General features: G+C 36.2%; 2 protein-coding genes across 2 annotated transcripts; both read left to right on the forward strand.

Moving 5' to 3' along the window:
• The first annotated feature begins 17,305 nt into the window (after nucleotides 1–17,305).
• On the forward strand, nucleotides 17,306–30,924 carry LOC149794664 (huntingtin-like). The gene is made up of 3 exons (XM_089966217.1): nucleotides 17,306–17,381; nucleotides 28,816–29,023; nucleotides 30,828–30,924. Exons 2-3 carry the CDS (start codon nucleotides 28,938–28,940, stop codon nucleotides 30,922–30,924), a joined length of 183 nt encoding a protein of 60 aa, XP_089822343.1. The 5' UTR covers nucleotides 17,306–17,381; nucleotides 28,816–28,937.
• Nucleotides 30,925–35,362: 4,438 nt separating this feature from the next.
• Nucleotides 35,363–243,346, forward strand: LOC149794665 (huntingtin-like). Its single transcript, XM_089964272.1, has 54 exons — nucleotides 35,363–35,479; nucleotides 40,265–40,404; nucleotides 45,535–45,673; nucleotides 46,726–46,867; nucleotides 49,893–50,074; nucleotides 51,497–51,686; nucleotides 59,644–60,342; nucleotides 61,014–61,178; nucleotides 65,047–65,243; nucleotides 68,701–68,802; nucleotides 71,425–71,525; nucleotides 74,398–74,662; nucleotides 78,130–78,284; nucleotides 79,909–80,051; nucleotides 83,704–83,839; nucleotides 92,195–92,397; nucleotides 101,916–102,028; nucleotides 106,514–106,699; nucleotides 111,023–111,240; nucleotides 116,718–116,793; nucleotides 118,270–118,487; nucleotides 119,556–119,704; nucleotides 129,102–129,238; nucleotides 130,060–130,176; nucleotides 134,804–134,926; nucleotides 135,805–136,010; nucleotides 139,552–139,745; nucleotides 142,862–143,090; nucleotides 144,154–144,307; nucleotides 145,233–145,336; nucleotides 148,325–148,400; nucleotides 149,693–149,869; nucleotides 152,561–152,637; nucleotides 156,163–156,301; nucleotides 159,949–160,068; nucleotides 160,985–161,401; nucleotides 162,834–163,011; nucleotides 166,437–166,517; nucleotides 168,939–169,079; nucleotides 170,441–170,617; nucleotides 172,130–172,224; nucleotides 175,174–175,328; nucleotides 175,610–175,678; nucleotides 178,138–178,252; nucleotides 179,246–179,530; nucleotides 182,480–182,635; nucleotides 197,735–197,922; nucleotides 201,492–201,606; nucleotides 206,624–206,769; nucleotides 211,400–211,467; nucleotides 212,227–212,365; nucleotides 212,678–212,840; nucleotides 233,462–233,622; nucleotides 236,557–243,346. The coding sequence occupies exons 1-54, from the start codon at nucleotides 35,396–35,398 to the stop codon at nucleotides 236,747–236,749; spliced, it is 8,898 nt and encodes a 2,965-aa protein (XP_089820398.1). The 5' UTR covers nucleotides 35,363–35,395; the 3' UTR covers nucleotides 236,750–243,346.
• The last annotated feature ends 41,771 nt before the right edge of the window (nucleotides 243,347–285,117 follow it).

The raw sequence follows: 285,117 nt of genomic DNA on the forward strand, positions 1-285,117 counted from the left end.
ACAAGTTAAAGGATTACCAACATTTGTTACGTGGAATCTGCTTAGCGGAAGAGGAAACTTCTAAACGAACTCTGACGTTTCGGTTACAGTATGCAAGATTTAGATTCCCTACTGGAGAACGAAGATGTCTGGCTAGAAAGTAGGTGTATTGCATCCGAAAAAAAGAGAATATAAAAACAGGCTGCCATACCACGGCTTATGTCACATGTCATTGAACAGATTCCGTGGAAGGAACTCAATGACCATATTCAAACCGTGGATCATTACCATCGATTATTACAAGAACTGTATCCATTCAATTTGGGTCGACAAGTGGTGTGTGTCTTAGTGACTTGTTTTCTGGGATTTCGTTTACCAGCCGATTCTTTGTGGACTCTTTACGATCAGTACTTACCACCTCAATGGCCTTAAATGGTCACGAAAAACTCCTTTTGCTCAAAGCCTTGCGGTTTCATCTGGATACTTCTCGACCTCTACGGGAAAAAAAAGATTTGTCAACTTTTATCTACCCAAGATGTGTATGACGATGTGTGTCTAACTTGTGACTTACATCCCCATTGGACAGATGTCCGTGCCTGGAAAGAATGGGATTTTGAGGCTTGGACCCAAGAAGTGGCCCAGTATGCACGAGAGTTGTTCAAGGAAAAAAGTTACTTTTCAACCCGTGTTAGTGACGGTGCCAGAAGAACCCGTCACCCAGGACAGAACTGTCGTGGACAGGCCTGAAAGACCCTTTCGGGAGGACACTTGTGTGACCTTACCCCCTACTATAGAACTGGTTAGAACATTACCCAAAACATGTTGTACAGACACTTGTGTTTATTCCACGTTAATGGTTATCATGTGCCTTTTATCCTTGTACTTAAGCCTTTGGCTTTTATGTATTTTTGTCTTTCGTATGCATGTTTGAAACATTCAATAAACGTGTTCTGAAAAAAGTATATAAACTCTTGTCTTGTTTGTTTTCATGTCACAAGTGACATTCCTGACACTATGTCTATCTCTGCTGTCTCTGCTCCCTCTTCCTCTACTGTCAAAGTCATCGACGAACACTTAGATCGTGCCAGTTGGGAGGCTTTGTATCTTCGCCATCCTTTTAACATGCTCAATGCTGGACCTAGCGGTTCAGGCAAAACCGAATTCGTCAAACGTTTGATCGAACATAAACATCATTTGATCGATCGGCCCCCTCAGCGGATCGTGTGGTGTTACAAAGAGTGGCAATCGGCGTACAGCCTCTTGCGAGAAAGTCAAGGCGATTCCATCGTGTTTGTGGAAGGCATTCCTAAAGAAGACGATGGCATCGTCTCTGACTCCCGTCAAACCCATTTGGTCATTTTCGACGACATGTTAGGAGAAGACGAAGAAGAAATTAAACTGTGGTTTACGCGCAAAGGGCATCACCGTAATGCCAGTGTCGTTTACATCACCCAAAATTTGTTTCAACAAAGTAAAGCCCATCGCACCATCAGTCTCAATGCGCATTACGTGGTTTTGTTTAAAAGCCCTCGAGATAAATCGCAAGTGCAAGTCTTAGCCAAACAGTTAGGAACGCCTTGGCTGACTCAGGCGTACGACGATGCCACTCAAACTCCACACGCCTATTTACTCGTCGATTTGAAACCTACGACCCCCGAGGATTTCCGATTTCGTACCCACTTGTTTCACCACTGGTGCCAAGACGGACGGCCTGTCCTGTACACGTCTCCGTCCTCGACTTCATTTCACTCCACATAAAAAATCTATAAAAACCTCAGACCCTTTCTCGTCTCTCACACAACGTCAACATGACGTCCCTTCAGTCGCATCTTCCCGTCAAATTGATTCGTGCCTTGTATGGCATCAGTCGAGAAAAAAATCCACAAATACGAGCTCGTGTCTTAGAAGCTAGTCTCAAAGAAGTCTTACGATGGTTCACGGTGACAGCACGTCAATTACTCCAAGGAATCATTCAGATTCCTCATCAAACCAAACGCTTTTTCGATCGAAACAAAGTCGCTTTGACCCAACTAGCCGATCCCCGCATCGACACTCAAACCAAAAAACAAATCATTTTGAAACCTGGAGGGAGCGGTACTCTAGGAGGGGTCATCATTCGTTCTCTCTTAAGATGGGATCCTAATGCCCCCAAACTTCTCCCCAAGAAAAAAGTCCAACAAAGCCCCAAGAAGAAGAAAAAGACCAAGTCCCCAAGAAGAAGAACTTCTCCAGTGGCGGGACCCTCCTCTTACCAGACACCACCCCGGAAAAAGAAAAGAACCCCCCAGAAAAGGAAAGAGAGAAAAAGTCCCCAGAAAAAGAAATGTCCACAGAAGAAAACTAGTCGCAAGAGAGGCACTTCGGCCAGGACGCAACCTTACACTCGCAAACCACGACCTGCCACGGCAGTGAAAGCGTCTCCGGCATCCTCAAGTTCATCCACTTCTCTGTTGATGATACCAAGAACTGAAGAGTACTTGGAGACGTTGATCACACCAAGAACTTCTCCGTTATTGACCCCAAAAAGAACTTCCCCAGTGACAGGACCCTCCAATTTAGTGACAGTGGCTGCTGCTCACAAAGTACCTTCTCCCAAAATCAAAGTCCAAGAAAGATCGGGCATGTTACAAAGTTTACTGGATTTGTCCAAGCAAGAACTGGCTCGATTTAGTCCGTTACGTACCCCTGCACGACGTGTCATGCCTGTCCTCAAACTAATACGACGTAAAGACAATCAGTGGCGACGCGTTCCAGTATAAAAAAGGTGTGTGACCAAGTCGGGGTATCAGAGTTTTTTGGTGCTCCTGAAGACTCAAAGATGTCACCCTCCAGAAAACCCCAAGGAAAGAAAAGGAAAGGACTACCACCACGTTTAGTCAAACATGGGGACATGTTATCTGTCCTGTCCAAAGCTTCTCCACTTCTACGAAAAAAAACTCATTCAATCGGCCTCCAAAGAGGTCATCGATACCGTGTGCGAATGTTGTTTGAACGTCTTGAAAGGCACGATCCCTTTGTCCAAACACCAGAAACAATGCTTAAGCAAGCATCGTCACGTTCTTCGCCAAATGGTTCAAAAGAAAATTCCCATTCGTCAAAAAAAGAAGATGTTGGTTCAACGTGGAGGCATTTTGCCCCTCTTGTTAGGCCCCATACTGAAAGGAGTCTTGGGAACCATGTTGGGAGGACTGGTGGGAGCAAGATAAAAAGGCCCTCGGAAGTCCCAAGATCTCAGAATCGACCGCTGACAACCCCATGGAAGGACGAAAACTAGCTTTAGTGCCTTACAAACGATGGATGGAATACCATCGGTGGCAAGAACAACGCACCCCGCATTTACCTCCCAATCCCAATCTGAGCGAGATGTCCCAGTTACAACACGAACTGCAGTCCTTGATGGATCGCCAAGATTTGTCCGAAACAGAAAAATCGCAAAAGTACGGTCAACTCTTGCAACGACTGCAACTCTTTCACCAGAAAGCTTTAGACGAAACAACTCTACCCACTTTGAAAGATTTTAAGACCTTGATGAAAAGTCCAGCTCCATCATCACTGCCACCACCACCACCACCACTACTACCATCCCCAGGGGTCGCCAGAGATGCTACCCCACGAAGACCTGAGGAAGAAGAGATGCGAGAAGTGTTTCAAACACCGTCAGCAGCTCCCATTTCGAGTAAGATTGCAGCATCCTTGTTGACCCCGTCCCCCACACCCCAACGAGAAGAAATGAAAGCTTGGGTTAAAAAGATGATGTCCATTCCTCCTTCGACAGAAGTGAAAAAGAAAGAAGGGAAACCAGAAGTGAAAAAAGAAAAGAAAACCAAAGCGATTCCATTGCCACCTCCACCACCACTACCTTCGACTTCTACTCCCGTAGCCCATCGGACACGTAAATCCGTTTCTAAACCACCCTTTCGTCCCACTCAAAGTAGCATCACCGAAGAGTGGGTAACTTATTAACACACCAAAAAAAATGGAAAAAGTCTTAGCCAGCATTTACTACGATCCCTCGCATCCTGCAGGTTACGCAGGAGTTCAAAAATTGTATCGTGCTGCCAAAACTCGATTGAAAAGTCTCCGTTTACCTCAAGTGCAACGATGGTTACAAGAACAAGCTACCTACACTTTACACAAACCCATTCGACGCAAGTTTACCAGAAGTCGCACCCGAGTGGAAGGCATCGATCATCAATGGCAAGCCGATTTAGCCGATGTCTCTCATTTGGCCAGCTACAATCGTGGCTACAAATATTTGTTTTGTGTCATCGACGTCTTTTCCAAATTTGCCTGGGTCGTGCCCTTGACTTCCAAATCGAGCAGCGAGTTAGTGCGAGCCCTGCAACGGGTGTTGAAACAAAGCGGTCGTCACCCTCTTCGATGGCAAACGGACAAAGGCACCGAATTTCTGAACCAAGCTTTCCAAAAAGAAATAAAGAAACGTAACATTCATTTTTTTACCACCGAGAATCCCGAAACCAAAGCCAGCATCGTGGAACGTTTTCAACGCACTTTGAAAGAACGCATGTGGAAATATTTTGCGCATCACCACACTCTGAAGTACATCGACATCTTACCGCACCTGGTGCAAGCGTACAACCAATCTTACCATCGAAGCATCGGACGTGCCCCGCAAGAAGTGACTCCCGACAACGAAGTGTTGGTGTTTGAGCGCCTGTTTGGTACGTCCCCGACGAGGGCTGTCCCCAAGAAAAGTAGAATGTTGGCCGTAGGAGATTGGGTGCGCATTGGCAAAACCAAACGCACTTTCGACAAAGGTTACTTACCTAACTGGACGACCGAATTGTTTCGCGTCACTGGACGAGTGCATGGTCGTCATCCTTCCGTCTATAAATTGGAAGACATGAACGGAGAAGTGCTCAAAGGAACGTTTTATTTGCCCGAGTTACAACGTGTCACCAAAAAAGAAGACGACGTGTACGACATCGAAAGCATTCTCGAACGCAGACCCGTAAAGTGGGCAAACGACGTGTCAAAGAAGTCAAAGTACGTTGGAAAGGATATCCATCCAGTTTTGATTCTTGGATCGACGCTTCGCAAGTCATCCACTATAAAAAGAAGTGACCATCATGCCCTTTCACACAGACGCAGCTACGTCGACCACTCCTTCACCTAGTTCTTATGTGCAAGATTTACAAAAACAACCCTTGTGGGTGTGGTGCAGAGAACGTGTGCCTAAAATGCAAATCGTCTTTTTCTGCCAAATCTTCGTGGTGTATTGTGTCATCGGGGCAGCCATTGCCAATTTGAGTTTGCAACAAGGAGACAAACAATTGTGGACCATTTTATTGAGCAGTTGCATCGGTTACCTGCTTCCCAATCCCTCCCTGAAATTCTCTTCCAACGGGAACCACGGGAACCTAGTGTCCAGTGCCAGTGTCAGTCACCACTCCAATAACAACAACCCCATTTTGGGCGGAGACACGCCTCTGACGTCCACTAACCCCTCGGACAGCCACAGAACTCTGGAATTATGAGTCACGAAAACCAATTTTACTTAACCTTACCCAGTGACAGTTCCATGGAGGTGTTTCCCCACAACACGTTGTGCTGTTACACGGCCAAATTACCTCAGGCCATCCCCTTAGATCACGAAGCCCATTGGGAAGTGGCTTTAGTGGAAATGATTCACCCGACCCAAGTCCTCAATGTCCTTCCCAATCAAAATAAATTTGATGTGGAAGTTTATGACGAGCGAGTGCAACAGTGGTTGGATACCCAGGGCAAATATGACAAGAAAACCCGTTTACAAAATCAAAAGTACACCACCTATCACTTGTTCATTCCCCCAGGCTATTATTTTAGTGGTCAACATTTGGTCAACACCATAGCCACCAGGTTTAATGGCGTGTTTCTGAAAGATTTGGAGGAAGCCAAAAAAAGTGTCACCCTGGAATACCACAAAACAGTTCGTCGCTTCTTGATGAAATTTGACGGGAGTAAAATCATGTCCATTTTATTTTGTCCTGAATTGTTTGACATGTTGGGCGGAGACATGGACATGAGAATGGCCATGCTCAAGAAAAACGAATTACCCATCGTTTACGACAACGAGTCTTTTAGCAAGTTATTTCGTGCCCCGGTAGAACTGAATCAAGGACTGAATTTGATGTTCGTGTATTCCGATGTGGTGGAGTACAACGTGGTGGGACACACCTCCGTGCCGTTACTGCGTGTCATTCCTTTCAAAGTGGATTCTGCCACGAACGCTGACGAGGAAGGTGGAAACACTTATCACGTCCACCGCGAATTTGTCCATCCTCACTATTTGCCTGTCAGCAAGTCGTATTTGGACACGGTCAACATTACTATAAAAGGAGATTTGGGACAAAATATTTCATTCACCAAAGGAAAAGTCACGGTGAAACTCCATTTTCGAAAACGGTTCTCTCACGATTCGTAAGTCATGTATCCAGTGTACCGAGGGGTTGCTCGACAGCGAGGACACGGTTTAGGAGATATGTTAAAATCGGCTTTTCGTTCGGTGGCCCCGGTGTTGAAACCGATGGTGACACGTGGATTGCACGCCTTGAAAGATGCGGCACTGACGCAAGGCAAAGAATTTCTCCAAAATGTCATCATCGACAAGGAAAACCCTAAAGAAGCCTTCATGAGGGCAGGCAAAAATGTCTTGCTGCAAACGGGCAAAGACCTTTTGGGCCGACGAGAAACACCTATAAATGCCCTGCACGCTACCGAGTCAGGCATTCAGCAAGGACAAGGTAGAAAGAGACGACGAAGAAAACACCCTTTCACCAGACTTCAAGCTAGAAAGGCCAAGAAAAGAAGAACCGTTGGAGACTTAGACGTTTTTGATTATTGAGACACAGCAACAAAAAATGATGCACCGAGAATCTTGCGCTTGTTCCAAGTCGGAACTGGATCTGTTTGCCATGCCCCCCACGATGATGACGATGCAAGAATCCCAGTGGGTGGAATTTCATCCCGTCTCCTCTTTGACGGATTCCGCTCCCATTGAGTTTGAAATCAAAGGACAGCCCGAAGATTACATCGATCTGAATAGCAGTTACCTGTACTTGAAAGTCAAAGTGATCAAAACGGACAACACCAATCCAGGAGCCGATGCTAGAGTAGCTCCCGTCAACAATTTCATGCATTCCTTGTTCAGCGAGGTGGACTTGTACTTGAATAATAAACTGGTCAGTAGCAGCATGGATACTTACCCGTATCGTGCCTACCTGGAAAATCTCTTGACGTACGGAAAGGAAGTCAAGAATACTCATCTGGATGCGTGCGTGGTATGGAAACCTGACACAGCGGGTGAGAACACGTTTACCGACCTAGCTATTGCACCAGAAGATGACAATCCTCACAATGCGGGATATATAGCTCGACGACAGAAAATTCTGCAAGGGAAAAGTTTAGAACTGATGGATCGTTTGCATTTGGACATGTGGTTACAAGAAAAGTATTTGCTCAACGGAGTGGATATCCGTCTGAGATTGGATCGTAGCAGTGCCGCTTTCCATTTGATGGCCCATGCCAATGAATACAAAACTATCATTCAAGAAGCCCGACTTTACGTGCGACGCGTGGAAGTGTTACCTAAAGTGGGAAACGACGTCAGTCAGACGTTGAGCAGAACGACCGCCAAGTATCCGATACGAAGAGTGGAAGTGAAAACCTTCACCATTCCTGCTGGACAGCGATCCATGATCGAAGATCATCTGTTCCAAGGACAGTTACCCAAACGTTTGATTGTTGGTATCGTCATGAATTCAGCTTTCAATGGAGCCCACAACGAAAATCCTTTTGAGTTTCGAAACTTTGGCGTGTCCAAGATCGAGGTCAGTCGCGATGGCAAGACCTTGTGTACCCGACCTTTCGAGCCTAACTTTGCCCAGAAGAATTACTTGAGGTCGTATTTGTCCCTGTACGAAGCCACCGGACAGTTAGGAACCAACACCAGTCATGGCATTACGTACGAGGATTATGCAAGAGGCTATGCTTTGTGGGCTTTCGATTTCACTCCAGACCAAGGCAGCGACGAGGGACATTTCCACCCTATAAAATCCGGCCAGATTCGTGTGGAAATTCAGTTTGCGAATGCACTAGATGCAGGGAACACAGTGAACGTCATCCTGTAATAGTCATCCAGTAATAGTCACCCTGCAGATGACGGTCCAATACAACTCGCTAAAAAGAACCCCTAGATGGATATATTCAAAAGCAGATTGGACCTCATTTAATGAAACACTAAGCAAAATAGACACCAAAAACATAGAAAATGATAATATTAATAAATATTGCGAAGACCTGATTGATACCATACTAAAGGCAGCCACCACTAACATACCCAAAACCAGTGGTAACCCACATAAACAAGGAGTCCCATGGTGGAATGATGAATGCAAACAAGCCATCACTGATAAGAAAAAGCCCTCAATAAATTCAAACGCACTAAAAACTCTATTGATTTCACTATATATAAACAAAAGGAGAAAAACCTTGAAAACATAATTAAACAGGCAAAGGAATCAACTTGGCATAATTACTGCACGAATATCAATATCACAACTAGTACCAAACAAGTCTGGGATAAGATTAGATCAATTAGAGGAAAGACAACTAACATCACTCCAAAAATAGCTGGAGCCATTACTAATAAAGAAAAGGCTGACCGACTAGCTCAGCATTTCTCAGATATGAGTAGCAACACCAACCACACCCCAGCATTTCAATTACATAGGGACAAAGTAGAAAGAACCCATAGTAATCTCTTTAAAGACCTCGGTCCCAAAGTCTCGAACCTAAATAAAGACATTACAACTTACGAATGGGACCTAGCATTGAAAACCAAAAACGAAACTAGCCCAGGGGAAGATCAAATAGGATACACAATATACAAAAATATCCCAAATAACATTAAACAAACAATTATTAAATTACTAAACCAAATATGGACCTCAGGCAAACTACCCGATAAATGGAAACACGCAATAGTAATTCCAATACCCAAGCAAGGAAAAGACCCTAACGATATTAGCTCCTACAGACCCATTTCCCTAACAAACAACATTTGTAAGATCATGGAAACCATAGTCACCAACCGACTCAAACACCACCTAGAGAGCAATAATTTAATCTCCGATAATCAATGCGGATTTAGAAACAAAAGATCCACCACGGATCAACTAATACGATTAGAAACCGCAATTAAATTGGCGTTCAACTCCAAACGCAAAGCTGATAGGAATTTAATTGCAGTATTTATTGACCTCGAAAAGGCATTCGACCTTGTATGGACCAAAGGCTTATTAGCCAAACTCAACCACTACGCCATCACAGGTCGAATGTTTAAATTCATTGAAAACTTCCTCGCTGATCGTAAAATATCAACCAGAGTCGGCGACACCTACTCTGAACCACACACACTTGAAAACGGTACACCACAAGGGAGCGTACTCAGCCCAACCCTTTTCAACATCATGATTAATGACTTGGACACCAACTTAACATCAAAACTAATTGAACTCTCACAATTTGCTGATGATAGTGGATTATGGAGAGCAGGAAACCCTTCCAACCACAAAGTAATCAGCGATATTCAAACAAGTTTAAAAAAAATAGGGAAATGGGCTGATAAATGGGGTTTCAAAATATCCCATGAAAAAACCATAGCAGTATTATTCACCACCAAACGTAAATTACAAAATCAGTTTCCCAAACTCACCATCCAAAATCAAGAAATTAAATTCGTAAATGTAGCACGATTTTTAGGAATGCATTATGACTCCAAGCTAAACTGGGGACACCACATAAACGAACTAGTCAAAAGGTGTAATAAAGACCTTAACCTCCTTACAACCCTTAAAGGAACCACCTGGGGATCCAATCAAGAAACCTTACTAGCTTTATATAAATCGTTAATTAGATCTAAACTAGAATACGGATGCCAAATTTACAACTCGGCACCGCAAAATAACCTCAAAAAACTAGATAGCATACAAAGAAAGGCCCTAATTATTTGCACTGGTGCACTACCATCCACATCACTAGTGGAACTTCAAATCTTAACTGGAGAACTGCCGCTCCACCTTAGAAGACAAGAACTCACCCTCAGATATGTAGCCAGGCTAACAACACAACCCGACACACACCCCACCCGGCTAGCTATAAATAAATGCAACATACCTTTTAGAACTAAATTATCACAAAACATACCAGCAGGGAAATTAGTCCATCAATTAGTTGAACAACTTCCTATAGACAAACTCCAAGCAGAAATTGCAAATCACTATGACAAAGAACCATGGATAAATATCAACCCCACAGTTAACACCCTCATTACGAAATATGGCAATAAAAACGAACAGGAACTCAAACTAAACACAATCTGTACAGAAGAAATCAACTCAAAATATTGCAACTACATTAAGATTTACACTGATGGATCCAAAATTACAGAACCACCCAGAACAGCAGCAGCTTACGTAATCCCCGAACTTAACATTAAAGTAGGAAGAAGACTACCTAACCTCTGCTCTATATACACAGCTGAATTCTGGGCCATACTTGAAGCACTCAAATGGATCAAAGAGAACAAAATACCCCAAGCGGTAATACTAAGTGACTCGCTAAGCGTCATAAACTCAATACTTAATAACAACACCAAATCAAGAGAAAACTATCTTAGGCAAACCAATTTATTGTTAAAAATACTGAACAATAATAACTTACAAGTAGAATTTATGTGGATACCATCCCATATTAACATACCAGGTAACGATATGGCAGATATAACAGCTAAACAAAAACTAAACGAAACCACTCACATCAACCTAGATTATAGCATATACGAACTCAATAGCATATCTAAAACCCTCATTGATAATAAATGGCAGGAATTATGGAACACAAGCACTCAAGGCAGGAAACTAAAAACCATCATTAAAGAAGTATGTAGAAATAGGAAACCACCCAAAACAAAAGGCAGTGAACAAAAATTCATAAATAGAATACTCACGGGCAAAACCAAGCTGGCTAACAGCTTCGGACAGTACATAGGACCACAACCACATAACCCTAACTGCTACCACTGCAGGGTCCCAGAAGACATAGAGCATATTTTTAACAACTGCCATACACTTGAAAAAGAAAGGGCTAAGTTTAAAGTTAAACAGCATAAAATTGGATCCCCTACAACATACCCAGAATCAGTAGCAGCATGGATACTTACCCGTATCGTGCCTACCTGGAAAATCTCTTGACGTACGGAAAGGAAGTCAAGAATACTCATCTGGATGCGTGCGTGGTATGGAAACCTGACACAGCGGGTGAGAACACGTTTACCGACCTAGCTATTGCACCAGAAGATGACAATCCTCACAATGCGGGATATATAGCTCGACGACAGAAAATTCTGCAAGGGAAAAGTTTAGAACTGATGGATCGTTTGCATTTGGACATGTGGTTACAAGAAAAGTATTTGCTCAACGGAGTGGATATCCGTCTGAGATTGGATCGTAGCAGTGCCGCTTTCCATTTGATGGCCCATGCCAATGAATACAAAACTATCATTCAAGAAGCCCGACTTTACGTGCGACGCGTGGAAGTGTTACCTAAAGTGGGAAACGACGTCAGTCAGACGTTGAGCAGAACGACCGCCAAGTATCCGATACGAAGAGTGGAAGTGAAAACCTTCACCATTCCTGCTGGACAGCGATCCATGATCGAAGATCATCTGTTCCAAGGACAGTTACCCAAACGTTTGATTGTTGGTATCGTCATGAATTCAGCTTTCAATGGAGCCCACAACGAAAATCCTTTTGAGTTTCGAAACTTTGGCGTGTCCAAGATCGAGGTCAGTCGCGATGGCAAGACATACCCAGAATTCTTGATGAACACAAACCCCAATATTAATCTAACATTCAAAAATATCATAAGTTTTATACACGAATCCAATCTACTCAAAAAAATCTAAGAAAGTAAATCAAAGACCAGTTAAAAATATAACAAATCACTGTTTGGGAATTATGACGGCCGGCTCGGTCTCGTGGGTTCACAGACTGACACAGCCGTTCATAGCCCGAATAATAAAAACCAGTTAAGGACGAATATTACAAAATCACTGTTTGGGAATTATGACGGCCTGAAAGGTCTCGTAGGTTCACAAACTGACACAGCCGTTCATACCCCGAATAATAAAAACCAATTAAGGCCACAAAAAATTAAAATAGGAAAATAGGAATTAATTAAAACAGGACTCCATAATAACATACAAACAACCATAAAAACAAGTTTTCATTCCAAACCAATAAGATAGGGAATCAAAATAAATAAGGAATTGATGAATAAAATAAAAAAAAGAAAACGAAAAAAAAAAAAAAAAAAAAAAAATAAAAAAAATAAATAAAAAAAAAAAAATACTCCTAACCGTCTCCTTGTCTCTTAAACAACATCTGGCTGAACTTTTAAATCAAGCTTCCACAGCTATTTCTACTAACATACTCAGCCAAATCCAGGCAATGTTGGCAGACGACACTGAAGAATTTGAAACTTCCACGCTGGCAGCGGCCCTGGAAGTATCATCATCCAGCGGCGATGAAGCTGATGAACCTGCACGACCTAAACAGAGTGGAAAAAAGGAAGGCTCTGTCTACCGGAATATCGGACTGGGAAAGGCAATTGATGATATCAAAAAAGCGGGCCACTTCGTCAATGCCACAAGACCGGGTGTCCTAATGTGACGTCATCGCTGCCGACCAATCGTGGCGGGAGTCACATACTGCTTGGTTTGACACCTGGGGCATTTCAATCCAACTAAGAAACACGAGTGTGTGGTGTGACTATTCCCACTCATGTCTATTAGCCTTTCAGTCAGGTTGTTGAGGACTAGTTAGTCCTACACCTGAGTGGCTAAATTAAAAAGTACTCTTTGAGTACATAAAAGCCTGGGGGATGAGGCTCCTTTTCCTTCCCCCAGGAGTAATTAAAAATCACGCAGTGCGTGAATAAAAAAGTGGTACATGTTCAAAAGAACGAAAACCACTATAATCCAACTAACTAACTAACCTCTCATGACACTCATTGAACGTTGCGGCTCGAAAACCGTGGAGGGATGTTTTCCTTCACGTCCGCGCTTTGACTTTAAGACCCGGGGCAGTTTCCAGTCTAACCATCCATTGTCGACTCATCCTCCTACGAAGATGTGCTCCAAACTAGCTAAGCTAAACGAAGCCTACGTGAATTTGCATAGGGTCAGACACAGTCTGATACCGAAAGCTGAAGAGAAAGAGAATGTGAGAATGTTAAAAGTCACTGAAGACCTGATAGAAGAGCTCTTCAGAGAAGAAGTGAACAGGGAGAAAGAAGAATGGACAGAGAAGTACAGACTTCAGAGACAGCAGCAGCAACAGCAACAACAACAACAGCAGCAGCAACAGCAGCAGGAACCTGAACCTGACAGAGGCTTTGTCGATTGTCGTATCGACACCAAAGAGTTCTTCTTCTCTTTCCGAAGAAGCAGACCTATCGTCAGAAAGTTTATCCTCAGAGGACGACGCATTCTTAGAAACTAAAAGATTGCCATAGCAAACAAAAAACAAACAAACAGCCCTTTTCAGGGCTACCCAATACTCTAGAAAAGAAATAACCATCAATTTGCCAATGTGTGTAGGTAGAGTAGTGTGAATATAAACACTAACTCTTTTTTTATAGTGTGAGGGTATGTGTTTGTGTATAGGATAGTGTGTTAATAAGTGCTCACGTACGTTGGTGTGGATAGTAGATTAAGATCATGTCTTTTTTTGTGTTTGAGGTGTGGGGAAAGTAGATTTAAGGTTAGATTACTTTGCGTATGTGGATAGTATATTGAAGTGATTAATGAAAAAAATTTTTTAGAATAGTGATGGGTAGTATAAAAAAGTCAGTGAGTGTTTCTTTTAAGTCCGCGCGTTGTTTGGTTATGATCTAGGTAAGATCAATTTTATGTTTATGGGGGTTGTTTTCCTTCACGTCCGCTCTTTTAGTATAAATTGAAACTCGTTCGGCAGTCCAGCTACCCTTGTTGATTGATCAACACGAGAATGAACACCAGACTAGCGAAACTGTTGGAACTTCATGTGCATCTGGAATATGCCAGGCGCCTGTTGAACGAACTGGCCGCGGAAGCCATTGTGGAAGAGGGAAGGATGAGAGAGGAGGAGAAGAGAAGATACAAAGAAGAGGCGGAGAGAAGATATAAAGAAGAGGAAGAGGAGAGAAGAAACAAAGAAGAGGAGGAAAAGGAGAGAAGAAAAAGAAATTTCAGAATCCCAGAGACAGAAAATTGGGATTCTGAAGCTATTTATCCTGCCTCTGCTCTCTCCCCCCAAAAAGTAAAAAGCAACTGGGGAACAAGATGCGTATGTGGCGCCAGGCCTGGAAGGTGCCACCATTAACCAGGTGTCCATGAAGTTCAAAAAAAAAACAGCCCTTTTCAGGGCTACCCCAATACTCTAGAAAAGAAATAACCATCAATTTGCCAATGTGTAGGTAGAGTAGTGTGAATATAAACACTGACTCTTTTTTTATAGTGTGAGTGTTTGTGTTTGTAACTGATCACGTAAGTTTGTGTGAATAGTAGATTATGGGTTTCTTTATTGTTTCTTAGCGTATGTGGAGAGTATAGTTAGGGTTTTATTATATGAAATGAGAAAGTAAGGGGATGTTTTCCTTCACGTCCTCGCGTTGTTGGGTCATGATCTAGGTAAGATTAATTTTATGTTTTAAGGGGGATGTTTTCCTTCACGTCCGCGCTTTTCGTATAAGAACCCACAGTATTCGTCGTTCAAACCATTCTACAAAGAAGATGGCTTCGAACCACCTGGACAAAATGCAGAAATTACAAGACGTTTTGGACAATTTAGGAATAATGGAGCAGATGTTAGTGAGACTCAATGAAGACCACTATTCCTATAGTCCCCATAGAGTAAAGATGGAGATTAATAACTTAAGAAAAGTAAAGGACATAATAAGTGGTGTCATGAAAGAGATAAAGGAGGAGAAGGAGGATGAAGAGGAAAGGATAAGGATAAGAGAATGGAATGAAAAAATTGAAAAAGAAGAAGAAAATTAGAAGAGGAAGAAAGAAGAGGAGGAGAAGAAAGAAGAGGAGAAGAAAAAAAAGAAGAGAAAGAGTGTAGGAGAGAAAATAAGAAGTTGGTTGAGAAAAAGAAGAAATTAGAAGCAGAAGAAAAACCAAAGGCCCTTTTCAGGGCCACCCACCTTTCTCGAAAAGAGAATGACTTTCAATTGCCTACCCCTTTTTTTAAAAAAAAATTTAAAAAAAAAAAAATCCCATGTTCAATTCCCCTTGTCCCTAGATAGACCCACACTTTATTCCCCCATGTTCAATTCCCCTTGTCGCTAGAGTGGCCCACGATTTTTTCTCCATGTTAAATTCCCCTTGTCACTAGATTTGCCCACGATTTTTCTCCAAGGGTCTCTGTAATGCTAATTCCCATTGTCGCTAGGGTGCCCCTATTCACTACTTGTAACACCGCTACGAATTTAAATTTGAAAATGGGGGCCTAATATATGGGTCCAGTAAGTGGCTAAAATTTAAGCCCTTTTGAACCTGAGACTCCTGTCTGAGGCCTATGTTACCATATTTCTACTAATGGAAGCTAATTGCCTTTCCCAAGATACAAAGAGACATCCATGCCAAGTCGGCCTGCGTGGGTACTGAACCCCATTCTGCAAAATCGCCTGAGTATATATTCCCTACGTCAATCAACTCTGACAGCACGTCTGTACATTAACAGTAACAAAGTATTTCCAAATAATTGGACCCATTGCTTTGTTTATTTTCATGACTTGCTAAGCTCAGTATAATTTATTCCTTATTCGTAATTTAAGTAAACTTTTTCATGAATGATGTATTATTAACGAGTTTATAATATATAAAAAAAACGGAAAACAGACCATGGTTACTGGAGTCCTTCAGCAGTCAAAACTTCAGTTCCAAAGGTGTGTAGTTAAGCATTTAGTCCGCAATCCCATAATGCCTAAATAAAAGCGAGAAGTTATAAAAAATAGAAACAAAAGCAAAACAAGCAAAAATAAAGATTTAAAAAAATGAAAAGCCCCCTCCCAAAACAACAAAACAAAACAAAGCAAAATAAACTCCATAAAACAATGGAACTTTTGAAGTTTGTACTACACCCGCAACACTTGCATTATAAGTTCGACATTCATGACCGATATAATTTTCAGTATCCCTAATTTCATTGTCAGGTACTGGACATTTCTAACCTTCAGGATACTGCTTTTAATCTTCAATTGTCAGAGCGTCTGCGTTTTCCCTTGATAGAAATGCTAAAACAGTAATTAATCTGAAGAGACCAAATTGAGGAATGCATAATTTGTCATGTACCTTACAATGCACATACTTACATAGCGAAAATAAATATTTTTCAGAGCATGTTGGTTGTTTGCAAGTACCTTAATTAAAAGACTTTTAAATCAAATTTGAATAAGTATACTCGTTTTTGATGATATTTGTAAATGACAATCTTATAAACATAGAATTTTAACTTATTTTAGAAAATAGTATTAAACATATGGCTTTAATACTAAAGTATCAATACTAAACAAGTATATACCGTTCAATATCAACATCTGAAGTTTGTGACAGGATAATACATGGTGTCAGTGAATATTGTCAGAGACATCACACACACAGGTACGCGCGCACGTTCACACTCATGCGTGCGCTTGTGTATCTTCCTCTCCCTGATATCGCATATTTAATAAAATATTTGATCTTTAAGTAAGAATAGTTTTCTTACGCTGAAGAATTATAAAACAGTTTTTATCTTTATAATTCGCACTTCATATGGAAAGATGGACAGCATCTGCACGCGTATTCTTCCATTTATTTTTTACTCCTTGTAAAGAACTAGTATGAATTATATCTTGAATCTTATCAGTGCGTCTTAAAGAACAAATGCAAAGTATTTTCTGAAAAGTAAATTCACAATTCTAAAAATTGGTTCTCATTATCACATTGTCTCCCTTTTGTGAAATATACTACAATAATGTAAACCATGTACCGAATTGTAAACGGTAAAAATATAAGCACAGGCATATTTCCGGATTCAGATCATAGTTCTACTTGTACAATAATAAAAAAAAAATGAATAAAATATTTTAAATGTTATTATTGTGGAGAAATAAATATCAGCTTTCACAATTTTCTTTTCTTTTTTATTTATATCTTGTATTTTAAGTTCCAAACAATCTCAAAGAATGCCAGTTGTTTACATAGACGAATTCGAAACTAAGAATTAGCCCATGTGATTTCCGTTGCAGGTTGCTGGTGAGAAATTTCTAAAGATCCGTCGGCGACTGCATTTAAAATAGATTGACAGTGCAGTGTAAAGTATAATTGGGTTGCTTTTATTGAGCTGAGTAGAAAAACTAGTATTTGATATATAGGTAAAATGAATGATTTAGATGTTTGTGATCATAGGTTGTTTGGAGCATCCGTTTAGTGCAGTGGGAAGGGGTGTACATAATTCACTGATTTATTTTGATCATAAAGCCATATGGCAGATAGACGCCGACAGTGACAGATAACGCCGTGTTTTGAGTAAAGTATGCTTTACATGTGTGTGGTAATAGTAAACAGAGGAAAACTTAGTTTGAGCCAGCTTTTGTATGTTATAAATGTCAAGCATTTTGATACTGCAATTTGATGCACGAACAAAATGAGCTTTTTGTTTTAACCGTCTTTCTTAGTCTAGTCTGGACTGAGACTACGAACCTTTTTAATCACAGACACTCGCTTCTGTCAGTATAAAGAAGGAAACCTATTGACAACACCCGCTGCACATCAACATAGCGTTAATTTTGTAGTAATGGGTTGAGTATTGTCAACATTTTTTTCTTTCTTACTGGCAATCGAATGCCAGTGTTTTTAATATAGGGTTCTTATTATTCCCCAGGAGTATCATAGTTTGAAAAGCATCTAGAATATAGTCTGCCAATTAGCAGTATTATTGGACACTGACATTTTGTTGATGCAGTAAATCATTTAGTTTAAATGAATAACTTTCCAGGTGAATCTTGAAATACAAATCCAAACCTGCACTTTTCAAAGCTAGATTAAGTGAAGCTCCAATTTGCCATTTATTTGAGCCATTCCAGGTGTACATTCACCACAGCAAGGTTAGTGATGCCAAGTAAAAATTTATGAGATCATTAAGATTAAATTGGCTAAGCGACAGCATTAGGGGTTATCCAGGTTTGCTAAGTGGGCGTTCTAATTGGACTCTCCTTTTTCTTCACATCATTTATCAGGGACCATGGGATTTAAATGAAGTTCTTGATCGACTTCCACAACAACACATGCTCCTTTAAAGTGCTTTAAAATGGATTTTTATTTCATTTTGAAAAAAAATTTTGATATCAGCAGAATTATCTGTAATCATTACGACAGTAAGTTTAACATTTTTTAGACCAAGTGAGAAAAAGAGATATATGATCTAATAAAGTTAAATGAACAGAAAATACCATGCCGTCAGTATCATTTAATGAATTATTTTACTTTTTAGCATCCTTTTGAAAAACATTCTGTAAATTTGAAAATATAAAAAGATTTCAGCCTTGTAATGCATGGTCTGTTCCACATATTGTATGAAATCATTGATGTTACACAGTTAAAGGTTGAATCATATCTGTTTATGAACATCTGTAAAGCATTCATTTAAATATAGCTCAGTATTAATAAGAAATTTTGAATACACCTGATTACTCTATGTACCAGTGACATTTGCTAGGCTATATTTTATGCTTTTTTGGCCACAAATGTTACACATATGTAAAATTATTATTAACTGGGTGGAGGTGCTTTTAAATTATTGTTTCATTCAGTAAGAATTTGCAGGACATTATGTTCAGTGATTTATTTCATGCATTGAATTACTAGAGATTGAATAATAAGAGATGGAATCATTTTGTTATGTTAGATATATTTGTGACAATGGCTCAAGTAGTATATTTTCCTTTCTGTCTCAGTCTCGTATAGAAAGAGTCTGCCAATGGTGATCATTTTACTCTCACATTCTATTGAAGAAGAAAATTTTGGAAAATTTCTGAGAAAAATGAGAATAGATCTCATATAGTAGCAAGAAAATGTAAGGAAGAGTGGAAAAGTTACTTTCCATGGCTTAAAAATCAGTATTGGCAATGTCTTTCTCACTGTCTATTTGTCTGTTTCTTACAAAATAATGTTAAAGTCTTTCATTTTATTGAACATGAGACATTTTAAACATTACTTTGCTTCATGAATAATGAACAATCCCAGTTATGAGCTCATGAATGCCAAAAAATAATGAGTACCTAGATTTAAGTTTTAGCTCTTGAGATTTTCATTTTGATACTTGAGGTTATTGGGTTATGAATCAACTGTTTCTTAAGTGTGTTAATCCATTGAGAACCATGAAAGAGTGGAATGAATGATGACATAAACAATAGGAAATGTGCAGTCTACTGATGACACAAACAATAGGAAGTGTGCACAGTCTACTGATGCCATAAACAATAGAAAATGTGCACAGTCTACTGATGACATAAACAATAAGAAATGTGCGCAGTCTACTGATGACATAAACAATAGGAAGTGTGCACAGTCTACTGATGACACAAACAATAGGAAATGTGCAGTCTACTGATGACATAAACAATAGGAAATGTGCACAGTCTACTGATGATATAAACAATAGAAAATGTGCAAAGACTACTGATGACACAAACAATAGGAAATGTGCCCAGTCTACTCATGACACAAACAATAGGAAATGTGCACAGTCTACTGATGATGTAAACAATAGGAAATGTGCACAGTCTACTGATGACACAAACTATAGGAAATGTGCACAGTCTACTGATGACATAAACAATAAGAAATGTGCACGGTCTACTGAAGACATAAACAATAGCAAATGTGCACAGTCTACTGATGACACAAACAATAGGAAGTGTGCACAGTCTACTGATGACATAAACAATAGGAAATGTGCACAGTCTACTGATGACATAAACAATAAGGAATGTGCACAGTCTACTGATGACATAAACAATAGAAAATGTGCACAGTCTACTGATGACATAAACAATAAGAAATGTGCACAGTCTACTGATGACATAAACAATAGAAAATGTGCACAGTCTACTGATGACACAAACAATAAGAAATGTGCAGAGTCTACTGATGACACAAACAATAGAAAATGTGCACAGTCTACTGATGACATAAACAATAAGAAATGTGCACAGTCTACTGATGACACAAACAATAGGAAATGTGCACAGTCTACTGATGACATAAACAATGGGAAATGTGCACAGTCTACTGATATTGGTCCATAGTACAAGCCAGTAACAAGATGGCTGATGAAGAAGAAAAAACCTCCGGTTCTTGAAAATTGACACTCACCCACTTTCAGCTATTTTGGGCTTCTTTATAACAAGTGCTTTACCCATGAAAATATGAATGTATGTCAGCCGATAGTAATGACTATTAATCATAAACCATATTTTTAGTACTTTGGCTGTTTTGAAATTTACTCATAGGGAAAAAAAAGAGAAGAATGTAGAACAAAGTACTAGTGATGAAATTGTCTTGTATTAAAAACCTAAGCAATTGTATAATGAGATTTGTTTGTTTTATAGCTGTCATTGAGCCAGTACTTATTCAAGTATACAGATGAATATAAATAGTCATAATTATGGCACTAATGTTTAGATGCATACTGTATTATTGTTTCAATTTTCTATAAATAAGCTAGGTAATACTTACATTGAATCTTCAGTGTTGTGTTATAACATGTATCTCTGGAATGCTTTGCTCAGCTCCATAAAATTTCATGGCTTTCTGCACAAACCATGACATGTAAAAATCAACTGTGATAAAATTGAGTCATTTTATTACTGGCAGTTGGCTCTTGACAAAACACAGCAACATTTTGGGATTTTGTTCATGGACATTTTCTTGAATTATAAGAAGAAAGTTACATGGTAAGTATTTTTGTATTCAATATCAGAAGTAATATGTTAAATGTAACTTTTCAATTTTTTAAGTATTTTGCTGCATTTCATGATCATAGTTGAATTCATTTATGTTGTAATACAAAGTTTAAACAGGTTCGATACATCTTGTGTCAAGTAAGTACATATGGAATATGTTTTATTTTCAGGTCATGGAGAAATCAATAAATAATTTTGAAGAGGCTCTCAACTCATTTCTTGGATACATGAATCCATTTATACCAGCAGAAACCAAACAAATACATTCAGAAAAATGCAACTATTTGAAAGCACTTAGGGATAAAGTTAGAAGCAAGCCACATTTGAAGAAAGGAAAATCGAGACTGATGCTTCAAGAGATGGGTTGAATATTTCAGCATTGTGTAACTGTAACATCACAACCAATCCAGATGTTAAGCTGTCACCAGGAAGAATATATATATATATATATATATATATATATATATATATATATATATATATATATATATATATATATATATATAAAATAATACAAGGGGTGTATTAACAGCATATGTGTACTTGAGAGATATATTGACCGTAAAATTAAAACACTGAAGGTGGCATCAGGAATCAGTGAACATATTTCATAATTAAATAGAATAAGAACGGCTTAAAGGTGTAATGACATCTCTGATACTGTGCATTATTTAAAAAAACATGCATACTTTGTAAACGAAATTGTGTGAATTATGTTTGGAGTATGGGTTTATATTTTATAATGTGCATCTGGAGTTAATTTGGAAAAAGAAGAAATTGATCAAGACAGTAATAGAGGGCAGGGTCCACACATGACTCAAATTGTATGGCTATGTGACTTCATTTCCCAGTGACAACAAGATGAAATGGTGGGAAAATAAGGAGTTAAGAGAGGATACAATTTACAATGTTCAGTACAGTCACTAAAAACAGTTGTACTATACATTTGAGACAGATGATATTAAAGTCAGAAGAAATGCTCCTCACTTGAAAACCACTAGAATTTAATTAGAACTTTATTCATTATGACTGGTGATAAAAACATTTTGGACTATTTGGGATTTAATTCATAATAATGTAAGTTCTTTTTAAATTTTCACTTTTTATTCTTTGGAAATAAATTGTTGAATTTTACAAAACTTGTTGCTTTTCACTCTTTTCTATTACTTAGTTTAGGACCATAGAGTCATAATAATATATATAGTCAGACTAGGAAAATATGGAGGGATCAAGGAGATTTGGCGGGGCTCAGTAAAACATTTCCAAATCACTCATCCCTAGGACAAGTGAGTTGCATGTGTTGTTTGTCTTTGCCCATATTATACTCATCACAGTACTCTTTCCTACTACACTGCTTACACTTTCACTGTAGGTTCTTGATGCAAATTTGATACTAAAACATGAGTCAAAACCACACTAATATTAGATATTAATACATGGCTTATTAGATAAATACGTTTAAAGAGACGCAGATTGTACTACAAGAAATTGGGGCCCCGAGTGGCCGAGTGGTCTAAAGCGCTCTCCGTTACGGATCACTGCCATCTCACCTCTGTCTGCATGGGTTCAAGTCTCGGATTCGGCTAATGTGGGTATGTGAGAAAGCTTGCCAGTAGCTTCTCGTGGGTCGGTGGTTCTTTCTGGAGTTTTCCCGGGTCCTTCCTCCACCATTAATACTGGCCGCCATGTATAGCCTATCGTGTGCTGAAAAATGGCGTTAAGCCCTACAACAACAACAACAACTACAAGAAATTGCAGCTGTACACATAGTCTTTAATTTCTTACAGTGAAATGTTTCAGTAAAATCTTTGTCATAATTTTCAAAGCAAATCACACTTCTTAGGAGTTAGATATGGGAGAAATTAAGGCAGAGAATGTTAACATTTTACACATTCCCCAGACCACTAGTATTTTCAAGACTACAGTTTCATTAATACAATGTTGGGCCAATGTAAATATGCTAGCAGATATTTATATCACCATGTACTAAGTTTTTGCATGAAAAATGTCAATAACGTTCATTTAAAATATGAATCTTACCAGTCTCATTTTCCACTATGATCAAACCTACATTTTCAGGCTACACAAGAGCACCATAAAAAGGAGATTTGTCAAATGGCAAGAAGGACTGGAGCATTTCTGGGTCATTACCCCATCTAAATTTTGGCCAATGAGCTATTATCTCCACATTTACAGCATTATAAACAGATTATAACGGCATGCATTCCATGACAATAGGTTGGAATCATCTGAGTACTGAAGTACTCAGTTCAGATGTAAATTGGCAAAATTGTTCTCGTGAAATGTAATTAAATGTTTACAGAAATGTCTGCTGTCATCTTCCACTTGGCTGCCTTCAAGCTTTAGTCTTGAAAATGCCAGTGACCTAGGGAAGCTGTAATATTGACTGACAGGATGATAACATATTGACATTCTCTGTCTCTTAACGTCTTAGAGTTAGTCTTATAGATGTATTATGGCTCTTTCAAAGAAAATCTTCACCCACATTAGAATGATGCCTTAATTACTGAAAGGTTTCACTGTAAACCAAAACACCATTAAGAAATCGAGGGCTAAGTGTGAAACTGCAATGTAATAATGGTCATAATGTGTACCCATTGTAGTATCAACTTACATCTGGTACCTGTGTAATAAAGAAAAAAATGAAGTTGTTGAAGTTGTTTCTAGCAAAACTTGTTCTGTACTGACAACAAATAAACAGATATGGCATAGTTATTTTGTACCGCTCCAGTGGCCTAGTGGTTAGAGCATCCGCCATGGATGTGGGAGGTCGTGGGTTCAATCCCCGGTCGAGTCATACCAAAGACTTACAAAAATGGTACATACAGCTTCCTCGCTTGGCGCTCAGCATTACGAGGTTAATGTTAGGACTGGTCGGCCTGGTGTCAGGATAATGTGACTGGGTGGGACATCACGCTACATGTCTGCAACATGCCCCAATGCTAGACATCACTATCAACTGCCACACTGCAGACATCGTAGCGATATGACTGAAAAATTGTTAAAGCTACGTTAAAAATCCAAATCACACACACACATAGTTATTTTGAAATGATGGCACATCATATGTTTAGAAATTTTGAACTTCGTCCCTTTTTCTGGTAGCAAATGCACTCAGTTGTATTCTCAAGGTACAAATCTGTTTGAATCTCTATCTACTCTGGCCCAGAGACGATTATATAAAGTTTTACTCGGCCAACTATTACCCAGCCACTAAAACACTTTGTGTGTTCATTAGTACTTTCAAGACTGGACTATTGTAACTCGGTTCTGTCTGGTTCATCTCAATATCTGCTCCAGAAACTTCAAAAAGTTCAAAACAGCTGCTTGGATCATACTTAGAGTACCACGATCAGAGCACACCTCCCCACTGCTCTGTACCCTACACTGGCTATCCATTTGATCCAGAATCAAACACAAAATTTGTTCTCTGTGCTACTTTTCACTGTTGGACCTTAGTCCAACATACCTATCTGACCTCACCCATGTGTACACACCAGCAAGATACTTATGCTCCTCTTCTGACAATCATATACTCATTATTCCCACTATGAAAACAAAGTCATATGGACAGCGTTCTTTTGCATACCAGGGCCCAGCAACGTGGAATGAATTGCCCACTGAACTTAGACACAAAGGATCAGTGATCCCATTCAAGAGTGCTTTCAAAACTCACTTATTTTGACTGCAAGAACAAACTTAAAGACCTAATAATGTTTCCTACCTTAAATATTCTCAGCATGATGTTTTTCATGTTTTCTAATTTCATGGTGTTGTTTTTGTAATCATGTCATATGTTTTTTATCTTATGGGTATTGTCTAATGTTGTAAAGCGCTTAGAGATTCTAAAGATTAGGCGCCATACAAAGTCCTCATTATTATTATTATTATTATTATGATGAGTGGATGAGTGGGTTTCCAGAACCCTGTTAAGTAAATTGAATATAAGTAGAGTGATGAGACAGTTGTCTGCAAATTATATTGCCAGATTGTAGTGTAGTAAATTTAGAGTGCTGGACAGGAAATTTTCTATGCATATAAACTAAAATAAGTGGAAATCACTGGCCAGACAAGTCACAGCATCTTGCAGAACCCATAAAGGACTCTTACTCTTGATCATGTGAATGCACATTACCTGTAAACCAGAGGCTTGTGTTTGACTGTTGAACTGAATCCATATTGTCATGACCTTCTTGTGTTAATAGGCAGTAATTGAATGAGGACCCAAGAAGGGGAAAAAGTTATTAAGAAAACAAAGAGGTTCAGATTACTTCATTTGGAAGATGCAGTAAGATCTAATAATCCACTTCTTTTTATGTAATAGATGTTGTATAGGTTTTGGATTGTATAGGTTTTGGATTGTATAGGTTTTGGATTGTTGTTATTTAAAGTGCCTAATGTTATGTATATTTGATTTGTAATGTTTGTTGGTCTTTTTGAATGATTATATGTTATGTATATCTGTATTTTGTACTTGACCTTAGTCAAAAATCAAGTTAATGGTCTACCTGACCAATGGCATTTTGTAAACAACATAATACATAGTATTTCTCTCTGTTTATAGATTAAATATTCAGATCATTTTTAATGAAGCTTAACATGTTTACGTCTATCTGAATGTAGGATATTTTTTACTTGGAAATTCCTAAACTTGTTAACTTTGAATGTTTTAGAGAGGAGACAAACCTACATCCTGGCTCTATTATTGAGTTTTAACTTTTCATATAAATTTTGTTTACTTGAAAAATTACTGTTTCTTGCCTTAACATCCAAAGCAGAATCAGTTATTGTTTTGTCAAGTTTTTAATTTCGGTGGATTTACATATTCAAATTTTGATTCACTGGAATTACAAATTGCTGAATTATTATTCTTGGATTTAAACTTTAATTTGGAATTATGCTGAAATTATATTGTGATGCATCAAAAGACTGTATTAGTGGTTAGTTTTTGGCATTTATTGGTTTAATGCTATACTTCAGCACATGATAAGCTAACATGGCAGCCATTATAACTTGTATAGGACAACCAGGAAAAACCCTTGGAAATACCACTGACCCATAGGAAGCTACTGGCAAGCTATCTTGCATACCCACAGTAGCCAATCTGAGATTTGAACCCACATGGATAGAGGTGAGATGTCGGTGAACTGTGAATATAAGCACCTTTGACCACTTGGCCACTTGGCGTCGAATATTAGTGGGCAAATAGTGGTTGAGATGTTGCAAGATATTTAATTATCTTGTACTTTTTGACAGATCTTTGAGATGTGGTTGCAAAAACTATGTTGAGAGTTATTATTTACTTAAGGATTTTCACACAGTCCTGACAAAGTATTTCAAGGTCTTCTGTGGTGAGAATGAATACAGTAATTGCATTTTACCCTAGTGCAGTGACTTGGAAGTTTCAGGGGATTTGCATGCATACCTTTGGCAGCAAACAAGCCAGTAAATATCTTCTTTGCATTTTGTAGAAAAGAGATTAAATTATTTTGATCTTTATGGATGCAAGATATGGCATTGTCATCTGCCTGATTATACAGTGTAGATTCAGTGAAGTAGAAAATATTGTTTATGAAGGTATAAAATATGCATGATCATAGGGTTGAGCCTTGTGGTACTCCTTTGGAGGCTTTATCACAGTTATGTTAATCCAAGTTTAATGCATTGTTTTCAGTTATACTAGTTTCATTAGTGATGCTTAACAGCTTTACTGGCACTACAGCTTGTATGCTAGGGTGAATAGCAGTTATCTATGAGTTCATTTGCTCTAGTTGTGTTTATAAGGTTAATTAATGTTATTCTTATTGAAGATTTCACAGCCTTTTGTTTTGTCAGTAATAAGGGCATTACATCCCCTTTTCTTTCCCATGTTGTGTTACCATCATGTACAGGTACAAAAATGCACATAATCCATGAGAGAAAGGGTGCTTCAGTATGGATAGATAAACCAATGAGTCAGAAATGGCTAACATCTGGAGTTCTTTGCATAATTCATAGCAGTGGTTAATGTGTATCCATGGGAGCATGGGAGAAGCTGGTACCTGAATTCTAAATTATGTACATTTTTTTATTGTAATATTTTGCAAATTATGGGCATGAACAATCTCCCATTCTTCTCTTTGAGGCATGAAAGGTCAGTGTGTAGCTATAGAAACAAGGATTCATCTCTATGGAAAATATCTAACAGCTTCTCATGTATTCTGGTGCAAATGGCCTTAGAGGTCTCTTTCAGTTGCACTTTTTTTTTTCATCCTTAGACTTATAAAAATGGTACTAACAGCTGCCTCGCTTGGCACTCGTCATTAAGAGGTTAGTGTTAAGACTGGTCAGCCTAGTGTCAGAATAATGTGACTGGTTGTGACATCATGCTACATGTCTGTGGCATGATGTCCCAGTGCTAGACATCACCATAAACTGTCCGACTGCAGACATCGTAGCGATATGACTGAAAACATTTTAAACCTACATTAAAAATCCCAAACACACACACACATGCACACACATTTTTCATTCCTTCCATAATTTGAAGAAGAAAAAAAAACTCAAGACTGAGAAACAACATATAATACTAATAGAGTTGGCACAGACAAAAGGAAATTTCAGTTGTTTGTTCACATTATTTGTTTTCATTGTGGCCCTACTGGGTGAAAACCAGTATTGTCTCTCCAAGGCTGGAGGATGGGATTTCTTTGTCTCAGTTGCAATGCCTGTCTATCTTGGTTTTTCTTATTACCGATTTGTTGTTTTCAAAGAAGACACAGTACATAATTATTAAATTGTTGTTGAACTAATGTTACTGGAAATTGAAACATAGCAGTCACTTTTTTCAGTAGAACTGACCATCTAGTGATGGGGTCTTCAACAGATTTGTTAAGATTTTGGGTAGGGTATTTCTTTGCATTTGCTTTTTAAAACCCTTGTTGAATTTTGGTAATACAAAGACAGTTGATTCTGCAATATTACTTGCCCCATTGATGTTTTGTGTAAGGTTGTTGTTTTCAAGTTTTTCATTTCTGTTATATTTTACCCTTTTTGACCTTGGGGTCACGGTAACTAGGCTAATGACCATTCCTTGTGTGTGAGCATCATGGATTCACTATGTTGTATTATAATTGTGACATGGATCAAACTATATGATGTCCTAATTAAACCATCAAGTAATAATCCCAGACAGGTTAGCTAAGACAACTCAACAGAGAGGACTGCATGCTGAGACGAGACAATAAAGGTCACAAAAGATTTTCAGTTTTTCTGTCAGATGGGTGAAAAGTATATAATAGCATTTGCTGGTATTATAAATTTTCATTTTTAACATTTTCCTCTAGTTATGTTATCTTTATTACCTTTTCCAGATGTTCTTCGTACTTTCTTTATGAAGTTTTATTTGATGATTTGGAAATATTTCAGTAAATATTTGTGTATTTCAATTCTGTGTAAATATCGGCATGCTTTTGGATAGGCCAGATGTGCCATCCTGCATGTTGTACAAGATGACTAATGGAAACAAGAGGTATGCTGGTTTGTTAAGTAACATGTCTTACTGGGCATAGAAAGGGTGAAGGTCCAGATCTGACCATTGGGTCAGCTGCCATGGCAAGTCTTTGGTCAAGGCACTCTGCTCCAGTTGTTTCAACAATAAATAGCCAAAATGCATCTCTGTGCCATAGAGTTTAGAAATGAAAGCAAACTAAATTTATTTAGTGGATTTTAAAAAAAAATGATTTTAATTCTGATTTAGCAGAAGTTGTTTTCTTTTTTCAGACTTGGGTAGCATGACATTATGCTAGAGTTGGTCACCTTTCAAACCCAATCTGTCAGTGTGACATTACTCTAGCGATGGTCACCATTCAAACCCAATCTGTCAGTGTGACATTACCCTAGCGATGGCCACAATTGAGAAACTCATAAAGGCCTTTGAGGCTTTGAAGGTTTTCCAGCCTGCTAGCCTTAATGTGGACGATGTTGTTAAGTAAGTACCAGTAGTGATAGTTTATTTATGTCATTTCCTTATACATATATATATATAGAGAGAGAGAGAGAGAGCACATAGAAACTAAGGGAGACAACTGTTTTGCCTTGGGAGGCATGTCCTGATGATACTCAGACTGAAAAGGTCTTTGACATATTACAAAATCCTGTTTATATTTTAAATAAAACTGATTTTATGTTTTAAAAAGTTTACCCTTTTTCCTTTATCTTTCTATTGTATGTCTTTTTTTAGATGCCTAAACATAGTTGGCATTATACATGTTCATGCATAAGGTGGCGCTCTAAAGTTTCGTATTTTGCATAGGGTTTGAGCTGTAAAGAAAAAGAATTTCCCCATCTTTCCTCACTGGTTATACTGGCTATTTAAAAAAGACCTTGTATATCTTAGGTATAGTTTGAAGAACCTTTAATTCCCTTTATTTTGGTGTATGATTGATGGGTATAATATGGGTTATAGAGTATACAGCTTGGCCTTACTCAAGATGTGCACCTTTAAGAAAAGTGCTAGCTCTACTTGGTCATTTCTACTTCCTGAACTTCAGAGGTAAATTGTATAAAAAAGAGCCATTAACCTTTTTTACGTTTTATATATCTGTAATTCATTCATTGCACTTTCAGAAGCTGGTATTGTCTAGTCTGGCAAATATCATTTTCCCTATTTTAATAGCTGCTATGGAAAGTGTACTTTAGACTAATTCAGGCTGATTTTTTAGCACAAGGGAGCAGTCATTTTATTAGCAGTGTGCTTAGACCATATACAGTTTCCAAAAGTACAATATCCAAAGAAATATCCACATTATATTAATGTAGCATACAGGTATGCCAACATTCTCTCCATTGTGCATGTTTTAAATGCAAACAACTTCACCTTACATATGTCACTCACTCAAAAGTACATAATAACTGGTGAGCACCCCCTAAAGATTAAAAAATGTACGGCCAGCCTGGTGCTTGAACCAAGGACCTCCCTATCTTTTGATGGGTGCTGAATCACTTGAATTATCCAAGGCAATGCACCCTATATATTTCTGTTACTCTTGCTTTTCAAAGATATGTCCTAATATCTGCATCATCCAAACCATGCAAAACTCTTGGCTTCTCTGATAAAGTTTTGGTTGTTGTGGGGTTTAACGCCATTTTTCAGCACACGATAGGCCATATATGGCGGCCAGTATTAATGGTGGAGGAAGAACCCGGGAAAACCCCGGAAAGAACCACCGACCCACGAGAAGCTACTGGCATGCTTTCTCACATATCTACATTGGCTGAATCTGAGACTCGAACCGGCGCAGACAGAGGTGAGATGGCAGTGATCCGTAAAGGCGAACGCTTTAGACCACTCGGCCACTCGGGGCCCCTTCTTTTTTTTTTTTTTTCTCTGATAAAGTAAAAATTAAAGGAATAACTGTTTGCTTTACTATCGCCAGCTCTTTACACACGTTCTTGTACAATTTCATGTTGAATGTTTAGATCAGAAATGTAACATAATAACCAGTCAAAAACATTTGGTGTGGGATGAAAGATTCTGTCCTATAGCTCATAATTCAGAGACAGTAATGAGGCATTGTCTTCGATGTATCATTGAGTTCAAAATTCCTGTAGGGATTTCTCTTTCCCATACCTGTGCAATCAGTCGATTCTGTTTTCCGTAGACCTGTATGTTGCCTCCCATGTGTTGATGTATTCTAAAATTCCTGTAGGAATATATCTTTCCCACACCTTTGCATTCAGTTGATTCTGTCTTCCTTTTGTTCCCTATTGAAAGCAAATATTTTTTCTTGCAGGAGAAAGGAACAGCCTATTGGTAAAAAGGAGAAGATCAGTAATTGCAACCTAGTGGCTGATTGCATTTGTGCACCAAACATGAGGCAAGTTTTCTAGTATATAGCTTAGGGATTTGCTAGACAAAGGATTAACTTAGACTTGTGCAATTTTGTTCAAACGTAAAGGGTTTTGTTCTGACTTATAAGGATTTGTTCAGACTGTTAATAATTTTTCATTATTTGTAATATTAATAGAATGATAATGCAATATTTTTGCAAATGATGGGGCCTCTGAAGTTCTTCCTTATTCATCCTGTTTTCTAATGATGTTTTCTTTAATATATACAAAATATTCACCTCTCTGGACATAATGTGTAATGCATACAGTATATGGTGAATTACTTTATAATATGTAATTCATACTGTTATGTGCATGGTGAATTTTTTTTATGTAATGCAAACAGTTCTGTACCTAGTAAAAAAAATTATAATATGTAATGCATACAGCTATGTACATGGCAAATTATTTTATAATGCATAATGCATACATTTATGTACATAGTGAATTATTTTATATGTAATGCATAGTTATGTATATGGTAAATTATTTTATAATATGTAATGCATACAGTTATGTGCATGGTGAATTTTTTTTATATGTAATGCAGACAGTTATGTACATAGTGAAACATGTTTATGTATTTCTTGCAATATTACACTGAAAACAGTCAGTTCCAGATTATTAGCTTTGCAACAAGATGTAAGAACTAATGAAATGACAGTTATTTTCTTTCGAACCAATAAAAGAAGGATAATAATGATAATAACAATTCTTTATTTAAGAGGGTAGCTTTAGTTAATTGACACTATTGGTAATCATCCTTAAGGTCACCTTCATTCATGCAGTATTTAAATATTTACAACTGACATGATGAATCAAAGTAATCTACAAAAAAATTTGAACAAGATTTTCTCTTGTAAGTAGATTGTTGCCAGGAACAGTTGACTCTTTTCCATATAAATTCCATAATCAATCATGCAAATCCCTGTATCCAATGTTCAGTGTTATTGGTCAAATGGTTGGCATCACATCAGGACTAAAAACATAATTTGTGTGTTTCTAGTTTCATGCTGAAGCATATATTGAGTTATTTTGCTGGAATACGATTTTCATTGCCCAGTTTATTTTTCCCTCCATTTACTGTTAGTGAACCACAGTTGTGTGACCATTCTTTTGAGAAAGAAACAAAGAACCTAGCCATTATTATTTAACAGCACAATGTTATATGATAGATTAGCACTCAATATATAATTACTTAAATAAAGTGCATTTGTCTAATTTGCTTTAAATTTGAAATGGATCACAATTTTGTGCTTGAAATATTTGGAGAAATAGTAAACATCTTGTTGAGGGTGATGTCCAATGCCATTACATATGAACAAAATTAAATCTGGCCTGGTCACAAGATTCAGAAAGTCTGCAATTCTTTTTTTTTAATGTTCAGAATAATTAAAGTGGTCAGCAGGAAAAACAGAGTTGAATCTGAAACTAGAAACAGCACCTTTTCATTGAGACCATATTAGGTCTAAACTGTATTGAGGTTTGTTAAAACAATGTTTCATCCTGGATGCAAAATAAATCGATCTTTTTGCGAAAAAGATCCTACATTGTACCTTGTGCCTATGTGATGGGGAAAATAGCACAAAGAGTTTAACATGATGGCAAGTTGCATGGAAATTTGACATAGTTTTGTTCATTTACAAAATAATCACATGGCCTTGATCATTTGCAACACTGAAGTGTATATGTATTTGATGTTGATGTACATTTTGGATCTTGTGTTTAAACTTGATCTTTACACGGCTGTTTATAGTTTCTTTATTTGTGGTATGAAGGGGCAGAAGCTACTCTAATGTTCTGCATGTGTGTGCATGTTTTGTTTAAAGCAGAAGTACATGTTTCAGTAATTCTACAGAATAAATGTAATACATTGTGTTAAATTTAATTGAAAAACCAAACATGTTGAAACTCATATTGGTGCGAGAGCTTTAAAAGATTTTCCTTTACTGCTGTGAGATACAAATTTTCATTTGCTGCTAAAACTGTCTAAATAACTTGCTCTTAATTCATTCAAAGACATATAAACAAAAAAACCTAGCTTGACCTCACTTTTTTTCTTTTTTTGTTGTGGCCATTACAATGTGATTACAAGATATTCTGGGGGCCCCGAGTGGCCGAGTGGTCTAAAGCGCTCACCGTTACGGATCACTGCCATCTCACCTCTGTCTGCGTGAGTTCGAGTCTCAGGCTCGGCTAACGTGAGAAAGCCTGCCAGTAGCTTCTCGTGGGTTGGTGGTTCTTCCCGGGGTTTTCCAGGGTTCTTTCTCCACCAATTATACTGGCCGCCATGTATAGCCTATCTTGTGCTGAAAAATGACGTTAAACCATACAACAACAACAACAACAACAACAACAACAAGATATTCTGGAATTCTTCACATCCTATGATTTATAGTTAGAGATTACACAGGTGCAAACACCCTGTTTATTTTGCTCCCAATATTAAGTCTTGACTTCTTTTTTTCCCATTCTGCCCGCAATACATTATATTTATCAATTATGTAGATATTTTACAAACTTGTGTGTATTCTTTGACTGTGCAGACCAATTTTATATCTCATTTATTTCAAGCACCATATCATGAATGCACCAGTGGCCTAAGTAGTTAGAGCATCCACCTCAGATGCAGAAGGTCATGGGTTTGAACCTCGGCCAATTCATACCACTCTTATAAAAATGGTACTAGCACTTGCCTCGCTAGGCGCTCAGCATTAAGAGGTTAGTGTTAGGACTGGTTGGCCTGGCTTCAGGATAATGTGACTGGATGGGACATGATGCTACATGTTTGCAGCATGATGCCCCAGCGCTGAACATAACTATAAGCTGCCACACTGCCATGGTAATAATCAAAATCAGACACATACATGCACGATATCATGCCTGAAATATAATTAATGTATACAGTTTCATCACGTAGAGAAAAACTAAGCTTTTAGTGTGTAGTAGAGAAATTCCCATTTTTGAATTTTTTTTTCAGCCAGGAATGATTTCTCAGTTCGGTTTGGTTTAGTGTTTCATGGCACAGCAACACAAGTAGGTTATTTAGAGTTGAGGCAACTGGAGTAATGTGCTTTGCCCAAGGACATGCCATTATAGCCATCCTGGACTGATCCAGTTTTAGCAATCAGGCCTGGACCTTTCTGATCATCAGTTAAGCATATTAACCCAGAAATTTGTTAAAAAAGAAAAATATTTTAGAGCATGAAAACTTAATATCAGTAAGCATAATTTTAATTTTTAGTTCAACTTGTCTTAGATCAGAGGAGCTAATGGGTTGGCCTATTGTCCATCGTCCATCATCTCACATCCATCTGTCCATTGGTTCAAGTTTGCTATCATTACTCCTCCTAAACTACATGCAGGATTGGTATGAAAATATACACATACACATTCATCACAGGGTCTAGTTAATCTTAAGTGAAAATATGCTGCCCAGTCACCAATTTAACCATCTTGAAAATTTTGTTATTGCTACTCTCTTGGAATGGATGGTCATACGAGAAGTGATTTTCACTAAAAGACTTCTTACCATATTGGGTTGGTCCAAAATCAAAATGGTGCTAAAGTGACATCCAATATGGCTTCCAGCAGCCATCTTGAAAGTCTTATTGTTGCTTCATATCAACATGCGGTTTCAGCTGAAGGCATCTTATGATGTCTGGTTGGTCCTAAATGAAAATGGTTCATCGTCCAGAATGCAATCTTGACAATGCTGTTGTCACTACACTTCAGAATAGATGGTCATATCAAAAAAAGGCTTCTACTCTATGACTTCTTATAATGTCTAGTTGGACCTAAATGTAAGCAGTACTACTCAGACATGCAACATGACCACTACTGCAGCCATCTTAAAAATCATACTTGTGCTCCTCCAACATGCAAATTCATATTAATACTGGGTTTTCAAAATAATCTTGTGATGTCTTGGAGGTCCTAGTTGAAAATGGTGCTGGTGTGACATCCAATATGGCCACCATGGCAGCCATTAGTTTTACTTGAATACTAATTATGATATTTAATTGGTCATTAATGAAAATGGCAGTGATCTGACCTCAAATATGGCTGCCACATGGAGTATACTAAACATCTTTTCACTAAATCCATGGGTTTATCATTAAGTATTCTAATGGTGTCTTGTTTGCCCTAAATGAAAATAGTGCTGATCTTACATCCAGTATTGCTGCTACAATGGCTAATTTGAAAATCTTGTCAGCCAAGAATATCCAAGATGGTTTCAAAACATTTGAGAACAATTTGTATTTTCTTGAATTCCTGGAAATTCTTTTCAGACAGTAGAGTATCAGTATCTTTGTAGGTCTCTTGTTTAATTTTGTGACATAAAAATGTGTACTCTTGTTTAATTTTGTGACATAAAAATGTGTACTCTTGTTTAATTTTGTGACATAAAAATGTGTACTCTTTCCATTATAGGTCCATCACTGACTTTCCCAAGTTTCTGGGTATTGCCATGGAAACATTTCTCCATATGTGTGATGACCCAGAGTCGGACATAAGGATGGTGGCAGACGAGTGTCTCAACAGGACTATCAAGGTACATAACTCTAACTGGTACAGAAATTTCTGCTCAGTACATCTGATTTGCTTTGTATTCATGCGATGGAGTGAAAAAATTTCTTTGTGAGAAATTTGATATGGTAGTTTTCACTATCTAATTAAGAAAAGGTCATGCAGACATGGCCTCCAATGTGACATTTTAGGTCTTAGGCCTACCAGCCATCCCTGCTTTATGTTAATTACTATAAAATCTCTGTATTTATTTCCTTTATTTCTTTGAAAAAATGTGGCTATATTATTTCTGTTGTAGTAGGAAATAAACACATAACATTTCTATATTTCCCCTTACTAGTTAAAAAAATGCCTTTATTATCTGTATTATCTACTTTTTGTAAGATGTTTTTTTTTCTTTCTCAGAAGCCCCTTTTCTCAGAAATCACACAAAAGTACTGGATAATTTGGTATTGGTGTTAAGTTGGTAAATTTAGCAGTTTATTATCCTTACACTTTGCTACAATTCCCCTATAAAAGACCCTTATATTTAACATATATTTGTTTATACCAAATGTTTTTGAAATTCATTCTTAAAACATGGACAGACTTGATATCCTAACAGTGTAGGCCATTGAACTCCAAAGACCTCATTGTAACTAGAGTTATATTTCCAGAACTCTTCAATGAATTATAGAATAAAGCCTTTTTGTCTGTTGATCGTTCATTATCACCATTAAAAATATTTGGATTTCAAATGAGACGCTGTGCCGTAGAGTAATTCTGATTATTGGTAAAGTGTTTAAAATGAAGATACATTATTTTCTATGTTTATTTATCATTATATAAAGAGACTGTAGTCTTGGAATATAACGCTCCGGTATCCTAAGTGGTTAGAGCATGTAATAATACCTTGTACTGAATTTTGTCAACAGTTTGCCTACTGCATGCCATGCTGTTTCTGTTTACCATATTTACCGCATATGTTGGGACACCATATTTGTTGGGACACCATAAATTAATTTTAAAAGTAATTTTTTTGTGCACTGTATGTTCTGGGACACATTGTTTTTTTCGAGTCGTAAGTTGTGGGACACCTTTTAAATCATTCGAAAATTACATGTCGGAAATTGCACTCCAACTGAAATTTTATTTTTTAAATATAAAACTGTACTTGAGATAAAACTCTTTAATCCATTGCAGCAGCATCTCATCAACACAACCCTTCTCCTGCACACGTACGGTCTATTATTTTGGTACATGAATACTTTTTTAACTTTCTCATTCCATGAAAAATTGTTGGAGGCAACACACCACCTGAAGTGGAAACTGCAAGAACAAAAGGAAGATTTTTTTTTCAAATCAGCACTAGTCTTGCTAATGCTCACACTTTTGATGCCCATCTTATCGTCAGTCCATCCAGGAATGCGATTAAAGTACACTAGAGTTTCATCCATGTTAATGATCATATTGTCAGCGAAATGATCTGTTTCTCTTCTGGCCTTCACGAATTCATCACGTGATTTTATTTTCTCTAAATCTTCTGGATGATGCTGGGTCATCGATGTTTGTGCATGAAGCACTATATTGTGCAACTTTAAAAACTGTTCCATTGTTTTACTTTATTGTCAAACTTTTTATGAATACTGTTGAAAAGGAACCAAAGTTAGCTTCCATATCTCGGCTGTCTTTGTATATTCAAAGCTAAAAAAATAAATCGGCACACTTAAAAGAATCCAGTAGTCAGCATCTGAGGTCAGCATGCTTTCCAATAAAATAACCTTTGTATTGATATCCTTTAAAAAAAAATCGGCTTCCGAGTCCAAAGTCGGCTTCCAACATCTGCTTGCTTTGTAATAAAAATAACCTTTGTCTTTGATGTCCTGTTGATAAGTTCAAAGAAGAAGTTTACTGCTGGCTGCCAGTTGTGTTTATTTACTTCCAGGGCTTATATGTACTTGGCATCTTTAGTAATAATTAATACAAAGGTGCACTGATGTCTGCGGGTAAATATTAATGATACTTATGTAACCCGCGCTGGCGAAAAGATTGTCACTTGCACTCAACTGAATGTGTTTTCAAATAATTTTTATTTGCAAGATACTGACATACAGTATAGTTCTCTTCTAGCCTTAACGAATTCATCACAAGATTTTATTTTCTCCAAATATTCTGGTTGACGCTTGGTCAATGACATCTGTGCACAAAGCACTATATTGTGTCACTTTAAAATTTGTTCCATTGTTTCAATTTATTTTCAAAATTCCCGTGAATACAGTTGAAAAGGAACCCAAGTATGTGTAACAAGATAACCGGGTGGGATATTTTGGATTGACAATAGAACACGTTTTGACGACACAGATATATATGGTTTAATGTGGTGATTTATATGAGCAGTAGATTATGAAGATGTGTGCGTATTTATAATCCAAATATTGGATTTATTTAACATAAAACGCACAGATTCAAAGATGGAAATAAAAATACGAATAAATTAGTTCAGTAACACAAAAAACACAGGATAAATGATTCACAAATGATTCAGTAATGGAAAGATGAATATAGTTCACTCAGATAGTAAATGATGTAAGCTCTTTACTCATAGTAAAAAATGTATTCGCTCAGGTAGCGAAATTATGTTGCTAAACACAAGAACGGATATACCATCTTTCTTTCCAGTCCTGAATGATACACTGGGTCTTACTAACCCAAAATTAGCATACAGCTAATAAAATACATGTATGGAGATACACTCCATTACCCGTGCACCATATCCGCTCCACAGCTCCTACGAATCAATTTCACAACTGCTGCAAACTCCGGACCCTTGGAATACTATGATCACTCGGAACATTAGACCCTCCAGACACTCCAAATATTAGACCCTCCGGACACCCTGGTCCTTTGACGGCTCTACGGCTGGGTCACCTTAGTCACTCTTGACATTAGACACTCCGGACACTAAACATTAGACACTCCGGACACTAAACATTAGACACTCCGGACACTAAACATTAGACACTCCGGCTCCTTAAACGCTCCGGACAAACGGACGTTTCTACACTCAGACAACACCGGACACCCCGGATATTCCTACCCTCAGACAACACCGGACACCCCGGATATTCCTACCCTCAGACAGCTGAAAATATACCCAATACAGTGTACTAAACTTGATACAGACATAATAACGTAAGGACGTCATACATGGTAAGTTATAAAGATTATATTATTATGGCAATTACAAAATGGCAGGTTCAATAGTAAACCTAACCCTGCTCGATAAGACTATAGTAAACAATTCTTCAAAAAAATATGTAGCTTTACATTACCAATATAAAACCTGTACTACGTTGCAACAAGAATAAAAAAAATGCATGCATTATGCTGTATAAAGAAAACTATATAACAAACATGCAATGGTAAATATGGTAATACACTAGTTATCACTTAAAACCAAAAAATTACCTACCCCTACAGCTGGAGTTGTGCGAATCCTTTAAGCAGGCTGCTTGCTGACAAAACCATTAGTATTGTAAAGACCCTTTACATGCAGTAAAGTATTTATACGTTTAGACTTTTCGTTTTGCTGTATTGAAAGCACCTTGCATGTGTGGCATAGGATGAATCGTACTCACGATTTCGAAATACAATAGACCATATACATAATCACCCTCGGGTATCATTGTACAGCAAAAAAATATGAAAACCTGAGTACATGTATTTAATGAATAACATTTACACTATTCCGTGACAGTATGCTTCCATATCTCGGCCGTCTTTGTATATTCAAAAAAAAAAATCGGCTCACTTCACAGAATCCATAGTCAACTTCCGATGTCGTCTTGCTTTGCAATAAAATACCCTTTGTATTTATATCCTTTACAAAATGAAGTAACCGGGCTCGGCTTCTGAGATCGCCTGCTTTGTAATAAAAATAACCTTTTGTCTTTGATGTCCTGTCGGTAGGTTCAAAGAAGGAGTTAACTGCTTGCTGCCAGTCGTGTTTATTCACCACCAGGACTTCTATGTGCTTGGTATAGTAAGGATAATTATGTAACCCTAGCTGGTGAAAAGACTGTCACTTGCACTCAAGTGAATGTGTTTTCAAATGATGATTTTTATTTGCGAGATATTGTCATACAGTAGACCTGGATATAATTCAATCATGATTATTTTGCACCCAACACCTTGTCATGCGTGAATGGCGTCTTCAAGATATCAGTTGACTATTTCCCTCTTGTATGCAATTTTGTTGGCTGCAGTTTTCAGTTGGATAACATGTTCAAACCTTTGAGCACAACCACACACAATTGTTTCTAAGTGTTCATGTCAATGAACAACATGGTGTGTGGTATCGGACATAATTGATCACACTACAGTATGGAAGCCTACGCTACTTATACAGATTTTGTGGAAATATTTTATTCTTTAATGCTCATGTTGAAAAAAGGAATAAATGATAACAACACAGGGTTAGTTTCTTTCTTTTTATTATCAATTAAGCGTTTTATTTATCTATTTTATTGTGACGTGCATTGGTGGGGGGAGCACAAATGCAATACAAATTTATTTCGTTTCTTAAGTCTTGGGACATATGACCAAAGTGAAAAAATGTTTCACCATAAGTCCTGGGACAGGAAAAAAATTAATTATTTTATCGTGTCCCAACATATGCGGTAAATACGGTAATCTAGAATCCTGCTGGGCTTGAGCCATGTAATGACATGTCCTGTTTGTGGAGAGTAGTCAAAAGATTGGATATACTATCAGTGGCCATTTCAAATAAAACCACCCTCTCTTCTAAATATAACTGTTCTTCTTATTTCAGACCTTGCTGGAGACTAACTTGGGTCGGCTTCAGGTGGAGTTGTATAAAGAAATCAAGAAGAATGGAGCAGCCAGATCACTGAGAGCAGCTCTATCAAGATTTGCAGAAATGGCTCATCTCATACGACCACAAAAATGCAGGTTAGGTATACAGGCTAGGACATTCATGTAACTAGTTTTTTAGAATTTCAGACATTATGGATAGATCTGATTGTAATATAAGTGAGCTTAATTTTAAAGTAACTTGCATTAAATTGTCCCCTTGCATTGTCACATAAAGTCAGTATTTCGATAAAATTGCTATTATTTATCTGAAAATGGGACATTGAATTTTAACTGTGTTTGACAAATTTATATCGCTGCAGTGTGGTTAAGTGTTATTGCCACTGTGGCATCATTGCCTCTGGAACTATTTTCTTTTTCAATAGCGGAAATATATCTGCCCATTAACAAGATGTGTTGTCCTAATTCTCTTTATTTTTCTTCTCTTACTGTCTGTCCACAGTATGAACAGATTATTAAATGTACTTATAGTTGACGTTTAGGAATGTATTGTGACATAATGATGATTCACCAGTCAGAAAATGCCGTACAAATCCTGTAGACCACATTAGGCCAGTTTATGTATTATGTAATAACTGTCCATGTGACTCATGCAGATTGTCATGGACAGATTTTATCTATTTCTGTTTGATATTCTGTGTAACATAGACACTTTAAAAAACACCTGGTAAACTCTACAGTAAACAATAAATATTTAAGACAAAACATCTGATTAACTTTGGTTAATTAGCAGTTTTAACTTGCATCACATTCCTGCGTATTTTTGTAAACATAGGAAAAAATTGGGCCTGGATGGGTGTTGATTGAAAACTGTAAGTCACGGTCAAAATTTGGGTGAATCATCTGTTACTGAGCTAGGCAGTCAGCTTTCTGAGGCCACATTTTTTTTTTAATGCAGAAAAAAAATTAATATGGAAGCCTTATCTGTATTCTGACAATGATTGGCTTACTTGTATGAAATATGGGAGATCTTATTGTGCGACTACAGTTGCAGATGTATGAAGCATGTTAAAGTTTTGATTATGGCAGATTTAAAGTAACTACGCATTTAAATTTCACTGGTGTTTTTTCATTAGCATATTCCTGGCCTTTGTTAGTACTTTTTAAATGTTATTTTACTGATTTATAAATGTCTCCCATTTGCTGGAGAATATGTTATGCTAAGACCCTGTCTTTCCATCTGTTTGTTTATCAGTTAACATATGTTCTGCATGAAAACTTAAGTTCTGCAACATCTACTTCCATCAACTTTTGTGAATAGCTTGCATTTTGGAATAGACAGATTTCTATTAATTTGGAGTCAGAAGATGAAATGTCAAGGTCACTGACTGGAGGAAGAAAATTGGTTTCTACACAATAGCTCATATACATATTCTTAAACTTTGTGGATGGCTTGCAGTTAGGGTAAGGAAGAAACCTATTGATTGCAGGTTCAATGGTCAGTGTTACTGAAAGCAAAAAACATGATTTTTGCACAATAACTTGAAATCGCCATCATTCCCAGTTGACACACTTTGGTGACAACTTAAACTTGGAGATCTTGATGGCATACTTGTTTATACAGCAAACACAGAATATGATACAAATATGGGTTGTTTGGACTTGTATGAAAACGGAACCGCTCCGGTGGCCTAGTGGTTAGAGCATCTGCCTCGGATGTGGGAAGTCATGGGTTCGATCCTCGGCCGAGTCATACCAAAGACTTACAAAAATGGTACTAATAGCTGCCTCGCTTGGTGCTCAGCATTAAGAGGTTAGTGTTAGGACTGGTCGGCCTGGTGTTAGGATAATGTGACTGGGTGGAACATCATGCGGCATGATGCCCCAGTGCTAGACATCACTCTAAACTGCCACATTGCAGACATCGTAGCGATATGACTGAAAAAGTGTTAAAGCTATGTTAAAAATCCAAATCACTTCACATCACATCACATCACATGAAAATGGAACCAATATACATACTAGTAAACACATGATAAACAACATTGATTGTTTATTAACTTTGTAGTTGATAAAATTATTGAAATTTTCTTGTTGATAAAATCGAAATAAATGTAAATAGAAGTATTGTGTAATGAACACTGTATATGCATTTCTGGGTGGGAATAATGGCATGAAAATATAAAAATATATGATTTTACAGTATCTTGTAAATACTGTAAACACCCAGCATTACAAATAGATAAATCAAATTTGTTGCATGTCATGCTTATAAGATGACCCCTGCACTACATGTATCAAATCTTAAATTGCATGTCAGACTCAAAAGGTGACCCCTATATTGCATGTATCAAATCTTAAATCGCACGTCACACTTATAATAAGATCCCTACATTGCACGTAGCAAAAATTTTAACTTGCATGTCACACTTATAAGATGACTCCTACATTGCATGAATCAAATCTTTAGTTTAAAAATTCAAATTATAAGTAAACAAATTTTGCTCTTCTAATTTTGAAAAGACAAAAGTTCATTTTTATTTCCTGAATATTTAAAAGGCCCTGGTGACTTTTTTTCTAAAAAAAAATAAATATATGTCCATTAATATTCACAATGCTGTACAATTAAAGTGTGCTAATTTTCTAATGAAAAACAGTTAACGTCTTTAGCTCTACTGGTCATAGATCAGGAGGGTCAGTTGGATGATATGTTGTCTGTCAACAATCTATTGTCACAAGACTGTATTTGCTAATTCTCCTAAAATATTTGGATGATTGCTATGAAACCTTATATACACATTCATTATATGGTCTACTTTGTCCTGAATGAAAATTGTGCCCCTCAGACATACAATATGACTATCTTGTTATTTGCTACTAAATCCTCCTGATTAGATGGCATATTAGCGTGGGTTTTCACTAAAAGGCTCATGATTATGTCTAATTGGTCCTAAATGAAAATGGTTTTAATCTGACATTCCATATTGGCCACCATAGCAGCCATCTTGAAAATATTATCACTAATCTGAAAAAAAGTCATCTGGACATGGTTTATTTTAGCTCTAGTGGTCATAAACCAGAAGCTGATCGGATGGTCTGTTCTCTATTGTCTCTGTCTTTCCATTGGCACTAGTTTGTTATTGCTACTCCTCTTGGAGGATTGCCATGAAACTTTACACACACACATTTATCCCATGGCTGCTCCTCCAAATTGAATGGTCATATCAACACGGGGTTTTCACTAAACAACTTCTTATTATGTACAGTTTCTCCAAAATGTCAATTAAATGGTGCCATCCTGAAGACTAATAGAGCACCCACAATAGCCTTCTTGAAAATCTTTTTATTGTTATTCTTACATGGACGGTCATATCAACATGGGGTTTTCACTAACAGACTTTCTTAAGATTCTTACTCTTTTTCTTTTGAAATTTATATCTTTGCATGAGTGCTCATGTTGAAATTTATATCTTTGCATGAGTGCTCATATTGAAATTTATATCTTTGCATGAGTGCTCATATTGAAATTTATATCTTTGCATGAGTGCTCATGTTGAAATTTATATCTTTGCATGAGTGCTCATGTTGAAATTTATATCTTTGCATGAGTGCTCATATTGAAATTTATATCTTTGCATGAGTGCTCATATTGAAATTTATATCTTTGCATGAGTGCTCATATTGAAATTTATATCTTTGCATGAGTGCTCATATTGAAATTTATATCTTTGCATGAGTGCTCATATTGAAATTTATATCTTTGCATGAGTGCTCATATTGAAATTTATATCTTTGCATGAGTGCTCATATTGAAATTTATATCTTTGCATGAGTGCTCATATTGAAATTTATATCTTTGCATGAGTGCTCATATATTGAAATTTATATCTTTGCATGAGTGCTCATATTGAAATTTATATCTTTGCATGAGTGCTCATATTGAAATTGGGGCCCCGAGTGGCCAAGTGGTCTAAAGCGCTCTTCGTTACGGATCACTGCCATCTCACCTCTGTCTGCGGCGGTTCGAGTCTAAGATTCAGCCAATGTGGGCATGTGAGAAAGCTTGCCAGTAGCTTCTCGTGGGTCGGTGGTTCTTTCCGGGGTTTTCCGGGTTCTTCCTCCACCATTAATACTGGCCACCATGTATAGCCTATCGTGCTGAAAAATGGCGTTAAACCCCACAACAACAACAACAACAACATATTGAAATTTATATCTTTGCATGAGTGCTCATATTGAAATTTATATCTTTGCATGAGTGCTCATATTGAAATTTATATCTTTGCATGAGTGCTCATATTGAAATTTATATCTTTGCATGAGTGCTCATATTGAAATTTATATCTTTGCATGAGTGCTCATATTGAAATTTGTATCTTTGCATGAGTGCTCATATTGAAATTTGTATCTTTGCATGAGTGCTCATATTGAAATTTATATCTTTGCATGAGTGCTCATATTGAAATTTATATCTTTGCATGAGTGCTCATATTGAAATTTATATCTTTGCATGAGTGCTCATATTGAAATTTATATCTTTGCATGAGTGCTCATATTGAAATTTATATCTTTGCATGAGAGCTCATATTGAAATTTGTGAAAACATTTGAACAATGTCTCTAGTTTGGAAGCCATTTTGAGCAAACATATTCCAGTTATTGCAGGTTTTTAAAAAATAAATTTTATATAAAATGAGCTTTAATATCAGATTTAAGTTATTGCAGGAGTTTTATCAACTTTATATTGAATGAAATTAATGTAATATTTAAGTTATTGCAGGAGTTTTATCAACTTTATATTGAATGAAGTTAATGTAATATTTAATCTATTGCAGGAGTTTTATCAACCTTATAGTGAAAGAAATTAATGTAATTAAGTTATGCTAGGAGTTTTATAATTTTAAAAATGTCAGTTTTAATATAAAATTTCATTTATCTCAACAGGTTTTAAAATTTTATATAAAACAAGCTTTAATCCAAGATTTTTTTAATGTGTAAAAAGTCTAATCTTGTTCATAGTAGTTAAATTGCTTTCAAGCTTATTATTTGAAATGAAATGGCTCTGAAATATACTTTAGCAGTGGATTGTCTTTGAAGTGTATCTTGAGCAGTGAAATGGCTTTGAAGTGTATTCAGATATCTCAGGTACTCTCCCTTTGCAGTGTTTGACCTTTTTAATTATAATTTTTATGTCATGGCATTATAATATAAGGATTCAACAACTTATTGATTTATTTATGTTATGAATAAGTTTTTTCTAATATTACAGACCATACATTGTAAACTTGTTACCTTGCTTGACTCGCATATGCCATCGAGAAGAAGAATCAATCCAGGAGGTTTTGCTTGCAACCATGACAAAGATTTGTCCTGTGTTGATGAGCTTTGCTAATGATGCTGAAGTCAAGGTGAGTACCAAAGTTGTTGAAGTCTTGCTTGCATTAGTAGGTTGCAAGACCTGGGCATCACTTCTAGATAATATTAATAATTCCTGTGTATTGTTTTAAAACAAAGACATTGATAATATCATCCTGCACATCTGTGTCACTGACCATCAATCCTACACCAACGCAGAACCGCTCCAGTGGCCTTGTGGTTAGAATGTACTCCTCAGATGTGAGAGGTTGCAGATTCTTTCCCAGCCAAGTCATACAATAGACTTATAAAAATGGTACTGACAGCTGCCTTGCTAGGTGCTCAGCATTAAGGGGTTAGTGTTTGGACTGTTCGGCCTGGTGTCAGGATAATGTGACTGGGTTCATCATACTACATGTCTGCGGCATGATGCCCCAGCACTAGACATCACTATAAACTGCCACACTGCAGACATCATAGCAATATGACTGAAAAATTTACATTAAAAAACAAAATTGCATGCACAAACACACACATGCATCAATGAAGATGCAGACTTCAAATTGTGGGATATGTTTGGCAGTGATCTGTTGATGTGCATGAACCAACATAAAAATTCAGAATAAGATCTCTGGCAATATTTAGGCATGGATGATTAACAAATCATTTACTCAGTATTGTGGTACTTTAACAATGTACAATTATGTATTTGCATTACAGATCAAATAACACAAGAAAGGCTGTTTTTGTACCTTGACCCACATCTTATTTGGTTTTTGATGTTTATTGCCTGTTCATATACCAGAGATAAAGGGCTATTGCAGGGCAGTTCGAGATAGTGCAGAAACATTTCACTAACTAGAGCTTTTTTTTCTCAAGATTCTTTCTAGAGGAAATTTGTTTAATTCCAACTTTAACATAGCTGGTGTTACTTTTTCATTGGTGACTGTTAGCATGGTCAGCAATATGATTTGTAACCATTGTTGCTTAAAATCATATTATCATGCCATTTTAACAGCCTAGACATAGTGTTCTGTAGAATTTTTGTGTGCTTTTAGCTCCTCATATGACCTAAATATGCATCCATAATTGTTTGTAATTTCAGATATTATTGAAAGCTTTTCTGGAAGACCTGAATTCCTCTACGGCTTCGTGTCGACGTACTGCTGCCAGCAGCCTTGCTCTGATCTGCCATTATTCCCGAAATCCGTGCTTATTCTACAGCTTCCTTCTTAATAACCTACTTGGTAGGGAATGAATTTAATAGCTCGTATTTTATAAATACAAAGCACAGAATATGTGCAGAATTGATTGTGTAAATATTGGTATTGGTGATTATCCCTACACCACCAAAGTTGGGAGGTGATATGGGATTTGTCCAGTTTGTTGATATGTTCATTAGTGTGTTTGTTCATTTTCCCTCTTTATCAGACCCTGTTTCACCTACACATGAAAACTGGTATGTTGAGTTGTCTTAGGTAGAGTAATTCAACCTACTTTTCATGCCCTGATTTTGTTAGACCTTCATTATCCTGCGAATGATGTGTGAATACAGCTTAGTAAAAGTTACTAACCAGACCCAAAGCTAGGTCACTATGACATGCTTTTCATGCTTGATTGACTTTGTATTATCAGTTATCCATTCATTATACCATCATTATTTTGGACCTATGCCATGGTAGCTTAGTTGTTTGACTATCAGACTCATAATCCGAAGATTTGGGGTTTGATACCAACCCAAAGTCAGCCTTTGTTAGCTGCTTCTGTTTGTATTTTGGGAAGCAATTCATGTGCAACAGGTGCCATTAACATCAACCAACAGCCAAACAAGCACCTGCACCTATGATCAATAAGATAAAAAACATATATAATTATATGATTACAAAAACAAAGACCATGAAATTAGAAAACATAAAAAACATGCTGAGAATATTTTAAGTAGGAAACATTATTAGGTCTTTAAGTTTATTCTTGCAGTTGAAATAAGTGAGTTTTGAGAGCACTCTTGAATGGGATCACTGTGTCTTTGTGTCTAAGTTCAGTGGGCAATTCATTCCACGTTGCTGGGCCCTGGTATGCAAAAGAATGCTGTCCATATGACTTTGTTTTCATAGTGGGAATAATGAGTATATGATTGTCAGAAGAGGAGCGTAAGTATCTTGCTGGTGTGTACACATGGGTGAGGTCGGATAGGTATGTTGGACTAGAGTCCATCAGTGAAACGAAGCACAGAGAACAAATTTTGTGTTTGATTCTGGATCGAATGGATAGCCAGTGTAGGATACAGAGCAGCGGGGAGGTGTGCTCTGATCGTGGTACACCCTCAGTATCTTGGTCATCTCAGACCTGGTTTCCATATTTTAGTGATCTTTGTATTTGAAGTGGTTTGTGACATACTCCATATTGTTGATCAAATAAAACTTTGGTTGACTTTTCACAAATGACTGCTTCTGTGGCCTTAGTGGTTAGAGCATCCACCTTGGATGCAGGAGGTCATGGGTTCAAACCCTGTCCAAATCATATCAAAGACTTATTAGAAAAAAGATATAAATAGCTGCCTCACTTGGCACTCGGCATTAAGAGGTTAATGTTAGGACTGGTCGGCCTGGTGTCAAGATAATGTGACTGGGTGGGCCATGATGCTACATGTCTGAGGCATGATGCCTCAATGCAAGGCATCACTATCAAGTGCCACACTGCTTATATCATAGCGATATGACTGAATTTTTTTAAAGGTATGTTAAAAATCCAAGTCGCACACACATGCTTGTACACGCACCTCATAAATGAAACTGGGTAAAGTGTTTGAATCGTGTCCAGAACAGCCTGGATCATGTCTCAGCATTTGTCATTTTGCAAAGTTCCCCCATTCCAGTTTCTGTATTGGCTGTAACTCCTGTTGACAAGAGGATTTTTGTTTACAGTTCTAGCACGCTTCAAGTGTGTCTCGCTGTTTAACATTTGAAATCAAATTTTGGCATTTTGTTTTAGTATTGAAACCTGTTTTATAAAATCCCTAACATGGATAGTCTTATCTGGATTTGGAACAGTGAGATTTTCTAATTATTTGGCTTGGATTGTCCAAGTTCCACCTAAGTTGGGCAGTGCAGGTGTTTGAATGGCTGTATTTGAGTTCAGAAGAAGCTGAAAGAAAGCTGAAGAATGACAAACAATTCATAAAAAGAGTGAATACAAAAGTGATGTAATCAGTAATGTATATTTATTCACATGTATCATATATGTGTACTTGGGTACTGCATTATTTTGTCCCGACACTAGGAATATACCACAGTGACTACTAATGCTGAACCAAGCTTGTATATTCTAGGATCAGAATTTTATGAAGAAAACCAAGAAGATTAGCTTTGTTAAAAGAATTTCCTGCAAACTTTAAATACATGATATTTACTGTATATAATCATGGATTTATTATTTTACATTACAGAAGCAAGTAGATTTTATGGTGAATGCTTTGAGTTTACATACAAAAAAGGCCATTTAAATTTATTGAACAATCCTCAAAATTAAATTGTGCTCCTCTTTTATATCTGTTGTGTATTCTTCTGAAAAATGATTACATGATCTACTTGAAGCCATGGACACGACAACATAAAATGTACTACTTTACCCAAGATACTTTAAATATGCCATTCCATTAGATCTTTCAAAAATTTGACATGATTACCTTCATGTAGCAGAAGTTTTTAAAATGTATACACCATGTAATTGCATGTGTACTCAAGATATTAGAAAGCAGTACTACCCAAGTTCTAAAATTATATTGTCAATGACAGTGATTATCGGAACAGTGTGAATCATGGGCTTAAAATAAAAATGTGTTGGGTATAAACCAACTCTCTAAAAGTATGGTACTTATTTGGCAACAAGAATGAACTGTGAATTTATAATATTTTAGCAGGAGCAAAGAATGTAATAGGAAATTTAATTCTATAGCTTGTTTGAAAGCACATGGTTTTAATATTTGCGTGTCTGAGAACATAATCAGAAAATAATTGGCATGTACTCCTTTGGACTTGGATTTGGAAAAGAAAACAAACCAAACCATAGTGAAAAGAAAGAAAGACCTTCACTTAAATCATTTGCAGAAATAAATAATGGCATTTCAAAATCAGGTATTTCAATGTGTGTGTGTGTGTGTGTGTGTGTGAGTATTGATGTGCAATATTTAGTATATTAATGATTTTAATAAATAATCATTACCCAGCTTCTTGAACTGTAATCTGTGGGACATGTATCTTAATAAATTTTCAGAAATGGTTTTACCAGTGGATAATGAAATAAGTGTTCACAAGTTGCTGGGAGTGATTGTATGTCTGAGAAGTCTGATCCCACACCTTGCTAACCCTAGTCCTAATGATGAGGGCATGAAAGGCAGTTTTGGTATCATGGCAAAGCAGAAGGAAGAGGCAGTCAGCAAGGATCAGCTGATGAAGGTAGAAGATGACACTGAGTGTTGGCTCGATAAACATATGAACACCTCATTCTCATATTTTCATATAGCATTATAACTAGTTATCCGTGTACTTTTTGTTGAAAAATCGGGTATTATTTGACCCAGCCTGACCAGATGTGCAACCACATTGTACTGTTCATGATGGAGACTTAACATCTTGTGATATGATGGAGGGTTGGATCTTCGGATGTGCACAGTGGTTTTAACATTTTGATATAGTCTGTTGGGGTGGGCTGGGTGTGAGGTTTGTTTTACATAAATTTAAAACAAGTATCAATTTATGAGACTAATATGCCTGTCAGTTGTTGTTCATGTTGACTTAGCTAAGTAGCAATAGGGTAATCCACTGGATAATTGTTGCCATTGTTACACTGCGGTATCATCAGCCACGTTTATCTCAATACTTAATAATTGTCTTCAGTATGATGTGTATCATGATTGTATTGCATGTATAAATATAAACCAATAAGTTCACAAATGAGTTGATGTTGTAAAACAAATTTTGCTTGTTGCATATATAAATAAACCAAAAAAATGCTGGGGCCCCGAGTGGCCGAGTGGTCTAAAGTGCCCTTCGTCAAGGATCGCTGCCATCTCACCTCTGTCTGCATGGGTTCGAGTCTCGGGCTCGGCCAGTGTGGATATGTGAGAAAGCTTGCTGGTAGCTTCTCATGGGTCGGTGGTTCTTCCCGGGGTTTTCCTGGGTTCTTCCTCCACCATTAATACTGGCCGCCATGTATAGCCTATCTTGTGCTGAATAATGGCGTTAAACCCTATAACAACAACAACAACCAAAAAATGACCAAATGAAAATAAACCTAAAAATACACAAATCAGTCAATGTTGTAAAACAAATTTTACTTGTCACATACATAAATAAATCAAAAGCTACATAAATGAGTCTGTATTGTAAAACAAATTGTGCTTGTATCATTGTATAAGTCCATTCCAGTATCAACCTTTTTCTTTATTGTTTCAAAATGTTCACTAAAAATTTGTTAGATTCACTAAAATGAAATAAAAAATCTGTTATTATCATATTCTACCAGTTAGATGCACCTATTGCTTAATAATAAGTGAAAAGTGTGCCTTTACTTTAGACCCCAACAGCTAAAGTGTCTTGTTCTTGCTAAGTGCATTTTTAAGTCCATCTCTTCAAAAACCAGATTAGGAGTATTGCCATGGTAGAGTGCCTGTCTACAATTAGGGAAAACCTAAGTTTGAGTCTCTGTCTGGGTACAAACGTTTTCAGAGCGACACTAAAATTGTCAAGGTGCAAAACTATGATATAGTGAGCTTTTATTGTATTCTAGACTTCAGATTACATGGAAATATTTTTTTTCTACACCTGCTTCCATGATAAAACTTGTGCTTACTTTGCTGATTATTTTTATTTTCATAGCTATACCAGTTGCTGCTGTATCATTTGGGACATCAAGATCACAATGTTGTGAATGCTTGCCTTGAGGCACTACAGCAGTTACTGAGAACACCTCCAGCAGAGTTACGGACACTGCTTACCACACTGGGGAGCATAAAAAAGACATATATTTACCAAAAAGACATGGAGGGTGAATCTTTCAGAGGAGGAGGTAAGACTAATTCATTCAATCACCCACTATATTCTCAGTTTCTTTATTGTAATCTTAACCTTCCTTTCCACAGAGCTAGTGACTGATGTAATTAGTTGTTTGTTGTTTTTTTTTTAAAGTAGTCTAGGTACTTAATCAAAATTCATTTTGGAAAGATAAAGTAGTTTAAGTTGCTAAATTGTGTTGCTGTTGGACTTTTTATGTTCCTTCCCTCAAGAAGAATTGTGTGGATAATATTAGATTTCTTTATGCAGTCTGAGAGCTGCATTCTCTATATTGTTGTGTGAGGAAATGGTTTACAGAAAAAGAAAAAAGATCTAGTTGCCGTTGTGATGAATTTTCAACCCACATCTGAAATTTGGAAGCTACAAATGTAATTTGATATTGTAGTAACTTTTTTTGCAGTAATTTATTTTTATGTTACTTTGAATGATAATACAAGTGGTATTTAAAAAGTTCCAAATATAAGTGCACTATACAACAGAGTTCTTTATTGGTGACAAGGACATCATCTCAGAGTACTCCCCATGAATCTATACATGCTTTCTCAGCCCATTTATTCTGTTATTAAATGCATCCAGATTTTGAGATGTTGTTCATATGCTTCAAAACAGCACTGGTAACTGCATTGTGGCTTTCAAATCATTTACCACTCAGTGAATCTTTGATAATGATGTCGGCCATAAATCTACTGGAGCTAAATAAGGGCCATAATGGGCAGTGTGGGTCAGTTTGGATGCTGTGCTCTTTCAGGAAGTCATCATAACAGCAGATTCATGCGATGATGCATTGTTATGCAGCAGATGGATATCATGGGTATTGATGTGCTGGCAATTAGTTCAGTAATGTTTCATAACTTTTGTCAATCTTTTGGAGTCATAACAATGTCCATTGACACTAGCAGATTAAGGCAGATACCTGGATGACTGGGCAAGGTTGACACAGTCCTAGAAAACAGGCTTGGTCCTTGGAAATTAATTCAGTTTGATAATAGGGTATTTTTCATTGAAAACTCCTTGAATTTCCATGAGTTTAAAAAAAACAAAAACATGACAGCTTGAAGTCCTAGATGCAGGTGTAATAATATAAAAACTGAGTGTTTTGATCGAAAACAAATACAAAATAGGATGGAATGTTGTGAGCTCTTGAATTCACTCATTTCTACAATGATCTACCAGATTCATTTAACAAGGGTACAAGTAAACTGACACACTGGCCGAAGTAAACTAAACAAATATGTGGTATCTAGTAAACAGGCTTGTCAAAAACCTGTCAGCCATGAAGAAAAAGCAGTGTTTGTACAAATCAAAATGGCACATGAACAAAGCATACTAAGGACTAATTAAACGTTTTAACCTATTCAGTGCTTGTGATAATGTAATAGGCATTTCAAGCAATGGGGGAATCTGCTCTAAAGTGGCACCTCTTCTTTTGTTTTTTTAAAAAGAAAAAAAGCACTTTATCAATATACTATAGAATTGCCGTGTTACTGAGAAGGAATGCTTATCTATTCCCAACCCACCCCAAGAATGACCCAGCATAGATATGACGCTTGGAATGAGAGACAGAGAAAAAGGAAACCCATCAAGACAAGAAAAAATGTCTTTCAGTGGAGAAATTGATGAGATAAAAAAGAAAGAAGTGATTCAGACATTCAAGACTTGAAAATTAATGACAATCATTTGTGTGATAAACCTGAGGCAACAGAGAAAATAAGTTTTCAGATACAAGCGAACTCTTTAAGTTGACCTGCTAGGGAAAGGCAAATGAAATGGAAATGAAGATTTTGAATAATGAACTGAATGAACTAAGAAAAGTTTAAATGTTGAGATAGAATAACAAGAAAACCTAATCAAATGTATATATAAATTTTAAAAAATAGTGACTGATGTTGACCACATGCGAATAAGAAGTGATTTTTTTCTCTCTTTTAAAACTGAATCATTCTCACTGTTACAAAAGCAAAAAATATATGCTTCAGATGTTATAAATGTTAATAATTATGTGATGTGTTTGAAGTTGTGTCTTGGTCTGGATTGAACTGAAATGATTTCCAGAATGAAGACATATGCAAAAACTAAGTTATGTAATGTCAATCAATAAACTCCTCGAATATTGGAAAAGGTCCTTAAAAAATCCTTGGAATTTTTGTACCCACGGTCTGTATGAACCATGCTGGTCCTTTCTCATGACAGTTTGACTGTGTCCAGCGGTTTGTTGTCTCTGTTTGTTTTCTCCAATCCTGGCTATTTTTTATTTGCTCTTAGGCTATGTTAAAAAGAGTAAATCCAGTTTCATCACATGTGAAAATCTCATTCAAATATCTCTGGTCCCTAGCAGTAGCTGTTTGGCGATTTAAACCCAAGTCTGTCTTACCTTAATCTTTTTGAGTTTCAAATGATTCTTCAGTATCTTAAAAATCACTAATGAATAAATGACTTGGATTTAAAAAATTACTTCTGTGTGGTGAGCATCTCCATCAGCTGCCCCCTTTCAGCAGCCACTTCTCGCTTATCAGTGACAGACAATGGTGTTCCAAGACCACCTTTAAAAGAATGAAATATTAGCTCAAAATTGTTGGATATGACAGAGTTACTTCTGTGAACTTTGTCCAAGTCTGCTTTGAATTCATTCAGTGAATACCCTAAGAGTGCCCGGATTGTACAGTATGCTTTTTGCACAGTAACAGAATTGTTCTCATTCTCTGACATGTTTACATCACTGTTATTTACCTATGTTACAACACATGCATGCATCTCCATGTGTTCAGTGTTGTTCAGATTTTATAGAACACTATGCTGTCTATCATTTGGCATTGAATTTATTAATAGGTCCAAAGAAAACAAATATGTAATACAACAAAATATTTAGAACTTTTGAAATACCCATTATATGTCACTGAGTTCAGCATCCTGCAGACTTGATAGTAAACTAGTCTTGTCTACTACTTTGAATTCTGTTCTTGCATGGGATGAGAAGGGCTGTATCGCACTCTCAGTTTTATAGAGTCCCATAACAAAAGTCAGATGATGCTCTGATTTTTTATAGAGTTCCAGTGTTTAAAAAGGGCATATTGTACTCTGATTTTTGTAGAGTCCCTTTGTAAAGGGTTTTTAGTACCCTTATTTTTGTAGAGTTCCATAATAAAGAGAACATTGCACCCTGAGTTTGGTAGAATTCATTTTGTAAAGGGCTCAAAGTACCAATATAAAGGACACATTGTACTCTGTTTTTTTTTGTAGAGTTCCATAATAAAGGGCACATTATAGTCAGATTTTTGTACAATCTGATAATAAAGCACATGTTGTACTCTGCTTTTTGTATAGTTCCAAAGAAAAGGATAGACTTTACTCTGATTTTTGTAGTGTCCTGTAATAAAGGGTATGTAGTATTCTAAGTTTTGTACTTTGATTTTGTAGAGTCCCATAAGAAAGGGGACATGTAATACTCTGATTTTTGTACAGACCCATAATAATGGGCACGTTACACTGATTTTGTTGAGCCCCATTATAAATAGATGTCCTGTTTCAGATCTGCCAACTCTTACGATTTTGCCTTAAGTCTTAAGAAAATTACCTGTAAAATATGGACTTACGGCATACTAGCTAAAACTACAGAAAAATTATTGTTGCCGAAAAATCCGGATAATTGGTTCATCCGTGTTTTATTTAGATCTGGGTTTCATCTTAGAATTAGTGAAATTAGTCAGGGAACCAGACTAACTTTACAACAGCACCCCAGATGCTTTAAACTGCACCTATTTGTTCATCCAAATCATTTTTAAAAATGACGTCCAGAAAGTGATGCATGTTTAAGATGAAAGGGAAAATAAGCTTCTAGAAAAGTGTTAATAATCATCACAGAAGAATAAAAAGGAGTATTCCAATTCTTGTGAATAAAAGCTGGAAAGGACACAATTATGTTTATTGGACATCACTTGGCAATTTGAGTATATCGTGGTGGGAGATATGATTGCTGTCATCATGTGATTCTTGTGAAATGGAAAAGAATTTCCAAGAATTATGTCAAGTTGAGAGATAGCAACTAGTCATTGAGCTGCATAGGGTTCGGAACTAGAGTTTGTGCAACTGTACTAGTTGTAAATAAAGTCTACGCTTACTTTACAAACTTTTCAGTTGAACATAATGTTTATAGTTGATGCATCAAACTTTTAATTACGTTTTCCAGCTTTACAACAGCAGTTATTGATATTTTGTTGCACCTTGCTGAAAACTGGTCAATCTTATGGAAAAAAATCAACTATATTACTGAGACGGATTTGTCAGGGTTGGCAGGTCTGCTGATTGTTGACTTAATAGTTGGTTCTTAAGGTCATATATTGAGAATGAAGATGTCACTGTTATGTGAAGAATTTATACTTTTACCGTTTTTGATGCATCTTGTGTACATGCATATATCAGAATTTAACAAAAGTTAAACTGATTATCAAAGTTAATTTTTTCTATTATTGGTTATGCCACAGTTAAGACTCATGGTGAATAATTACAGCTCTTTGTGCACAAGCTTTTTCAGTCTGGTATCCTTATGAGCACTTTGTGGCAGTATTAAGAGTTATGTCCCTTGACCATCTTAGAGTAGCTATTGTTATGTATATTTGTTGTTGTTGTTGTGGGGTTTAACGCCATTTTTCAGCACACGATAGGCTATGCATGGCGGCCAGTATTAATGGTGGAGGAAGAACCCGGAAAACCCCGGGAAGAACCACCAACCCACGAGAAGCTACTGGCAAGCTTTCTCACATACCCACATTGGCCGAATCCTAGACTCGAACCCACGCAGACAGAGGTGAGATGGCAGTGATCCGTAATGGAGAGCACTTTAGATCACTTGGCCACTCGGGGCTTCGTTATGTATATTTGATTTAATTTATATTTGATTTAATTTAATTTAATTGTTTGTAAGTTTTAAAATCTTTTTATTTTTATTTCATTACATGTTACATGGTAAATGCAGTTTTGTTGACTAGAATTTGATACTTTTCAGAAATTAGTTTCACCTTACTGTTTAGTCAAAAACACCTAAAAATAGAACTTTTTATCTTTTTTTGCTGACCTAGTTCCTGACCTTGATTGAGAAACAACCGCTTTTTTAAAACTTCATTCTTAATGTGTGAATGATAATAGTGAAATTGAGGCTGACTGGGACTACGTGACTTTAGACGTAAATACTTCTATGCTTTTCTCGAAATTCTGGAGGGTTGATCCTGATCCGGGAATCTGTTTTGCATCTCAAGTTACCGTATAACCTTTGTATATAGAGAAATTAGTCAGCCGGGCTTCTACTGGGATGTAAAGTGTTGTTTTTTTTTTCTCTATTGTGACCATTTGAGTTATTTTAAATTTTCTTTCAACTATTTGGATTCTAAAAGAATAATTCATTTCTCTGGGAATATTTAAGTGCTCATAGAGAATTCTTGGACAAAGACATTTATTTAAATTTTATTCGGAAATTCAGACACCGAAATATTGTTTGTGGATCGAAAAAGAACTGTAGACACATCGGTAATATAAAGGCTACAGCATACGTCATCGCCTTCCATTTTGGACTTTTCGTCGGGACTCGAACTTGAATTCATTAAAACATTTCATTACTACGACGTCTAAAATTTAATTCATGGATTATTCTTGGATTATTTTTGGATTTGATTCTTAAAACAGCAAGTTTTTTTTTCTCTTCATTTTTTACATTGTTTTTCCAGGGAAATAAACTATTTGTTAAATTTTTCAAAGCTTGTTGTTTCACTCTTTCTTTGTTAATGTTTGTTAGAGCCTAAACACATAACATAAGACTATCCAAATTACATGCAGCACTAGCTTTGATATATTGTGTTTGATTTTAGTCATATATGCTGCAGAACTTCATTTAAAAGGTTTTGAAGATTCTGACCTTGTTTTTCAGTCTTTCTCTGACATTATTTTAGATTTGGCAGCCTAATTGCTTGTGAACACTCTTTCAACATTTTATGTTCAGCTAAGTTAGCTGTCATGCATTCTTTAATTTGTCTTAGATGACCACAGTGGTCAGTAGATTATGGCCATGTTCTTGTGAGATATGACCCATGTTTGACTTGAAATAGTCATTACAGTTAAACCTGTGCATTGTTGAAAAATCATTGCCATGATATGCAGTAATCAAATTATACCTGTCTGTATTGGTCTGGAAAATTTGGCTTATTGCAGTATTGAACATCATAATAGTCTGCAAGCATGAAGCTGAGACTAATGGAAATTCTAGATGATAGCTTTGTACATAATTTTCAGAGAACATGCCTTACTCCATACAATGACATACTCTCTTCTACCAAATTCAACATTATTTGTGTAGTTGAATTGATAAATCATTTCAGTTTGAATGTAATGCATTGTAGTGCATCAGAAATTACTGATTTCATCTTATACGTATATTGGCAGAAGGAAATATAGTGATTACACCCATCATCTTGCACCTCTAATTTCTCCGGCTGGTAACACACTATTAAAAACAATTTTAGTTCAGTTTTCACTGTATCCTGTCAAGCTTCATTTTGCTAAGAGTTTCAATTAATTTGGTGATTGGACAGATCTGTAAGCATATTTGTAGAATTATTACTTAGATTATTTTTCATTAGCTTAAAATATCAGTTTGGTTTTGAATATTTTAATATCATCAATATTTGTTTTGTTTCATTGAAATCAAATTTATTGTGAAGTTTTATCTTACAGTGTCATGAACGACTTTTAGATGAGAAACAATTTTACCATATTTTAACAAATTCACTGCTTCTGGTTGTTGTGATTGCAAATGACATGTTCAGTAGCTTCTCGTGGGTTGGTGGTTCTTCGCTGGGTTTTCCAGGGTTCTTCCACCACCAGTTATACTGCCCGCCATTTATAGCCTATCTTGTGCTGAAAAATAGCGTTAAAAACCCTAGAACAACAACAACAAATGACATGTTAGCAGCAACATTATGTTTTGAAATTTTATATCAGCTTCTCAGACAAGGGCATTTATGTCTTATGTATACATTTATGCCTTATGTATACATTTGTCTTATGTATACATTTGTCTTATGTATACATTTATGTCTTATGTATACATTTATGTCATGTATACATGTCTTATGTATACATTTATGTCTTATGTATACATTTATGTCATGTATACATTTATGTCATGTATACATGTCTTATGTATACATTTATGACTTATGTGTACATTTATGTCTTATGTATACATTTATGTCTTATGTATACATTTATGTCATGTATCCATTTATGTCTTATGTATACATTTATGTCATGTATACATTTATGTCTTATGTATACATTTATGTCATGTATACATTTATGTCTTATGTATACATTTATGTCTTATGTATACATTTATGTCATGTATACATTTATGTCTTATGTATACATTTATGTCATGTATACATTTATGTCTTATGTATACATTTATATCATGTATACATTTGTCTTATGTATGCATTTATGTATTATGTATACATTTATATCTTATGTATACATTTGTATCATGTATGCATTTATGTCTTATGTATGCATTTATATCTTATGTATACATTTATGTCTTATGTATACATTTATGTCTTATGTATACATTTCAAGTTTTTTGTTTTACAATTCTATTGAAAAGAGAGTTGTAGGTTTTTGCTGCATTTTTCAGCAGATGATAGGCTATACATGGCAGCCATCATAACTGGTGGAGGAAAACCCCCGGAAAATCACGATAAAAATCAGTGACCAGTGGGAAGCTACTGGGATGCTTTCTCACATACCTGCATTGGCAGAGCGTGAGATCTATACCCAGATGGTCAGAGGTGAGATGGCAATGAGAGCACTTAGACTACTCAGCCAGAACATGACAAGAGAGAACATGATGTCTAATTTTATATGGCATGAAATGAATGTTAGCATACTATTCTATTTTTTTTCCACAGAGGTTACTGCAGCTTCCTCAGCAACATCTCTACCCAGTTTGTCAGAAGATACAAGCTTGGATGATGAGTCCGAGGTATATCCGACAAGCCAGTCAGCGGACACATCTGAGGTATCATCAGCATATGTTTCTGACCTTGACATTTCGTCTCTACCATCGACAGTGGGATCTTTCAAAGACACAGCTGAAAATCAGGCATCTCTTGATGAAGGGATGCCAGAAACAGCAGTTAACTTGACCACGGAGTCAGATTACACAGGGATAGAGATTGGCGAAGTAACAGATGAAAAATCAGAGAGATCAAACTTGTCAACAGTGAATAGTGTCAGCCAGGAAACGTTATTGAGCATTCAGAGCTTGAGTCCTAGTCACAAGCCAATGCAGACAATTGGTGTAAATCAGGACCTCAATGGTAATCCAGAACTACCAGATGAAGATGACATTAGTGAACCCACCTCCCCATTTCCATCTATGCCCACTGTTGACCCAGTAGAAGATTTAATTTCATCTCCTGAGGACAGCATTCCATTGTTGCATTGTGTGCGGTTGATATGTAGCAGATTTTTATTGGCAGGACAAACTCATTTGCTTCTTCCGGACAGGAAGGTGCGTGTTAGTGTGAAGGCCTTGGCACTTGGTGTTATCAGCTGTGCCGTAGGAATTAAACCAAGCATTTTCCTTGAGTATCTTTCTTCTGATGGTAAGAAAACCCAAGTTTTCCATTGCTTTGTATTTCATAATTTTTTTCTTGATTTGCATTGTAAGACTGCAAATTCCAGTCTATTTTGGAATGTGCTAATCGTCTCAAGAAAATTGCTCCTTCTTAATTTCTTCCCCACATTTTAGTTGCATAATATTCATCATGCCAAATAATAAGCTGGATTCCAAGTACACTGTATTGCCCTCATTGTGTTTAATTATGTGGTCAAACAGTACATTTTTTCCTTTGATTAAATATTGATTAGAAATTTTTTGGCCGAAACTATTTTTGAAAATAATTTTTAGAGAGGTCTCCGAGTAGCTTGATTGGACACTTTTTGGATGAAACTATTTAGGAAAATAATTTTTAGAGAGGCATCTGAATTATTTTTTGAAGATTTCTTTGGATTTTTTTTATTTTTTTAAATTGGTTAACTTTGTCAAAATGTGCCCTTACACTTTATGTTATTGTAGGATACAAATGTTATGTCATTGTTGTGTATTTGATAATTAAAAAAAATTAAATAAGTATGCAAGTTTTCAGGATCAGTATTTTATCGATTCCATTGATTAAATTTAATTCAAAATGAAGCTTATTGAATTGAAATGTAATTTGCAATAATACTCTTGATTAAAACATAAATCTTTGACTCTTTTCTGCTCTGCTGGTAGCTGGAAGCCAAGCATTGAGGGACATCTTGCTTTATGCCACTCACCCAGATCCTCAGCTAAAGGGCAATACCAGTGTTATTATTGGATCGCTGGTCAGCACAGTCCTAACAGAGAGCAGAGAAAATTTCTCAGCTTGGGTCCGGCTTAACAGAGCCAAAGATGGGGGTATGTAAAATCATCATTTTAGTTCCTAACAAATGCAGATAGCATCTTAAAACCAGAGATCCTAAGATGGTTGTTTTTGCCAGACATGATGTACATTGGACAGAAGGTGCCCATAATTATACCATGCACTTGTTTGGTCGTTATGTTTTCCCAGTTGTTTGTTTAAACACTCTGTTGCCACAAAGCACAAGACAGTAGATGTGTGAAAACTTATTTCCTGCACTCGTAAAATCCATATAAATGAATGAATATAAATGAATGATTGTCCTGGAATGTGTACTATAGACAATGCATCAGGCTTCTACACCATGTGATTTGTACAGATCAAGTTCTTTGAAATTGTAATGTTGTGCTTTGCTATCCCTGTATGCCCATCTATTCATTTTCCCACTCACTGTTGTTGAATGTCTGTTGATAATGTTTATTTGAATCCTTCTGAGACCAAATTTATTGATAGTGATCAGAGAACTCTCCCTTTTTTCATTTAGTCCAGTAGCTTTCCCATTTTGTTCAAACTGAGAATGTTTGACAATATTTAGCACTTTTTGCAACGGACTATTCCTTCATTGGCAATTTTTAGTTATTACTTGGAATACTCATTGTTTACAAAGGAAGTGAGGTTGTCATGTGATCACCTTTTTCCCATCAGTTTGGTACCTGGTTAAGTGCATTTCGTAACCTTTGTAAGTTGTAAATAGAATGCTTACATAACATTTGAGTTCAGAACATTCTTGGCCCAGTCTTGTTTTCAATTCGATTGGAATTTTCTGTTGGAATGATTCACATCTAGGTCAGGTGAAAAGGTATATAAGTAGGAATTTGATAAATAATTATACTTATTTTAGGTCAGTATGGGAATCCATTTTGATCAGAATTTGCACTTGTGTTCAGATATAATTCAGAGGCATTATTTATTTAACATATTCATTGGAATTACTCAAGTGCTCATTCATGTTTGGATTTAGACTCATTACTTTAGATGATTGTAAATTCATGCAGAGACATTTTGAATTCATCATTTTGTTACATGGATGTTCATGACTGTTGGAATTCGTTCAGAACATTCGATATTTTTGGACAGGTCATAGGACATTTAGGATTATTCTGAGATTTAGTTCACAATTCTCTGTCTCTTGAATTTTCACTTTTTGTTGTACAGAAATAGGTTGCTTGTGGATCTTACTTATAATAGTTGTTTCATTTTTTTTCTATTTTATATTTTATGACAGAGTCGTAACAGGTAGCATAGGTTGGGCATATAATGTGTTGTTCACATTTCTTTTGTTTATTTTGTGTATATTGTGTCAGATTTAATTAGATGTACTGATATAAGGTAGCGTGTTTAATGGAAGCAGTACTTCAAGCAAATAATTTTGAACAGAAAGGACTTTTTGCACTGATTCCTGTGCTAGGTTGTTTTTTTCTCTGAGAAATGGGAATACATTCTCAGGGTTCCCACGCTATCAGGAAAAAGTTGGGATAAATGATAATTTTTTTCCCTACCATGAAAAGTCCTTGAATTTTGCAAATATTGACGAAAGTCAGGAAAAACCTGGGAATTTTCCTCCACAATTTGAGGCCCGAAACAATTACGTAATTGAGTCGTAACTGAACTGATCATGAGTTACATTTATCGAGTTCTAGCCAGAATATTATTAGGAGGTTGCAGTATGGATCATTTGGGTGCTTGCCATAAATAAATTTGTTGAGACAATCCAAACGCTCTCTGTGGATTAGATTTATCTCATAGACTTTTTGTTTCAGAGACAGTACGATATCCGTATCTTTTTTATATATGGAAGGTATGAAAACCAGTCTAGCATCACAAGAAGAGAACATGATGGTGTTAAAGCATAGCCGTTTAGCGGATGGGCCAGCAAACTTAAACATTGTTAAATTGAGTTATACCTGCATAAAATCAATATGAAAATTATTTATTTTCGCAGAAATTGCGAGTATTAAAATCGTTACGTCTTTAATCTGCTGAAAGATGAAAAAAACTAATGCGTTGATGAAATTTGAGCTGGTACTAGCGATTTTGATTGCTAATTGCATGAGCACACAGAATCTCACAGCTGTCGTTTTCAAATATTGTAGAAAAAAATATTAAATGAATGTCGTATACTGATTGCAATAAAAATACAAAAATGAAAGACCACAAAATTCTCTTTATTTATTCCGATACCTACTTCCGGAGTTTTGCTGTATCACATGACTACCATGTTGACATGTGCTCTCTCACACAGGAAGCATACAAAGCAGGGAACCAGACTACTCTGCTTGATGAATCAGACTGGCCAAGTTTCTTGTAGTTGTTCTCAAAATAAATGTGTTGAGAATTATGTTCTTTCTGGTTTTTACGAAAGGTATGAGACTTTCATTTAATTGAAACTTTGTACAACAACATTAAAAAGGAGTTTGTTGTTGATATCACGTGACTATTGGACTTCTGATGTCTTTGTTTGAGAGTTGTGAAGTCATGTGACTATTAATGCAAATGGCGAGTACCGGGTCAGGTTTCATCTATGCCGAGTTTCGTCTAGTCTGTCAACGGATTAAAGACATAACGAATATAATACTTGTCATTTTTGAGAAAATAAATATTTTTCTTATCGATTTCAGGCAGGTATAAGTCATTATAACATAGCTTACCAGTGGGCCTAGCAAATTTAAACTATCTTACGGTGGCAGCAGATTCCAAATTTTTTATTTGTAATTGCTCTGAACCCACACTCCATCCTAAATGTCTAAATGTGAAGAATGGGATTGGAATATACGGAGGAAACCCGGATCAGAAAATCTCAAATCTCTGAGCTGAACTTTGGTGTGAAACTATTACACAGTGACATGTAGCTTGAAGCATTAGTTTCCGATCATAAATAGAATGCAGGAGAAATGGGATATTGTCGTCCCTTTTATTATATATTAAGAAGCGATAAGAGCCCATGTATCAGTACAGGTTTTGGGACTGGTTTATTGACCTACAAGAAGACGAGATGATTTTACAGAAATTTTGGCCCTTGTTTATACAACAATATATAATTTTGAAGGTCTTTTGTCAAAATTTAAATCAACCCTTTTGTAAATGTCTTTAAATGATGGAATTTTTAACCAAATCATCTTATGGAGTTTAGGTTGGTTGAAAAATCTCATTTGAGATTTTATTGGCACACATAAATTCAGGGTTAAACTTTTTTTGTTACAAGATAAGATTCTAATGCTTTGCATTTATTGTTTTTTTTTTCATACTGTGATAGGAAATGTTTACTTTGTATAACATGCACATATATTGCTCTAGAAATCTTTAGAATTAAAGGTTTGAAAGGAAACAAAATAATTTATGCTCATTATGTTGTTTCCATGTAGCAACATAATGCAGGTCAGCAAAGTAAAGTTAGAATTTATATTCTGTATATTGAAATGGCTTTAAATGCCAGTTTATAGGAAAATAGTAAGATTTGTTTTGTGTGACTCATTTTGTGATTTTTGTACATGATCATCTTTTCTGAATATATGTTTTGGAGAGTCTTGAAAGAGAAACATCTTCAGATTTGGAAAATGCATGTTTTATAATCCAAAATGTTCTTTAATTCCATTCATTAATGGTCATATGTTAACCTTGAAAAAATTAATTTCATCCTGGAAAAAACCTGGAAAAGACCTGGAAATTTATATTTAGAAAAGTGTGGGAACCATGCATTCTGCATTTTAATTCTGTAGAAGATGCAGTCTACATGCAGAAGGCCTGAAGGTAAAACTCTAAGAGAATAGGTGCAAGAGTGGACTGTGACAAGAAGAATTCACATCTGATTGTGTATCTATTAAGAAAGACTTAGATTTTCTGTATCTGACTGTTGTTGGTTTTCAGAATCCTTGACAGTAGACAAGTTGATTGAGGTATTGCTGTGCATTACTGAAGATCAGTCCTCAGTTGCAGCTCGATTGGCACTGACAGCTTTGAGAGCTTGTCTTCCCCAGCTGCTGTACAGTGTGCACAGTGAAGTGGGTCTGCGAGCCCTTCTCAGACTGATCAATGTCACGAACAACCCTTACTGGCTGGTTAAGGTAGGTTGAAGTCTGTGCTGTTGCTAAACATGGTAAATTCAGCATTCTTACCTGAAAACCTGATGGTTAACTATATACTGTGCTCATTTTTGAAGGGTAATAATTTTCATGGTTTTTGTGGTTGGTGCAAATCATGGTTTTATCAACTTAGCTTAGACTGATGTTACAGTAAAAATGAAACAATTAAATCCATTGGAAATGCTGCCTCTTTTAATTTAGGTACTGACAAATAAGTAATTTTTTCATGAAACTATAAAACATACCACAAAACCTTGGGGTTAATTTGCATAAAATTCAACCTCAAGCTAAAAAAAATTTTAATGTCGTTTTATATCAGTAATTTAAATAAAGTTAGAATCATAAAATTATCTGAATTTTCATAGCTTCATCTTTACTAGCTTTCTTGATTTCAGTGACTTAAATGCTCAGCAAGTTTCCCTTCTAATTTGATGGCTTTCAGCTTCAGTTTGAGATTTTATACTCAGTATGTTCAGAAAATTCATGGCCTAATTTCCTGGTAGAAGATATGATGATGTTTTCTCTAGGATTAGGAGAGGTGACCCAAGAAGACAGGTTGTAATTGACAGATTGTATTAGACACTGGGTGTAAAAAAGTGATATCTAAATCCTTGATCAGATTCCTAAAGCTGTGATTATAATGAGTAAATTTTAAGAAATTTGAAATAAATAGTGTGTTTGTGCTTTTTTTATTTGTAATGTAGTTTTAACAATTTTTAGTCATGTTGCTACGATGTCTGCAGTGTGGCTGTTTATAGGGATGTTTAGCACTGGGCATCATGCAGCAGACATGTAGCATCATGTCCCACCCAGTCATGTTTTCTTGACACCAGACCAGCCAGTCCTAACACTAACCTCCTAATGCTGAGTGCCAAGTGAGGCAGCCACTGTTATTTTTATAAGTTTTTTGTATGACTCGGTGGGGGTTCAAATCTGCGACCTTCCACATCGACACTCTAACCACCTAGGTCACTGAAGTGGTCAGTCTGTTATAAAGAAATAAACAGTAGGAATTTACATTATCATCCATAACGACTTTTTTGTTTGGGCTTGCTAACTTTACTTAGTTACCTCTTTGCCATTGAAGTTGGGAGGGGGTTGTATAGCATTTTGCCAGTTTGTTCATGATTTAAATTGTTTCTTCAGTGTTTTTGTTATGCCTTGAATATCTTGGATGATGTCACATCTACACTTATTACACTTTATATATGTATGCATCTAATGGAGAGTCACTCAACCATACCAAAATTAGGTCACTGGCCTATTTTTCATGCTTCATTTGTTAGCTGTTCATTTGTTGCATCCTCAATATCTTAGCCCATGATCTCATGAAAGCTGATAATTCACTGAAAGCGATTTGGCTATAATACTAGCAGGGTCAACCAAGTTTCATGTTTGAGTTCATGGGAGGTCACTTGACTTTTGGGGCAAGAAGTGATATTATACTATGGCATGTGATTATAATCTGAAACTTCTCATAAACCACTGGTCCAATTTCAGTCAAATTTGGCATGAAGAACGTTTAAATTTTTACCAAAGTTTCCAGTCTACCTTTAAATATGGTCACCATTACTAAATCAGAAGGAACATTTTCATGACTTCTCTTTCATAAAAAAATTCTGAATTTAATCAGATTTAAGAGAAAGCATTCTGGCATAAAGGAATGAAATTTTAAGTACTGATAAAAAATAAGTTATCTAAACACCACAAAAATTAATACCCACAAAAATAAATAGCAGCCAGCCATATAATCTAAAAAAATCTCTCAATTTGTACTTCACTATTCATTATACCTTCAGTATCTTGGACACTATTTCAGCAATACAATACTCATGAAACTTTACATGTTGATGCATCTCAAAAAGAGTAACTTTTATACCAAACACTTGGTTAATGTGACCTAATTTTTAGGCTTTAGTAATGTTTTCAATTTTCACTCTTCTGTAAGTTGTGTGCTCAGTATCTTGGACCCTATATAATCTACACTAACAGTGTTAATTCCAGAAATGTATAAAGTGGATATCAAAGGTCTCTACCAGTCAGAAAGTTGGACCACTAATAAAAAATGGGTAACAGATATCCTTACCCGAGTTTTGTTTATTCAAGATAATTCGAATATATATCAATATCAGCATTCACGGCATGGGCATTATAAACTTGGGTTTAAATTACTTTTGCTTTAGTAACCATTCCCCACATGAATTTATTGTGGGCATTTGAGTCAACTGTATTTCCTCCCTTTACACTACTTTGGAAATGCATGTAAACACAGCATTATTTTTCCAGAAGATTTCATCATCTCTTTATACTTTCTATCCATGTTCATTGATCATGTGCTCTCTGCTGGTGGTGAGTCTAATCAAAATCAGTTAGACATTTCTGTCAGCTTTTGAAATGGATCACATTATGCTTCTTTGTCAGTGAACACAATCAGTTGATTTCCGTGTCTAAAATCAACACTAATATTCATTTCTCTGTATTTTCTTGGAAGCTCAACACCAAAGAATAAAATTAACGGTCAGCGACACAACCCTAAAATTAATGCTGCACTCACAAAATTGATGTTGAGATGCATCTCAGGGGAAATAACTCCAGTATACCAAATGTGTGTCACTGTGACCTATTATTTTAGTCATGCTTGACTTTATTATTATCAGTTATTCAGGCTTTCTTCTATATCTATTTTGCCTGCACATGAAATTGATATGTAAAATGCATCACAGGGAGTATAACTGAATCATGCTTAAAATAGGTGATTTATTTGCTTCCTCCATACCTGATCCCTAAATTGTAAGTTTTTCTGAATGTGGCTCCTATTGGCATGGGATATGTTAAAATGATTAAATACCATGTTTCTAATTACATCGAAGTGGATTTTATGAAATTACTTTTTGATGGAGATTTTATATGAGAATACATTAAAATTTCTAAATATAGTTAGAAAATACTTGACTTAAATTATCGAAAATGGCGTTAAACCCCAGAACAACAACAACAACAACAACGACTTAAATTATCTCCTTAAATAGCATCAATAACAAGACATTTGTAAGTATGTTTATGTAATTGGCTTTTGCAGAATACTGCATTGACCTTTTACATGTCTTCATCTTTAATTCATGGCCACTTAAACATAAGACATCATGTTTGGCTCCTTTGGTCGTTTTCTTTCTTATATAGCATATTGTTTCCATAAATTTACTTTGCTTTTGCAGTTTTGAGATAAAACAAATTTCAGTACTTAAATTTGTATTTTGGAGAACATGTCTGATTGTATCTACAAAATGATCATTGCTCATTGACTCTTTGAATAGCAGCCAGCCATGGAATCTAAAAATACCTCATAAAAAGTAGTGAAGTCATAGTTTGGAATTTAAAATCATAACTAAATTATAGTGTTTGTGTATTAAAATTCAGCATATTTCTATATTACATTTAGGTAGAGTTGTTGGAGCTTCTGCAGACTCTGGACTTCAAGGTTGTGACTTATCTGGAATCCACATGTGTTACCGTTAACAGAGGACCTCATCATTATCTTGGGGTAAGTGGAGTGGACTTTGTGTGAGATCTCTCTTACATTTTAGTCAGTTATAAGTTTGTCATGTGATATTGACCAATAAAGGAATATAATTAATGAGGGATTATGTTTTTCTTTGTTGAACCCACTATAAGTAAAGCTTGAGATAGTGATCACTTTGGCTTATATACATCTGTCTATTCATCCTTTTGTCTATCCATCCATCTATCTATTCATGCATCCATCTCTTTATCCATCCATATGTCCATCCATCCATGCATCTGTCTATCCACACATTAGAATAAGGGGAATGGTAAAGTTCTTTAGTTTAAGCTTAGTGTGCAAGTTTTTAAATTTCTGGCTAAATAAAAGTTGCAATTGACAAATGAGAGTCTCTTATTCTGGTATAAACAACTTCCGAATCTTGAGGGGGTCATTTAATCCCAAGTCTGAAACCTGTTGTGGGACATTTAATCCTAAGTCTGGTGTGAACAACATCTGAACAGTGAGTGGGTCATTTTAACCTAAGACTGAATCCTGAGTGGGTTATTTAATCCCAAGTCTGAATCCTGTTTTGGGTCATTTAAACCTAAGTCTGGTATAAATAACATCTGAATCTTTCTGAACCCTGAGTGGGTCATCTAATCCCATGTCTGGAGAGTGAGGACTTTAACAAACCTGTGAAATTGAACAAATATTTGTATGAGAAATACATGTACAAATTGCCTTTAATTAAAATATTTTTAGTGGGGATACTGTTGCTGTACTATTCATGAATGTCACACTCTCCCAAAATTTGGTGTGTTGGATGTACATGAAGGTCTCAGAAATAAGCCAACTATGATGGTCTGTGAAGAAATGATATGTTATTCCTGACTGTTAATAAGTTGTTCAGTGCAGTATCTTTTTGTCTGAATGTGGAGGAATAACACCCACGTGCAAGTTATTCAGTATAATATATGCTTTTGTCTGAATGTGAAAAAATACACCCTTTAGCAGCTTGCTCAGCACAATATCGATTTTTGTCTGAATATGGAAAAATAACACCAATTAGCAACTTGTTCATCATAATGTCATTTATTACTTTTTTGCTATGGAGAAATAACACCCATTAGCAAGTTGTTCTGCACAAGATCTTATTTCTGACTTTTGGAGAAATAACACCCATTAGCAAGTTGTTCTGCACAAGATCTTATTTCTGACTTTTGGAGAAATAACACCCATTAGCACGTTGTTCTGCACAAGATCTTATTTCTGACTATTGGAGAAATAACACCCATTAGCAAGTTGTTCTGCACAAGATCTTATTTCTGACTTTTGGAGAAATAACACACATTAGCAAGTTGTTCTGTACAAAATCTTATTTCTGACTATTGGAGAAATAACACCCATTAGCAAGTTGCTCTGCACAAGATCTTATTTCTGACTATTGGAGAAATAACTGCCACTCAGAGTTGTTCTGCACAAGATCTTATTTTTGACTATTGGAGAAATAACACCCATTAGCACGTTGTTCTGCACAAGATCTTATTTCTGACTATTGGAGAAATAACACCCATTAGCAAGTTGTTCTGCACAAGATCTTATTTTTGACTTTTAGAGAAATAACACCCATTAGCAAGTTCTTCTGCACAAGATCTTATTTTTGACTATTGGAGAAATAACTCCCACTCAGAGTTGTTCTGCACAAGATCTTATTTCTGACTATTGGAGAAATAACACCCATTAGCAAGTTGTTCTGCACAAGATCTTATTTCTGACTATTGGAGAAATAACACCCATTAGCAAGTTGTTCTGCACAAGATCATATTTCTGACTATTGGAGAAATAACACCCATTAGCAAGTTGTTCTGCACAAGATCATATTTCTGACTATTGGAGAAATAACACCCATTAGCACATTGTTCTGCACAAGATCTTATTTCTGACTATTGGAGAAATAACACCCATTAGCACGTTGTTCTGCACAAGATCTTATTTCTGATTATTGGAGATATAACTCCCACTCAAAATTGTTCTGCACAATATCCTTTATTTATGACTGGAGAAATAATACCAATTAGCAAGTTGTTCACCATAATAGCTGTTATTTCTAACTAATAAAGCATCCACCAAATGTTTGACATGTAAGACATACATTAACACAGACACTGAACCATCCTTTGAACGATTCACACTTAAGAATACACAGCTGTCATTGTGAAGGAGACCAGTTGAAAACTAGAGGTATATCGTTATTTCAGTTTCTTTGAGTGCATAATATGCACTGAGAAAAAAAGCATGTATATTTCTTTCATGGTAAAATTTCATGCGTTCGGTGATCCTTGAAAATCTAGCATGATTAATAAATCACATAATATGAGATGATGTGACCTTTAAAGTATCATGAATGGCGTGACTTTGTGAAATCTGATGTTGATATATGAATACAACTAAATGAAAGCATTTTAGTGCAAGAATTTTGAGTATATATATATATATATATATATATATATATATATATATATATATATATATATATATATATACACATGAATACAACTACATGAAAACATTTTAGTGGAATAATTTTGAGAATATATATATATATATATATATATATATATATATATATATATATATATATATAGTGCTCTCTCTTTATAGAAGCTGGACCTGCAGAAGCACTTGATACACAGGGTCTTCATCCGGTGTTTGGCAGATGAGGACATGCGAGTCAGGAGGAGTGCTGCTTGTGCTTTAGTCAGGTCTTGTTCCAGTTTCATTAGAAAACTTGTGAAGAAGTTGTACTTAAATGGAAAATTTATGTTCATGAAAAGTATTTGGATGCTGATCATTATTTAAGAAGGAAATCAGTCTGTAAACTTAGAACTTGCAATGGTGTTCTTTTATTTAAGAAAGTAGAAATTAGCTGCTAAGCACTAAACTCTTGAAAAAAATTTATGAAAGAAGAGCCTATCCAACTACGATTCTAAAAGAAGCTTTTCTCCAAAGCAAGCCAGATTAATCATTCTGATCTACTGAAATCTTCTCAGAAGGATTTAAAAACTAGCAGTGTAATACTGACCATCATTACATATTATGAAGATAATTATTTTCTCCAATGTGCAATTATAACTGACTAATTGTAAAATTGACAATACCAGAGATTTTCCAAGATCAGCTGATATTTGCACAGAGAACTGGTTCTAAATCAAATAACCAATTAATAAAAGCTAAGTTTTCTAGTAAAAACCTGGGCCTGACAGGTAAAACATTCGCTAACAAAATACTAAAGTGTGAGACCATTAATTGCAGTTTCTGCATGAGAATGGATAAATCTCATTTCGTAAGAGGTACATTTACTAACCTCAAATACAAATCAAAATTTAGAGATCGTTGCATCACACAAAATATCATCTACTTACTCATCTGCCATCAGTGTGGCAAACATTACATAGGTGAGACTGAAAGGGAATTCCAAATGAGAATAAAAGAACACTTGAGGGATATACATAACCATAAATATTCCCCAGTGTCCAAACATTTTCACCAATCTGACCTCAACATAGTGCTATGTATATTTGATTTAATTGTTTATTTGTTAGTTTAATTTTTTTAAATTCCATTGTATGCTATTGTAATGTAACTTTATTTACTGGATTTGATAAAGTTCACTTCTGACTGATTTTTTAAAATATTTTTGATGTAAGCAACTTATAGAGACATTGCATCTTATGCTGACCTAGTTTCTGGCCTTGATTCAGAAATCAGTGAGAGTTGTAGTAAACAACTTTTTAAAAATTGTTAAATTCTTTCACAGTAAGATTCATAAAGTGAAATATAGGCCATACTTGGCATATGTGACAAATAGCATGTAGCAATTTTTACAAACTCTGTTTTTTCTAGAGGATTGACCCACATCCGGGCATCTGTTTTGCATTGTAGCTAGATTTATTATTGATATTTTGACAAATAATGATTATTCTTGCCTTAACACTTGAGGAATTAAAGTGTTTTATCTTGTGACCAGTTTTGGGCTAATTATTTTGTCTTCTTCAGTTTATTTGGATTTCAAGTTTCTTTTCCCTGGAAATACTAGTGCTCTAAATTAATTCTTGGACAGTATGTAATTTTTTTTATTACTCACAACTCCTACTAAAATCAGCGACAGGCATCAGAATATTTTATGAGTAAACTTTTGAGATTGAAAACACTCATTTGCATCGATTTAATTGTTTACCCAGTACTTAGTATGGATCAGTCACCAGTAAGTTTCACAATGAAAAAAACATAATGATCACCACTTGTGGTGGTAAATGTTTAGTACATAAGTCAAGTTTTTAACAAGATCCTCATGGTATTTAATTGTTAGAGGCAAGTGCCTTTTATTTGGCAAACACACCAAAGAAATCTCATGAGTTATATTATTAGCAATTAAAACTACTCACCTTAAAATTTCTGACATGCATCAAAACAGTCTTTGACAAGCCAGTTGCTTAGGGTCTGCATGCTTGCAAACTGCCTAAAGCAAGGTTAGGACCTAAAAGTCAGAAAATCCTGGATACGTACAAAATTTGCTTTGAATAGTAAATATTCACATGTCACACCTGTGCAAGAAAATGAGAGACTGACCATGATATTGACTACAAAATGGAAATGATGTATGACAAATGAAAAAACTTGGAACAGTTATGTAATATAAGAATGTGGTAAATATAAACACTAAATAAAAGATATATGTACTGTAATGAGATCACAGTGTATACAACTTGCAGAACATATGGCATTATCAGTGAACAAGACCCTCACCCTCTCTCTGTCTCAATCTCATTTTTGGGGGCTTTCCAATGGACAAGTACCTTGGGAACTTGAGTATGAGCAAGTCAAATTTGAACTTATCCCAGGAGTTAGACTAGTGGATTTTTTAAAATTAAATCCTGCATTAGAATCATCAACTTAAATATCACCACCCTCATTGTCAACATTCAAGTTGTCACCCATCAATTTTTTGATTGATTTCAATCAAACAAGCACTGCCCCAGCCATATTTTTTGTAAAATCTCTGCATTGTTGTACTTTGATATTTGTGATTTTTGTTGTTGTTATAGGGTTTAATGCCATTTTTCAGCACAAGATAGGCTATACATGGCAGCCAGTATTAATGGTGGAGGAAGAACCCAGGAAAACCCCGGAAAGAACCACTGACCCATGAGAAGTTACCGGCAAGCTTTCTCACATATCTACATTGGCCAAGCCCGAGACTTGAACCTACGCAGACAGAGGTGATATTTGTGAAGTATAGCACTTGTTTCTATAGTTGTCACAGTATATACAGTACATTACGGTCATAGTTGTATTAAGAATAAATGAGATTTTATTCAGGATAAAATAGGATACTGCGACCATATTTGTATCAGATAAAATAGGTTAAAGCACATAGGGTAAATTGCACAAAGTTATGTATGCACGCATACTTGCATTACCGCACATATGTGCATGTATGTACAGAGGAAGCAGGAGTATTTTTTAACAGTTTTGCAAAGTATGAGTGAAACGTTAATGTTTTACACATGTTTCAAATAAATTTGTTTGCTTACACTGCAAGTTAAAGGTATTTCATCATTGTTTTTTCCACAGACTAGTACCAAAGCTGTATTATCCAATGGACAATCATCTCCAGAACCCTGCAGTTGCCATAGCAAAGGAATACACTGATCACTTTCTCAATCCCATCATGTATGACTGGGCTCTGGAGACACCCACCATTGTCCAGGGATTGGTTAAGCCATACCATGTGTCCCCTGATGTAATAACGTCAGACTTTACAGTGGAGAATAGCTTGTCCAGGATTGTCATTGCCTTATTGTATGAGCTGAACTTGTCACAGTCGAAACATCTCACTGTATGTATAATTTTGTCACAGTCGAAACATCTCACTGTATGTGTAATTTTGTCACAGTCGAAACATCTCACTGTATGTATAATTTTGTCACAGTCGAAACATCTCACTGTATGTATAATTTTGTCACAGTTGAAACATCTCACTGTATGTATCATTTTGGGATCCTAAATATACACATGACCATTAAACATTAAATATTCTGTTATTAAATGTATCCATGATACCTTTATTTCCAAAAGATGAATATTTGGCTATTTAATACAGCTGAATGAAGTATTTTTCAGATGGCCACTAGTGAGCATTTTGGATGTCTGAGCAACACCATTTTCATTTAGGACCAGCTAGAACTTGGAACTACATTTCTTTACTGGACATTTGTAGCTTTCTACATTTATAGACCTGTCTGCAAAGTCAAGGTTACAAGCTGCTTGGCATGCTGATTTTCACAAACGGATACTTGGTGAAAAGATGAATTACTTTGGATATATCTATCAAAACTGAAAGGAGTGTTGGATACAAATATTCTTTTACTTTCCCTAATGATAAAGATAAAACATAATTGTCACTTATTTTTATTAATTAAATCCCCATATATTTCTTGCTTAATTCTCTGCAACAGAAACTTAGTGATTTGGTCCTATCTGTGTGCCCTTGCTTATATCCATTCAGCCATCTAGATAAACTTGTAGGCAGATTTATGCAAAAAACAACACAAATTAAATTTAGCTAGCATATTTTTATGAATATATAGATAGCCTGATTGATCTGTTTTTCCACCATTGCAGCAATTATTAATTTTTTTCTCGGAAAAATTTGAATGCTGAAGACGTTTTTTTTGTAAAGAAAAATCCATATTAGCTCCCTTTAGCAAAGTCCACTCTAGGTAGTCAAATATGATTTAATAGGCATATTTATATTCATATTAAAATAACCATTAATGTTTATGGTATTGTAGCAGTTTTAAGATTTTTTTATTTTATTTTTCTATGCATACCATAAGGTGATTATGGTGTATTACACAATGTCTGTCTGTTACCAATTTTGTTTCTGCAGAGTATCTTGGGTTGTGTTCAGTCTAAAGATACTATACTTTGTGATTGGCTCACACTTGGGATAAGGAAGAACCCAGTCAGTTTTGGAGTTGAACTTCAAGGTCAATGTCATTTTGCTGGAGATTAGAGAAATTGTTTCTGTATAATAACTTGAGTTGTCCACCATTTGCAGTTACCAAACTATGTGGCAGACTTGTATTTGGGATTAGAAAGAAGCCTATTGATTTTGGGGTCAAATGTCATGGTCACAATGAATGAAAAAAAGGAAAATGATTTCAGCATAATAACTTGAGTGTTACATCGCAGACCTAGACCAAACTTTATGGATGGTTTGCACCTGGCATCAGGAAGAAGAATGTTGATTTTTGGTCCTAAGGTCAATGGTCAAAGTCACTTACTGACAGAGGGAAAAGGGTTTCTGTTCAGAAATGTGAGTTATCTGTCAAGAGTATTATTAAACATGGCACATAATGGGCCATTCACAGTACTCTTGTCACACATTTTTTAACTTCCTGGACTTGGACATTCTGGGCATAAACTTTGTTGCCATGGTTTAGGCCAGTATACTTGTAATTATCAAAAACTGAACTGCTAAGAAATGATACCGCTGTAATTCGATGGGTTAAACAGCATGATAGAAAAATGTGATTGGATTTCATAATCTACAGGGCTATGAAACTGACATCTAGTTTTGTATCAGCATAGCTACACTATGTAATTACATGTAGAGCTGATTAGTCGCTTGTTAAATCTTCTGGCCAAGGCCCCCACAAGCTTATGCAGTGGTCATGCATCTTTGGCCAGTGTCTGTCGAAACTTATGCAGTGGTCTTGCATCAATGATCAGTGTCTGTCGAAGCCTATGTAGTGATCCTGCATCATTTGCCAGTGTCCAGCAAAACTTGTGCCGTGCTCCAGCATCACTGGCTGTTCAGGAAAGCTTTGCGGTGGTCATATATCATTGGCCAGTATCTGACAAGCTTATACAGCAGCCAGTGTCTGACAAATGGTGTCTGTTGGCAGTGATTTGTTATCACTACACTTCCTAAGCTACATGGATAAGTCATAAAACATGGCATGTGATCTGGAGTCCAGTTGGTCGTAAATGAAAATGGTGCCTCTCAGATATCCATTATGACCAACAAGGTGTCCATCTTTAAAATCAAATCATGAACATTGCACAGAGTTCTTTCACCTCCATGAAAACAACTCAATTTTGATTGGATGTGGTGGCTTGCCACTTCATCCAATGAAATTCACAGACCCGAAGCACAGGAAGATCTGCTCAATACACCAAGGTGTATATAGGTCATCATAATGGAACCTTGGCTTGCAAAGATGAAGATGTGATTACAGTTGAGGCAACAATCTTTAAAATTTTGACACTATTCTTCTTAAGATCATGCTTATATATATTGACTTCAAATTATGAGTTGATAACATGCTCTTGCTGATTGTACAGTAGTTTTATTTATTGCAATGTTTAGCTGTCCTGAATAAAAGTGGCACAGATTTGACCATCAATTTGGCTTTTATGGTGAACAACTTGAAAATCTTGTTATTGCTATTCATTTTGGAGAGCTTGTTATATTATCATGTAATTTTCACTTCTTGCACCATGGATTTGGTCCAAAATAAAGACGACAAACTTCCTTCACATATTGGTGTACTAAATGCTTTTGACCAGACTTTATATTTAGTTGAAATTCAAGAAACAAACTGATAGTCAGGACTCCTTATATTGATTTCAAGCTCAGAGGTCATGACCCAGGTTTTGCATATAATGGTTTATGCTCATGATTATATAAACTAGAATGAAAGCATTTGTATCAAACTAGGTTTGTGGAACTAAATGAATATTTCTCTTTGAATTAGTGCCAGTTTAGAGACCATAACTTAGGCATTTGAAACTATAATGGCCTGTGAATAAAGCATTAAGGCATGTTTAGCCACCCTCTGTCCATTTCACCAGGTTAAAGGTGAAAGGTTATAACAGGTTGTTTTTGTTTTTTACTACACTTGCCTCATTAGCACATTAAGTCAAAAAAACAACAATGTCTTTCAACTGATTTTCAATGTTTCTTTGGAAAATCACATGTTTTATGTACTTGGCAGTTACAAGGAATAAAGGATGTAAGTAATGAGTTGACATGGATTCTTTTTCAGCCATTCAGCATTAGACCATTTAAATGACTCTCATAAAGTCTTTTCTGTCTACATGTAACCATATATGATGGATGCAGTGAAGACCTAATGATAGCAAGTACCAAAAAAAAGATGCACTGTAGTTCAAAACTTCATTTGTTAGAGTTTGATCTATGCAACAGCAGAAAAAACCTCTTATAACTTTATTTCCATGCCATTTAAATATGTTCTTTCAAAGCATAGAAAACTGACAGTAATTGTTTTCTTTCAGTCTGGATGTTGTCTAGCACTTTGCCTCCTATCTGAAGCTTACACTACCACCTTGTATCCCTACGCCTGGGGTTGTGGAATCCCCACCCCTATCCAGCCTCGGGAGTCCTCATCTAAAGTCAAGAGACCACCCACAAGGTCACTTAGTTCATCAAGGTGAGATAATAACTTCTTTAACTTCTGTGATGAAATTATCATTTTTTCAAGTAATTTTCCTTATCTTCTTATGATGAGGTACGCTTTGTTACAGTACAGTTGTCAAAATAATTTTTTTAATCTAATTGAGACTTTTATTAATCGGTTCATTTTTAAAAAAGATATTTAGAAAACCTACAAGTTTCATATCTTTTGTGTGAGTAATGGCACAGACAATTGTTTTTCTTCCTGCAGACTTCACCTTCATAACTTTAGGTATTCTGTGTGATATAGAATGTGATTAGGTTGTCATGTATACAGTGGCAACTATTGCTGCATACAGTGTAATGCCACAGCCATCATTCCTCCTGAATTTCTGCAGAAAACTTGCAATTTGTACAGTAAACCCAGATATCACAGTGCCTGAAGTTTTAGTTTATCCAATATCTTTGTAAGAGACGAGATGTGACATATTGTATCGAAAGTGTGTAAATGAATCAACCATGTTGCATACTTTATACTAAGTAAAGTATTGCTGTTTGAGATATCTTTATAACAAAATTTACCGTATTTATATTTGTCACTTGAATCAAAATATTAAACTTTTCATAAAGTCCTCTTTGTCTCTAGAAAGATTTATATAAAATTCTCTCGACAGTAAAATCTGAATTAAGAGATGACACGTTCTGCCAACAAAAAGCAGTCTCTCAAGACAGGTGGTCTGTCATAACAGGTTGATCCAGGATGACCGGTTTTCAGAGTTCTTTATTGATTGCTTTTGTTAAAATATTGTATTAAATATTCATTTCAAAATGATTTTATATTGCAATAATGATGTATATCATAAAGCATTGACATATTGGATGATCAGGTGTACATGAATTAGCATACGAATGTCACTCACAGCAGTGTTGAAATGGCTGTTTTGAATAAGAATCATGGTCATCAGTTGCATTGAAGCCCAGCTGCAGGTGCTAATTCACAACAGTACATTTGTGTCATAAAATCAATCCATGCATAACAGGTGGTTACTGATAGCAGAGTTCACTTGAGACTTGTAGACAAGTTTTACTGTATTTACATTTTCAGAACTTATAATTATCACTATCTAGCTATTATTGTGTTGAGATGCCATACTACTGTAATACATAGTATTGACATAATGTCTACTTTGCTCTTTATTTGGAAGCAATTTTTCACATACTTTTGTAACTATTTTAATTTTTTTAAATAGAATTTAGGGTTTTTAAGCATGCAGTGGGCATGAAAATCTTTGTTCAGTGAAATACACTACCAAATAATAATGGGAATCTTAAAGAAATTACCTAATTTCAGGAAACGTTTGTGCCAAATAGTGTTTGGGGTATAATTGAGGGAATTTTTGAGGGGATTGCTGTGAAATTCACTGGCATGCCAAGGAATTTACAATATTTTCATTCTCATTCCTGATGCCAGGAAATTCACAAACCTTCAAATCATAGTAAATAAGACAAATCTGCCAGTTTTCATTTGAAAAAAGAAGGAATGCTCTATGCAGTGTAACTAATGAGGTGCTCTGATTTCAGAATTAATGGAGTATAACTTTTTTCGAGGCTACTTCACTGAGCAGAGATCATTTTTGTTCAGTCTCCATTTTCTCTTTCAGTTCCCTCAGCCTGGATGAACTAAACCCTGGCTCAGGAGGTGGTCCTCTACCCATAATCCTGTCCTTGCTGATATCATCATCTGTCAGCCATGACATTGCATCCCACCAGACTGCACTACAGCTTGCAGGAAACTTGATAGCTGGTAAAATACTAATTTTCATTAATAGTTTTAAATAATATGAAACATTTTCTGCCGTCTGTAGAGACATCTGCCTCCATCTTAGGTGATTACTGGTTTTGTTATAACTATCCTTCCGGCAAACGATTTCTTGTAACTGCACAATACAAATTTAGAATTTGTTTGGTAATACGTTTTAGGTTGTGGAAGGGATGGGGAGACATTTGCCATGCACTGCATTATTTTTTTTTATTACTCTTACTCAGAGACCCGAAAAGCTTATGGAATAGCTTTTTGTTTGTACATCCATTAGCACAAGTTTGTTATTTCTCTGAAACTACTCAGAGGGTTGCTACAAAACTTTACAAGCATTCAATCCAAGTTTTAGTTGGTCTTAAATGAAAATGGTGCTGCACAGAAATCCAATATGGTCACCAGTGGCCATCCTGAAAATCTTATCACTGACCTGCAAAGTGGATGGTTATAATAACATGGAATTTTGTGTTCAAAGTGACCTCATTATGCTTAATTGGTCCTAAATGAAAATTGTGTCAACCTGACTTTTAGTATGCCAGCCATCTTGACTATTCTGTTATCACTACTTTTTCAGATCAAAAAGTCACATGGACATGTGGTTTTCACCTGAAGAATTAAAACTTATGATGTCCTGTTGTTCATTAGTAATAAAGATGCTGACCTAACCTGCAATATGGCCACCAATGTGACCATCTTAAAAATCTTTGTATGGCTACTTGTCCTGGATGAACAATCATATGAATGTGGGGTTTTCACCAGAAGATTCTTACAATATCTGTTTGGTGCTAAACAAAAATGGTGTTGATCTTAGATCCAATATTGCTGTTAGGACGACCATCTGAAAATTATGAAATTTCCAGCTTTCTTAAATTGATGTTCATATTGACATTTCACCAAAAGAATTAGTACGATGTCAGGTTGATTCTAAATGAAATTGGTGCTGACCTGATGTCCATTACACCTGTCTTGGTGGCAGTCTTGAAAATCTTGTTATCAGTACTTCTCCGGAATGATTATTGATGGTTTTATTGACAGCTGGTTTCTACCAAAAGACTTCTGATGATGTCTAGCTGATCCTAGAAAAGAATGTGCCTCTTGAACATCCAGTAAAGCCACAGTAGTAGTCATTATGAAGATACAAAAATCTTGCTGTCACTTACTCTTCCTGAGTGTATCAACATGGGATTTTTACAAAAATATGTATTATGATGTCCAGTTGGTCCTAAATAAAAATTGTGCCGATCTGATATGACCATCTTGAACTTTTTTATCACTTCTTCTCTTGAAGGAATGTGACCGCTTTGACGGCCTAGTGGTTAGAGAGTCTGCCTCAGAACCAGGAGGTTGCAGGTTCGAACCCTGGCCAAGTCATTCCAAAGACTTATAAAAATGGTACTAACAGCTGTCTCACTAGGCGCTCAGCATTAAGAGGTTAGTGTTAGGACTGGTCGGCCTGGGGTCTTGATAATGAGACTGGGTGGGACATGATTCTACATGTTTGTGGCATGATGCCCCAGTGCTAGACATGACTGTAAACTGCCAAACTGCAGACATTATAGTTATATGACTGAAAAATTGTTAAAGCTACATTAAAAATCCAAATGACATGCACTCACACTACTGAAAGAATGATCATATCAACATAGGTTTTCACATCTAACTACATGTAGTTGGTCTTATATTAAAATGATGTCAATGTGTCCTCACAAAATTTGAAAACCTAATAACAGCAGCTTCTCCTAAATGGATGGTCATACCAACATTTAAAAGAAAACACTTCTTTCTTGCAGCATATAATTATTCCTATATTAAAATGATACTGATCTAACTTCTAAATGGGTGCCTTGATGGCCATCCCAAAAATCTTTATGTGGCAGTGTTGAAACTTGATTTTATTTTGTTCTGTCATTGATGCAATGAATGGCAAAATTTCTGCTTATCCTTTAGCAAACCGCTAAGTGCCTGTTTGGAAGGTTTAAGTTCACTACAAACTTTGATGTAGTAAAATTATATTAGCTAAGATTTTTATCCTGTGTTGATGATAACAAATAAAAAAATTCAACTTTAACGATAATTTTATAATTGATAATGAAGGTCTGCCATTTTTTTCATTTGAGAGCATGTTCAGGTAATTACCATAATTACAGTTGATTATGAGGATCTGACATTCATTTGACAACATGATCAGATAATTACTAACTTTACAATTGATAATGAAGATCTGCCAGATTTTTTTCATTTGACAACATGTTTAGGTAATTGCTGTAATTACAATTGATAATGAAGATCTGCTGGTTTTTTTTCATTTGACAACATGTTTAGGTAAATAATAAATTTACATGTGATAATGAAGATCTGCCATTCATTTGACAATATGTTCAGATAATTACTAATTTTACAATTGATAATGAAGATCTGCTGGTTTCTTTTCATTTGACATCATGTTCAGTTAATTACTATAATTACAATTGATAATGAAGATCTGGGTTCTTTTCATTTGACAACTTGTTCAGGTAATTACTGTAATTACAATTGATAAAGAAGTTCTGCCATTCATTTGACAACATGTTAAGATAATTATTAATTTTACAATTGATAATGAAAATCTGCTGGCTTTATTATTCTTTTTACAGCATGTTCAGGTAATTACTATAATTACAATTGATAATGAGGATCTGCTGTTCATTTGATAGGATGTTCAGATAATTGCTATAATTACAAATGATTATGAAGATCTGCCATTTTTTTCGTTTGACAACATGTTCAGATGATTGCTATTATTACAATTGATAATGAAGTTCTGCTGGGTTTTTTTTTTCCATTTGACAACATGTTCAGGTAATTACTATAATTACAGTTGATAATGAAGATCTGCTGTTTTTTTTTCATTTCACAATATGTTCAGTAAATACTATAATTACAATTGATAATGAAGATCTGATGTTTTTTTTTCATTTGACATGTTCAGATAATTACTATAATTATATTTGATAATGAAGATCTGCCATTCATTTGATAACATGTTTAGATAATTACTAATTTTATAATTGATAATAAAGATCTGCCGTTCATAAGACATGTTCTGTCTGCGGCGGTTCGAGTCTAGGATTCAGCCAATGTGGGTATGTGAGAAAGCTTGCCAGTAGCTTCTCGTGGGTCGGTGGTTCTTTCCGGGGTTTTCCCGGGTTCTTCCTCCACCATTAATACTGGCCGCCATGTATAGCCTATCATGTGCTGAAAAATGGCGTTAAGCCCCAAAACAACAACAACAACAAAAATCATAAGACATGTTCAGATAATTACTAATCTTACAACTGATAATGAAGATCTGCTGTTCATTTGACAGTATGTTCAGTATACCCCTATGCAGTCATAAATTCTACACAGTCACTGTGTCTCCACTATGCAGTCATACATTCTACACAATCACTATCTCTACTATGCTGTCATAAATTCTATACAGTCACTGTGTCTCCACTATGCAGTAATACATTCTATACAATCACTGTATCTCTACTATGCTGTCATAAATTCTATACAGTCACTGTATTGCCACTATGCAGTCATATATTCCATAAAATCACTATATTTCCACTTTGCAGTCATAAATTCTATTCAATTGCTGTATCTTTTATGACAGGTGCAGCATATAAGTGTTTGCGGTCCCCAGATGATGCAGTTGGTACCTCTGGTCAACCTGATGAAGTGTCATGGTTGTCTATATCAGACAGAGTACTGGCTGCAATGATTGACACACTTCTTACACATGTAGCCAGGTTAGACTAAGAATAAATGTTCATTATAATACTTTGCAGTTTGTGGGATGCATTATGTTTTAATTTCATTGTTGCTGTGAATTTAGGGACCTAATGAACAATGTTCCAGAAAGACCACCTTCCCCAGTCCATGAATGTAGGTGCCAAATACTGTAGTATCATCAGTTGTCATGGGGGTGGGGTGATTTTCATGGTTTTTGTTGTTGCCCCAAACCATGAATTTATATCCCCAAAAAATGACCCACATAGGATGATGACCCCCCCTCCCCATTTTCTTACAGTGTTTCATTCCTAGAGATTAACACGACTACTAGTATTTTATAAATCAAGGTCAATACTGTAGCCTGGTAATTAAATATTATCTTTTACATGTGTTTGTCTTATTTTTTATTTTAACCTTTTGAAACAAGAATTATTAATAATTTTATATTGTTTAAAGGGACATGTTCAATAAGAGTATCAGATAATTACAAGCTGTAATTTTACACTCACTGCCTTCAATCGATATGTGAGGCAAGGATATAGAGAAAATAGAGAAAAGCATAAGATATTCAAACAATAGCAATACTGAAAATGAAGAAAAAATAATACAAAATAACAGTATATAAAAATTAAATTTAATACTTATTCAGATCGATCCTTCATTCAAGTACAACTATTGTTGAAACATTTAAATCCTTCTGAAAGCATGTTTCATTTTATCCATGCATTTTTAATCCAAAAGAACAACAATCCTGTAAAATACTGTAACTGTTTCTTGAAACACTTATTAATGAAACACTATGTATATACACTAATTACAGCAGAGTATTAAAGCTCACACTTCACATATTTTTGGACAAAGCCTATGTATCAACATCGTATCAATCAAGTCTCATGGTACTCACAATTGCTTCTCAGGTAAATAATCCCCAAATTGCTGAATTAAACAAGTCCAGCTTTCTCAAAAGCACTGATAATTAGGTCCGATCTTTCACTCGTCATGGTGGCCGAGTGGTCTAAAGCGCTCTTCGTTACGGATCACTGCCATCTCACCTCTGTCTGCGGCGGTTCGAGTCTAAGATTCAGCCAATGTGGGCATGTGAGAAAGCTTGCCAGTAGCTTCTCGTGGGTCGGTGGTTCTTTCCGGGGTTTTCTGGGTTCTTCCTCCACCATTAATACTGGCCGCCATGTATAGCCTATCGTGTGCTGAAAAATGGCGTTAAACCCCACAACAACAACATCACTCGTCATGTGAGCTGCAATTATTCAGCATGGGGGGTCTAAGTTGAATTTTACCACACTTAAGCCACTGTTAATGCCATGATAGTCAGAAATTACTGATGGTGCAACTTGATGGACAGTGGTTTAAGTAAGAGATCATTCATATGCACTTTAATAACCGATTGATCTAGTGTTGTTGGCTGCATCGGCTTCCTTTGATGTTGAGTACTCAAACGAAAACATGTCAAAAGTGATTAATTTTGACAGGTGTTTTATTTGTGCTCATAGAGATAGAAGTATTGTTTTAGTGTTGTTGGCTGCATCGGTTTTGACTGATGTTATTCACTTGGTAGAAAATATGGTGTAAGTATTGAACTTGCCAGGTCTTTAATTTTTGCTCATACAGGCAGTAGTATTGTTTTAAACATTAAAGTGATAGCAATTTGCATCGGCATTGTTTTATTCTTTTGTATTTTTTTTTTTCTTTGAATAGGTTAAACCATGAAATTAAATACCTACTAATATGTAAGTTTTGACAGGCAAGACCACAAATTTAAGTACCCACAAAAATGCCTTTTTTTATTTTATACAAAACCATGAAAATTGAGTTCAACGAAAATAAATGATACTATAGTAAGTGTAATGTCTTTCAGAGTCTTGAAAATTGATACAGAAATACATCGAAGGAGGTACTGTTGCCATTGAAACAGAAACAATGCAAATGAAATGCAGAATGAACACAACAAAATTAAGTATGAAGGCAAAATGTACTATGAATGTAAAAAAAACAACAGAGTACAAATACAAACAGAATGTAGTATGAATATATAACAAAATATAGTATGAATACAAACAGAATGTAGTATGAATGTAAAACAAAATATAGTATGAATACAAACAATGTAGCATGAATGCAAACAAAATATAGTCTGAATACAAACAATGTAGTATGAATGCAAACAGAAAATAGCAGGAATACAAACAGAATGTAGTATGAATATGAATGTAAAACAAAATATAGTACAGTAAAACCTGTTATGAGAGATTGCCCCTTCTGCCAACAAAAAACGGTCTTTCAAGACAGTTGGTCTCTCAAACCAGGTTTGTACAAAAAGACAAGTTTCCACATGAAATTACATTTACATTTTAAGATCGTATATATTAGCATATGAAATCGTTTCTGATTTACTGCTTTTCCTGTATAACAACCTTAATTTATTTTACCAGTGTTTAAACCACTTTTTTGCAAATGGTCTGCCCTTTTTCACTTTCAGTTACAATAATTGTTTTCTCAAGCCTTAAAATTTTTCTCTTTTTAGTTGGAGGTTTGTCCATTGTCATTAAGGTTCTAGGTGTTGACATTATTAGGCTTTGGGGAAAATCTATACATGTGCATTGCATATCTTACAATTAATGCAATAAAAAGAAACAATTATCTCATCCAGAAGGTAGCTTGTCTTCAGTTGAAATGGTTAAGAGTTATCAAGTACAGTGAAACTCCGCTATAGTATGCTTTGTTACTTCACAGAATATGAACATAACATTGTAGTGTGGCTTCTCAAATTTTACAATAATTGTACCAATTTATTGAAGTAATTAAAAGTTTTAGTGCCAGAAATAAACGAGTTTGATATAATAATTTGGCATGATGTGTTCTTATACAAAATTAAAGTGTCTTATTACTGTTTCTTTCATTATATGAATAACGGTTTTAAAATTTGCATGTGATTGTTCATTTTAGTTATGTCATTTGTCAGTCACTGCTCTTTGATCATAATTTATTTTATCTCCCAAAAAAGAAGATGATTGTTAATATAATTATTATTGAACCTGTGACAATTAAGCCATTCAGTATTTTGTGTTTGTCTTCTATACATCCTCTACAAAATCACAGCTTTGTTAATCATTGAACAATGCAGTTTTCAAAGAAATGTTTCTCACCCAAATTTAGAAATAATTTAATTTACCCACCTAATTAAGTAGCTGCTAATCATTAGTGTCAGTCTCACAGCTTTAAATTGTTGAATTTATTGGGCACTGCATTATAAAACCTGAGAAAGAAAAAAGAAGCTTCATACATGCATGCTCTCAGACATTCATCATGTAATGAATAGATCTGTGAACCGCATCATCCATTCCTGAGAAAAAAATGAATTTGTTTGCTAAAAAATACATCATTCATATTTCTAAAGAACCCAGCAGAGAGAATTCTAGTGGTTTGAAATGTATACAGATATCGGGTAATGACCTCAACAGATAACCATACAGAATGAACCAGGAATGTTCTTTAACATTCCTTATATTTAGATTATTATTATTACAGTCCTACCCACTTATATCGACATCACTTATGTCGACAAACCACCTATTTCAACAAAAAAGCAAAGTCCAAGTCCCTTGGTCTACTATTACTACCAAAATTATCATGCTTATGTTGACGTTGGGATAAAAAAATAAACGTACATGTCGACAGAAGCCCTTGGTCCTAGCTTGAACAAATCCTTTGTTTTCTAATCATTTATGTCGATAAGCTGCCAGTTCCGACCCATACTTTGTTCCACAATTAGTTGTTCTTGCCACCAGGCTTTAATTTTTTCCCTGCTTAAGAAGAAGCTTCCTACATGCATGCTCTCAGACATTCATCAGCGGTCAGTTCCGACCTGTACTTTATTCAACAATTAGTTGATCTTGCCGCTAGGCTTTAATGTCACAGTCAGATAAAAAAAAACAGGCTTTTGGTTGGTCATATAAGTTGACCTCTCGCAGCGATTTAAATAAAAGCAATGGAATCTAATCAATTCTTGCATTTTCCAAAGTGATCAGTGATTAAAACAAGTTTATTGTACTGTGAAAGTTTCCTTTTTAACTTTATTTAGCATGTATCAATGTATACAATATTATGCCTTCATTAATCATATCAGCCGCATATCTCCTGTTCGCTTTTATGTACTTTTCACGATGACTTCTGTAACTAAATACATGTACTGTTTAAACAAACTTGTTGACAGTTTTTCATTTCCCTGTGAATAGCCCCATCCCCTTGGTAGCCTCAATAAAATGGGAACAGGCTGACTAAAATCTAGGCCAAATTAAGTACAAGTACTTGAAGCATGTAAATAACAACTGTGCAACCATGTGATAATGCTGACATTGAATATCAATATTGAATATCGCAGTGAATACTTTTCATATCAGGATGTGACCATTGCAATCTTTTATTTTGGATTTTATTACACAAAGGTAACCAAAAATGTAATTTGTCAATATACAAGTGTATTTCACACTGGTTTTGTCTTCATGTACTCAAAATTTCCATTGTTTGTTTTCTCAAAGTGTAAATGCTACTCACTGACAACAGGTCACCACCTCTTACTGACAAATTTAACTTCTATCTTTTTTCAGACCCCACTCCCCCAACACTTATCTCAACATCCGCTTATGTTGACAATAATTCCTCGGGCCCGAGGATGTCAACATAAACGGGTAGGACTACCATATTTACCGCATGTGTTGGGACACAATAAAATAATTTTTTTTTTTCCTGTCCCAGAACTTATGGTGAAACATTTTTTCACTTTGGTCATATGTCCTAAGACTTAAGAAACGAAATAAAATTGTATTGCATTTGTGCTTCCCCCCACCACACTGCACGTTGCAATAAAATAGATAAATAAAACGTTGAATTGATAATAAAAAGAAAGAAACTAACCTTGTGTTGTTATCATTTATTCCTTTTTTTCAACACGAGCATTTAAGAATAAAATATTTCCACGAAATCCGTAAGCGTATGATTCCATACTGTAGCGTGTATCAATTATGTCCGATACCACACACCACGTTGTTCACATGAACATTGAGAAGCAATTGTGTGTGGTTGTGCTCCAAAGTCTGAACATGTTATCCGACTGAAAACTGGAGACAACAAAATCGCAAACAAGAGGAAAATAGTCAACCGATATCTTGAAGACGCCATTCACGCATGACACGGTGTTGGGTGCAAAATAATCAAGATTGAATTATATCCAGGTCAACTGTATGACAGTATGTCGCAAATAAAAATGATCATTTGAAAACATATTCACTTAAGTGTAATTGACAATCTTTTCACCAGCTTGGGTTACAAAATTATCCTTACTATTTACCCGCAGACGTCAATGATACTTTGTATTAATTGTAACCACAGATGCCAAACACATAGAACATAGAAGCCCTGGTGGTGAATAAACACGACTGGCAGCAATCAGTTAACTCCTTCTTTGAACCTACCGACAGGACATCAAAGACAAAAGGTGATTTTTATTACAAAGCAAGCCGATCTCAGAAGCCGACTTTGGTTACTTTTTTTTTGTTTCGTAAAGGATATCAATACAAAGGTTATTTTATTGCAAAGCAAGCCGACATCGGAAGCTGACTGGATTTTGTGAAGTGAGCCGATTTTTTTATATATATATTTTTTTTGGTTTAATATACAAAGATGGCCGAGATATGGAAGAAACTTGGGTTTCTTTTCAATTATATTCACGGGAATTTTGAAACTAAATTGAAACAGTGGAACAAATTTTGACGCAATATAGTGCTTTGTGCACAGATGTCGATGAATTCGCAAACGAGAGGGAAATAATCAACCGATATATTGAAGACAACTGCCATTCACGCATTGCACGGTGTTAGGTTTAAAATAGCCAAGAATCATTTTTATCCAGGTCTATTGTGTGACAGTATCTCGCAAAAAAAAAATCATAATTCAAAAACACATACACTTGAGTGCAAGTGACAATCTTTTCGCTGGCACGGGTTACAAAAGTATCATTACTATTTATCCGCAGACATCAGTGTACCTTTGTAATAATTACTACAAAAAATGCCAAGCACATAGAAGCCCTGGTGGTAAATAAACACAGCTTGCAGCCAACAGTAAACTTCTTCTTTGAACTTACCGATAGGACATCAAAGACAAAGGTTATTTTTATCACGAAGCAAGCCGACGTCGGAAGCCGTCTTTGGACTCGGAAGCCGAATTTTTTTTAATGGATATCAATACAAAGATTATTTTATTGCAAAGGAAGCTGACCTCAGAAGCCGACTTGGATTCTTTTACGTGTGCCGATATTTTATATTTTAGCTTCGAATATACAAAGACGGTTGAGATATGGAAGCTAACTTGGGTTTCTTTTCACCAGTATTCACGACATTTTTTAAAATAAAGTGAAACAATGGAACAGTTTTTAAAGCTTACAATATAATGCTTCATGCGCAAACATTGATGACCCAGCATCGTCCAGAAGATTTGGAGCAAAATAAAATCATGTGATGAATAGATCATTTCGCCGACAATATGATCATTAACATGGATAAAACTCTAGTGTACTTTGATCGCATTCCTGGATGGACTGACTATAAGATGGGCGTCAAATGTGTGAGAATTAGCAAGACTAGTGCAGATTTGAAAACATCTGACTTTTATCCTTGCAGTTTCCGCTTCAGGTGATGTGTTGTCTCTAACATTTTTTCACGGTATGAGAAAGCTAAAAATATATTAATGTACCAAAAGAATAGATTGTCCTTGTGCAGGAGAAGGGTTGTGTTGATGAGATGCTGCTGCAGTGGATGAAGAGTTTTATTTCAAGTATACAGTTTTATATTTTTTAAAATAAAATTTCAGTTGGAGTGCAATTTCCGACATGTAATTTTTGAATGATTTAAATGGTGTCCCATAACTTATGACTCCAAAAAAAACGTGTCCCAGAACATACAGTGCACAAAAAAATTACTTTTAAAATTAATTTATGGTGTCCCAACAAATACGGTGTCCCAACATATACGGTAAATACGGTACTTGATTTTTTTAATTTAAACTCTTTATGATCTATGAAGAAGTGACTAAAATATATGCATTCTCTGTGCATATTTTATTATCATGGATTAAGTGTTATATATGCAGTGACATCAGATGGTGAGTGCACATGTCAATACATTGACTACAATATTCATCCTTTACATGTGTGTATCATGGATGGTACTCTGCTTAAGGTCAGATATTAAGTATGCAGTCTGTGTATTTTCACTATTTCTCGTTTGATCTGTATTGATTTAAGATGATAGGAGAACAAGTATGGCACCTATGCTTATACCCACATCCAATCCACCTCCATTTGTAGAGCCATGGGATTTGCATGCACCTTTTTCTTTAGTTCACTGACTTGTTACACTATTATACAATATATTACATAGTTACATTGCATGTTGGCACTCTTTGGTTGCCTGACCATCCATAGAATGGTTTCACTGTACTCTGAATTTATTTCTTTTCATGGGTATCAATTTTTGTCATTTGGGAAAAAGTAACGTTTTACCTGTGATTTAATTAATGGACTGTGGAGGCAGTCTTGTTGTTCAGGCAGAAGAATCATTCATGGACTGTTGAAGAGGTCTTATTTCAAAAGAAGGATCATTCATGGACTGTTGAAGGGATCTTATTTCAAAAGAAGAATCATTCATGGACTGTTGAAGGGGTCTTATTTCAAAAGAAAAATCATTCATGGACTGTTGAAGGGGTCTTATTTCAAAAGAAGAATCATTCATGGACTGTTGAAGGGTCTTATTTCAAAAGAAGAATCATTCATGGACTGTTGAAGGGGTCTTATTTCAAAAGAAGAATCATTCATGAACTGTTGAAGGGGTCTTATTTCAAAAGAAGAATCATTCATGGACTGTGAAGGGGTCTTATTTCAAAAGAAGGATCATTCATGGACTGTTGAAGGGTCTTATTTAAAAAGAAGGATCATGCTTGGCCATGGGGAAGGGGTCTCTATGGTTTCCACAGAAGCATAATTTTATTTTTTGACTTTCAGTTGGTGGTTTGTATTAACCATAAACTAGATGAAAATTAGACTTCATGATAAATATAGAATTTACAGTATGCATTAAGCTTGGAATCATTTAGTTGCCTTGTTTTTAAAACAAAATCTTCATCAGTAAGACTATTTAAAGAGTACAGAATTTGCTTTCAGTTTTTTTTATTTTGCTCCAGGATTTTATTTTGTTTTAGAAAATGTATTTAACAACTAGAGATGCTGATAGAAAATTTTTTATATTCACTGACCTGTTTGAATTCAGAAAATTGTTTCTTGCAAAGCAGTTGCTGTATTTCAGACTCTTGAATGTGTACACCCATGTTATAGAAGAGCAGATACCAGGACCTCCCCACATGAAGACCTCCCTCCCATCCCTCCCCAATGCCCCCTCCCTCAGTCCAATCAAGCGCAAGGCACGGGGAGAGAAGGATGCTAGTACAGGTCAGACCTCAACAACACAGCAACAGGAGAGCAAAAACAAGGAAAAACAGGCACAGAAAGGCAAGCTTTATTTCTGATATACATTTTATTTCTTGTACAGTTTGGAACATTTGACATGCTGTGTTAAAAGGGAATTTTCTTTCAGTGAATGTTTTTTTTTTCAGCCATAGACTCCCTTGGTTTCTAAAAATTGGAAGCTAGAGGCAGAATAATTTTTCGCAGATTCACAGATTTCTGAATTCTGTTTTTGGTCATTTTTCAGACCACATCAATCAAAAAAGGACTAGGTTTCCTTTTGATTAAATTCAGACATATATCAGATTTTAATGATATTTTTCTATATGAGTGTTTTATTTGTTAGATGGATATCATTACTGTGTTTTGTTTGTTAGATGGATATCATTACTGTGTTTTATTTATTAGATGGATATCAGTACTGTGTTTTATTTATTAGATGGATATCAGTACTGTGTTTTATTTGTTAGATGGATATCATTACTGTGTTTTGTTTGTTAGATGGATATCAGTACTGTGTTTTGTTTGTTAGATGGATATCAGTACTGTGTTTTATTTATTAGATGGATATCAGTACTGTGTTTTATTTGTTTGATGGATATCAGTACTGTGTTTTATTTGTTAGATGCATAACATTACTGTGTTTTATTTGTTAGATGGATATCATTACTGTGTTTTGTTTGTTAGATGGATATCATTACTGTGTTTTATTTGTTAGATGGATATCATTATTGTGTTTTATTTGTTAGGTGGATATCAGTACTGTGTTTTATTTGTTAGATGGATATCAGTACTGAGTTTTATTTGTTAGATGCGTATCATTACTGTGTTTTATTTGTTAGATGGATATCAGTACTGTGTTTTATTTGTTAGATGGATATCAGTACTGTGTTTTATTTGTTTGATGGATATCAGTACTGTGTTTTATTTGTTAGATGGATATCAGTACTGTGTTTTATTTGTTACATGGATATCATTACTGTGTTTTATTTGTTAGATGGATATCAGTACTGTGTTTTATTTGTTTGATGGATATCAGTACTGTGTTTTATTTGTTAGATGGATATCATTACTGTGTTTTATTTGTTTGATGCATATCAGTACTGTGTTTTATTTGTTAGATGGATATCAGTACTGTGTTTTATTTGTTAGATTGATATCAGTACTGTGTTTTATTTGTTTGATGGATATCAGTACTGTGTTTTATTTGTTAGATGGATATCAGTACTGTGTTTTATTTGTTAGATGGATATCAGTACTGTGTTTTATTTGTTAGATGGATATCAGTACTGTGTTTTATTTGTTAGATGGATATCAGTACTGTGTTTTATTTGTTAGATGGATATCAGTACTGTGTTTTATTTGTTAGATGGATATCATTACTGTGTTTTATTTGTTAGATGGATATCAGTACTGTGTTTTATTTGTTAGATGGGTATCATTACTGTGTTTTATTTGTTTGATGGATATCAGTACTGTGTTTTATTTGTTAGATGGGTATCATTACTGTGTTTTATTTGTTAGATGGATATCAGTACTGTGTTTTATTTGTTAGATACATATCATTACTGTGTTTTATTTGTTTGATGGATATCTGTACTTTGTTTTATTTGTTTGATGGATATCAGTACTGTGTTTTATTTGTTTGATGGATATCATTACTGTGTTTTATTTGTTTGATGCATATCAGTACTGTGTTTTATTTGTTAGATGGATATCATTACTGTGTTTTATTTGTTAGATGGATATCAGTACTGTGTTTTATTTGTTATATGCATATCAGTACTGTGTTTTATTTGTTAGATGGATATCAGTACTGTGTTTTATTTGTTTGATGGATATCAGTACTGTGTTTTATTTGTTAGATGGATATCATTACTGTGTTTTATTTGTTAGATGGATATTATTACTGTGTTTTATTTGTTTGATGGATATCAGTACTGTGTTTTATTTGTTAGATGGATATCAGTGCTGTGTTTTATTTGTTAGATGGATGTCATTACTGTGTTTTATTTGTTATATGCATATCAGTACTGTGTTTTGTTTGTTAGATGGATATCAGTACTGTGTTTTATTTGTTAGATGGATATCAGTACTGTGTTTTATTTGTTTGATGGATATCAGTACTGTGTTTTATTTGTTAGATGGATATCAGTACTGTGTTTTATTTGTTAGATGGATATCAGTACTGTGTTTTATTTATTAGATGGATATCAGTACTGTGTTTTATTTGTTTGATGGATATCAGTACTGTGTTTTATTTGTTAGATGCATAACATTACTGTGTTTTATTTGTTAGATGGATATCATTACTGTGTTTTATTTGTTAGATGGATATCAGTACTGTGTTTTATTTGTTTGATGGATATCAGTACTGTGTTTTATTTGTTAGATGGATATCAGTACTGTGTTTTATTTGTTAGATGGATATCATTATTGTGTTTTATTTGTTAGGTGGATATCAGTACTGTGTTTTATTTGTTAGATGGATATCAGTACTGAGTTTTATTTGTTAGATGCGTATCATTACTGTGTTTTATTTGTTAGATGGATATCAGTACTGTGTTTTATTTGTTAGATGGATATCAGTACTGTGTTTTATTTGTTTGATGGATATCAGTACTGTGTTTTATTTGTTAGATGGATATCAGTACTGTGTTTTATTTGTTACATGGATATCATTACTGTGTTTTATTTGTTAGATGGATATCAGTACTGTGTTTTATTTGTTAGATGGATATCAGTACTGTGTTTTATTTGTTAGATGGATATCATTACTGTGTTTTATTTGTTTGATGCATATCAGTACTGTGTTTTATTTGTTAGATGGATATCAGTACTGTGTTTTATTTGTTAGATTGATATCAGTACTGTGTTTTATTTGTTTGATGGATATCAGTACTGTGTTTTATTTGTTAGATGGATATCAGTACTGTGTTTTATTTGTTAGATGGATATCAGTACTGTGTTTTATTTGTTAGATGGATATCAGTACTGTGTTTTATTTGTTAGATGGATATCAGTACTGTGTTTTATTTGTTAGATGGATATCATTACTGTGTTTTATTTGTTAGATGGATATCAGTACTGTGTTTTATTTGTTAGATGGGTATCATTACTGTGTTTTATTTGTTTGATGGATATCAGTACTGTGTTTTATTTGTTAGATGGGTATCATTACTGTGTTTTATTTGTTAGATGGATATCAGTACTGTGTTTTATTTGTTAGATACATATCATTACTGTGTTTTATTTGTTTGATGGATATCAGTACTTTGTTTTATTTGTTTGATGGATATCAGTACTGTGTTTTATTTGTTTGATGGATATCATTACTGTGTTTTATTTGTTTGATGCATATCAGTACTGTGTTTTATTTGTTAGATGGATATCATTACTGTGTTTTATTTGTTAGATGGATATCAGTACTGTGTTTTATTTGTTATATGCATATCAGTACTGTGTTTTATTTGTTAGATGGATATCAGTACTGTGTTTTATTTGTTTGATGGATATCAGTACTGTGTTTTATTTGTTAGATGGATATCATTACTGTGTTTTATTTGTTAGATGGATATTATTACTGTGTTTTATTTGTTTGATGGATATCAGTACTGTGTTTTATTTGTTAGATGGATATCAGTGCTGTGTTTTATTTGTTAGATGGATGTCATTACTGTGTTTTATTTGTTATATGCATATCAGTACTGTGTTTTATTTGTTAGATGGATATTATTACTGTGTTTTATTTGTTTGATGGATATCAGTACTGTGTTTTATTTGTTAGATGGATATCAGTGCTGTGTTTTATTTGTTAGATGGATGTCATTACTGTGTTTTATTTGTTAGATGGATATCATTACTGTGTTTTATTTGTTTGATGGATATCAGTACTGTGTTTTATTTGTTAGATGGATATCAGTACTGTGTTTTATTTGTTAGATGGATATCATTACTGTGTTTTATTTGTTAGATGGATATCGTTACTGTGTTTTATTTGTTAGATGGATATCAGTACTGTGTTTTATTTGTTAGATGGATATCATTGCTGTGTTTTATTTGTTAGATGGATATCAGTGCTGTGTTTTATTTGTTAGATGGATATCAGTACTGTTTTATTTGTTAGATGGATATCATTACTGTGTTTTATTTGTTTGATGGATATCAGTACTGTGTTTTATTTGTTAGATGGATATCATTACTGTGTTTTATTTGTTAGATGGATATCGGTACTGTTTTATTTTTTAGATGGATATCATTACTGTGTTTTATTTTTGACATTGATATCAGTACTGTTTTATTTTTGACATGGATATCATTACTGTGTTCTATTTTTTGGTCTAAGGTTGACATTGCCCGGGGTGGGAGTGGGAGACAAGCGCCCCAATCCTCCAAAATGCCCCATACGGCCTGCGTCTCTTACTGCCTCTGTCAACTAAAATCCAGCTCCTGGCCTTCGCGAGTGGCTTAGATTTGAAGCCCGGCAGACCATGTTTTCTACTAACAGGAGAAGGGGTGAAGGCGGCCCACTGGCGCCTTAAAACCAGTTGCTTCGGGTAGATGGGACTCGTAAACCTTGGATGGTAGCTCATCTAGGAGAAGGAAAACTCCGATTCCAAACCTCTGCTGCCTTGTGGCTATACCCACTCATGGGAAAGGCTAAGGGAGTAAACCCCGACAGAAAATCCGGAGATGGAGTCCCTAAGGCGGTATGACATTGACTTCAATGTCATTCCGGCAACTCCTGCGACGCCGTTGGTGCCAAGCTGTATCGGCATTTGTCGTTCCCTTGGGCACACCAGCTGCGTGGAGAGGGGGGATCTGCTGCATGGGCAACAGCTGATTCTCCATACCACCCTGCCCAGGCTTCATAGCTCCACTGGAGAGGACACTCCAGCGTCGTCGTACGGCGTCGGCACAACACGAGAAGTAGCAGTTTACCGGTTCTAAGTCAAAGCTCGATTGGCGTAGAGCTTGGCACCAGGGGTTACTTCTGACGGTGGGAGAGATCATCAGGTCTCACTGGACAGCTACCGCCCGCCTCAAGCTGGGCAGCCCCCAGTCAGTAAGGTGCTGCCCGCCATGGCCTGCCTGCTTCACTGGGTGCGTGGAGCTTAGAGAACCATCTCGACAAGTGGGCCACAAAACTCTGCACCAGGAAAGACTAAAAGAAGAAATAAAAAGACTCCAACTCTTCGTTTTGCAACCTGGAACATCAGGACCATGTGTCCTGGATTGACCACTGACCTACAGCAGATCGACGATGCACGGAAGACTGCCGTCATTGACAGAGAACTCTCCCGACTGAACATCGACATTGCCTGCCTCCAGGAGACCCGACTGGCTGACAGCGGCACCATCAGGGAAGCCAATTACACATTCTTTTGGCAGGGGAAGCCCCTGGATGAACCTAGGCATCATGGTGTAGGCTTTGCCGTCAAGAACACGCTAATCGCCTTCATTGAACCTCCATCATCAGGTACTGAGAGAATCCTTGCCCTCCGGCTGTCAACATCCTTAGGCCCGGTCAACATCTTCAGTGTGTACGCTCCAACCCTCTACTCCACCTACGAGGAGAAAGACAAGTTTTATGAGGCTCTAGATCAGGCAATATCTAGTATCCCCAACAATGAAAGCCTTTACTTACTAGGAGACTTCAATGCTAGAGTGGGAGCTGACCATGAGGCCTGGTCCACCTGTCTCGGCTTTTACAGAAGGGGAAAGATCAACGAGAATGGTCAGCGACTGCTGGAGATGTGCTGCTCCCACAGCCTATGTGTGACAAACACTTTCTTCAAATGCAAGGAGATCCACCAGGTGTCGTGGAGACACCCACGTTCACGCCACTGGCACCAGCTAGACCTCGTCATCACCAGGCGTGCAGAACTGGCCAGTGTCCTCCTTACCCGCAGCTACCACAGTGCCGATTGTGACACGGACCATTCCCTCGTGGCCAGCAAGGTGCGAATATTACCCAAGAAGCTGCACCACGCCAAGAAGAAGGGTCACCCACGTATCAACACCTGCTGTGCAAGCAACCCAGAGAAAACACAGCAGTTCATCAGCAAACTGAAGGAAGCCCTCACCAAAGTGACACCTGATGACACCATTGATTCCAAGTGGTCCCATATCCGTGACTCTGTGTACAATTCAGCCATCACAGCTTACGGGAAGAGGGAGCGAAAGAATGTCGACTGGTATGAGGCAAACTGGGAGGAGATGGAGCCCGTGACTGAGGCAAAGAGGAAAGCCCTCCTGGCATACAAGGCTGCACCTAGTCCCAGAACACTACAAGCCCTCAGGATTGCAAGGAATAATGCCCAGAAGACCGCCCGCCGCTGTGCCAACACCTACTGGCTGAACCTTTGCAACAGTATACAGACAGCTGCTGACACCGGGGATACAAGAGGAATGTATGAGGGTATCAAACAAGCGACAGGCCCCCCCAGCTACAAGACCGCCCCCCTCAAGTCCAAGACGGGCGAAGTCATCACAGACCAGGGGAAACAACTGCAGCGATGGGTTGAGCACTATCTTGAGCTGTATGCAACCCAAAACAATGTCACTGGAACTGCCCTGGACGCCATTCCAGACCTGCCTGTCATAGAGGAGCTAGACACACAGCCCACCCTGGAAGAGCTCGGAAAAGCCATCGATTGCCTTGCCTGTGGGAAGGCTCCCGGAAGCGACGGCATTCCGCCTGAAGTCCTCAAGAGCGGAAAACCAGCACTGCTTCAGCCCCTACACACACTCCTCTGCCTTTGCTGGGAACAGGGATACATCCCACAGGACATGCGTGATGCCAACATCGTCACTTTGTACAAAAACAAAGGAAACCGTAGTGACTGCAACAACTATCGGGGCATCTCCCTCCTCAGCATCGTCGGAAAGGCCTTCGCCCGTGTTGCCTTGGCACGCTTGCAGATCCTAGCCTCCCGCGTCTACCCAGAATCCCAGTGTGGATTTCGAGCCGGCAGGTCAACTGTAGACATGATCTTCTCACTACGTCAGCTGCAGGAGAAGTGTCGCGAGCAGCGGATGCCCCTCTACGTTGCCTTCATAGACCTGACGAAGGCGTTTGACATGGTTAGTCGGAGTGGACTCTTCAGACTTCTGCAGAAGATCGGCTGCCCCCCACGTCTGCTTGCTGTCATTATGTCGTTCCACGAGAACATGCACAGCACAGTGTGCTTCAATGGCGCAACATCTGAAGCATTCCCAGTCGTTAGCGGAGTCAAACAAGGCTGTGTCCTTGCACCGACGCTCTTTGCCATCTTCTTCTCCATGCTTCTCCAGTACGCATTCAAGGACTGCTACGAGGGAGTGTACATCCATACCAGGGCTGACGGCAAGCTGTTCAACATCGCCCGTCTCCGTGCTAAGACTAAAGTCACAGAGGTACTCATCCGTGAATTGCTCTTTGCCGACGATGCAGCCTTGACATCACACACGGAAGATGGACTTCAGCAGCTGGTATGCTGCCTCTCCCATGCATGTAAGGAATTTGGACTGACCATCAGTTTGAAGAAAACAAATGTCATGGCACAGGACACAGACTCCCCTCCCTCTGTCTCCATCGATGGGTACAATTTGGAAGTTGTCGAGAACTTCACATACCTCGGGTCTAACATCTCCAGCTCACTTTCCATTGATTTTGAGGTGGGCAGCAGGATTGCCAAGGCAGCAGCAGTGATGGCCAGACTTAACCAGAGGGTCTGGAACAACCCCAACCTCACAGAGAAGACCAAACTGCGTGTCTACCAAGCGTGCGTGCTCAGCTCACTTCTCTGCAGCAGCGAAACATGGACCACCTATGCAAGACACGAGAGGAAACTCAACAGCTTCCACCTGAGATGTCTGCGGCGCATTCTGCACATCCAGTGGCAGGACAAAGTACCCAACACAGAAGTTCTAGAACGCGCCAACATGAACAGCATGTTCTCCATACTCAGCGAGAGGCGCCTTCGCTGGCTCGGCCATGTCAAGAGAATGGACCCAGGTCGCATTCCCAAGGACCTGTTATATGGGGAGTTAGCAGAAGGTGCACGACCAACTGGATGACCACATCTGCGCTACAAAGATGTTTGCAAGAAGGATATGAAGACAGCAAACATCAATGTCAACGACTGGGAGAGCTGTGCAAACAACCGTTCCAGCTGGCGTCTAGCTGTCAGGCAGGGAGTTCAAAACGCAGAGGAAAAGAGAAGAATAAAGCAAGCTGAAAAGAGAGCTAAAAAGAAGGATAAGCAAAAGCGTACTTTGGAGCTATGCCATCGTCTCTCGTAGACGGACGGATGCCAAGAAGATTTTTTAGATGGATATCAGTAGTCTTTTTATTTTTTACATAGATGTTAGTACTGTGTTTTATTTTTCACATGGATATCAGTACAGGTGACACTCAATTTACACCGGAGATGAATTCCTGAGGTTATGGCATAAATTGAAATTTGTGTAAATCAAAATTAACTGCTCTGTCGGTGAGCACTGAGATGCATCCTGATACATGTATGTGAGCTATGTGCAAGCAGTTCTAATGCCAGGAGGGAGGGAGAAAGAGAGAGGGATGTTGGATGCAGATACAGTATTATTTCTCTCCTGCCATTCTGATGCCAGAAGAGAGAGAGATGGAGATTGGATGCAGATACAGTATACATTAAGAATAATGGAAATAAAACTTAATATACAAATTGGAAGAATACTATATGTACTCACTTAGAAGTTGAGTCAAACTGCAAACAACGAAGATTATGGTCTGCCTTGGCATAACATGCCAGCAGATCAGATCTGTTTGTTTCTTTTACTGATCACTCCTAACAAACTGCACAGACCCAGATCTTCCAGCATATAATGTGATGGCAAATATGGGTATGTGACGTTTGCAGTTGGACTCAACTTATAAGCAGATATATATGATAAGATGTGTTGAATCTAAGCATATGAAGTATAGACCAAACATGTACTTGAAGTTCTTACTGTAATTGTGTAAACATCATGGTCCATAGTGGCACTGGCTTTGAACAGTTAGAGTTAAACATAGTAAACCAAAGCCTTTCATTGAGTATTGACCTGTATTTTAGAAATTAATTATACGTGTCTTGGCGTTTTTGTAGCTCTTGTGAGTCATGTCCATCAATCTGTGTGTCTTATCTGCCTGTCATTTGGTTCTCCTTGAAATATGAACTTCATTTACATTGACTGAGAGAGTATATTTATTTGGTTTGATTTTATCATGAAGATATACCAAGTAACATATGTGTTGGGATTCTGGATGAAGCCCCAACTGCACCCCTAGTGTGGGATCAACAGGAAGTCAAAATTTCTTTGGTAAAATGAAATCCTACATTTAGCCTGATTGCTGCTGACACCTATTTAGAGTGGAGGATTATATTCTGTATGCAGTTTTACAAAGATAATTGATACATGCAAAGGTTTCTGATCCGCTGTATGAAGATAGTTAAAATTCATCACAAATGCAATGGAGAGCAGATGTGCAGTGGCTTCCAGCTCTGTTGAAGCTTGACTGGAGGTCCCCATCTAATTCTTTGTACCTTTCTTTTTTCCAGAAAAAGAAAATGAGAAGGACAAGAATAGAAAGGAAGGTCTTGGGACCTTTTACACTCAGCCACATTATCTTAAATTTTATGATGTGATAAGGGGAGCTTACTCTAACTACAAAGTAAGTACCACCAAGCATAGATAATACATTAAAACATGTCTAAAAATACTACAACTTATGCTAATAGATTATGTCCAGGTGGTCTTTCAGTGGAGAGCATAGTATTCCATAAATTAATTCATTTAAGAATATAGAAATAATTGATCATTTGTCTCCTACAAAGAGTCATATTTAAAGTCAGGTTTAACCATATATGTTGTGGGACCAAACTCCAAAGACAAAGTCAAAGGGATTCTTGAAACTAAAGTACAAGGGGCAAGTCAAAGGGATGCCAATACTAAAGCTGCATTTTCCACAAAGTGATAATTGCATGAAGCAGTAAATATGTTCATTGTAGAATTTACCCACATCCCCTTTATTATTATTATTTTTTTTAACACATGCAAATAATAAGTGAGGCATACTATCCATAGTATTGCTTTTACAACAGCATTGTCCTTGTTGTTGGTGTAGGTATCTATATTAGATCTATATCACTTTTACCACAGTGTTGTTGTTGTTGTTGGAATAGGTGTCTATATTAGATTTATATCACTTTTACCAGTGGTGGTGTTGTTGGCACAGGTATCTATATTAGATTTATATCACTTTTACCACTGTTGTCATTCTTGGCATAGGTATCTATGTTAGATTTATATCAGTTGTACCACAGCATTGTCCTTGCTGTTGGCACAGGTATCTTTATTCGATTTATATCACTTTTACTACAGTGTTGTTGTTGTTGGCATATGTATCTATATTAGATTTATATCACTTTTACTACAGTGTTGTTGTTGTTGGCATAGGTATCTATATTAGATTCTTATCACTTTTATCGTTGTTGGCATAGGTATCTATGTTAGATTTATATCACTTTTACCAGTAGTGGTGTTGTTGGCACAGGTATCTATATTAGATTTATATCACTTTTACCACAGTGTTGTCTTTGTTGTTGGCATATGTATATATAATAGATTTATATCACTTTTACCACTGTTGTTGGCATAGGTGTCTGTATTAGATTTATATCACATTTGCCACTGTTGTTGTTGTTGGCATAGGTATCTATGTTAGATTCTTATCACATTTGCCACTTGTTGTTGTTGACATAGGTGTCTATATTAAATTTATATCACATTTGCCACTGTTGTTGTTGTTGGCATAGGTATCTATGTTAGATTCTTATCACTTTTATCGTTGTTGGCATAGGTATCTGTGTTAGGTTTATATCACTTTTACTACAGTGTTGTTGTTGTTGGCATAGGTATCTATATTAGATTTATATCACTTTTACTACAGTGTTGTTGTTGTTGGCATAGGTATCTATATTAGATTTATATCACTTTTACTACAGTGTTGTTGTTGTTGGCATAGGTATCTATATTAGGTTTATATCACTTTTACCACTGTTGTCATTCTTGGCATAGGTATCTATATTAGATTTATATCACTTTTGCCACTGTTGTCATTCTTGGCATAGGTGTGTATGTTAGATTTATATCACTTTACCACAGTATTGTCCTTGTTTGGATTTAGCTTAGTTTCTTTCGACATGAGTTTATATATGCTCAAGCATTTTGTATGTCCACCTGTGAGCAGTGGAAATACAGATCTACAGCTGCTAAATAATGTGCTGTCATAGCATAATCTATGTGTTTTGTCCTGTCGATGAGTATAGACCCAATTCTTAATGTGATGGATGACCTGGATCTACACTTTGATCAATACTATGTAGGTTATGTTATGTGTATCTTGGGAGGATGATTTGTTTTGGCACATGGCCAACACACTTACAAGTTGGACAGTACACAAACAATAATATAGTTATTATATATTCTAAATATACTACCTGCAAAATGAAGTTTGGAGGAACACACTGGAGACATGTTGTTTGTCTGTCACAGATTTCATTGTAATCATTTGTAACATTTGGAATATTTTCATGGGACTTTGAATGCTTTCGTATCATGACTAGACATTGTGTCTTGCATTCTTGTCAGCATTCTAACAGTTCTCCACAATATAATTGCAAATTGTGTCCCTCCATCTGTCTGTTTCACACTTGTCCAGTTGATATCTCCAAGCTATTTGAGATACCTTCTAAAACTTGGTATGTGTTTGTATTCCATATCAGATTCAGCATTTTCTGATTGATACGTTTTTAGAATTGTCTTTCGATGGTTGAAAATTGTACTTGTACTTCTTGCCTCCTCAAACATATGAAGTATTTTCGTTTAACTTGGTATACTCTTGTATCAAGACTGGAAAATGTGTCAGTGAAAAAACAGGATCTGTATATAAACCTTTTGTTTTAAATTGTGTCAACCAGTTTATCTATCACGCTGAGGAGAGTATCTTCAAACTGTCAAAATAGGTCACTGTGATTAAAAGATGGTTATGCAGTGTAATTACCAATAAGGTCACAATTCAAATTATGCATAATACAGCCTATATTTTGGTCTGTAAGCTGGTAGTTTATTGGATTTGCTCCAGCTCAGTAAATCTGTGCCAACACCTGTGTGTGTATTAATATAAACTACACAGAAAGAAAGAGTGATAACCAGCAAATTTTGTATAATTTAAAATATTAAGTTATTTTCCTAAAATGAAAAGTGAAAGAATTAAAAATAACTTACAGTATATGAATTAATTCCTAAAATCCTAAAATATCTATCAATTCCAATAGTTCCAAATAAGCTGAATATCTTGCAAATTTATTCCAAATGATGGCTGTATTGTCCTGATGTACCAACAATACAGAAGAATCACTATATTATAAATACAAGTGTCTTTCAATGAAATATTGGTAATTCTAACACAGCTATTATTCCAAAATGTCTTTGAATGAATATTAGAGCATAATAATTTGAATGAATGATTATTAAATCAAATAAATGAATTAAATCTTGTAATAACTCTTACAAAACCAAGTTTGTTTAGTTCCATGTAATAATTCTTTTATATTCCAAGTTAACATTGCAATTGTGAAAATGCAGTTGCATGCTTTTAGTGAATTATCAATATATTTTGAAATACCCTTTACAGTCAACACTGGACACATGGTTTATTCTAACTAATAAGAAAAAATGTCATTTGCCTTTTTTGGAAACCCATGATCTCCATTCCAAGAATTCATGTCCTTGTTGGATCATGTGATGTTTACTTGTACTTAAAAGCATAACTTAACCTTGAAACTTATGATTGAATGGCTCTTTACCTTTTATACATGACTCATAGTACAAACTGTGGTCATAGGATTTTAGCATTAAAAGTTCACTAATAAAATGATCCTTATAAAAACTATTATTATGAAATTAGTGTACATAATATAGATATACATAACAGTATGTTGGTGTGGTTTGGAGGCTGATATATTGGACTAGATGTTCAGCACTTTAGTGTACTGGAAATAATAATCTGATTTCATGACAATGGTGAAATGTTTTAAAACCTGCCACAAATATATAAGGAAGATACTGTGTTACCCATGTTTATCCATTCATTTCTGTGTCTCCATTACACCTTAGTTACAAATTCTGTTAATATCAGGAAAATTATATATTTGAAAGAGAGGTGGCATGAAAGTTATATTTTGTGAACCCATTTCTAGTCTTTTTTTATTTGTTTAGGAAATAAAGAATTTGAAGTTTTTGTAGTTAAATACCTTTTTCTAATATTAATTTTTTTTTACCTATTCCTATGTGTGCATGTGGGTTTAACCAAATAAAAACAGAAATATTGACAACAACTATTTATAAGTGATACCTTTTTTGTCATCATTTAAATTCTATAGCAAGGGACTATTACATCATTTGTTACAGCAAGGGACTAGTACAACTTTGTTACAGCAATGGTCATACAGCATTTTATGGCTGAGTGGTCTAAAGCGCTATCCGTTACGGATCACTGCCATCTCACCTCTGTCTGCGTAGGTTCTAGTCTCGGATTCGGCCGATGTGGGTATGTGAGAAAGTTTGCCAGTAGCTTCTCGAGGGTCGGTGGTTCTTTCCGTGGTTTTCCCGGGTTCTTCCTCCACCATTAATACTGGCCGCCATGTATAGCCTATCGTGTACTAAAAAATGGCATTAAACCCTACAACAACAACAACAACATACAGCATTTTAACAGCAAGGCTTTAGTGCAGCATTTATACAGCAAGGAACTATTACAGCATTTGTTATACCTAGGGACTAGTACAGCATATGTTACAGCAAGGAACTACCACAGCATTTGTTATAGTTAGGGACTAGTACATCATGTTACAGCAAGGAACTATTACGGCATTTGTTATAGCTAGGGACTATTACAACATTTGTTATAACTAGGAATTTGTAGAATATTTGTGATAGGACTATTGCAATATTTGTTATAGCCAAGGGACTAGTATAGCACTTGTTATAAAAGTGACTAGTACTGAATTTGTTACAGTGAAGGACAAGTATGGCATTTGCTGTAGCTGGGGACTGATAACAACATTAATTATAGCATGTACAGTCTGTATTTCAGATATCCCTAGATCTGCATTTTGTTGACAAGTTTTGTCAATTACTGAGAACTGCCCTTCAAGTTCTGGCTCAAATCCTAGAGGTAGCCACTCTGCACGACATAGGAAAATATTCAGAGGAGTTCCTGTCTTATCTCAAGGCCACAATAGTCCTAGAGCCAGTGATTACTGTACTTTGTGTACAGCAGGTAGGTCTGTTCAGGTTAGCATGAAGAAGGGACATTGAGAGAGAGAAATGGATCAGTTATTGGTTGGAAGGATAGATAGGAAGATGGGATACATAGATAGAACAACAGTTTTAAGCAACCCTTAGAGAGAGGATCAGGAAGAGTTAGAAGAGAGTGCTACAAATAAGATCTAAAACTTACAAAGTTTGTTTAAGCAAAATGAATTAGTTTGTGTGATTATATACATTGTTCCCTCACTATAAGGCTTTTCAATATAACAGCTCCCATTACAAAGTAAGTACAGTCATAGATCCCATTTCCTTGAGAGGTAAAATTGTAGTCTTCATTATAAAAGCAGTCTCGTTATAAGACTTAATACTTTGTGGCTCCCATGGACAGTGAAGGAGTACTGTATTTTTTTAAAGATTTGCCAGAGTGGTCCAAGTATAGGCTCATGGGTATTTTTTATTTATGCACACATACAAAAAGCCACTTCTATAATAATAATAATGAGGACTTTGTATAGTGCCTAATCTTTAGAAGCTCTAAGTGCTTTACAACATTAGACAACACCTGTAAGATAAAAAACATATATAATGATATGATGACAAAAACAAACACCATGAAATTAGAAAACCTAAAAAACATGCTGAAAATATTTAAGGTAGGAAACATTATTAGGTCTTTATGTTTGTCCTTGCAGTCGAAATAAGTGAGTTTTGAGAGCACTCTTGAATAGGATCACTGTGTCTTTGTGTCTAAGTTCAGTGGGCAATTCATTCCACGTTGCTGAGCCCTGGTATGCAAAAGAATGCTGTCCATATGACTTTGTTTTCATAGTGGGAATAATGAGTATACGATTGTCAGAAGAGGAGCGTAAGTATCTTGCTGGTGTGTACACATGGGTGAGGACAGATATGTATTTTGGACTGGAGTCTGTCAGTGAAACAGCACAGAGAACAAATTTTGTGCTTGATTCTGGATCGAATGGATAGCCAGTGTAGGGTACAGAGCAGCGGGGAGGTGTGCTCTGATCGTGGTACTCTAAGTATGATCCGAGCAGCTGTGTTTTGAACTTTTTGAAGTTTCTGGAGTAGATATTGAGATGAACCAGACAGAATTGAGTTACAATAGTCCAGTCTTGAAAGTACAGATGAACACACAAGTGTTTTAAAGCATCAGCTGAAAGATATTTGCGAATGGAGCTGATGCGTCTCAGCTTAAGATATGCAACCTTGGTGCAGTGTGAGAGTACTGTCCAGAGTAACATCTAGGTTTTGTACTGACTTTGTGAATTTAATGTTGGTGTTGCTGATATTTATTGTTTGAGGTAAAGGATGTGAATGAGAAAGTCTTTGTGTTGTGATCAGAATGGCCTCAGTTTTATCATCATTCATCTGCAGCTTATGTTATCCATGATTTCACATCAGAAATGCACCTCTCTACAAATTGGATGGTAGCATCAACTTCAGTTGGGTGGCTAAATTTGTATATTTGGGTGTCATAAGCGTACAAATGGTGAGACACTGGATGATGATCTATGACACTTGAGAGTGGCCGAGTGTATAGAATGAAAAGAACAGGTCCAAGAACAGACCCCTGTGGAACACCACAAGATAGATCAACTGGGCTGGAGTGTATTCCATTTGCAGACACAATTTGTGTCCTGTTGACCAAGTAGGACTTGAACCACAGTAAGGCTGTATCATGAATGCCAAATACATGCTGGAGACGGTGAAGTAATATATCATGGTCTATTGTGTCAAATGCTGCAGACAAATCAAAGAGAGTGAGGACTGTAATCTTTCCGCTATCCAAAGCAGAGAGAATGTCATTAACTACTTTTAGAAGAGTGGTTTCAGTACTGTGGCAAGAGCAATATGCGGATTGTACATTGTTAAAAAGATGAGATACAAGCTGGGATAGAACAACGTTTTCTAAGATTTTTGATATGAATGGGAGATTAGAAACTGGGCGGTAGTTCTTTAAATCGTTATGGTCTAGTGTTGGTTTCTTCAGCAGAGGCTTTACAATGGCAGTTTTGAAAAATGATGGGAATTCCCCTGATGAGAGTGAGGTATTAATAACATCAGTTAGTGAAGGTAATACTGGATCTAAGCACTCAAGCAGCAGTAATGTTGAAATTAGATCAAGTTCATATGACTTTGGTGCACTCTTCATCAGGATTGTACGTACGAAATCCATAGAGACAGGTTCAGATGCTGCTAATGTTGCCTCAGAAATCTGTATCCCAACTGTATGGTGATGACGAGTCAATTAAAATTATGGTGTCAGGGTTATCTCTAATGGTTTGTACTTTGTCATGGAAGAAATTTACAAACATGTCTGAAAGGTCAACTGGAGAGAAGGTAGTTGGAAGTGGTGTAGATTTGTTCCTTGACATTAGCTTCTTAGTAATCTTGAAGAGCTCTTTGCAGCTGGAACTTTCCATGATCTTATTAGTATGGTGGGCTGATTTCACTGCATGGACTATATTTGTGACATTCTTCTTAGCAGCTTCATAGATTTGCTTATGAACAGTGAGTCTGGTGGAAAGCCAAAGCCTCTCAGCTTTATGGCAGTCTCTTTTAGCAGTGCGAAGCTGGTCCCTAACACTGCTATACCATGGAGAACACTTTTGAATTGATACTCTGCACTTGGTTGCTAGGTTTGCTTGGATGTTATGCATTAGTTGGGTTCTATTTATCATACGGAGGTTTCTCTTAGTAGCAGTTAAAGGTGGAGGGTTAGGGACTGATACGTCAGTTTGGCATATAATGCAGAGGTGATCTGATGCAAGTTCATGAAATACCAGGGATGAACGTAGAATGTTATGAGGTCTATGAAGAATCCAGTCTAAAATGTGACCATGTTTATGGTTGGGTTGTTTAACTGACTGTTTGAGGTTGAAAACATTAATGGAATCTATGAGTTTTGATGTGTTGGGTTTCCGGGACAGTCAAAGTGAAAGTTGAAATCTCCAAGAATAATCAGGTTGCCACCTATCGAATTTCCGTAGTCCAGGAGTTTCAGAAACTGCTCCAAAAAGAGAGATTCAGTCAGCTTGTTTTTTCTACTAGGAGGAGGGCAGTATAGGCAGAAAAAATGGACTGACCTTTGCTCCAGTGTGAGTGTGGTTTGGACTAGTTCAAACGATGTGTGGTCGAAATTGATTATTGTGGTGTGGTTAATACGTTTAATCATGGAGTTCTTTTTGATGACAGCAATTCCACCTTTGCGAGAGCTACGAGGGAATGACTTGATGGAGTAACCAGTGTGTGTTAGATCCGTGCACTTGGGCTCATCGCCTGATGTTTTTAGCCATGTTTCTGTCAGGAACAAGACGTTGATATTCTGGTCGTTGATAAAATTAACTATTTCTGTGTGCTTTTTCTGGTGATCCTACTGATTGGGCATTGATAATGCAATGCGCAGAGGTATCTCTTGGATAGTTGACACAAAGTTTGACGAATTAATAGGGATTTGAATTAGGTTATCCAAATTACCGGTGAAATTTTTCAATTGTTGAGCCGGAAAGGGCATAAGGGAGATAACTGGAATTCTTCTTCCTGTTCTCCGCCGGCCAGCTTTGAAACGTTTCTTTTTTCGCTTCTGTTTACATTTAGGTAATGATGAATGTAGTCCCAGTTCATTTAGACTAGAGCACAATGTAGTGTGGAGAGCCAAGGAGTGATCAATTAAAGCAGTTAAAGCAGTTAGTGAGGATTCATCATAGCAGAAACGGTTTGACAGCAAGTATCACGTGATGGCGTTTTGTTAAAAAAGGAAGTTGTAGCAGTGCAGCAAGACAGCTGAGAAAAAGTCAAATTGTTCTTGTTTCCAAAACAAGGAGATGAAGAAACTCATACGAACTGAACAGCCAATACATAATGAAGACATTAACGTAGACGAAGACAGGCAACAAGCACAAATATCATGAAAAACGGCACAAAAAACGAAACAGCTGCTTCAAGCCGGTTAAGCGATAGCAGTCATCAAATTATGGTACAATTCCCATAATGTGTGTGTGTGTGTGTGTGTGTGTATATATATATATATATATATATATATATATATATATATATAATAAAAGACCAATGAACTTTACATTTTTGGTCCATGTGGTTCATATTGACAAAGATGTTCAAACAGTTAAGAAAGTATTATTATTTTTTCTGTTTATTTCTGCCTTACCTTACAAAGAGAAACTGATGCAACAAGCTTAGACAGGAAACTTTTTCAGCATGATAAAGATTTAAACATTTATGTGCATCAGAGTTAACATTTATTGCTTGCTGTATATAGATGGAGTTTGTTTAATGCATGTAAGTATTTCTGTTACAGTTGCTGAAGGCTTTGTTTGGGACAAACTTGTGTAGTCAGTGGGAAAGTCAGCATAGCTCAGCTCTGTCTCTGAAGCCATGGAAAGCCAAGCCACTTTCCAGTGGTGCTAGAGTGGGACTTTACCACTATTGTTTCACCCAGCCTTACTCTCACTTCACACAGTCATTGGCTGGGGCTGCTTTCAGGGCATCAACAGTGGAACATGCTGATCAATCAGGGTAAGTACTGTGATTGACAAATATCCAGGCTTCATCTGTTGGCCATTTGCTTATGTCAGTCATATATTTGAAATTACAAAGGTTTTATGTGTATGAGTGTATGTGTGTGTGTGTGTGTGTGTGTGTGTGTGTGATTTGGATTTTTGATGTAGATTTAACAATTTGAGTCATATTGCTATGATGTCTGCTGTGTGGCAGTTTATAGTGATGTCTAGCACCGGGGCTTCATGCTGCAGACATGTGGCATCATGTTCCACCCAATCACATTACCCTACAACAGGCTAACCAGTCCTAGCACTAACCTCTTCATGCTGAGTTCCAAGAGAGGCAGCTGCTTGTACCATTTTTATGTCTTTGATATGACTTGGATGGGGTTTGAACCCTCCCACATCCAACGTGGATGCAATAACTCAGGAGTCTCAAAAACAGGGTGTACAGGCCGCATGTGATCCACCAAGCTATATCCTGTTGTACACAAAAAAAATGATTGGTGTCACAAGGCGTCATGAGAGATAACAAATGTGGTGCGGCCCTCGGGCCATCAAAAATGCCCTCATCAAATGCCTTGAGTTTGAGACCTGCTCTAACCAATTAGGCAACCAGAGTATTTTTAATGATTTTTAATTGGTGTTTAATTGCATATTAACACATGAAATGCTGCATTGTGGTGGGGCATTTGGAGTTAAGAATCTTAACAGAGACATGCAATAGTGACCGACACAGCCTGGTATTGATGAAATTAGACCCAGTTAAGGAAACAAGTGTATATGCAGGGGAAGGAACTGTGTCTTACAATTGAGAACTTGCACAGTGAAATTGCTTATCAATAAAAGGAGAACGATCATAGAAAATAGCAGAAATTTATATCTGGGGCATTTCTTTTTTTAACTAAATTAATATAAATAAGATAAATTAAACAGCCCAGGCATATCTATGTTGACAGACCTGCCAACTCTTACAATTTTGCCATAAGTTTTATGAAAATTACCCTTAAAATACGAATTTATGGCATACTAGCAAAAAACTATGGAAAAATGATTGTTGCCAAAAACATCTGGATAATTGCTTCATCCTTGTTTTATTTGGACCTGGGTTTCATTGTAGAATTAATAAAATTTGTCAGGGAACCAGACTAACTTTACAGCAGCACTTCAGATGCTTTAAACTGCACCTATTTTGTTCATGTCAAGCATCTGCATGATCAAAATGTTGATTATAAAATTTTTAAAAATGGCATTCAGAAAGTGGAAGCTAAGTGCCTCTTATATATTTTGGTAGAATGTAACTTTTCTTTGTAAGCATTATAATAGATTGACACTTTTTACCACTGTGATTCTGTATGTTAGCTATGGCTGTACTGGTGGTTTTTTGTTCCAGAGTTGTGAAAGTGTAAGTTTTTGAAAATATACTTAAAATGTTATAAGATAATTACTTGTTTGTTAAAAGTTTGTAATTTCTGCAACTGCGAGGAGTTGGATTTTTATCTAGAAATAATATTGATATTTATAACTGACACCTTCAATTTCTTTTGGACATAATCCAAGAAAGATAACTCATATATCTTGTTGCCTCCCCTAGATTATACCATTGTAGGTTTCTTGATTGCCTCAAATATCTTAGTTCTTTAAGAATAAATGAGATCTAATGATAGCAGATAATATAGATTAATTGATAAAGTATATTAAATCTTACTACATGTCTTTGATGCATAAACTTTTTAAATTATAAAAGTAAAACTAAAAGTTACACAAACACCTGTAATTTATTAATTTATCTTTATTTATAACTTATCTTGAGCTCATTTGATACAAAAGCAATATGTATCCCTTTTTCTGCCACATCTCCTGCTCAATCATGGGCAAGGGATGCTTAATTGGGATTAGATAACATCCTGAACCTTGAAGCAGGTGAGTTTACATAACTCAGTTTGTGCCGACAGTTCAGGTACATTTATGCAAAACAATAAGAATAAATGTAAGTGGTATTAACAATGTTACAGAATAGTCACAACAAACGGATCAGTGCTCATTTTATACGTCAAGTTTCAGTTGTATCCAATACTCCCTCACTATAACAGTAACTTTTATATGGTCATCATTCTCATTTCATGAAGTGGTAGTATTGTTATTTATTGCATGGGGTGGCCGAGTGGTCTAAAGTGCTCTCCATTAAGGATCACTGCTATCTCACCTCTGTCTGCGTGGGTTCTAGTCCAGGATTCAGCTAACGTGGGTATGTGAGAAAGCTCGCCAGTAGCTTCTTGTGGGTTGATGGTTCTTCCCAGGGTTTTCCTAGGTTTTTCCTCCACCATTAATACTGGCCGCCATGCATAGCCTATCATGTGCTGAAATATGGCATTAAACCCCACAACAACAACAACAATTTATTGCATGAAAACTGTTATTTCAGTTAATGCAGCCATATCAATATCTGCATTTTAAGTTTGTCTTGTAACACCTGGAATAATTTTGATTGGGGGGGACACCTCAGTTACCTTCAGCTTAACACAGCTGTAGTCTGAGCAGTGCCCACAAATAAACTGGAATGTCATGTTGCACAAACTTAATGGTTTGTATGCATGTAAACAAAACTACTGTAAGTTACTACAAAGTTGTAAAATAGCCAAAATGAGCACAATTTTCATAGGTATAAATGTTAAAATTGATGGAAAATATAAAGCAAATATGCTAAAAAGGAGGAATCCATGAATGGAACAGTTTATACTGTTTTGAGAGGCCCCAGGTGGTCTAAGGTGCATGCCTTTACTGATCACTGACATCTCACCTTTGCATTTTTTTGTGATAAAGCTTTCCAGTAGTTTCCCATGGGTAGGTGGTTCATCCCATGGCTTTCGGGGTTCTTCCTACACCAGATCTCCTGGTCGCTTATTAAAAAAATGGTGTTAAAGCCGCAACAAAAGAACTATACTGTATTGATTGACGATATTGACTTGTAGGCTCATATTCCTGGTTATTATTTGTCCCCAAAGGAAGAAATTATAAATGAAGAGCTGACAGATGCATCAGGATAATAATAATAAAAACCAAAAGAAAACAATTGTGTGTCATGTCTCTAACATCTTCGCTAACCATGGTTCTAATATGATAATCCTATCTACACCTCGGCATATTGAGCAGATATTGTTGTGCTTCGGATCTGTGAATTTCATGGGATGCAGCAGCAAGCCACTGCATCCAGTCAAAATTAAGTTGTTCAAATTTGAACACTGTTCCTACATGATTAAGACAAGGGGGTGCACACAACTTGAATGGACTGAGAAATAAGCAATTTTCCACTGCCAGTCCATGTTTGTGCAAATACCTTTCACTCCAATACAACTATTAGGGCTTTTCTCTGGTACATTACACACCTTCAACATTAAACTTACAAAGTATCCTTTTTAAGTCAACTGTTTTCACCACTTCTAGTTGATGTACAATGTACTGCTGTTACACACTGTTGGTTAGTTGGTATTATATATTAATGGAGGCAACTCATGAAATCTAATAGATGTTGCTAGGACAAAGCACTAAAATATCTATTTAATCTGCCTGGGTGTAGATAGGGTTATCTTTTCGGAAACTTGGCTAGCGAAGATGTGTCTCTAAGTGAACATTAGAATCAAATTTTTGTGGGGAAAAATTTTAACACCACTGTTAACACTCTTTGGTTCAATAACACATCTCATTTCATGCTTCAGTGTCCTCTTGAACAGGGATATGTGTTAAGCTCTTTATTGATTCCAGAATATAGGGATATGTTTTGGGTCATGTAATAATGTGTATTGATTCCAGAAGGGATATGCATTGGGGTGATGGAATGTTGTGAATTGATTCCAGAAGGGATATGCGTTGGTGTGATTTAATGCTGTGTTTTGATTCCAGAAGGGATACACATTGGGGTGATGTAATACTGTGTATTGATTCAGAACAAAGGGAGATTTATTGTGGCAATATAATACTCTGTATTGACTTCAGTATATAAGTATATGTGATTCCAGAATACTGTGTATTGATTCAGAACAAAGGGAGATTTATTGTGGCAATATAATACTCTGTATTGACTTCAGTATATAAGTATATGTGATTCCAGAATACAGCAATATCTTGAGTTCCAAGAAAGATAGACCAAACCCTCACAAATCTGGCAAACTTAAAATGCCCTGTCAGCATCTACAAACAATATAATCAGTTACACCCAGCTGACTATAGCAAGCCAATTGATCACTTTTATATTGCCATGCATACAAATAAATCATTTTTATATTGTCATGCTTGCAAATAGATCACTTTAATATTGTCATGCATACAAATAAATCACTTTTATGTTTCCATGCATACAAATAGATCATTTTTACATTGTCATGCAAACAAATAGATCACTTTTATATTGCTATGCATACAAATAGATCACTTTTATATTGCTATGCATACAAATAGATCACTTTTAAATTGCCATGCATACAGATCCTAAAGCCATAATTATCAACTGATCAGTGGTGCAAGCATCAACCAGTTGGTGTAAATAAACCTAGCGGTATCATGAGAAGAAAGGCCAGAGATAAGATAAATAAGAAAATTGTCATTTATTTGCACCTGTCAAATGGCAGATATTTAAGGAAGAGGAGACCACATACAAATTAAATTTGATTATGTCTGCAATTTTTGATGTCATACTTGTAACACAGATTTGATTAGCCTTTAAGAAAAATCATGAGTGTTCTGTTGATGAAAAGATTTGATTATCACAGCTTAGGTCTGGAAATACTTGTTGAAATCTGGAGAAAAGATATTATCACAGCTTAGGTCTGGAAGTATTTGTTGATATCTGGAGAAAAGAGATGATTATCACAGCTTAGGTCTGGAAATATTTGTTGATATTAGCAGATGAACAATCTTATGCCTGTTAATTGATTAGGGGAGAGCATTATGCATGGAATTTGAGAGTGGGGTGCTCGTGGATGTCAGCTGTCTCACACATAAGGTACACCTGTGTATTGGGGATCCAATTATGTTCCATGATTGTCCATTATAGACAAGTTTCACTATGGGTTTGCATTCTTCAGCATGAAGATTTCACACTGTCTGGTTGTTTTTTGGGGGGTTTTTTTTGTTTATAGTCTTTCTTTTTTGGAGAAAAGTTGTAAAAGATGATAGACAGTGGTTACAGTTTTGTCCCTCATTTTTCTGAGGAAATGCAGCGGGTGAGTGGTTAGCATGCAAGACTTAGTACAGACAGGGTATGGGTTTGAATCCTAACCTCAGATCAGTCTGGGTTGGCTATGGTGCTACATCCTTGACTAAGGCATTTTACTAAATTGTCTCATGTATAAATAACCTCCATGTATTGCTATTTTTATCAGAATATGACTATATTAGTGGGAAAATACAAGTATCTTTTGCTATTTTCTATTAACTTGGAAAACATTTATATATATTTTTTTCTTCATATGTGTATCCCAGTCTGTGTATTTACAGTGTGTTGGCATGGCTCAAAAAATGTGTAGAGAGGAAAATACCAGCGATCCTAAAGCCTAGCAGTAAGGCTGACAAGGTAACTTTTTTAAAACTCACAAAATTTGCTTTGTTGCATACATTTAAGAAAAAATTTAAACGAACATTTTTTTTGGTTTTCATGCTTGCCACTGTTTCTTGCAGTCTAAATAGTCATTATTGTATATAAAGATGCTTCAGAAGTTATGGGTAGCCCTTTCCTCTTAGTTGTCGTTGTTATGGGGTTTAACACCATTTTTCAGCACAAGTTAGGATATATTTGGCAGCAAGTACTACTGGTGAGGAAGAAGCTGGGAAAACCTCAGGAAGAACCACCGAACCGTATGAAGCTACTGGCATGCTTTCTCATGTATCCACATTGGCCAAGCCCGAGACTCAAACCCTTGCATACAGAGGTGAGATGGCAATGAGCTGTAATGATTAGCACTTTAGACCACTTGGCCAGTCAGGCCCCCAATCTCCGGTCCAGTTAGTCTTTGAGTGGTAATTTTGATTACCATTTTGAACCCAATAAAATTTGAAACTAGTTCCATATTCTGGTATCCAAATATTTGAGTCATTCAGGTGATTTTTTTCTGAGCAATTTAAAGCCATATTAAAGTAGTCCTTTGCCATCCCTAAGCCAATATATGATTTGTACCCAAACTTCTTTGCCAAGATGGCAGTCAGTTTATTTATTTGTACCTCTCAAAAAGGACTTTATGTAACCTGAACCATTGCCATAGTAAGTGTAATAAGCAGACATCGATAAACCAAGAAATCTTCATTCTTCCTAGAAACCGGGAACATTCCTAGATCATGCCCATTTACTTAGAAATTGGTGGAATATAAGGAGTGAAACATGTTCATTCATAAGTTTCAAGTTTAAGTCTTGACATTAAGTACAAGTAAACATCACATGATCTGACTAAATCCTTCTTATTGTATTTGTGGACTGCCTTTTCATTCATCTTCCCAGTGCTGAATATTACCTCTGATATTACAACAGTTATGGTACTCCTTGTAGGTTTCCATTGAGTTTGACTAGAATACTGAATATAAACTGACACCAAAGATTGACTGAGCATTCTTCTTTCTGTTGAGTGAGTAAAGAGAAGCATAAATAATGGGACTGTAATTCTATTTTGATGAGATGATGCTCAGAGGGTAAGAACATACAACCATTAACAAACTCCCATACTGTGTCTCCAGAAATAAGCACATCTCCCACTTTTGGCCCTCAAATATCTGTTCAAAGTTTCCTCATCAATCTATAACTTTGTTATTAATTGATGTGAAATTATTCCATTCATATTCTTTAGAAGGTTTAATGTATTTTGATTTAATAATCTTAAAATAATCTTATCATTCTATATCTGATGTTAGATTTACCAGACTTTTCTTTCTTTTTCAATTTGCTTGTAAATCTCACTTTTTTCGTCAAGATATTATCAGTAAAAGTCCATGCTGTACATTATAAATAAATTATTAGATGGTCCCCTAGTCTTATAATCAGAGCAATAACAAATTATTTCAGACTGCTATTGGTTCATACATCCGCCTGTTTGAGCCGCTGGTAATTAAGGCACTGAAGCAGTACACGGTGACAAGTTCCTTGGAGCTACAACAACAGGTGCTTGACCTTCTCTCCCAACTTGTCCAGCTGCGTGTTAACTACTGCCTTCTTGACTCGGACCAGGTCTTCATTGGTTTTGTCATCAAGCAGTTTGAATACATTGAGGAGGGACAGATCAGGTAAAGCAAATGTGGAAATTAGTCATAACATATATGCCATTTATAAGTAACTGATTTTGTCCAGGATACTTGACAAGGCTGTGGCAACATATTTCCTTTGTACCTGTTCAATCCTCGGTGTGATTCCAGAAGTTAGGATGTGCATGGGTGAAATGTCACCCAGCTATGGGTGATGTTCCATCTATGTTTTCTGGTTTACTGCACTTAAAGACTACTATTTGCCCATACCCTGGCCATGACGAGTTTATGATATGTGCACACTTTTCGTGGATAATTAAAATAGGTGTAACTGTCATTTGGTACCCAAGTCCCTTGAGTAAAATTATTCCATTTTAATTTGTTTCTGAGACAAAATCTTAGATTCATTCAAATTTATCAGTATTTTATTTGCATTCCATTCGCCTTGCATTTTAGTTTTCATTGTTTTTCATTTATGGTCTCCGAAAAGCTTATTTTGTGTTTATTGCATCCATTCATTTCTTCTGTTAATTATCATTAATTTTTTGGAATGCATTTTCCAAAGTCAGGTTTTGTATTTGTTATATTATTAAGTGGAAATCACTATTGCTTTTGTATCTTGCCTTATTAGAATTTTGTTTTGAAAAAAATGCAAAATATGAAATATTTAAAAGACAGCAATGAATTTGCAATAAATAAAACAACTGCAACTGTTAAAATATTGTTGTAAAATATATGTCAGGAAATTTTATTTTATTATTTGTTTGGTTCAAAAATAAACTGTACAATCACAGCTACCATTGATAATGTTGTCATGTCAGGGGTTGTTTTTAGAACAATTTCACAGCTTGTACAGACTGAAATTTATCTGTCATTGTAAAATATCTTATGGATAATCATGTAATAATAATTGTTGGAAATAAAATTGGCTTACACAAACAGCCAAGTCATCTGTATTCTATAGCTTCTTTTTGATGATTTTTATTGTCTTCTTCAATTTGCCAAAAGTGGAGTTTAATTATTCTGGTCGTTTATGGTATATTAATCACGCTTTATTTGTCTTGTCTAGCTATTAGGAGATATGAGATGACAAACATTTTATTATTTCAGAAACTCAGAAATCCTGATACCGAACATTTTTAATTTTCTGGTGATGCTGTCCTATGAGAAGTTCCACAGCAAGACGATCATCGGCATGCCTAAAATAATCCAACTGTGTGATGGGATTATGGCCAGTGGACTCCAGCCCACTACACATGGTTGGTACAGCTGTCAATGAAAAGAGCAGCCTTGACACAGAAAAAACATTTGGGCTGTTCCTGGGCCAAGAAATAACAAAACAATATTAATATGTATTTGTAATACAAATGTACCCCCACTGCAGACCCAAAAAATGAAAATATGAAAAATTCAGATGTGTATAAAAAAAAAATTGCTTAAATGTCATGAAAATCTAATTAGGTCATCTACATGTGCATGCAGTATTTTATATGCCAACCTCCAGTGGGTTTTTTTTGTTAAATCACGCTCACAAGGTTTTTGTCAGAAGGGCTAATATGTTAAAAATAGTATGGAAAACTATGGGAAATTGTTGTAATGATTTGAAAAATCTTATCAGATCATCAGTGTATAAATACATAAAATTTATGCAGATTAAATTTCCTTTGTCTGCTGCAAGTTTCTCTCTGTGGGATCAAGGATGTCAAATAGACCCAGTGCATCATCCATTATGTTTTAAGAGATGATTAGTGTAGGTAACCTGTTTGCTATGGGTTGTGGCTTGTGTCATTGAAGGAGGGGATCCTGGTAGTTGAGCAGAGAAGTTGGATTGTTACCATATCAATGCAGCACAGTAGTTTGACCTCATCTTAAGTTAGGCAGGTGGTCAGTAGGACCTGTTCTGATCAAACTGTTAGCCATGATAAGTTTTGAAGGCTGTTTTAATGACAGATTCAATAATATTAATTGTTGAACTCTTACAGGTCACCATTTAGAATGAGGAAATGTGCAGTTACATAATGAAATCTTACTAGGGTGATGGCAAGGGGGAGTCGCATAGTGAAATCTGATGAAGGATGTAGCCTTTAAGGGTGGCGGCAATGGTCAGTTACATAATGAAATCTTATGAAGGATGTAGCCTCTAAGGATGGTGGCAAGGGTCAGTTACATAATGAAATCTTATGAAGGCTGTAGCCTCTAAGGATGGCAGCAATGGTCAGTTGCATAATGTAATCTTATGAAGGATGTAGCCTCTAAGGATGGTGGCAAGGGTCAGTTACATAATGTAATCTTATGAAGGCTGTAGCATCTAAGGATGGTGGCAGGGGTTAGTCACATCAGGATTCTACTTTACACAAAATCTGACCTGTACACTTGTGCTCATTCCACCAAATTACATGATAGGAAATTCTGGCTTAACGTTTCTCCTTCAAATACGTTCCCCAATCACATTAACGTTAGGGATATAAGCCTGCTACCTCTCGAATCCAGCCCTACTAACAGACGAAAATTCGTCTTTTCTGTCTATCTCATACAGACCAAAGGGCAATAACTCTTGCCCCTTACTTCCCTTTGCCACCGCCAGGTGTCACTAGTTTTTAAGCTCCGCTTGTACTGATAACACGTACATTATACCTCCAAACAATCCAAGCCATCTTAGCATTAAATTGGACCATCTGAAGTTAAATTTGGATTTATTGCGTTGGACACTCATTCTTCTACAGGTTGTATACATTATTTTAACAATTTTTTCAAAATTGAGTGACTTTGTCACCCTTACGGATTTCGTCTACTGAAGACCATGTTACACATGCTATTGCTGAACTCGTGTTGTCAATTAAGAGTTAATGCGACACTGACTAATTTCGCTTACTCCGTTAGTAACGGTTGTGATATTAGCAAATTAATAACATGCTGAATTGCTAATTTGTGCTTTGTTTTCTTCTCTTGTGTCGTTTCAGTAGAAATGTCAACCAAATGCATGAAATGCAAAAAGTTCAAAGCAAAAGAAGACAACAATGACTCTTGTATTGTATGTACCAAGTGTACATCATCTATACCATGCAGCGTGTGTAATACTTGGACAGAGCAAATGTGGGCTGATGTAGTCCAGAAGGCAGAAAAAGGGAGTGGGGGACGTTGGGGTCCCCCCTCCACTTAAAGTTCGTCGTTTGCAACCGTCAGCCACAGTAACATGAGCAGCAATGGAGGAAAATAATGTTGACAGGGTACAACAGTCCACCTTTGAACAGATGCGTCGTTTGGTCCAGGAAACGACGACGCAGCTAATGACATCAGGCCAGATATTACCCTTATTTCCCTTGCTCGCTTCCACAGCTTTTTCTGACTCTTTGGGGGAATGTTCCCCCAATTTTAGGCTGCCCAGTGGGCGTAAGTCCCCCCGCATGTCCGAGCATGGCCTTCGGGCATGTAAGTCAGGACGCATGGGGTTTTTACCGGATCCATCGGATCCATTTCATTATACAACCTCTACGTCACCGGCCGTCCAGCTGTCCCAGCATGGGGACCCTATTGCTAAAACGGTCCGACCAAATATGATTTACGGGGATCTTAGTGATCCGTCCATCAAGCTGTACCACCGGCAACATACCAATACTATGGTGGAGATTTTAGTGAGAAATCTGTCCGTCCAGCCAGGCCATTGGAGCAGCCAGTACCGGTTAATAGCAGGACCGTCGCCAACATTCAGGCCAACCACAAGCCAGACAAACCAGCCGGCAGGGCCGTCCGTCCATATGTTCACGGCTTATCCACAAGGGAGAGTTAGTGACAGTGTCAAGGATGACAGAATCGCGTCATCTATGCCACCTGGTATGCTCTATCCAGAGATGCAAGCTATTCCAGAACACGACTCGGTACACAGTGAGGGTGATGAAACTCCTGCAAATCAACCGTACACAGATCCAACCATGGAACAGACTGAGTTTGGCTTCAAGGCGGCAGTGGAAGAAATTTATAGGGTGTTGGCAACTTCAGAATGCCCTCCACCTCCTACCGCCACTCAAGACTACAAAGTTAAGGCGTCTGTAGATCTTGATGGGGAGGAAGAGATGCCGTCCTTCTGGCTCCTTCCCCAGTCGGCAAAAATTAAGGACATCAATGATCGTCTATCAGAACGAATAGGTGATCTGGGAAATGCTAAGGCGTTCTTTTCAGAAAGCCAAGTACCAGCGACGTTCTTGTGTCGCTGGTACAAAACTCATTCAGATGCCTTCAGTACGGATCTTCCGGCCATGGACAAAAATATGGCAGCAGTTCACATGTCTGCTCCACTGTTTTACAAAGTGGACAAAAATGTGTTCCATGCCACGTCAAAGCTAGTCCGGAACATAGTCGCTACGTCTTCAATGTTAGACTTGGCTTCATTAGCCATTTTCCGACTTGCAGAAAAATCCATCAATGACCACGCTTGGGAAGTGACGGCCCAGATTGCTAGAGTTATTAACAGGGCAGCTCACCATTCCATGGCTAATGCGTTGACTGCTTCTACCAACTTAGACCTGATACGACATGAAGCATGTCTGCGGTCCACGTCGCTCAAGCCCCATCATACTCTGGCTTTACGGATGACTCTGTTTGGGTCGCCTTTACTGTTTGGAGGAAAAATTGAAGAAGTTCGGAAGCAGGCAGCTCAGGAACTGCCCCTCCAACTCGCCGCCCAACCCTCGCAGGTGTTTAGAAAAAATCAGCCCTTGCCACAGCGGAGGGATGATTGGCGGACCAGGGACAAGGGATCCTTACAATCAAATGTGCAGTATAGATCCCAACCCAATGCTAGGAGACAACAGTCTAATCAAGCTAGGAGGCAACCATACAGAGGCGGTAAGAAACAAAGTTTCTCCATCTTCAAGCCTCCTAACTCTAAAAGTTGACATACCCTCCCCACCACCCGCGGACAGCCTACCTGTTGGCGGCCACCTCCTGCAATTTCAGGACCACTGGACCACCTTTTTTCCTCAGAACAATTGGGTGATCCAGGTCATTTCGGAGGGGCTTCGGATTTCATTTATCCAACCCCCTCCCCTGTCCTCCTCTCCCCTCTTCACGGACATACCGTCCGATCGGGAGAAGGATACCTTTCTACAACAGGAGATAAGGTTGCTCACAGAAAAATGGGCGGTGGAGAATGTGAAAAAACCGCAATCACCAGGGTTTTATTCCAGGCTGTTTCTTATCCAGAAGGCAAACGGCAAGTTGAGGCTGATCATCGACCTGAGTCACCTGAACCAATACATTTTACCACCGAAATGCAAGATGGAAACGGCGAGATCAATCCGTCTTTCCATTCGGCGGGACAAGTATGCCGTCAGTCTAGATATGACCAACCCATATTTTCATGTCCCTATCCACCCCGTGTCACGGAAATTTCTCTGATTCGCTTACCGCGACGCAGTTTATCAGTTCCAGGTCCTACCCTTTGGCCTCAACATCAGCCCTTGGGCTTTTACCAAGGTTATGGATTGCGTCATCACCCTGTTCCACTTGACTTCATCTACAGGGACGGCAGTGTACTTGGACAACATCCTCCAGAAACATATGGTAAGTTCTGTTCTGCTCAAAGGCAGAAACGATCTTTTAGCACTTTTAGATCATCTAGGCTTTCTCGTGAACTGGAAAAAGTCCAATCTCCGTCCATCCCAGCATTTTGTCCATCTGGGTATGGAGTTTCTCACCGATCTGAATCTGGTACAGCTTCCTCGAGCTCGCATAATTCAGATCATCGAACTCGTCGAGTCCGTTTCCAACAGGACGTGGATTTCAGCGAGAGAATTCTTGCAACTCCTCGGATTATTCAATGCGGCAGCGGACTTGATCCTGCTTGGCCGTCTTTTTATGCGTCCCTTACAAATGACGTTACTGGCACAATGGCGCTCCTTTTCAGGTCCCCTCAATCAAACAATAAAGATCACGCCCGAGATACGATCATTCCTGCATCAGTGACACAACCCCAATTGGCTGTCCATGGGGATTTCTCTGGAGATGCCCCAAGCGGAGATAATGGTATGTACCGACGCCAGTTCCTACGGTTGGGGTGCCCACCTGTTGCCGGACTTTGCTACAGTCAGCGGCACATGGGAGCCAGGGGAGAGGCCTCTCCACATCAACCTTTTAGAAATGAGGGCTGTCATCAATGCCTTTCATTTCTGGAAGGATCACCTCTCGGGAAAAACTGTCCTCATTATGTCAGACAACTCTGTGGTGGTGACTTACCTCCTCAAACAAGGGGGCACCAAATCACCAGACCTGTGCATTCTGATCTGGCAGTTTCTACGTTGGTGCGACAACCTCCACATCAATGTACAAATCAGACACATTCCCAGCAGACTCAATGTCTTGGCCGACACTCTATCCAGGAAAGGTCAAGTCATTCACACGGAATGGTCACTCCATCAATCAGTCTTTCTTCGGATTTGCACACTTTGGGGGCGTCCGATGATCGATCTTTTTACGACAAGGTGGAATCGCAAGTTGTCCACCTTCGTCTCTCCGGTTCCAGACCCAGAGGCTTGGGCCGTGGATGCTCTGTCAATCAGCTGGGAGGGGTTGTGGGCATTCGCCTACCCTCCCACGGTTTTGGAACCGAAAATAATCCAGAGGTTATGGGGTCAGAACTGTCGGATGATTCTGATTGCCCCTCTCAGATGGAACAAGTCCTGGGTCACCGATCTACTCGATCTAGCGATAGATCTACCCAGAAAGATTCCAACCAGCCCAAATCTTCTCAAACAACCGCGGTCACGGGTGTTCCACCCCTGCCCAGACCGTCTTCTTCTTCACGCTTGACTCTTGTCTGGACAGCCTTGCGAGACAAACAATTTAAACCTTCGATTGTGGAGAGAATCTCAAGAACAAGAAGGCCCTCCACTCTGAAGGCTTACGAGGGTAAGTGGCGTGTTTTCAGGGATTGGTGCCATATCAATAACATCATCCCTTTGAGTGTCTCAATCCCTCAACTGGCCAACTTTTTTCTCTGGCTTTTCGAGGAGAAACAGTTGGCCCCAATTACTATCAAAGGCTACCGCTCCATGATATCAGACACATTTCGCCATCATGGTATATGTGATATTGGGCATAACAAAGATCTATCAGATCTTTTAGCCAATTTTGATTTCAATCGACCAAAATCCCTCACCATGTTTCCAAAATGGAATCTGTCCTGGGTTTTAACATGGCTCAATTCAGACAAATTTGAACCTTTAGCCCACACTTCGTTAAAGCTACTAAAGCTACAAAACATGTTTCTTGATAGCCTTAGCTTCAGCATACAGGGTGAGCGAGTTACATGCTCTTTCCAGTGACCCAAACTTTCTTCAGTTCAGATCAGATGGTTCGGTGGTCCTCCTGACGCAACCAGGCTTTGAAACCAAAAATAGGTTACCATCCATTGGCAATCAAAGAATCGTCATTCGCTCGCTCTCTTCCATAGATAAGTCAAGAGCAACAGCCATGCAAGAGGATCTGTGCATTTTAAATAGTGCTTGAGTGCACGAACAGGATGTTCATGCACTCAAGCACTATTTAAAATGCACAGAGGCGTGTGGGGACACACGTAAGCACCTCTTTCATCCGGTCAAAGCTGGTAAACGTGATATCACCCCTGAAGCCCTTGCTTCATGGCTCAAGTGGGTTATACACTCAGCGTACTCTGAGGTCTCACAAGATCAGAGTTGCCTCATGAAGATTACAGCTCATGAGATTAGAGCAATCTCGGCGAGCCTTGCATTCGAATGCAATGTTTCGATCCGAGATATAATAGAAGCTGTTGGCTGGCATGCAGAGTCAACCTTCTCCAGTTTTTATCTCAGAGATTTGGCTTCGCAGAGGCAAACCTTGAATCTGGTAGGTCCGGTGTCGGCAGCCCAGATGACCATCAGACCCATTTAAAACAATCAGCACAGCCTATCAGCTTCGCTGGATTCGCCAGTGAAATTTCGTAGGTAAGAAGATTTCAATAACTATCTTCTTAACCGTATATAGGGGTCACATATCATGGGACCCTAGGCTGTGTTGCTGATGAAATTAGGAGAACGGGTTATCGTTCAAATGGGGAATCCAGCCATCATTCCTTAGAAGGTACCCGGGGTGGTGGTAGGATGCTCAGCATTCCCTCCTCCTATTACCTATTCTCCTAATGTTAATGTGATCCGGGAACGTATTTGAAGGAGAAAGCAAATTTGAGTAAATACTTACCTGATCACATTACTTAAAAACCCTCCCAACCACCCCGCTGTGCAAGCAGCCTCGTATAATATATATCGCTCAGCTTAAAAAACTAGTGACACCTAGCGGTGGCAAGGGGAGGTAAGGGGCAAGAGTTATTGCCCTTTGGTCTATATGAGATAGAAATGACGAATTTTCGTCTTTTAGTAGGGCTGGATTCGAGAGGTAGCAGGCTTATATCCCTAATGTTAATGTGATCGGGTAAGTATTCTTGGAGAAACATAATTTACTAACAATTTGCTTTCTGTTATTCCTTTTGTGGAGGAGCTCAGAGTTTTAGGACTTGTTTTTTGACCATGAACTAACTTTTCTTCCACATACTAGGTACCTCAAGGACAGTTGTAAAGGCTGTAGAAAGCATATATTAGGGAGCAAAGTGGAAGGTCTTACTCTGGTTTTACAGGACTTTCATCAGATCAAAACTTGACTTCTTTGTGTATGGATCACTTGCAAGTCTTACCTTCACATTCTTGACCAGAAACACAACCAGGGACTAGAACTTTGTCTGGGAACATTTAGAACTTCGTTTCCAAAGGGTTCTATCATGAGGCATATAAAAAAATCAATTTATCTCCAAAGAATAGAACTGGCTCATCAATGTACTGCCAAATTATCCACTAACCCACCTAATGCTGCATTTGATGCCATCTTTTATGCCCAAATGTCAAATCGTATGCATGCAGTGAAAATGGATGTGACTCTTATGTCTCCTCAAAGATGAACTTTTTCATTTGAGCTTTAATTCACAGGCAAATAAATGAAGATATTAAACTATTCATGTCACACTGGCACAAATGGCAATTCCCATTTCTGCTGTGACAGCATGACTGCTTTTGCTGCCATCCAGCAAACAAATTGCTTCTACCCTTCCCCATAATGATAAGAACTGCCTCGTATTCAGATCTGACATATTGACACCTTTGAGTTATACTGACCATGTGACTGAAGTGTGTTGTGTAAAAGCGAAATAGGAATTGTATACACTTCGATTCTCATGATATGTCTTGAGCTAAATGACGCCTTCCACACATCTTGTGGTCACTGTTAACCACTTAAAGCACTGAGAAACCATTATTTGGTTAGGAAACACCTGGTTAATAAAGCAGGTGACCATTATATACATGATTTTTATGTATGGAATTTTCCAAAGGAAAGCTAAACAGAGGTGACCATTTGTACAAGTTTAAGTGTACTTGGCAAAATATGTTGAATGAAAACTTGATTTACAAGCTTTGGAAGATCAAATCCATCTTTGAAGAATGTTATCCCTCATAAGAAAACAAATCACAGAGATAAGGAGCTATTGTGCCAATTACAGTTATGACACACATACGGATTCACGGATACCTCCAGCAGGTGAATGTGAACCAAAGTGCATCCCATACCAGTGTTGACTGACTTTGGAACACATTTATATTGAGTGAATCATCTAACAGCCCATGTGGCAGAAGTTTTTTTAATGAACTCAGTTTAGAAACTATGATGATGTAACACCAAAGAAAATAAAAGTGACTGCTGTCTTTATAAGAATTGTAAGAAAGTCATATTTCTTACATTCATCTTTTATTTTCCATACCTTTGACAGAGCTTTAACATCTTTGCCTTTTTTTCTTGCTGAATTACATGTATTTTTTTAATGCATTATCTTCCTAAAAGTTCAGTTTTGTTGCAGTTCTTCATCTTACATTTTAATAATTTCACATTTTAACTGGCAGTATGTAGCCAGTATTCTGCTGATGTAACTTTCATCCCACTACATCTATACATATGCATTTCTCGGGTGGATTTTGTTTCACTGTGCTAATATTTTTTTTAAATGTCTGAAAGTCCTAAAATTTCGTGAATAAGTAAAACAATTGCTGTAATGGCATGAAAATGTAACCAGGTCATCTACATATAACCATGCTAAAATTAAAATGATTAAATGATACAATGTAAAATGTACGTCTAAAAACTTCATTGTATTGAATTTCTTCTATCATACTCCCTAACTGTTTTCTCCATCAAGTACTTTCCCCAATCATATTACATTAGGAATACTAGCCTGCTACCTCTCAAATCCAGCCCTACTAAAAGATGAAAATTCCTCTTTCCCTTTCTGTATCAATAGGGCAGAAACTCTTGTCCATAACTGGCTTTCCAAGGGCCAGACAAATTTCATTTAGGCATCTTGATTGTGGAGGTAATATACCGAATGGAAGCAATAGAATGGATGCTTTTTGAGATTGTTTTCTTGACTATTGTGATGGCAGGTAACACGTGTACATTTCACTGAATTGTGTACTCAGTGAAATCCTTTTGTTAAATGCGCTTATACACTTTCATTATACACAATTGATTGGCAAAAAAAAGAGTGTTTAAGATGTATTAGTGCTACATGGCTTAAAGTTTAAACATAGTTTCATATTTTTCCAGCCATCCCAGCTTTACAGCCCATAGTCTATGACCTGTTTTTGTTGAGAGGTTCAAACAAGAGTGACATCAGCAAGGATCTGGAGACACAGAGGGAAGTGGTGGTCTCAATGTTGCTGCGACTGATACAATATCATCAGGTGAAGAAGATAAAGTGACACTTTAAATTGAATGCATCACATTTAACAGCAACTGATGCAAAGTACTCTAATGCACTTTGATGCTGGCTTTATGAGCTACAACATAAGAGACTGAAGCAAGTAAAAGAATAAAGGGAAAATTACAAACTTTGAATAGGCAACCATATTCCCTTTCAGTGCAGTAGCAACTTGGTAGAACATCAGACTTGTAATTCAAAGGCCATTCTGTTCAATACCCACCTGAATCAACCCAGGTCAGCCACCTCATTTGTCCATCATAGGGATGTATGGGAATCCTCATATCCATGTGTCCATTCTTCCTTCACTCCAGCAGAGTCTTGTTAGCACAACCAGGTCATAAAGCCAAATGAGCTTATTATGTGACCATGCATCTGGTGTCCATCTTATATCATCTTTGAACAGTGCTATTTTCAGTTTCATCTAAAACACCATTGGGCCAAATACATTCAGACAGAGTAGGAATGTTTGTGTTTGGGGTGACTCCCCAAGCAACATCATGGCTTCTGTAGCAACTAAAATGGAAAACAAATTTGCAGCTTCTTGTCCTGAGCTGTTTTGATTAAACATGGTAGGACTGTTTCTTAGGGCATGCTCTATCACACTAGCAACATGCATTCTGTAATTAACTAGAGGTATATTACTCTGCATCATATTATTTACCTTTTAGCAAATTCATATGCCATGTTAACTTTGCAAACTTTGGTACTAATGTTTATTGTTATTTATCATAAAAATTAAGTGTCCTTCATTCATATAAAAGATGAATTTCATTTTTGATTGCTTGTATTTACCATTTTTAGGCACTGGACATGTTTGTGATAGTATTGCAGCAGTGTCACCGTGAGAGTGAAGAGCGGTGGAAACGTTTGTCCAGACAGGTTACTGATATTTTACTCCCAGCCCTGGCCAAGCAACAGGTCAGTAGTATGCATTGGGGATAGAAACTGTTGCATTGGACATATGGACTTTGCCTTGTCAATGAAAATATATATACATTTAGTGTTTCACCCAGATTCACAATACTAATGTTTTTAGTTTCATTTATAGACCCAGAAACTTGTGATATTTCCAGTAAAATGAAAACAATGCAAATGAAATGTAGAATGAATGCAAATGAAATACAGAATGAAAACAAATGTAGTGACTGCATTTTCAGGACAGGTGAGATCAAATGCAACATACAGAACACAGAATGATGAATGATAAATGAAAACAAAAAGAATGGCATATCTCTGTTGAAAACAGTCTTAATCATATTAACATTGGAAATAGATTCCTCTATATCTTGTATCCAGCCCTCCAAGACAATGTTAATTTTTTTCTCTCTATACATATACAGAGAGAAGATACTCTTCCGAATTGTCACCCCCTTTCACCACTAGGTGGATACCTGTAAATTGATGTTTGCAAGTTGAAGCTTTCACTACATTATGAGTATTATTGTACCACAGCACCTGCAGATATCCATCAGGACAATTTCTAATTCTTCTCATCAGTCAATAAGTATGGGGAAGTACTGTTAAATAAGGGTTCTGCAAAGTGTTGGTAGGATTATTTTTGAATATATGTTGATTTGCAACATCATGTTTAAGTTATTGTAGATATTTATGCACATTTTTCACAATTTGTGGACTTAAGTTTATATTTGCAGCATGTGCATTTTAATTGAAAACAATGGTTGAATTTCTCATTTGAGTGTATATCTGGTGCAGTTATTGATTTTATTGACACTTTCAATTGTTATTTCATTTTTTTTTTTTACTTTTGAGATAAACAGCGACAGCAATGTATTCTCAGTGCAGTAAGTTTTAAATCAGCGAAGACAATCATGACACATGTCTTGCCTATACCGAATGTACTTCAGCTTTATTTTCAAGTGTTTTCATTGTGTATTCAAATGGAATGTAGCCCACATTGTTGTAGAGAGTTTTGAAAATAGATGGTTGAAATCAAAGTCAACAGATAGCAGCAACCCAAGTCTGTATCCAAAACCAAACCTTGTCAGTTGTAGTGGGGCATATTCCATGACAGACATAATGGCCTATGCACACCTGAGTGTGGCCATCATGCTCGTAAGTATGGGTGCCAGGGGCCATTACACCGACATCACAACAAGTCATCGTTGATATCAGCTGTCATTCTGCTTGCCCGCTATCCAGTCCAACAATCTGTATGGCAATAAATACCACGTAGTGACCAGGGACAATTGCATTGATATACTGTACCACACCCTGTCTACCTTCCTATTGTATATAAAACCATACGGGGTCTGGTATAACTAGTCCATTAGTTTTGACAGGTATACATACCAGCAACACATACCTTGTTAGTTGTCTGACTGCCAGTCCAGCAGGAGGGCCTGTACTCCAATAAATCAGCCCCCCAAATCTCTGTTGATGCTGATGGATGATATATGGGTCTGATGTCACCTATTTTTTAAAATGTGCAATTGTTCTGTATGCAAATCTTTTAGGAACATTCCTGTGTACACTTGAGACACATACTGGTAATTGGTAACAGCCATATCTAGCGTGAAATTCAAAATGGCCACAGGACAGATGGTTTTGCTATTTCACTTGGATTTAAAAGTCATCAAACATAGGATTTGCTCTGAAAACATAATGTCTATGTCACCAAAAGAACCCTTCAGCCAACAATAGCTACACAGCTTCGAGAAATACCGGTAAATGTATAAAATGTACACCGATGTATGCAGCCAAAATTTTCTGCAGATTGTTGCAGCTTGAAATGAATAGGTGATATCAGCCCCTGAACTGAAAATCAATGTCATCAAGGGTGAGAGGCTGATTTATCAGTCTTTAGGACCTGGTGAAGTTGGCATATCTGGTGAGGAAATATCATATTACACCCAAAGGCTGGGGCACTTCTAGCAGGCTTCTGGATTAGTTACACACAGACTTTGAAGTGATGCCAGATGAGGACAACCGAAGCTTCTCCCCATCTGAGTTCCCACCACCACTGTCTGTGAGTAAGATCATAGCCTCTGTATATATTATCACCTCTCATGCTCATTAAAAGAACTAAATCTATGGTCATCATCAGACAGAGTCCAAGCTTTTTCTCTTAGGAAGCCCAGTTCCAGTATCTTTTTTTCATCAGATTGGTACTACACACACGATCGAACACATGCATTGTTGATGTTCTGAACATTGGTAACAGCACTGTAGCAGTAAACATGTCATTCCCATAATGTAAAGTCAGTCAGCATGGTTTTGAAATGATTCCAAGTTGATGCAGAATATAGTACTCACATAATCAATGCTTGAACTGACATCATTAGTGGGGGGTTTTGCCCGACCAAAAATTTCTGTTGTAAGTATCCATGGAGGTTATACATTTAGATCATACTTCATAAAGGCAGTTTTATTGATATAATTTCAAACCCTTATGTTCAATTGTTTTTTTTTCTTTAGCTGTTCTATTTGTATGTACTTCTTGTACAAATCAGAATCAACTTTACCAACACATGTTTAATCAAGAGTAGTCTTTGATATACTCTAATATCCCCAAGTACGTTGAATCATGAGTAGCCTTTGATATACTCTAATATCCCCAGGTGTATTGAATCAAGAGTAGCCTTTGATATACTCTTTAAGATTTCCGAGTATGGTGAATCTCTTTAAGATTTCCGAGTATGGTGAATCATGAGTAGCCTTTGTTATACTCTAATATCCCCAAGTACGTTGAATTGTGAGTAGCCTTTGATATACTCAGATATCCCCAAGTATGTTGAATCATGAGTAGCCTTTGATATACTCTAATATCCCCAAGTATGTTGAATCATGAGTAGCCTTTGATATACTCAAATATCCCCAAGTATGTTGAATCATGAGTAGCCTTTGATATGCTCTAATATCCCCAAGTACGTTGAATCATGAGTAGCCTTTGTTATACTCTAATATCCCCAAGTACGTTGAATCATGAGTAGCTTTTGATATGCTCTAATATCCCCAAGTATGTTGAATCATGAGTAGCCCTTGATATACTCTAATATCCCCAAGTACGTTGAATCATGAGTAGCCTTTGATATACTCTAATATCCCCAAGTATGTTGAATCATGAGTAGTCTTTGATATACTCTAAGATCCCCAAGTATGGTGAATCATGAGTAGCCTTTGATATACTCTAATATCCCCATGTACATTGAATCATGAGTAGCCTTTGATATACTCTGAGATCCCCAATGTTGAATCATGAGTAGCCTTTGATATACTCTAAGATCCCCAAGTACATTGAATCATGAGTAGCATTTGATATACTCTAAGATCCCCAAGTATGGTGAATCATGAGTAGCCTTTGATATACTCTAATATCCCCATGTACATTGAATCATGAGTAGCCTCTGATATACTCTAACATCCCCAAGTACGTTAAATCATGCGTAGCCTTTGATATACTCTAATATCCCCGAGTACGTTGAATCATGAGTAGCCTTTGATATACTCTAAGATCCCCAAGTACGTTAAATCATGAGTAGCCTTTGATATACTCTAATATCCCCAAGTACGTTGAATCATGAGTAGCATTTGATATACTCTAAGATCCCCAAGTATGTTGAATCATGAGTAGCCTTGATATACTCTAATATCCCCAGGTATGTTGAATCATGAGTAGCCTTTGATATACTCTAATATCCCCAGGTATGTTAAATCATGAGTAGCCTTTGATATACTCAAAGATCCCCAAGTACATTGAATCATGAGTAGCTGTTGATATACTCTAAGATCCCCAAGTATGGTGAATCATGAGTAGCCTTTGATATACTCAAAGATCCCAAAGTACGTTAAATCATGAGTAGCCTTTGTTATACTCTAATACCCCCCGAGTACATTAAATCATGAGTAGCCTTTGATAAACTCTGATATCCCCAAGTATGGTGAATCATGAGTAGCCTTTGATATACTTTAAGATCCCCGAGTACATTGAATCATGAGTAGCCTTTGATATACTCTAAGATCCCCAAGTACGTTAAATCATGAGTAGCCTTTGTTATACTCTAAGATCCCCAAGTACGTTGAATCATGAGTAGCCTTTGATATACTCTAATATCCCCAAGTACGTTGAATCATGAGCATCCTTTGATATACTCTAAGATCCCCAAGTACGTTAAATCATGAGTAGCCTTTGATATACTCTAATATCCCCAAGTATGTTGAATCATGAGTAGCCTTTGATATTCTCTAAGATCCTTACTTATAATAGAAGCACGGAAGAATTAAGTGTTTTCATAGTGGCCATGCTTTTTTTATATAGCAATTTAGTTTTGAGAAACACTTGTCATTGTTCTCATCACTCGTTATAGTATATCGTCATCACTAATTGTTTTTAAGATAGTAAAATATTATTTAATATTATATTGGCTGTTTAAGTGAAATGGAAAGAAATTTCCAATAAATGATACATTTTAGGCTATTGACACAAGAGGGGGAAAAAGTGAAATGGTCAATGAATGAGGATGTGGCTTTCAGTAAAAATTGGTTTATAAGACGTGTGGGCCTTAGAAATTTTATATATGAATTTCAGATCAGTTTGGAGAATCAGAAGGGTTTAGATGTGCTGCACAGACTGTTTGAATCAGTGGCTCCCATTGTTTTCAGGCCTGTGGATATCCTACTGAAAACACTTTTCTCCTGTCCTGTAGACACGGTAAGTGGATTGCTACCAGGGACACTGAAGTTGTTTCTGCCATTGCTCATTTTAAAACAGACTGAGCATATTTCCTTCTATTCTAGTTGTTTGGCTAACAAAAATGCTTGCTTAATCCAGTAATTTAGTGGCTGTTATATTCATGTTTGTGGATATGTTTTGATAGGTCATGCCCATCCTTCTTTCATCCATCATTCATCTTGTTTCTCCACGTAATTTGAGCTTCTCTGTGCCATTTGATAGAGAGATCATATTTAGTAGGATGTTTTAGGAAGACAAGTAGATGGCATTGAGTTTCTGATTCTGGATATGGATTGGAGGAATGGGGCCAAAGGTAAAATTTTTATAGCGTGGACTGGTATATTCAGTTTTCAAAGTTTTCATTTTGGTTTAAATAATTTTTATATACTTATCCTGACTCACTGCTTAATTCACCCCATCCAAGATTTTAAATATATTTAGATTTGAGAAGCCTGGTTTGTACTGAAAATGTTATGAATTTAAGACTTGTTTGGATGATGCATGTAAAAATATCTGCATAAACATGGTGACACTTTTTCTGTGGCAACTGCAACAAATAACAATGTTATCATCATTGTTAACATGAAGGGATATATATAATTACACAGATGAAAGTTGAAACACCATGTTCTGCAAAATGCTTATTTAGTTTAAGGTAAGTGTTCACAAGCTGTATTGTCTTGTGTAGATTAATAGTATAAACATCAACACTACCTCGTGTCTGATAGTTTTGCCAGTCTGCACTACCATGTAGTTAATAATTTTGTACTGTAGACATCTGGCCATTGTCCGAAGCCTCAGATGTACCTGTTGCTATCAGTTTGCAATACCTTTTAACTAATAGTTTTATACTGCAGACATCCAGTCATTGTTTGGAGCGTTGGATTTGCCTGTTGTTGTCAGTCCTACGAGTCCTTATGGTACAGTCGAAGGAGGAAGTCATTCTATCCAGACTGCAAGAAATTGGCCTGAAGGTGAATGTTTTCAAGTTGCAGGCAACAGAGTTAAGCGATAAAGACAAGTCATTTGTGTCAGCACTTGGGCCTGAGGAAATGTTTGCATGGTAGGTTCCCATCAGTTGTAAGAATTGATTACATGCTTTTATTTTATCAGGATTTTGCAAATCATTTAACTACATAAAATAATGTACAGTAAGTAGTAGGATTAGATCTATATTTTAATGATAAATATGTTTGTTATTATGCTTGTATCACATACATAATGATGTTAGTGTAATTTTACATGTCTAAAGATCACCAGTCCTATGATGGAAACCAAGTTGGTTCAATCTTTACCTTCCTAATTCTTGTTCCATTTGATTATTTCTTGTATTTCATTTCAGCATTATGCAATAGTTGAATTGCCACGATTTGTCGCTTAAATCAAGATCATGTAACTCAGAATGCACTCCCTTTAATTTTCTTTGAAAAATGTGTAATTCGATTGACTTTAATACCATTCATTTTAGTCATTTACAAATCCTAATTTGTTTGCTTTAGACAATAATTTTATTATTTTAGTCTTCACACAAAAAAAAAATTCATATAAAATCACACTAATGCTTGATTCGCACAGATTGAAATTGCACATGTCAGCAGATATCTGTAGCTCAAAGAAAACGCTACTTAGCATGTACTGTGTTTATGCACAGATGGCTGTCCTGTTTGTTGCCCTTGGCCTTACGAGGTATGAGACTTACCTGAAAGTCACAGTTATTTTATGGCTCAAAAGAAGGAACCTAAGTGTTTTAAGCAGGGGAACCAACAGAAATTTAAGACCCAGTCTAAAACTCCTTTCTCCCCATTTTTCTTAACATGAGGTGGCTAGAGGGGTCAGAGTAGGATGTTTACAGATCATTTCCATTCCTAAAGGAGGGAAGCAAATAATTCCTAGTGAATAGCACTGTCACATGTTATGTCCCCCTCTATTCATTGTTTCAGTAGATTGAGCCTATCTTCATGCACATGTCCAGTTTACAATAAAGGAGGGAGGTTCCTTGCTTCTTTGTCTATTTGGTTCCATCAATCCCACCTTGTATCTTTTTGGGGAGAGGTGTAAACTTTCTATGGAGGGGTGCAGCAGAGATGGTAATGAACATAAAAAGTTGGGGTTTTATTCTTTGATTTTCCAGGTTCATGGAAAGGGAACTAATTTCTACTCATTGATCTTTATGCAGTGAACAAGTTTATTTTGAAAGAGATTTCTTGATGGAAGCATCCATTTGACTCAAGAACACCATCAGGCCAAATGACTTGGTTGACTCCATACAGCTTCAGGATGCCTATATTTGAAACTCTAGCAGTTTTGTCTGGAACAGGAGATAATTCAAAATCAGGGCTCTTTTGTTCACTGTAGCTTCCCCTCCCATAGCCTTCACCACTGTGATGGGTATAACAGCAGATTATTTAGTGTCCATAGAAGCACCCATCCTCCAGTTCTTTGATGATTACCTTCTGTTACTCCTTTTCCTATTGAATAGCTAGTCTCATTTGTATCTGTGCTGGAGATGATCAAGATCTCACAGCCCATTTTTTTCCTTCCTTTAATCAGAGATGTCCGTTGTGTAAATTTTGGCTTGAATGTCCTGAGTTGCTGAGCCTGTTCAGAAATCACACCACTATATATGAAAATCATGAATTGTTTTAAAAAATGAAAAAGGTGGAAGTTGAAGCCATTTGCGAGTATTTTTGGTCCTTTCAAGTCTGTTCCGGTAATTTATAACATATCAGTTTCCGGCATGCAACTAGTGATATTGGTCCTTTCCTGTCTTTATAGTAATTTGCAACATAAGACCATTTTCTGGCATATAACATGCCATTATAATCAGAACAGTTTGTTTCGTTCCTTCCCAGTTTTTTCCAGTAATTCATGTGGTCAGTTTTGCGCCATTATTTGAAGTGTTTCATTTCACTTGATTGTGTTTTATTCATGATGTACTGTGTTGTTTTTTTTTTGTTTTTTTCTTCAAATTAGATTTCTGCAACATTTGTGTTTGGGGCCCCGAGTGGTCTAAAGTGTTTACTGTTACAGATCACTGCCATCTCACCTCTGTCTGTGTGGGTTTGAGTCTCAGGTTTGGCCAGTGTGGGTTTATGAGAAAGCTTGCCAGTAGCTTCTCATGGGTTGGTGGTTCTTTTTGGGCTTTTTCCAGGTTCCTCCTCCACTATTAATACTGGCCACCATGTATAGCCTATCTTGTGCCGAAAAATGGCGTTAAACCCCACAACAACAACAACAACAACATTTGTATTTACTTGTGAGCTATGATCAGCAGTGTTTCTATAAACCTTTACTGTGTGCCTTGACTTTAAAATGTCGGACAAATGATTTTAAGCTCAATCTGAAGGCTAAATGGAATCAAATTTATTTAAATTCATCATTTTATAGAAAAAAGGTGTCATTCATGTTTTAAAGGTACAAAATTCCATCCAAAAAAATGAGACAGCTGAGAATGGAGCCATGGGGTGTAAAAAAAACCGAGTTCAATCTTAGCCATATGGAAACAATTTTGGAAAAGGATCTTTTGGCAAAGCTGAAAGGAGCCTGTACCAGTTTGGAGGACAATTCAATGCATGCACAGAGATGTGTCTGTAAATAGTGTTATATAACTGCACATTGACATATAATGTAATGTTTTTAAATGATTTTATCATTCTTCTGGCTTCCAAATGGAATTTTTATTTGGTGCAATCACAAAGTTTGATAGAAACATGAATTTTTACCACTTTGTCAGTAATTTCCATGGTTGGTAATGGGCATATCTGCTTTTCACCAAAGTGAGGACATTCATGCTTTGGGCCCAATTTTATCAGCCCAACAAGTTGTCAAGACTTCTCCAAGCTCCCACTGAACACCCTACTGACAGTAAAGGTAAGTTGAACACCCTGATGACATCAAAGCTGTGTTGAACACCCTGATGACATCAAAGCTATGTTGAACACCCTGATGACAGCAAAGTTAAGTTGAACACCCTGATGACAGCAAAAAGCTATGTTTAACACCCTGCTGACAATAAAGGTAAGTTGAACACCCTGCTGACAGTAAAGGTAAGTTCACTTTGAAAAATTTTTTTAGACAATCGGCCTCCTTGTGGGTTGCTAAATTCAAGAACACATCAATAGCAGGTTATGTATTACTGCTATTAAAATGTGCTGTGGGTGCATGGGTGGAAACTACTTTTGGTTTAGTAATACATAATGCCTACCAGTTTGGGTCAAAGAAGGACAAAATATCCAATTGTTGAAAGTTGACTGACATCGTTTTGGGAGCGTTTTTTGGTGTTTTTTTTTCTTCTCTTCCTTTATGTATTCTACACGTCCTGTTACTAGGAGGAAATAATCTCCATGGAGTGGAGACTTGTACAAGGAAAAAATATAGCAGTGCAGTAATAGGAGGTAAGTATTACATAATTAAAATTAGTTTTAACCCTGAAAACACTATTTTCTTTTTATGCCAGCAAAGAAGAGATATGTCAAGAACTGTGTTGTTTGCAATATGGGAATTAGGAGTCTAAAACAGACTATCATATTGGTTGCTGCAGAATGAACAACTAGAAAGATGTCATGTTGTACAGGTTGGTAATATAAGTCCGTCTTATTTCACAGGTTCCTACTGCAGGCAGTTGGGAAGGCTGCTGTCCTGATCAACCAGGAGATTATGCGTCCAAGGTCTTATCGAGAAGGAGGAGGAGAGGAAGTTGGAGGAGGAACAAGAAAAGGAGATGGGAAGGCCGGAGGAGAATTTTTAGCTCAGTTGTTGGCACACCTGCTTATGTACATCACCCACATGTTTCAGTCAGGTTAGGTTTATCTTAACTACTTTGCTTGCCTGTATTTGTAAAGTGTACTCCTTGCACTGTTCTGGATTCTTATATCTTCTCATAATTGTTGATTAATGATTTAGTTGAGAAAAGAAAGGATGAAAGAGTTGTTGAAATACATGGTCCAAGGTGGACATACTGGTCCTGGACTTGCAAAGTTTGCAAATTTCCTTTTCCATAGATAAGTAAATTTTTAGCCGATATTACAAAATGCAGTTGTTTGTCATCACAAAAGGATATGTCAGAGCTGCTTGTTTTTTTTTTTTCTCCTTTTAAAAATATGTTTGGGTAAGGCTTGGGTTCAATTTGCAGAAATTTCTATTGTGTTTGATTGCACTGACCATTTCCTGTGGACTGTTGCTATTTATGTCCATTTGAAATGAACCTATGCTTAGGATACAAGTGATTCATTAAAGCGGTGGTTCTTAATCTTTTTGGGCTGCAACTCAGAATAGGTTTGTGGTGTTAGCCTCATGACCCATTGAATGCTAAAAAACCACATAGGTTGGAAATGTCAAATGATTAAAGTTGATTTCAGTAGCCCACTCAAAACAGCATGGTGATCCACTTTTTTGGTTTAAGAACCACTGCATTGATGTAAGCATTTTACTCTGTATTATTGCACAGTTTACCAAATTAGAAATGGATTTACATGGACAGGTATAGCAAAGCTTTACAATATTGCCAGTCTATAACATTACCAACTACAACTAATAAAAATACTTTATTCTATATTGGTTGTATTGAATTGTGAGCTGTTTTTATATAAATTTCATTAGTTAATATGCTCATCTTTCCCTTGGCTGCTCTGGTGGTCTAAGTGGTTAGAGCATCTGCCTTGGATGCAGGAGGTCATGGGTTCAAACCCCAGCCAATTCATATAAAAAACTTGTAATAATGGTACTAACAACTTCCTTGCTAGGCACTCAGCATTAAGAGGTTATTGCTAGGATTGGTCAGCTTGATGTCAGGATAATGTGACTGGGTGGGACATGTTGCAACATGTCTGTAGCACAATGGGCAAGTGCTAGACATCACTATAAGCTGCCACACTGCAGACATCATAGCAGTATGACTGAATTTTTTTTAAAACGTTCAAAATCTAAATCATACACACACACACTCATCTTTCTCTTGGAATTTACAGTTGAAGCCAATGAATAGAGTTGTTGATTAAGAAGGCAATCAGTGGACTTTATTACAATGCTTGAGTGATCATGGCAGAAAACATGGCTCAGATTTTTTTTCCGTCCCAGAGAATGGGATGGGGAAAATTCACTTTAAAGTAGAAAAATGTGCAAGACATTATTCAAAAAGTTGTAAGTATGATAAAAAAAACATGAAGGAAAGTTTCAAGGTAGCTAGTAAGGTACATTCTAGTGGTTGGAATGCATATTCCATGTATCACCTTGTACTATATTATTTTATTTTTGTATGGTTAACGTAAAATTCATTTCTTTAAATTTCTTTTGATGTGGATTACAGACACAAATGTTTCTGATAATAGACAAGAACAATTTTCAGTTTCTCACTAAGTACAGACCAGTATGTTTCTGACATGGACAAACACATTTATCAATTTCCTTGAAAACAGTAAGTACAGACAGGCATGATTCTGTTGTGTACAAGAACAGTTTTCAGTTTCCTTGAAATCACTAAGTACAGAGAGGCATGTTTCTGTTGCATACAAAAACAGTTTTCAGTTTCCTTGTAAATCACTCAGTACTGACAGGTAATGTTTCTGATAATGGACAAAAACAGCTTCAGTTTCCTTGAAATCACTAAGTACAGACAGGTAATGTTTCCATTGTGTACAAGAACAATTTTCAATTTCCTCGTACATAATCCAAAACTCTATCCTCAGTAATGGATAGAGGTCAAGCTAACAAAATGAATTAGATATACATAACAGTAGACTGGGCCTGCATTTCATAAGAGGCACACCTTTTAAGGCTTGAGGATGTAGAATGGGCCTGCATTTCATAAGAGGAAAACCTTTTAGGGCTTGAGGATGTAGAATGGGCTTGCATTTCATAAGAGACACACCTTTATGGCTTGAGGATGTAGAATGGGCCTGCATTTCATAAGAGGCACACCTTTAGGGCTTGGGATGTAGAATGGGCCTGCATTTCATAAGAGGCACACCTTTTAAGGCTTGAGGATGTAGAATGGGCCTGTATTTCATAAGAGGCACACCTTTATGGCTTAGGGATGTAGAATGGGCCTGCATTTTATAAGAGTCAACTAATCAGAATGGTGGCAACCATTTTGCAATGGGATGCATTTGATGATTTTCCAGATATGAAGGTTTTGGACTTTTTCGAAGTATGCAGTCCATGTACAAAACAAGAAAAACTTTCTCTTTTAAATTTTACCCTTTTTTGTCTTTGAGCTAACCGTAGCCCACATATCTGACATGATTTGAAGTTGCTTTGTATACGTTAAGAGACTGGAGACCAGGCCAGGTCCAGGTCCAGGGTAAGTAGATGTTAACTCTCTTACCGTCTTGTCTTTTGTTTAGATTTATTATGACTAGGTAACTTACTTGAAGAAAAAATCAATTTTTGGAGTAAAATAGATTTCTTCAGTAATTTTTAAATGATCATTATATTGGCACACATTCATAATCCCTCCTCACAGTTACATCCATGAAAGTGTGCATATCCGCTCCATTAAAAACAGATGGGTTTGGTACCTGTACTTTTATCCAAGGGCAGGAACCCCTCCTGTCTGACTTCCATTTCAGCAAGTCGATGACGGTAGAATATTTGTTGCTAGAACAAACTGAAATACGTGGTGAATGCCTTTTTTGGCTGGAATTGCAGGGTGGTGATGTACATGTTACATTATGATTGGGTTAGTATTCCCAAAGAAACATTTTACTCCGAAATTTGGTATAAACATGAGGTAGGTTATGAGAAAATTTGCTTTTGAATACTGATCATGAACTATAGATGCACACAACTGATCATGAAATATAGATGCACACAACTGTACCAAACTGTTAAAAAATACAAGGTTGAGTACAGATTTTAATGAAAAATCGAACTGTCAGGTGAAACATATTCTTCTTTTGTGATTTTGGCTTTAAACAGGGTTATTCAGGAGGGTTGCAACTGCTGCTGTGAAGTTGCTGAGACAGGAGACCCCATCCTGTTTCCATGGCGTACCAGAGATAAATGGGGAGCTTGTCCAGCTTGGTTCATCCCATCCCACTCTGACACTTCAGTGGTGTAATATCCTGATTTTGCTCAACTTTGACAACCAATACTTCTGGAGTCAGATCATCCAAACTCCACAGAAATACATCATGTCAACCGGCAGGTGGGATATGTACAATTTTGTTATTCCTGTACTTAATATCTGTTAAACCTCATTCATTGATTGAAATGCAGACATAGTACCTATTGATCTTTACAATTTTTCACTATTTTTTAGCTTCCTTGCCTAACAATTTTAAAGTGAAACCTTCTGTCTCATTGATCAATGAGTAAACATTGTTGTAACACAGTGGATGTATGACATTGTAAGAATGTATGATAATGATGTTACAGTAATTGTTTGCAATCTCGGCTCTGGTTTGTAAGAAATATTTGAAATAGAAACTACAGTATTGAATTGCTCTATCAGTAATCATTAATGGCTATATTTTCAAAATAGCCTAATTTTTTTAATGTTTTTGATGATGTCATAGGGAGTTTGATTGTTACATCATCACATTTTCCCTATGTCCTTGGCATGATTGCACTAGTGTTATGGTTTGGCATTGATTTAAATTTTCTTTTTTCATATTTTATTCAGTATAAAAAAGTTTTTATTAAATACACTTATCAGTTTATATTTTAGTAATCCAACCTGTAAAATTATTACAAAAAAAATGGTTTGTCATAAAGTAGAAGACATCAACAAATAACTTTATTGTTGAGATGGAAGTTAAAGAAACAAATACAAAGTCAACAGTTTAATTATTTTACAAACAGTTTGAGTTTTTAAAAGACAATATTTTCTATTCATTGTTTTCAACAAGTTTGGGTACATGCTGTCAAACATTTCGTTGATCTTTTAGCAATTTCAGTTATATGTTGTCAAAAATGACTTGTCCCTTCAACCTTTCAGTGGAATGTTGATTTAGACCTGTTCTGCTTGCATATTAGGTATTGGTATGCATGCATGAGGCTTGCATATTGTCCAGGAATTATCTTATGCACAAAATATGCATATCACTAGATCTTTTTTTCATTGATATTAGTCCTAATATTTGTTTTGATGAGAGGTCAAATGGACAAGTTATTGTTTTCAAACTATAATGCAAAAATAAAATGTGTAACATAAATCCAAATTGTGTGTTTAAAGTTGTATTACAGTAATTCTTACTTACATGTTACAGCACAGTTCCATTGCTTGGGTCATCTGGGACAGATGCTGAAACTGACACTGATGACCAGGAGATAGGATCAGCCACATCAATTCGACTCAAGAGAAACAGCTGTAATCTGGAAATACTACGTAGAGGGGGGCTCATTCTATTCTGCGATTATGCTGTAAGACTCTTCAGCTTACTTCCATTCAGCTTAAAGCAGTAATCATGAAGCTGTTCATTTGACTTATAAAGTTTATTTATTACAGGGGGCCAGCCAGTGATAAGACTGGTGGGTCAGCCCATCATAAGGTTAGGAAGCCAGTCCATGATAAGACCAATGGGTCATCCCATGATAAGACCAGGGGGCCTGCCCATGATAAGACCAGAGGGCCTGCCCATGATAAGATCAGGGGGCCTGCCCATGACAAGACCAAGGGTCCAGCTCATGAAGACTAGGGGGCCAGCTAATGATAAGACCAGGGAACCAGCCCATGATAAAACTAGGGGTCCAGCCCATGATATGACCAGGCCTGTGATAAGACCAAGGTGTCAACCCATGATAAGACCAGGGATCCAACACATTATAAGACTAGAGGGCCAGCTCCATGATAAGATCAGGGGGTTAACGAATGATAAGGAAAGGGGCTGGCCCATGATAAAACTTTGGGGCCAGCCTATGATAAGACCAGGGGGCCAGCCTATGATAATACTAAGGGTCAGCCCATGATAAAACCAGGGAGCCAGCATATGATAAAATTAGGGTGCCAACCCATGATAAGACCAGGGGGTCAGCCCATGATAAGACCAGAGGAGCCATCCCAATATAATACCAGGGAGCCAGCGTCCAAAAATGTGTAAGAAAACAGTGGCTGATTCTGATATGTATCATCAAACAACTGATTCTGATGTTGCATTCAGTTTATTCTTTTGATGTGCTACATATTTAACACCAATCAGAAGTAATCAGATATTAATATGGTATGCTAAAAGATTTTATGTACCTGGACTTGATTCAAGATACTTAATTATAGTAGCTTGTGGCATATTAAGTTATTCAACTCGTTTAATAAATTTTAAACTGTGCAGTATATCTTGCTATTTTGCAGTGTGAGAATCTTAGTGATGCTGAGCACATGACATGGGTCATCATCAACCATGTTAGCGATTTGATAGAGCTTTCCCAGGAATCACCAGTGCATGATTTCATCAGGTGAGTCATTGTTTCTCACAGAAGTGTATACCTTTAGGAGAGCATATACACTGTAAATTTGTTTGTCTACATGTTGCGCTTGGTTCTGTTTCCCCAGTTTTGTTACACTATTGATCAATTGTTACTGTAGATAGACACGATGATCATATTCTGGGGATGACTATATAATGGATATACCAATCAAAGTTCATCAGTACACATGCTATTCCATGGCTCTGGTAGTAGGAGCACTTGCCATATTTACAGAACAGAAAATAAAATCATGATATAGAAATCTCCTCACATAAGTATCAGCTGGGTATGGTGATTAAGGTTTTTTTAAAATGTGATAATTTTACAACCAGTATCAATTACAGCACCAGTATGTCATAAAATTTCACCTCTTTCAAGTAGAAGCTGAGTTATACATGACAGTAACACAGATCTCTAATTCTCCTTGAATAGACCAACACGTAAAAATTGTACTACAATCATTATACACTTTGTTAGAGCTGTGTACCCAGTATCATATCAATGGCTACCAAGAATGTTTCCAATTTAGAAATGATGAAAGTTAAAAGTTAAGATGTGAACTGTATAAAAAAATGTGTGGCAGTGTTAGTATCTATTGAACATTGTATGTGTTAAATCTGCTTTATTGTAAAAGTGCTGAGTTTTTTCAATTTGAATGGAAAAATTTGTGTGAGAAAAATAATCCATGTTGCTATTTGTACTGAGACAAAGAAATCACAGTTGAGCAGTTATATTATTTGTCTCCCATGACAGAGATTTCCTTGTCTTGGTGCAAACTGCGCCATATGTAACAGCCTCCATTCGCATTTGATAGTTTCCATATAGTCAATTTCAATAAATATTTTTCTAAATACTCTTAGGATGCCAGTATATATTTGACATTTATGATCAAGACAGACCTTGTAATTTTCAATTATACACACAGTATCATGTTTTCATACAAACGCGTCATAACAGAAGGGGCCCAAAATGCCCAGAGAAAATAATGTCACACAGTGCGTTCCTAACGGAATTTTGCTATCATGAAAACCCAGATAAAAAAGTATCATACAGTCCATCCTAACCTGAATTCTTTTATCAGACAGATTGGGGAAAAGGGTTATTATAAAAAACACTTCATTACATATTTACCCAGTATAGAACTAAAATAAATTACAGTAAATTGTTTATTTCTTGGATATATACATTATATATATACATCTTATTTACAACTTTGTCATAAATTTGGTGCAACTCAACTGCACAGTCATCAAACTTTATACATCTGTTTAGCTTAAAATATAAAGAATTGAGAGTTTGGTGCAACTATGTAGTTGCAAGAGGGACATAAACTCTGACCATACAACTCACTAAGGAGATGCAGTTAAGTAAGTGAACTGCTAAAAGGAAGGAGTTGTCATGGTACATGTAGTACTGAAGGCAAAAGAATGAAATAACACGAAATGAATCCCCCAAAATGAAGTGTAATTAAAATATAATCAGATGCGAAATTGCACCAAGCACTCCCATTAGGCCCACATATTTCTATATTTACATAAAGAGCTATGACATCAAATGGTGAAAACAAATTGTGCATGGGAATTAACTATACATTGATCAGACTGTTGTAAATTATAGAGCAGTATTATGTGAACAGCATTAAAAGCATTTGACTTGAAAATATTTTATCAGATATGCTCATAATGTAAATATCATCGTGCAGTTATTCCCAAAGCAAATGCATTATGCCCAGAAAAAATATATTACAAGACTCTCTTACTCACAAAATTCATGTTTTTGCAAACTGGGAGAGAAGGTGGTTAGCAAGTATATATAAAAAAGCTGTCAGCTTCTGAGCAATTATGGATTATATAATTATAACAGTATAAAGTATCACAGGAGAATAAATCACATCCCAATGTATCATATTATGAGGTATCACAGTGTAATGTATCAAAGTATAATGTATCACATTATAATGTATCCCAGTACAATTTATCATAGTATAATGTATCAAAGTATAATGTATCACCATATAAGGTATCACAGTAGAGTGTATCACATTATAATGGATCCCAGTACAGTGTATCACAGTATAATAGTATCATAGTATAATGTATCACATTAAGGGTGTATCACAGGATAACAGTAAGAAAGTTCTGGTGATGCCTCTACTATTTATAATAGGAAAGTAACTAAATTTAATATTTTAAAGATACTTTGAGATCTGTTATATCACTGTGTTTAATTCTTACACATTAATATCCTGGTATGGGTAAAATAAAATGCCTGGTACATTTACAGTATCAACAAATAATTATCTTGCTCTCCTGGAAAATGTTGATTGGGTGACATGTTCACTGTAATATGCTGTGAATTCTGTTTTATTAATGAGCTGTCAATTTTTAATGAGTCTGACTTGGTGAAGCTAAATATGAGAAACATCTGCATCCATATGCATGTCAGCATGTTAATCCATATATCTAAATGTGCATTCATACCCTAGATTGAGGTCGGTGTTAAAGTTCTTAGATTAAGCTTAATGGTCAAGTTTTTAATTGCCATTTGCCATTGAATGCACCAAGGGGACATTCTCCCACCCCAAATTGCCGTTGTCCCCCTAAATTTAACATATCCTCATGTAATTATAGGAGGACCAAGCTATAAAAATGTCCTTCTGACAAATAAAGCAGTGTGTAAAATTGTTATTTTATAGCTATACAAAAGATGTGCATAATAAAAAGGAAATTGATTTTTATAGTTGAAACAAATCATAAATTTAAATACTCAACCTAAAATGTCTTTGACCATAAATGCCATTTCTGCCTGTGGCATATCTAAAAATGTAAATACCCACACTAATGTAATTTGGAAATAAACTAGGAAAATGTATACTCACAACAATGAATTAATTCACAGTAGCTTGCATGAAGAACATTTTAAATATGATGCTGTACTTAGCTCTGTATAAATAGCATGATATTTCATTTTCCTCAGTGCTATACACAGGAATCCTGCAGCCAGTAGTCTTCTGATCCAGGCTGTCCATGCCAGGTGTGAACATGTTTTTAAGGTTAGTATTCACATATCCCGCTTATTTTTTCTTTGGCTTGCAATAGAAACCCTAGCCCTGATGTGCAGAAGACAAGGGAGTGTATTGAAATTGTGGCATCCCAGTTTTGAGATCCTAGATCATGCGGTAACTGTTGGGAAAAGTACATTAATCGCCCAACACGTAATTAAAACAAGCTGTACTTACTGGTATCTTATTGGAAAACAGACATTGAATTTATATTTTCATAACAGAAACTGTTTTGAAGTACCATAGTATGAAATTTGTGATGCTTTTGATACGGTACTGACTTCGAAGAGATTCAGATTCCCGAGTGGTCGAGTGGTCTAAAGCGATCACCATTCTGGATCACTGCCATCTCACCTCTGTCTGTGTGGGTTCGAGTCCAAGGCTCGGCTAGCATGGGTACATGGGAAAGCCTGCCAGTAGCTTCTCGTGGGTAGGTGGTTCTTCCCTGGGTTTTCCAGGGTTCTTCCTCCACCAGTTATACTGGCTGCCATGTATAGCCTATCTTGTGCTGAAAAATGGCGTTAAACACGAGAACAACAACAACATCATCAAAGAGATTCATTCTACATTAAGAAAGATTACCAGTATCCCAAATTATAGAAAATACAGTTCTTTTTAATATTTTGGCAAACATTTTTCGTAAGAATCAAGGAGTCATTCAGATGATTGTGAAGATGTCACATGTATAACCAGTATCAGTATGTATATGTTATTATGTCTTGCTCAAACTTGATGAAGTGATGAAACATAGATATATTGATTATGTAAATAGTCCTTAAGGGAGGATCATGTTTGCCACTTTTATTCAAGCAAACTTTTCTGCAGTCAGAGCAGAGCAAAACTAAAAATTAATAAAATTCATTGTATAAAATACTAAAGATAATGTAAGTTTTAAAAACTACTTGGTATATAGCAAGGCAGAACAGCCTGGTGTAATTTATAAGATGTGAGAAACAAAATTAATTCTCAGGTAAAACTATCGTATATACTCACTTGTAAGTCAAAGTCATCTTAGACCTTCATGTGGCATAATATAATGCTCCAGCAGATCAGGGTCAGTGTGGTATGTTCTGCTGATTACTGCACAGGCCTAGATATTCCATCACATAATGCACCCGCAGATCTGAGCTGAATGGAATGCAGTCCTCTCATAGCTTTTGGAGAGAGAGAAAAAAGAGGGTACAGACAAATGGGATGGTAAGCAAATACAGAATACTAATACTTTTTGTAGAATAATTTATGGTGTATGTACATTATTAATTTTAGTTTTTGTTCCATTTCAGCCCTCAATAGTGAAAAGGACCCTTAAATGTCTGGATGCCATACACCTGTCTCAGAGTGGGGCTTTGTTGACATTGTTGATAGATAAGTTCCTGAACACCCACCACCTAGCCATGGCAAGGATGTGTGACACGATTGCTTGCCGCAGAGTGGAGATGCTCCTTGCAGAGAACTATGAAGTAAGTTTGCATCTTAAGCTTAAAGTCTTGAACAGTATGTCAAGGTAATAAACTAACCACTAAAGTAAAGTTAAAGTGAAGAGGGAATCAGGAAGAAAAAAAAACTAACAAGATTTATGTGTGTAGCAGCTCTAATAGTCTTGTTCATCATGTTTTTGTATCATGTGAAATGGGGGTCAGTTGTGTATAGGAATTGAAATGGCACAGTACATTTCCAATCATTTGATATAATTATTTACTGAATTAACAATTTAGGGGTAGGAGCTTCATCAAAAAAAGTTCCTGTTTTATAATGTTGGTGTTTTCTTTTTATATTAATGTACTACTCAATTTTTTTCCTTTTGCTGTGAAAATATAGCACACATCAGTATGATCACTATATTAGTAACACATCAGTATATGATCATATATTTGTATCATCAGCATACTGCAGTTATGATCACAGTATTTACATCATAACAGAACAGCAGTATAATCACAGTATTTACATCATCAGTACACAGCAGTAGGATCACAGCATTTGCATCATCACTACACAGCAGTATGATCACAATATTTAAATCATCAAAGCACTGCAATATGATCACAGTATTTACATCATCAATGCACAGCAGTATGATCACAGTATTTGCATCATCAGCACACAACAGTAGGATCACAGTATTTACATCATCACAACACAGCAGTACGATCACAGTATTTACATCATCACAAAACAGCAGTATGCTCACAGTATTTACATTATCAATACACTGCAGTATGATCACAGTATTTACATCATCAATACACAGCAGTATGATTCACAGTATTTACATCAACACACAGTATGATCACAGTATTTACATCATCAATAGACAGCAGTATGATCACAGTATTTACATCAACACACAGCAGTATGAGCTGTATGTTTGCATCATCAGCACACAGCAGTATGATCACAGTTTTTACATCAACACACAGTATGGTCACAGTATTTACATCATCAATAGACAGCAGTATGAGTCACAGTATTTACATCAACACAGAATGATCACAGTATTTACATCATCAGTAGACAGCAGTATGATTACAGTATTTACATCAACACACAGCAGTATGAGCTGTATATTTGCATCATCAGCACACGGCAGTATGATCACAGTATTTACGTCAACACACAGTATGATCACAGTATTTACATCATCAGTAGACAGCAGTATGATTACAGTATTTACAGCAACACACAGCAGTATGAACTGTATATTTGCATCATCAGCACACAGCAGTATGATCAGTTTTTACATCAACAAAGTATGATCACAGTATTTACATCATCAATAGACAGCAGTATAATCACAGTATTTACATCAACACAGCAGTATGAGCTGTATATTTGCATCATCAGCACACAGCAGTATGATCACAGTATTTACATCAACACACAGTAGTATGATCACAGTATTTACTTCAACACACAGTAGTATGATCACAGTATTTGCATCATCAGCACACAGCAGTATGATCACAGTATTTACATCAGCACACAGCAGTATGATCACAGTATTTACTTCAACACACAGTAGTATGATCACAGTATTTGCATCATCAGCACACAGCAGTAATGATCACAGTATTTACATCAGTACACAGCAGTATGAACTGTATATTTACATGATCATGCAATATCTCTATGGATCAGCTTAATGTCTTGAGTTTTTCATTTGTCATGCAATTATACGTTGTTGCTTCTGTCCTACTTATTTTGTGGATATCAGCATTTGGTAAGGTTTAACCTTAAATGAACTGGTGTTCCAATTTATGAAAATCTTGTACATTCATGTGTTGCATATGACTTTTTACCGAAGAAAGCATTAGTACCAGGATTCCTGGTAATTAATAATAACTAGGGGTAGCCATTTTGGAGGGTTGTACTTGATTGTCGTTATAATTCATAATAACTTGGGGTAGCTGTTAGGCAGGGTGCTACTTGATTATGATTATAATTAATAATAACTAAGGGTAGCTATTAGGCAAGGTGGTACATGATTGTGATTATAATGAATAATAACTAGTAATAGCTATTAGGCAAGGTGGTAAATGACTGTGATTATAATGAATAATAACTAGGGGTAGCTGTTAGGCAAGGTGGTACTTGATTGTCATTATAATGAATAATAACTAGTAGTAGCTATTAGGCAAGGTGGTACTTGATTGTGATTATAAAGAATAATAAATAGGGGTAGCTGTTAGGCAAGGTGGTACTTGATTGTCATTATAATGAATAATAACTAGTAGCTATTAGGCAAGGTGGTACTTGATTGTGATTATAAAGAATAATAAATAGGGGTAGCTGTTAGGCAAGGTGGTACTTGATTGTCATTATAATGAATAATAACTAGTAGCTATTAGGCAAGGTGGTACTTGATTGTCATTATAATGAATAATAACTAGTAGCTGTTAGGCAAGGTGGTACATGATTGTCATTATAATCAATAATAACTAGTAGTAGCTATTGGGCAAGGTGCAACTTGATTGCTATTATAATTAATAATAACCTGGGGTAGCTGTTAGGCAGGTTGGTGCTTGATTGTCATCATAATTAATAATAAATATGGTAGTTATTAGGCAGGGTGGTTCTTAAATGACATTAAAGTTTCCAGGAAGAAAATACAGATGTCTGACGTTCTCATTTAGGATGTCATTTTGTTGCAGGAAGCAAAAAATCAACTTCCAGAAGAGGATCTTGACAAGTTGTTGGCTTTTATGAAAACGCAGAAACTCACAACACGGTTAGTATTAAAGTAACATGCAATAGAAGAAATGTGCCACAGTAATAATATTTTCTTCATTAGGCTTTATTCAGGTTTAAGGGTCAGTGGCCTGCATTATTTGTAAGTTGTCATTAGCAATAAATCAGCAAATTGTGGTAATGAAAGATGGAAATTAAATGTTTATAAGATGTCTGTGTCATGAAAATATAATGAAAATAATCATGGAAAACATAGTAGTTTAAATTATGGCTAAAAGTTTTTGGAAAATATTAATTGGCAATTTTATTAAATAAGCTGTCCCAAGAAGACTGAAGTGTTTACAGCTGTAAATGGTTTAGTGTACTGACTATCAGCATTGACAGAGTTGGTAATTATGTAAACAATCCTGTATGTGGTGCATCTTGTGTAAACAAACCTGTATGGTACATCTGGTGTAAACAAACCTGTACGTGGTACATCTGGTGTTAGTCTGTGCACATGTAAAGACAATATGTCTGGTTGCATTATTGATTTTTTCACATGTATCAGTATGAAACATTATCATGACAATTTTGGAGATGTTTTAATTAAATTTTCCAATATATTCCACACAGACACAATTGCAACCTGAATCCTGTCATAATAAGCAATTAGAGACATAGAGCATATGAAATGGTATCAAGTGGAGTGAAGTACAACATGACATTATTTAATTTATTTTCTACTGTGTACATCTTTAGAAATTTTAGTAACTGTTGCAGTCACACATCCTAAGCATAAAGAACATATTAATGCTGTAATGAAATATGAGATGACATAAAATATGATGTCATTTTAAAAGTTCTAATTACATGTAAATTTGTTCAGAAAAAAAATTATTGAAAGAAACAGGCTCGAAAGTCATACATAGAGCATATATTTTGCCAGATTTATTTAAAAAAACGTTTTAAAAATAAGAGTGAGTTTCTTCAGTTAGGATAATTCTTTTTGGGACAACTCTGTTGTGCTTTACAGATAAGCAGTTAAAAACACTAAATACCATTTACTCCATATATTATGACATCCCTGGGAAGTTGTGGTGGGTCAGTGGTTGGCATGCTGGAATCATGACAATTTACCCCATATATTATGACATCCCTGGGAAGTTGTGGTGGGCCAGTGGTTGGCATGCTGGAATCATGACAATTTACCCCATATATTAAGACATCCCTGGGAAGTTGTGGTGGGCCAGTGGTTGGCATGCTGGAATCATGACAATTTACCCCATATATTATGACATCCCTGGGAAGTTGTGGTGGGCCAGTGGTTGGCATGCTGGAATCATGACAATTTACCCCATATATTAAGACATCCCTGGGAAGTTGTGGTGGGCCAGTGGTTGGCATGCTGGAATCATGACAGTTTACCCCATATATTATGACATCCCTGGGAAGTTGTGGTGGGTCAGTGGATGGCATACTGGAATCATGACAATTTACCCCATATATTATGATGTCCCTGGGAAGTTGTGGTGGGTCAGTGGTTGGCATGCTGGAATCATGACAATTTACCTGATGTATTATGACATCCCTGGAAAGTTGTGGTGGGTCAGTGGTTGGCATGCTGGAATCATGACAATTTACCCCATATATTATGACCTCCCTGGGAAGTTGTGGTTGGTCAGTGGTTGGCATGCTGGAGTCATGACAATTTACCTGATATATTATGATGTCCCTGGGAAGTTGTGGTGGGTCAGTGGATGGCATGCTGGAATCATGACAATTTACCCCATATTTTATGACATACCTGGGAAATTGTGATGGGTCAGTGGTTGGCATGCTGAAATCATGACAATTTACCCCATATATTAAGACATCCCTGGGAAGTTGTGGTGGGTCAGTGGTTGGCATGCTGGAATCATGACAGTTTACCTGATATATTATGACATCCCTGGGAAGTTGTGGTGGGTCAGTGGTTGGCATGCTGGAATCATGACAATTTACCCCATATATTATGACATCCCTGGGAAGATGTGGGTCAGTGGTTGGCATGCTGGAATCATTACAATTTACCCCATATATTATGACCTCCGTGATGTCCCTGGGAAGTTGTGGTGGGTCAGTGGTTGGCATACTGGAATCATGACAATTTACCCCATATATTATGGCATCCTTGCGAGATTGTAGTGGGTCAGTGGTTGGCATGCTGGAATGATGACAATTTACCCCATATATTAAGACATCCCTGGGAAGTTGTGGTGGGTCAGTGGTTGGCATGCTGGAATCATGACAATTTACCCCATATATTATGGCATCCTTGCGAGGTTGTAGTGGGTCAGTGGTTGGCATGCTGGAATCATGACAATTTACCCCATATATTAAGACATCCCTGGGAAGTTGTGGTGGGTCAGTGGTTGGCATGCTGGAATCATGACAGTTTACCCCATATATTAAGACATCCCTGGGAAGTTGTGGTGGGTCAGTGGCTGGCATGCTGGAAGCATGATTAGATGAAGGAAGATAGCATCCATATTAAATTTGGCAGAGCTTGAAATGGTTCTCAGTTTCTTTTTCTTTTAAAACGGTGGTCTTCTTTTTCTGAATGAAAGCAATTGAAGTAACCCATTATATTGACTATTAAAAATGACAGGGTTGGGGTTACACAAAGTACTTTCCCTTGCAGAAATTATGCAAATTGGATCTTTTTATAAAATTAGATATTTAGATTTTAATAGAACAGTTTGTAAACATTTATAAAATAAAACACCACAGCATTTAAAATAAGTAAGTTATAATTTATGACTGGTCTTGGAAGACTTTGATTATGCCCAGTAAACTATTCTCTTATGCTTTTATCTTTTGGAAAGAATATTTGTTAGATTTTGAAATTGTTGTGAAACATAGGTTGTGTCTTTACAATATTATATTAACTTGTTTACTAAAATGGTCAGCTGTTAAATTATAATAACCAAATAAGTGATATCAGGCTTACTTGGGTCTCTTGTTACAATGTTATTATTATCATGCCTAATTCATTGCACTTGCAAAAGAAATTCATAAATTAACTAGGCCACACCAAACATAGATTGGTATGTATTAAGTAGATCTGTCAGATAGGGATCATGAAGTCTAAATCCCAAATGCAATATTCTCCAAGCCCCTGTATTCAGCATTACTATTTCTATGACAATTACAAGTTTTTGTCATAAAGAGTTATTCAAACATAGGTTTCTGTAACCTTTACCCTATTTCCAAAAATTATGGTACATACGGTGCTGAGGTTTTCTCAGTGATGTAATTATACAAAAATTTAAAAGAGTCTGATTTATTCTGGGGTTGACTACTGAGTTTGTGAGATTTTTTTTCATTCACATTTAGTTTGAGGTGGTAATGATTGTGAACTTTGTAACATAATAATCTTGATTACATTGTAACATGGTAATCTCTAGTACATTGTGACTTGATGATCACAGTGACATTGTTTCATAATAATGTCTAGTAGTTTGTAATATGATCTTTAGTACATTGTAATGTGATAATCTCAAATGCCTTGTAATATGATTATCTCTGGTACGCTGCAACACAGGCATGCTAGATTGACATCACTCCTGATGAAGTTCCGCAATGTCAGCTGCCATGATACAGATGCTCCTGTTTTAGGAATTTCTTCCACATATCCCCTGGCTGCACTCTCGCCTACAGTGAAAAATGCAAAGATTAACAAGGTACTGGTCATAATGATATTTTTTTTTGTACATAATTGCCTATGTGAAAAATACATTTATAATGCTGTAAAGTTATGACCTCTTCCGCATAAAGACAGTTGAATTCATGATATATAGACCCAGTTGTATCATTTGCTCCCTTGGATATTAATTTATTGTGTATGCTACAGTTTTATAACATTTAGCAATTATATTTTTGTCTCACCTGCAAAAGTATGGTGAGACATAGGTGTCACTTTTCCATCAATAATGGCATAGGGACCAGTATTGTCAACATTAAAATTGAATGTTGTGTGCTTAAAAAATCAGGATGATACATAACTGCATGGGTCCCAGTTGAGACAGTGTGTTCCACAGAACCTTTGTTCAGGGTCCAATAAATCGTGTTCTATGTCGTATTCACAACATGCCAACTAACATGGTTTACAGTTATTAAAACAGTATTCATCACAGGGGCTACCAGAAAGGTTTGGGCTACCATATATTCAAATCAGGTAGCCCACTGTATTACTATATGATATAATGACTTTTTCAAATCATACCTACAAACATAGTTTACAGAGGTTAACATAGTATTCATTCATTGTTAACACAGTACTCATTCACGGGAGCACTGTTCATCTCAAATGTGAACTGTTTTACAGGGTAGGTCATCTTATATCAAGAATATGTATGAGTTTGTCTTTTACAGCAAGTCAGTACAATAGTGACTGTATGGTTTCAACTGTTGGTAAAGTTTAAATATGTAAGAACGAATTAAAAAAGCTCCGGAAGATAAAGCTCTTAATAAATTTAATAATCAAGCACACACAATATAGTATAAAATAAATAGAACAATTTTAAGTTTTTGTAAAAATATATATAAAATGACAAATAAAGGTACCAAATGGAAAATCAATAAAAACACAAGGTCAAAATTTGGTGTAAAAACTGCATACCCTCAAGAAATCCAAGATTTTCTCAGGTAGTGCATAATCATATAGTTTCTTCATGAAGTTCATGTCAAATATTTTGGCAGTGCATGGTAGAAGCCAACACTCTTAAGAAGAATGTGTCCCATTATCAGTGGAAGCAAGCATTATATACACTGCAGTCAAAGTTTGCCCCTCAGTAGCTTACATAAGTCAGGTACATGTGTCAGATATGTAATCAGCACAATTCCACATCATCTCTTGAATTAGTTCTCTACAGGAATGCACTATCCAATAGTGGGTTTGATATTGTTAAATTTGGGGTGGGGGGGGAATTTTCATCCCACATATTTTCAAAGTGTCATGAAAATGCTGATTTATACTGTAACAATATTTGAAGTCAGTATATGGAGTTAGTTGTTCATTCATAAATGGAAGATCCAGGGTATATTTGGCTGTTGTATCTGCCCTTTCTGTAATTTTATGCAAATGTGAATAAACAGCCAACAGTATCAAACATATTTCCCATATTATAGCTGTAGCACTTGATGATTTTGTAATATTTGGGATATTAATAGGTTGTTAGATTTAGAGTTTTAAATGTGGGAAGAGAATGCAAAAAGATGTAAAGATTGTGTGCTTTTTAGATGTTTCAATGAAGTTCAGAGCAATTAGTTTGGCTGTAATGTTTTAAGTAAAAACGGGCTTTTTCTGGTAACTGGTTTGAGATGGTACCGTGGGGTATTGCAATGATGGCTGCCCTGAGATATACCAATCTTCTGATGATTGCTTTCAGAAAGGGTGCTGCCTACCACCTTATATCTAGGTATTTTACACCTAATGTTACTATTAAATAGTGAAATGTTGAAAGCCAACTAATTATTGTATGAGTTTGAACATGCAGAACCAACCTTTTTGGTGGTGGCAGTGGTGCTAGGATATTAAATACCATATTACAAAGATGGTCTCTGATTGGTTGAAATAATCAGAAGAAAAAATCAATTTCTTTGGAATAAGCCTACATATGGGTAAATTGTACACATTAGTAGACTTGGACCAAAACTCGTTTTAATTTTATCAATGCTGTTCCGTGTAAATAGGAGGATCTCTCTGGGCTGGAATTTTATAGTGGGCACCAATGTGGACATTTTTCTCAAACATTAAATGTGCGGTATGTCATTTTCATCCTTATAAAGTTTCCCCTTGGATAATTATTCATAGGATGTAAGCATGTTTTGATGATCTTACCATCAAAGTATAGAAAAATTAATAATAAGTTCTGTGGTAAACTGATTTAGTTGTCTGTCCCAAATGGAAGGCATGACCATGCCTACCTTATAAAAGAATCTGCCTAATACTGAGGTGCATTATAAAGAGAGAGCAATGTAATTATGAAATGAAGGGAAAAAAATACTGTAATTATTGTGATAGACACCCCAGGGGGTAGTTCAATTTCCAAAGGGGGGCATTTAATACTGTACTTCACTGTTTGACTGAAAACATTCGAAAATTAAATTGTTTTGATTTTCTCAGCCATTGGATTACCCATGTTTTGTTTAATTTATTTGTACATACTATAATGGACATATCTGTAAGCCTCAAAAAGGTCGGAATTTCTTTTTGTGAAAGAAGTTTTTTTGGGGAAGGATATATTATGAGAAGGTTCTAATAGAATAACTATGGTAGTGTTAAAGTCTTTCTTAGGTTACTGAGTTTAAACTGGACTGCCATTTTTATTGCATGGTAGATGGCTATGCTGTGCTACCATCTGATATTTAGCTCCACAGGTCATAAATTTACATAGCCCACATAATGATACCTGTCATCTGGCAGTCATTTGCATGTTTTTTTATTGTTACTCCTAAATTACTGTGAGCATTGCCACAACATTTTATTAACACATTCATCATAAGGGTGAATTAGTCCTCATTGAAAATGGTGACCCTTTGACCTCCACATGACAACCATGGCAGCCATCATGAAAATCTTAAAATTTCTGTTCTAGAATGGATAGTCATATCAACAAGGGATTTTCGCTAAATTGACTTCTTAAGACATATAGCTGGACCAAAATGAAAATGGTGCCAATCTCACGTGCATTACGGTTGGTGGCCAGCTTGAAAATCTGATTGTATTGCATTTTTACACTCAGTTCTATTTTTCAGACACTCCTGTACATTCATGAAGCACTATAAGTACATTCAGTCTAATGATGGTAGGCTTTAGTGTCCTCAATTAATGCCATAGAGATCCCTAACATTGTCATCTTGTTCCTGTTTCACTGCATCCAATATTTGCAATAGCTAGTTCTGATATTTCTGTTAAAAATTACAACAAAATAAAACGATGTAACTCTTAAAAGTGTGTGTGCAAAGGATCTAAACCCAAAAGTTACTGAAATTTGCATAATTATAGGAAGCTTATTGATGACATTGAACTAGGTAATCTCTTTTGTCAGAAAAATAGACTCGCCCATGGAAATATGGCAGCTGTGTTAGTAAAGAAAGTCCTGTTTGATTTGAAACACAAACAAGATGGCAGTGTTAGAGGCCGCCTGGTAACAGTCAGGTTAGAAATTATAAATTGTTGAATGACATTAATATTATTAAAATTTGTGCATTATATATATCCTTGATGCATTTCTTTTCTAAAATCGGTAAGAGTGCACAAACTGTATACCTCTTGTTTTCATGGGTTTGATTTTAACTACAGAGAAAATGGTCTTGTCTGTTACAGGAGTATTACATGTCCATTGTAAAAGAACAGTGTTTTTGTTCCTCCCCCAATGCACGACAGTGTGCCCATCTTCTCCAGAACTTGGATTATGCTGACATCCTTGTAGTGTCAATGACAAAGGTAGGCACTTTTAAAGATTCAGTAACTTAACCAGTAATGGTTGCAAATTAGGAAGAATAAACGATTTTTACTGTATCTCTCTCTCACCACAGTATAGAGTTTAAACTGGAAAAAAATCGTGAAATGCGTTGAAGGTACAGTTAAGTTTGTGTTCTTAATATTGTTGAAATATTTAATATCTTTTTTTATAAATGTTATAGGAAACATTTTAAAAATTTAATATGACCATTCATAGAATTTGGAGACCTTTTGTAGTTACCTTTTTAGCAACAATTCCATTGTTTTCAGTAAGTGCTTGTAAGCAGTGTTGTCATCAAGATTTTTAATGGACTGCAACAATTTAGAATAGCCAGTGAATAATAGTTTTTATGCATGAAATAATGTCAGGAAGAAACAGTAGAAAAATAAAAATGAACAATAAATTCTGCAGGCAGCCAGGTTTTTGCAAAGATACTGAGTTAAAGCTTAAAGGCAACTAGTTTGATTACTATTAGTTTTTAAGCTCTACTGGTCATCGGCCATCTGTTATCACTGTTACGATGGCACCTGTCTTGAAAAAATCTTGTTACTGCTACTCCTCCTGAATGGAAAGTCAATTCAGTGTGGGGTTTTCACCAGAAGATTTCACAAATGTCTAGTTTGCCCTAAATGAAAAAGGTGCCTTTCTGACACCAACAGTGGCCATTTAGGCAACGTTATCCCTCTCCATGTGAATAGATGGTCATGTTAGAATGGCGATTTTCACTAAAAGACTTCTTATGATGTCTGTTTGGTTCTAAATTAAAATGATGCAATGGGTTAGTCCAGAATGAAAAAATGATACCCATCTCGCATCCAACATGAACATACTGGAAATCTTTATTGTGAATCTGACTCATCAGTCTGCTAATGTTTTACACCAATTTTTTTATTGTAGGAGTTTCACCTCTCCATTCTGCATGAGTGTTTATCCCTTGGTGCCTATCGGACTCATCTGAAGTATACCAAAGACTTAGACATTTCTCCACTAGGAGACACTTCAGCAGAGAGAACATTTGATGTATTGTTCCAAGCTGCCCAGCTGACATTATTGCGACACATTAACAATATTATTAACATGTTGCCAGTGCCTCACCAGATTCTGATGAACAGGGAACATTCAGGAGCCAAAGTGACTCGATATTTAGAGAAAATTGAAGACTTTTTTATGGATGGTTCATCTGTAGAAATAATATTTCAGTTAGCATCATCATTAGCACAATATCTTGAAGCTTTGCAGACTTTCTCATGGCAAGCTAAAGTTCCCGCAGAATCTTTTAGTGACATTTGCAGATTTTGTACACTATGTATGGAGGTAAGTCTTTGAAACATTCCAGGAATGTAAATTTTAATATGATGTAACAAATGTACCAGATACAAGAGAAAAGGACCATGAACTAACTCATTTTACAAATGGTATGTGTTTCTTGAAAGTCATTTGTTAAGCGAAAATTATTAAAGTAAACATGAATTTTCCATTAATTTTTAAGTCAGTAATTAGAGATGTTGCTAGATTATATATATATATATATATATATATCATCCTACAGGAAGGTAAATATAAAGTACACATAGTGTGTGACTGACAAAGAAATAAAAATGACGGCACTCACCTTTATTTTGCAAGTACTGCTGAGATTGGTACATGCACTTGAAGGTACGAGATTGAGGCCGTGTCTTTGTCTATTAAACATTCACCTTTTCCATGCTTTTTCATGATGGCTGTGTCTTTGTCTATTAAACATTCACCTTTTTCATGCTTTTTCATGATGGCTGTGTCTTTGTCTATTAAACATTCACCTTTTCCATGCTTTTTCATGATGGCTGTGTCTTTGTCTATAGAACATTCACCTTTTCCATGCTTTTTCATGATGGCTGTGTCTTTGTCTATTAAACATTCACCTTTTCGATGCATTTTCATGATGGTTGTGTCTTTGTCTATTGAACATTCACCTTTTCCATGCTTTTTCATGATGGCTGTGTCTTTGTCTATAGAACATTCACCTTTTCCATGCTTTTTCATGATGGCTGTGTCTTTGTCTATTGAACATTCACCTTTTCCATGCTTTTTCATGATGGCTGTGTCTTTGTCTATTGAACATTCACCTTTTCCATGCTTTTTCATGATGGCTGTGTCTTTGTCTATTGAACATTCACCTTTTCCATGATGGCTAGCTTCATGGCAAGTCTTGGAGACTGTCTAGATTTCTTGCCTGTATTGATGGCAGATGATGTTAATGAGGGCTTGGAACTCTTGAGGGATTGCAGGATATTTTTAGGTAGTGACTAGACCCAAATAAATGATGACTTACAATTGAGATTAAGTTAGGTACTAAAATAGGCTTGCAAAATATTCAAATCTTGATGAAAGAAAATGTGTTATTTTTTAAGTACTTAAAACAAAAATAACTGGTAGACTTTGCAGGGTCATGTGTGTGTGTGTGTGCACATATTGATGTAAAAAATACCAGAGTTTCTGTCTTTAAAATCCATTGGACTTTACAGCATTGATTTATAGTTCATGACTTTGCCGCACTTGGTAATTGAAAGATTTGACGGTGATGCAGATGTCATTAGTGTTCATCTTGTCACTCATTGGAGACTGAACGGTGCTGTTGTGCAAGCTTCCCAGTTTTTGTTTGACTTTTCTTGGCAGTGAATGAATCTAATATTTTATCTAAAAGATTTAAACAAGTTAGAAAAGTGAATTAGTCACATCAAGATGAAGACACTTTTTATTTTCACAGTTGATGAGTTGGTTATTAACCCAAGACCGACTGCCAACATCAGAACAACTGTCTAACAGTCTGCAATGTATGAATCTAGTCCTGCAGAACCAAGATCTCTCCAGTTTGATTGGCCAAAAAGAGCATGTTACTTGGGTGTGTTCAGTAACAGCTGCAGTGCATCAGGTCCTGGCATCATGTAAGTGGATGACTTATTAGTGGATAAAATGGGGTTTGTTATGCTTAAATCATTGCAGAAGGCGAGTTTCAGCCTGAGGGTTTTGAATGCAGTTTTGAATGCAGCTTATATAACATAATTTGCTGCTAGATTTGTACTGAGCTACATTGTTTGCCATTATCCTTTATTTTAAAGATTTTTTTACAGAATTTGAACATCATTACCTTTTATCTTTAATTTTGTAGTACTTCATGTTTACAGTAATTTGTAATGGTTTCTTCAACTAAGGCTCTTATGCAACTCTTTATATTTGCATGTTTTATGGAACTTAAGTTTTAAAAAGCACCATATAGCCAGTAGTGTGCAGACATGCCTTTAAACTCCAGTACATAATATATTCAGCGAGAGAGTTAAGAGTCTGTCCTGTTGCAAATATTGGAACTTTGAAGACATCATGCTATATGTGTGCGGCATGATATGCAAGTACTAGACATCACTATAAGCTGCCACACTGCAGACATTGTAGCAATATGACTGAAAAATTGTTAAAGCTATGTTAAAAATCCAAAACACACACAGACACACACAGAGAAAGCTGTTATTTTGTGCATATGCTGCCATCTTGTCAGTTTAAGGAAGTATATATGATGTTTGTTAATGAAGTAGTAACATTCTTTTTATAATAATAATTTTGAAAATGTCCATCTTTTTGTTATTTGACTTGTTATTTTCTTTATTTGATGTGCAACATGTATTGCATCTTTTGAATATCACATATCATTATCTGTGTGAATTGTATGTAAGGGTGTGGTTTATATTAAAATTTATTTTTTAAAAAAAGTTTTCAAACAATGGGCTTTTTAATATCACTAAGATGATTATGTAATCAGAACTACTTGTAGATGCATTAACCTGTATATTTATGTATGTTAGTATGTGCTTTACATCCATATCAATTACAATTAGCATACCTGCAGACCTGTTTACCTATCCACATTTCTCTGTATTTCAATGGAAAAGAGACCCTTAGTATGTTGGTATAGTCGTTGGTCTCAAAATATGATTTATTGTTTGGTAATAAAAAATATTTTTTTCAGGGTTTTTTTTTCGTTTTGTCAAATCATCTTTTTGGTTTATATCAGTATTCTGCTAATGCATTGCTCCAACACTTCTTAGTGAGAATATTTTCTTATACTTTATTAAACAGTAATATAAATATCATCTGGCTTTTGAAATGTAAGAATATCAAAAATATTCCTTTTTTTACCAACAAATAACTACATTTTCCTGTATTTTCTTTATATGTTATTAAAACATATATTTAGAAGTGGTGACATAATTTCATTATTGACTTTGAGATGGCTTCATTATGTCACAAAATTGCTGTGAATAAAAGTACTGAAAGCTTTCTTAAAATACTGATTGATAGGGCTGAAAATACTTACAGCCAAAATTGGAGGTAATTGTGTCTGCACCTGCCATAAGATGACATGTGATGCAAAAACATCTTAAAAAATTGTTCCAGGAGCCCCAGACAGTTGTGTTTTGAAAAACATGATTTTCAGTAATCTTCGAAAGAAAAAGCCCAGACATTTCTTTTACCATGACAATACATGTTCAAAGTGTGTAGTCTGTTTCAACAAGTAAAGAGTCCTGCTTATTAGAGCCTATGAAAAACTACTCTTCATGGCAGTTTATAGAGCTAATTATCATGGTGTCAGTTAAAGTGTAAGGTGGTCAGATATAAGCAACCACAATTTCACAGATTCCTTAATTGTTTGAGAATGGCTAGGATGATGCTGTGTCAAGTGGTTTGAACATGAATGTGGGAGAATCCTTGAGGCTAGTCTGCATAGGTAAGGCACACAGTGTGGAACATTTGAGTTTGTTACATCCATACAAATGCCTCTTGAAGAACAAAGGCTTATACACATCACTGCCTTGAATGAGAATGTTTAGCCCATCATTATTAAAGATTACTGGCAAGTTTGTGATCAGCAGCAATGTTTCTTTGAAGTTGGATTTTTCTCGATATATAAAATGCAGTTCATGATTATTTTTGGTACTTATAATAGTGTACAAGTGTTGTTCATTTTCAAAGACAAAATGTTAAAATGCTGCCATTGTTTAGTAAACATGAGTCATCTGCAAAAGGAGCAATTCCAAGCAAAACTAAATTTCAGAACTACTGGGCGATGTTTGACTTTGTCAAGTGCAGCTACAAGGGGAAACATGTTTGTTTTTGAACACAACGAAAAATTCATATTGACATTAGTCATTCTGGAGTATATTAAGTCAAAACAACACCACATGTCATGTTTTCCACTCCCTGACATCAATGCAGATACAGAAAGTTCATTTTCTGTGCTAGAAAAATTAATCAAGATCTTTCGGGATGTGTGAACAACAGTACCATCCAGTCTCAAATGAGTGCCAAGATGAACACAAATGATATTTGTATTTCCTTCAACCCCACCCCTCCACTCAGAACTATTGCAAATGTTGCATCTGGTTATGAAAATGTGGTTTATAGGTATAATAAATGATTTAAGGAAACCATATCTGTTTTCTTTTTTTTTTTTTATCAAATTCCAGTAATTGTCTTTATGCTTATATGAAAATATGACTTATTCTCAATTAGGCATCACAGTTTTTTTAGGTCACATGCACTGATTTTCTTTTTGACCTCGAGGCAGACTTTTAGTCCCCAAAACCTCCAAACACTTTGGAATATGACAGATATGAATCAGCTGGTATAATAGATCCAATAAACTGCAGTAAAAATTCTTTTGATAAACAATTATTAGAGATCCATAGTACTTGAAAGTAAAATGGTTTAACATTTCAATTTGTTCTTTTTTGTTCACAGAGTGAAAGTGCTGTGTGTTTACATCTCCAACTGAATACCTGAGGTACAGGCATACATGTATAATACATTTTTATTGTTAACTGCTTTTACTAAAAATGCTTAATGCATGGTCAGATTACAGGCTGTTTGCTCAAAACCTTGGATAGACTGAATAGTGTAAATCATTGTATGTCAGTAAATCTAAATTGGCACAGATTTGCATGCATTCAACATATAAACATGTATTGATTTGACCGCTCCGGCGGCCTAGTGGTTAGAGTGTCCACCTCGGATGCAGGAGGTCATGGGTTTGAGCCCTGGCTGAGACATACCAAAGACTTACAAAAATGATGCTAACAGCTGCCTCGCTTGGCGCTCAGCATTAAGAGGTTAGCATTAAGACTGGTTGCCCTGGTGTCAGGATAATGTGACTGGGTGGGACATCATGCTACTTGTCTGCAGCATGATGCCCCAGTGCTAGACATCACTATAAACTGCCACACTGCAGACATCAGAGCGATATGACTGAAAAATTGTTAAAGCTACGTTAAAAATCCAAATCACACACACTTTTATTGATTTTATTTTTTATGTCTAGTGCTTGTGCTGCCAGGTCAGAACCTGTCCATTTACCAGAGGGAGTCACAGAATGAGCATGGCAGCACAGGAGACATGGAAGGTGAGATAGCTTAGGATGACATCGACCATTTGCATAATTTCTTAAGGAAGTATCATTTTAACTTTTATTTTTTATGCCTCTCTGATATATATGGAAGGGGTATGTAATGTTGTCTTTAGCCATTTTTCTTGTCACATCCAACATATGAATTTTGTTTCCTCTCAATAACTCAAGAGGAACTACATGGATTGAAATCAAATTTAGTTTGAGGCTTCATTTACAAAAACTAATAACTAAAGTAAAAATGTATGTATGTATGTATGTGTGTGTGTGTATGTATCTCTCTCTCTCTCTCTCTCTCTCTCTATATATATATATATACACACACATACAGACACACACACACACACATTTTTTCTGTCTTTCTGGGAGGGCTGGATGTGTAAAAGACAAAGTTATCATGATCTAATGTGATCATTTTGATGTAGTTCAAGTATATGACTAAAAGGCTTAGTTCTACACATTAGTTGTGCTTAGTTACCACATTATTACTCATAGAAAATTGTACAAATATTTTCCTTTGTATTTTCCAACCTGTTGAGCATCAAATCAAAGGGCAAGGTCATAAACACTACTTCAGATAGAATAATCAGTATACAAACTGCAACTATTTATCTAAATATTTTCATGAAAAAGAATTAAGGGGCCCATGTGAGCAAGAGAGCTTTTACCTGAAGTTTGCCTAATTGCCAAATGCACGAACAGTTAGCTAGATATCTGGGTCAGTAGGATACTTTTTGTTGAAATTTCATCTCATGCTGTTGATCACACATGTCATGAGTACAGTTGTTTCTTCAAGTTTTCACCAGTTTTTGGCATCTACATGCATCTATGATTGTACTAGTCATGTGCCTTAGTTGTTCAGTGTTTTGTTTAGAGGACATTGTTTAAACGTTTTTCTACTTTTAGTAATGGCAGTCATATCTGATGGTGGAATGACCTCATTTGTATATATCTGAAAGGCATTCAGGCTTGGACACTAAAATTTAGTCAGATTCTGTCAAGCTGTTATTTAGAAGAAATTATTAGCGTTTTATTTTATATTTTGAATAACATCAATCATATCTGTTGGCAGATGGACAACATCAGTAAAAACTTAAAAGACATTCATGCCAGGATTCTTTCTGTACAAATCTGTTGAGTGGTTTTGAAGTTGTTTGAAGGATTATTTCCCTTTAGTAATGGCCCTTTTTGATGGCAAATCAGCATTATTTTGTATAAACTTAAAACCCTTTCAAGTCAATAAGCACTTGGGTCAGTTTGGTCAAAGTTGATTTAGTGGTGTTTGAAAAGAGATTTAAAATAGCAATTGCTGATAGATGCATGGTGGACATTGCATGGCCCTAACATAAGCAGACCTCACTGCTGGACACTGAGGTTATCTTATATGTCCCATCATTCTTTCTTAATTCAAAGGAAGATTTTAAAGTGTCAAGAGAGTTGTACTTTGATTTTTTGTCGGATCATAGTGTTACTACACAATTCATACTCTACGTTTTTTCTTAAGTGACAAAGTTTGAAAGATAAGAACATGGATGAAAATCTGTGAAAACACAGTTCAGTCAGTTTTTATAAGGGAATAGTTCAGTTGATGTCATCAATATTATGTGATGTAATAAAGAAGTAAGAGTAGGCGTCATATACTGAAAATTCAAAATGGGAGGAGTCTTTAAGCCATTTGCCACAAGGTAAAGTTGAAACAATGGAGAAGGGTCTTGAATCATTTGCCTGAAGCTAAAATTTAATTCAAATTGGGGAGGGGTCTTAAATCATTTGCCTGAAGCTAAAGCTAAATTTAAAATGGGGTTGGGTCTTAAACTATTTGCCTGAAGCTAAAGTTGAATTCAGAATGGGGAGGGGGTCTTAATTTTTTCAAAATGGGGAGGGATTTTAATTCTTGACCTCGTGCAAAAGTTGAACTCAGAATGTGGAGGGGTCTTAAGTTTTCGCCTCAGACTAAAGTTGAATTTAGAATGCAGAAGGGTCTTCATTTGCCTCAAGCTGAAATTGAATGTTCAGGATGGAGTATTATGTTGGTTGGCTTTGTTTTAGAGCCAGTTATAAAACATTAGTTGTATGTCTCAGGGGTTTAAGTAATGTGGTTCCATAAGAGTGACTTGTATTTTAGTGGAGTGAAAATGAGTTCACTTGTAGGAAGTAGATTAAGAACTCATCTAGACTTAAATGTTATCAAAAGTTACAAACCAAACATGTTATTGAATTTGTATTAAAAAGTATTCATGTGAACTGGTTGTTTTGGCACACTGACTCACAAGTACATCAGCCACTTCTGAAACAGTTTGTCCTCATTAATACATTCCAGTACAAATTTAGCAACCCATAAAAATAGGGTAATATGCTTGGATTTTCCTTGTTCTTGAATACTCTCTGTGAAACAGAAGATTATTTTTATCATTTCAGAGCTATATCATGTAACGGTGGTATGCGATCAGATCTCTGAGTTAGTGCACTATCTTCAGAACCAGCAGGTGAGAGGGGATGGCTATAACAGTTCTGGACTGCCTCTGTCGTTGAGAGCAGAGATTCAAGGAATTATTATAGGTACTCAAATATTTTATGTCACGTACTGAATTAGTCCTTCATTGTAAGACATGGACCATGATATTTATGTTTTGGGGGTTGATGTCTTACTTCCTAAATAACAGTGCTGTGCAGTGTGTTTTGATCTCAACTAACATTGTAACGAAAGTCAAATCTTCAGGAATATCTCACACACTTGGCAGCCCATGACAACACTTTTCTACAAATTAAAGTCATAATGTTTTTCAGTCAGACGTTATATACTCTAATGTCTTTTTTCTAATAAATTCAAATTCCCACACAAGCTAATAGACTTGTTTTCAAGTTCGGTTGGCCTTCATTATAGGAAAAGGAATGCTGATATCAGGTTAAGTTGAAGTATATTTCTTTAATGAAACAAATAAAAATATATTGATATTGAAGAAAGTACTAACAGATCAGTACTAAATTGATAACAAATCAATGCAGCAAATCAATAACAAAATGAAATCTGTTTTTAAAATACACATTAGTATAGATAACAGTTTCTTTCAGCACAATTCAGGAATACATTCTAAAAGTTGTTTATTGTTGATCTACTTTGCATAAGTGCTCTTGTCCACATTGAGCAGTGGCATCGCAGTATGTCCAAAGTGTCCATTATTACTGCATTAAATGGACACTCATTTGCAGTAAAATGATGAATGTGAAATTTTTATTGTAGTATTTTTTTATGCACACTTCTTTTTTTTTACCTTAAACATGAAGTGCATATAATTTTATTGGATGCAAGAAAAACTTGAGATTCTCTTAGACCAGTAAATTCTAAATGATGTCAAGAGTTATCAAATTTTGTTGTCCCATTGCTTTAGCAGAGACCATTATATATGTCTGTCCATCCATCTGTTCAGCCGTCCATTGTAAGCACTTCATTCTAAACTGCTAAGTAGAAATTCATGAAACTGTAGTCATTTTGCTCTTTGGGTTTCTGTCTACAAGAAGGGTATCATGGTTTGCTTTCTTCCTTTGGGTCATGGAAGGGGATCAAATGTGCAGAAATGTCGATTACATTAAATGTGACATTTTCTTCAAATAATTTCTGACCAAATATTACGAATGCAGTCACAGCAGGAAGGTGTATTATGTATGTTGCATAGTTATATTTTCAGGCAGCACTTTAACTGTTTGAAGCTTTTCATGATTGTGACCGTGGCTATGTCAATCATTGGTTGCTTTGAAGCTGTGACACATGGATTATTTCTCTTAAATCACATGTACTATCAGATATTATAAAATGTTTATTTTGTTTATTAAAATAAAATTGTAAATTTCCTCTTGTAAAGAACAATGTGCACTTTAAAAAAGAAAAACTTGAAGTCAGAAAAGGATCATTGTTTATGCAGGTTTGGCTAGGCTTCCAGTCCTGAACAGTTTTGCACTGACACCCCCCATTGTGTGGAAAATGGGTTGGGTGCCCACTCCCAGTGGAGAGTGTAAGACAAAGCTGCCTCCCCTGCCTATTGACTTTCTGCAGGATAAAGAAGTACTCAAGGAGTTTATCTTTAGAATTATCTCCATTGGTAAGTAAAGGTATTTGGTACTTTATTTACTGTGGAAAGAAAGTCTGTTTTTTACTTGTACATACTAAATGTAGATAAATGTTGACGGTTTCAATATAGCAGTGATATTAGTGAGGTTTAAAAAAGTGTTTGGCATGAAAGACCTGTCCTGTAAAGTTTTAAAATTTATCAACTGGTGTACTAGTGATAAGCTAAAGTTTTCTGAAATCATTTTATTAATAAATAGTTAGAAATTTATTTGTATCTATGATAGAGAAGACACGATGAGTATTTTTAAAAAATGTAGAAAATAATAAATCACCAGTATGCTTTTGAAACTCATGGTTAGTAAAAACTCAGAGGTTGTAAAAAACCTTTTGAATTGGTGAAAACCTATGGTTGTGCCTAAACAAAATATAACATTCTTGAGAATAAGCTCTGCATGTGTAGTTCACATGTTATATACACTGTGAGCTAGGAATCACAGTCGTGTGTTGGGCCAACTCATTTCAATTGGTCATTCAAACACTTATTAATACAATTATGTAAGTACTATAATTAAATTACTGTAAACTAGCCTACTCAATTCACAAATGTAAGCAACGATAGCAAGGCAGCCAGGCAAAATGAGTCATTGGTGAATAAAAAGCTTTATTTCACAGATATGTTTCATTGTGGAAAAGTGAGTTCCAGAGTTTGTAGTTAACTTAAACTTCCTGAATTGACACTAAGAGATTTCCTCAACGATGAGAAAAAGATTCACTATTACTGACATCAGTATATTTCTAACTAAACAATTAAAGAAAAGTGAGTCTTGATGTTGATGGTTGTTTCATGAAATAAAAGTCCCCCGTTTTTTTTTCTTTCTTGAAAATAAAATCTTGATTTGCTGTGAATTAACAACAACAAAAACCATTGATACAAAATTTAGGTCCCAGGATAACTCTTGTCCTTGCTTATAGTGCAGTTTATGATTTTTGATCCTGTTGTGCATGAGTTTTCAAGAGAGAGGTATATATCTTGTTTACTGTTTTTAGCTGTTTTAGTTTTTCAGTCTTGGTTGTTGAATTTCAAATAACCAACCTGATGGGTATAATTTTTTTCCCTGTACATTTGTGTATTAACTTTCTAAACTAGAGGAATTTCTTGTAAAATGTTAAAAACATACTTAAAGAGCTCTCTTTTCAAATGTAATTAAAATTGGCCAAAAATATCACCAAAATTAATAGCAGATTTTAATTATTTTAATCTGTATAAAATGGTACAGGATTTAAAAGTATGATCATAATAAAAGAGATACAGAATTGCATCTCTAAATGGCTTTAAAAAATACTCAGAAGCCATTGCCATTACTCATTTACCATGCATGATGTCATAATGTCTGTTCTTACATTATTATGCATAATTATACATGCTATAATACAATTGTGGTATGGGTATTTTAGTATTTACTGAAATCAGATAGTCACATGGTCAGATGTAATATTAAAGTAATTAAACTGAACAAGCATTCAGTCTTTTGTCTTCCTGTAGGATGGATTTCCAGACATGAGTTTGAGGAGACATGGATGAGCCTGCTGGGGGTTCTAAATCCTGGAACAGGGTTAGAAGAAGGTACATCCCCAGAGGTAAGTCCAATTTTCAAAGGTTTCATGGTAGTAGCTGCTAACATTTAAAAATACTGGTTGTAAGGTACGAACTGTCTAAAATAATGAAATCCTCCTATTCTTTAGAAGCTATCTATTAATAACTACATTGGGTAGCCAAAGGGTTAACTTCAATAAAGTCTTTTGTAGAAGGATACAATTTCAGTAGCCAAAGGTTTAACTTTATGTCTCCTGCAGAGGGATACAATTTCAGTAGCCAAAGGGTTAACTTCAATAAAGTCTCCTGCAGAGGGATACAGATTCAGTAGCCAAAATAGGTACCAAACTTGAGTAAAAGATGCCAGTTCAAATCAGCCATGCTTTACCATTCCCTACAATTGAAAGAATACTTTGTACATTACTTATGTTGTTTTACTACACTTGTATGCATTTTGAAACACATCATCATACAGAATTGCAGGACTTTATATCTCACCTACAAAGTTTATTGAAGGCATAAAAATAACTTTTCTGATTCTTTGTTGTAGGCATCAACAACATTGCATAATATATACAGTCATTACAAATGATGGTTTTATTCATTTTGCATTTAGTTCACTTTCTCTGACAGTTCTGTGTACAGTAATGAAACATGATGGATGTATTTGTCTTAGATGAATAGTACTCACCACAGACAAAAGTAAGCCACAGTGACCTACTTTTCACACTTAAGCAATTATGTTAAGATTTTGCATTAGCTCATTTCAGTATATCACCCAGGGGTGTAAAATTGGGGGTAAAAGAAAACCTTTGTGTCAGAACTGGGGGTGAAATAAAAATTGTGGGGGTCAAAAATGTACTGACAAATTTTCATTCTCTCTATCTCTCTCTCCAAATAAACCAACATGCATAATTAACAAACAAATGCATTGTCCATTCAAAGAATAATTTTATTAGTTCATTTTTTGTTTAGTTTAAAGTCGTACTTTTAACAGTCTCCTTATAATCTTTTTGAAGCAATATTATAGACCAACACATTACATATAAGTCAATACAAAAAGCCAAATAAATCTTTTTAACCAAATAGCAGTTATTTTACTGCCTGTCATAAAATATGTACTATCTTCAGTTTCATTGTACTTCATCAAAGAACACATTTATCCAAAAATCAAGGAGACTAATGATTCATCTTCTTTCTAATAAGTAACACTTGAACTTTAAGAGCTGTCTTGTATTTGCAGCAAAGTTAAAAACCAACAAAATCTACAATGACCCCATGACTTTGTAATCCAAATAATGCATTTGTCTTGGCAGGTTTACTGATTTCTTTTTTGTGAAAGAATTTCTTGGGTTATAATGTGTTCTCCAGATATCTTTGTGGCGAACGAGGGCATATTTTTTAAAATTCTTAAACCCTGTCAAGAAAGGATTATTCACTTTTGCAGTCTTTGCAATCACATGATCAGAAGTCGCACCAGTAATCCTAATGGATGTGCCGGATTCCAGTCAAGGGAATTATTTCCTCCATTTTTCATTAAAGTTAAATCCATAGTTTCTCTTTTGTGTTCTGCTTCTTTCACTTTCTCTGCTAATGATTCTTAGTGCATGCCGTTGTAATCTGGAGATCACTTTCTAGCGCAACATGCATTGAGGTTAAACATCTAGATGACATCTTGCTAAGCTTGATAGAAATCACATGAGAGCTCGCAATATATGGGGAAGCTACTCCATCATAACATTGCCTATGCTAGTCTGGTTCTCTGTTTCATATGCTCCCTGCGCTGCACTCTGCTATCTGAATAGATGTGTGAAATGCAGAGAGCAAACAAGGCAGGGAACCAGTCTGTGTCTATGCTCAAAGTATACACTGTGCCATCCCTCATCCAAAGCATTGGGTATTAAATAAATCCTGATCACATTATGTAAATCCTTTGCATCAAAAAAATGCATGGCAACAAAATGTGTGTGTCAATTTTCAACAGTGTGCGTAAAGGGAAACACTGTCATTTTCTCATAACACATTTGTTTGTGTAATCATCATGATCATGAACAGTCATGAAAGTTTACATATATTAGGGGCTTTAATTGCCTCAGGGATCTACTTTTCTTGTTCTAATGACTATGTGGGATTATGCCAAAATAGAGCAGACAAAACACAGCATTGCATAGAATTCTAGCATATAATGATTTTTCTTTCATCTGTGTTAACAATGCTGATGAACAACTATCAAGCATTTTGATATCACCTTCCTTCTGGCATCATTGTTACCATTATTAGTTTGAGAGTTAGCATGAAGTGTTTGTAGTTAACTACATTTGAGAAAAACCATCCCATATACTTTCCTGAAGCTTGCTGGAAACATCCTGCTTGAAAACTACTTCCTAATGATAGCAACAAAAAAAAATTGTAATAGACTTTTCTGATTAGAGTCATGTAAGGGCCAGATTAGATTTAAAATAAGCATCATAGTAAGCTCCAGATTAGGTTCAAAATAAGGGTCGTAGTTAGAGCCAGGGTTAGCTTTCAAAATAAGGGTAATAATAAGGGCCAGATTAGGTTCAAAATAAGTGTCATAGTAAGGGCCAGATTAGGTTCAAAATAAGGTTGTTAGTTAGAGCCAGGGTTAGGTTTCAAAATAAGGGTAATAGTAAGGGCCAGTTTAGGTTCAAATTAAGGTCATAGTTAGAGCCAGGGTTAGGTTTCAGAATAAGGGTAATAGTAAGGGCCAGGTTAGGTTCAAATTAAGGTCATAGTTAGAGCCAGGGTTAGGTTTCAGAATAAGGGTAATAGTAAGGGCCAGGTTAGGTTCAAATTAAGGTCATAGTTAGAGCCAGGGTTAGGGTCAAAATAAGGGTCATAGTTAGGGCCAGGATTAGGTTCAGGGCAAGGTTCATAATAAAGATAAGAAATAAGATGGGGGTGCATTGCAGCAGCAGAGCAGACAAGATCTAGCAGTATGAGGAATACAGATATATTCCATAATATTCCAGGAGGAGATTGAGAGGTCTCAGGGAATGGTGCTGACTGTCAGGGCTATCACAGCTATGTTGGTCCAGACTCTTCTTGTCCCTTGTCCTGGAAACCCAGTGAATGGAACATATGATGTCCAGCCTCGAGATAAGCCATTGGGATTTCTTCACACCAGGTGATCATTCTTATTGCAGTTCTCAAAATAAGGTTGTACTTTTGTGTTCCTGTCTTTATCATTGTTTAATATTCATGTGTCACCCTCCTATAGAAATAATGGAAATGAAAAATTAAAGCTAAGAATGAATGAAAATGAGAAGGAAAAAAACAAACATGAAAAGGTATAGAGGTTTGGAAAAACTGTGGACTGTTGTTGGGCATTTGACCATTTTAAAGCTTAAACCCCTTAACTTTGGCCATTTAATTCCAATATCTTAGTCTTTTATTTATGTTATCTAGATGTGGGAAGAAGCTGACTGTCATTAGAGGAATAGTGGAGCAAGAAGTTCAACACCTGAGCTCTCTTAGGTAAGTGTGACTGATGTTGTATCTGGTTTAGAAGTAGTTTGACCCAGTGGGTGGTACTTAGGACTCGCAATATGAAGCTAGTATTACTACTGTTTATTTATTGAAGTCACTATGTAATAGTACTGAAATTTAAATACAGGAAAAACAACATACAGTAAACAACATGAAAACATAGGCTCATGTAAACATATATGATAATACACATGTATATAATGGTTAAGGCAAACACAAAAGAAGTGCATATTACAAAAACAAATGACGTATTTAGTAAACCTAGGATTACTCATAAAGTCTTTAAGAGTTTTTCTTTAGGTCATGAGTTTGAGTCCTGCTATGGTCAGTGCTATTAATGCCCTTGAACACAGCATTTAGCCTTATTTGTTTCAGTGGACTTGGCTGTAAATTAATAGCTGTGAATGGTGGAGAGGAATTGCTTGTGGTTCATTTTAAAATTCAGTGGACTTTTGTCACACACACAGGAAATAGTAAGATGGAGTCATGTAGATACATGTATATTTTCATTTGCCTCAAACCAAGGAAACTTGGTTAATATTTCCTGCTTATGTGCCACAAATAGTCAGGAAGATGATGACATAGGTTTATGAATTCCATCAACTTTTTTATGTTACCATATCTGAAAGATGGTTAAGTTTTAACATTTTTAGAAAATTACAAGTTGCCACAGAAAAATCTATTTAAAAAATGAATTTATATAACATGGCACACGACTATTTCATAAATAATATTGACTATTTTTAGTTATTTTATCACATAAAACTGACCTGAAAAACTTATTTGAGGCAAGGTATCTTGCTCCAGCAGGGATTTACAAGTATTTTAGACAGGTTACCCAGGACAAACTGACTTTAAATTTGAACCTTCCCTTGGAAACTTTGAGCATGCCCCAAATATAATATCCCTAAATAAGTAAAACAGTAAGATAAATTTTGGTATATTTTAAAGGAAATTACACTATATTTATTTAAACGTTTGTTTTCATCTTTGTTGGCACCTTCAAACTACAAGACCATAATTAAAGTTATGAAACAAGTTATTTTATTAATAATTAACACCTACTCCCCATAAAATTGGCATCAAAACAATCTCTGAAGAGCAGATTTTTTAAAATCAGCAATCTTTGAAAATGCTCAAGGCTAACTTGGAACCTGAAACTCAGTGGATCCTAGATAGGTAAATTTTTTATAATTTAAATGTGTGTGGTGTAATTTTAGTGTAACTGTTAAGTATGTGTGTATATATATATATATATATAAAACTTGCTTAAAAATCTAAATATTCACATTGTCACATCTTCATGAGAAAATGCCAGACTGACCTTGACATTGACTACAGGATGGAAATGACACATACATAGATGAATCTTACGTAGAAGAATGCGCTACATATAAATGCTATATAATGGTGCAGATACATGTACTATGGTGAGATTTAAAATTAAAGAACACCCAGTTTGAATTTGTGGACACCAAGCTGTTCTGTAACCTTTCACAATGATATATCAACTCTTTGCTAATTATAAATTGAAGAATTGAATTATCTCCTGCGTAGACAAATCATCTCCCATCTTCTCATAACAAAAGGATTCTTAAACAGTGCCAGGCATGAGTTGTTCTTTTAGTGATGAAAAATACGGGTGATGTGATGGAAGTTACTGTCGAGTACCAGAAGTGCTGCAAAAGTCACTTGGTTGGCTATTAAACTCAAATTTCTCAACTTTCCTTTGCCAAAAGCTTATCAAATTCCAATACTGTGGGCAGAATGAGGTCGGAGGTTATATATGATTGTTCATAATTTACTTCTCTGCAGTAAATATTTAATAAAAATTTCATTGGTTCATCTGATAATAGTGTACAATAAGTCCCCAGTCAATGTCATAATGCTTCATGAGGTATGCTAATTAACTCCATACAGTAGTAGCAGTGTATTCCTATTATGATATGCTTCATAGGATATACCAGTTTGTTTTATATTTGCAGTAAATTTTGTCTCCTTCCCCCGATTAACCGTCAGTCTCTGTTAACCATCAGGTCATTTTACGTCAAAATATTAAAAACAGGTACATGTACATATGTAGATATTATGATCTTTTGATGACCTGGTCTTTTGTGTAATACTTTTAACGTACATATTCTATTATCCATCTATTCTCATATCCATCATGATCTCAGTCCTGCACCCTGACAGATAATCGAAGTTCTACTGTACATTGTATAATTAAACTTTGGGTACTCTCACAGTGTATAGATTTCATTAAATTTTGTAGAATTTAAGCAACAATCTTGTAAAATTTCAAAAGTAATTTTGTTGTATATTGGTTGGTAAGACTGTAAACCCGATGACTTTGCACAGCATAAAGAAAGTAGTGATAACATAGATCAAGTTTTATTAATGTGTAGCAAATTCAGTTACCAATTAAGTACACTTACATGTATATGCAGATACAACAGGTTTGGCAGCAATAACAGGGGTAGAGGTGGCCAAGACAAATTGAAGTACATGTTTGATAATAACCTGGAGAGAGAACCAGGAATGGAGGACTACACACTGGGACAGGTATGTGTAATGGTATAGGTTTTTTTTCTGACAGTCAGAACTATGACATAGCAACCTAAACAGCAGGGATAGCTCATCAATTTATTACTTCTATCTGTTAATTAAAAAAGTTAATGTGTCATTAACAGAACATTTTACTGATCAAGAAGATTAGTGACCATGATATACTGTTAGAATTATTAAGCAAGGATTAGCATTATTCTTTATATTCCAGATCAGAGATAAACTTTTGCTTAATCTGTTTGCAAATGACCACATCTCCAATTTTGTCAGTGGATTTTCTGCAGACTCAGCACATTACTGTTAAATGAAATTGAGGAATCTGTTGATATGTAGAGCAAAAAAGTTTTGATGTCATGTACAATATGTTAGGATAGATGATATATTTCACTATTCACATTCCCTTTTACATTTCTAGATTTTTATATGTAAATGTAATGGCATTATTGCTTTTCATGGTAACAAATATCAATCTGAGTTTGTTGAAATATTAAGGCATTGCTCTTTTATTCCATTCATCCTTTAAAAAATGGTGGCTATGTGTTTATTTGACTGGTTTCCATGGAGATATTTGCTGTTAATACTAATTGTTAAATATACATGCCATGTCAGTTTTGCATCGTTTCCATTAAGACAAAGGATCACTTTTATGATGTTGGTGGTATTCTTGTTGCCATTGTGGGTATAGATGTCAACTTTAAGTTTTTACATTTTGCTCCATTTTAATGAAACTGTTCCATGTACAGACAGACAAGTTGATGGCTATATTTATCTTGAAAAATACCACTTACTGCTAGCAACAGTAGGTCATGTTGACCACTTTTTCAAGATCAGGCATTTCATTTAAGATTGTTCAAACGTACTTCAGAGCCATAAAAATAGGTCATGGTGTCTTGTTTTGCCCTTGTCACAATGCTTAAGTTTTGGGTCATGGATGGGAAACAGTTGAGACATAAAAGTATCAGGATTCTTAATATGTAAAATGCCTTGCAGATCTGTGTGGAATCCATCTGGTCAGTAGTTGGAGCTTTGGAGCCTGTCATGTCTGAGTCTGACACTACGGACTCCATGGAGAGCCCTTCCCATGATACTGTCATTAAACCACAACAGCAGGTGCCCCCGGCACAGGGCGTAACCAGCAGGGACCATACCTCCTCCCTAGCTGGACTGGATGTCCATTCCTGTTTACAGTTTCTTCTGGACCTGTATGGACAGTGGCTTCCCCCAGGAGCCAGTCCCAAGCCTCCCCTCATGCTACTCAATGAAATTATAAAATCGGTAAGTAGTTGGTATTGTTACAAGCTAGGGGTCTTTGTTTGACCGAATGGTGTCAAACCCTGGCATGATTCCCGCTAGAAGTCATAAGTTTACCCCAAATTTCCGAAGACTTCCATACAACTTCAGTTGTAAATTAGAATGCCTGATACGTCTGTTCTATCTCTGATGCGTTTGTTCTATCTCTGATGCGTCTGTTCTATACATAAATTTTACTCTAATCAATGCAAGACCATAGATCTCACAACCTGCCAAATATCTATCAACCACACATCTGCATGGTTTCTCTTCATTAGGTTTCCATATCACCAGCAGTTCATGCCATAGAAACTATATAACTGTCCCTTAACACAGAGAACTATTTTAACTACATCACCTTAAGCCAGTAAAACTATGGTTTCCAGGCACATTTCACCAGTACCACTGCATCACCTTTGTCACCAGGCAACATAAACGGTTTCTGCCGAGTCCCTTCTTATTTATTCCTTTGTGTAATTTACCGGTTTCCTACTGTAAATACTGCCACTGCAGTCACACCACCAGTGTACACCACTAGATTTTAGCAGGGACATTGTTATTCCAGGGACACTCATTTGGTTTTGACCTGAATCCACTACTAGTGAACCATGGCATCATGGAAACTCACTAACACTTCACTCCATGATGTTTGCTCCTAGTAACTGGCTAATTATTTCTGGCAAAGGAATATTTGTTTTCCACCAAATTCTAATAATCGAGCAAGTAATAAAAAAAATGTTAAGAATTCCGTAAAACAGGGCTCTATAACCAAATGCACATATTCCAAATTTATTACAGTCTTAGAGTCAAACCAGTGTTGATGTTACATGTATCTGGAAAGGACCACGAGTTTTCAGTCTCATACACTTTTGGTATATGTATGCAAAAACAGAACCATTACCAAGCAGCACAGCAGTTCTTTTAACATTCCCTTGGCTGCAAATTACCATTGGAGCATCCAGTTATTGTTGCAAAGTATTTGTATAATGTATTAAATGAAACATGTATATCACTTATATACCAGCCTTTTGAATAAAATTTGCATCAGTTGAAACTTCTAGCACACCTGACCATAAGGTCAAGTGAGTGTATGGTATGCCCTGGTGTTTGTTATGCTTCAACCAGATTGCATCTGACAACATTCTATATTTTCAGCATCATTTAAAGACTGCATATAGACCTTTTTAAAGTGTTTGCAAATGTTATAAAAAGACTGAAAAACCTACATAAATCGTCTCAATACTACTCCTTGGAATTATAATAAATTTTATGGAAAGCCTTCTTATATCAAGACCTTGAGATTTTGTACCAGTCATGTGGAGCTGCCATTAAATATGTCATCTAAAAATAAGAAAAACTTTTATATAAATCTTCACTAAATCTGTATTTTGACCACAGTTAAGAGAAAGCTGACTCACCAATGTCTGAGGGCTATGTGAGACTGAAGCAAAGCCTTTTGTTGTACATTCACCATTGTCCATTGTTCCCCCATCATCAAGCCAGCTACAATTTCTATGTTGTTTAGTTTTTCCTATTTTGCAGAGTAGTTGTTCAACCCATTAGGCTTAAACTAGTCACAAATGTTACGAAATAAACTCAGCTACCTCTCGAATCCAACAATCCCAAAATTTAGTCTTTCCCTGGAATCCCATCTGTAAACCATAAACAAAGAGAAGAGAACTCCTACCCATTACCTCCCCTTAACAGCAATAGGTAGCTAGCCATCAGCAACATGTTTACTAGTGTAAGCTTGTGATCATTGTAATTAATATTGTGCCAATTTGTATAGTTTGGATTCTTTGGATATCATCATTATTTTGACCCTGCCATCTAGGAAGTCAGTATAATAGTATTGTGTATTAATGTTTTTGTTATATTTTTTTATTTTGATTAGTATTTGTGTGTATTGTTTTGAAGTTGTTATTCTGTTTCTTACATTGTGCTCTAACACTGTATTATTGGTGCTGCTCATTGTTGGTTGTTATTTGTGTGCACTGCCCTTGTTTTTTATCATTTAAGCTAGTAGTTTTGTTTTTATTATATGTGAAGACTTTTGAGTTTTGTTATAAAATATTTTGTGTTCATTGATTGGAAATCAGTTCTCAGCATGCAACAACTGTTTGAAGTGTAATCATGATAGGCTGAATGCTTGACTTGGTCTTGCTTGTACAGTAGTTTGATCATAGCCTAGATCCCATAAAAAACCTCACTGATAGACATACTTCGGAGTCAGTCTTGCACATAGCTTATGTGCTCAACAGGGCAGTTCTGCAGTTTAGCACCAATTCTCCAGTGTCATAACTGATTCTGTGATCTCTTGGCTGTGGAAAGAGATGCATTCCTATCCTTCTTCAGTCTGCTAAAGGACATTCACATGGCCATACTCGTATTGTAGTCTAAATCTTCTAGCCTTCTGTTCCATGGCCAAATAGAGTAGGTATCTTCCAATCTCCTATTATATGGCCAAATAGAGGAGGTATCTTCCAGCCTCCTATTCCATGGCCAGATGGAAGAGTCAGGAACAGAGTGGCAAATAGACAAATTTCATGCTGGCCTAAGGACCCAGAGCACAGTCCAAGAGGGGCCAGGAACTGCTTAACTGCTTACGCTGTATCCTTGCCCTTTAACTGCTTATGATGTATCCTTGCCTTTTAACTGCTTATGATGTATCCTTGCCTTTTGATGTATGCTTATGATGTATCCTTGCCCTTTAAATGTGAATCATTTTTCTTTGCCCTTTAAATGTGAATGATGTATCCTTGCCCTTGAACTGCAAATGATGTATATTTGCCCTTTAACTGTGAATGATGTATCCTTGCTGCATTATACTTTCAACTAAATCAACACAAAAAGTTATGGAAATTCTCAGTTTATTTTTTGGGTCATATTTTGGAGGATGTAAATTCTTTACAACTTAAACAATTTATTTCCCAGGTTGTTTGCCTGTCGGATCTGTTTGCAGAGAGGGAGCAGTTTGAGTGGATGCTTGACACTCTGTTTGAGACATACAAAGCACACCCTGGTGAGGATGAGATCACACTGCAGTACCTCAATATAGGCATCTGTAAGGCAGCAGCTGTTGTTGGTGTGGTGAGTGAAGCTGTTTCAACGTATAGGCACATTACCAAGTAAAACTATACCATTGAATGTGTTTGTCTCTGTATATTTTAGGGCTGAAGGGGTTGATGTAGAAATGCCACTTTGTGTTCACACACTATAGCTTGCTGACACAACATTATTGTTGCATCCATCTCTCTCTTTTCTTACAAATTTACTAACAATGAAAGTCTTGTGTAGTCTTTAGCATTTTTATGTAACTATATTTATTAGTTATGGGCAAAATGAGACAAAAATATTACCAACTGGGTTTTTTTTTGTCTTCTTAATAATAGTATGATTTGATAGGCAAATATTGTAGGTTACAAAGATCAGTATCAGATCCAATCTCTTTATGCATAGTCAGTACTCCATAATAATATAAATAATTTTTAGTTTTAAGTACACAAATATTGCATGAACTATGATATTGTGAAAAATAATAATATATAATAATCATATAAAGTTTGTGTATGGGTCATTACATGTTTTATGCATTGTCCCATGGATAAATAAACTCTATCACCACCTCAATGCACACGTTAATGTCGTCCAGTCGACTCACTTATGTATAATGTTGTAGGTTGTGCTGGTAGATCAGGGTATACACTGTTCATTCTGCGTAGGAATTCAAGCACCAAATAGTGCATACCTAGGTCTGCCAGCAGATCTAGTTCAACTTGTTCATCCAACTTATAGTCTGACTATACCTACTCATTTTTTTGTATCACCATGTCAGTTTCAATAACAGAAAGTATTAATTAAATCAGAAATGCACAGAACTTACTTTGTTCATTCATTTTTTTTTTTTAATTTCTAACGTGACTGTGACCAGGGAGGCCCTGACACCATTATCATCTGCACGTTTCATGACTGCACCGGTGGCATGGCAGTTAGAGCATCTGCCTCAGATACAGGAGGTAATGAGTTCGATCCCTGGCTGAGTCATACCAATGACTTACAAAAATGGTACTGACAGCTGCCTCACTTGGCGCTCAGCATTAAGAGGTTAGTGTTAGGACTGGTTGGCCTGGTGTCAGGATAATGTAACTGGGTGGGACATCATGCTACATGTCTGTGACATGATGCCCCAGTGCTAGGCATCACTATAAACTGTCACACTGCATACAACATAGTAGTATGATTGAAAAATTGCTAAAGCTATGTTAAAATTCCAAATCACATACACTGCATGTTTCATGCTTACTGGAAGTTTTAAATGTAAATGACGGCCATGCTTGAGATCCATTTCAAGTTCCTGGAAAAGTCCATTTTCAATGAAGGGGTGTATGCATGACTACACGTGTATGTACGTAGAAGTAAAATACCATATTTTCCGGCGTATAAGTCGATACTTTTTGACTTGAAAGTTCGGTCTTCGTCTTATACTCCAAATCGACTTATATATGGATTGTGTCATTGAAATTGCATTGACTTATATATGGATTACAGTATCCGGTATGCTATTGACATTGCTCTATAATCGGCATAATCGAAAACAGGTCACATAGAAGTACAAATTCATGTTAAATTACTATGTCAATAAATTGTCATAAACTAATATGACTGCGTTTATATTGTAAGTTTTGTCATTATTTATTTTGCATTCTGCGTGTTTTTTCTTATTTCTCAAACATAAAATAAAAGAAAACAATTTACCGTACCGGTAAAAACTTCACCGGGCCGCATAGCACACTTACGGTCTATACTCTATAGTGTACTGTACTAATTCAAAGCATATTGTTTGTTCCTAAAAAAAAAGATATGAAATAACTGGTCCATTAATATTTAATTTTCCAGTATAATGTTGGACACATGTGAGCAATTATCGGCATAGCTTTTTGATTGATCCAATTGATCCTACAAAGGGATGTAATCCATATTAACTCGAGCGTTCTATGATTATTTATAAAATAATGTAGATCATGCATTCTACTGAATCCCCCAAATCATATGTTTTTAATTGTATTTGACAAAGTTTCTCAAATAAATTAGGTTTAAACTACACTAAAATCAGATATATAGATGGACTACCAGTACTCATAGATCATCAGTGATCCATGATTTTTAGTTCGCAATTCAGTTTAAAGCAAATTGTAATGTCAACACTTCACCTATATTCATCCTTAACCAGCTGACGATTCGGTGTCTCTCTTTGATTATACCGGTTGTTGATAAATTGGTCTTTGGTTTCCAACAACAATCAAAGCCAGTTGCCGCAATTGTTTAGACCTGGATATTGGCTTTAGCTACCGATACTAGTTACCATATTGCCGGTACCCCATTGTTCTTTATCATTAATCCGCATCAATTACGCTACCCGTTTTTAATATCAATGGGATTAAGTACAACAGGAAATGATGCCCACTTCCTTCTCTAGATGTAAATAATGAATTTAGCCATGGGCATTGTTTTCATTGCTATAGTACGGGCACATTTTAATGAGTTTGGTATATTTTGATCAATCTTTTCATAGCATGCACAGCCACGTGGCTCTTGTTGCAATGGATATCATAATTAAAACAAATATGGTTTAAACTAAACTAAAATCAGATATATTGTGAGCGCGCGCGTGCTTGTGTGTGTGCGCACGAGAGAGAGAGTGAGATATGAAAAAAATTTACCATGTACAAGATTGTTCTTTTATTCGGGGCGGTTTTTATTTGTAGCTTTTGCAAAGAGAAAAAAGACGGTATTTTGAGTTACCTGACGATTGTGATAATCCTCATGTATTACGAGCATACTATATTCCATTATCAATAAACACCTCTAAATCAACAATTCATTCTTGTTTTAATTACGATGTACATTGTCACAACAACCACATGGCTATGCAGTGTAATTTACACGGTAATTAAACATGCTTAGCACTTTGGCTATAATTGAAACCAGATTGAGGGCAAGAATCGACAGAATAGGTCAAATCAGCGAGGCTGCCAGTAGGGAAATGAGGCTTTTTTTAGGGAAATGAAAATCTCTCAACATTTTATTGAAGTCATTCTCCATACAAAATCTGTTATAAGGACAAGAGATCATACCCATTACTTTGTATTCGAACTCGCCGATAAAGATAATAATGGGGTATAGCATTGAATAGATTAGTAATAAAATGTTAATTATATCCAAGTCCAGACAGAACAAACACTTAAAAAATAGTATATGTATATATATATATATATATATATATACGAATCGATTTAACGGAGTCCGTGACTTTCAAACTTACGATAGAAAATGACAAATTTGTATAAGTTACGTTCGTAACTACGGGTAATAAAATGAACTACAACATGGATGTGCTTTCAGTTATAATAAGACAAGCATGGACTGTTTATTCAGCTGTGTCAATTGATAACAAAATATAGCAGTTTAGAAGTAAAATCACAAGCATGTTAGCATCGGTAATGCAATTTCACGATTGCCGGTAATATGGAATATCATACAACGATACCATCAATATTCATGCAACCGGAAGTTACTAGTATAAAGTACAAAGCCAAGTTATTGACCTGGTCTTGTCTTATACTCCGAATCGACTTATATATGGACGAAGGATGGAAAATTTACAAAATTGGTCAATTCGACTTACACTCCGCATCGACTTGTAGGCCGGAAAATACGGTACTATGTCATCTGCATCCAATATTTTTAATGTCCAATCAAGCAAAGGAAAAGAATGACAGTTACAAATTTGCCTTTCACGTGGATTTAACAAGCATAATTTCTATGTACATGTGTCCAAAGGATATAACTCTCAACATTACGAAGATTTATGGGATTATCTGGCAGTTACGAAAATGGATGAGCTGCATCACAATGTTGTCTGGCACTGTGTTAGTATGGAAAGTCTGTTAAGCGTGAAAGAGGCAGAGAATGCTAGTGTGAGGGCCACTCTGGTCACATTCAGGTTAGAAATTATAAATCAATGAATGAATCTACTAAGTTCTGTACACTTTTTATTAAATTAAAGGCTTTCGTTATTGAAATCGGGGAGGTAGAGTCAGACTATAGTTATTCAAATGCCTGTTTTTTGTGATGACTACAGGACCCTTTTTTGTATGTGTGTGTTTCTAAGCTGTTCTTTCTACTCATAAATTCAGGTGCTGAACTATGTATAATGTTTTGGCAGGTCTGATTCTACACTGATTCAGGTGCTGAACTGTGTATAGTGTTTTGGCAGGTCTAATTCTACACTGATTCAGGTGCTCAACTGTGTATAATGTTTAGGCAGGTCTAATTGTACATTGATTCATGTGCTGAACTGTGTATAATGTTTTGGCAGGTCTGATTCTACACTGATTCAGGTGCTGAACTGTGTATAGTGTTTTGGCAGGTCTAATTCTACACTGATTCAGGTGCTCAACTGTGTATAATGTTTAGGCAGGTCTAATTGTACATTGATTCAGGTGCTTAGTTGTGTATAATGTTTTGGCAGGTCTGATTCTACATTGATTCATGTGCTGAACTGTGTATAATGTTTTGGCAGGTCTGATTCTACACTATTTCAGGTGCTGAACTGTGTATGTTTTTACAGGTCTGATTCTACACTGATTTAGGTGCTGAACTGTGAATAGTGTTTTGTCAGGTATAATTCTACACTGATTTAGGTGCTCAACTGTGTATAATTTTTAGGCTGGTCTAATTCTACATTGATTTATGTGCTGAACTGTGTATAATGTTTTGTCAGGTCTGATTCTACACTGATTCATGTGCTGAACTGTGTATAATGTTTTTGCAGGTCTGATTCTACACTGATTTAGGTGCTGAACTGTGTATAGTGTTTTGGCAGGTCTAATTCTACACTGATTCAGGTGCTGAACTGTGTATAAATGTTTTTGGCAGGTTTAATTCTACACTGATTCAGGTGCTCAGCTATGTATAATGTTTAGGCAGGTCTAATTCTACATTGATTGAGGTGCTGAACTGTGTATTATGTTTTGGCAGGTCTAATTCTTCACTGATTCAGGTGCTGAACTGTGTATAATGTTTTGGCAGGTCTGATTCTACACTGATTCAGGTGCTGAACTGTGTATAATGTTTATGCAGGTCTAATTCTATATTGATTCATGTGCTGAACTGTGTATTATGTTTTGGCAGGTCTGATTCTGCACTGATTCATGTGCTGAACTGTGTATAATGTTTAGGCAGGTCTAATTCTACATTGATTCAGGTGCTTAGTTGTGTATAATGTTTTGGCAGGTCTGATTCTACACTGATTCATGTGCTGAACTGTGTATAATGTTTAGGCAGGTCTGATTCTACATTGATTCAGGTGCTGAACTGTGTATAATGTTTTGGCAGGTCTGATTCTACACTGATTCAGTTGCTGAACTGTGTATAATGTTTAGGCAGGTCTAATTCTACACTGATTCAGGTGCTGAAATGTGTATAATGTTTTGGCATGTCTAATTCTTCAATGATTAGGTGCTCAACTGTGTATAATGTTTTGGCAGGTCTGATTCTACACTGATTCAGGTGCTGAAATGTGTATAATGTTTTGGCATGTCTAATTCTTCAATGATTAGGTGCTCAGCTATGTATAATGTTTAGGCAGGTCTGATTCTACACTGATTCAGGTACTGAAATGTGTATAATGTTTTGGCATGTCTAATTCTTCACTGATTCAGGTGCTCAACTGTGTATAATGTTTTGGCAGGTCTGATTCTACACTGATTCAGGTGCTGAACTGTGTATAATGTTTTGGCAGGTCTGATTCTACACTGATTCATGTGTAGAACTGTGTATAATGTTTTGGCAGGTCTAATTCTGCACTGATTCATGTGTAGAACAGTGTATAATGTTTTGGCAAGTCTAATTCTACACTGATTCACGTATAGAACAGTATAATGTTTTGGCAAGTCTAATTCTACACTGATTCATGTGCAAAACAGTGTATACGATTTTGGCAGGTCTAATTCTACACTGATTCATGCGTAGAACAGTGTATACTATTTTGGCTGGTCTAATTCTACACTGATTCATGCATAGAACAGTGTATACTATTTTGGCTGGTCTAATTCTACACTGATTCATGCGTAGAACAGTGTATACTATTTTGGCAAGTCTAATTCTACACTGATTCATGTGCAGAACAGTGTATAATGTGCTGACAAATCTGATTCTACTCTGCTTATGAATTTAGGTGCAGAATAGTGTATATTATGCTGTTTGTGGTTGAGTGTGTATTGTACATTGTTAAATGTGATATTAATGTTACAGGTGATTTTGTCAGATCTACCTTGGTGGAAGTTAATATAGCACTCACTTTGGCATATATGTACATTTCCTTCTGTCTATACATCCCTAGATTCATAAATTCTACAGTCTGACCTCAGTTTTAAGGTTTATTACCAGCTAAATTAAAGGCAAATTCAACAAAAAGGGGTTCTTATGTTTTTATCAGACAGTCTTTACTCTTATGTGTGTAAACATTAATTTTCATATATACTTGCATCCCATTGTTCCTTAGCATAGTTAATATTTTAATCAGGCACAACTGTATTATGACATAATTAGTGTTTCAATATTGTTATTTATAGCCCTTGTAATATATCTTTAAATATTACACATTTCTGTGTGCACTATGTTATCATTGATATACAAAAGTTTAATGCAGGTGCTCTTATAGGACTGAATGGACTCCTCTACCTCAAGTTTTACCCTTTTCCAGAAAATTTTGGTCTACTAATATGAGGGCTGAATGTTAATCACTATTGCTTATAGTATGTCAAAATAATGCTTGTAGGATTCACCAAAAGTTGGTCAGTATACACTTCATTTATGTATCTCTTGATTTTAGCTTGGAAAATCTCCTGTAGGTATACTTTAATTCTCTCCTTCCCTTTACCAACAACTTCCTTTTAATAACTACCACACTGATACCTCATTAAATTTCTTCTTCATCCTTAAATTAGTTGAATTACTGTGGATTGACTTTCATTTGTAGGGCATGATTTTGTGTTTTTAAGTTATCTGTTTTAGAGTAGTGAGATTTGGGAACACTTTTCTGGTGGTGATGGCTGCTATAGGACTCACGGTACTAATTCAGTTCCCATAAGTAAACCTATGCAAACACCATGATATTAAAAATTCAATAACTTAAAATTTGTGAGTGCTCTTGATCAAACCTATATTTATCAGTATAGATGAAACCTGGATGTCAGCTTCTGTGTAGAGTAAAGGATATTAGCTGCAGCATTTTCTGGATCTGCATGCGTTTGAAACATGCGCTTTCAATTCCGCACCAAAGAGTCAGGTGCTAATTTGAGTAATGAGTGTTCTAAACTCAAGATTGTTGAAGGACTGAAATTCCATCAATAAAACAACATCTTTATTTTTATCACTTGCAACTAGGATAAGCTCTCAAAAGATTGTTTTTCCTACAACATAACTTACATTATTAACCAATCCTGGTCGGCCAAACCCATATATACTCTAGTTTAGGTTCACCTATTTCCAGGCTGGTTCCCATTTTTCCATACCATTAGTACCATCTGTCCAATAGTACAGCATCACCAGCAATATTAAATATTTTGTGTTCAAGTTTTTATATTATGTCATATATATGGTAGATACACCAGGACACATATGCAGGTGAGACACTGGTTTCCAGAGAATAATTTTGGACTCTAATACAATGGGTTCCATTGAATACTTATGGACTTGAAGAAACTGCATTCCATTCAATACTTGTGGACTTTAAGACATGTAGTTACTACAGTGTTTGAAAACAAAGTGACAAAACTAGGTGTCACGTCCTATAGGCACGTCAAAGAATTCAAATGGACAGCTTGCAGGTTTGGGACAACTTGGACGTAACCCTGATTCAGCCTGGCTCCATACTTTTGATAAAGGACAGCTCAGATTAATTGGTAAAGCCAAGTTAAACCATTGTTTTTCAAAACAAATGATACCAAAAGACAAAATGACCCAGATACTAATCAGTTTGGCTGCAGTTCTCTTATTCATCTACACTGTGACATCATTCAGACATCATTAAGCAAAGTCAAGTGCTAACAAAAGCAATGCATTCTGACTGTTAGTGAGGACAAAGACCTTTGTTTCATAGTGTCACGGTTTGAGGATATACACTAAGCAATAATATTTTAGGCTCCATTGATGATGATAAACAATTGGTCAGACTTTTCTTTAACAATTGGTCTGAGTTGTCTTTGATCAAGAAGTGCATGGAGCCAGGTTGTTTCAAAATTGGATTGACTTGTCTTGGGATGAGTTCTCTTTGGGTAACGTTTTCAGATTTTCCTAGGAAATACTGGCAGTGATGTAATTATCTTCATATTTTTTAAAATTGATCTCTACAAATGTCTGTAAATCCATGCCAATTTTAGAATTTAACACACTTAATTTTCTTTAGGAATAATAGTGCATTTTATAGTTTCTTTATCAAGAACTAATGGACAGTAAGACACACCATGATTGACATCCACAAGACTCCAATGCTTTCTTCAGGAGCTGCAGCACTGAAGGAAATTTACTATTCATCCTTTAGTAGCTATAGCATTGAAGGAAATATAGTGTGCTTCCTTTATGTGCTGTAGCATTGAAGGTAGTATAGTGTGCTTCCTTTATGTGCTGTAGCATTGAAGGTAGTATAGTGTGCTTCCTTTTAGGTGCTGTAGTATTGAAGGTAGTATAGTGTACTTCCTTTATGTGCTGTAGCATTGAAGGTAGTATAGTTTGCTTCCTTTTAGGTTCTATAGCATTGAAGGTAGTATAGTTTGCTTCCTTTATGTGCTGTAGCATTGAAGGTAGTATAGTGTGCTTCCTTTATGTGCTGTAGCATTGAAGGTAGTATAGTTTGCTTCCTTTAGGTGCTGTAGCATTGAAGGTGGTATAGTTTGTTTCCTTTAGGTACTGTAGCATTGAAGGTAGTATAGTTTGCTTCCTTTTCGGTGCTGTAGCATTGAAGGTAGTATAGTGTGCTTCCTTTATGTGCTGTAGCATTGAAAGTAGTATAGTTTGCTTCCTTTAGGTGCTGTAGCATTGAAGGAAGTATAGTGTGCTTCCTTTATTTGTTATATCATTGAAGGATGTATAGTGTGCTTCCGTTATTTGCTGTAGCATTGAAGATAGTATAGTTTGCTTCCTTTAGGTGCTGTAGCATTGAAGGAAGTATAGTGTGCTTTCTTTATGTGCTGTAGCATTAAAGGAAGTATAGTGTGCTTCCTTTAGGTGCTGTAGCATTGAAGGAAGTATAGTTTGCTTCCTTTAGGTGCTGTAGCATTGAATGAAGTGTAGTGTGCTTCCTTTAGGTGCTCTAGCATTGAATGAAGTGTAGTGTGCTTCCTTTAGGTGCTCTAGCAATGAAGGAAGTCTTCTATGCACCTTTAGGAGCTGTGGCATTGAAGGAAGTCTTCTTTTTTGCTTCCTTTGGAAGCTGTACCATTAAAGTGATTCGACTATGCTTCTTTCAGAAGCTGTGGCATTGAAGAAAATTTACTATTCTTCATTCATGTGCTGTAGTGTTGATGGAAGTCTACTATGCTTCCATTAGGTGCTGTAGTATTGAATGATATCTACAATGCTTCCTTTAGGAGCTATAGCATCAAAGGAAGTGTACTATAATTTCTTTAGGAGCTGTAACATTGAACTAATTAGCAAAGCATACACTTTATTTCAGGCTAACAAATTCATGTGCACTGCTTATATATGGACAGCAGCTTAAAGCACTAGTTTCAGCATTTACATTGCTTGCTATTGCATTGGCAGAGAATAACAACCAAGCTTCACATTTATTAGAGTTTATTCCACCATATACTCACCTTTACATATAATCAGAGTTGATGAAATTGGTGCACAATGTAGAGGATTATTTTTCTGTTGCTGAAATGATCCACACACAATCTTGCAATGATTTTTGCATCATTTTCCATCAAACATTGTTCCTTGCATTTAAATTAACCTTTCTAGACATTATTACAGATTTTATTTTCAATGAAACTGATAGTGATAACCCACTATACATTAGCATTTCTACTCATATTTTTGCCTACTGCTCCGGTGGCCTAGTGGTTAGAGCATCCGCCTCGGATGCAAGAGGTCGTGGGTTCGAACCCCTGGCCAAGTCATACCAAAGACTTACAAATATGGTACTAACAGCTGCCTCACTTGGTGCTTAGCATTAAGAGGTTAGTGTTACGACTGGTCAGCCTAGTGTCAGGATAATGTGACCGGGTGGGACATCAGGCTACATGTCTGCAGCATGATGCCCCAGTGCTAAACATCACTATAAACTGTCACACTGCAGACATCGTAGCAATATGACTGAAAAATTGTTAAAGCTACATTAAAAATCTAAATCACACACATGTATATCACATATTTTTGCCAAGGTAAAAGTTAATCTGTTGCATAATAACTTCAGCATCATTAAAACAGTAGTTTTTGTGTGATTATGGAAATTCTCTGATGTCAAAAATAATCATACCGTAGTATGCACTTAAGGCTATGAATATTTGCAGAAAAATGGTTACCGTGTTGTCACATGTAATGTAAAATTACTAATCACCATTTATATTGCATAATTATGTTTCTGAATTTCATCAATGCTTTCCTCTGTACCACAATAACTCCATTATTTTCCCTCTGTACTACTATCACTATAAACTGCCACACTGCAGACATCGTAGCGATATGATCAGAAAATGTTTAAAACTATGTTCAAAATCCAAATAATACACACACACCATAATTCTATTATTTTTCCTCTGTACCACCATAAATGTCATTTTTCCTCTACTATACTACCATAACTCTTAGCTCTTTTTTGTTAGAAAATCAAAATAAAAAATATTTTTGGCAGTTTAAAAGTGATGAAATTTGTCTTGTGCTTTATAGATGTATCAGCATAAATTTGGTCTTCTGGCTTGGAATATGTTTCTGAAGAAACTTGTTAAGTTAATGTATACTATGGTTTTTTTTTAAAAATTGTTTCTTAAATTTTATTCATTGTTTTAAACGGATGCAATTACCTGCTAATTATGCATCCATACCCTAGAGAGAAAAGGATAATTCCTTAAGATTACATAGGTTACAATTTTGAAAACAGGCAAAATTCATGCAGACAAATTCTGCTAGTTACAATATTCACTTGTATACATTCAGCCACCCAAATAACACAGATTATGGAAAGACTAGTAATGAATTCTAGCCATGAAAAGATTTTAAAAAATTATATTTGTTGATATGTGAAATAAGCTTCAATTGGTACTATGAATAAATACCCACTATAAAGTTGTTGCATTTAACAGAAAACACTGATCCTGCAATGGCTGATTGACTTGGTAACCATTGTAGAAAGCTTGCTTCCATACACATTAATGCTTTTCACCAGACCCACATTTTTAGCCAGTTTGCCAGGACTAAAATGAATGTATTGTATTCGCACCCAGTACAGATTGTTATGACTCTATGGTCACAAGCTAAGTGACAGAAAAAAGAGCAAACCCAACAAGTTTTGTAAACTTAACAAACAATTTAATTATCAATGTTAAAAATTAAAATGTGAGAGGAAGGTCATGAAAGTCCTAAATGAATAAAAAGATCCTTATAAATTTCAAAACATAATATGTACCATGACTTTGTCAAGATGGCATTGTCCAGAATTCCTTTGAATAAGTTATGACAGTTTCAGAATAATTTTATCGTCCAAATAATTAGCTTTTTCTGTGTCCAGTGAACAGTCCAAATTTTTTTCCTTGTGAAAAATATCTAAGTACAACATAAAACATGTCTGCAAACTTACAACAGGAACATAAGAAGTGTGAATGACTCCACAGTTGGAAGGAAACAGATTGCTCAGTTCTCTTCATATACAGTGGGACAGAATAGACTAATCATTTTGCACTGAATTGGCCTATTCATTTGACCTAGCCCGACCAATGGGAAGTTAAAGATATATTCTAGAAATGTCAAAACCCCATCAGCCACTGAGAAATTATGCCATAAGCACCATTTAAGTCTTGTTATTAAGATTTTTATTAATAATTTTCAACACATGTGTAAACATTTATTTATAGATCCTATACAGTACTAGATGCTTGGATAATCAGGCTATGTACGGTAAGCTAAATTTGACTAAAGATATTCTGTACTATTTATAGCCATGAATCAGTGTTATGAAAATTAGATAAAACCATGTACCAAGAGTTACAAAAAATATTGATATGCATAACAAAATACCCACTATAGATAAACATAACAAAATACTCACTATAGATAAACATAACAAAATACTCACTATAGATATACATTAAAAAAATACTATAGATATACATAACAAAATACTCACTATAGATATACATTAAAAAATACCCAACATAGATATACATAACAAAAATACCCACTTTAGATAAATACAACAAAGTACCCACTATAGACACATAACAAAATACTAACTATAGATATACATAACAAAATGCCCACTATAGATATACATAACAGAAAGCCAACGATAAATATGCATAACAAAATACCCACTATAGATATACATAACAGAATACCCATGATTAATATACATAACAAAATACCCACTATAGATATACACAACAAAATACCCACTATAGGCACATAACAAAATGCCCACTATAAATATACATAACAAAATATGCACTATAAAGTTATTGCATTTAACAGATGCTGAAACAGTAAATTGACTTGGTAATGATTGCCTGAAGCTTGCTTCCATATAAGTAATGAATTTCACCAGGCCCACTTTATTTGCCATTACTAAAATGAGATAATTGATACCCAGTAGTTTTTCTGCTTGATGAAATAGGCAGAGCACTATAGTAGTTCTGCTGTACTTCTATCCATCAGCATGTTAGGTCAGCTAGTCCTCTGTCAATCAGCCATTATATTTCTGCAAGATGACCTCACAGCGAACTGCTGATTTTTAACCAAAATCTGGTATGCAACTTTATGATGATAAGTCCTCATTAAACTTTGATTTTCAGCTTTCATTGTCATCATTCAGTGAGTTATGGCTTCCAGTTGCCTATCACTCAAACTTTGCTGCAGTTAACCCCAAGGATTGTTTAACTAAAACCAAGTTTGGTAGCTTGAGCTCTATATTGATAAGATCTTCAATGTGCTGTTGTATTTCCAGTACTCTGACATTTTTAACAGGGTCTATTTTAAGACCTGTATTGCAGGATTCACTCTTATTTCTAAAATATTGTGCCAAATGAATCTGATTTCAAGCATTCTGCATTATCATTCAGAAATGTAATAGCATCTGATTCCCATCCTCCTTTGCTTTCCTCGATATAACTTTACTCAGGAATGTTGGATTGTAGCCAAATGTTGCATGCCTCATTATACTGATGATTCCTTGAATGATTTAGATTTTGATCACTACATTGTCCTTTAGAGGAATTAAATCACATGAATACCTTTATTCTCCTAACTGTTGTTTCCCAACACAAGTTCCTTTGTTTAAAACCATGCCAAGCAATATGTAATGAGGAAGACCCAGTGTCATGTACCCATTAGTAATAAAACTAGTTCTTAAATCTAACTTGAGACAGGGCAGAATTACATAAATTTAAATCCACTATAAACACTTGATAATTAAAATCATAATCATTCACTTGTCACCAGTCAGTTCAATGACTCAGTCTGTGATGGGGGCCCAAAGTGGCAGAGTGGTCTAAAGCACTGTCCGTTACGGATCACTGCCATCTCACTTCTGTCTGAATGAGTTTGAGTCAATTGCCACTAGCTTCTCGTGGGTCAGTGGTTCTTCCCAGGGTTTTCCCCGGGTTCTTCCTCCACCATTAATACTGGCCGCCATGCATATCCTATCATGTGCTGAAAAATGGCATTAAAACCGCACAATATCAGCAGTCTGTGATGAATGTTTTATAGTCATGTTAGTTTTGGTGCAAAATGGATGCTATCACCAGTCAGTTCATTAACTCAGTCTGTAATGAATATTTTATTATTATGTTGGGGTGGAAAAAACTGGACTCTGTAGAAAAAGAATGACTAACAAAAACCAAATGTAGATGTTGCTTTGCAGCCTTGGGTATTTGTTTGATTCACTTGTTGGCTACAATTTTTTTTTTGTAATACATGTAGCAAGTAACATGTATGTGGTAATTTTCATAAAGCACTCTATACTTTATTTAATATGTAACATGTAACTAACTTCCAACAGTGTTTTTTTATGTCAGCTGTTACATAATCTGATGGCATTGTGTGATACGTTTTATTCAAAGTTGGATGTGTTTTGTAATTAGGTAGAGATGGTTTTTCTGGTTGACAGCAGCAATTCCATGCACCTGTCTTTACATTTGAGTTAGGATATTCTCAACAGTAATATTTTTTAGTTAAAGCGAAATTAACAAAATGTAAAAATCGCTCTGGTTGCCAAGTGCTTAGAGCATCCACCTCCGATGTGGGAGGTTGTGGGTTTGATCCACGGCCGAGTGATACCAAAGACTCATAAAAAAGGTACCAACTGCTGCCTCACTTGGTGCTCAGCATTAAGAGGTTAGTGTTAGGACTGGTGTCAGGATAATGTGACTGGGTGGGACATTGTGCTTCATGTCTGCTGCATGATGCCTCAATGCTAGACATCACTATAAACTGCCACACTGCTGACATCAAAGTGATATGACTTAAAAACTGTTAAAGCTACATTAAAAATTCAAATCACACACACACACACACAAAATGTAAAAAGTGAATGAATTTTTGTCAAAAATTATTACAAAAGTCTACTGTGTTGAGAAGTATTAATAGCCACAAGGTTTATTTTCCACATCCTCTAATAACAATATTTTTGCATAGTTTTGGCAATAAAGCATATTTGAATCCCACTTTGCTCATGCTATAGCATTTATTCTTGGGCTTCTGGATAGTACAGCCATATAATATTTTGCTTCATTTGTGCCAGTATAGTAATGGATCTGAACCAGATTTTTGCAATGCAGTTGTATGCAGCCTTAATCCAAAGCAAGACATTGTCCCATGGTGGTTGTGTAAGCTGTTCAGATTTATTCTGCATTGGACATCTCTTCATATGGAAAACAATGTTTAAATTTCTTATGTTATATACATTATTTTCAGGACACAGCAACAGCTGAGAAACTGATAAAAATAGTTGATGCTGGGCTGAGGAGTACACATTTATCAAGCAGAGTTAACACCCTTTATGGAATTCTCTACCTTTTGGAGGCAGGAATGCCAGATGTGAACAAGCTTTTAGTTCCTTTGGCAACAGATTTCCTTCTGAAAAATCTTGTTGCCATCAGTCAGTCAGTATAATTTCATAATGTTTTAACATTTTTACCTAATATATATATATATATATTTTTTTTTAATGTAACATTTTTAGGTAACAAGAACACAAGCCTGAGTGAGCGTATGGTATGGACATTTGACCATCATTTATTGTCCAATCACAGTTGCTATTTACAAGTTCATTTAGAAAACCATTCAACAGAATTCAGCCTAGTTTGACAAAAAGCCTCTTGTCATGAAAGTTTTTAAGATTTATTCAAATATTACAGATCTGCCATCAGATATTGCTGCCATTATTATAAACAGAAAAACCTTTCAACAACTTTTTGTCAAAAACCATGCAATAGAATATGACCAGATTTAATGGAAAGCATTCTGACACAAAGCTCTTTCAAATTTAATTTGTTAAAGGGATGTCAATATGCTATCAAATATGGTCGTGGTTAGCAAAAAATGAAAAATATTAAACAACTTATCATCAAGATGCACTCAACAGAATTAACTAAAATTTGACAGAAAACAAACTGGCCTGAAGGTCTTTCAGTTTTGTTCAAATAATGCAGATCTGCATCAGATAGTGGAAATGGTCACCATTACTAAAACGATACAAAACTTTAAAGACTTGTTCCCTCAAATTGGTCAGCAGAATTTGATCAAATTTGATTGACGTTATAGGTGGCTCTTAACTTTTTTCCATATGATGCTGATCTGTTTTCAAATAGGGCTGTCATTAATAAAATAGAAAAATATGAATACAAACTTTTCTCCAACATCATTAAGCAGAACATGACCAAATTTGACAGGAAGCGTGGCATAATGAGCTTTCAAATTTGTACACTTATTGCCAGTATTAACTTCAGGAAGCATGGCATAATGAGCTTTCAAATTTGTACACTTAATGCCAGTATTACCTTTAGGAAGCATGGCATAATGAGCTTTCAAATTTGTACACTTAATGCCAGTATTACCTTTAGGAAGCATGGCATAATGAGCTTTCAAATTTGTACACTTAATGCCAGTATTAACTTCAGGAAGCATGGCATAATGAGCTTTCAAATTTGTACACTTAATGCCAGTATTACCTTTAGGAAGCATGGCATAATGAGCTTTCAAACTTGTACACTTAATGCCAGTATAAACTTCAGATATAGCTGCCATTACTAAAATAGTCAAAAGTTTAAATGACTTTTTTTGTTCTTTAGAAAATGCTCTTCAAAAGTGATGCATTCTGGTAAAAAATTGCTTTCAGATTGTACTAATAGTGCAAATTCATCATTAAATATGGGCACCATTAAGAAAAACAGAGAATAATTTTAACAATTACTGTTTAAAACCTACTTTGCAGAATTTTATCAAAAGGATTCTGACATGAAAGGTTTTTAGTTTCTACATTGATTCCAACATGCTATCAAATATGACTGCTTTTACTAAAAATAGAAAAAACCTTTAACAGCTTCAAAAACACTACTTAACATACTTTGATCAAACTTGATAGAAAGCATCCTAGCCTGAATGCCTTTGATATTTTAACATTATGCAATTCTGACGTCATTATGGCTGCCGTTTGTAAAATTAGGGAAACTTCTGCACAACTTTATCTGCATCAAACTGCTGAACAGAATTTAACCAACTTTGACACAAAGCATCATCGCATGGGGCACTCAGTGTTGGGCAAAACATCCTGATGTGCCGCCATCAAATATGGATGAAGATATCTTGAAACAACTGTTTTCATAACATACAATCAACAGCTTTGGAAGGAAGTTTAACAGAAAGCAATTTTCTAACCCAGATTTCTTGTTAGAGTAAGCCAAAGGAAATAATATATAAGGACTATTTAGAATCACATTATTTGGGTTAGGCAGTGTTGTTCCCCTTTCCCCCCAAAATTCAAAACAGATAAACATTTAACTTTACAATCCAAGATACATACATTTTAAGAGAATAAGTTGTAAAACAAATTAGCAAACTATAATATGTTGGGGATTAAGACGAATGATTTATAATGTAAACTAAAGAAAATTATAAAAGTGCAAAAAACACCTAAAGTGTGGTTACCCCAGCTAAGCTAGAAATGTTGGTGTGCATTTGAACACCACTAATTGTTTTACTAAAGAGAAAAGCTGTGTGGATTTTTTCTAATGATGACAGCTAAAGAATCTTGGATGCATACCGATAAATGTATCTAAGTAGATTTACTTATTAAATATTTTGTTATGTGCAAGAACAATATATTTCTGGTAAAAGCTGTCTAAGTTTATAAATTTGTTTATTGCTGAAAACTTTACCAACTTGTATTTCTTGAACATTTTGAAGCAAGTTTGATAATTTGGATTGATAGAGTTTGAGGGTTGCTATTATTTCCTTGTCAAAGCTCCTGCAACATTTGTTTATATATTATTAGATGTAGTGTGCCATATTAGTTCACTTCAGTGACATTATTCAGAACTTGTTTTAATGTGTATTTTAGATTATAATTAAAAAAAACATACAAGTATGATAACTCCCCAGAGGATGGAGCTTAAAGTAGGAGAAACATTTGCAGTTATGTATAATGGGTGGGTACATGGCTTGAAGAAGGGGAAACATTTGCACAGTTAAGTATAATGGGTGGGTAAATGGCCTGAAGAAAGGGAAACATTTGCACCTATATGTATAATGGTTGGGTACATGGCTTGAACAAGGAGAAACATTTGCACAGTTATATATAATATATGGTTACATAGCTTGAAGAATTGGAAACATTTGCGCAGATATATATAATGGTTGCGTACATGGCTTGAAGAAGGGGAAACATTTGCAGTTATATATAATGGTTGGGTACATGGCTTGAGGTGGTCTAAAGTGCTCTCCGTTGCGGATCACTGCCATATCACCTCTGTCTGCGTGGGTTCAAGTCTAGGATTCGACCAATGTGGGTATGTGAGAAAGCTTGCCAGTAACTTCTCGTGGGTCGGTGGTTCTTCCCAGGGTTTTCCTGGGTTCTTCCTCCACCATTAATACTGGCCGCATGCATAGCCTATCATGAGCTGAAAAATGGTGTTAAACCCAACAACAACAACAACAACATGGTTTGAAGAAGGGGAAACATTTGCAGAGTTTTGTATAATGGGTGGGCACATAGCTTGAAGAAGGAGAAACATTTGCACAGTTATATACAATGGGTGGATACATTGCTTGAAGAAGGGGAAACATTTGCAGAGTTATGTATAATGGGTGGGTACATGGCTTAAAGAAGGAGAAACATTTGCACATGTATGTATAATGGGTTGGTACATGGCTTGAAGAAGGGGGAAACATTTGCACTTATATGTATAATGGGTGGGGACATGGATTGTGATAAATCAGAGTAGTGTAATGGTACTGTGGCTAGCTTGAAGGTTTTTTGTTTTATGTTGAAGAAACATTCCTATTGCAGATCTCTACATTGATTTTAATGATAACCATTCAGAGCTTTCTCTGATTCAAGCTTTTCACAAATATCAAAATAGTGTTTTGTTTGAAGCCAACACGCAAAACACTTCCAAAGCCTAGATCCATTAGTTGTTTACCAAAATCTGACTGATGATCCAATATAATTCAGACACAGCATCACCAGTGAGCAGTATGTGCTTACAATGTGGGCCACAGCTTTCTACATCATGGAGAATTACCATGTGGATCTAAAGGATCTGGAGTTCCCCAGCAGGATCCTACAGGTTAGAAATCGCATAATTTGAGGATCTTAAAGAGTTTCAGATTCGTCTTTGAATACATTCCCCAATAACATTAACATTAGGAATATAAGCTTGCTACTTCCTGAATACAGCCTAAATAAAAGACGAAAAACTTGTTTATTGCCTCCCCTTGCAAGCACTAAATGTCTCCTGTTTAAAAGCTTTGCTCCCATACAAAGAAAACATTATAGCAGATTTTTTTTTGTCTATTCCAAGTCAAATTTGTGTTAAATTAGAAAACCCATACAAGAATTTTGATTTATTAGGAATAATATTCATTCATAAATAGGTGGTAAATATTATGTATTGAATTTTGTTAATATTTTGTGAAATGTTTCACTTTCTCAGACTTGCTCATTTTAAGGCTGCATGGTAAAACAGGTGATCGTTGATGCATGTTGTTCAGACATGATTTTTCTCCATTTTAAAGTGGAATTCCGCTTTTCTCCTGACTTGAATCCGATTTTTCTTGATATAGTCCAGGTTTTTTTTTCTATCATCTCCGATCCTGTTTTTTGAAAACGGTCTGTTCAGTCCCATTCTGCAACGACCCTTATAATGTATTCGTTCCATATATTAGTTAGCCCACAACTCTCGTAAAGAGTATTCTGATTGGTCGAAAGTTTAAATTCATCCAGTGAATCTTCGTGTAATGGAAACTGATGGCTATGGAAAGAAGAAGCGTGCTTGCAGCAAAAAAATTGGCATCCCGAGTTGTTGAGAGAGACCATGACATGAGAAGTTTAGATAAAGGTTTAAAAAAAACATATGGAAATGAGAATGGCTGGAGCAAAAATTCGACAGAAATTTAGTTGGTCAGTTTTTAAGAGAACTGAATGGTAGAGGACTGGTATTTTGTGACCTCTGCTCTAGGTCAATTGCTGTTGCAACGGTACCTACAAAAGAAGCTGCATACAAAAAAATTGAAGCATAGAAGGCATATGGAAAAAGTGCAGTTAATTACTATAAGAAGAAAGATTTCTTGCATGATAGAACAGATGTAGCTCTCTGTCAGAATATGTGCACTGCATGTCACCAATACAAGCACCAGCTTGAAAGGAAAAAAGGCTCTCATTGAGAAGGAAAAGAAACGATTGCACATTGAGCCAAAAAAGTCAGTCAAAATGGAAGGCTAAGCAAATCTTTGCCAAAGCAGCAAAAAGAGCTTGACTGGAATATCAACAGGTTGTGTCCATTAGAGAAAAAGACAAGTGAATGTATGGGATTATTTGTATATAGTTGATGTACTTGGATGTTTATTTTACAAATTTTTTATGAAAAGAGAGAAGTATAATATTGCTGCATAAACTGAGAAATTATTTTAACTTAATTACGATGTGAACGCTGACATGCACATGAAATAACTTAAGCACCATCAGTATTGGAGAAAAAATTCATGTGACAATAAATATTGTGAAATTATTCAAGTCAGGTTGAAATTTTCTGGTAAGTTTGTTAGTTTTTCAAATGATTATTTTGTTATATATTATGGTCATAAGTTATACCAGGAGCAGTTTTTAATGATTGTAAAATGCATTTTTGGCCAAGGGCCTTCAGCTCCCTGGACCTCCGGATCGGAGCTCCGCCCCTTGAGACCCCGTTGGGGGAGGACCCCCAAACCACCCTTCCAAATTTTCAGCTTTTGGGGTGAATACCAAAATCATGTCTGATTGTTATTCACATTATTGTCCCAATTGTTCACTCACCTCATTAGTAATGGCTGTTGTTTTAGTGACATGTTTACATGCTACATCTAATGCTCCAGTGACCTAGTGGTAAGAGTGTCCACCTCGGATGTGGGAAGTCATGGGTTCGATCCCCGGCCAAGTCATACCAAAGACTTACAAAAATGGTACTACCAGCTGCTTCTCTTGGTGCTCAACATTAAGAGGTTAGTGCTAGGACTGGTTGGCCTGGTGTCAGGATAATGTAACTGGGTGGGACATCATGCTACATGTCTGTGGCATGATGCCCCAGTGCTAGACATCACTATAAACTGACACACTGTAGACATCATAGCAATATGACTGAAAAATTGTTAAAGCTACGTTAAAAATCCAAATCACACACACATGCTACATCATTAATTTTACATTTTTTGTGTTTTGTTTCATTTTGTAGTTTCATTGAATCCTGTGTATTAATGCAAAAAGTTCAAGGTCAAGAAAAACACAATGGAGTCGAGCCTTGCGTACAAAAAATGTAGTTTGTTGTACATTGTAGCGTGTATGCCAGATGGTTTGAGAGTGTATGGACTCAGGTTTTTTTAAAAGCCGACAAAGGCAAAGAAAAAGGATGACAAATGTTGCTAAATTTTAATTTCCTAGCAGTGATTGTGATATTGGAGGAGTATGCCTTATATTTTTGGGTTGTGTAAGGCTCCCAACATGGCTTTCCTACCTGTAAATCTGGGTGCATGGTGTTTTAATGCATCCAGTGGTTCCATCCTATGATACCATATCGCTGTCCAAAGCCATCCACAATCATTGAACCAGTTATGCTGGCCAGTCAAAACATTCAGCCATCTCACTAGACCTATGGCTTTTTTTTATATACAAATATAGGGATCTTAATAAAAGATCTATCCATCAGACCATGCTATGGCTGTATGCAATTACAATTATGGGGATTTGAATGATATATCAATCCATCTTACCAGGCCTGTGGCTTCATCTGTTCTTAATTTTGGAGATGTTACTGATAGATATATCTGTCCGAACATGTCTCCAACTATGTACCATTACAATTACAGTGATCAAAGGGATAGATTCATCCCTCTCACCAGGTGTAAGGATACACAAACACATCATGACTGGGATTTTAGTGATACATCCATGCCCAGCCTGTACTGGCACCAAGTGGAACACCTTCCACGTGTCCAGTAACTATGCCATCTGTACCAGTACAGCAGAATCATCTGGTGGAGCCAGCTCGTCCTTTAATCACTGTTTATCTGCAGGGTATTGTCTGTAAATTATGTAGAGACAATGGCATTGTTTCATTTTTGCCACTGGGAATGGTTTATCTTGTAATGGAAGCAGACCATGAACAGATTTCATGCAGTGAGTGTTAAGATACTTCAGAGCAACAGGCCTGTTCTGATCTGACCATCAAGAGGACAGATTTCATTTTTAAAGCTGCTGTAGACGCGATATACCAGGTGTTGCCGGCTTTGGAATGCTCTCCACCCTTTACCACCACACATAATTATAAATTTAATGTATCAGTTGATGTCAATGATGAAAAAAGAGTTACATCCTTCCGACTGCTTCCCCAGCTGACAAAATTCAAGGAGATCCGTGATAGACTATCTGGACATATCTGTGACCCAGGGAATGATTGGCTTTTTTTTCTGAGAGCCAAGTACCAGCACTATTTTTATTTTGCTGGTACAAGACACATTCCACTGCCTGTCATACTGAACTCCCAGCATTAGATAAAAAGCAACTACAGTTAACATGTCTGCCCCAGGTTTTTATAAAGTGTATAAAAATTTCTTTCTTGCCACATCAAAGCAGGTTTGAAACCATGTCATCACATCATCAGTGTTGGATTCGGCAATTTTCCAACTGGCAGAAATCAGACAAGTTGAGTCGAAGGCCAAAATTAACAAAGCAATTCACCATTCATTGGCAAATGTGTTGGCTGCCTCTGCCAGTCTTTGTTTGCTAAAGCCACATCACACTCTGGCTTTGAAGATGACTCCATGTGGTTTACCATTGCTATTTGGGGGCAGAATTAAAGAGGTTCTGAGGTAGGCAGCTCAAGAACAACTCCATGCTGCTCCACCTTTATCCTGTAGAAAATACACCAAAGCAGTCATCCCTGCTATAATGGAAGGACAGTAGGCAGCCCAAACAAAATGGATCGTTTGTCCCAAGTAAAGATGAATCCATTTCATCTACCATTGCTGTTTGGGGGCAAAGTTGAAGAAGTTCTGAGGCAGGCAGCTCAAGAGCAACCCCTTGCTGCTCCACCTGTATCCTTTAAAAAAAAAAAAAATAATCCCTGCTACTATGGAGGGACAATAGGCAGGTCAAGCAAAATTTTTTTGGTCTCAAATACTAGTATCAGCAGAACCAGTCTAGGAGTCACCCTTACAGGAGATGTAAGAAACGGTTTCTTCACCCCCAAGCCTCCTGTTTCCTGTAACTAACTTAACACCCCCACTGCTTGCAGACAATCTACTATGGTGTGCCAGACTCCTGCAGTTCTGATCACTTTGGATCAAACTATTTCCACAAAACAAATATGCAATCCCAGTCATTTCAGAGTGGCTTTGGATTTTGGTTATCCAATCTCCTCCTCTTCAAACAGATACTGAAAGTATTCTGAGAGGGGAAGTCATTGGTCATCAAATAACCAGTTGGACAGATGCATCACATGTAACAGTGTGATGATGATAAAATTTAATTTGTTAACATTATTATTCCAACCAGCAAGACAGATTTTACAGGTTAGAAATCAGCATACACAAGTTTGTACCAAATATCCATAGTTTGATGCACTTGCAGTGATTAAAGAAAGCTATTTTAATTTTTTTTATGTAGATGAGTAATGTCCCATTTTGATCTGTCTGGAATGTAATGTTTTCAGAAATGACAGAAATTAATTAATTAACAAACACATTTTATGTCAAACCTGTCTTTATTATCACAGTACACATGAACATGTATAGTAATATTTAGAAGCAATTAAAGTTTGAAATGCTTTTCACAGCCTCTTTTCAACAAACTAGCATTGGACAATCACTGTACACACAGCCATGAATCAAATTTTTAATTAAGAAAATGTCAGCTTGTAAGCATGTTTATACAGTCCAAACCATCAACAATAAAAATTTTGCAAACAGTGTTAACGTTAATACCAGCATGATCTAAACACAGTATATTACCAATGTACACAAGTTTTTTAGGACATAATACATAAAGTTTGTTGAATCTGAAATTTGTATGATGCTAAATTATTGGGTTTTACCGTACATTAACATTTTTTGCAGCTGGCAGTGAGCACGGCATCCAGCAGTGAGGACAGTGTATCCACGGGGCTATACCTGGCCATTCTGAAAGGACTGGAAAGACTACTGCTGACTGATGTCTTGTCAGCACAGGATGCAGATGCCATTGTCAAGCTCAGCGTGGACAGGTAACACTCCTGTATTTAAAACTTTTATATTGTATCTTGCTTTATAGCAATTTCAGTTTGATGATGCATGAGTTTTATTATATATGCTGATTTGATGAAAATCAAGAAGTATAAGAACATTTGTCTGTATATTGATCCTTGACTATAATGCCACTCAGTATACAGCTGCCCCTTTATAACACAATTATGGTCAGGGATCCCTTTATATTGGTCCCTCACAATAAAGTCCTGCTTTATACAGCTGCTCCTTTTATAATACAGATATCATAAATGGATCCCATTATCTTGGTCCCTTACAAAAAAGTCATGCATTATAGGGGCCCAGAGTGGTCTAAAGCACTCTACATTATGGATCACTGCCATCTCACCTCTGTCTGTGTGGGTTCAAGTCTCGGATTTGGCTAATGTGGGTATGTGATAAAGTTTGCCAGTAGCTTCGTGTGTGTCGGTGGTTCTTTCCGGGGGTTTTCCAGGTTCTTCCTCCACCATTAATACCAGCCGCCATATATAGCCTATCATGTGCTGAAAAATGGCATTAAACCCTACAACAGCAACAACATGCATTATAATAATGCCCCTTTTATAACACAGGTATCATAAATGGAACTTGTTATATTGGTCCCTTACTATAAAGCCCCTCAGTATACAGCTGCCTCTTTTATAACACCGGGATCATGAATGACATCAATTTAAATTCTTAAATTGTTGAATTGTAGATGTTTACTTAGTTTTACTAAGTACAGGTATGCAATTTTATGAAGTACAGGTAAGCTATTTTACCACCACTGGCATTGTTGTTGAGCTGATCACACAGATAAAAGCATTTACATATGTACACCCTCATGGAAATGTTAAAAGTTTGTTCTTCTTTGATCATTGGCAACAGCTTGGAGAGGTTTTCATCACACCAACCCCTGTCTGTAAAGGCTAAATTTGTACATGCATGTTCATTAGTTGTACATTCTTGGCTAAGTTTTGCCTTTAGCTCGTGGTTTTTAATTCGCATACTATGTAAATGTTATACCTGGAATTATGAAACTTGGTGAGGGAATGAACTTTGATGAGTATTGAACCCTCATCACAAAAGTAGCAAATTGATATTACGAGTCCAAGATTGTAACGATAAAAGATTGCAAAAATATCTTTACTTGGGATAGGGGCAAAGGTCACTTTAGTCTTGAGTTCATTTTTTGCATGATAATGTTTACAGTGACTACTGGAAACTAGTAAAAGTCAAGGTGAGCTACGTAATCATTGATTATGCTCAGGTTGTTATATGTTTTTATTAAGTACCTGATAGTTTTACACAATCACATGATTTCATAAGTTTTATACATTGGTTTTATCTGTGCTGTATGATACTGGTTTTGTGAAGTACAGATCAGTTTAGCCTATTGCATGGTATCATTTGTGTTATGCCAACACTTGTTTTGTGATTTACATAATATTTATAGGCTATCATGTGGTTTCATCTGTTATGCTGCACTGGTTTTTTGAAGTACAGGCTTGTTTACACTAATACATGGTTTCATCTGCATTACTCTACATTACGTGTTCACTCATGGGATTTTCAAATTTTGTACATTTCTTTTTAATATTGCAAAGAATTAACTCTGAAGTATAACTGTTGTGATTTTTATCTTGTGTACTATGAAGTATGATATGCACAACACAGCTATATCACTATCGATTTTTATCCTCTGTAACTTGACTGTGAGACTGCTTTAGTGACCCAAATGGTTAGATCATCCACCTTGTATGAGGAAGGTCATGGGTTTGATCCCTGGCCTAGTCATACCAAAGACTACATACCAAAGATTTATAAAAATAATACTAGCTTTGTGCTCTGCGGATGAGGGAGGTTGCAGGTTTGAACCCTGGCCAAGTCATACCAAAGACTTATAAAAATGGTACTAGCAGCTGCCTCACTTGGTGCTCAGCAATAACAGGTTAGTGTTAGGACTGGTTGGCCTGGTGTCAGGATAATGTGACTGGGTGGGACATGATGCTACATGTCTGCTGCAGGATACCCCAGTGCTAGACATCATAAACTACCACACTGAAGGCATTGTAGTGATATGACTGATTTTTTTTTTTTAAGCTATGTTGAAAATCCAGATCACACACACATGCTTGACAATGAAGCATAGTATGCACAAAACAACTATAGATGTATTGATTTTTATTTTGTGTTACATAACTTCGAAGTATGATATGCAAATAACAACTACAACGAGTTTCTTCATACTACTGATTTATTGCTGGTGAATGTTCATTGTGCTATGAAATTACATGTCAAGTAATAGAAATTACTTTGCCATACATTTGTCAGATAATCCAATTAATTGTCTAACATTTGGTTGAAAATATTATACTGTGAGCCTGTCTATCCATCTGTTTTCTGCATGATGAGTTCAGTTATACAGCATATACCTCAACCAAACTCTGTTGACAGCTCACATTTGGGATAAAATAAAAGTCTGTTGATGTCAGATGTCAAAGGTCAAGGTTACTGAGGGGAAAAAAATTGTTTCTGCACAATGACATTAGTTCTGCAGAACAGATTATGACCAAACATTGTGGATAGCTTGAACTTGGAGTAAAGAAGAGGTCAGTTATTTAGGCATCAAAAGGTCTAAATGCATGGTCACTGCAACAGAAAAAAGAAAAGTAGCTTCTGTACAAAAACTTCAGTTCTCACCAATGTAGCCTAACCAAAGTTTGTGGATGACTTGCACTTTGGATAAGAAAGACATCTTTTGATTTGAAGATCAGAAGGTCATAGGTCAGGGTCTTAGAAGAAAAATAGTTTCTGCACAATAGTATTAGTTCTACATCACAGACTGGGACCATACATTGTGGATAACTTGTGCTCTGGGTAAGGTAGAAAACCTGTCAGTTTTCTGTTCCAAGAGAAATGTCACTTCAAGTTAAGGCCAAAAAATGGGTTTGGCAGGGAAAAAGCCTGTCAGTTTTTGGGTCAGATGTCAAAGGTCAAGCTTGGAGTGAATGAAAGAAGGAAAATGGCTCATGCACAATGACATTAAATCTGAGACCATGACCAAACACTGGATAGCTTGCACTTGCAGTTATGAAGAAGTCTGTAAATTTGGGCATCAAAAGGTCAAAGGTCATGGTCATTGTGACTGAAAGACAAGAAATTGTTTTTGCACTTAAGTTTTCCCATTTGGCTTCAGCAGAGGTTTTGGATAACTTGCACATTGGGTTGGAAAGAAATCTTTTCATTTGAAGGTCAAAAGGGGAAAATTCTGTGACTGTAATTTGATTTCTACAGCAGAAACCTGGACTAAACTTTGTGGATGTCTTGGTGTAAATGATTTGCATAATATGAGAAAATTGTGGTTTCTGCAAAGGAGCTTTACATCAATACCACATACTGTGATCAATGGTTCAAGTGATTGAGGCCCATTGGTTGATAATATTCCGAGTCAACCATGCCCTACTATTTCCTATAAAGAGGACTGTTAACCACAGAGCAGATGTGCCAGCAATGGTACTCTTGTTATTTCCTAGTGAAACCCAATTGTAGCAATAAATCATTCAAGAAGGAACAAAAACTGCAGATGACTTTGAGTTTTCTTTTAATTAAGCATCCACACCGTAAGACCATTGTATTATATTATGGCATTATCCATCTATCCTACATCAGCTTGTCCATCCATCCGTACATAAATCCATCAATTAACATTTGATTCTCCAACTCATAAGTTTGTAACAGAGATTTCCATGAAACTTTACCCAAGATTACATCATTGCTAGACAGTTGTCATTGTATTGAATCCATGTCCTCTGCCTCATGGTCAAGGTCACAGAAAATGAACATGTAATTATATAACGTGTATCCTTGTTTAGTGTAACCTTTGAACTGCCAAACATATTTTATGGCTGATTAATGCAGTCATGCCTCCTTTCTCCAACTCAAGGTTATGGCAAAGGAAAATGCAACTGAAGATATTTTAATAAAACTTTAGCTAATTACATATCTTATTTAGACATTGTTTCTAAACCATTGTCCCACCTCAGGTAAATGTCTCAACAAAGGATAAGTAACTGCCTTGTATCTTTATCAAAAGTACAACTTTTGAGCCACTGAAAATATTATAATGAAACTTTAGCCAGTCACTGCTCATGTACAATGTGTCACAGACCATAGCCATGCATTCCCCCTTAAGGGCAAGGTACTTCAGGGGATGTAAATCAGTGACCTCTATCCATGTAAATGGTATAACTTATAAAACAATGAAGATATTTCACTGAAACTTTTAAAACTTTTGTATATTTTAACAATGTGTCATATATTATGAGTCATGCCGTGTCTCATGGTCAAGGTGACAACAAGGGATAAGGCACACATCCCTTATTCAGACTGTCACTTTTTTGCCCCAACACATACTTTATGAAGCTTAACACAGGTCTACATTTTAGTATACAGTTGTTAAGTCTCTAGTTCGAGGTCAGTGTCATTTGTAGGGAAAAGATCACAAGATATGCATATCCTGTGCTTTTTGTAATACTATGTTTTTTTCCCTTTTTTGTGCCTTTTCATGGATTGTGACAAAAAATGCATGGGTAATATAGTAAAATTTATTCTCATAACTTGTAATTTCAGATTGTGCATGCCAAGTCCACAGAGGGCACTAGCTGCCTTGGGTCTGCTTTTCACATGCATGTATTCTGGTAAGCTTTACATTATAACTTTAGAAATACTGTTTTGGTAACTGAATAATGCAGGGGTAACATCTGATTTCTGGAATCTGTATATGGAATGATTAATGTGAATTGATTGGAGTTTTCTCGGGTTCTCAGGTTTTGATTGCATCACCAGACTTAAACTTCATTGAGGAAGTTGACTAATCACATAACTTGAAGATAGATTTACTGTAGCTATTAAAATACAAAATCTATGGATTGACTGGTTATTCTACCTTAAAGTTCATCCCTTGGTACCATCTGAGTTATTGAGAATACCTTACATAAATGGTTTGGCCTTGTGCTTTTGACAAACAAAGACATAAAGTTGAAATAGGTTTAAGCAAGTTTGTGTTTTTAGTAACGGCAGTTATATTTGATGGTGGGTTGAGTAGAAATATGACAAGAAATAGCTGTGTCCAAAGATGTTTTGTTTTACATGAACTTGTCAGAATTTTACCTCTAAAATCATACTGCCTGTTTCCACTAAAAGAAATCAACGATTAAATGAACTTGTGTCAAATGTACAGCTAGGGAAATAAATTCAAACATTAGATTGATGTACGTTATGTTATAATGGTGCTAAATCAGTAATTTGAACTTCTATAACTTTTTAAAGATCAAGTATACACAACAAGCTATGATGAACTTTATGCTCCCGTTCTATGGGCACTTAAGCATATCATAATTTAAATAAACATACTGGTATCTGATACTATAATCAAAATATTTCATCTGTGTGTACAGGCAAGCAATATGAACAGTACAGTCCACGACCCAGGGACCAAGATCTGATGAACTTTAACCTCGAGGACCGGACAGTGATGTTAGAGGATCCAGAATCCCTTATACTGGCCATGGAAAGGGTTACTGTCCTATTTGACAGGTAAGTTTAAATAATGATGATTATAATCATTAGGATAATAATGCATTGTCACCATCATCATCATCATTCTTTGCACAGGGAGAAACAAGGACAAAATTTTTTTAAAACTGCATTTAACTACTCTATAATAGAGATCCTTCACCCGTTTGAAAGATAAAGTGAAAAAAGATGGTGTAAATTAATGAAGAGAAAAACAAACATGTTATAAAGGACTTGGAAAGAAGAAAAGAAGGGGGAAAAAAATTAGACATTAATTAATCCATGCTCAAAGTATTGATAAACAATTAAGATTGGAATGTATGTCTTTTGCAGGATCAAGAAAGGTTACCCTCATGAAGCCAGAGTTATATCCCGAATATTGCCATCCTTTTTAGCAGATTTCTTCCCACCACAGGACATTATGAACAAAGTGATAGGAGAGTTCATCTCAAGCCAGCAGCCTTATCCTCAGCTTATTGCTAGAGTTGTCTTTCAGGTATGGTCGTCTGAACTGCACCCAAATCATCACCATAATACAGATATCCATTGCTTAGCAAAATATGCTATTGTAACAATGCAGTTGTCCATTTCATAGCAAACTGTGCTATTGTAATAATAGTTGTCCATTGCTTCGCAAACTATGCTATTGTAATAATAGTTGTCTATTGCTTAGCAAACTAAGCTATTGTAATAATAGATGTCCATTGCTTAGCAAATTGTGCTGTTGTAATAATATATATTTACCCATTCCTTAGTAAACTGTGCTATTGTAATAGTTGTCCATATTTTTGCAAACTATTCCATTATTATAGTACAGTTGTCCATTGCTTAGCAAAACTATGCTATTACAATAATACATTTGTCCATTTCTTAGCAAACTGCTATTTTAATAACAGTTGTCCATTGCATAGTAAACTTTGCTATTATAATACAGTTGTTCATTGCTTAGTAAGCTGTGCTATTATAAGAACAGCATTGTCCATTGCTAAGCTATTATACATTTCTGGATACAACTGTCATCAATTTTGGTTGGCCACAAGAAACGTAATTTGCAGTTGAGTTGGCTTTATTTCGTTCCATGTATCTGAACATTTCATTCTAGCTTGCTCAAGTAATAGAGCTGTGGTGGCTCAGGGCTTTCCAGTAAAACATACACCGCTCCCTCGATAACTCGCGCCCTGATAACTCGCGAACCCGCTTATAACGCGGTGTCCGGCGTGGATCCCATTTTTTTAAAAGAAAATATTTTTAAAAAATGAAGAAAATCATATCAGAACTGATGAATGAAGCCTTGATATATCGCCCATTTTATCGTCGAAAATGGCGGTTAGTGCCCCAAAAGTTTGAATCAACATCGTGAAATTTTCAGGTTTTAATAAGGAATCACATATCTTCTTAGATTTTATCGGAAAAAATATTTTCTCAGTTCACTGTAAATAATAATACTGTATATGTATATGGCGAAACAGCGATCAAAGAATTATAGTAAATGCTAACAGGTGGCAACACTGAATGAAATGAACACTAAATATGTCTTGTCAGTGGAAATTAGTGTTTTAATCTTTTCATTGTGTTGCAGTGTAAGCAGTATAATCGTTGCATGTTCTCTTCTATTCAAACATGAAAAGAGTCAATTGACCATCACATCGATACCTGCGAGCACATCTCTGAGAACCTAATTAAGTGCCGGCTGCGTTTTGATCGACAACTTGGGGGAAGTGTTTGTTGCATTGTAAAAATCAATTAAAATAGACCTGCTTTGTTTTATCACGTTAAGTCGGTCTTTTGTATCAAATCAGGTAAAAGACGTACAAAAATACAAAAGTTCAAAGGAATGCAAATCATACATGCATAAACTCTTGTGGTCAATATCGTGTCTCAACATCAATCAATTTAATTGGACCAATCGAACATGGTTTCAGATAGTATGTACTTATTGTCATTAAAGTATATATTAATCAGTAATTTACCCTAATCATTTGTAAATGTGATCATGGAGATCAAGGGAATCAAGCGAAAGGCGTACTCGGTGAAGGAAAAGCTTACTGTCATAGAGAGGGTTCGTAATGCTGAATCAAGATCAAAAGTTTGTAGTGAACTTAAACTTGCCGAGTCGACACTCAGAGGTTGGCTCAAGGATGAGAAGAAATTTCGGGATTATTTGCATGAAGTTGATTCTGATGATGGATTTAAACTGAAACGGGCACGCACTGCAAACGACACAGAATTAGATGATGCTGTGTACACCTGGTTCACACAGCAACGTGAATTCCGATTTCGGGAACAATTCTCAAGGCCCAGGCAGAGAAAATGGCCAAAACTATGGATACTGATTCAGATTTCATGGCAAGCCATGGATGGCTTTGGAGATTCCAGCTCCGACATGGAATAAAACAAAATTCGTTGTCGGGAGAGATACGCTCAGCAAATTAGGCGGCCGCATCTAGTTATCCCAACCAACTCTGAGAGATACTGACCCGTGATGGATATACAGACGACCAAGTTTATAATTGTGATGAGGCTGGTCTATGCTATCGGATGATGCCAGACAAAACTCTAGCTACCAGAGATGATACACACAAAAATGAGGGTTTCAAGCTGAACAAAGAGAGATTAACACTCTTGTTTTGTGTTAACAAAACTGGCACACATAAAATGAAACCATTATGTGTTGGCAAATACAAGTCTCCCCGTTGTTTTCATCACATGAATATGGACACCCTTCCATTTGTATATAGAAATGGTGGAATGCATGGATGACTGCAACAATATTTACGGAGTGGTTTTCTAAGATGTTTGTCCCCGCCGTCAGAAACCACCTGCGATCCAGGGGCTTAGAGGAGAAAGCTCTACTGCTATTAGACAATTGGCCAGCAAATATTGTCGTATTCTCACTCGCGTATTTGTATTTAAATATTTTTTTTTTTTTTTTTTTTTTTTACATGTCTGACGTTTAGACCCATTAAATTCATGGTTGGTAATGGTTTATCTTTGTGAATTTATTTTTTTACATTTTACTCTATCTATCTATCTATCTAGTGATAGCAGATTTTTTTTTTTAGAGCAACACATGTTTCGACGTTGTCGTTTTTCGATATGAATGTTATCCTTTTTGATAAAAGAAATCTTGATTCATTTTGAACAAACAATAAAACTAGAATGTATCCAGATCAACACAAAAAGCAGTGACGTAATACACAATGTGTTTAGCAAGACACATGTTAAGAGTACTGATACCTCGTGGAATAATGTTTGTTTTCACGATCTTTTTCAAGATACTTTATCCAGAAATTAAAGGTAATTTATAAAGAAAAACGAACAACACCTTTATAAAGAAATATTTATTCACAGTTATTTTCAGCACGATTATAAAACGAGTATTTAACAATGCAACCCCCCCTTCGCCTCTCTCTGTCGATCTCCATCTCTTTATTAGTTTTTTTTATAGGTCCCTCGGTAACTTGCGCCCTCACTTATAGTGCGGTCGATGTTTTTGGACCCCGTTGTGCACGAGTTATCGAGGGAGCGGTGTATATCCCCCCCAGGGATGGCACTTCAAAAAAACTTCTATTGGAGGCTGTGTTTCCAACTATTTTGATTCTGACAGTGGAAGATTGGTTAGGAAAATCACTTCTGTTGTGGGTTGTGCTAACAAAATGAGAAATCGCTGGTGGGGTTGTCAGAAAAAAGAAAAAAAAAACGAATATATATTTAAAATCGCATCAACCCCCCTCCTAGCGGTCTAACGTGAATAAAACATTGGGTGAGAAAATGATGCCAGTACACGCAAGTGCACATAATTTGTACAAATTCGCATACTTTTAAAGCAGTGATACGCGTTCGGCAAAGTACGTCAATGCCGCGGATATAAAAAATGTGCTTTGCGCAGTATGCCATTTTTATTAAACTTTTAACTTTAACTTTTAAAGTGCATTTCGCGACGTAATTCGCGCTGCCGCAGCTGTCTCACAGCGCTTGATGCGACATCCAGATATCTGGATACTTCGGTTGGACATGAATGGCTGTTAAACTAAATTTGATTCGTTCGTTGGCCCTGGAACAAGCATTTTATGCAGTTGTAGCCTTACTTTCGTAGTGGAAGTTTTACAAATGCGTGTTTCCAATAAGGGCCACACAGGAAACCAAAATGTTGAATAACAACACGGTTTGTCTAAAGACGACGTTTTCGTCGGCAAATACTGGCTGGTGATAGCTATGATGACAATGAATTTCATGTATATCGGTCTGTTGGACATTGGAAAAATGTCACTGGAATTACCAATGTGTGATTTTGAGCCTAAAATTGATGTTGAGTGCGAGTCCAATGTACGTGTTGGATGGACAATATGCCGGTTATATTTATTAAATATACCATTGTCTAAACAAGCAGACTATGGGAATGTTGGACTTAAAACCCTAATACAGCATTATGGAAGAGAAAAATCTGGCATAAGAGGCAGCAAAACACTGATTCAAGGAAGTGAATCTTTGGCAGGGTTCATGTTAGTGAAAACTGACAGAGGTCTCGGAAACGCTTATAATCACGCGTATTTGGACACCAACTTTTTTTATTTAGGTGGGCGGTAAAATTCAAAGACTTGCCAGATCTGCTTCAGTCACCTGCATAGTGGGAAAATGTGTTATTAGTTAGCTGTGCTGATATTTACAATGACAGATTTTAGTGGCTGAAAGCCCCCCCCCCCCCACAAAGTCATCACCATTATAAGAGTACATCAAAAGAACATGCTGCTATAGCTGAGTGGCAAGATCAAAGGCTTTGACTTGCAGCTGGGTGGGAAAAATCTACTGATATTTACAGTGCTTGAATTCAGAGGCAGAAAGACCCAGAGATGTACATGTGGTCATTTATAACAGTACATCAAATAAACAACTTTAGCTTTCATTCTTGTGTTCATTTCCGAGTGTAACGGAATAAGCAATGCACGTGACCTCAGAATCATGACATGTTGAGACATAGACTTGAATGAGTATTTTGGGGTTCAACGGCAAACTGACGAAGATTGTGAGATTCAGGAGAGGGCTAAAGTTGCTAGAACTGATAGTTTGAAAGGGACTTCAGCCAAGTGTAAGAAAGTGTGTGATGCCTAGCTTAGTGCTTTGAATAAGACCTTCCTTGGATCGAAAAAATTCAGACTCACTCTGATGGACAAGCAAGAGCTATGTCAGTGTTTTAAAGAATGTAGAAATTAAACTCTATTGCAACCAATAGTTCTTATAATTGGCATAGTTTTCTGAGAGGGGACTGCAACTTTTCCTGATGGGACTCATATTTTTACCAAAATGGGAGCCATGGACTTCTAGTTTTAAAATCCTAACGCAACCTCTGGTTCAAAACTTTTCTTTTTGGGACAGAGATATCCAAGAGAGAATACCCATGGGGCCATACATGTGAGATGTTGAAAATTGCACAATCATAAAGAACAGTAACTTGTTAAAGCTAGTTATGCATATGCGTTTCAGACAGCAGGCAATGAAAGGAGTTCACAATACAGAATAATACAGTAAAACCTGTTATGAGAGACCGCCCCTTCTGCCAACCAAAAGCGGTCTCTCAAGACAGGTAGTCTCTCTTAAGAGGTGTGTGAAAATGGACTGGTTTTCAGGGTCAGTAGTTAGCATTGTTGAAAAATAAATAATACCCATACTCAGTGTACATGTATCATATCCTTTATTCATAAATCTTGTTAAATATTGCATGCATTCCTCTCAAAATATCTTTATATAATAAAGATATGCATCTATCAAACAATGAGAATAAAATTTATATTTCAACATCACATTAACCCTTTAAGCCCCGATCCCGTCTGTAGTCGTGATCCAGTTTCTGCATTCAATGGCCGATCCCACCTGTACTCGTGATTTTTTTACTGCATTCAATGGCCGATCCCGTCTCCAGGCATGATGAATGTGTGTTAGATTCAACGTCTCTAATTGGTTACAAATGTTGTTTATCCAAGAAGTAAACAACTATTAAACCAATCAGAAATGATTTTACTTTCATCTGTGGAAATTTGAATTGTTCAGAAGCCAAGGGTTACCGCTTGAGAGCAGTTTAACGTGGTCTGTTCATGAAAAGTCGAAAATGATGGCAGACGTAAGAGTAATTTTTGATGATGATGAGAGCGAAAATGAGGAGTTTCTCGGGTTTGATCTCGAAAATATTGAGCAAGCAGAGGAGCGTTATGCTCGGCAGTTGGATATTTTGCGAAATGTAGATTTAGAATCGGATATAGAAATTTCTGAGATTGAATCGTCAGAAGAGGAGGATGCTGATAGCGATGATGATATATTTCTTGCTGATCTAGCAAATTGGAACAATCATCTTTGACCTTCCAAATTGTTGATTTTATTGGGCCAAATCCCGGACCTACAACAAAAATGGACAAGGAAAAAAGAGAAATTGATTTTTTTCATTTGTTATTTCCAGAGGAACTGTACTCCGACATTGCAAATGAAACTAACGCATATGCCCAAAAATGCATATTAGTGTCACCAAACAAAACGTAGTATCCAACAACACCAGGCGAGATAAAAGCTTTGATTGGGGCTCATGTTGTTATGGGAGTTCTTCCAGCACCAGCCCAAGATATGTATTGGTTTAAGGATAAACTTTTCCATCCTTCCTGCATTGAACTGAAATTTAGTCATACAAGATTTGAAAATCTGCAAAGTATTTTCATGTGACTGACACCAGCAACAACCCACCACGAAGAGCACCTGGTTACGACAAACTGGCCCATGTTCAACCAATATTGGAGCGTATTCGCAACACATGTGCTAGAGAATACAACCCACATCGTGAGGTGTCCATTGATGAAGCAATGATTGGATTTTCAGGACGACTGGGATTTAAGCAGTATGTTCCTTTAAAACCGACCAAGAGAGGCATCAAAGTATGGGTTCGAGCGGATCCTCATAATGGTTATGTTGGGGACTTTCAGGTTTACACTGGAAGGAATGACAACAATCCAGAATTGAATCTTGGACAAAGGTTGTTCTTGATTTGATGGAGCCTTTGTTTCATCTTGGACACCATGTCTACATTGACAGTTTTTTTACATCTCCAGACCTATTTCTTGAGCTTCGACAAAAAGGTATGTATGGCTGCGGAACAGTTCGATCAAATCGAAAGGGTCTTCCATCGGGATTACACAAAATAAAGCTGAAGGAGCAGGGCCAAAGCATAATCAAACAGAAAGGAGACATGACAGTTACAGTTTGGCGTGACAAGAAGAATATCACTATACTGTGTACCAACTGTGACGGTGAGGCCACATCTGTTAGTTGGAAGCAGAAAGATGGTTCCATCAAGGATATTCCATGTCCACTCCCAGTCCAACTGTACAACATGTACATGAATGGAGTAGACCATGCGGATCAAATGCGAGCAACTTACAACACTGGTAGAAAGTCCATGAAATGGTGGAAGTATCTGTTTATCTTCCTTTTTGACACTTCAATAGTAAATTCATATTTGCTGATGAAAGAATCAGGGAACCATAATATCGTCACCAAAAACAACAAGGAAAGAGCTAGAACCCAGTTGGATTTTAGAATGAATCTGGCACATCAACTACTTGGAGACTTTGTAGGTAAAAGGAAAAGGGAAGTATTAGTTCAATCCCCAATTCAGCAAGGTCAACACTGGCCAGTGGTCATGCCAAAGAAAAAAACCTGCAAAATGTGTACCCTTAACAAAATTCGATCTGAACCAACAACTGGATGTGAACAGTGCCAAATAAATTTATGTGCAAAATGTTTCAAACCATATCACAGTTTACATTTTCCTGGTTTATTTCAATGAAATTAAGGGCTGGTGACGTGATATTTCTAAAAATGTGGCACATAATTTTGTAAATAGTATATAAATAAGTTGTGAAAGACCTGGACAAATAGGAAAGAAATAATCACTGTGTAGACAAATTCATTGGGAATAATTTGTGAAAACTGTTTGGATTTTTATTCGATACAAGAAGAGAAATTAAGGTAAGAGTGAATACATTTGCATGATATTTACAAAAAATACATCACTTTGTAGACAAATTCATTTGGAATAATTGGTGAAAATTTCATGGATTTGGATTGGATAGAAGAAGAGAAATTAAGGTAAGAGTGAATGCATGTGCATGATGTTTACAAAATTTTCCAAACAGGTAAAATCTCTCTGGGGCACAAGCAGCTAGACACAGCTTGGTGCTGCTGGGGCATAGCAGCAGTGATACTGATAACAGGTCTGGGGCTGAATGAGTTAATATGTTCAAAAAATGAACAGTTAGATATGATGTATATATCTTATACTATACACTTATTCACTTGGTTTTTTTTTAAGAAATCCATTATACTTCTTTGTTGACATGTTTTACTCAGCTGTTTGGTCTGAACATGTATCTCAATTATTGCCTTTTCCTGAATCAACTTTCCACTTACTGGTATGTTTTTACTCCTTGAAACACAAAACCACTCTCATACTCGCTTGTTGAGATCTCCGTAAACTGTCCGTCGTGCCGTGGCATATTTCCTCTGTGCTTGTGCACCTTTCTGCCATTCGTTTCTAATGGACTCCTTGTCTTTGATTATATTTTGAACTTGCGTTTTACCGACGCTTAAGCTGACTGCTATTTTGCAAGCGATCTCCTCTTTTTCATTTCTTTCAATGACATTAATACTTTCTTCCAGTATTAAAATTTTTCTTTTTTTCAGCGGAGGTTCTGCCATTGTTATTAGTGTTGACATTATAAAGACTATCAGTTTTGATCAGGTTTTGGGGAAATGTGGAATAAATATATATTATGTACAATGAATAAACCAAAAGACATAATTAACTCATCAAGAAACAATATATTTATTCTGAGACAAAGTTTAAATCAACAACGTTTTAGCTCGATAAACAAAGGTTGCGACCATCTGCACCCAGGTAAACAGATGATGGCTTGGTGAAACACTAACAAAAGAAATAACAAATAATTTTTAAAAAATCCAGAAATGATTCTCACTTACTAGTATTAAAGACAATGAGCTCATTCACCCTCCAGGCATTATGGATTAACTGGAAAGACAAACGATGTACTCAAACCTACACTGAAGCCCTTTCAAACGATTTCTCACTGGGACATAAGGACTACCGGCATTTTGTGAGTTTTCATAAAGATAAAGAAAAAATACAAACCTCTAAATTGACTGCGTATATCCATCATTACTCCCTTTGATGTTACTCTTACTGGCTATTCATATGACTTCAGCACTACAATGGCGGTTAGTGACATGTACTTTAGTCTGGTTTACTGCAGTTTACAAATGACACCGTATGCTGGAGTTGTAAATTTCACAAAACTGGTACTGTAGCAAGACAAATTCTTTTTAAATACTTTATTAGAGCAATCTTTACTATTTATGCAGTCTTTGTTACAAAGGATTAAATGATGGTTAGAGGTGTTTATCTCGATATATGGTTGTTCAACTATAGTGTTATTTAATGTGCACTTTGTTTGCATACTACATTTATCCCGAGCTCCAGTGTTTACAAAGGATTAAGTTAAGGTCAGTGGTGTCAATCTGTTTTGTTTTTTTTTGGCGATGCGATCGTTCATAGCAGTGTCAAAATGCATATTTTGCCAAGAAATCGCGGTCGCTGGTCGCGTTCAGCAGGTGTTCGTTCATAATAGAGCGTTTATATAGTAAAATCGATCCGTGCATTACGATTGTGGTCGGAAATGACAGGTGGTCGCTCATAGCAGAGGTCGCTCATGACAGGTTTTACTCTATTTGTACACCGAGGAGGAGGATCATATTAAATTTAGAAACAATTAACAGATTAATGCTCATAGGGAACATCAGAGAATCCCCATACAACATAATTAAGTTTGTGTAGGTCTCAAGTTGGCAGAACCACTGAGCAACAAAAGAAGAGAAAGACAAACTTTTGTATCATGCAGATGTATGACCAAATGATGTACATAATCTCTGTGTGCAAAAATTAAATGACATTAAAAATAAGAGACTGACTGATCTGTGTAAACTCAAAGCAAGATGGATAAAAATTTGTCCTGTTTGTGTTTGGTTCTTCCTATGTATATTTTGATCATGGTGGTATTTTCTGCAGACCTTTTGGCACTTAGTTCCAAGCCATCATTTGGTATTTGTATTGCAAAATGGATAACTAAAAATGTATATTATCTAGTACAATACATTTTTAAGCAGTATCATTAACTGATGATGAAATTGATGAAAAAATACTTGATGTCATTCTGATATATGGATTCTTTACTACACTACTAATCTGTTCATCCTGATTATTTTTGTTTTACCATCTCCTTTAGTCTTACTAGTACCAGTGCTTTTAATAAAATTGTAACTTCTATTTTTTTTCAATCTAAATATTTGTAATGATGTGTTATTGTCAAAAGGTAAAATGTGCTTAGTGTTGTAAAATCTAAAACTATTAATTAGCAAGGGACTAAAGTAAAAAGTGGACAGAAATTACTGCCATATTACAGTGCTGTTAGAAACAACAGAATAGTTGTACAAGACGTATTTTGCACAAAGTTGTAGAACTAGCTCCAAAATAAATACATCAATTTTAGAACCTGTTCATTGACTATGAATCAAGTATCCGAGTCCAACTGAATTGCTAGAAATTTTTGAATTCTTTTGAAAACATCATAATTAGCTGTCAAATATGAAGTAAGCCTATAGTCTTTATGCCATCCCAACCAAGACCCCACCACAACCACGTGACCATGCCCAATGACATCGCAGTAATAATCGCTATACAACTAGAGATGACATCTCTTTGAGAATTTTGATTTCAGTAGAGCTGTAACAGAGTGGAACAGTAAGTAAGAGTGACAGATATTTAAGTGTTAGGGAGATATTTAACAATGGCTATTCCCACCACCACCACTTCCTCATTGGAGATCACACGCACACAAAACTTAAGAGTACATCCTGAAATCCTGGAAGCATCCCTGCAGAGGAGATAACTTGATTATTCAATTTTATTGGTCTCTGGTTATCCCATGGTATTTCTGTTACTTGAACATTATCTTACAGTGTGTCCATTCAGCATGGTCAAAAAAGGCTTACAACCATTGAGAGTTGTTCAAGGACTCACATTACTACAGATGTGAAAGAACAAGAACCATACTATAAATCAGTGAAGATAAAATAGAGTATATATGGGTTTGACTGTCCCTGATTGGTTGATAATGAAAGTAAGTTTTAGTATAAACAATCTTTTGAGAGCTTGTCCTACTTGTAACTGAAAAAAGTGAGTGACATTGTTTTATTAACATAATTTCCATCCCTTTACAGACCCAAGTTTGGACAACTCATTACTGAAATCAGCAGCTGACTCTTTGGTGCAGTATTGAAAGCACACATTTCAGATTTGTATAGATCCAGAAAATGGTGGGGCTGTTATGTTTTTTTTTCCTCACAACAGCTGTCGTCATAGATGTGTCTATACTGATATAAATTTGATCATGAGCACTCAAAATTTTAAGTTACTGAATTTTAATATCGTGGCGTTTGCACAAATTTACAGTGGGAACTGAATTATTGCAGAGTCCTGAACTCTTGAGTTTTGTGCAGAAATATGGAATCCAAGCAGATTACATCCAGAAATGTAGAGGTTTTCAATCTTGGATTTAGTCTCCCCATTGTGTTTCACACTGATATGCATATTCACAGAACATTTGTATAGTAGTAGGTAGGGCATAACCGACTTTTGATCCGGAAATCGGATTCCACCGGATAGTATGAACTTCCGATTAATCGGAGTCGGACAAGGCAGGAACGACCGATTCGGATAATAAAAATAATAAAGTTGAATTTCTATAGCACCGTGTCTAACACTGCGTGTCATTCGATAGTGCGTTAATAAAGTTAAATAAGAAGTCAGAAAAGTCCAATATGGTCAACACAACGGGGTGAAACGATAATACTTGAGTTAGACCGAAAGATTTAAATTTATTAAAATATATAATACAGTCCTACCCGTTTATGTCAACATCCTCAATAATGAAGGCATAATATTGAATACATTGACACATGCTAATGAGGTATTAAAAGAAAATGATTCCGCAAGAGGCCAACTTTATAGGACCAAACAAAAGCCTGTTTTATTTTTATTTGACCGCGACATTAAAGTATGGCGGCAAGATCAACTAATTGTTGAATAAAGTACAGGATGGAACTGGCCGCTTGCCGACATAAATGATTAAGGCGGGAAAATAAAAGCCTGGCGGCAAGATCAACTAATTGTTGAACAAAGAATGGGTCGGAACTGGCAAAAAAATAAAAAATTTCATGGATTCTTTGTGGCTTTGAACTTCGTTGCATTTTGCTATAGTCCTGCCATATCCTTCCCCTTGTGACATCGGTGTGATATGCAAAACGTGTGTAACACGGTTTAAAAAGTTAATTTGAAAAACCTTTTAATTTAGCATTTCCGATTAATTGAATCGTATCCAGAATCGGAAAAATTTCATGCCCAAAATCCGGAATCGGAAATCAGTAGAAAAATGCTAATCGGTTATGCCCTAGTAGTAGGAAAAGTAAGTGAGAAATTTAGATACATATCATAAACAAGACAAACAGTATGTGGGGGGAGAAGATCATAAGAACAGGCTGGAATGGAGAAATGTAATAAAAACAATAATGAGTAGAAGTGTGCCTCTTTTTTATGTGTGCAACATTATTTTTTTAGCTTCAGTAAGAAATTTCATCAAAAGGAAGGCAATAAAGGGTGTACAGTTAACTAAACCAATATGAATTTAGCTACCTAAAAGCTGTATCAAATTGATTTTAACCTTCTGGTCTGTTTCTGTCCATTCTGGTGATATGTCCACTGAATCAGTATGGTTGGAAAAAATACTTGGCAAATTTAAAAAATTTAAAAACTTTTGGCAGATTATGATTATACCCAACTTCTGCCTGAGAGATGTGAATAATTTTATTTCTTGGTTTGTTGACTGTGGTTGTTGCTCAGTTCAAATGCATCATTGAAAAACACTGATGCATTCTCATACTTTGTTACAAATATTTATTACAGATGCATATCATCAGATATTGGTGAATATAGCTTGAATAAGTTATAACAGTTCTAGTTGGAACAATGAACATTGTTAAGAGAAAATCTAAGTGAGCTAAAATGTAAACCTTTCGGCAGTGTGTAATGCAGGATTGCTCAAGACTTCTCCATCTCATATGCTCACCATGAAAAATCCATTTGCACCTACTGATGATGACTTTTAGGTAACTGTCAGAAAGGCATAATTGACGATATTCAACGATATTCTAAGGTCTACAAAAATTACTTTAGTCAAAAGTTATAAACTCATACAGCTGTGGCAAAAATGATTGACTAGTACCTTTGCTGCTGTTGTCACGGTTGATTAGTTGGTTGATTCAGTGTGGTTTAATTTAGGGTTTTTTGGTGATTTTTTTACAATATATTAGGTGGAGGAAGAACCCCGAAAGACCACCAACCTAAATTGGTTGATCTGTGACACAAACTCACTCTGTGAGATGTTCAAGTGATGTAAAAGCAAGCACCTTAGTACACTTGGGCACATGGAGCCTCTGTTGATTTGACGTTTATCTCCAACAGCTGAAGTCATTTAGACATGAGATCTCGGGGGTTTCAGTTGATCATTATGGCCTTTACACCATTTTCAGATGAAGAGAATCTATATATGGCAGCCAGTTTTACTGCTGAAGAAAATCCAAGTTCTTTTGAGACACCAAACACCACTTATGTAGAACCACTGACCTTCCACAAGTAACTGGCAACATTCTCATTTACATAGTGGAGGCAAGTAATCACATGACAAGCATCTTGTACCACTGTCATGGAAGCCCCTCAGATCTGTATCACAAGACAAGCATCTTATACCACTCTGCCATGAAAGCCCCTCAGACCATAGATACAAGTCTCATATGACAGACAAGCATCTTATACCACTCTACCATGAAAGCCCCTCAGGCCATAGGTATAAGTCTCATATGAAAGACTAGAAGTGGGAGATAGAACCTGTGAGTTACTGCTAGGCCATCAGTGATGATTATGATGCTGTTGACAATACAGTTAACTGCAATGACATTGATTTTATGAGTGCTCTGGGAAAAATGATTTTTTGACTTTCATCCATTTTTAAAATCTATGATATAAAAATGTTTGACCTGCTATATTTTTTTATAACTTTATATTAGTCTCGCAACAAGGCATAAAAATAAGACATCGGTAACTGAAAAAGATGTTCTTACAAGAAATGATATAGTGTAAAAGTAGACAAATGATGCAACATCACTTCCCCAGGCATCATTGTTTGTTTTTTTTCTGACAAATCATATAAGTTTACCAAAACATTTATTGGAAAAAATAATAACAATGAATCATAGAATCTGACCACACATTTAAAGCAATACAAGATTTAACTATTATTCTAATCAAAAGCAGCATGCCTGAGAACAAAGATAAATAGCAAGACATATTGATCACTTTAGGAAACACAGAGTTTAGTAAGGATACAGATTCATGATTTCTGTATTAGAATAGAAATATCTATTATAAAATCTGTATTCATGGATGTTAAATTAGTAGGTATTAAGGGACTGATCAATGACATCTACAAATAATAAGCCACCATGAAAATCTGTGATTTCACAGTATCAGAGACAAACTTGGCTGACAGACAAACAAACAAAAGGACAAAAGACTGATTATAATGAATGAATACAAATAAAAATATGCAGTAGATTATATGATGTATATGAATTCAGTAGATTACCTCCAGCCAGTTGTCATTTAAATCGCTTCTGTCCTCAACCCAATATTAAAATCGCTTCTACCGCCCACTAACCCATAGCCAGAAATTATGTTAAAAAATGTACTTCTGTAGGGGGCAGTGTTTCTCGATTAAAACACATCTGACGGTGGATCATAATTTTTTTAAATTGCTTCTGTTGTGGGTTGGTTGAATTTGAAAGTGCCTTCCTCGCAGGGGGTATATGTTTTACTGGAACAGCCCTCAGTGGTAAGCATGTTGCACTCGCAAAAAGGTGGAGTTCATATTACAGTTTTGACAGAAATGATTTCGTTAGAGTAATAAAAATAGACTGTAACACTATTTTGGAGCACCACATAAATGCATCATTAAAACATAAATCTGTCCTAGTCCCACATATTTATCGAATCAACCCAGTATATTAATATTCAGAATTATACAAATTATTCAAATGAATTTGTACCAATGTTATTCTCTCCATCAGTATAACATGGTAATTGTTGTCCATAACTCCCAGAACAAAAGTACAGTAAGAACTGCATAAGTACCAAACCATGGTATAGTGGGAATGATGTAAGTTGTTCAAAAAATAATGTTTTAAAAATAAACAAACAAAATATTAAGCTTTATAAAGCTTTCTTTCAACCTGTATTGTCTTACATTTGATAAACCAATTCAGGTAACATTTTTTTTATTTCTTTTTATTATGACACTGGGGTCCATGTCCATGTTTGCAATATTACCAGACAGTGTTGGAGTTTTTTCTTCAGATATGTTCCCCAATCACATTAACATCAGGGATATCAGCCTGCTACCTCAGGAATCCACCCCAGCTAAAAGACGAAAATTGTCTTTTCCTGTCTCTTTCTTATAGACAAAGAGCAATAACTCTTGCTTATTAGCTCCCCTTGCCATCGCAAAATGTTGCTAAATTTTAAGCATCATTGTAGTACCGATTACAGCATACATTATACGTCTAACAATCCAAGTCATCTTTGTAGTAAAATTGGACAATCCAGCTGTAAATATGGATTGATTGTCTTGGACAATCACTCTTCTACAGGTTGTATACATTATATTTTAGTTTTTTTTCCACATTTAAGTGACTTTGTAACCTTTATGGACTTTGTCTATTTAAGACCACACTACAACATGTTATCGTGAACTCATGTTGTCATTTACAAGTTAGCATGACAATGACTTTGATTGCTTACTCCGTTAGTAATGGAGTTGGTATTAGCGAGTTAGTAATGGAGTTGGTATTAGCAAGTTAGTAACAGAATTGGTGTCAGCGAGTTAGTAAAGGAGTTGGCATTAGCAAGTTAGTAATGGAGTTGGTATTAGCAAGTTGGTAACTGAGTTGATGTCAGCAAGTTAGTAACGGAGTTGGTATTATCGAGTTAGTAACGGAGTTGGTATTAGCAAGTTAGTAACGGAGTTGGTATTAGCGAGTTAGTAATGGAGTTGGTGTCAGCAAGTTAGTAAAAGAGTTGGTGTCAGCGAGTTAGTAACGGAGTTGGTGTCAGCGAGTTAGTAACTGAGTTGGTATAAGCGAGTTAGTAACAGTTGGTATTAGCAAGTTAGTAACAGAGTTGGTATTAGCAAGTTAGTAACAGAGTTGTGTCAGCAAGTTAGTAATGGAGTTGGTATTAGCGAGTTGGTAACGGAGTTGATGTCAGTGAGTTAGTAATGGAGTTGGTATTAGCGAGTTAGTAATGGAGTTGGTATTAGCGAGTTAGTAATGGAGTTGGTATTAGCGAGTTAGTAACGGAGTTGATGTCAGCAAGTTAGTAACAGAGTTGGTGTCAGCGAGTTAGTAATGGAGTTGGTGTCAGCAAGTTAGTAATAGAGTTGGTGTCAGCAAGTTGTATTGGAGTTGGTATTAGCGAGTTAGTAACGAAGTTGGTATTAGCAAGTTAGTAACATGCTGAATATGCTTTGTTTTCTTGTCATATGTCATTTCAATAGAAATGTCAAATAAATAAATGAAATTGAAAAAAGTTCAAAGCAGAGGAAGACAACCATGACTCTTCTATCATATCTGCTAAGTTGTACATCGTATATGCCATGCAATGTGTGTAATACATGGATGGAGAAGTCTGGTCTACAGCAGACCTGTTTACCTCTTCGGATTTTCCCTATTTTGTAGGGATGAAGCCTGAAAAAAAATCACTATGGATCATTTAGGCAAGACAATAGAAAATGGCAGAATTGGAAAATAATTTCATCATAACACTTCCTTTCACTTCTAAAATTTATCTTTGTTTAAAAAAAAAATTATTTGATCAGTGTCAAAGAAGTGCTTATTCAGTGGTTGGGGCACAAAACTGGTAAACCATCTGCAGGCATTGAACAAAGCAGTTGGCAGTTGTTTTTGAAAATGTTGGACCATTATCATGTGAAAAGAAAATTGGAAGAAGTCAAAAAGTCAACTGCTGTCTGGATGATTCTAAAGATTTATACAGATGTTTGGCCATTTATAAAACAGTCAAACAAGGAGTTAATTATGTTCACTGTGGTACATACGAATTGGATTTTTCTGTCACACATGATAGTAGAAGTGAAGCAAAAAGACATGTTGAGTACAAATCCCACATTGAATGGGTAAAAATAAAAGACACAAAGTCTCTGTCCTTGTTCTTTAAAGCAGAGTGTCCGACAGTGAGGAAATGCACATTCTTTTTATTTTTCCTTGTGGTCCATGTCCATACTTGCCTTATTTTCAGACAGTGTTGGAGTTTCTCCTTCAAATATTTCTCCTTCAAAAATGTTCCCCAATCACATTAACATTTGGGATATAAGCCTGTTAAGTTAAAGTGCCATTGAAAACAGCTGATTAATTAAACCGGAATTTAAAGAAAATATTTCCCAACAGCAAATTCACAGCAGGGAAAGTAAACTGTTTAAGAATAGAGTTAGGAAAGGTAGTGATAATGGTTTTAAGAATAGGTTTTTCTTTTCTTGGTAAAAGAAACAGATAATTATGTGTTTTGTCATTGTCATTAAAGACAATAAACTTATTTTTCTGGATGCAGTTCTTTTTTTATTATTGTTGAACTGTTAGCTTTATAGCTATACTACTGATACTGACAGCTGTTGAAAGCTATGGACAGACTGCTTTTGGACTACTATTATAGCTTTTGAAAGCTATGGACAGACTGCTTTTGGACTACTGATAGAGTTGTTGAAAGCTATGGACAGACTGCTTTTGGACTACTGATAGAGCCGGGAAAGAGTATACTGGTCTAGCTACAGTATTAGCAAGTTAGTAACATGCTAAATTGCTAATTTATGCTTTCTTTACTCTTTTTATGTCATTTCAGTAGAAATGTTAAATAAATGCATGAAATGCAAAAAGCTGAAAGCAGTAGTTCAGATGGAATCAAAAGGAAGGAAATATGGAATAAGTCTAGCAAAGATAGTTTTGATGTCCTTAGTATAAATCCAAAGTCAACCTTTATTGTGAGACATGTTGGGTAGGTTGATTCCCCCCCAACCAGATCATTACCTGCAATTTCTGACTCATTGGTGGAGTGTCTCCCCTCCCCCCCAACTTTTAGGCTGCCTTGTAGGCATAAGTTCCCCTGTATGTCCGAGCATAGCCTTCAGGCCTGTAAGTCTAGATTCATAGGGTTTGTACTGGATCAATTGGATCTATTTAAAAAAACAGCCTCAACATCACCAACCATCCAACTTTCCCAGAATATGACTGCTCCGGTGGCCTTTAGGTTAGAGCGTCCGCCTTGGATACAGGTCACAGGTTTGAACCCTGGCTGAGTCATACCAAAGACTTTAAAAAATGGTAGTAACAGCTGCCTCATTAGGCACTCGTCATTAAGAAGTCAGTGTTATGGCTGGTCGGTCTGGTGTCAGGTTATCATGACTGGATGGGACATCGTGCTACATGTCTGCGGCATGATGCCTCATTGCTAGACATATTTATAAACTGCCACACTGCAGACATTGTAGTGATATGACTGAAAAATTGTTAAAGCTACGTTAAAAACCCCAAATCACACACATATTCCCAGCATGTGGACTTTATTTATAAAACAGTCCAACCAGCTAGGATTTACAGGGATCTTAGTGACACAAAAAGAGTAGAGAAAGCATAAATTAGCAATTTAGCAGGTTACTAACTTGCTAATATTGTAGCTAGACCAGTTAACCCTTTCCTGGCTCTATTAGTAGTCCAAAAGCAGTCTGTCCATAGCTTTCAACAGCTCTATCAGTAGTCCAAAAGCAGTCTGTCCATAGCTTTCAAAAGCTATACATGTAACAGTAGTCCAAAAGCAGTCTGTCCATAGCTTTCAACAGCTCTATAAGTAGTCCAAAAGCAGTCTGTCCATAGCTTTCAAAAGCTATACATGTAACAGTAGTCCAAAAGCAGTCTGTCCATAGCTTTCAACAGCTCTATAAGTAGTCCAAAAGCAGTCTGTCCATAGCTTTCAAAAGCTATACATGTAACAGTAGTCCAAAAGCAGTCTGTCCATAGCTTTCAACAGCTCTATAAGTAGTCCAAAAGCAGTCTGTCCATAGCTTTCAAAAGCTATACATGTAACAGTAGTCCAAAAGCAGTCTGTCCATAGCTTTCAACAGCTCTATAAGTAGTCCAAAAGCAGTCTGTCCATAGCTTTCAACAGCTGTCAGTATCAGGTTTTATCAGAACTGTATCTGTATCTGTTTGAGCACAATATATGCTTGTCTTTATAGAAAGAAGAAAATATAAATCGCAATAGAGACCAACCATTTCATTGGGGGTCAGAACTGCCAACCCTGTCAATTTGACCGTATCTTACATGGTATTGTGTCTTTAAAATATGAACCATCAGAATAATAGCAATAATTAAGTAAATATTATTGATGTGGCAAAATTCTGGATACATGCTTGTCCATGTTTGATGCGGATCTGGGTTTCATGTTATAGTCGGCAAGTTAAGTAAAATTTGAAATGGTGGCTGTTTGTCTCAGACTGCCCTACCTTTTAACAATCTCTGTGACAATTAGCTGTATAAACTGGCACAAGAATAGTTTTACATGAATCTAAGCAGCGCTGTTTACAGTTCATACATGCTACATATCAAAGCGGTCAAGAAATCTTTTTTCTTTTCTTTCAAAGATTACTGAAAATCTTTTTCGAAACACAGTGTGTCAGGGGGGTTTGTTGTCAAAAATCGTGCCACATGTAATGTCATGGCAGGTATGCTTATCAGTTAATGCTGGCCCATGAAATATTGGATTTTCCAAAATAAGTACTTAATAATTCACTATAGATAATACTCCAGTAGCCTAGTGGTTAGAGCGTCTGCCTCGGATGTGGGAGGTCGTGGGTTCGATCCCTGATTGAGTCATACCAAAGGACTTATAAAAATGGTACCTACACCTGCCTCGCTTGGCACTCGGCATTAAGAGGTTAGTGTTAGGACTGGTCTGCCTAGTGTCAGGATAATGTGACTGGGTGGGACATGATGCTATATATGTGGCATGATGCCTCAGTGCTAGACATCACTATAAACTGCCACACTACAGACATCGTAGTGATATGACTGAAAAATTGTTAAAGCAACATTAAAAATCCAAATTATGCACACACACACACATTTATTGGTTCAGGAAATATAAGCAAATGAAAGGGGAAAAACATAAAGAAAGTAAAATACATTGACAGTAACCTTAGCGCTATTTTCAGGAGTGTGATTATGGTCCTTAGGTCAATGGTAAATGTGCATACACACACTGGATTGTAATATGAAAAATAGTTTTCACTGTTTTCAATAAACATTGATGACATTATGATAAAAAATTTGACCAGTCATTTTGTCACTTGCTTGGTCATGTGGCAAGTTTGGTCACAAAGGAGTACCAGATTCAAATCCCACAACAAGCTTTTATATGTTGAATTCCATTGTGGGGGTTGAGTTTATTATGCCTTGAATTAGGAAAGAGAATTATGTTACTACTGATATTTTCTATGCGAATGTACACAAAACTCAGCAGAATATAATGGCACACAGCTGACATCCATGCACAGGATACAGTAAGAAATCTGCTACTTCAGTAAATTGTACATATTTCTAGCCAATATGTTGGAGCATAAAATAAATTTTAAATTTTGTTTGTTGTGTGAGAATAATGGACATAGAATGGGTAAAAACTAAATTAATTTCACCCACTCGATGGAATATACAAATTATTCACTTGTTACCAGCTTATGTCTGCTGTGTATTTCTAATCACATTATAATGAACCATGTTATAATGAGGGAAAGTTATAATGCTTTGTCTAATATGAGCTTTTGATCTCTTCACAGGTGTTCTCTAATCTCCATCAACAGAGACAACATAGCTTGCTAAGGGACTGGGTCATGCTATCTCTTAGCAACTTCACACAGCGTACACCAGTTGCCATGGCAATATGGAGCCTCACATGTTTCTTCATCAGTGCTTCTACCAATGACTGGTTGAGAGCTTTGTATCCTTTAACAAAAAAGTGCTTGCCATCGTGAGATATATTTCAGTGCTTTTATAGGTTTAGGTAAATTGGCTTTTTGATACCTGCTTTTTGATACCCTGTTATTTCACTTGTTAGTGAGAAGGTATTACATACTTGTAAAGTTAAAGCAGCTGTTTGTTAAAGTCCCTAGGATTTTCACAGCTGTTTGTTAAAGTCCCTAGGATTTTCACAGCTGTGTAGATTAAGATTTATTATAACATGAACACAACCACAAGTTGATGTTACAGGTTATGTTTTTTAGCAAAGGTGCAAAAATTACTGAAGGACTTCAGAATATTAAAAAGGGAATGCAATCCATTGGATTGTCAAGAAAAATGTTGTGGGGGGGGAGAGTTGTTGTTGTTGTTGTAGGGTTTAACGCCATTTTTCAGCACACGATACATGGCGGCCAGTATTAATGGTGGAGGAAGAACCCAGGAAAACCCTGGAAAGAACCACCGATCCATGAGAAGCTACTGGCAAGCTTTCTCACATACCCACATTAGCCGAATTCGAGACTCGAACCCACGCAGACAGAGGTGAGAGTGCAGTGATCCGTAACGGAGAGCGCTTTAGACCACTCGGCCACTCGGGGCCCCTCGTGGGGGGAGAGATGCTGCTGCATAATGTGTTTTTGCTAATGAACTTGTTTGGGGTTTTTTTGTGTAAATTTCCTTTATTTCAACCTCTGAAAGTTCAATGACAACATTTTCAGAAGGTATCAACAACCATCATGTGTACACAAAAACATTTTGCATTACATAACTTCATTTTGTTGTTGTTGCACAAAAAAACAAGGTTAGTTTTTTCTTCTTTTATTTTATGAAACTACCTTCAGTGTCATAATTTGATTTTGATTTTTTTATGATTCTATTAGTAAAATTTTGATGCCATGATTTTATTGCAAATAGTGAAACTTCTCATCCTTAAGGAAATCTCTCTGTGCCATTTCACAAATTTTAAGTTCACCACAAACTCAAACTTGTATCTCCATAATGAACCTTATCTGTAAAACAAAGCTTTTTATTCATGAAGCATTCATTTGGTTGGCTTGCTGCCTTTAATCACATTGGTGAACCGGAAGGCTAAGTTAAATTGGTTTAGTTTGATCAGTTGATCAATTGAAATGAGTTGATCTGACACACAACCATGGCTGCAAGCTCGTGTATTGGCATGCCTTTTAACTTTTCTTTTATTCCAACCCCTTTTATTAAAATGATTGAAAAGATACAATTAATATGATAATATAATAGCAGGTATGCTTTTAATGGAGTGTAACAATACCTTTGCAAGTTGGATATCGAAATATGGTTGGCTTTTAATTAGGTTCTCACAGAAATGCTAGCAGACAGAGCTGTGATTGTAGAGTTTACATTTTTCACATTTAAATACGAGAGTGCTTGTAGTATTTATGATGATTACACTGAAAGTGAATTAAAAGATAGAACTGAAACATGAATTTCACTTGACAAAACTTGTTTTATTGGTATTTATCTTTTAAAGTGTTTCTACCAGTAAGCATTGATGACCTTTTTTCAATCAAAATTTCATTGAAAACTTGTTATTTACAGTGTACTGAGAATGTTGTTTGAAACACAAAAATTAACAAAATATAAGACTTATTGTTAAAGGTTGAGAATTTCATGATGTTGATTCAAATTTCAGGGAACAAACCATTGTTTTCAATGATGAAATGAGCAATGTCTCAAGATTTCATTTACTAGTTTTGATTGTGATTTTCTTCATTTTAAATAAAATAGAGGCCAATTTATTTTAAAGTTGTTTTAAAAAATGGGATCCAGCTGCACCCCATTGTTACGTTGGCCACATGCTACCTTGTAAGCCCTGTGCTCTACCACTGCAAGTAAAGAATTCCTTACCTTTTCCTCCTACATTCTGGCTATAATGTCCCATTCTGCACTAAAGCCATTGTAGAGGAAAGATCACATAAAATGCAGTCTAAATTGAGTGTTATACAGCTATCAAAGCATATGGTTTTCCCTAGGTAACATTTATACTAGATTTACAGGGCTGTGTTGGTGGTATTATCCTACCCAGGGGAGTTGATCTACCATGAGGAGGATGTTGTTTTTCAGTAGTTAGGGGTGCTCACCAGTTATTGTGTACTTTTGAGAGAGTGACTTATGTAAGGTGAAGTTGTTTGCATTTAAAACATGCACAATGGAGAGAATGTTGGCATACATGTATGCTACATTAATGTAATGTGGATGATATTTCTTTGGAAATTGTACTTTTGGAAATTGAATATGATCTAAGCACAGTGCTAACTATAATGACTGCTCCCTTGTGCTAAAAAAATCAGCCTGAATTAGTCTAAAGTACACCATCCATAGCAGCTATTAAAACGGGGAAAATGAATTTTGCCAGACTAAACAATACCTGAGCTTCTGAAAGTGCAATGAATGAGTTAGCAAATATATAAAATGTAAAAAAGAAGTTATCGGCTCTTTTTTAATACAATTTATCTCTGAAGGTCAGGAAGTGAAAATGACCAAGTGGAGCTAGCACTTTTTTGAAAGCTGCACATCTGGAGTAAGGCCAAGCTGTATACTCTATAACCCATATTACACCCATCAATCATACACCAAAATACAGGGAATTAAAGGTTCTTTGGATTATACCTAAGATATACAAGGTCTTTTGTTAAATGCCAGTATAACCAGTGAGGAAAGCCGGGGAAATTCTTTTTCTTTAAAATTATAACCCTATGCAAAATGTGAAACTGAAGAGCGCCACCTTAGTTGATAATTGTCATTGTCAATGATTTTAAGATTCTGCATAGTCATATAAAATACATTATAATACTGTTTGAAGATTAGACAAAAAATTCAGCATAACTGTCCTGATTGCATATACATCTGGTATGTTTTTTTTTCCCTTAACAATCCGCAGATTACCTTACGTCCTCAGTCGGATGGGCAAGATTGAGCCCAATGACAGGAGCCTGTTTTGTCTGTCAGCCATGGACTTCTACTGGCAGTTGACAGATGAATCACAACGTCGAGCATTCCAAGCAACATTCCAAGAGGTGGCTAAGCAGCCAGACTCACCATACCAAGATCTGAGGGAATGCCTCCTTTCCTGAGAACCACATCAATGTTTTCTTCTGTTTGTCATTAATTGTTTGATAATTTTCTTCCTTTATTTAGTACTAACTTACAATGCTGCTTTGGTAATAACAAAAACAACAAATTGGCATTGACAATTGGCCATGTTGGAAATGGCAGTTAATTTAATTTTGTAAGTTATAACTGTGGATAGATGGTTGTCCTATGAATTGGAGATAATTCTCATGGTCTTCATAGTTGTACGAATGGAAAATCATTTTCAGGGCCCCAAAAGTATTGTTTTCTTTTATACTACTCATTTTAATGTAAAACATACTATGTTGGCACCAGCAATTGGCAAAATCACCAAACGAAATCCTTTGATGGTTATTTACTTCAATAAAAGCAACATATTGGGCAAGTAAAAATATGAATTTGTGGGGTCTTCAGATATTTAATTCTTTGATGTTGATGGTCGTCTAGTGTAATGTATTTTCGAAGTTGTATAAATGATGCAAAGAACTACATTTCTTAACAAAGGAACATGCTGGAATATGTAATTCAGCAAGAAATGAAACTCACAGTTTGGAAAGAAAAATTTCAGAGAAAGAGTGAAGTTAAGAATGAAAATACAAGTTAATAATGGATAATGACCCAAGCTGAATAAGAGTTTCCACTGTGCAGTTCTTTTCCCAGTACACTCTAGTTAATAATTATTCACATCAGTATTTTTCATTGTAAAATTTGGTAAATGGATTGGAAATTCTAGCACCGCATTAAAAGTGTATTGATTTACTCCATTTTGATTGCCCATCTGTCATTCCGTCATACTGCGGTCAGTTCACTGCATAGCACTAAGTTTAGACATTTTAAATTCAGAAGTTGTGTATGCAGTCATATTTACCACAGATACAGTTTGTAGATTTGAGGACTAATGTTTCACATTTTGGGATACAATTTGATGGAGTTATTCATTTAATTGTCTTAATATATTGGTTGCTGTGTCTTGCTAGAAAATCTTCCATAGAGCTTTAAACAGGTATTGCTTTGTTGAAGTAAGTTTGATATGGAAATAGAATTATGTGTGCAGTCAGACTGACTTTTGTCCCATAGTTTTCCAAGTAAATGAATCACCCTCCAACACATACCCCTTACACACAGTGCCATGTGCCCATACAATAGACCTTTTCCTCTTCAGCTTCCTTAAGTGGCAAAAATTTACACACACATTCTGTTTATAAAGAACTCTTAAGTTTAAGACCAGAGGGCAAACCTAATAAAGTTTTATTTTAAAAAGTAAACAGTAGGCCTATTTGCAAACAAAGATATACTTGGTAAATATTTGCCAGAGTTTTGTTAAATGGATAGTTGGTTTAATTATCAAGTAATATTGGCTAAAATATTTTGTAGCTGGTGACAGATTTTAATTTCCATGGATACTTGCAGATGTTGAAATTCATTGGGAATGTACTTTTGAAGTACTCATACAAGAAGGTTTTTTGACATAAGGTGGTTTACATTCTGACTTGGGGGCCCCAAGTGGCTGAGTGGTCTAATGCGCTCACCATTCAGGATAAGTGCCATCTCACCTCTGTCTGTGTGGGTTTGAGTCTTAGGCTCAGCTAAGATGGGTACATGAGAAAGCTTGCCAGTAGCTTCTCATGGGTCAGTGGTTCTTCCCATGGTTTTCCAGGGTTCTTCCTCCACCATTAATACTGGCCTCCATGTATAGCCTGTCTTTCGCTGAACAGTGGCGTTAAATCATGCGACAACAACATTCTGACTTTGGGTCTTAAATTTGATGATTCTGATAGGAAATCAGGATACATGAAATTTTACCTTAGCTGAATTGATGGATCATACTACATCACTTGGTAAGTTTAAACATTTCTCTCAAAACAAAGAATTATTTTGAACATTGAAATTTTTAAAAATCCAGTTATTCAAGTTCTTATTCTGAATGTTCAAGCAACCTTTGTATCTTGTGTATTATTGCTGTACAGTGTATAACTTGATCAGTTTCAAAATAATATAAAAGTTTCTTCTGTGCCAAGCCAATGGGGGATAATTTTATGAATATTTTTGAAAAGTTACACTTGTCATTTGGTATGAGCATTCTCAGCAAAGTTCTGTAAAAATAGCAGTGTGTTAATCATCAGGTATGGGAATATCTTGTGAGGGTAACATTTATGAATTACCTACAGAAAGGAAAATGAACAACTAAATCTGTAGATAAGGTTCCAGCCTTTTCACAGCTCAGTCATGCATCAGATCAGTTGGAATATTGGTCAGGTCATGCCAGAATGATAGATCGCCTCAAAATAATTGGACATGGCTAATGTGTTGAAGGAATGGTTAATGTAAAGGCATGACTAATGTGATGAAGGCATAGCTAATGTGAAGGCATGGCTAATGTGATGAAGGCATGGCTAAATGTGATGAAGACATGACTAATGTGAAGGCATGGCTAATGTGATGAAGACATGACTAATGTGAAGACATAGCTAATGTGTTGAAGGCATGGCTATTGTAATGGCATGATTAATGTGAAGGCATGGCTAATGTGATGAAGGCATGGCTAATGTGATGAAGGTATAGCTAATGTGAAGGCTTGGCTAAATGTGAAGGCATGGCTAATGTGATGAAGACATGACTAATGTGAAGACATAGCTAATGTGTTGAAGGCATGGCTATTGTAATGGCATGATTAATGTGAAGGCATGACTAATATGATAAAGACTTGGCTAATGTGAAGACATAGCTAATGTGTTGAAGGCATGGCTAATGTGAAGGCATTACTAATGTGATGAAGGCATAGCCAAAGTGAAGACTTGGCTAAATGTGAAGGCATGGCTAAATGCCCAAAGGGTAGGCAGAGCCTACCAAAATAATGTTGCAAACAAAGATATCTTGGTCTTAGTTACCTGGCTGACTTAGTTTGTCCAAAAATATGCAGCTGTCTTTTGGTGACCAGTCAATTAACATCAGTTATATCTCCAAGAAAATATCTTAAGGTCTTAATGATTATTCCCTCTGCATTGTTGTTTTTATTTTATAACATGACTTTTATGACCACTTGATTTTATAGTGGCATGAAAAGATTTCACTGGACATATGTTGTCCTTTTACAATGTTATTCAGCTACATCTGAAAGGGAGACAACCACCCTGTTCTCTTATTTCAGTGTTAATCATGTACACAAAAACACAAGTAGTGTTATTATGCACATACATCTCGTCAATGTAAATATACTTTAAAACATTAAATTTATGGAGCTAGGTTAATTACTTAATTTATTATGAAGAGTTTGTCAAAAGTTTTGGTATATATGCTCCAGTATAAATGAAGCTAATGTGCATTCGTTGTGGCTTGGAGGGATTTCATGTGTTGCCTATCCATGGAGTAGTATTAACCATCGTTTATCAAATATGGTCTGTATTACTATTAATAGGAACAAACTATGGTCTGATTAAAATCCGTAACAAAGTATAGATTTGCTGGTCTTTCAAAGCAGTTATATGTTAAGGGAGGCAACTCACATTTAAGTTAAATGAAACAATCTTGTACTAGTTACATGGACCATATTCATCCTATAATTCTATCTTATAGACTTTCAATATTTATTTTCCTTTTGTTTTTTTGCTTTGCCAACTTTCTGTGTGGTTCTTTGCAAAATGATAAATTATGAAGTGCTCGAAGTTGAATACAGTTGATATATTTAATAAAGTTAAATGCAATTGATATATTTAATAAAGTTAAATACAATTGATATATTTAATAAAGTTAAATACAATTGATATATATAATAAATGCACATTTTGTCATCTGTCTGCTTAAAACTCATCTCAGTGAAATATATCATTATTTAACAAAAGTCAAATATATTACAGTTGAACAGAAGCCATCTTGTGTTGGTTCTGCAATATATGCTTTTTTCTTTTCACTTTGGAAAAGAATTTAATTTATGCCTCATAATTATCCAGTATTTTGTGGGAGAAAAAAGTAATATAATTGTCCTATATTTTAAATAAGAAATTCCCATTTTTCGCCCCTTACTTTGTACCGAAAGGGAGTATAATCCATTGATTATAATCCTTGGATGTTGTTTCCCTAATGGAAAGTCTTTAAACATGAGTATAAAATTCCTTCTTTTTTTAAATCACTAGAATAATTCCACAAAAAATATTTCAAATGTTGTTATAAATTGTCTAGTGATTTATAAAAAAAAGAAAGGTTACAAAAATGTTAAAGAGATTTTTTTAGAACAGTCTGTTTACAATTGCAAAGAAGAACCATGCATACAAATATCTCTAGAGTTGTTCTTCTGACTGCTTGAGTGGCCTAAGTGGTTAGAGTGTCCACTTTGGATGCAGGAGGTGAAGGGTTCGAACCACAACCAAGTCACACCAAAGACTTATGAAAATGGTACTTCACTTGGCACTCAGCATTAAGAGGTTAGTGCTAGGACTGGTCGGCCTGGTGTCAGAATAATGTGACTGGGTGGGACATGATGCTACATGCCTGCAGCATGATGCCCCAATGCTAGACATCGCTATAACTGCCACACTGCAGACATCGTAGTGATATGACTTTAAAAAATTTAAAGCTAAGGTAACAATCTAAATCACACACGCATACACACACACAGAGCTGTTCTTCTATGTTATGTAAATTTAGTATCACTTCAACCTGCCAAGCCATCAGTGTTTTCAAAACTTTGTTTTTCTTTGCAATGAATGTCCGGAAATGTGACTGATTTTGATTGATTCAGTATATTTGCTTTCTAATTCTATACATTATTACATAGATTCAGCTACATTTTTTAAACTTTTAAATGATGTTTTTCGAACAAACAGAATGGGCTTCTTGCAAAAGATTTCCAGTTGTCTGTCTTTGCTTTTTTTATTACCAAATGGCCATTATAGTTACAGAAGTGCAACAGGTGACATACAGTGAATTGGCATGTCCTGTTTGATAGTTTGAACGTTTTGTGCCTTTTGTTGGATGCTGTAGTAGATATCCTCAAAATATTGAATGTTGAACTTTGTAACAATTATTTGGATTGGTTGATATTGCATTACATTATGCAGAAAACTAGAAGCTTTTGGTTAATAGCAATGGAAGGGAATTGCTAAGATATTCATGCACCTTTCTTGTGTGCTTTCACAATATATGCAAGGAATTTCACAATATGGTTCTGTTACTCATTCCTACAGATTTGTTATTATTTTTATAATGATTTATAATTAAAATAATTGAAACTTACATTTTACAGAATTCATGAATCATGAAAACCAATTACAGACAACATATAAACAGCGTATGTATATAAGCTATTAGCCAGAAAGTCTTAATCACAGATCTTTTGCTTGATTTGAAGCATGTATGTATGTATGAATGTATGTATAGGGTTAACAGCACTGAAGTACAGTCCCAGCAATATGGTGCTAAGTAACTTCCCAAGAAAAGCATACCAACCAAAGAAGATGACAGAAACTGCTCAGATCCTTGAAATACAAAGATTGCCTATGTAAACCTAGCTTTTCTGAAAAGCTAAGACTAGTTTAGAAGGAATTTTGTTACAGGGTGCATGAAAGGTCAGAACTTTTGCCTTTATTAGTTCCCTAGTATGGCATGCAGGAGAAGCGCCAATCATACTCTACAACCCCTGAGCCTGCTCTGGGGGTTTTGCCCATTTCAAAATATTTGCAGAATTTGAGATTTATTTTTTCTAATGCATTTCCATTATATTTTTTCCTTGAAAAGTACAGCAAAGCCTCTCAAGGTCATTAAACTAAAGTCTCCATGAAACTAAGATCATGTTTCTGGTCCTAGCTTTTTTTTTTTTTAATTTCATAAAATTTTTACTCAATAAACCAAAACCCCAAGCTGTTATATGAACCTTAGATAAATATTCAGTGCCAAGTTTCATTTTTACACTGAAAGAAACCCCATACAGATTAATCAAAACATGCAGGCAGCCAATCATCTTGAAATGGCTTAAAACCACACAGAGTAAGATCTAATCACATCATAGAAACATATGTGCAATGAGATTCTAATTATCACTGATTTATATCTTACGAGTTGGTTGGCTTTTGATATTTGGTGACCATATATAAATATTTACTTGTAGATGAAACGAAACCTGATCGCTTCTCTTTCCTAGGTGACAGTAGTGAGATTCAGTAAACGGAAAATCCTGTAAAACTTAAATTTCATTTGGTTGCAAGGAATTTAGGCTTTGAGAGGTTTCGTTGTATTTCCATTAAATCATCCATTTGAGAATCAAGGTTCAGTTGACACATAGTATGAATTTGATATGTGCTGAAATATTTGAGCATATAAACCATCTTTGTATATCTCTGCTGTCAAATATTTAAAAATTATGGTTCTGATGTGGATGAAGTAATAATGTTGTATGTTGTTACACTTGATGCAAACAATTCTTGACAGTTAAGTGTATGAACAAGTCTTAACAGTTAAATTTGATGTTGAATTATTGAGTTTTATTTAATGACAGGTGGTCAAAAAAAAATCGTTGTTTATGTCAATAAATTAATTGTTCAGTGTTGTACTTTCTTTGCATGTCATCATGTTCTGTATCATGGAAAATAAATTATTTCAGTCTCTTTTTCCATGATCCTTTCAACTTTGTATCCCTGAGAAATAAGGTCAGTAAAGACTTCATTGTCTAATTTAGCTGTTGTCTTGCCTAGGAATAGCAAGACACATTTCGTTTTTTTTCTGTTCAATATGGTGACAGCATTTTCAGGGGCAAGAATTGTGTTTAACTTAAGATTCTGTTTTGAAGTTTTCTGAGCCCTTTACATGTACCTTGAACTTGAGTTGCTGTATACAGAATGAAACTTTGTCATTATAATAATACTGATGTATGTGTAATTTCTGTAACCTTAGATGCTAGGATTGTCTGTCTTGCCCACATAATACCGCTTTGATGGCCTTGTAGCTAGAACGGCCGCCTCGGATGCGGGAGGTCGCGTGTTTGAGCCCCGGCCAAGGCATACCAAAGACTTATAAAAATAGTACTAGCAGCTACCTCGCTAGGCGCTCAGCATTAAGAGGTCAGTGTTAGGGGTGGTTGGCCTGGTGTCAGGATGATGTGACTGTGGGGGACATGATGCTACATGTCTGCAGCATGATGCCACAGTGCTAAACATCACTGTGAACCAGCGGTGTACAACCTTTTTTGGACAAGGGCCAGCATGCATTTTCTAAGACCACTCGAGGGCCGCAAATACTAGTTTCTTTAATATAAGCACTGTTCACGGGTCAGATTTCTGTGTTGTTTTAATTTGCCATGAGGCCGGACAGAACAAGTTCGCGGGACGGATCCGGCCCGCGGGCCACGGGTTGTGCCATAAACCGTCACACTGCCGACGTCATAGCGATGTCACTGACAAATTTGTAAAGCTACGTTAAAAATCCAAATCACACACATGCTTGACTATGACACTCTTGTCCACATAAGTGAAATCCTTTATCCCATTATGCAACAAACATGTGAGACCATGTTCTTTGGAAAACTAAACACCTAGTCTTAACAGTCTATATGTAGCTGCATCTGTATACTTACGTCCGTGTGTGGATGTATCAGAGTTCCTGAAAATTTTATGGCTGTTGTTGGACATTTTTTTAATTGTTAACTATAGTAACGTAACCCTGGCTTGCGTATGATGGCGTCAGTAATTCCAAACCTAGTCTCGTGACACCCAGTTGAGGTCGTTTCCCTTTTGAGAGCCTTTTGGTTATCAATTAATTGATCATCAAAAGACCCGAAGAAAGAAGGAAACGAGAGTTAGCTATCTGATTTGGTCTTGAAATACATTCTCTGTGCATGGTCAACGTTTAATGAAACATCGATACTGCAAATTAAATTGTACTTGAGGTCTTTCAGTGTTACATACTCATGTTTATTGTTGTGATTTTAGTACCACGTTCACATCAACATATAGGGGCCCCGAGTGGCCGAGTGGTCTAAAGTGCTCTCCGTTACGGATCACTGCCATCTCACCTGTCTGCGTGGGTTCGAGTCTAGGATTCGGCCAATGTGGGTATGTGAGAAAGCTTACCAGTAGCTTCTCGTGGGTCGGTGGTTCTTCCCGGGGTTTTCCCGGGTTCTTCCTTCACCATTAATCCTGGCCGTCATGCATAGCCTATCGTGTGCTGAAAAATGAAGTTAAACCCAACAACAACAACAACACAACTACATATATGATAATGTATATTAATAAGCAAAAATGCAAATGTACCAGGCATTATTTTCATGTTATTATTGTATTTGTGAAACTATTAAATATTTTGCTAAATAATTACACTCCAAAACAGTTTCATCGGACAAGGAATAATGACTGTTTTCTAAAAGCATTTCCTGTTGACAAACTGATTGAAAACTCTTGAGTGTATATTTGACCAAACGATAAGACAGAAATTATTTGGAGCGAAATTAGGGCTGTATGTAAAATGTGGGAAGGATGGATGCTGTAACCTTTCAGGAAGTCTGTCGCGACGGCGGATATATGCGCGGTAACACCTAGAAGCGTTAAAATAAAATGTCCAGTAATACTAGCATCGAAAAAAAATGCGTATAAAACTTTCTTGACAGTCTGACAACGTCGACCGATTTGCAGTCCTTGCTCCTTATCTCCAATCCAGACTTTTTATTTTCTCTTAATTCGGGTGCGAAAAAGTGAATATGTGTTCAATCACCTGTGACAATCTCATTCAAAACGTATCTGGTCACTCGTTTCATATCTGGCAAGTAACTGTTTGGCAATTTCAACCAGTCAGTATTTGATCAGCGATTAAGAAATCCGTGACGCATATTGCACCAAACTCTCAGAGCTTCAAAATGATTCTGTATATTAAAAACAGCTGATGAATTAATCATTGTGATAATATAAATATATTCCACTGTGTAAGGAGCATCGTCATCAATTGCCCACTTCCAGCTCACTTAATTGCAGGAAACGGTCTTCTAGAAAGTGGGATATCTTCAGTTGTTTCGCGGCCATCCTGAGACCATCTCGTAGAATATCCCCATACCCCCAAGAAAATAATTACACCCGTAAACTTTATGTTCCAAGTCGGCCTTGATATCAGTTGGAGGATACCCTAACAGAGTTTGGAATTTACAGTATACTTTTCCTAAGTGGCAGAATTGTTCTCCCGACATTTTTATGTCAATGTCACTGACCTATGTTACTTCACACGCATATATCTACAGTTGTCAAGCGCATTGCATATGTGGCTGCGGATCATTTTATAGAAAGATATCGTGCCTATCGATCGGCAACAAATGTATTGACATGCCCCCCACCCCAAAAAAAAAAAAAATTATTATGAAGTAATATGCCGAACTTTTCGAACATACCTCTTAAGATCAAAAATGATCACTTTTACTTGCAGTATCGTTGATATGTCATCTTCAGGTACAGCATATATCATGTACATACTACTCGAATCTTTGGTTCGTCTGACATTTCAAAAAGATCTATTAAAGAAACGTAAATATAAGTACGATGAGACTCATTGGCTATCGATTAAGAAGATTTTATCTTTTCTACTTGTGTACAATATATTTCAATCAGAACACAGTATATACAACCTTAAACTTTTAAAAAAGGTATGTACAAACTAATTTTCAATTTAATTGCTTAAACTTTCTTCAGATTGATCTTTATAAATAAATATATATAAATTAAACACATTTAAACAGTTTTGATAAACGGAAATTATTATATACGTACTGTGCATGTGCAATGTTTCTTTAATATCTAGCAGATATTAAGCAGTTACAAGGCGTATGCCAAACATACGCCTTTTTGCTGCTTCGTATAACATTGAGCAAAACTCGGTGGAAAATATGTCCTGTGGAGAATACATAAAGAATTTGAAAAGAAACAGGCCAAACAACAACAGATTAAAGCCACTGATTTTATAAGCCTACATTTGTATAACACTAAATTTGTTAAAAAGAGGTCGTATAGGGGTTATATTTAGCTCGGACTCGAAGCACAAATTTTCAGACTCAGAGATGAAGTTTAAAAATGTTGAATTTACGCTTTTTTGGTCAAGAAAAGCGTTATTCATTTGGGGCCAGGTCTCTAATACCACAAAACAAAAGTTTTGTATGGAATATATAGGGTGAAACCTTTTCCAGCTTACTCTAGCCCATTGAGTGGTCGTTTCTTGGGAAAAGGTTGCGTAATCTCGTGCTGTTTTTATATAGAATTTCATAGTGATTTACAACTGTAAATAACATATATCACATTAGTATGAATTGACTGTCAACAACTTATGTACTGTAGAACAACAAAGCATATAATTCCATCATTTCACCGTTGTTCTTTTTCTTTTCCTCTTTAGTTAATCACTTTTTGTATAAAACAATATTGTTTAGATTTGGCTTTATATCAAAGTATTTACTGTCTTGGAACACTTCGAACGAAAATGTCCGAAATTGTTCGATTTCACTGCATCGAATAATCAAATAAAGAATGTCTACATAAGGTCTGAAATTAAAACCAGGGAAAATTATATACTATGCAACCTTATTTTGAATTTGCATGTCTTATAAAGGCAGGTTTGGCAGTTTAGGGAGCACAAGTAAAACACGTTTGGTAATAAAGTGTTAAGAGACCGTAAGTAGCATAAATACAAACTTAGGGTTCACCAAAGATATAATTTTGATGATATAAGAACTGCAAAAAGAGGAAGGAAACAAGACAAAAGCGGACAAAATGAGAAAAGACAAAATAAATATACCGTGAACTTTTCTTATTTCTGTAACGTTAATGCTGAACACTGAGAAATCTAAAATTTTCACCGATAACTGTGTGTTATCCATATTCATTTCGATGGTTTAAATTAGGGAGAGTGGAAGAATGACCCATATACTAGCCACATAAGAAAAACAGCCATCAGGGTAAAGTACTTTTCTGGGCAGTCCATGTGCAGCATCTAGTTAATTTAAATCAATCCGTACGCCAATTCTTCTGATATAATACTGTGTGACTGAATCAATTTCACCAACTTAAGTTACTAAATGGTCATATTATCTGGTAATTTGATCATTAATTTCGCGCCGCATGTCTACTGAAGTAGAATCTGCGATTAACGCTTTGTTTTCTGGCTTCAATCTCCTGACAGCTGTACTGGCAATTATTTCCGCCACAGTAAATGTTAATATTGATACAGCACCCTAATATTATCGGAGTGAGGAGGTCAATAACATGTGCGTGAATTATCCTTATCACTTGAAGCTGACTGAAAACGGAAATTTAGTGTGAAAAAAAAAAAACTAAACGAAAGTTAGAGGTTGACGTGTATAATACCTTGGTGATAATTAGTTATAACTTTGACTGTTGGCACTGTCTTAAGCAATAAATGCCGACTTATATACTGATGATTTTGATGGTAGTTCAGAAGAAAGAAAGAAAAGAATGGATAGATGTTTGACACATGATTACAAGAAAGTTCATTGCATCAGAAGGCATGTTTCATTCATTATTTTTTTTGCAAGCCTTCCTGACAGCTCTGTTGATTTGCACTCTGAGCGGTAAGTGGGTCATGTTAGCTTTCAATTTGTCTTTTACTAAGTTTCCCAAAATTATGCGTTTCTTTGGATGAGGGGCTATGTATAAAAAAATAATCTTAACATTGCTATTACTGGAGCATAAAAATGGCAGATAAGATAATCTTGTTTTTAATGCGAACATATGTCAGTTTAAAATTGCTAGGCCTATGGAAAAATATAACTTTAATGCTTTCTTTTACTTATCTAAGCGCCTTACTCCGCGTGAAATTTGTCAGGAAATATTCCATCTGATTTATGTGAATTATTTTTTGCGAATAACGTTCCAAGCAGTAATGGATGATTATATCTTGTGATTTAACGTCTCTCAGCCCTGCCAACAAATCAGCAATTCTGTTACATGTACTAGATATGGTTGATATTGTAGATTAATCATAAATGTTTCAGCCTCGTACTCGGGTAAAGAAACTACTCCCAAACAAGTAAGGCTAAAAGCAAAAGGGTGGTATACATACTTACGCACACAAACACATACACATACATACATACATATTTTCTTATTTCTTCTTCATCTTCCTCTTGTCTGCTAATATTCTCCATTCAATAAACAATAGTCGCACTCGTTTTTTTCTCTCCAAATATTGTCGTGTGTCAATATGATTTAGATAGGTTTGTCTGACTTTGAAGCTTCATCGTACTAGTGTTGCCTGAGGTTTTCAGTAGATATTTCATGCGTGTCTGTAACACGTTTCATTTAATCAGCAAGTTCAATATTGGGGACAAAATTCTCTTCAAATGTCGCAAGACTATCATTTCTATCGTTTGAAGTTTATTTTTTGTTAAAACTATTTTTGGATGCTTTTTACATTTGGCTGTGGATGAAAATATTTACCAAGCGCGAAAGCAAATGAAACAAAACCTATTTGTACCAGTGTCAAGAGAGATCTTTGAACATTATTTAGTGGAGAGAGCGAAATTAAAAGTGAGAAATAACTTTTCGATTGCCCCTTTCAGAAACCATAATACGCAGTACGTTTTGCTATAGATATAGTTCTTTAGGAAATTACCTTTAGCATCGTCCTAAATTAAAAGTAGTGCACTAAAGGCAGAAAGAAAACAAGATGGGTTTAGAAAACAAAGTAAACATATAAAATACACCTGATATCTAAAGAACGATAAGTAAGATATAAAACATTTCTGAACGCTGACTTTTTTCTGAACAATATCGCCTGAAATACCTTCGTGGTGCTGTTTCTTTGTCACTGGCTTCCAGGGGGTTGCACATATACCAAGCGATTTTGAGGCTCTTAAACAGCTATTCTCTACAACCTGCCAAGAAGAGGGCATCAAAGCAGACCCAAGCTTTCCATCTCCCAAGTGCTGAGGTAAATTATTTCATATTCGACTGGCTCTTTTTATTTGCATCGTAAAGTGTATAAATGGGACGATGGTTTATATCTGCATTTTATCTAAATACTAGAGGCGGCACTATCATTGGCAACCAATAACTTAATAATTATGAAACAAATATCAACGTCTTGAGTCATTCAGCCGAAGATAAACTCTATCATGGCAAAGGTACTTTGATAAAATATCAGATTTATTCTTCATTTCCTCTTTGATTGATGGTGATGTAGATACAAGCAAACCTCTATTGGCGTCAAGCTGTCTATTAGTGGGTGAAGACCGACCGAACGAAAATATAAAAAGCAACGGTAAAGCGCATTATTTTACAGTATGGATTGTCTGCAGGAAAAGTTACGTAATTTAAGTTATGGTAAGAAATCACATCAGACCTTAATTATTAGTGATATAAATTTTGATATTATTCGACGTTCCGGTGATGACATATACGTTTCAAATAACATACAAGGGAAGAACAAATTTTGAAAACTCTATTATAGTATCAATATGGATCAAGTTAATTTTCCTCAAAAGACAATCTGTCTATATATGCTCAGCTTACCGACCTCCGAACTCCCGAGATCTCATCATGGACTGACCAATTTAAACATGAGTTAGAGGCTGCATTGTCTTCCAACAATGAAGTAATTATCATGGGAGATTTTAACATTGATTTCCTCTCTGATACTAACACTAAATGGCTACATATGATACAACTACACGATCTTACACAGGTAATAAATGCTCCAACAAGAGTAACAGCCTGTAGTTCTACTCTGATCGACCACATCTACACTATCCATCCTACCAATCTCTACGAGATAAGCGTACCATGTTTCCATATTAGTGATCACTATCCTATATGTGCAACTCGTAAGCAACAGAGCGCAAAGAAAAATAACTTAAATTCCTATATGCAATACAGATGTTTTAAAAACTTTGCAGGAAATGAATTTCTTACCGAACTATCACAAAACATGAACTTTCGCTAAAATAGACCAATGTTATGACTTGTCTATCTGGAACCAGTTTTCTTACTATCCTAAATAAACACGCCCCCATGCGCACCAAAATAATTAAACGCTCAAAACAACCAGAATGATATACCAGTGAAATATCAGAGGCACAAGGCAAACGAAACTAATATCATAAATATAAATACTTTACAAAATATCGTTTGTGGCCGAACAAAGTCAAATTATTCATTGTCAAACGCAAGCGCTCCTTTTTCAAGGAAGCCATCACTCCGATAATAGATCCATCTGGAAACACTTGCGAAATCTAAACCTTCACCTTTAGCTCTATGTGAAATTATAGTTGATAGCACTAGTTATACTGATGAGTTCGATTATACAAACCATCTGAACCTCTTTTTTCACTAATGTATCCCAAATCCTTGGCATGTCTAATCTTACAGAGCCTAATTTAGACAAACGTACTAAATTCGTGAAATGAAAGGGTATCCGATCATGTTAATTTCAACATTCCCTTAATAACAATAAATGACACTTTTGATATTCTCAATAAACTTGACATAAACAAATCAGCTGGTCTAGATGGCATTCACCCCACAACTCTGAAAATGTCAGCTTTATCAATCTCAGAGTCGTTGAAAGAAATAATTAACTGTAGTATCACTTCTTGTAAATTCCCGGAGTCATTGAAGTTATCAAAAGTATTCGCAATTTATAAGGAAATGAAAAAAAAATTACCCATCCAACTATCGACCCATATCAGCTATATCTGTACTTTAAAAAATAATCGAAAAACATATCTTGACAAGTAACAACTCCTCCATAAATTACAACCAGGTTTTCGGCAGAATCATTCATGTCAAACTGCATTGACAAAACTTATAGACCAATGACTACAAGCAAAAGAAGCAGGAGAACTTACTGGAGCAATCCTCATTGATTTAAAAAAAAGGAAAAAAAAAAGATTTGGTTGACCATTTTGGTGCTCATTAAAAAAAACTTTCAGCCTACAAGTTTTCTCCAAACTCACTTGCCTGGTTCACGTCGTATCTCACTAACAGAGACCAGGTTGTTTGCACGGGTAATTATACTTCCGGACCAAGTCATATCTTAAGTGGTGTTCCTCAAGGATCTATATTAGGGCCTCTTCTTTTTCTACTGTTTATCAATGACTTAGCCTTGTATCCAGCGCATTCTATCTCAGATCTTTATGCTGACTAATCTACATTGCATTTATCTGACAATCTCTAGGCTCGACTAAAACTAAACTTCAAATCGACCTCAACAATATATCAATATGGTGTCATCAAAACAAAATGTATAATAATATCTCTAAAAGAAAATGTATGACAATCGGAACAAGGCGGCGTCTATCTACTAACATGGTTTTACTTCTAACTCCAAATGGCTTAGCCGTATCTATTGTAAAAAATCAAAAACTTCTTGGTATCTACATTGATCAACATCTCATATGGAATGCATATATCTATCACCTAAGTGCAATGGTAGTCAAAAGTATAACCCTGTTACAATTGCTCTCGAAATTTCTACCTACCCAATCACTTGAACTTTATTGTTCGGGATATATACTACCACTGATAGATTACGGCTGTACCATATGGGGAAATACATCCAATTATAATCTGTCCAGAACTGATAAGCTCCAGAAAAGGGCAGCCCGAATAATACTGAAACTTCCTGTCATGACTCCCTCGAATGTTTTGTTTTCACGTCTGCAGTGGCTACCTATACAAAAACGTATTCTTTATTCTAAAAGAATCATGACATAAAAATCTTAAACGGTCTTTCTCCAGATTATACTTATAACCTAAATGAATTAATACCATTAAATACTGAGCGTAATCTACGACCGACGACTAATAAGATTCCGGATTCCGTGGTCAAAAACCAGTCATTACAGAAGCTAATTTACTGTATCAGCACCTACTGTATGGAATTCCTTGCCACTGACGATACGTAATTCAAACTTCCCTTGCTTCTTTTAAGATATAATGAAAGAAATTATTCCTTGACCAGCTGGAATTACATATTAAAGGCTCTGATTATAACACTTTATCATTATATCCATAGATAATATGTCCAGATCTGAATCGATATATATATATATATATATATATATATATATATATATATATATATATATATATATATATATATATATATATATATATATAAAATACGTACGACTTATACTAAAATGTATGTACCCGTGTATAGAATATTGTTAATATGTGTATATGTTTTCCAGTTGTTGTTGTTGTTGTTGTAGGGTTCAACGCCATTTTTCAGTACACGATAGGCTATACATGGCGGCCAGTATTAATGGTGGAGGAAGAACCTGGGAAATCCCCAGAAAGAATCACCGACCCACGAGAAGCTACTGGTAAGCTTTCTCACATATCAACATTGGCCGAATCCGAGACTCGAACCTACGCAGACAGAGGTGAGATGGCAGTGATCCGTAAAGGAGAGCGCTTTAGACCACTCGGCCACTCGGGGCCCCTGTTTTCCAGTATATTCACACATAGTCATTCATGTTAAATATGTTTGAATGAGTGTGTGACGATGTATGTGAATAGTCTTACATTTTTTTTAACATAGCCAAGTACAAAAACTGAGGACCACATGGCAGATTGGTCAGTCATGACCAAATGTGTTATCCTCGTTAAAGAAATATTATTATCACATAGTAGGCATATTTTTCCTATAGTATGTGCAGTTTCATATTTTTTTTATATTACCACATGTTAAAATATCACTTTATGTGATTCTGATTGGTCCAGATAAGACCATGAAATTATTGTGATTGGCTGGGATCAATGGAAAACGTTTTAACCCCGCCTTCTGGAATGTTTGGTTCTAAATGAACATTTTTTTACGGCCATTTTTGAACTCGACTCGCGAAATGAAATTGAGGAAAAAATATCTCGGTAGTCTGAATATGGATATGTTACCCCTAGAGGGGTTTGTTATGTCATGTATAACAATATCGTAATGAGAAAAATGGCGTAAAACTACAAGACAAGAACAACAATAAGAAGTAAAACTAAGGGTATTGCTTATTTGATGGTGGAGTGGGGTGAAGGAGCGGTATATCCGTAACATAGATATAGAATCCACCGTATATACAGGCGTGGTTTAAACGTGAACTTACAGAAGTAAATAAACTCACCTCTGTTCACAGAAGAATTTGGACATAAATGGGTCTCCTAGCTGACAGAACTTTATCCAACCACATCATCTTTACGCAGTATATATGGGATGCAAATCCGACGCAAAAAGATTTTTTTTACGTGTTCTGTACAGTCTATTGTTCCAGTCAAATACTGTAAATATCCGGTCACAAATGCATTGCAGCAAATGTGGTAATTTTTGCATCCAGTAATCCTATTTCACATAAAAATCGCAACAATGTAACGTTTAGTTCTGCAGGTGACATTTTAAGTTAAACATGTACTCTACAGTACTGTACTCGGTAGGCCTGCTGTTTACCCTATCAATGTGGCAACACATAGCATTAATCATTCTGTTTTCAAAAATAATTTTGTCGTTATAAAATGTTCTGTTGAGTCGGATGGAAGCTTTTACTTTGATTTATAGTTTGTAACAATGTACAATTTACTTTTCTAGTTCAACTTTGTTTGGGACTATGTTTTATGCACAACAAATAAAAAGTGCACTGTCTGTCAGAATGAACGAAATTATTCGTTCTTCTTTCTATCTAAATAATTTCCACTGAAATAAAAACTATGTGATAAAAAGAATCTCAAATGAGTAATGATTGAATATTAAATTTATGAAACTCGTTTCATAAATTCAATATTAAATCGTTACCCTTTTGAGATCCTCTATGTATTATTATTATTATTATTATTATAAAATAAACATTGTTATTTTCATTGACAGTGCGTTGCAGAGGTACACTATCGTATCATGACTAAATTTTCATACACTTTTAAGACCAAAAAGTTAAATTTTGTACAAAACGTCAAGAAAAAACACCCATCGACTGTTGACGTAACTATTTATAGTTTTCAGCTCGAGCTAGTTCGTTTCTATTAATCATTCCTTTAATTAGATAAACGTTCGTTAGGAACAAAGATCGTGAGAACATTTTTTATACTGTCACAGAGAGAGAGAGAGAGAGAGAGAGAGAGAGAGAGAGAGAGAGAGAGATTAATTTGTAGAATCTCACGTGTGGTTAATAACTGGCCCCTGAGAGATAAACATCGAATTTATGATGAAATACGGCCTAATTGTTTTTCTTGATTATTAATAAAATGAAGGAAGGAGAATAACTACTTATGTGCACACTCACTCCATTGTCTTAGACATGGAAATGAACTGTCGAGGCTAAATTAATTTTATAAGACTCTGAAAAATCGCATATTATGGATTTGATTCTTCTCGTATTAGCTATTATTCAAATAGTATCCAATACTGTAAATGCAGAACGTAAACATTCAAGATGATGTTGTTTTCCATGTCTATTTTTCTGTCATGTTTCAGATTATCCTTTGAAGACACCATGACGTTGTTAAGGAACACATTATGATTATGATTATTATAGTTTGATACAGAGTGAATAAAATTCACCAGGATCGTATTTAAGCAACCCAATGTATCGTGCATTGTCTGGTAAAGGAGTTATAAAAGCTCCGTTTAATTGCATCCCAGCCAGCCTTCGTTCTATTTTGTTTCCTTTCTAGACATCGTGCTCTTTCCTGTCGTTTGATGGGCAGTCATTCACACGATAATCTATTTATATTATATTGCATAATTCAATCCGCTACTTCGGCTTCTGCTAATATAATAGTGTGTGTGTGTGTGTGTGTGTGTGTTGGAATTTTAACGTAGCTTTAACAATTTTGCAGTCGTATCGCTACGATGTCTGCAGTGTGGCAGTTTATAGTGATGTCTAGCACTGGGGCATCATGCCGCAGACATGTAGCATCATGTCCCACCCAGTCACATTATCCTGACACCAGGCCAACCAGTCCTAACACTAACTTCTTAATGCTGAGCACCTAGCGAGGCAGCTATTAGTACTATTTTTATAAGTCTTTGGTATGACTCGGTCGGGGTTCGAACCCACGAATTCACGCAACCGAGGCGGATGCTCTAACCACTAGGCCACCAGAGCTGTCTGCTAATATGATAGATGGTATCTGGTAAACTGCACATTATTTCTTTATTGCATGTCCATTATTCAAGAATTATTTGCTGATAAATGTACAAAATAGTCCACTAATAGTATGTATCCAAAAAAGGATAAAATAATATTAATAGAGTGTCTATATGTTTTCAGAATAATCAAAACTTAAAAGAAAAATTCACAAAAAAGTATCCTTATTACCTTTGTTGACAGGGGCCCCGAGTGGTCGAGTGGTCTAAAGCGCTCTCCGTTACGGATCACTGACATCTCGCCTCTGTCTGCGTGGGTTCGAGTCTTGGATTCGGCCAATGTTGGTATGTGAGAAAGCTTGCCAGTAGCTTCTCGTGGGTCGGAGGTTCTTCCTGGGGTTTTCCCGGGTTCTTCCTCCACCATTAATACTGGCCGCCATGTATAGCCTATCTTGATGATAGTTTTGGATCGTTATTTTAAAAAAAAAATCCACAAATTACTCTTCTTGTATGACTATTTCGTCAAAGAGATTGCTCTTTTGTAGCCAGGTGGACAGAAATTATATTTGTAATGATATGTTTTTGCTAAACAAACTAATGAGAGAAACTGTCAGTAAAGAGAAACATGTTACCTGACTTCTTGTAAGAAAAAAAAAACTGCATTTATTGACGTCGTCATTATTTGCATATATTAATGTCGGCTCCATACCTATCTAGGAGAGAACACGATTTTCTAAATTGTGATCTTCAAAAACTAAAATGATTCTGATAACTATTTTTGGGTAAATCAGTTTGATTCACTTGGCCGTTTTAGTTGTATGGATGTCCTATCGTACTTTCCTCAAGTAATCTATGAAACCATGCACTGGCTAAATTAATACAATAGGCTATCCTGGAACGTTTTGCACATAATGAGCGCTAATCAACTGCTATCTCTAACTCTTTTGAAGGTCCCACTTCCCCAATCGCAATATCCAGCTCTTCATGTAGTGTGACTTTACCCAAAAGCAATATCCAGCTCTTCAGATAATCCGACTTTACCCAATCAATTGTAATATCCAGCTATTATGATAATCCGACTTTACCCCATCAATTACAATATCCAGTTATTCTGATAGTCCGACTTTTATCCAATCTCATTATCAAGTTCTTCTGATCGTCTGACTTTATCCAATCTCATTATCAAGTTCTTCTGATCATCCGACTTTATCCAATCTCATTATCAAGTTCTTCTGATCGTCCTACTTTACCCAATCGCAATATTAAGCTCTTCTGATAATCCCACTTCCCCAACCGCAATATATATTTCTTCTGCTAGTACGACTTTACCAAACCACAATATAAAACTCTTTCCATGGTTCCACTTTCCCCAACCGCAAAACCCAATTCTTCAGATGTAATATCCAGCTCTTTTGATGATTCCACTTAACCCGATCGCAGTATCCAGCTCTACCAGTGGTTCAGCTGGATCCAGCTCTCCTGAATGTCCCACTTTATTCTGCTACAGGATCCATCACTGACAATAGTTTCACGTTCCCCAACCTGAGTATCCGGATTTCCTGAATGTTCCACTTTACTCAACTACAGGATCCAGCACTGACAATAGTTTCACGTTCCCCAAACTCAATATATGGCTCTTCTGATGGTCCCACTTTACCCAACTTCAATATCCAACTTTTCTTAAAGTCCAACTTTACTCAACCATACGACGAAATAAACATTTTAAGGGGAACGCCAGATCTCTTATGAATGCAAAACGAGTTTGTACATTGGTATCAATGAATTAGCTGTCACCCTGTACAAACTGATTGGAATGCGCAACTTAATTCTTATAGGGACAATAAAATGCCTATCGTTATCAATTGTCATCACAAAACTATATATGTGACATTGCTAACTCTTAGATTTTTACATTAACTCAGACAAATGGGACTCATTATGTATGAAATAATGTTTCAGTACCAATACCATTACTACTTAAAACCAGTGGAACTATTTTCACAGAGATGGCACACACACATACACACACACACACACACACACATACATCGGTTGTGACTAAAAGTAACTAAACCAATACATTGTTTTGTCCGCGACAATAGCTGCCACATTTTCAAAAAGGACAAATATTCAATCAATTTTTTTCTCTTTTACAACGCCTAAAAGTTTCTACACAATATCTTCACACTTTATAAATGAACTGAATGTAGTTGACAGTCATATAGCTGCCAGCCTTCGAAGATGGTTACAAAAATACCGTTTTCCTAGTGCCCTTTGACATGGACAGCTGTAGTTACTTTGACTTTATTAAAGCAACTCATTTACTACGTAAAACAGTTTGTTTTGATATACGTTTACATTGTATTTCGACTAAATTATAGAATTACCACTTTTCAAACAGTGCATGATTTTAATTATCTGGCATATTTCACTGAAAGTTGGTTTCATCGCACTCTAAACTTGATACTCTTGTATATTTGATAGTGATGTTGTACCTCGGTGCTACCTTCCTTATTTTGATAGAAAAAGCGGGAAAAAGAAATTAATATAATAACTTTGCAGTAGTGACTAAAATTATAGAATACTATTTGACCTCGTCCCTTCTATTGAAACTAATGTTAGTGTAACAGTGACATTTTTGTTTTGTTTTTATTTTGTTGGGGTTTTTTTGGGGGGGGGGAGGTGACCGATTAACAGTATTTGATATTGATAACCAACTTTGTACCGTTCTTTGACTGGTTTACACATTATTTGATATTGATAACCAACTTTGTACCATTCTTTGACTGGTTTAAACATTATTTGATATTGATAATCAACTGCGGACCACGTCTGGTATTCGAATTATTTCTTTATTTTTTATCAACAATATATTGCAAATGAATTAACACGAGTTCTCCCACGTTCGATAGAATCGTATTACCATGAAAACAATGTATCCTGCGTGAAAATGGAGAGGAAAATATGCATCATGAACAGAGGTTTAATATGTTATCAGTCTCTGATATCTTGTTGACAATATGTATATGGAAAGATGTCTGTCTAAATAACAACGTGTGACACTGTGATTATATGATGGCCTTAACTTTTTAAAAAAAACTCCTCGTCAATTTAACAGGCAAGAGTTTTCTTCGCAGTCCGTGTGCAGTATCCACTTATTTTGAATCTATTCACACTCTTCTCAGCTGACACAGTATACTGCAGTTTAATCTCCTCGACATTTGTCTTCTAAATGAGCAATATGATTTGGTTGTTCGATCATTAATTCTGGACCGATGTCTATTGACATAGGATTTGTGATTAGGTGTGCTGTTCTATAGATTGAATGTCCTGACACTTCCGGAAGAAACAACTTCCGTCAAAGGCTCTGCCAATAGATAAAACTGTAATGAGGTTGCCAAGAAGAGGATTATGGTTAAATACTAATAAATTCTCCTTATCACGTCAGGTTGACTGAAAACGGAAATTTGAAAGAGAATGGGTATAGATAAGGTTTAGAAGAAGCAGAAAAGCTCGATAACTTTGCTAAAATTAGTGATACTGTCTATGACGTTTTGCCTCCATCTTCAGCATGAAGCACATACATGGAGCTTTAGATTCAGCTTTAGTAGATGAATTAGGCTACTTATTTTACTTCCAGTTAAGGATAATTACTTCTACCACGAATTCCAATGCTAGCCGTTCAAGGTATAAACAATATCGGTTAATATATTATATATCTGAATAAAATTATCACACAATTATATATAAAATTATCACACGAACAGATATATATGAAACTATCAAATATCTGGTATAATCCATAACTCGTTTTTTTTTTGTTACGTGTTTAATCTCGAATAAACAGTAACACAGAAAGAGTGAAAACAACAAGCTTTTTAATACTTAGCAAATAATTTATTTTTCTGGAAAAATCGGTGAAAATGAAAAAAAGAGAAGAACTTACGGTTTCAAGAATCAAATCCAAAAATAATCTAAGAATAATCCACGAACTAAATTGCAAAATTCCTAGTAATAAATGTTCTAATAATTGCAAGTTCGAATCCTGATGGAAAATCCAAGATGGATGACGATGACGTATGATGTAGTCAGTACTGTGCTTACCTACAGTTCCTTGTAGAAATACAAATAATGGCACTCCGCTGTTGGAAATCAAAATTAAATTTGAAAGCAACGTCTTTCCAGAATTTCTGTGTGAGCACTCCTCAAAATATTTCCAGTTGTTGTTGTTGTTGTGGGGTTTAATGCCATTTTTCAGCACACGATAGGCTATGTATGGCGGCCAGTATTAATGGTGGAGGAAGAACCCGGGAAAACCCCGGGAAGAACCTCCGACCCACGAGAAGCTACTGGCAAGCCTTCTCACGCACCCACATTGGCCGAATCCTAGACTGGAACCCACGCAGACAGAGGTGAGATGTCAGTGATCCGTAACGGAGAGCGCTTTAGACCACTCGGCCACTCAGACCACCCAGCCACCCGCCCCCCCCCCCAAAAAAAAAAGAATTAATCCTTTTGAAATCCAACTGATCTGAAAAAAAAATTATAATTTAAAATCTGGCCACATCAAAATAACTTGATATCAGTGTAAAAAGCCCAAAACTGAGAAATCTCTCTCAAGGATCTCTATTAAAACTAACAAATGCGCGTAATGGAAAAACCGGAATTGCGAAATCAAAAGGGGTGGGGTCACGTGATCGTGTCTATGTCACGTACACCAAAAATGACCCTAACGACAACCATGGCGACCGGGGCGACGATGAAGGCCCAAAGACGTTTTGGCGCCCCAAATCAGTTTTACTTCAATTGATCTAGATATTTCTGTTTCGATCTTACACTGTAAAACTGACAGACTAATCTATCGACAGGGAAACGGAGGGATCGACAATAAAAATAATAATATAGTCCCCTCCTTATGTTGGCGTGGATCTCTCTCTCTCTCTCTCTCTCTCTCTCTCTCTCTCTCTCATCGTCGCATAGAAGAGAAAATGAGTGAGAAACGACCTAAGCGGATTTTTTCCTATGGCATGCGACGATGTTCCCATATCTACGATGGTAACACTAGCAAATAAACCGACCAACGGAGAACGAAAGAGAGAGATTGTGGATGACAACAATCTCATGATCGGTATCAAAATAAGAAAAGCATAATAACGACTTAGCACAGATGTAAATAAATATAAATGTTTGGAATATGTCTTGTTAGGTCATTATTTCGCTTAGTATGTATTCCTAAGTGACTAAATTACTACGCGGTCACTAGTCATGCAGTACTTGTAATGCTCTACTTTCTTTATTTAAAGCAACTCTAATGTTCAGACCATGATTATGTCATTTATGTTTTTAATAGGTATGAATGAAATAACAAATTCAGACAAAAGAGACATTTAAGCAATTTCTAAAGAAGACTTTGGATAGTACAGTTAGCGGCAAAACTATATTTTGTAGCTGACACACTGGGCAGTTATGTGAGGAGCACAATTACCCTGTCGGGGCCTCGAGTGGCCGAGTGGTTTCAAGCGCTCACCTCTCACCTCTGTCTGCCTTGGTTCGAGTCTCGGATTCGGTTAATTGTGGTTATGTGAGAAAACTTGCCAGTAGCTTCTCGTGGGTCGGTGGATCTTTCCGGGGTTTTTCCAGGTTCTTCCGCTACCATTAATACTGGCCGCCATGTATAGCCTATCTTGTGCTGAAAAATAGCGTTAAACTCTACAACAACAACAACAACAATTGCCCTGTCTATACAAAATTCCTGTAGACAATCTAAAGTCCCTTAGAAGTAAAAGTATTTGTATGTGGCATAAACAACACACACACACACACACACACACACACACACATATATATATATATATATATATATATATATATATATATATATATATATATATATATATATATATATATATATATATATACACACACACACATATATATATATATATATATATATATATATATATATATATATATATATATATATATATATATATATATATATATATATATATATATATATATATATATATATATATATATATAAATAGTAGGCTGTATATTGTATATACTATTCGTTGTATAAACTGTTAATTAAAACAAAACTTGGACAGTCTCGTTTCCTTTTAATGAAAGTTAGACACATCTTGTAGCACATCAAAGATGCAGTTCTCATTCCATATATTTTATTCTCAAGCCAGCCAGGCTAATAGCATATATATATATATATATATATATATATATATATATATATATATATATATATATATATATATATATATATATATAGAGAGAGAGAGAGAGAGAGAGAGAGAGAGAGAGGATGGCCTCTAATTGTATATGTTAAAATCGTCGTTGTAAGAAAGACATTATGTCTTTTTCATTTTTGGGATTCACTTTTTGCACTTAATGTTTTGTTTTCATACTGTTTATGCATGGATTTCTGTTGCATTGCAAATTAATGGCAATAGACGGTTTCATTGCACATTAAATGCTATGGACGGCAAGGAAACTTCCGCATACAAAGACGTCCGGAGATCTGGAAAATTACTGGGTTTTTTAATATCTTTCTTTCTTCGTCGTTCTTAACAAGTTTCCCGCTGGTTTGCCTATCTAGAAACAATTGTAAAAATATCCAACGTCTCCCGAAAAGCCGATTTCTGCAACCCGCAGGGTATTTTCCCATGTAACATACGGTAGATTCGTATCACCAAAATCTGAAAGCAGTTCATGCTCATTCTGCTACCAGCTTGAGTTCCGTCATAAAATATGAGGATAGGGAAGATGGTTTATGCTAGTTTGTATGCTTCCGTACATAACAAATTATTTAGCAATTATTAACAAATAACACGTGCATTCAGTTGTATAAGTGTAAAGATTTCAGTTTCAGTTTCATATTAGATATCAGTTTCATTTCTTGTTACCCTCTGGATTTATAATGATAGCGACACATTCAAGTCTCTCTGGGGGTCATGTTGTCTGGGAAAAAAGAGATGAAAGGGGGCTGAACAGTAGCTTTGATTTTTTTTATATTAGCGATATAAACGGTACATTTTGTATCAGCAAAAACTCTGTTAAATAGAAAACGACCAAAACCTGTCGTATTGCCGCCAGTTTTTATTATTTTTAAATTACAAGACAAAACTATGTATATTCTGTCAATACTTCCTTTTGTATCAAAAGCTGATTTCGCCATCTGATATTGCACTGAACCCTTCTTAAAAGGTTATAGTTTGCTTCCCTGCTTTGTGTGCTCCATGCGTTGCACTCCATTATACCATACAGCGGAGTGCAACGCAGAGAGCACACGAAGCAGGGAACAAGACCAAAACGATTAACGAAATCAAATTAGTGTAAACAGTTAAGACTTTACTATTTCTATCTATACCATTTCTACATATTGAAAATTTTGAAGAAAGTAAACTCTGAAATGATTTTCTGTCTTTGTCCGCAGCGTTTTCGTGCTTTCAGTCATATTCGAAGCTTTCAAACGAAAAAGTCTTTCATTGTCATGACGCGCCTAATTAATTTTTAACCATATTCGGAGTTTTTTCTCTCGAAATTCTATTACGTCTTAGCCTTGATACTCTAAGTGACTGAAACAGGTCGTTATTAGATGGCATTTTTAACAAATATTTCCTTTGAGAGTAATGAATTATTCACCGTATATTTATAACTTTTAAAAAAGAAATCTTTATTTATTTTTGAAAGTCATTGTAAGTAGTGCAAACCGTTATGAGACTGCTTTCTTTGTAGTCCGCTAAAGTATTCATTTATTCAGCATCCGTTTGCATGCTAATCTTCTAATAAAAATAAAGCATGGACGAAGCTTAATTTATCGACGATTGCCACTAAATGGGAGATCGTATCCAGTATTTCGATTATTTCGTCCTTCCCGCGTGTCCCTTTAATATTGATTTGTGATTAACGGGTTATTTTCTAGATTAAATGTCCTGACATTTCGAGTTGTAATGGTTCCCGTCAGAGGATAGGCTGGTATTGTTTCAGCATTTTAATGGTGTCGGAATGAATTGGAAACAGATAAGACATAACAAGTCCTCTCGCTTAATGTTGAATTAAGAGGAAATTGGATTTAAAATATAAATAAATGACCGGTAGGAATATTCGGAAATATCTGATGACTTTACTACGATCAAGGCCAAATTAACTCAGATTTATAAGGCTAATACATTAGGTATTTATGTTATGCAGGCCTTCCATTTGGGCCCTTCATTCCAAAAGTAAAACACACTTCGGTCCTTAGATCCTATTAATCTTAGTCACCTCATAACCTTAATCCGGTCCTGCCCATAATTAGTATCAAGGTCGATGACTATGATTAGTAGCAATGTCAATGATTATGATTAGTATCAAGGTCTATTACTATGACTAGTTTCAAGGTCGATGACTATGATTAGTATCAAGGTCGATGACTATGATTAGTAGCAATGTCAATGATTATGATTAGTATCAAGGTCTATTACTATGACTAGTTTCAAGGTCGATGACTATGATTAGTATCAATTTCAATGCTTATGATTAATGTCAGGGTTGATGACTATGTAATACTTTATTCAAAGCAACAATGCTTGAATTGTTTGTTCACTTTATTTGCTGTCAAAAAGTATGCGACTACTTATATAGTTTTCAAAGTAACATTTTTCCCAATAAACAGTCAATTTTAAAAATCTAGGCAATATTATTTATGACACATCACAGATCACAGCTTGCTTTAACCTCACTTAGAGTAGCTAATCACCTGCCTAACTCTATGCGTTTGTTGGTAAACTCAAGAACATTCTTGATTATACATTGATATGTTTCTTTCTCAGTCAGGACAGATAAAACGAACAGGTTTTTTTCTTCTTGCAAATGTGTATAAAACAACTTAAAGCCCATGAGAGATCATCGTCGCAACACGCGGACGATAATCCGCTACTCTTCTTAATTACCTGCGGTTGACCTTGCGGAGATTTTCTCTTTTATCATGAGCAAGCATAAATAAAACTATGCCATCAATATTGCAATGTAACAATTTCCTACACATGAACGAAAGTGCCCGTTGTATCGATCGATACGTGACTGTGATTGGAAGGGAAACTTTGCTTGGCTCGTTCCAAGAGCATGAAAGGTCACGTTGGGTCACAAAGGTGATAATTTTTATGTATTCGGTCATACTAATTTGTTAAGCAAAGTTATGCATATTCATGAGGAACGAGTACATATCTGCAAGTGCGGCTTTGTTAGAAAATAAGTAAAGCGGATTATCGCCTTTGGCTTGTTGCGATGGAGACATATATGAAACTACTTGTCACCTAAATCTATGTCTAGTTTCAGATTGTTTTGGATTCTGACCCATGTACGTCTGCTAATAACTTACTAACATGCACTTCAAACAATATTCTATTAACTGCTGCTTTCGTGGGGAACTCCAATGTCACGGAATTGTATAAATCCCTGTATTTATTAAATACATGTACTAGGGTTTCGTTTTTCATTTGGTGTACAAATATACCCGAGGGTGATTTATGCATATTGTACAGTATTTTGAACAGTGAATTCGGTTCATCCTATGCCGCATGTGAGAAGCGCTTTCGATCGGAAAAACTGAATACTTCCAGAGCACAGACGATGTATGGTTGCATCGTCTGTGCATACATGCCTCGCCGCAAGACTAAATCTTCACATTATGGAACGTCTTGTCAGAGAGCGATGTACTTAATGACTTGCACATCCTCAGCTGTATAGGTATGTGTGTTATTTATTCATTTCTTGTGTATAAGTTATAACTTTTTAACTAACACGTTTGTGTTTTTTTTTTAAAAAATATATTTTCTATCTAGCTTCGGCTTTCGTAGTATAATATAAATATTTTATATTCCTGTTTGCAACTTAGCAAGAGATTTATATTAGCAATAAGAAACGTTTAGTACCATTGGATTCTTATCGGACACAGGTAGGTTCGCTTCTGAACCTGTTTATTGCTTTGTAATGTCTTGTTGATAACGGATAATGTAATTTGTATAGCTTACCGTATATATCGTCATTACGTGTTATCGTATATGCCCGTGTCATTCTTAGTACACGGTGTTAGATTTAATTTTAGCTGATCGGAGTCGACGTGTTACCAGCTGTAGCCATATCAGCTGTAAAGCTGAACCATAGCAACAAAGAGCTGAGTGAACAGTGTTACTGGTCGAGTAGCAGGTGATCGGGCGTTCCTGACCAAATTGGTGGGCGCTGATTGCTTGATTGACCAAGGAATTGAACGGTGGTTGGTGACTACCTGGAATACAGACTGTCTGACTGACCAGTGTGACTGATTGGCAAGTGTGCTAGTGACGGACTGTGTAACTCTATACATGGAATATTTTAGCCGTGGGCTAATCTTGGGGTTTGTAATACCCAGTGTTTTGGAATTGAAAAATATTTTGTCTGATATCCGTCCCTTTGTTTTCATCATTTTACTATTTGAGTAAAATACCTCATTTTTCACTATTTGAGTAAATTCATTTTTACTATTTGAGCAAAACACATTCTTTTTGTCATGTGAAATTGCTGTGAATCATTCACCTTTGTCCTTGTACTGTGTAAGGTCATTTATTTGCATTTTCATTTGTTGCATTTTTAGGTTCGTGCGGATTATGTTAATTTGTCCAACATTTGGCTCTTATACACGCACATATTAATCATAATTCTTTTCTCATTCGAGTCATTCATCATTAAACACTGTATTTGTATCCCCATCAAAAGTGTTCAGTTATAAATCCGGAATCCAACCCGGTTATTGTGTTACATCCACTTTCAAAAGTTGTCAGTTCATGTTCATATCGAACTTGCGATGGAGAATTGAGCAGGACCAGCGGGAAAATTCGTAATGGTTAAGAGCATTTTTAGCTAGACATAATTCTGCTTTAAATTGTTTGTATCAACGACAAAAATACCAGCAAACATGCAGAACTTGAATAATTTAACAGGAAGAATTATATTTTATATTTATTTCATACACGAATCATTCAATTATCATGTTTTTTTAAAATATTTTCAGCGATGTGAGAGTATTTATAATATGATGTCAGAACTGGAAATCCGTTTCATGCTTCTTTTTAATGTAGATTAACTACCAATCGTTGTACAGTTTATATATATATATATATATATATATATATATATATATATATATATATATATATATATATATATATATATATATATATATATATATATATATATATATATATATATATATATATATATATATATATATCTTTAAGAAGCCGGTCAGCTTCATAAACTATTACATTCTTTTAGCCGACATTAGAGTTGTAAATAAATTGACATATATAGACATATATAGATTTAACGTGTACTCTGTTTCGCCGAGGTCCCGGGAAACCCTGTCTGGACAGGCTCTGAAAGCAGTTTTTAAATTAGATAAATATGTAACATCGAAACACTTAAAAGCCTTTTAATATTTCACCAATCATAAATTAAACTTGTAAATTATGAGGTTGCCATCAGTGCCATGCAGTGGAAAGAGTGGATTTGAAGTTCTGTAGGACACACAGAACTAATGATATGGAAACATGTGAACCAGCCTGGAAATAGAGTACATATGGTTTTAGCTGACCAGGATTGGTTAATATTGTAAGTTATGTTTTAGGAAAAAGAATCTTTTGAGAGCTTTTCCTAGTTGTAAGTCAAAAAAAAAGGAGACATTGTTTTATTGATGGAATTTCAGTCCTTTAACAGTCTTGAGTTTGAAACACTCAGTGCTAAAATTAGCACCTGGCTCTTTGGTGCGGAACTGAAAGCACATGTTTCAAACACATGTAGGTCCAGAAAATGCCGCGGCTCATATAATTTCTTCTACACAGAAGCTGACATCCAGGTTTCACTTATACTGATAAATATAGATTTGATCATGAGCATTCAAAAATTTTAAGTTATTGAATTTGTAATATCATGGTGTTCGCATAGGTTTACTATGAATTAGTACTGTGAGTCATGTAAGCGCACATTAAAGCTTTATTTGTTGATACTGAATCGGTTCGTAACCCCGTCTACAGATTATCAAATAAAAATAGGAATAGAAAAACAGTGACTACAAACTGTTAATACTTTATCTTAAATTATCATTTATTTCATCAGCTGGTTAATGTTGGGGAACACTTGTTGCAAATCTACTGTTTCTGTGGTTTTGGTGAAGCTTTGTATAAGCAAGGAACTGGAAGTATTTACACGTTTTTTTTAAAAATATATCTCCGTTTCTTTTACAAAGTGTGAAAATGATAACATTTTTTCAAAGTTAGCCAGAATGAAGTATCACATGGTATACATAGCTCGTTTATATATATATAGAGATATACACACACATACATACATACATACACGCATAATGCTCTCAATAACACCCTGCAATATGCTCTATACCAGAAAGGATTAAAAGGAGACGCAACGTCTAGTATCCAATTCTATGCAACCAGCATAAGAATTGCTGCTGGTTCATTATTTTTCCCTAAATAATAACTTGTGCTTATCATGTGTGATGTGATGTGATTCGGATTTTTAACGTAGCTTTAACAATTTTTCAGTCATATCGCTACGATGTCTGCAATGTGGCAGCTTATAGTGATGTCCAGCAGTGGGGCATCATGCCGCAGACATGTAGCATGATGTCCCACCCAGTCACATTATCCTGACACCGGGCCGACCAGTCCTAACACTAACCTCTGAACGCCAAGCGAGGCAGCTGTTAGTACCATTTTTGTAAGTCTTTGGTATGACTCGGCCGGGGATCGAACCCACGACCTCCCGCATCCGAGGCGGACGCTCTAACAACTTGGCCACCGGAGCGGTGTGCTTATCATGAATAATACACTATATTCCAAACAAAATTTTTACGATCAGGTCCCAAGGTTATCAGCAATTCAATAATACATTTACAAATTCAGTTATTATTGTAACAGAAGTGAATCTTCTCTTTGAAATATTTTGAAAGAAGAGATAATAACAACAATAAAAACAATTTGCGGATATTAATAACCCTTATTAGTGTTACGTCATACATTATTCTACCCCACGGAACTTTTAGTCATGCGTAGTTATACCCCTCGGGACCATTATTCATACATTATATACACCCTTAGTTATGCCCCTAAGTTTTGTTATTCATGCATAGTCATACCCTTAAGGGTCTTCATTCGTGCAAAGGCATACCTCTAAGCTTCATGCATAGTCATAGGCACACCCCTAATTCATGCATAGTCATACACTTAAGGGTCTTTATTCATGTATAGTCAAACCCTTAAGGGTCTTAATTTATAGATAGCTATACGTATAAGGGTCTTTTTCATACATAGTTATACACGTAAAGGACTCTATTTGGACACAGTTGCTACCTTCTGGTCTTTATTCATACATAGTTAGATCCTTAAGGGCTTTTATTCATAAATAGTTTTATACCTAAGGCTACCCAGTGAACTTTATATAAAAAAAAATCACTATTGTTTAGTCTTTTACACATGCTCGGGCATGTACACATGCCGAGACGTTTCGTTGATGCATAGTTTGCAATATGTGCTTTTCTAGAGTCGCTGCTTCATCCTCGACGTTTAGCCATATGTAAACGTTATATTAAGAAAGTCCTCGACGTTGAGCCATACAATAAGGTAACTGTTCTATTAATAAAGTCATCGACGTTGAGCCATACGATAAAGTAAACGTTTTATTAATAATGTCATCGACGTTGAACCAAAAGGTAAATTTTCTATTAAGTTCTTCACGTTGAGCCATAAGGTAAACGTTCTTATTAATAAAGTCCTCGACATTGAGCCATACGATAAGGTAAACGTTTTTACTAATAAAATGCTAGATGTTGAGCAATACGATGAGGTATACGCTCTTATTAATGAAGTCCTAAACGGTGAGCCATACCATAAGGCAAACGGTCTTGTTAATGAAGTCCTAAACGGTGAGCCATACCATAAGGCAAACAGTCTTGTTAATGAAGTCCTAAACGGTGAGCCATACCATAAGGCAAACGGTCTTGTTAATGAAGTCCTGATCATTTAATATTGTTAGAATGAACTGATAATTTCATCTAATGCGGCAGTTATTAAACGAATAATAACTTTGCGAATCATCCAGATGGAATTAGAGTTCTTGGGCTTCATGGTATTTTGATTAAATATATACACATTTCCCGGATACCCAGCCATATTGATAGCTATCTAGGGAGAGCATCCGTTGACGCCAAATTGTCTTAGAGGGCGTGAAGATTATCAGAACGAGCGATATAACTAAAATGACAGGGATGCCACTTTGGGGTTGCAGGACATAGATAGTTCAACATAAACATATATGATATTGGATGTGAATTATAAAAATGTCTTGAGCCGTTTCATCGCTTGTGTTATTCTCCATGTAATTAAAAATATTACATTACTATCAGAGGCGTAGTTAGGCCTAATAATATACTCGTGCTGTTGAAAACATTAACACTGGAAGCTTAGTCTTTGAAGTTATCCTTACATCTTTTAACAATAACGTGTTTTTAACATAGCCTGCGAGCACATTATAAGTAACCTAGCAATGTCATTATTTGTCGACTTTTATTAAGATTCCTTTAGCGTCGTATGAACTAATAGTATAACTTCTAAACACAAACAAAATATCATCAACATTTAATAAATCGCACCTCCGTTGTTTTCAAATGATAGACAGAATCACTGTTCTGTAGCATCAAGAGACTCTAACCATTACATTAATTATAACACTAACTATAACACTACCCATTACACTAACTATAAAAACTAATTATAACACTAACTATAACACTAATTATAACACTAACTATAACACTAACTGTAACACTAATTATAACACTAATTTTAACACTAATTATAGCTATAACTATAACAATAACTATAACACTAACCATATAATTAACAATAATACCAACCATAACAATAACCATAATACTAACTGTAACACTAAAGAGAACACTAATCAAGTCACTAACCATAACACTAACTATAACACTAACCATAACACTACCCATAACGCTAACCATAACACTAACCATAACGCTAACCATAACGCTAACTATAGCACTAACCATAGCATTAGCCATAGCACTAACTGTAACTCTAACTTTGGTACTAATCCTAGCAATAACACGAACCCTAGTACTAACCATAACTATAACACTAACTATAACACTAACATAACATTAATCATAACACTAACTATAACACTAACCATACCACTAATATAACATTAACTATAAAACTGCTTTTAACACTAACCATAACACTAAACGCTATGCTTATGTCCAGAAAGTGTCTTTGAGGAATATATTGAGATCATTTGATTATATTAGCAATGACGATCTGTTGCGAAAATAATTTAAAAAATTCAAATAGGTAGATTTTTTTTATTGTGATTGTAATTCTGTGTGGAACGGAATGACGTCATACTACAAAATTTTCTAAAGCAAACAGAAACGAGGTGGTAATATTGTATAACTAACTTAATTCAACACAGTATACTATCAAATCTACAAATACTGGATCACAAAATCTTGCGGAATATAAATTTCAAACAGTCAATAAATCACCTTCCTTTAATTTCCGAAGTGCACAAGCAGGTCATGAAAGTACACATGTAGGTCTGTGAACAACTTTAACATTTTGTACAGTGAAGTTCCTAAATTTTTTAATATAATGAATTCTTGCGATATTCTCGCGTATAAGTATTTGATCATTTGAGGTAGGAATGATTTTGTGTATCAGCTATTTAGGTAATGGTTAGTATTACGACGCATAAAATAAGGATCTACGGCTTAGAAAAGCGTACTGATCGATCATACAAATGTGAAGCAATATAAACCATGCAAGTGTGAAATTACATTCTCTTGAATTTGTGTTTGTTAAAGGATTAGAGAAAATATTATTTGTGATATTTGCGCATTTACAATTGACAGCGACTGTTGCCTAAAGGTTTTGTAAACAGGAGAAACTCACCTCAAGCCTGCTTCATGTAGGTGTCGTTTGATTCGAACTGCAGTAATTTTCTCCCAGACCCCTTAACATTACAGGCATGTTATGGTATCAGCGGTGCCATCTTGGATAGCTCTGGGTTTTTGTTTTGTTTTGTGTTTTCGATTGTTTATTCAGCTAAAGTCATGCTGACTAATATTTTATGTGGAGAGAATACGCGTACTCGTAGTGAGAGTTCTATACTAGCAAATTATGATCAGATAAGACGTATTTAGGCCTATTGTACACAAGAAGATGCTATTTCAATCGTAGACCCAGTTTAAAGGTGAGCAGATATAGTTTAAACATTTCAAGCCCGACGTACCACTGGAGAAAGCAGAAGACTTCATCACCGATGTATGGGATTCTTTGTTAACCACACTAAAACGACAATGTGAAGCCAAAGAAGACGATCGCTTGAGACTTTCCATTCATCACGACGGTTTGAAGTCCCTGTTTAGATCTAGCTTAGCAGCCCAACAGAACTGACACCTTCCCAAATCATCGAAAAGATTCAACACGTGCAACAATCCAACGACAAGTTTCACATCACCGATGGAAAAGCGACACTGTTCATGACCCACGTGTCTCTTCCCCAATGGACAGGACGCAGAAAGGTGTTATTGGTGGATGACCTTCGTAACACCAAAACTAGCCTCGTCCGAATTAACAATCCTCAAGACCAGATGTGTTTAGCCCGTGCCATTGTTGTTGGACGAACGTATGCCGACAAGAACGACACGTTAGAATGGAAAAGAACCTGGAAAACTATTCAACGATCGGACCGAGCCAAACAACGAAGAGAAGCAGAAATCCTGTTACAGCAAGCGGGACTATCCAAAGACACACCCTGTGGCATTCCCGAAATGCAAAAATTGCAAAATGTTGAAAGTGCATCCTCAAGAAGTGAGTGCAGCTCTGTTGTTTCGAGGAAAACATTTCAAAGACGGAAAATACATTCACGTCTATCATCACGATGAACATTTTGATACCACTACCAGTATCCCTTGAGTTCTGGGATACAGCTATTACTGTGAGAAATGTGACTATGGCTATAACAATCGAGAGCGACACAAGCATTGTGGATAGCAATGTGAAGTATGTTTGGCCTCTCAACCCTGTTTTGACGAAGGAAAAGAACGAGTGCATTACCCTGCTTGTCAGCGCCTTTTTTCAGCCCTGCCTGTTACCAACAACATCTAAAAACGCAAGGTTCACAGCAGAAATGTGCTTGTCAACTCCTGAGATTGTGCCTTACTTGTGGACAAGGCATACGTACCAATAATGCCAAGGCTCACGTATGTCCAGGAAAGAAACGATGTCACATTTGTTGCCAAATCGTGGATTTGGAACACGAATGCTTCATTCAAAAATAAAATTCCAAACATCAAGAGAAAGATGACCAAAAGAATTTTATCTTTTTCGATTTTGAATGTATGCAAGAGACCGGTATTCACATTCCTAATTTCTGCGTGGCTCACCAAGCGTGCGAGAAGTGTATCCAAGAGCCTATATTTAGTCATTACCCTCACTGCAACAAGATTCCTGGAGGACGTGAAAAAATCTTTCGGGGACCGATCACGTTAGCTGATCTTAGACCCTATCGACGATACGTGGAGCGAAGAGGACATCGAACGTTACGAAAATTGTCATCGCCATGCCACGGTGATGGCTCGAAATTTCTCGGGATGCGATGAGCAATTTCTTCTCAGATACTATACGGGACAAAGTACCGAACGTCCTAACGTCACTTTGAACGGAGTCAAAATCATTTTCATGCAAGTGGGACAAGTCCAGTTTAAAGATTCGATGAGTTACTTGGCCATGCGTTTGAGTAGAATGCCTAAAACGTTTGGAACGACAGAAATGACCAAAGGCTATTTTGTGCACTTTTTCAATACCGTATCCAATCAACATGCAGCTCTACTCCATTTGCCTGAGACTCACTACTACGACCCCGACAACATACGCACCGAACAACGAGAAGCTTTCTACGCTTGGTACCACATTCACGCCTCGAACCCCTTCGGCTTTCAGGAAGAAATGTTAAAGTATTTTCGCTGTGATGTGGACATTTTACAGCGTTGCTGTGGAAAATTTCGAGAATTATTCATGGAGCACGGAGGAATCCATCCTTTGAAAGAAGCCTGTACCATCGCCAAAGCGTGTTCCTTAATGTACCTCCAACGACTCATGCCCGAAAACACACTGGCTGTCACAAGCCCTCAAACGACTAACTTTGTCAAACGTCAATACTCGGTCAAAGCCCTACGCTGGTTACATTAATTGTGCGACAAGGAAGACAAATGGATCCAACATGCCCGAAATGGAGGAGGCGAAAAGAGCATCGGAACGTATTCAGTGGATGGCTGGGACTTAGAAAACTCTCAGATCATGTACGAGTTTAACGGATGCTTATTTCACGGATGTCCCATCTGTTACCCTCAACGTGGTACCAAAAAAACAGTTTTTGCAACGGACCATGGAAGACTTGATCCAGGCCACTTGTCAGCGGCGCTTGAAGTTAGAACAGCAAGGATACCAAGTGGTGAAAATGTGTGAACACGAGTCAAAGTCAAAGTCAAAGATGGAGGTCGTTTTTGCCTGTTTATGTATCACGACAGCCTGAACTCTTCTGTATGTCTCGGATTTAGTACGCCTGCAGACTTAACGTCTTCCAAACTATTGAAGGCTACTTAAGACGTGCAGACGATGAGAGAAATATTTGAAATCTCTGATGGAAAAGTTACCATTCATACGGCATACGTTGTACCTCCATGGGAAAAAGATGACGACTGCACTTGACCTGTTTTTATCGATACGTTTACTTAGCACAATGAACATAACAGCATATTTATGAATGGAAGTTAATACGTGATGGGAAACATCTACGCTTGGACACAAGTGGTAGCTTACCTGATTTTAAACAACGTGTGTGACGGATATAGAGAGAAAATTAACTTTGTCCTATTTAATTGTTTGTTACTTGTTTTGTTTAGCTTTTTTCCTAAAAAATGGATACTGATTGTAGTATGAAAAGTGTTATTCTTTTATGAAATGCATATATGTTGTATGTAAAATGATTTTTATGAAGGCATGAACTTTAATTTTTAAAAGTAGTTTACTAGAACCAAGAAATAAATAACATGTGAATAGGTTTGTTCCATGTCCAAAAGTTTATGTATCAAATGGATAGTGCTTAGACCAAAGTACCGACCAGAGAGCCCATGTATATAATTGAATAAATGTTTTGTACCCATAAAATATACTTTTCTTATTGGAGTCTCTATTCTGTCTGTGAGTCTTTGTTTGGAACATCTATGTCCTCTTTTCTGTGTGTTTGGATGTGTATTTGTTTCTGTATGATTATGTTTCTCCCTATCAACCCTTTGTCCTTATAAGCACATTTCACTTATAAATAGTTTTGACCCTATAAACCCATGATGTCACCAATGTTGACCTCTAATTGCCATTCCCTTGTTAAATTCCCATTGAAGCCAATTTTGATTGAACCATTTCTTAACGTTAAGGTCCCACTGACGCTAAAGTGGCCCAATCTCTTGTCGCTATGTTCAGTTCCCCACTCACTCCATGTTACATTTCCCTTTGTAAAATTCCACTTGAAGCCAAAGTGGCCCACGACCTTTTTGATTGGGATTTCCATTGTCGCTAGAGTGGCCCATTAAATTCTCCATGTTAAATTCCCCTTGTCGCAAGAGTGGCCCGCGACCTTTTAGACTGGATTTTCCATTGTCGCTAGGGTGGCCCACCTTACTACTTCCATACTGTTTTTTTAAAAAAAAAGATATTTGACTCATTCCTTGGCTGAATATACTTTTCGTGATATCCATACACCACTCATTCCGTGGTTGGACATACTTTGCACGATATAAAAAACAAAGAAGTTACACGGTACTTTTTCAGATCATTAATGGTGAAAAAGATTAAATAGCTCGAATGAAATGAAAATTGGAAACGTTTGGGTTTGTTTCCTTCTGTCTATTTGATGCCGTGTTTATGTATGAATGTTTCCTCTATTTCACGTGGCCCTTGAAAAGATCATGATAGTGATGCTTCTGATGATAATGATGACGATGACGATCCATTGCTTTGTTATCATAATTTTAAAAGTCATACTGTCATTATCTAAAATATAATTGGAGTTGTTTATTATACTTTAATGATACCCCTTTTGTGCTGATATGTGCAATGTCCATTCAAACGGAGAGCGGATACGGATAATTCAGTACAAATATCAGTCCTGATTGGTACGTCGGGTAAACATTTTAATAAAGTGACCTTTATTCTGCGTTAATTTTGTTTGAAAAATTTGAAACTCTTCCAAAGAATATCTTACTTCTTAACCTCTCACTTGTAATGGTTATGTAAAGGACAGAGAAAATCAAAATACTGCAAATCAATCCTATCTTTTCCAGTAGGCCGAAATATTACGGGTAATGCATACTGCATGAACTAGATGTGGGCGTGATCATCTGTTTTAGTTCCGTTTATTTTTAGGGAGTATGCAATCATTTTATTTATATATCTTAATGCTATACTTACAAGTTTAAACCATTTCTGCCAGAAAATGGTGTCTTAATGAGATTAAAGCAAAATGGGATGAAGGTAATATCAGTAGTAAATGGGGCCACCCTAGGGACAATGGGACTTAGCATTAAAAACACCCCTGGGCCACTCTAGGGACAATGGAAATTTAACATGGAGAAAAATCGTGGGTCACTCTAGGGACAATGGGAATTTAACATAGAGTTTGGGCTTGTCTAGGGACAAGGGAAATTAACACGAGGAAATGAGTTTGGGCTTGTCTAGGGACAAGGGGAATGGAACAGGGGACTATAGTGTGGGTCTGTCTAGGGACAATGGAAATTAAACATGGGGAATAGATCGTGGGACTGTCTAGGGACAATGGGAAATTTAACATTACGGAAACCCCTGGGGGATATAGCCTCAAGGGAATTTAACATATGGAAATTGAACATGGTGGATCTGTATAGCGTCAAGGGGAATTGAACATGGTGGGACTATCTAGGGACAATGATGGTAGAGGGTCAAACACAACAGAGACAGAAACATATATACACTAGTACAAGCGTGGGATTTATATATAAAGCATTGCGAAGACCTGAAATCTTGCTGGGGTGTTCAAAAATTTGCATAATTGTAATGATGCTATAAATAGCTATAATCAAGGAAATGCTCAACGACAAAATGGATGTGACTAAAAGTAACGTTAAAATGACGAAATTGTCCCAGAATTTAAAGGAAAATAAACATATCCCCGAAAATTAAGTTACAATGGTTTAGACTAAAATGGATAAAATTAGTAACAATTTACAATATCAACTTCTGTGACGATCGTGGATAAATACCTATGTATCTATAATCAGCTGAAATTCCTATGAAATCCCACTATCTATTTATAGCTCCAACTTGTGGGTTTTTCCTTTGGAAAATCCCACTATCTTTTTATAGCCTCAGCTTGAGTGACGTTCCTGTTTATGAATTCTAGTATATATGTATAGCTACAAAATGTGGAAATCCCCAAGTCGATATTTATAGTCTCAAAATTTCCAGCGTCAGTGACGTCACTGTACTGAACACTAGGGGATAAATGGCAACAGTGTTGCAAGTGGCTGACCTGAATACGCGCTACTGTAGGTAGGTAGGTAGAGTGTATCTGATAGGGATAAAGTGAGTTTTATAGGGACAAACAGAGACCAATACACACCCACACACACACACACAACATACGCGCACAGACTCACACACACACACACACACACACACACACACACACACACAGAGGGAAGAGGAAAAAAACAAACCCCAAAATATACTATCCACACTCGGGAGGAAAAAAAAAAACAACCAAATATACGATCTACACAACGTACGCTAACACACACACACACACACACAACATACGCGCGCAGACTCACACACAAACACACACACACACAGAGAGGGAAGAGGAAAAAACAAACCCCAAATATACTATCCACACTCGGGAGGAAGAAAAAAAACAACCAAATATACGATCTACACAACGTACGCGAACAAACACACACACACACACACAGCATACGCGCGCAGACTCACACACACACACACACACACACACACACACACACACACACACACACACACACACACACACACACACAGAGGGAAGAGGAAAAAACAAACCCCAAATATACTATCCACACTCGGGAGGAAGAAAAAAAAACAACCAAATATACGATCTACACAACGTACGCGAACACACACACATACACACACACACACACACACACACACAGAGGGAAGAGGAAAAAACAAACCCCAAATATACTATCAACACAGAAGGGAGATAATACAAACCCCAAATAAACTATCCACACAAACGTACGCGAACGCATACAAACCCCAAATACACTATCAACACAGAAGGGAGATAATACAAACCCCAAATAAACTATCCACACAAACGTACGCGAACGCATACAAACCCCAAATATACTATCCACACAACGTCGCTAACGCATGCAAACCGCAAATATACTATCCACACTCGGGAGGAAGAAGAAGAAAAACAACCAAATATGCGATCTACACAACGTACGCGAACACACACACACACACACACACACACACACACACACACACGCACACCACAGAGGGAAGAAGAAGAAAACCATTATACACTATCCACACGCAGTGAAGAAATAACCCTTTATATATATACTATCAACAGAGAGTGAAGAAAATAACCCATTATATTCCATCAACACAGAGTGAAGAAGAAAAAGTTTTTTGAAAGCACATAAGCCCTCACCTGCAATGACCAACTCTGCCAAACACCTACACCCCACCCACCCCCACTCCCAACACTACAAAACCCATTTAACCCGTTATTTTATGGCATCAGTGTGTGATTTAGGAAACATCAAGACACAAAATGATGGACGAATAGACTGACTATTGTTTACGGACTTGCATGCCTAAAGAGCGTGCGTGAAGGAAAACATCCTTCCATTTCAATTCTAACTAAAACATGATCCAGAGGGATAGAGAGAGGTGAAAAGAGCACAATTTCATAAAGTGTGAGTAAAACCAAAACACGCCATCCTTATTATACAATGTCAAGACCAAGAGACACTTACCTTTTCTTTCTGGTCTATTCTCTTTTAGAAGGTAGTATGAAATTTCACATCAGGGCCAACGCATCGGCTCACATTGTCAATTTTTCCATTTCCATGTTTTTACTGGCACAAGTTCTTCATCATCTTCAATTTCTTCTTCTTCTGAATCCCTCTTCTCTGTTTCGTCTTGTTTTTGTTTCTTCTCTTTTCTCGTAGGGCACTCTGAATTCCAGTGTCCTTTCTCCTGACAACGATATTAGGTATCTTGACTTTTGTCTCTCTTTCTTAGACGAAGCAGGTATTCTGGAGACAAATACCCATTTACCTTTGCAGATATAGCAAACTTCATTAGCACTTACACACTTTCGTATGACTCTCATCAAATCAACGACCAAAAGAGTAAGTTTTGTTGCCACTTTCGCATGTGAATTATGCTTTCGTATGACTTTTAGCAAATATTTGACCAGCAGGTCGATCTGTGCTGACTCTTCCATCTTCTTGATCGTTTGAGAGCGGAATGAATACTCTGACGCTAAGACACTCTCCTTATATACATGGACCTGCTGCGTATGAAACCTAGTCAAATGTAATTTTGCAATAAGATGAAACGATTTCATTGAGGAAGTAAAAAGCAATGATGTACCGTATCGCCTCACACAAAACCTGAAGTTTTAGTTCAAATCCGTGTCAGCGATTTCGAAGACGACATAACTGAGCTTTAATCAATGCTCTCCAATTATGCCACAAAACCACGAGTCCTGATTCACGCCAAAAGAAATTTCGTTCGGTCCATAAAAAATAGTATCACATCTGAGAAACGCAAAAACGAACTTCCAGAAAACTGAGAACGACGGCTTACACCTACAACGTAAATGTGTGAGTTCAAGTAGTGCGTAAAACTTAGTCAAATTAGATTTTTATAGTCAAGACGAAACGATCTCTTTTCGAACAAGAAAGCAGACACCAAGCGACAATGGCGATCCGTGTCACACAACACTTTTCAAAATGTATATTATCAGAGGTTTGTTCTAGCGATCTGCACGGTTAAATTAAATGTTGATGTATTTTGCAATAAGACGGACACAATTTCCATGGGATCGCCCATGGTACGATTGTTCGTGCATTAGTTTAATTTTTAAAAATATTTTTTATATAAATCGCCTATAGGATAGACCCAGTAAAGCATGGCCATTCTCGTCACTGTCTGAATAGCTACTCAAGTCAATTCGAAGCGAACGCGGTAAGAAAATAAGTATAGCCAATGAAATGGCTTACAACGGGTGATGCATTGTTTTGTTCTAAGGCTGTGTGGCATAATAATCCCTATGTTCTTGCGTTGTTACCATTACAGTGCAGACAGACTGAAATGTGAACTTACAAGCCCTCTTTGTGTGTGTTGTGCCATTTCCTCTTACCACATCAAAATACTGAGCGTCACAGTATTGGTTCGCGTTTTCAACCTGACCATTTTTTTATATCTCACTTAAACATTTCGACATAAACACTCACATCGGTAGAGTCAGAACAGACGTGTTACAGTATTGAGGGGCATGTTATCTTTTCTTTTTCAAACTGATAAATTTGGGGTTTGTATGAAGTAAAGAACCGAAAGTACAGTGAAACTCAAGGATGATGACCCAATCTGTCTGTCTATTGATGCGTGTATTTACTTAAGAAGAAATATGACCTCTAAAACACAAAGAGATACGGCAAGCATGATTAGATTAAACACAACGATGTTTTCCTTCACGCCCGTGTAATTTAGAGTTTCAATCGTCTTTGAAGACAAACTTGGTCTCCTTTTGTAGGGCTTGAAATAATAAAAAGACTAAAAAATCTTAAGCACTTTGCTATAGATAATTTCATCAACAGACCAAACAACATAAATACCGTTATAACAATAGAAAGCCTTAAATCTTCTATCAAAAAGAAATGCATGAAAAAAATTAAAGATTAACGATAACTAACCAATGAAACCGAATTTAACAAAGGCAATGACATGTGAAGAAATGCCTCTCACTTTGGAAAGGTAGGCGAATGTACTCTGTCATGCATCGTCAACTTGAAAAAAATTATAAACAGAGAGAAACCTGAATTCAAAATTCAGTTGTTTCTTTTTCTTCAAAATTATTTCGTTTCTTTTTTCTTTTTTTATTTTTTTGAACAAATCTAAGCACTAATATAGAGTGGAAAAGGGAAAATGCACATACAAGCTTTGATATTTCTGAAAAAAGGAGGGGATATTCCTAACGTTCATAACCACCTATATATGCTTGGACTTGTCTGTGACTTATCCACAAAACAAGATATACATATTTCTGGTCAAGCTGCAAGTGTGTGCGTGTTTTTGAAAATGGTAAAAATTGGATATACAATTTTCTCGTGACACTTATAAAGTGAAGAGTCTGTGCAAGTGTCAAAAGCCAAAGTCATATAAGTTTTGTATTTTGTACGGCTTGTAAAGATTTCTACTTTAGAAAATGTGAAGTATCACAAGTTATTATCACAAACAGAAGTGGAACATAGGGGCTTGCAAGAAAGAAAATAACCCAGACAGTTGGTGTCATCAAGAGTGCTAGAGACGGTACCCGAACTTGCTTGCCTGCTTACTTGAATTAAAGTGATTTTCGCTCTAATGGAGCATGTATCACTGGTTTAATAACGCACCGCGTGATTTTTAATTACTCCTGGGGAAGGAAAGAGAGCCTCATCCCCCAGGCTTTTATGTACTCACAGACTATTTTTAAATTTAGCCACTCAGGTGTAGGACTAACTAGTCCTTAACAACCTGACTGAAAGACTTTAAACATGAGTGGGAATTGTCTCACCACACACTCATTTTTCTGTCCGAGCGTGGTAATGGAGGAAAAAGGTGCTCAGCAAGACAGCCATGGATGTTAAGTACTCACCAAAATGCTAGCCCGTACTTATTTCAAATCAAGTCCCGTTTTTGCTAATGGCCAATAAAATGTACCAATAATGTGTTAACCACCTGTGCAATTAGTTCAAATCTAACGAGTCTGTTAAATTTCCTACTTCCTAACATATCTGTCTAATATTAGTACTTAGTGTACATAAAAATAGCCATACTGATCTTATTTTAGGAGTGCGGGAAAGAACGTGAAAGCAAAAGAGAGACGTGTTACCTTCTAACCGAAAAAACAGACTGTTTTTTAGGGCTCCAAAAGATTGCTTTTTATTAAATAGGGAACCATATTTGGCTTGGTATCCCTCCTTGACTAAACTATTCTCGAAACAAACTTGACCCATTGGAACACCACAACAAACTTAACTTTTTAAACCTAACAGTGACCAAACTGGTATATGTCGCTTAGACATAATAATTTAAAATAAGATCAGTATGGCTATTTTTATGTACACTAAGTACTAATATTAGACAGATATGTTAGGAAGTAGGAAATTTAACAGACTCGTTAGATTTGAACTAATTGCACAGGTGGTTAACACATTATTGGTACATTTTATTGGCCATTAGCAAAAACGGGACTTGATTTGAAATAAGTACGGGCTAGCATTTTGGTGAGTACTTAACATCCATGGCTGTCTTGCTGAGCACCTTTTTCCTCCTTTACCACGCTCGGACAGAAAAATGAGTGTGTGGTGAGACAATTCCCACTCATGTTTAAAGTCTTTCAGTCAGGTTGTTAAGGACTAGTTAGTCCTACACCTGAGTGGCTAAATTTAAAAATAGTCTGTGAGTACATAAAAGCCTGGGGGATGAGGCTCTCTTTCCTTCCCCAGGAGTAATTAAAAATCACGCGGTGCGTTATTAAACCAGTGATACATGCTCCATTAGAGCGAAAATCACTTTAATTCAAGTAAGCAGGCAAGCAAGTTCGGGTACCGTCTCTAGCACTCTTGATGACACCAACTGTCTGGGTTATTTTCTTTCTTGCAAGCCCCTATGTTCCACTTCTGTTTGTGATAATAACTTGTGATACTTCACATTTTCTAAAGTAGAAATCTTTACAAGCCGTACAAAATACAAAACTTATATGACTTTGGCTTTTGACACTTGCACAGACTCTTCACTTTATAAGTGTCACGAGAAAATTGTATATCCAATTTTTACCATTTTCAAAAACACGCACACACTTGCAGCTTGACCAGAAATATGTATATCTTGTTTTGTGGATAAGTCACAGACAAGTCCAAGCATATATAGGTGGTTATGAACGTTAGGAATATCCCCTCCTTTTTTCAGAAATATCAAAGCTTGTATGTGCATTTTCCCTTTTCCACTCTATATTAGTGCTTAGATTTGTTCAAAAAAATAGAAAAAGAAAAAAGAAACGAAATAATTTTGAAGAAAAAGAAACAACTGAATTTTGAATTCAGGTTTCTCTCTGTTTATAATTTTTTTCAAGTTGACGATGCATGACAGAGTACATTCGCCTACCTTTCCAAAGTGAGAGGCATTTCTTCACATGTCATTGCCTTTGTTAAATTCGGTTTCATTGGTTAGTTATCGTTAATCTTTAATTTTTTTCATGCATTTCTTTTTGATAGAAGATTTAAGGCTTTCTATTGTTATAACGGTATTTATGTTGTTTGGTCTGTTGATGAAATTATCTATAGCAAAGTGCTTAAGATTTTTTAGTCTTTTTATTATTTCAAGCCCTACAAAAGGAGACCAAGTTTGTCTTCAAAGACGATTGAAACTCTAAATTACACGGGCGTGAAGGAAAACATCGTTGTGTTTAATCTAATCATGCTTGCCGTATCTCTTTGTGTTTTAGAGGTCATATTTCTTCTTAAGTAAATACACGCATCAATAGACAGACAGATTGGGTCATCATCCTTGAGTTTCACTGTACTTTCGGTTCTTTACTTCATACAAACCCCAAATTTATCAGTTTGAAAAAGAAAAGATAACATGCCCCTCAATACTGTAACACGTCTGTTCTGACTCTACCGATGTGAGTGTTTATGTCGAAATGTTTAAGTGAGATATAAAAAAATGGTCAGGTTGAAAACGCGAACCAATACTGTGACGCTCAGTATTTTGATGTGGTAAGAGGAAATGGCACAACACACACAAAGAGGGCTTGTAAGTTCACATTTCAGTCTGTCTGCACTGTAATGGTAACAACGCAAGAACATAGGGATTATCATGCCACACAGCCCTAGAACAAAACAATGCATCACCCGTTGTAAGCCATTTCATTGGCTATACTTATTTTCTTACCGCGTTCGCTTCGAATTGACTTGAGTAGCTATTCAGACAGTGACGAGAATGGCCATGCTTTACTGGGTCTATCCTATAGGCGATTTATATAAAAAATATTTTTAAAAATTAAACTAATGCACGAACAATCGTACCATGGGCGATCCCATGGAAATTGTGTCCGTCTTATTGCAAAATACATCAACATTTAATTTAACCGTGCAGATCGCTAGAACAAACCTCTGATAATATACATTTTGAAAAGTGTTGTGTGACACGGATCGCCATTGTCGCTTGGTGTCTGCTTTCTTGTTCGAAAAGAGATCGTTTCGTCTTGACTATAAAAATCTAATTTGACTAAGTTTTACGCACTACTTGAACTCACACATTTACGTTGTAGGTGTAAGCCGTCGTTCTCAGTTTTCTGGAAGTTCGTTTTTGCGTTTCTCAGATGTGATACTATTTTTTATGGACCGAACGAAATTTCTTTTGGCGTGAATCAGGACTCGTGGTTTTGTGGCATAATTGGAGAGCATTGATTAAAGCTCAGTTATGTCGTCTTCGAAATCGCTGACACGGATTTGAACTAAAACTTCAGGTTTTGTGTGAGGCGATACGGTACATCATTGCTTTTTACTTTCTCAATGAAATCGTTTCATCTTATTGCAAAATTACATTTGACTAGGTTTCATACGCAGCAGGTCCATGTATATAATGAGAGTGTCTTAGCGTCAGAGTATTCATTCCGCTCTCAAACGATCAAGAAGATGGAAGAGTCAGCACAGATCGACCTGCTGGTCAAATATTTGCTAAAAGTCATACGAAAGCATAATTCACATGCGAAAGTGGCAACAAAACTTACTCTTTTGGTCGTTGATTTGATGAGAGTCATACGAAAGTGTGTAAGTGCTAATGAAGTTTGCTATATCTGCAAAGGTAAATGGGTATTTGTCTCCAGA

Source organism: Sinohyriopsis cumingii, chromosome 7 (assembly GCF_028554795.1).
Source record: "Sinohyriopsis cumingii isolate HCF-2022 chromosome 7, ASM2855479v2, whole genome shotgun sequence".
Taxonomy (NCBI): domain Eukaryota; kingdom Metazoa; phylum Mollusca; class Bivalvia; order Unionida; family Unionidae; genus Sinohyriopsis; species Sinohyriopsis cumingii.

What these genes read in the sequence shown, in the direction of transcription:
- LOC149794664 (XM_089966217.1), top strand. Translation starts at nt 28,938, where the DNA reads ATGGCCACAATTGAGAAACTCATAAAGGCCTTTGAGGCTTTGAAGGTT. An exon ending in AATGTGGACGATGTTGTTAA is followed by an intron (nt 29,024 to 30,827) that starts GTAAGTACCAGT and finishes TTTTTCTTGCAG; the next exon opens with GAGAAAGGAACAGCCTATTG.
- LOC149794665 (XM_089964272.1), top strand. Translation starts at nt 35,396, where the DNA reads ATGGAAACATTTCTCCATATGTGTGATGACCCAGAGTCGGACATAAGG. An exon ending in GAACATGCTGATCAATCAGG is followed by an intron (nt 111,241 to 116,717) that starts GTAAGTACTGTG and finishes GTGTATTTACAG; the next exon opens with TGTGTTGGCATGGCTCAAAA. An exon ending in AAAATGCAAAGATTAACAAG is followed by an intron (nt 156,302 to 159,948) that starts GTACTGGTCATA and finishes TGTCTGTTACAG; the next exon opens with GAGTATTACATGTCCATTGT.